The sequence below is a fragment of the Bufo gargarizans genome, chromosome 4 (assembly GCF_014858855.1).
Source record: "Bufo gargarizans isolate SCDJY-AF-19 chromosome 4, ASM1485885v1, whole genome shotgun sequence".
Taxonomy (NCBI): Eukaryota; Metazoa; Chordata; class Amphibia; order Anura; family Bufonidae; genus Bufo; species Bufo gargarizans.
Window position 1 is genome coordinate 55987464 of NC_058083.1, and position 288358 is coordinate 56275821.

The following is a 288358-nucleotide window of genomic DNA, read 5'->3' on the forward strand; positions in this document are numbered from 1 at the left end:
CAAATCAGCGTGGGTCCGACACATGAAACCCTCACCGATCAGCTGTTCGAGGGGAAAGGCACTCTGTGAGCACCATGGCCTCTAGCTAGTCCATGTGACGTCACCATACATTGTCACTTTATTTACATTTGACCCACTAACACGTGTTGAGACTTATAAAACTATTTATTTTGAAATGGCCTCTGGGACCAGTAAATGTCTCTTGATTGACACGTGTTATTAGCTTTAGTAACAAAAAATTAACATTTATTATTTATATTTAAAATGGTTTTCTAGAGCTTTCTTGGAACTATCGAGTTAAAACAATCAGCCTATCAACACTGCCTCTAGTGGATGAAATTGTACTATGAGTTAGGCTCGGACATCACTCTGGACTGCCTGGCTCACTCTCTTATGTCTGCATAGAATCCACCATGCTCTATTAATTCACACTGTTAATCTCACAGTGCTCTATTACCAGACTTGTGGTGCCTGCCTATTACTCACTACTCGCTCAGTATTGTTATTGCTAAGCTAGTACTAAGCTTATACTATTGCAGTGCATTGGCTTAAAAGTAACATCAGTCACACTCTGCCCCTCGACATGTTTCGCCAAACACTTGGCGTCTTCAGGGGTATGGGCAGTCACTGTATAAGCTTAGTACTAGCCTAGCAATAACAATACTGAGCGAGTAGTGAGTAATAGGCAGGCACAAGTCTGGTAATAGGGCACTGGGAGATTAACAGTGTGCATTAATAGAGTATGGTGGATTCAATGCAGACATAAGAGTGTGAGCCAGGCAGTCCAGAGTGATGTCTGAGCCTAACTCATAGTACAATTTCATCCACTAGAGGCAGTGTAGATAGGCTGATTGTTTTAACTCGATAGTTCCAAGATCTAAGAAACCATTTTAAATATAAATAATAAATGTTAATTTTTAGTTACTAAAGCTAATAAAACGTGTCAATCAAGAGACATTTACTGGTCCCAGAGGCCATTTGAAAATAAATAGTCACCATACATTGGTCACATGGCCTAGTTGCAGCTCAGCCCCATTGTAGTGAATGGGGCTTGACTGCAATATCAAGCACAGCCGCTATACTATGTACGGCACTGTGCTTGACAGAGATGCAGGGAACAGGCTGCCCTCCCCAGAGCTCAAGGGAGCGCAATCGCCGGGTGTGCCGGGACTTGGACCCCCACTAATATGATAAAGATTACCTACCCTGAGGACAGTTTATCATTATGCATTGCTGGATAACTTCTTTAAGAAAAAAATGAGTACTGTAACTTTAAATATTGATTCTAAGGGATCTTAAGCCGATCATAAGTGGATGGAAATGGCTACCCTTTCCTGTCTGTAGTTAAAATCTCTCTCTCTATCAATTCCTTAAATCAAACTCCTATTTTCTGCCCTAATACTGTCTCTGTTTAACACTAAATTTTCGGTATTGTTTGTCTAAAAACTAGGCATTTATTTATTTCTCTCTTTGACAGTCATCCTGTCACATCAACTTACAAAATCATAAAACACATGACTCCCTGTTTGGGATCTGCCTATGACACATGTCAATAGTGTTCCTCTTGATTTGTTTAAAACGGATTCATCTCTATTTATCGGGCATTTAAGTTGTGAAATAGTTTTCACATATATTTGCATTTTCAGAACTTATTGGGAAAAAAAAAGATTTAAAAAAATGCAACATTTTTCAATGTTTTTACATTCTGTGCACCTAAAAAACTCTACTATATATTATTCAGCCTCTTTATAACTTTTTTCTATAGAGTATGAAGTCTATAAAGTAAAAGGTGGTGATGCAGAGGTTACTACTACTGTAGCATCATTGAGACTGCTCACAATGGGGAATCATTTATAGTAAGTAATTAAAATGAAATATATATATATTATAAAGATAATAGAGGCTGAGATTAATCACAAGGGTTTTGTTTCCTTCTTATAAAAGTTGTCAAGATGCTTAGTAGCACAAAGACAGAAGATGTCGGGCAGAGAGATGGTATGTCCTATACCACACACATCTTGCAATGATACAATTTCTTTCGCACTACAACAGGATCCAGCATCCAGGAGATTCCATATCATGAACAAACTCTACAGAAATGAAATTACTGAGTGAAAAGCTATATAGTTTGGGTTTTTGTAGAGGAATGCTCAGGTTTTGTCTGCTTTTTCTTTACTGGGCCTCATCTTGTTTATCTCCCCAAGACCAAAAGGCTTTTTCAGCTGAAATTCACCTACTTGAACCTAACATTTTCCTAAATGGTTGACTGTTCCAACTAAAATGGTGAGTTTCACTCAGTATTTATCTAATACTTATACTCTCAGCCAGAATTACATTCAAGCTCTACAGTCATATGGACTTCTTGTTCACTATCTGCAATGATCTTGTGTTAGGCTGTATTCCCACAACACTGTTTAATGGCTGTTTCCCCCCCCCCCCACTAATTCCTCACTGAGAAATGGCAGTTAAAAGGGTCTCATCTGTAAAGAATAAATCAAGGCAACTGGACGTACTGTAGATTTCTTGAAAACGTTTCACTCGTTCTTCCAACGAGCTTTCTCAATTCTGAGTGACTGTACAAGAATTCTCTGGGAGTAAATATGTAACTGAATCACCATCTGGTAATTATACCCAGTATGGGGTCAGAGGTCATTATACCCAGCATGGGGTCAAAGGTGTTTATCCTAATTGGAGTCAGTAGGTGATAATGACCTCCCAGAAAAATGTGTCAAGACAGCATTGTATGTGGCAGACAATAGATGTCTAACCCCTCCCCCCCCCCGCCTCTATTCAAGCTCTATTCAAGCTGCCACATACAATGCTGTCTTGACACCTTTTTCTGGGAGGTCATTATCACCTACTGACTCCAATTAGGATAATGGGATCTACACCTTTTACCCCATGCTGGGTATAATGACCGCTGACCCCATGCGGAATATAATTACCAGATGTTGATTCAGTTACATATTTATTCCCAGAGAATTATTGTACACTCACTCAGAATTGAGAAAGCTCGTTGGAAGAACGAGTAAAATGTTTTCAAGAAATCTACAGTAAGCCCAGTTGCCTTGATTTATTCTTTACAGATATACCATGACCTGGATACATGAGAACCTTCACAGACTTAAAAGGGTCTCCTTCAATTGTATGGGGGCTGTTGGTGTGAGAATGGAAAAAAATAGGAAATTACCTGTTTTGTTGACGGCCGTTATTCATGGGCCTTCAAAAAAAGGTCTTGGGAATAACCGCATTGTTTTTAAAATGTGTGAATTGGGGAAATTTTGTGTGTTTTTGCCACTTTTAGTACTTTTTTGTAGCATTTTTTTCTAACTTTTTTAATGTTTTTACCGTTTAGCTTTCTGTTCTTCTGTAAAAAAAAACTGATCTTGTTGCATCAGTTGCCATCCGTTTGATCCATTTCCATATGAAATTCATTTTTTCCATCTAAAAAAACAGAAATGGATCAAATAAATGCCAACAAACATTTTTAATTTTTATTTTATGCACTTATATAGTGCTAATATTGTCTGCCTCACTTTACAGGCATTAGCATCAGGCTATCACCAATGGGGCTCACAATCTATGTTGCTTATCAGTAGAGTTGAGCGAACACCTGGATGTTCGGGTTCGAGAAGTTCGGCCGAACATCCCGGAAATGTTCGGGTTCGGGATCCGAACCCGATCCGAACTTCGTCCCGAACCCGAACCCCATTGAAGTCAATGGGGACCCGAACTTTTCGGCACTAAAAAGGCTGTAAAACAGCCCAGGAAAGAGCTAGAGGGCTGCAAAAGGCAGCAACATGTAGGTAAATCCCCTGCAAACAAATGTGGATAGGGAAATGAATTAAAATAAAAATTAAATAAATAAAAATTAACCAAAATCAATTGGAGAGAGGTTCCATAGCAGAGAATCTGGCTTCCCGTCACCCACCACTGGAACAGTCCATTCTCAGATATTTAGGCCCCGGCACCCAGGCAGAGGAGAGAGGTCCCGTAACAGAGAATCTGTCTTCATGTCAGCAGAGAATTAGTCTGCATGTCATAGCAGAGAATGAGGCTTCACGTCAGCCACCACTGCAACAGTCCATTGGCATATATTTAGGCCCAGCACCCAGGCAGAGGAGGGAGGTCCCGTAACAGAGAATCTGTCTTCATGTCAGCAGAGAATTAGTCTGCATGTCATAGCAGAGAATGAGGCTTCACGTCAGCCACCACTGCAACAGTCCATTGGCATATATTTAGGCCCAGCACACACACAGGCAGAGGAGAGAGGTCCCGTAACAGAGAATCTGGCTTCATGTCAGCAGAGAATCAGTCTGCATGTCATAGCAGAGAATGAGGCTTCACGTCAGCCACCACTGCAACAGTCCATTGGCATATATTTAGGCCCAGCACACACACAGGCAGAGGAGAGAGGTCCCGTAACAGAGAATCTGGCTTCATGTCAGCAGAGAATCAGTCTGCATGTCATAGCAGAGAATGAGGCTTCACGTCAGCCACCACTGCAACAGTCCATTGGCATATATTTAGGCCCAGCACCCAGGCAGAGGAGGGAGGTCCCGTAACAGAGAATCTGTCTTCATGTCAGCAGAGAATTAGTCTGCATGTCATAGCAGAGAATGAGGCTTCACGTCAGCCACCACTGCAACAGTCCATTGGCATATATTTAGGCCCAGCACACACACAGGCAGAGGAGAGAGGTCCCGTAACAGAGAATCTGGCTTCATGTCAGCAGAGAATCAGTCTGCATGTCATAGCAGAGAATGAGGCTTCACGTCAGCCACCACTGCAACAGTCCATTGGCATATATTTAGGCCCAGCACACACACAGGCAGAGGAGAGAGGTCCCGTAACAGAGAATCTGGCTTCATGTCAGCAGAGAATCAGTCTGCATGTCATAGCAGAGAATGAGGCTTCACGTCAGCCACCACTGCAACAGTCCATTGGCATATATTTAGGCCCAGCACCCAGGCAGAGGAGGGAGGTCCCGTAACAGAGAATCTGTCTTCATGTCAGCAGAGAATTAGTCTGCATGTCATAGCAGAGAATGAGGCTTCACGTCAGCCACCACTGCAACAGTCCATTGGCATATATTTAGGCCCAGCACACACACAGGCAGAGGAGAGAGGTCCCGTAACAGAGAATCTGGCTTCATGTCAGCAGAGAATCAGTCTGCATGTCATAGCAGAGAATGAGGCTTCACGTCAGCCACCACTGCAACAGTCCATTGGCATATATTTAGGCCCAGCACACACACAGGCAGAGGAGAGAGGTCCCGTAACAGAGAATCTGGCTTCATGTCAGCAGAGAATCAGTCTGCATGTCATAGCAGAGAATGAGGCTTCACGTCAGCCACCACTGCAACAGTCCATTGGCATATATTTAGGCCCAGCACCCAGGCAGAGGAGGGAGGTCCCGTAACAGAGAATCTGTCTTCATGTCAGCAGAGAATTAGTCTGCATGTCATAGCAGAGAATGAGGCTTCACGTCAGCCACCACTGCAACAGTCCATTGGCATATATTTAGGCCCAGCACCCAGGCAGAGGAGAGAGGTCCCGTAACAGACAATCTGGCTTCATGTCAGCAGAGAATCAGTCTGCATGTCATAGCAGAGAATCAGGCTTCACGTCACCCACCACTGCAACAGTCCATTGTCATAAATTTAGGCCCAGCACTAGTGTTGAGCGGCATGTCCCATATTCGAATTCGCGAAATTTTGTGAATATTCGAAAGAATATTCGTAAAATATTCGCGATTATTCAAATTCGTTATTATTTCGCATATGCGATAATTCGAATTATCGCATAATACATATGCTATGCAAAATTCACATGTGCGCTAATGAAATCGCCTTACGAAGATTCGCAACTCAATTCAATCACTAATGTATGAATGCAATGCCCTTTGCCTCTGTTCTGGGACAAGTGTAGATATTCGCATGTGCGCTAATAAAATCGCCTTACGAAGATTCGCACCTCAATCACTTTCTAGGGAATGTGAGACTTTTGGGAATCAATCGAGATACAGTGGGGGGTGATGACAGTAGTTGACAGAGTACAGATCAATGTAATCTGTAAGGTGGAAAGTAAAATAAAAAATACGAATATTCGTAAATCGACTTTTACGAAGTTCTACGTATTCGCGAATATGGTGCTATACTATATGAATGCACAGGCCTTTGCCTCTCTGTTCTGGGGACAAGTGTAGATATTTGCATTTGCGTTAATAAAATCGCCTTACGAAGATTCGCAGCTCAATTCAATCACTAATGTATGAATGCAAAGCCCTTTGCCTCTGTTCTGGGACAAGTGTAGATATTCGCATGTGCGCTAATAAAATCGCCTTACGAAGATTCGCAACTCAATTCACTAATGTATGAATGCAAAGCCCTTTGCCTCTGTTCTGGGACGTGCCGATATTCGCATGTGCGCTAATAAAATCGCCTTACGAAGATTCGCAACTCAATTCAATCACTAATGTATGAATGCAATGCCCTTTGCCTCTGTTCTGGGACAAGTGTAGATATTCGCATGTGCGCTAATAAAATCGCCTTACGAAGATTCGCACCTCAATCACTTTCTAGGGAATGTGAGACTTTTGGGAATCAATCGAGATACAGTGGGGGGTGATGACAGTAGTTGACAGAGTACAGATCAATGTAATCTGTAAGGTGGAAAGTAAAATAAAAAATACGAATATTCGTAAATCGACTTTTACGAAGTTCTACGTATTCGCGAATATGGTGCTATACTATATGAATGCACAGGCCTTTGCCTCTCTGTTCTGGGGACAAGTGTAGATATTTGCATTTGCGTTAATAAAATCGCCTTACGAAGATTCGCAGCTCAATTCAATCACTAATGTATGAATGCAAAGCCCTTTGCCTCTGTTCTGGGACAAGTGTAGATATTCGCATGTGCGCTAATAAAATCGCCTTACGAAGATTCGCAACTCAATTCACTAATGTATGAATGCAAAGCCCTTTGCCTCTGTTCTGGGACGTGCCGATATTCGCATGTGCGCTAATAAAATCGCCTTACGAAGATTCGCGCCTCAATCACTTTCTAGGCAATGTGAGTAAGATCTGAGCTGTTGGACCTTTGGGAAACAATCAATTATATGTGTACTGTAATTTTGTGGGGGGGGGGGGGGGGGGGGAAACAAAAAACGAATATTCGTTTTTACGAATATATAGCACTATATTCGAAATATTCGCGAAATCGCGAAGTTGCGATATTCGCGAAAAAAATTTGCTTTTCGAATATTCGCGCTCAACACTACCCAGCACCCAGGCAGAGGAGAGAGGTCCCGTAACAGAGAATCTGGCTTCATGTCAGCAGAGAATCAGTCTTCATATCATAGCAGAGAATCAGGCTTCACGTCACCCACCACTGTAAGAGTCAATTTTCATAAATTTAGGCCCAGAACCCAGGCAGAGGAGAAAGGTCCCGTAACAGACAATCTGGCTTCATGTCAGCAGAGAATCAGTCTTCATATCATAGCAGAGAATCAGGCTTCACGTCACCCACCACTGCAACAGTCAATTGTCATAAATTTAGGCCCAGCACCCAGGCAGAGGAGAGAGCTCCCGTAACAGAGGATCTGGCTTCATGTCAGCAGAGAATCAGTCTGCATGTCATAGCAGAGAATGAGGCTTCACGTCACCCACCACTGCAACAGTCCATTGGCATATATTTAGGCCTAGCACACAGGCAGAGGAGAGGTTCATTCAACTTTGGGTAGCCTCGCAATATAATGGTAAAATGAAAATAAAAATAGGATTGAATGAGGAAGTGCCCTGGAGTCCAATAATATATGGTTATGGGGAGGTAGTTAATGTCTAATCTGGACAAGGGACGGACAGGTCCTGTGGGATCCATGCCTGGTTCATTTTTATGAACGTCAGCTTGTCCACATTGGCTGTAGACAGGCGGCTGCGTTTGTCTGTAATGACGCCCCCTGCCGTGCTGAATACACGTTCAGACAAAACGCTGGCTGCCGGGCAGGCCAGCACCTCCAAGGCATAAAAGGCTAGCTCTGGCCACGTGGACAATTTAGAGACCCAGAAGTTGAATGGGGCCGAACCATCAGTCAGTACGTGGAGGGGTGTGCACACGTACTGTTCCACCATGTTAGTGAAATGTTGCCTCCTGCTAACACGTTGCGTATCAGGTGGTGGTGCAGTTAGCTGTGGCGTGTTGACAAAAGTTTTCCACATCTCTGCCATGCTAACCCTGCCCTCAGAGGAGCTGGCCGTGACACAGCTGCCTTGGCGACCTCTTGCTCCTCCTCTGCCTTGGCCTTGGGCTTCCACTTGTTCCCCTGTGACATTTGGGAATGCTCTCAGTAGCGTGTCTACCAACGTGCGCTTGTACTCGCGCATCTTCCTATCACGCTCCAGTGCAGGAAGTAAGGTGGGCACATTGTCTTTGTAGCGTGGATCCAGCAGGGTGGCAACCCAGTAGTCCGCACAGGTTAAAATGTGGGCAACTCTGCTGTCGTTGCGCAGGCACTGCAGCATGTAGTCGCTCATGTGTGCCAGGCTGCCCAGGGATAAGGACAAGCTGTCCTCTGTGGGAGGCGTATCGTCATCGTCCTGCCTTTCCCCCCAGCCACGCACCAGTGATGGACCCGAGCTGCGTTGGGTGCCACCCCGCTGTGACCATGCTTCATCCTCATCCTCCTCCACCTCCTCCTCATCCTCGTCCTCCTCGTCCTCCAGTAGTGGGCCCTGGCTGGCCACATTTGTACCTGGCCTCTGCTGTTGCCAAAAACCTCCCTCTGAGTCACTTCGAAGAGACTGGCCTGAAAGTGCTAAAAATGACCCCTCTTCCTCCTCCTCCTCCTCCTCCTCCTGGGCCACCTCCTCTTCCATCATCGCCCTAAGTGTTTTCTCAAGGAGACATAGAAGTGGTATTGTAACGCTGATAACGGCGTCATCGCCACTGGCCATGTTGGTGGAGTACTCGAAACAGCGCAACAGGGCACACAGGTCTCGCATGGAGGCCCAGTCATTGGTGGTGAAGTGGTGCTGTTCTGTAGTGCGACTGACCCGTGCGTGCTGCAGCTGAAACTCCACTATGGCCTGCTGCTGCTCGCACAGTCTGTCCAGCATGTGCAAGGTGGAGTTCCACCTGGTGGGCACGTCGCATATGAGGCGGTGAGCGGGAAGGCCGAAGTTACGCTGTAGCGCAGACAGGCGAGCAGCAGCAGGATGTGAACGCCGGAAGCGCGAACAGACGGCCCGCACTTTATGCAGCAGCTCTGACATGTCGGGGTAGTTGTGAATGAACTTCTGCACCACCAAATTCAGCACATGCGCCAAGCAAGGGATGTGCGTCAAATTGGCTAGTCCCAGAGCTGCAACGAGATTTCGCCCATTATCACACACCACCAGGCCGGGCTTGAGGCTCACCGGCAGCAACCACTCGTCGGTCTGTTGTTCTATACCCCGCCACAACTCCTGTGCGGTGTGGGGCCTGTCCCCCAAACATATGAGTTTCAGAATGGCCTGCTGACGTTTACCCCGGGCTGTGCTGAAGTTGGTGGTGAAGGTGTGTGGCTGACTGGATGAGCAGGTGGAAGAAGAGGAGGAGGAAGCCGAGAAGGAGGAGGTGGCAACAGGAGGCAAAGAATGTTGCCCTGCGATCCTTGGCGGCGGAAGGACGTGCGCCAAACAGCTCTCCGCCTGGGGCCCAGCTGCCACTACATTTACCCAGTGTGCAGTTAGGGAGATATAGCGTCCCTGGCCGTGCTTACTGGTCCACGTATCTGTGGTTAGGTGGACCTTGCTACAGATGGCGTTGCGCAGTGCACACTTGATTTTATGGGATACTTGGTTGTGCAGGGAAGGCACGGCTCTCTTGGAGAAGTAGTGCCGGCTGGGAACAACATACTGTGGGACAGCAAGCGACATGAGCTGTTTGAAGCTGTCTGTGTCCACCAGCCTAAATGACAGCATTTCATAGGCCAGTAGTTTAGAAATGCTGGCATTCAGGGCCAGGGATCGAGGGTGGCTAGGTGGGAATTTACGCTTTCTATCAAATGTTTGTGAGATGGAGAGCTGAACGCTGGCGTGTGACATGGTTGAGACGCTTGGTGACGGAGGTGGTGGTGGTGGTGGTGTTGGTGGTACATCCCCTGTTTGCTGGGCGGCAGGTGCCAACGTTCCTCCAGAGGCGGAGGAAGAGGCCGAGGCGGCAGCAGCAGAATAGGCCGAGGCGGCAGCAGCAGAAGAGGTAGCAGGGGGAGCCTGAGTGACTTCCTTGGTTTTAAGGTGTTTACTCCACTGCAGTTCATGCTTTGCATGCAGGTGCCTGGTCATGCAGGTTGTGCTCAGGTTCAGAACGTTAATGCCTCGCTTCAGGCTCTGATGGCACAGCGTGCAAACCACTCGGGTCTTGTCGTCAGCACATTGTTTGAAGAAGTGCCATGCCAGGGAACTCCTTGAAGCTGCCTTTGGGGTGCTCGGTCCCAGATGGCGGCGGTCAGTAGCAGGCGGAGTCTCTTGGCGGCGGGTGTTCTGCTTTTGCCCACTGCTCCCTCTTTTGCTACGCTGTTGGCTCGGTCTCACCACTGCCTCTTCCTCCGAACTGTGAAAGTCAGTGGCACGACCTTCATTCCATGTGGGGTCTAGGACCTCATCGTCCCCTGCATCGTCTTCCACCCAGTCTTGATCCCTGACCTCCTGTTCAGTCTGCACACTGCAGAAAGACGCAGCAGTTGGCACCTGTGTTTCGTCATCATCAGAGACATGCTGAGGTGGTATTCCCATGTCCTCATCATCAGGAAACATAAGTGGTTGTGCGTCAGTGCATTCTATGTCTTCCACCGCTGGGGAAGGGCTAGGTGGATGCCCTTGGGAAACCCTGCCAGCGGAGTCTTCAAACAGCATAAGAGACTGCTGCATAACTTGAGGCTGAGACAGTTTCCCTGGTATGCATGGGGGTGATGTGACAGACTGATGGGGTTGGTTTTCAGGCGCCATCTGTGCGCTTTCTGCAGAAGACTGGGTGGGAGATAATGTGAACGTGCTGGATCCACTGTCGGCCACCCAATTGACTAATGCCTGTACCTGCTCAGGCCTTACCATCCTTAGAACGGCATTGGGCCCCACCATATATCGCTGTAAATTCTGGCGGCTACTGGGACCTGAGGTAGTTGGTACACTAGGACGTGTGGATGTGGCAGAACGGCCACGTCCTCTCCCAGCACCAGAGGGTCCACTAACACCACCACGACCATGTCCACGTCCGCGTCCCTTACTAGATGTTTTTCTCATTGTTATGGTTCACCACAACAACAAATATATTATTTGGCCCAATGTATTGTATTCAAATTCAGCGGGATATAAATTTGAGGCCTAGTATTTAGGCGCTGGGTGACCGGTATGGATTTAGTGACAGAATTAGACTTGGAAATGCACAGAAGCGTGTGTGTGTGAAGTTATTCTGAATGACCCAATGTGCACCTTGAATATTATATACCCTTTTAGGGATAGATTTCAAATAGCTCTGATATAGCAGAAACCACTAAATTATGAAATTGCTAAATTGGGAATTGTACTTCAACCCAGAACAAAAAATGTGCTTTGACGGACACTAAATATCTTGCCCAGCAACAACAGTACAGCGGTGGGTAACGAGAGATTTAGAGGGAATTAAATTTGAGGCCTAGTATTTAGGCGCTGGGTCACCGGTATGGATTTAGTGACAGAATTAGACTTGGAAATACACAGTAGCGGGTGTGTGTGAAGTTATTCTGAATGACCCTATGTGCACCTTCAATATTATATACCCTTTTAGGGATAGATTTCAAATAGCTCTGATATAGCAGAAACCACTAAATTATGAAATTGCTAAATTGGGAATTGTACTTCAACCCAGAACAAAAAATGTGCTTTGACGGACACTAAATATCTTGCCCAGCAACAACAGTACAGCGGTGGGTAACGAGAGATTTAGAGGGAATTAAATTTGAGGCCTAGTATTTAGGCGCTGGGTCACCGGTATGGATTTAGTGACAGAATTAGACTTGGAAATGCACAGAAGCGTGTGTGTGAAGTTATTCTGAATGACCCTATGTGCACCTTCAATATTATATACCCTTTTTGGGATAGATTTCAAATAGCTCTGATATAGCAGGAACCACTAAATTATGAAATTGCTAAATTGGGAATTGTACTTCAACCCAGAACAAAAAATGTGCTTTGACGGGCACTAAATAACTTTCCCAGCTACAACAGGACAACGGTAACGAGAGATTTAGAGGGATTTAAATTTGAGGCCTAGTATTTAGGCGCTGGGTGACAGGTATGGGTTTAGTGACAGAATTAGACTTGGAAATACACAGTAGCGGGTGTGTGTGAAGTTATTCTGAATGACCCTATGTGCACCTTCAATATTATATACCCTTTTAGGGATAGATTTCAAATAGCTCTGATATAGCAGAAACCACTAAATTATGAAATTGCTAAATTGGGAATTGTACTTCAACCCAGAACAAAAAATGTGCTTTGACGGACACTAAATATCTTGCCCAGCAACAACAGTACACCGGTGGGTAACGAGAGATTTAGAGGGAATTAAATTTGAGGCCTAGTATTTAGGCGCTGGGTCACCGGTATGGATTTAGTGACAGAATTAGACTTGGAAATACACAGTAGCGGGTGTGTGTGAAGTTATTCTGAATGACCCTATGTGCACCTTCAATATTATATACCCTTTTTGGGATAGATTTCAAATAGCTCTGATATAGCAGGAACCACTAAATTATGAAATTGCTAAATTGGGAATTGTACTTCAACCCAGAACAAAAAATGTGCTTTGACGGGCACTAAATAACTTTCCCAGCTACAACAGGACAACGGTAACGAGAGATTTAGAGGGATTTAAATTTGAGGCCTAGTATTTAGGCGCTGGGTGACAGGTATGGGTTTAGTGACAGAATTAGACTTGGAAATACACAGTAGCGGGTGTGTGTGAAGTTATTCTGAATGACCCTATGTGCACCTTCAATATTATATACCCTTTTAGGGATAGATTTCAAATAGCTCTGATATAGCAGAAACCACTAAATTATGAAATTGCTAAATTGGGAATTGTACTTCAACCCAGAACAAAAAATGTGCTTTGACGGACACTAAATATCTTGCCCAGCAACAACAGTACAGCGGTGGGTAACGAGAGATTTAGAGGGAATTAAATTTGAGGCCTAGTATTTAGGCGCTGGGTCACCGGTATGGATTTAGTGACAGAATTAGACTTGGAAATACACAGTAGCGGGTGTGTGTGAAGTTATTCTGAATGACCCTATGTGCACCTTCAATATTATATACCCTTTTTGGGATAGATTTCAAATAGCTCTGATATAGCAGGAACCACTAAATTATGAAATTGCTAAATTGGGAATTGTACTTCAACCCAGAACAAAAAATGTGCTTTGACGGGCACTAAATAACTTTCCCAGCTACAACAGGACAACGGTAACGAGAGATTTAGAGGGATTTAAATTTGAGGCCTAGTATTTAGGCGCTGGGTGACAGGTATGGGTTTAGTGACAGAATTAGACTTGGAAATACACAGTAGCGGGTGTGTGTGAAGTTATTCTGAATGACCCTATGTGCACCTTCAATATTATATACCCTTTTTGGGATAGATTTCAAATAGCTCTGATATAGCAGAAACCACTAAATTATGAAATTGCTAAATTGGGAATTGTACTTCAACCCAGAACAAAAAATGTGCTTTGACGGACACTAAATATCTTGCCCAGCAACAACAGTACACCGGTGGGTAACGAGAGATTTAGAGGGAATTAAATTTGAGGCCTAGTATTTAGGCGCTGGGTCACCGGTATGGATTTAGTGACAGAATTAGACTTGGAAATACACAGTAGCGGGTGTGTGTGAAGTTACTCTGAATGACCCTATGTGCACCTTCAATATTATATACCCTTTTTGGGATAGATTTCAAAGAGCTCTGATATAGCAGGAACCACTAAATTATGAAATTGCTAAATTGGGAATTGTACTTCAACCCAGAACAAAAAATGTGCTTTGACGGGCACTAAATATCTTGCCCAGCAACAACAGTACACCGGTGGGTAACGAGAGATTTAGAGGGAATTAAATTTGAGGCCTAGTATTTAGGCGCTGGGTCACCGGTATGGATTTAGTGACAGAATTAGACTTGGAAATACACAGTAGCGGGTGTGTGTGAAGTTACTCTGAATGACCCTATGTGCACCTTCAATATTATATACCCTTTTTGGGATAGATTTCAAAGAGCTCTGATATAGCAGGAACCACTAAATTATGAAATTGCTAAATTGGGAATTGTATTTCAACCCAGAACAAGAAATGTGCTTGAACGGACACTAAATAACTCGCCCAGCTACAGCACTAGGGACAGATTTAGCTGGATATAAATTTGAGGCCTAGTATTTAGGCGCTGGGTGACCGGTATGGATTTAGTGACAGAATTAGACTGGGATATGGCCAAAAAATGAACAGACTATTGCTGGTTAAATGCACTTGGTGTGACAGCTTCACCCTGATGTAGGCTTTAGCCAAAAAACAACCACACCATTGAGGGTTAAATGCACTTGGTGACAGGCGCAGCTTGCCCCTGATTTTGTATATGGCCAAAAAATGAACAGACTATTGCTGGTTAAATGCACTTGGTGTGACAGCTTCACCCTGATGTAGGCTTTAGCCAAAAAACAACCACACCATTGAGGGTTAAATGCACTTGGTGACAGGCGCAGCTTGCCCCTGATTTTGTATATGGCCAAAAAATGAACAGACTATTGCTGGTTAAATGCACTTGGTGTCACAGCTTCACCCTGATGTAGGCTTTAGCCAAAAAACAACCACACCATTGAGGGTTAAATGCACTTGGTGACAGGCGCAGCTTGCCCCTGATTTTGTATATGGCCAAAAAATGAACAGACTATTGCTGGTTAAATGCACTTGGTGTCACAGCTTCACCCTGATGTAGGCTTTAGCCAAAAAACAACCACACCATTGAGGGTTAAATGCACTTGGTCGCAGCTTGTGCTGGCGCACCACAAGACACAAAATGGCCGCCGATCACCCCAGAAAAATGAGACTGACAAACGGTCTGTGCAGCCTAAAAACAGTGAGCAATTGAGGATCAGCAGCTCAATGATCCACAGCTGCAGATCGATCAGTTAATCAAGTCCTTTGGAGGAGTTAATCTGCCTAATCTCGCCCTACTGTCGCAGCCGCAACCTCTCCCTACGCTAATCAGAGCAGAGTGACGGGCGGCGCTATGTGACTCCAGCTTAAATAGAGGCTGGGTCACATGGTGCTCTGGCCAATCACAGCCATGCCAATAGTAGGCATGGCTGTGATGGCCTCTTGGGGCAAGTAGTATGACGCTTGTTGATTGGCTGCTTTGCAGCCTTTCAAAAAGCGCCAAGAAAGCGTCACAAAAGCGCGAAGAAAGCGACGAACACCGAACCCGAACCCGGACTTTTACGAAAATGTCCGGGTTCGGGTCCGTGTCACGGACACCCCAAAATTCGGTACGAACCCGAACTATACAGTTCGGGTTCGCTCATCCCTACTTATCAGTAATTATTTGGGAGGAAACGGGAGTACCTGCAGGAAACCCACGCAAGCACGGGGAGAACATACAAACTTCATATACATTACAGACCAAAAGTTTGGACACACCTTCTCATTCAAAGAGTTTTCTTTATTTTCATGACTATGAAAATTGTAGATTCACACTGAAGGCATCAAAACTATGAATTAACACATGTGGACTTATATACACAACAAAAAAGTGTGAAACAACTGAAGATATGTCATATTCTAGGTTCTTCAAAGTAGCCACCTTTTGCTTTGATTACTGCTTTGCACAGTCTTGGCATTCTCTTGATGAGCTTCAAGAGGTAGTCACCTGAAATGGTCTTCCAACAGTCTTGAAGGAGTTCCCAGAGATGCTTAGCACTTGTTGGCCCTTTTGCCTTCACTCTGCGGTCCAGCTCACCCCAAACCATCTCGATTGGGTTCAATTCCGGTGACTGTGGGGGCCAGGTCATCTGGCGCAGCACCCCATCACTCTCCTTCATGGTCAAATAGCCCTTACACAGCTGGAGGTGTGTTTGGGGTCATTGTCCTGTTGAAAAATAAATGATGGTCCAACTAAATGCAAACCGGATGGAATAGCATGCCGCTGCAAGATGCTGTGGTAGCCATGCTGGTTCAGTATGCCTTCAATTTTGAATAAATCCCCAACAGTGTCAACAGCAAAGCACCCCCACACCATCACACCTCCTCCTCCATGCTTCACGTTGGGAACCAGGCATGTAGAGTCCATCTGTTCACCTTTTCTGTGTAGCACAAAGACACGGTGGTTGGAACCAAAGATCTCAAATTTGGACTCATCAGACCAAAGCACAGATTTCCACTGGTCTAATGTCCATTCCTTTGCCCAAACAAGTCTCTTCTGCTTGTTGCATGTCCTTAGCAGTGGTTTCCTAGCAGATATTCTACCATGAAGGCCTGATTAACACAGTCTCCTCTTAACAGTTGTTCTAGAGATATGTCTGCTGCTAGAACTCTGTGTGGCATTGACCTGGTCTCTAATCTGAGCTGCTGTTAACCTGTGATTTCTGATGCTGGTGACTCGGATGAACCTATCCTCCGCAGCAGAGGTGACTCTTGGTCTTCCTTTCCTGGGGCGGTCCGCATGTGAGCCAGTTTCTTTGTAGCGCTTGATGGTTTTTGTGACTGCACTTGGGGACACTTTCAAAGTTTTCCCAATTTTCTGGACTGACTGACCTTTATTTCTTAAAGTAATGATGGCCACTCGTTTTTCTTTACTTAGCTGCTTTTTTCTTGCCATAATACAAATTCTAACAGTCTATTCAGTAGGACTATCAGCTGTGTATCCACCGGACTTCTCCATAACGCAACTGATGGTCCCAACCCCATATATAAGGCAATAAATCCCACTTTTTAAACCTGTGAAGTGAAAACCATTTAAGGTGACTACCTCTTGAAGCTCATCAAGAGAATGACAAGAGTGTGCAAAGCAGTAAACATAGCAAAAGGTGGCTACTTTGAAGAACCTAGAATATGACATATTTTCAGTTGTTTCACACTTTTTTGTTATGTATATAATTCCACATTTGTTAATTCATAGTTTTTATGCCTTCAGTGTGACTCTACAATTTTCATAGTCATGAAAATAAAGAAAACTCTTTGAATGAGAACGTGTGTCCAAACTTTTGATCTGTACTGTATGTCTCATCGAGACAAGATCCTGGCTTGGATCCCTATATCTGGAAGCTCCTAGCATGCACACCCTACCCCTAGCAGGTGGTGGGCTACACACTAACTCTAACTTCCTTCCCCACCCATGAGGTAGGATGTGGGCATAATCCACTCTGCTCACAGAGGGGGGAGCTGAACTGGAATGTACTATTCCAGCCTAGAAACACTAAACTGAAACTAAGTCCTTGCCAGAACATTGCTGCCACCTGCTGGTGAACATGAAGAGAGGAGATCTAATTAATATGTATAAATATATCAGGGGTCAGTACAGAGATCTATCCCATCATCTATTCATTCCCAGGATTGTGACTGTGACGAGGGGACATCCTCTGCGTCTGGAGGAAAGAAGGTTTGTACACAAACATAGAAGAGGATTCTTTACGGTAAGAGCAGTGAGACTATGGAACTCTCTGCCTGAGGAGGTGGTGATGGTGAGTACAATAAAGGAATTCAAGAGGGGCATGGATGAATTTCTGGAGCGTAATAATATTACAGGCTATAGCTACTAGAGAGGGGTCGTTGATCCAGGGATTTATTCTGATTGCCTAATTGGAGTCGGGAAGGAATTTTTATTCCCCTAACGTGAGGAAAATTGGCTTCTACCTCACAGGGGTTTTTGCCTTCCTCTGGATCAACTTGCAGGATGACAGGCCGAACTGGATGGACAAATGTCTTTTTTCGGCCTTATGTAATACTATGTACTACTACTATGTAACAATGTTATAACATAAAATAATGAAGTGAAGTTCGGGTCCCCATTGACTTTAATGGGGCTCGGGTTCGGGGTCAAGTTCAGGTCCCGAATAGGGTTGAGCGAACCCGAACTATTAGGATTTATGGACCCCGGACCCGAACCCGAACATTTCTGTAAAACTTCAGGTTCGGTGTTCGCTATTTTATGGCACTTTTTGAAAGGCTGCAGAGCAGCCAATCAACAAGCTTTTAACTCTTTGCCCTTAGAAGCCATTATAGCCCTGCCTACTAATGGCATGGCTGTGATTGGCCAGTGCAGCATGTGACCCAGCCTCTATATAAGCTGGAGTCACGTAGCGCTGCATGTCACTCTGCTCTTTCTAGTGTAGGGATAGGATGCTGCTGGTGATTTCAGGGAGAGAATAGGAGAGAATCTTTAATCAAGTGATTGTTAACTCAGCGATCTAGGGTGCCTAGATTTTGTTTTGTGGGTGCAATGCACAATCTTTTTATCCTGCCCTGAGCCCAGTGACCCCGAAAAATTTATTTTATCCTTCTGTTAGTTAGGTGGGCGGTGGCGACCATTTTATGCAAGTTCTGTGCAACTACTGCAATTATATTCTGGGTTTAAAAAAAATCACCCAATTTTGGCAATATCCAACATCTGTGGCCTTTGCAGCATTAGTCAGTGTGCAATTTAAGCTAGAACTACAGCAATAATTTTCTGGGTTTTAAAAAACACACTTTTTGGGGAAAATACTCATTTTTACAGTCCTTGTCTGCATCTGTCAGAGTGAGATACATGCTTTAGATACTGCTGTGCTATTCTGTTATAAAAAAAAAACACCCATTTTGGGCAAAATACTTAATATTGCAGCCTTTGCTGCATCTGTGATTGCTAAAAACAAGCTTGAAATACTTAAATCATTTTCTGGGTTTTAATAAACACAAGTTTATTAACACAGCTATAATTTTCTGGGTTTTAAAAAACACCCTTTTTGGGCAAAATACTAAATTTGCGGTCTTGTCTGCATCTGTCAGTGTCAGATACATGCTTTAGATACTGCTGTGCTAGTCTGGTATAAAAAAAAACACCCATTTTGGGCAAAATACTCAATTTGCGGCCTTGTCTGAATCTGTGATTGTTAAAAACAAGCTTGAAGAGGAGCATGCGTGCGGATGCACGTAGGTGACGTGCACACCTCCATTCCTGCTGTCGAGCTCCAGCCAGCCAGCACCACAATGGAATAAAGGCCGCTTCAGTGGCGGCTCACCGTCCCGCTGCCTTGCCGATTTGCTCCCTGCTGCCTCGTTGCCCTGCAACTTCTGGACGCTTAGCTGACCTCCGGAGCCTGAGCGACCATCGGAATGCGGTAGTGTTAGGAGGATCGCGTGGCACTTTCTCCGCCTTTCCCCTTAAGCTAGAAGCCGGCCGGCACTGAGGTGAGATGTATGGTTGCCGGGCCTGAGTGAATACTGAGCGGAATTTTGTTTGTTGGACAGGGGGGCCTGTTGGTGTAGGGTTCGGGACGTCCATCCGAAACCGGCCTTACGAGCGGGTATTGTGTGGTCTCCCTCCTCCACCCCCCCCCCCCAGGCCAGCATGCAACCAGAAAGGGAAGATCTCGACTCTGGCAGGGGAGGAGGAGGTTTGCCTATTGATAGCAAAGAGGTGCTGAGGGGGGGAAAAGACAAACAAACAAGTGAGTGGTAAAGAACTTTTAGCCACTTTTTACCCCTGAACATCAAGCCACCTCTTACCCCCTCGGTCGGGGATCCTACAGCCTGGGAGGAGGGCTGCAGCCGCATAAATGCAAGATTCGTTTTCTCTATACCCCCTTTCTTTCATCACTTCTGAATCAAACTGAGACCATTCAGCTACGCTGACTGTGCGTTATGAAAGGGAGCTTATATTGATGTGATAGGAACCACACAGACAAGTGTATAAATGGTATAATTTAACTGGATTGGTATGGACATACATAGGGATAAAGATGGGACGCATTGAAGATTGATAACAGCTGCATGAACTAATCCTACTAATCGAGAGTTGCCACATAAGTGCAAGCCTGCTAATTTCTGGAGTGGGGACATTTGGGACTGCTCTCCGGGCTAATAATATCAATTGACTTGGAGTGCAGCAGTGTCAGCCACACTGAGCGGATTGCAACTTCAGCTGTGTCAACCATACTAATTGTGTGTTATGTATTAACCCATATAACCTATTGTCTGTCTTACCACTCAAAAAGTCGTCAAGGTTTATTAGCCGTGGAAGTACTAGGGGTGGTTTAATTACATTAACTATACTGACTGGATGTCTCCTTAATGGGGTTGACCATTTAGTATGGATTGTGAGCACAGCTGAGTGATTTGCATGCGGCCGGAACTAACCCAGATAACTGTATTTGGAATTTGAGTTTAACCGAGTTAATCGTACTAACTCGACTATGAGCAGGACCGCTGGCGATAAACACATTCTCACTGTTGATGTTGGTGGCCTATTGATTCCCTTTTTTGACCGTAAGTCTAATATCTGAAAAATGTACTCTCTTTAAATTGAGTATATACACTAAACGGTTAACCGCATCAAGCTGGCGGACAGCCTGTCACAAAAGGTTGGAACAAAGTGCTGAGAGGAACGAGGGAGTGGTGGATTGGGGGAAATTGCACCAATTGTATTAAGCTGATTAACACTTTTGTTTGCTAGGCTACTTAAGTATTTACCCAGGGGGTAGGGAGGCTTCCCCCGAAGGCCACTGCAGTGTTGGCCGTTTTTTTTTTTAGACTTGGTTCAAATACAAAGTATAGAGATGGCCAGACAGGGGATAGGGAAAAAGGGGAGGAGGCAACCAGAATTGAGCACTTCAATTTCCCCAATGGTTAAAAAAGCTGGAATGTCCAAGCAACTGTTGCTGACTAATATGCGCAGACAGACTAGTCCCCCCAGGAAGAAAAAAGATGATACATCTCAGGACCCTGAGATGATACATCTCAGGAATCCTTCAGTTTGGTGCAGAATGTCAATTTGAAAACACCTGGTGAGGTTTTCCGGTATGGGGAGAGAGGTAGCAAACAGTTGAAAGAGGTGGACCCCGATAAAGGGGAGCAGATGCCTAGCCTGCAAGATATATTCCAAGAAATAAAGAACTGTAGCCTGGCAATAAAATACCTCTCTCTCCAGACTGGAAACATCAAGAAGGTGGTTGGGCTTCTTAGAGCGGACCTACAAAAATATAAAGACAGGATTACTGAAGCAGAGAAAAGAATTTCGGATTCAGAGGATCTCCTACAGATAACAGTTAAAGAGAAAAATGACCGAAAGGTAGAGAACAAGGAATTAAAAAATAAAATACTAGAGTTAGACAATAGGTCCAAAAGGGCAAACTTGAGATGTTAATGGTTCCTGGAGGGGGCGGAAACACGAGATCTTTGTGGCTTTATACAAATCTGGCTGATGGAACAACTGGGCCAAGATATTTCAAATCACAAAGATTTTGCGGAACGGGCATACAGATTGCCGGCAAAGCCCCCCCGGGAACAAAACCGAGACTGATAGTGAATAATTTACTGTCAGTCAGGGACAAGGAGGAGATAGCATGCAGGTCTGGGAATAAAGGAAGGCTGGAGTATTTAGGTGCACCAGTAATGTTATTTCTGGACTATGCAAGGGAGACGGTAAAGGAAAGAAGGCCCTTTTATTGACGTAAAAAATTACTTGCGTTATAAAAACATAAAGTACTCTATGATGTTCCCAGCTAAGCTACAAGTGGAATGGGAGAATAGAACCTGATTTTTTTAGTCCGCCGGGGCGGTGGAAGAATGGATTAAAGAAAAGATTAAGAGCTGAGGTCCAATGGGTGGGGGAGGAGTAGGGAGGGAGTAATGCTAAGAAAAAGAGCCAGGGTTAGACGGTACTCTGGGTCATTCAGGAGGGGAGGGACGGATATGGTGGGCTAGGGTAAACTCCTCAGCTGCTTCCCCCCCCCCTTTTTTTTCTTCTTCTTTTTCTCTCTCCTCTACCGGTGTCCCTCAACCCCCTTTCCCGCTACCCCCCGCCCCCCTCTCTGTTTGCTATCAATGATCTAGGTGATGGGTAGTTAATATCAACCGTTTTTTTTATGAGAATAATCTCATGGAATATTAGGGGATTGAGAAGGGGTATAAAGATGGTGGCAGTTTTTGATGCAATACAAAGGTCTCTCCCCTCTATAATCTGTTTACAAGAGACTAGGGATGAGCGAACTCGAACTGTATAGTTCGTAAAAGTCCGGGTTCGAGTTCGGTGTTCGTCGCTTTCTTGGCGCTTTTGTGACGCTTTCTTGGCGCTTTTTGAAAGGCTGCAAAGCAGCCAATCAACAAGCGTCATACTACTTGCCCGAAGAGGCCGTCACAGCCATGCCTACTATTGGCATGGCTGTGATTGGCCAGAGCACCATGTGACCCAGCCTCTATTTAAGCTGGAGTCACATAGCGCCGCCCGTCACTCTGCTCTGATTAGCGTAGGGAGAGGTTGCGGCTGCGACAGTAGGGCGAGATTAGGCAGATTAACTCCTCCAAATGACTTGATTAATCGATCGATCTGCAGCTGTGCATCATTGAGCTGCTGAAATTCAATTGCTCACTGTTTTTAGGCTGCCCAGACCGTTTGTCAGTCACTTTTTTCTGGGGTGATCGGCGGCCATTTTGTGTCTTGTGGTGCGCCAGCACAAGCTGCGACCAAGTGCATTTAACCCTCAATGGTGTGGTTGTTTTTTGGCTAAAGCCTACATCAGGGTGAAGCTGTCACACCAAGTGCATTTAACCAGCAATAGTCTGTTTATTTTTTGGCCATATACTACATCAGGGGCAAGCTGCGCCTGTCACCAAGTGCATTTAACCCTAAATGGTGTGGTTGTTTTTTGGCTAAAGCCTACATCAGGGTGAAGCTGTCACACCAAGTGCATTTAACCAGCAATAGTCTCTTAATTTTTTGGCCATATACTAAATCAGGGGCAAGCTGCGCCCTTCACCAAGTGCATTTAACCAGCAATAGTCTGTTCATTTTTTGGCCATATACTACATCAGGGGCAAGCTGCGCCCGTCACCAAGTGCATTTAACCCTCAGTAGTGTGGTTGGTCAAGCTGTCACACCAAGTGCATTTAACCAGCAATAGTCTGTTCATTTTTTGGCCATATACTACATCAGGGGCAAGCTGCGCCTGTCACCAAGTGCATTTAACCCTCAATGGTGTGGTTGTTTTTTGGCTAAAGCCTACATCAGGGTGAAGCTGTCACACCAAGTGCATTTAACCAGCAATAGTCTGTTCATTTTTTGGCCATATACTACATCAGGGGCAAGCTGCGCCCGTCACCAAGTGCATTTAACCCTCAGTAGGGTGGTTGGTCAAGCTGTCACACCAAGTGCATTTAACCAGCAATAGTGTGGTTATTTTTTGGCCATATCCCAGTCTAATTCTGTCACTAAATCCATACCGGTCACCCAGCGCCTAAATACTAGGCCTCAAATTTATATCCCGCTAAATCTGTCGTTACCGCTGTACTGTTGTGGCTGGGCAAGTTATTTAGTGTCCGTCAAAGCACATTTTTTGTTCAGGGTTGAAATACAATTCCCAATTTAGCAATTTCATAATTTAGTGGTTTCTGCTATATCAGAGCTATTTGAAATCTATCCATAAAAGGGTATATAATATTCAAGGTGCACATAGGGTCATTCAGAATAACTTCACACACACGCTACTGTGCATTTCCAAGTCTAATTCTGTTAGTAAATCCATACCGGTCACCCAGTGCCTAAATACTAGGCCTCAAATTTATATCCCGCTAAATCTGTCGTTACCGCTGTCCTGTTGTGGATGGGCAAGTTATTTAGTGTCCATCAAAGCACATTTTTTGTTCTGGGTTGAAATACAATTCCCAATTTAGCAATTTCATAATTTAGTGGTTTCTGCTATATCAGAGCTATTTGAAATCTATCCCTAAAAGGGTATATAATATTCAAGGTGCACATAGGGTCATTCAGAATAACTTCACACACACGCTACTGTGCATTTCCAAGTCTAATTCTGTTAGTAAATCCATACCGGTCACCCAGCGCCTAAATACTAGGCCTCAAATTTATATCCCGCTAAATCTGTCGTTACCGCTGTCCTGTTGTGGATGGGCAAGTTATTTAGTGTCCGTCAAAGCACATTTTTTGTTCTGGGTTGAAATACAATTCCCAATTTAGCAATTTCATAATTTAGTGGTTTCTGCTATATCAGAGCTATTTGAAATCTATCCCTAAAAGGGTATATAATATTCAAGGTGCACATAGGGTCATTCAGAATAACTTCACACACACGCTACTGTGCATTTCCAAGTCTAATTCTGTTTGTAAATCCATACCGGTCACCCAGCGCCTAAATACTAGGCCTCAAATTTATATCCGCTGAATTTGAATACAATACATTGGGCCAAATAATATTTTTGTTGTTGTGGTGAACCATAACAATGGGGAAAACATCTAGTAAGGGACGCGGACGTGGACATGGTCGTGGTGGTGTTAGTGGACCCTCTGGTGCTGGGAGAGGACGTGGCCGTTCTGCCACATCCACACGTCCTAGTGTACCAACTACCTCAGGTCCCAGTAGCCGCCAGAATTTACAGCGATATATGGTGGGGCCCAATGCCGTTCTAAGGATGGTAAGGCCTGAGCAGGTACAGGCATTAGTCAATTGGGTGGCCGACAGTGGATCCAGCACGTTCACATTATCTTCCACCCAGTCTTCTGCAGAAAGCGCACAAATGGCGCCTGAAAACCAACCCCATCAGTCTGTCACATCACCCCCATGCATACCAGGGAAACTGTCTCAGCCTCAAGTTATGCAGCAGTCTCTTATGCTGTTTGAAGACTCCGCTGGCAGGGTTTCCCAAGGGCATCCACCTAGCCCTTCCCCAGCAGTGAAAGACATAGAATGCACTGACGCACAACCACTTATGTTTCCTGATGATGAGGACATGGGAATACCACCTCAGCATGTCTCTGATGATGACGAAACACAGGTGCCAACTGCTGCGTCTTTCTGCAGTGTGCAGACTGAACAGGAGGTCAGGGATCAAGACTGGGTGGAAGACGATGCAGGGGACGATGAGGTCCTAGACCCCACATGGAATGAAGGTCGTGCCACTGACTTTCACAGTTCGGAGGAAGAGGCAGTGGTGAGACCGAGCCAACAGCGTAGCAAAAGAGGGAGCAGTGGGCAAAAGCAGAACACCAAGAGACTCCGCCTGCTACTGACCGCCACCATCTGGGACGGAGCACCCCAAAGGCAGCTTCAAGGAGTTCCCTGGCATGGCACTTCTTCAAACAATGTGCTGACGACAAGACCCGAGTGGTTTGCACGCTGTGCCATCAGAGCCTGAAGCGAGGCATTAACGTTCTGAACCTGAGCACAACCTGCATGACCAGGTACCTGCATGCAAAGCATGAACTGCAGTGGAGTAAACACCTTAAAACCAAGGAAGTCACTCAGGCTCCCCCTGCTACCTCTTCTGCTGCTGCCGCCTCGGCCTCTTCCTCTGCCACTGGAGGAACGTTGGCACCTGCCGCCCAGCAAACAGGGGATGTACCAACAACACCTCCGTCACCAAGCGTCTCAACCATGTCAAACGGCAGCGTTCAGCTCTCCATCTCACAAACATTTGAGAGAAAGCGTAAATTCCCACCTAGCCACCCTCGATCCCTGGCCCTGAATGCCAGCATTTCTAAGTGTGCACTGCGCAACGCCATCTGTAGCAAGGTCCACCTAACCACAGATACGTGGACCAGTAAGCACGGCCAGGGACGCTATATCTCCCTAACTGCACACTGGGTAAATGTAGTGGCAGCTGGGCCCCAGGCGGAGAGCTGTTTAGCGCACGTCCTTCCGCCGCCAAGGATCGCAGGGCAACATTCTTTGCCTCCTGTTGCCACCTCCTCCTTCTCGGCTTCCTCCTCCTCTTCTTCCACCTGCTCATCCAGTCAGCCACACACCTTCACCACCAACTTCAGCACAGCCCGGGGTAAACGTCAGCAGGCCATTCTGAAACTCATATGTTTGGGGGACAGGCCCCACACCGCACAGGAGTTGTGGCGGGGTATAGAACAACAGACCGACGAGTGGTTGCTGCCGGTGAGCCTCAAGCCCGGCCTGGTGGTGTGTGATAATGGGCGAAATCTCGTTGCAGCTCTGGGACTAGCCAATTTGACGCACATCCCTTGCTTGGCGCATGTGCTGAATTTGGTGGTGCAGAAGTTCATTCACAACTACCCCGACATGTCAGAGCTGCTGCATAAAGTGCGGGCCGTCTGTTCGCTCTTCCGGCGTTCACATCCTGCTGCTGCTCGCCTGTCTGCGCTATAGCGTAACTTCGGCCTTCCCGCTCACCGCCTCATATGCGACGTGCCCACCAGGTGAAACTCCACCTTGCACATGCTGGACAGACTGTGCGAGCAGCAGCAGGCCATAGTGGAGTTTCAGCTGCAGCACGCACGGGTCAGTCGCACTACAGAACAGCACCACTTCGCCACCAATGACTGGGCCTCCATGCGAGACCTGTGTGCCCTGTTGCGCTGTTTCGAGTACTCCACCAACATGGCCAGTGGCGATGACGCCGTTATCAGCGTTACAATACCACTTCTATGTCTCCTTGAGAAAACACTTAGGGCGATGATGCAAGAGGAGGTGGCCCAGGAGGAGGAGGAGGAGGTGGAGGAGGAAGAGGGGTCATTTTTAGCACTTTCAGGCCAGTCTCTTCCAAGTGACTCAGAGGGAGGTTTTTGGCAACAGCAGAGGCCAGGTACAAATGTGGCCAGACAGGGCCCACTACTGGAGGACGAGGAGGACGAGGATGAGGAGGAGGTGGAGGAGGATGAGGATGAAGCATGGTCACAGCGGGGTGGCACCCAACGCATCTCGGGTCCATCACTGGTGTGTGGCTGGGGGAAAAGGCAGGACGATGACGATACGCCTCCCACAGAGGACAGCTTGTCCTTACCCCTGGGCAGCCTGGCACACATGAGCGACTACATGCTGCAGTGCCTGCCCACATTTTAACCTGTGCGGACTACTGGGTTGCCACCCTGCTGGATCCACGCTACAAAGACAATGTTCCTACCTTACTTCCTGCACTGGAGCGTGATAGGAAGATGCGCAAGTACAAGCGCACGTTGGTAGACGCGCTACTGAGAGCATTCCCAAATGTCACAGGGGAACAAGTGGAAGCTCAAGGCCAAGGCAGAGGAGGAGCAAGAGGTCGCCAAGGCAGCTGTGTCACGGCCAGCTCCTCTGAGGGCAGGGTTAGCATGGCAGAGATGTGGAAAACTTTTGTCAACACGCCACAGCTAACTGCACCACCACCTGATACGCAACGTGTTAGCAGGAGGCAACATTTCACTAACATGGTGGAACAGTACGTGTGCACACCCCTCCACGTACTGACTGATGGTTCGGCCCTATTCAACTTCTGGGTCTCTAAATTGTCCACGTGGCCAGAGCTAGCCTTTTATGCCTTGGAGGTGCTGGCCTGCCCGGCGGCCAGCGTTTTGTCTGAACGTGTATTCAGCACGGCAGGGGGCGTCATTACAGACAAACGCAGCCGCCTGTCTACAGCCAATGTGGACAAGCTGACGTTCATAAAAATGAACCAGGCATGGATCCCACAGGACCTGTCCGTCCCTTGTCCAGATTAGACATTAACTACCTCCCCTTAACAATATATTATTGGACTCCAGGGCACGTCCTCATTCAATCCTATTTTTATTTTCATTTTACCATTATATTGCGAGGCTACCCAAAGTTGAATGAACCTCTCCTCTGTCTGAGTGCCGGGGCCTAAATATATGCCAATGGACTGTTCCAAAGTTGGGTGACGTGAAGCATGATTCTCTGCTATGACATGCAGACTAATTCTCTGCTGACATGAAGACAGATCCTCTGTTACGGGACCTCTCTCCTCTGCCTGGGTGCTGGGCCTAAATATATGACAATGGACTGTTGCAGTGGTGGCTGACGTGAAGCCTCATTCTCTGCTATGACATGCAGACTAATTCTCTGCTGACATGAAGCCAGATTGTCTGTTACGGGACCTCTCTCCTCTGCCTGGGTGCTGGGCCTAAATTTACGAAAATGGACTCTTACAGTGGTGGCTGACGTGAAGCCTGATTTTCTGCTATGACATGCAGACTGATTCTCTGCTGACATGAAGCCAGATCCTCTGTTACGGGACCTCTCTCCTCTGCCTGTGTGCTGGGCCTAAATATATGCCAATGGACTGTTGCAGTGGTGGCTGATGTGAAGCCTTATTCTCTGCTATGACATGCAGACTAATTCTCTGCTGACATGAAGCCAGATTGTCTGTTACGGGACCTCTCTCCTCTGCCTGGGTGCTGGGCCTAAATTTATGAAAATGGACTGTTGCAGTGGTGGGTGACGTGAAGCCTGATTCTCTGCTATGACATGAAGACTGATTCTCTGCTGACATGAAGCCAGATTGTCTGTTACGGGACCTCTCTCCTCTGCCTGGGTGCTGGGCCTAAATTTATGAAAATGGACTGTTGCAGTGGTGGGTGACGTGAAGCCTGATTCTCTGCTATGATATGAAGACTGATTCTCTGCTGACATGAAGCCAGATCCTCTGTTACGGGACCTCTCTCCTCTGCCTGGGTGCTGGGCCTAAATATCTGACAATGGACTGTTGCATTGGTGGCTGACGTGAAGCCTCATTCTCTGCTATGACATGCAGACTAATTATCTGCTGACATGAAGCCAGATCCTCTGTTACGGGACCTCTCTCCTCTGCCTGGGTGCTGGGCCTAAATATCTGACAATGGACTGTTGCATTGGTGGCTGACGTGAAGCCTCATTCTCTGCTATGACATGCAGACTAATTCTCTGCTGACATGAAGCCAGATTGTCTGTTACGGGACCTCTCTCCTCTGCCTGGGTGCTGGGCCTAAATTTATGAAAATGGACTCTTACAGTGGTGGGTGACGTGAAGCCTGATTCTCTGCTATGATATGAAGACTGATTTTCTGCTGACATGAAGCCAGATTGTCTGTTACGGGACCTCTCTCCTCTGCCTGGGTGCTGGGCCTAAATTTATGAAAATGGACTCTTACAGTGGTGGCTGACGTGAAGCCTGATTTTCTGCTATGACATGCAGACTGATTCTCTGCTGACATGAAGCCAGATCCTCTGTTACGGGACCTCTCTCCTCTGCCTGGGTGCTGGGCCTAAATTTATGAAAATGGACTGTTGCAGTGGTGGGTGACGTGAAGCCTGATTCTCTGCTATGACATGAAGACTGATTCTCTGCTGACATGAAGCCAGATTGTCTGTTACGGGACCTCTCTCCTCTGCCTGGGTGCTGGGCCTAAATTTATGAAAATGGACTGTTGCAGTGGTGGGTGACGTGAAGCCTGATTCTCTGCTATGATATGAAGACTGATTCTCTGCTGACATGAAGCCAGATCCTCTGTTACGGGACCTCTCTCCTCTGCCTGGGTGCTGGGCCTAAATATCTGACAATGGACTGTTGCATTGGTGGCTGACGTGAAGCCTCATTCTCTGCTATGACATGCAGACTAATTCTCTGCTGACATGAAGCCAGATTGTCTGTTACGGGACCTCTCTCCTCTGCCTGGGTGCTGGGCCTAAATTTATGAAAATGGACTGTTGCAGTGGTGGATGACGTGAAGCCTGATTCTCTGCTATGACATGAAGACTGATTCTCTGCTGACATGAAGCCAGATTGTCTGTTACGGGACCTCTCTCCTCTGCCTGGGTGCTGGGCCTAAATTTATGAAAATGGACTGTTGCAGTGGTGGGTGACGTGAAGCCTGATTCTCTGCTATGATATGAAGACTGATTCTCTGCTGACATGAAGCCAGATCCTCTGTTACGGGACCTCTCTCCTCTGCCTGGGTGCTGGGCCTAAATATCTGACAATGGACTGTTGCACTGGTGGCTGACGTGAAGCCTCATTCTCTGCTATGACATGCAGACTAATTCTCTGCTGACATGAAGCCAGATTGTCTGTTACGGGACCTCTCTCCTCTGCCTGGGTGCTGGGCCTAAATTTATGAAAATGGACTCTTACAGTGCTGGGTGACGTGAAGCCTGATTTTCTGCAATGACATGCAGACTGATTCTCTGCTGACATGAAGCCAGATTGTCTGTTACGGGACCTCTCTCCAATTGATTTTGGTTAATTTTTATTTATTTAATTTTTATTTTAATTAATTTCCCTATCCACATTTGTTTGCAGGGGATTTACCTACATGTTGCTGCCTTTTGCAGCCCTCTAGCCCTTTCCTGGGCTGTTTTACAGCCGTTTTAGTGCCGAAAAGTTCGGGTCTCCATTGACTTTAATGGGGTTCGGATTCGGGACGAAGTTCGGATCAGGTTCGGATCATCGAACCCGAACATTTTTGGGAAGTTCGGCCGAACTTCTCGAACCCGAACATCCAGGTGTTCGCTCAACTCTACAAGAGACACATCTGACAAGCGAGACTGTAGGAGGGGTGAGTTGACCTTGGATGCAGTATTCCTTCCATTCAGTCTATTCATCATATGTGAGAGGAGTGAGTATACTAATACATCGAGATATAGACATTAAAGTAGCAAGAACTGAGATAGATAAAGAAGGCTGTTATGTCCTTATGGACTGTATACTAGAAGGGAAAGGATGGGTAATAGCAAATGTTTACATACTGCCACCTTTTAAAACAGAGGTCTTACTTAAAATTCATGACTTTGCCCTCAACTTGGGGGATAAATCACTTTTGGCAATAGGAGACTTCAATAACGTAATGGATGGTGAAATAGATAGATGTAGATTAGGGAGAATACACGGGATCTAAATCAAAAAGTATCACAGAAGAATTGGGTTGGATCGATATCTGGAGAGTAATGTATCCAAGGCTAAAGAGATACTACTCAAATTTTTCTAAAACGCACAGGAGTTTATCACGGATTGATTTAGTTTTCACAAATAATAAAGGCTCACTGGACATTGAACGAGTTAGGTATGGACAACGTGGTATTTCGGATCACAACCCTATTATCACAAGCCTAAAAATGGGTAGAAAAGGAAAAAAAAGAGGGATGAATATGAACATAGGATGGATAAACATAATGGGTATACACGATAGGATTTCAAAAGAGATTAGGAAATATTTTGATATAAATGAGGGTTCAGTAGAAACTAATGTGGTCTGGGAGGCTGCGAAACAACAAAAAGAAAACTATGTTAGGAACAATTACATCTACGCACATATACCGGGTAAAAAGCTAACCACCCTCATGGCAGCTCAGACACAAAAAAGCAAATATATATATTGTTTAGTAAATAAACAGGGGCAGAAAACTGTGGAACAAACAGCCAAGTTAGACCTACTTAAGGAATATTTTGTGGATATATATAGTAGTAAGATAAAAGAAAACATGGTGCAAATACAGCAGTTCTTGGATAAAACTACTATAACCTCATTAACCCCGTAAGAAAGGGAAGATCTGGAAACCCCCCTTGAACCCACAGAAGTGGATAAAATATTATCAAGCATAACTAAAAACAAGACCCCAGGTATAGATGGCATCCCATTTGAAATTTACGCTCAATATAGAGAAATACTGATCCCAAAATTGCTTACAATGTGAGCCGCCTCCAGGGAGACGAGGAGATTGCCCGACTCCCTGAGGGAAGCCCGTATTACTCTAATCTTAAAACCGGGGAAGGATCCTATTTTTTCGGATTCATACCGGCCTATCTCATTGATCAACACCGACAATAAAATACTAGCACAGATTTTGGCAGCCAGACTTTGGGGGGTAATACCAACGCTAGTTCATAAGGATCAGTTGGGTTTCATGTCGGGGAAAACTACAACTCAAAATATCATTAGATATTTCATGAATGTCCAATTGGAGCCCACAGACAGGATTTTAACTATAGATGCCTCAAAAGCTTTTGATACTATAGAGTGACCCTTTTTAATTGCAACATTGAAGAAAATGGGATTTGGTGATATATTTGTTTCTTGGATCAAACTGTTATATACCGAAATCTCTGCAAGGGTGATTTTGAATGGAGAATATTCGGACAATATAGCTGTTGCTGGGGGGGGTTAGGCAGGGATGTCCCCTCTCCCCCCTGCTATTCACTATAGTCATTGAACCCTTAGAAGATATGATTAGACAAGATAAAGAAATCGTGGGTTTTAGGTTTGGATCCCATGAAGAAAACATTGCTTAATATGCAGATGATATGATGCTGTTTGTGGGCTCCCATGGATCACTAGCTAGGATCTTCCAGATATTCGACGATTATAGTAAATATGCTGGACTAAATATTAATTGGTCTAAATCGTCCTGTATCCCGATTGATCCCTTGAATAACTTAATACCTGGGGCATTGGAAGTTAAGAGATCAGATGAATCAGTAAAATATTTAGGAATTTGGATAACGCGTAACTCTAAGGATTATGTTCAGCTAAATGTGCTCCCTAAAATTCAGGAAATTAGGAAGAAAATAGAGGTATGGAAAAAAAAACTATATGTTTCAATGGCAGGACGTATTTCCCTAGTGAAAATGTGTATTTTACCTTCCTTGAACTACATATTGTGGAACGCACCGGTATTAATCCCCAAAAATTTTTGAAAAAAAATAGCTTCTCTTCTCGCGGATCTGATATGGCGAGGTAAAAAAAACGTGGATAAGATATCCTGTATACGAGCTGTATATTCGTGAGAGAGGAGGTGGGCCGTCGGTCCCAAATCTGGAACTCTATTTTTTCTCTGGCCATATCAGAAATATGTTAATATGGAGTAACTCACAAAGATATAAGGCCATGATAGCAGGGATCAATAAAAAGCTGGACAAATGCAGTATCTTCCAATTGGTGGAGGCTGACAGTTTGTCACAACAGCAAATTAGTAAAATACCAATATTTGGCCTGTGGGCCAGAATCTGGAAAGAGGTAAGAGAATTGTGGCCACAGACCAGATTACATACTGACACCCTACTATGGGATACTACTCAACTTCCAGAATTAAAGCTAATTGAACAGGGAATCTGGCAGAAATATGGAGTCTTCAGACTGGGTCAAATATGGAAGGAGTGAGATATTATCACATACCTTGACCTTAAAAATGAGTATGGAATAGGAGATAGGGATATGAGTTTCTTCTATCTACAATTAAAACAAGCCTTACGGATGTCATTGGGAAGGGGAACACAAATTACTACCTTCCCACGCCCTCTAGCTACTATTTCTAAATTAATAGCGGAGAAGAGACTGATGTCTAAGATATATGAATCCTTGTTACATCAAAAGACAGAAAAGAGCGCAATGAATTATCTAATGCACAAATGGCAGGATGTTCTTAAGTCTCAACAGGAAGAGTTTTGGGAGAGGGTGATACAGGCAAAAAACGGGGTTTCAAACAACTTCTCTCATAGGATTAACCAATTTAATATATTATATTGATTATATTATTCCCCCAAGAGTCTTATGAAATACTATAAATACAAAGACTTTAGCTTCAAAAAAGAGAGATTTTTTTTTGTTTTGTTTTTTTCTCCCCCCAATTGGGAAGAAAGAGCTACTGGGGAATGAGGGTGGGTTATTTATAAGTTATATATATATATATATCCTGAAATCTCATTGTGAGAGGTACATACCGTATGGGAATAAAAGGTTAAGGAACAAAAAGAAACCAATGTGGATAAACAGAACTGTAAAGAAAGCAATAAATGACAAAAAGAAAGCATATAAAACACTAAAACAGGAGGGTAGCACGGAAGCACTGAAAAACTATAAGGAAAAAAATAGAACATGTAAAAAACAAATAAAAGCGGCCAAACTAGAGACTGAGAGATTAATTGCCAAAGAGAGTAAAACAAACCCTAAAATATTCTTCAATTATATAAATGTTAAAAAGTATAAATCTGAAGGTGTCGGCCCGTTAAAGAGTAATGAGGGGGGAGTCGCAGAGAGCGACGAGGAGAAAGCAAAGCTGTTAAATATTTTTTTCTCCAATGTATTCACTGAGAAAAATAAACTGTCAGATGACATGCCGAATGTTGAAATAAACTCCCCATTAAAAGTGTCCTGTCTGGCCCAGGAAGAAGTGCAACAGCGACTTAAAAAGATTAAAATAGACAAATCGCCAGGACCGGATGGCATACACCCCCGTATCCTAAGGGAATTAAGTAATGTCATAGCCAGACCCTTATTTCTGATATTTGCAGATTCTATATTGACAGGGAATGTCCCACAGGATTGGCGCATGGCAAATGTGGTGCCAATATTCAAAAAGGGTCCAAAAACAGAGCCTGGAAACTATAGGCCGGTAAGTTTAACATCTGTTGTGGGTAAACTGTTTGAAGGTTTTCTGAGAGATGCTATGTTAGAGCATCTTAACGGAAATAAGCAAATAACGTCATATCAGCATGGCTTCATGAGGGATCGGTCGTGTCAGACTAATCTAATCAGTTTCTATGAGGAGGTAAGTTCTAGACTTGACAGCGGCGAATTAATGGATGTCGTGTATCTGGACTTCTCCAAAGCATTTGACACTGTACCACATAAAAGGTTAGTATATAAAATGAGAATGCTCGGACTGGGAGAAAACGTCTGTATGTGGGTAAGTAACTGGCTCAATGATAGAAAACAGAGGGTGGTTATTAACGGTACACACTCAGATCGGGTGACTGTCACTAGTGGGGTACCTCAGGGGTCAGTATTGGGCCCTATTCTCTTCAATATATTTATTAATGATCTTGTAGAAGGCTTGCATAGTAAAATATCAATTTTCGCAGATGACACTAAACTGTGTAAAGTAATTAACACTGAAGAGGACAGTATACTACTACAGAGCGATCTGGATAGATTGGAGGCTTGGGCAGATAAGTGGCAGATGAGGTTTAACACTGACAAATGTAAAGTTATGCACATGGGAAGGAATAATGCAAGTCACCCGTACTTATTAAATGGTAAAACACTCGGTAACACTGACATGGAAAAAGATCTAGGAATTTTAATAAACAGCAAACTAAGCTGCAAAAAACAGTGTCAGGCAGCTGCTGCCAAGGCCAATAAGATAATGGGTTGCATCAAAAGGGGCATAGATGCCCGTGATGAGAACATAGTCCTACCACTTTACAAATCATTAGTCAGACCACACATGGAGGACTGTGTACAGTTCTGGGCTCCAGTAAACAAGGCAGACATAGCAGAGCTGGAGAGGGTCCAGAGGAGGGCAACTAAAGTAATAACTGGAATGGGGCAACTACAGTACCCTGAAAGATTATCAAAATTAGGGTTATTCACTTTAGAAAAAAGACGACTGAGAGGAGATCTAATTAATATGTATAAATATATCAGGGGTCAGTACAGAGATCTATCCCATCATCTATTCATTCCCAGGACGGTGACTGTGACGAGGGGACATCCTCTGCGTCTGGAGGAAAGAAGGTTTGTCCACAAACATAGAAGAGGATTCTTTACGGTAAGAACAGTGAGACTATGGAACTCTCTGCCTGAGGAGGTGGTGATGGTGAGTACAATACAGGAATTCAAGAGGGGCCTGGATGTATTTCTGGAGTGTAATAATATTACAGGCTATAGCTACTAGAGAGGGGTTGTTGATCCAAGGATTTATTCTGATTGCCTGATTGGAGTCGGGAAGGAATTTTTATTCCCCTAAAGTGAGGAAAATTGGCTTCTACCTCACAGGGGTTTTTTGCCTTCCTCTGGATCAACTTGCAGGATGACAGGCCGAACTGGATGGACAAATGTCTTTTTTCGGCCTTATGTACTATATGCATGTACTACATATATATATATATATGTCTGTATGTATGCTGTTTTATAATACATTGAGTGATATGCTGTCTTACAATTTAATACAACTAAGTGTTTTGTAAAAAATTTATGGAACTTGAAACAATAATAAAGATAAAAAAAAAATATATAGAATTTTCAGGGTTTTAAAAAACACCCATTTTTGGCAATACCCTCCATCTGGGGCCTCTGTCGCATTAGTCAGTGTGCAATTTAAGCTAGAAATACAGCTATAATTTTCTGGGTTTTAAAAAACACCCTTTGTGGGCAAAATACTCAATTTTACAGCCCTTGCTGTATCTGTACGTGTGAAATTCAAGCGTTATATATTGCCATATTCTGTTATTTAAAAAAAACACCCATTTTGGGCAAAAGTTTTTATTTGCGGCCTTGTCTGCATCTGTCAGTGTGATATGCAATCTTGAAATACAGCAATAATATTCTGGGTTTAAAAAAACACTCATTTTGGGCAAAGTACTTAATTTTGCAGCCCTGGCTGCATTTGTCATTGTGAGATACACTCGTTAGATACCGGTGTTCTATTCTGTGTGGGGATGTGCTCGCGGTAGGCTACTGTAGCGGCGGCAGTATTGAGGCAATCACAGACATTCTTTGTGATACACCGTGACTTTTTTCAAACCAAAGGCAAAACAGGCAATGTGCAGACCACACAGGTGCATATCCACATAGTGCATAGAACAAAAGTCCTTTCATAGCAAATAAACAGCAGGTTTGAATCACCTTGTTTCTGAACAGAACACACCGGTCCTGCAGGCTTCTAGGCTACCTGCCTTTTTCTCTCTAAGGCCAGAGCCCCTTCGGCTTGTAGCACCACAGGTCCCAGGACTATCCTTCAGTGTGTGCTGCGCCCAGACTCTCCTTGACCAGCAGTGACTCTGTCTGCGAAAATCTCTAGCCCAGCAAGACACACCCCACCCTGATCTTTAGCAGGCTAGGTTCTTCAAAGGCCCAGCTCCACCAAAAACCTGGGCTGGCCGTGGGGAACAGGCACCCACCCTTCTCTTTACCTGTTCCCAGTAATAACCGGCCCGGAAACGCTGCGCCAGCAGCATTCGCCGCTGTAACCGCAATGATCCGGTTCTTACTCCACCGAGGCCAGGACCTCTGGTGGCACGTATCGTCCGTCCATTATTATCCCGGGGTCTCTCCTACATCTGTTATTAAAAAAACACCCATTTTGAGCCAAAATCTTAATTTGCAGCCTTTGCTGCATCTGTCATTGTGAGATACACCCTTGAGATACTGTTGTTCTATTCTGCTATTAAAAAAAAAACACCCATTTTGGGCAAGATCCTAAATTTGAGAAATATGAGGAGAGCGTTAAAAAAGGGACATGGCCCCGGTCGTGGTGCTGCTGGTGGAGCGCCTGTTTCAGGGAGAGGACGTGGTCGATCTGTGCCTGCTGCAGGCACAAGTGAAACACCTTCCTCAGGTGCAAGTAGGAGACAGAACCTTCAGCGGTATTTGGTCGGGCATAATGTGGCTCTAAGAATGGTGAGGCCGGAACAAGTACAGGTGATAGTAGATTGGGTTGCTGACAGTGCCTCCAGTTCCTTCACATTGTCTCCCACCCAGTCTCTGGCTGAAAGATCAGAGTTGGCACCTGCAGCCGATGTCCATCAGTCTTTCACCTCACCCGCTTGAAAATCAGCCAAGAAGTCTGAGCCCCAAGTCATGCAGCAGTCTCTTCATGCTTTTTGATGACTCTGTTAGCAGGGTTTCCCAGGGCCATCCACCTAGCCCTGCCCCAGAAGTGGAAGAGATTGAGTTCACAGATGCCCAACCACTTATGTTTCAAGATGAGTACATGGGAAGACCACCGCAGCTTGTCTCGGATGATGACGAAACACATGTGCCAACTTCTGTGGCTTTCGAAAGTGTGCAGACCGACAAGGAGGGCAGGGGTGAAGACTGGGTGGAAGATGATGTGGAGGACAATGAGGTCCTCAACCCCACATGGAATCAAGGTCATGCGAGTGACCTGTGTAGTTCGGAGAAAGAGGCGGTGGTCGCACAGAGCCACCAGCACAGCAGAAAAGGGAGCAGGGTGCAAAAGCGGAGCAGCTGTCCCCTAGATAGTATGCCTGCTACTGCCCACCTCAGCAAGGGACCGAGCACACCAAAGCCAGCTCCAAGGATTTCCCTGGCGTGCCAGTTCTTCAGACAATGTGCTGATGAAAAGACATGAGTGGTTTGCACGATGTGCAATCAGAGCCTGAAGCGAGGCATAAATGTTCTCAAACTGAGCACAACCTGAATGACCAGGCATCTAAATGCAAAGCACGAGCTGCAGTAGAGTAGACACCTCAAAAACCAAGAAAGGTCCCTGGCTCCTCCTGCTTCCTCTATCTCCACAATGTCCCACGGAAACATTCAGCTCTCTATCTCTCAAACACTGGAGCACAAGAGGAAGTACCCCCCTACCCACTCGCGATCCCTGGCCCTGAATGCCAGCATTTCAAAATTAATGGCCTTTGAAATGCTGTCATTCCGTCTGGTGGAGATGGAGAGTTTTAAAAGCCTCATGGCGGTGGCTGTCCCACAGTACGTCATGCCCAGCCGCCACTACTTTTCCAGGTGTGCCATCCCTTCCCTGCACAACCAAGTGGGGGACAAAATCAGATGTGCACTCTGTGGCAAGGTCCACCTATCTACAGATACATGGACCAGTAAGCATGGTCAGGGACGTTATATCTCCCTAATATCAAACTGGGTAAATGCAGTGGCGGCTGGGATGAGGCGTATAGCAGTTTGGCACATTTCCTTCCACTACCGAGAATTGCAGGGATCTTCAGTTTGCTTTCTGTTGCTTCCTCCTACTGCTCCGCCTTCTCATTCTCTACCGGCTCCTCATCCAGTCAGCGTAACACCTTCACCACCAACTTCAGCACAGCCATGGGTAAACGACAGCAGGCAGTTTTAAAACTTATCTGTTTGGGGGATAAACCCCACACCTCGCAGGAGCTGTGGACGGGCCTTGAACAACAGACTGTTGAGTGGTTGGTGCCAGTGAGCCTTAAGCCCAGCCTGGTGGTGTGCGATAATGGGCGAAATCTCGTAGCAGCTCTGGGACTAGCCGGTTTGATGCACATCCCTTGCCTGGCTCATGTGCTGAATTTGGTGGTGCAGATGTTCCTTAAAAATTACCCGTATATGTCAGAGCTGCTGCATAAAGTGTGGGCCATCTGTGCGCGCTTTTGACGTTCTCACCCTGCTGCTGCTCACCTGTCAACCCTGCAGCATAACTTTGGCCTTCCCGCTCACCGCCTCATATGCGTTGTGCCCACAAGGTGGAACTCCACCTTGAACATGCTGGCCAGACTGTGCGAGCAGCAGCAGGCGATAGTGGAGTTTCAGCTGCAGCACGCACAGGTGAGTTGCTCTGCGGAAAGTTACAACTTCACCACCAATGAGTGGGCCTCCATGCGAGTCCTGTGTTCCTTGTTGCGATGTTTCGAGTACTCCACCAACATGGCCAGTGCCGATAATGCCATTCTCAGCGTTACTATCCCACTTCTATGCCTCCTTGAAAAAACTCATCTGGCGATGATGGAAGAGGATGGGGCACAGGAGGAGGAGGAAGTGGGATCATTTCATAGGGTTTCTGGCCAGTCATTCACAAGTGGTTCCGAGGGTGGGTTCCTGCACCCACAAACGCCAGGTACACAATTGTCCAGCCAGGGCACAGTTCTGGAGGATGATGAAGTGGAGGATGAGGAGATGGAAGAGGAGGAACCATGTTCACAGCAGGGTGGCACCCAAACTAGCTCATTGCCATTACTGGTGCGTGGCTGGGGGGATACAGAGGACACAGACGATACACCTACCACAGAGGAAAGCTTTTCGTTTCCTCTGGGCAGCCTGGCACACATGAGCGATTACATGCTGCAGCATCTCTGCAACGACCCCCGAGTTGCCCGCATTCTAACTTGTGCTGAGTAAATTGTGGGGAAAAAAATATTTAAAGGTGGCCACGCTGCTGGATCCCCGTTACAAGGACAACGTTCCATCCTTAATTCCGTCACTGGAGCGTGATCTTAAGATGCGTGAGTACAAGCGCACGCTGGTAGACACGCTGCTAGTGGCATTCCCACTTGACATCAGTGGCACAGTGGAAGCACAAGGCAAAGGAGGAGAAATAGGTCGCCAACGCAGCTGGGGCACCTCAGAAGGCAGGGTTAGTAAGGCCGAAATGTGGAAAAGCTTTGTCAGCACGCCACAACAACCAGCACCACCAGCTGATATGGAACGTCTTAGCAGGGGGCAGCATTTCAGCAACATGCAGGAGCAGTATGTGTGCACATGCCTACACGTACTGAATGACGGGTCTGCCCCCTTCAACTTCTGGGTCTCCAAATTGGGCATATGGCTTGAGCTTGCCCTTTACGCCTTGGAGATGCTGGCCTGCCCATCTGCCAGTGTATTGTCTGAACGTGTGTTTAGCACGGCAGAGGGCGTTATCATAGACAAGAGCAGCCGCCTGTCCACAGCCAAGGTGGACAAGCTCACGTTCATTAAAATTAACCAGGCATGGATCCCACAGGACTTGTCCGTACCTTGTGCAGAATAGACATGTATACTGGCCTTAACCAGCCATTGTTATACTACAGCGCAATTGCTCATTGTTATATTTTGGATATTTCCCACTCTTTTGGAGTGTACCCTAATTAAAAATAAAAAAATAATAAAACCAAAAACCAATGTTGGCTACCTCGTCCTCCTCCGTCACCGCTTCCACCTACATCACTACATCTGCCGCCTCCTTAAACTCCTACTTTATATTGCCCTTCACCTCATAAAGTTTATTTTTTTTTATTTGCACATATTTTTTTTATGTCATTTCACAAATTTGTCTGTTACTTTTTTTCTTGGGTGTGATATATCCCTGCTGTACCTATTTTCTGGTGAAATTAACAAATTTTTGGCTGTGATATACCACCGCTATACCTAGTAGACAGGTTAAAAAAAAAACTCCACTAATTTGACTGTTACATATTCGGGTGAAATTCACCAATTTATGGGTTTGATATACCCCTGCTGTACCTAGTAGACAGGTAAAAACATTTCACTAATTTGTCTGTTACATTTTCTGGTGAAAAATACCAAATTTACCAAAAATCTTTACAAAATTTCAAATTTCCAAGTTTCAATTTCTCTACTTCTATAATACATAGTAATACCTCCAAAGATAGTTATTACTTTACATTCCCCATATGTTTACTTCATGTTTGGATCATTTTGGGAATGACATTTTATTTTTTGGGGATCTTACAAGGCTTAGAAGCAAATCTTGAAATATTTCAGAAATTTTCAAAAACCCAATTTTTAGGGATCAGTTCAGGTCTGAAGTCACTTTGTGAGGCTTACCTAATAGAAACCGCCCAAAAATGACCCCATTATAGATGATACACCCCTCAAGGTATTCAAAACTGATTTTACAAACTTTGTTAACCCTTTAGGTGTTCCCCAAGAATTAATAGAAAATAGAGATACAATTTCAAAATTTCACTTTTTTGGCAGATTTTCCATTTTAATATTTCTTTTACTTTTACAAAGCAGGGGTTAACACCCAAACAAAACTCAGTATTTATGGCCCTAATTCTGTAGTTTACATAAACACCCCATATGTGGTCGTAAACTACCGTACGAGCACACGGCAGGGCGCAGAAGCAAAGGAATGCCATACGGTTTTTGTAAGGCAGATTTTGCAGGACTGTTTTTTTCTACACCATGTCCCATTTAAAGCCCCCCTGATGCAACCCTAGAGTATAAACTCTATAAAAGTGATCCCATCTAAGAAACTACACCCCTCAAGGAATTCAAAACTGATTTTACAAACGTTGTTAACCCTTTAGGTGTTCCACAAGAATTATTGCCAAATGGAGAGGAAATTTCAGAATTTAAGTTTTTTGGCAAATTTTCCATTTTAATCCATTTTTTCCAGTAACAATGCAAAGGTTAACAGCCAAACCAAACTCAATATTTATTGTCCGGATTCTGTAGTTTACAGAAACACCTCATATGTGGTCGTAAACTGCTGTACGGGCACATGGTAGGGCGCAGAAGGAAAGGAATGCCATACGTTTTTTGGAAGGCAGGTTTTGCTGGACTGTTTTTTTAAGCCCCCCTGATGTAGAAGCTCTAAAAAAGTTACCCCATTTTAGAAACTACGGGATAGGGTGGAAGTTTTGTTGGTACTAGTTTAGGGTACATATGATTTTTGGGTGCTCTATATTACACTTTTTGTGAGGCAAGGTAACAAGAAATAGCTGTTTTGGCACAGTTTTTATTTTTTGTTATTTACAACATTCATCTGACAGGTTAGATCATGTGGTATTTTTATATACCAGGTTGTCACGGACGCTGCGATACCGAATATGTATACTTTTTTTTATTTATGTAAGTTTTATACAAAGATTTAATTTTTGAAGCAAAAACATCATGCTTTAGTGTTTCCATAGTCTGGGAGGCATATTTTTTTTCAGTTTTTGGGTGATTACCTTGGGTAGGGTATGATGCCGGATGAGATGACGGTTTTATTGGCACTATTTTGGGGTGCATGTGACTTTTTGATCGCTTGCTATGAAAAAATTACGGTGTTCATCTGAGGGGTTAGGTCATGTGATATTTTTATAGAGCCGGTCGATAAGGACACGGCGATACCTAATATGTATCCATTTTTCCCCCCTATTTTATTACCAATTTTTTTCAACTTTATTTGGGGAAAATTACGTTTTTGTTTATTTTTACTTGAAACTTGAAATTTTTGGGGAGAAAACTTTATTTTTTAAACTTTTTTTCACTTTATTTGATTTGAGCAGGCACCAGGTTCCGATCACCGCCCACCGGGCGGCGGTGATCTGAACTATACATGACGTACCAGTATGTCATGTGTCCTTAAGTACCAGGACAACATGCCGTACCGGTACATCATGTGTCCTATAGAGGTTAATACAAGGATATATTGGCTAAAATCTCATTTTAACATCATAGTGAGGGTTTAGTCAGATTTTGTTGATTGCATCCACCACACCTATTCTTGTAAATGTTTACTTATATTGTCAATTACATCCATACTTTTGTGCGGGCATCCTCCATTGTAAGCATTTTTTGCTGGAGATCGGCATTAGCAATGGACCACATGTGCAGGATTTGCTTCTCCGGATATAGATGCACAACTGCATATGGGGTTAAGCATTTCCTGCCTCTTAAGACCACGTTATTTTGTTATGCAACTCCACAAAGGTCTCAATGATTTACAACTTGAACTCATCTTGTTCTGTTTTGAGGTTTCTGTCAATTTCTGTATGTTTTGATAAAATGTTTTTTTTTGTGCTTCTATCTAAAAAAATGTGTTTTTGATCATTTTTGTGTTTCACAGGGTGACAACACTGAAAGTGTACATTTTAACTTTGACTTTGAAAACCAAACCTCGGTCAACGAACTTTTCCTCACTGGTTTTCCTCACAGCCTGCAGACAAGAATCCTACTGTTCGTTGGATTGTTACTTATTTATATATTGACCGTGTTGGGGAACAGTTTTCTGATTTGCACTGTCGTGTTCAGTCCTCAGTTGCACACACCCATGTATTATTTCCTCTGTAATTTGTCTTTTATTGACTTGTTTTTCTCCTCAAATTTTGTTCCAAAAATACTTTTTGACATAATTTCTGTGCAAAGAGGAATTTCTGTCATCGGCTGCCTAACACAAATGTACTGTGGTTTGATTCTTGGTGGCACTGAGTATCTGTTATTGGCTGTGATGGCCTATGACCGTTATATCGCCATATGCTTCCCCTTACATTACACCATTATTATGAACTGGAGGACATGTAAATACCTCACAGTCATTATGTGGTCAGGGAATATAATTTTAAATGCATTTCTACCAATCCTAAAGCCTTATGTAATCTGTGGAGGAAACAAGGTCAATCATTTTGTTTGTGAGGTTTTAGTCCTTCTAGAGCTGATGTGTGGAGATATTGCCTTTTACAAATTAACTATATTTGTTGTGAGTATATTTGTCCTGTTCCTTCCTTTTGTTTTCATTGTGGTATCTTATATCTGTATCATTATATCAATATTAAACCTAAACTCAAATGGCAGATTAAAGACGTTTTCAACATGTGTTTCCCATCTGACCCTGGTTTTTATGATCTACGGAACGTGTATGACCACGTACATTGGGCAAAAAAAATATTCTTCACCCAACCTAATATATATTTCTATAACGTATGTAATTATTGCGCCTTTATTAAATCCTTTCATTTACAGCTTGAGGAATAATGAAGTGAAAAGAGCATTTTGGAAAATGTTGACAAGATATTCTGTATCATATTCAATATAACTGCTTTGCCAAAAATATTGGTCTCTGGACAAATTATTTTTTGATTGACAGATAATCAAGCAAAATATAAAAGTATAAAACACAACTGCGCTTAAGTGAAGATTATTGGATTTTCAGAAAACTTTCACCTTTGATCTTAGTCCAGTTGAATCTGCTCTTGGAAGCAGGGTGTTGGCTCTTATTGTGGAGATCCAGTGGTGTATGGAAACTTACTTAAGGTAAAGCTCCATGGAGAATAGGCTTTTGTAAATTTGTCCTACTCTAAAAGGCAGATATTGTGGGCTATTTTTCCTCATCAATACAGTACAGGGTATTGGTTTGTCAGATTGACCTGGACATTTAATGATGCTCATTGGAGACTGGGAAACATTTTTTGAAGAAGAGATGCATATAGACTTACAGTATTTAAAGACAATGCTATATACATAGCTGGGTCACTTTAGAGATCCAGTAATCCTCCTATTCCCCACCACCCTCAGAGCTACATCAAATTCAACTATTCTGGCCATCCAGCATCCAGTACTCTGCTCTGGTGCAGCCACAGTGGTTTACCTATATGAAGTTGGTTTTAAAATAGTGGCCTACTTTAAAGACATTTTTCACCATGATCAAATCTACTAAACGAGGCATGCTGTCTGGTAGGGTTGATCATGCTGATTGAAACAATCACTTTATTATTTTTTTAAAAAATATTTATATTTTATTTATATTTAGAGATGAGCGAATTAAAAAAAAAATTGATTTGGCCGGTTTGCCTAATCTTCCAAAAAGATTTGCTTCGATCTGAATTTATTCGCGAAAATCACATTAAAAAACGGCTATTTCCAGGCTGCAGAGAGCCTTTATAGGGGTGTAGAACACTGTGCCTTGCAGTAACACGCATAGGGACTCTGCTGTGGTAGGGAAACAATACTGTGCAGTATAACATGTAGATGACAAGCGTCGCTCTTAGAATCACTGCACACATCACTTATTTGGGAAGTCATGAGGCAAAAACCGACAAAATAACTCAAGTATGAACTCAGCCTTACAGGTCAATCTTAGCGTCAAGTAGAAGCGCACTTGTTTTACTCCGTTGGCAGCTGATTCCACATAGATGTCTACAGAACCTGTTCTATTAAATGCTTATTCAAGTAGAGCCCCCAGACAGAGTGGAGAGAGTGTCAGTAGTAAGTTTATGTTTACGTCACTGATTAATTTGCCCTTCCTCTGATCCGTCAGAACAATAACCCCAAAAAAACTGATCCTGTCTGTGGAGCATACACCTTCACTCAGTCAGCATTCGCTCAATAATCCATAATGCCCAAAAAAAACAGGAGTGGATCTAAAACAGAGATGACACGTGAATGGAATATTTGCATATCTTCTATGTTTTGTACCCACACAGGAGGTAGCGGCAGCAGCAGTAGCAGCATCAGGAGAAGGCCAACGAGTGGCACAATGACAGAGTGTGGAGGTGGCGGCAGCAGTATCAGTAGGAGGCTGCAGAATGGCACAATGACAGAGAGTGGAGGTGGTGGCGGCAGCAGCATCAGAAGGAGGCCACAGGGTGGCCAATGACCGAGTGCGGAGGTGGCAGCAGCATAAGGAGACCACAGAGTGGCAAGGTGACATAGTGTAGAGGTGGCAGCAGCATGAGGAGGCCACAGAGTGGCACGACGACGAGAGATTGCGGAGGTGGCAGCAGCATTAGGAGGCCACAGAGTGGCCATTTCGTCTATTCATTTATAGTGAATATGGGACACAACAGAAGGTAAAAATTTCTCAACTTTATAAAGTTCTGCTTAATAGACGATTTAATAATACACGTTCTCCAGCACAAAAGGCTTGGCAAATTGATTGTCCGTGAATTTCTTTGGAAGATTTGGATAATATAGTGGCAAATTTAAGTTTACTTGTTTTCCTTTTTGAACTGAAATAGGACAATAAACTCTTTCACCACATATAACTGCAGAAGTGAAATGCATATATTTTTCCTTTTTGTACTTAAATAGGCCACTAAACTCTTTCAACACAAATAACTGCCAAAGTGAAATGCATATATAGTTTTCTTTTTCCACAGATATAAGCCACTAAAGGCTTTTCAACATAGCACTTGCACCCCAATAACTAAAACAAATTGCTGGAATGCCATAGCTGTATGATGGCTATTTGGTTCCCCAAATAATGTTTCCCTGCACTTATTGCTTTTTTTTCACAATGAGACTTTTCTAGCACTGTCCCTAGTGACTTCAGATGTCTCTCCCTGCACTAAGATGCTGTGAAATGATTCCTCCCTATTGTTTCCCTGCAATTAGAATAATGTTCCACTTATAAACTGCTTTTTTTTCACAATTATGTTTTCAGTATAACTCTCCCGTTCCCTGCATTTAGAAAACTGGTAAATGTCTGAATCCAAGATGGCCGCCGTATTTATAGGGCTGTGACATCACAGGGCTGGCTGGCTGCTGATTGGCTGCATGCATGGCATTATGGGTCATCCCACCTTCCCAGAGTTCCTTGCCCCATGTCCTCACACGTGTAGCCACCATTTTAACTGCCATTTTAGGAAAAATTTTGATTTGTTACAACGAAGCGCAAGGAAATTCGCATTTCTGGCGAATCAAATTTTTCCTGAAATTCGGATCGAATTCCACTTCATCAGCTTCGATTCTTTCATCTCTATTTATATTCAAATGAGCAATTTCAAGCACCAAGGGGCTATCCAGAGTCCCTGGAGCATGGTTTTTGTGACACCCCTGTGCTCTGCACACTCCCTTTCCCCTTGATTGAAAAAGCTAGACCTCCTGTGTAGCCCTGTATTCTCACTCCTGCACTGAGACAGCAGCGATTAAGTATATAGGTTAGAGGTGGGACGAATCCAATTTTTTTCGAATCCGAATAGGTTCTCGAATATGTGTGAAGGTTATGGTGGGGCGGCTCGCTGCAACCCAAAAAATGGAATAAGGTGCTCAATCCAAACGGAGCGTACCCGACGCTCGTGGTGAGAGTAAGAGTTAGGATAGAGGGATGGCACTCTAGTCATAGACAGTGCATGGAATACAAATATTTATTAATAATTAATATCAGCTGGCTTGGTTATGCCAGGAGATGATGATAAAAGGAATATGTAGTAAAATACAGTAAAATACAATGTAGGAGATGAGTCTTCAATTAGATGCTCCTAATAAAATCAATTAGACATAATACATATGAAGATAAAATACCGTATTGTATAGGTAGTGAACAAAATAATCAAATGAAAAAATAGGAAACAGTTTACTTAGGTGGAGAGTGGTCCAGTAGTCATAAGTTGATTTGTATATACTGCTTGGTTAGCAGGTACATTACCCTCCTTCGATCAGCTGGTGAGTGGTTCCCGGCAGGCATGCGGCGTCCGCGTGTCTTGTTCCCGCTCGCAGGGCGGGATGCTCTGCCTATTCGTTCCTGCAGGTGTTCATCACTTCCGGTGACGTCACCTATACTCACTCGCTTTCCCGCTTGTTTCTCGTCGGCGTTCCACGTGGGGGCCGGTTGGCGGGAAAAATTTGAATTTTCTAGTAGATGTTGTACTCCCGAGTTTTGTGGTTTTTAGGATCCTTATTTCTTTCTAGCTAGAGTGACTTGGGTATGGCTACCGCAAAAAACTCCATACGCGTTTCGGAGCTTGCTGCTCCTTCTTCAGTGGGACGCCGCATGCCTGCCGGGAACCACTTAAATTATAGGTGTACACCTTATATACCCGGGACAAAAGGGCAGAATATAATACTACTATACCTCTTAAAAGAGGTCCCCACCTACCGATCTAATTGACTTACCTATTCTACTTTGGGGATACCATTGGACCAGCTACCTACATTTATCTCCAGCACGTTCATAGAACTCTGACCATACCACTACCTCAGATTTTTACATTTAAAAAGTTTTTATATTATTATTTTTTTATTTTTATTATTTTTTATTTTTATTTTTTCATCTTTTCATTTGATTATTTTTTCATTTGATTATTTTTTCATTTGATTATTTTGTTCACTACCTATACAATACGGTATTTTATCTTCATATGTATTATGTCTAATTGATTTTATTAGGAGCATCTAATTGAAGACTCATCTCCTACATTGTATTTTACTGTATTTTACTACATATTCCTTTTATCATCATCTCCTGGCATAACCAAGCCAGCTGATATTAATTATTAATAAATATTTCTATTCCATGCACTGTCTATGACTAGAGTGCCATCCCTCTATCCTAATTCAGGTTCTCGAATATATTGAATCGTTTTGAATCTCGAATCCTACGAATCCTGTACATAATTGTGTGAACGGTGTAAGAAACAAAGTCAGACCGCGTCAGTTTGTCTGAACCTCCACCTCCCAGTCACGGTCGCACCCTATATGACCGCGATGACCCCTGCTATGACCCCTGCTCCTATCACTACAGAACATACAGGGTAATACAGCCCCATACCTCTTACATTCAGTGACGTCTCTTGTAGATGTTCTCTTTCCTCATCTTCTCCTTTCAGACCTTTAGACCAGACCACCATTTTTCAGCCATTTTTCGTCTCTGCAGCTTGACAAAAAAAAATCTTAGTTTACTACTTTTCCATCATCCTCCCATCTTCTGAACAAATCATCCTAACACCCCCAATACTGTGCCGCTGTGCTCCCCAATACTATACTGCAGAAACAGATAATACCCCTGATAATACTAGTACCGCACAGAGCCCCCCATATAAAAATACCCCTTCTTTGTGGCCTCAGTAGATGCCCCCATAGTGCCCCCCAATAATGTGCCAATAAGAAGCGGCCCCACAGTGCCACCCAATAATGTGCCAGTAAGTGTCCCCATAGATGCCCCCCTAATAATGTGCCAGTATCAAGTGCGGAGTGCCTCTCTCCTCCCCCCCATGTGTCGGTATCATAGTGCCATCTCCCCCCCAATGTGCCCGTATCATAGTGCCATCTCCCCCCATAATGTGCCAGTATCATAGTGCCTCCCCCCAATGTGCCAGTAGTATCATAGTGCCTCTCACCTCTCCCCCTGGCATCCACAGATCCCCCATCCTATAACAGTGCCATCCACAGACCCCCCCATCCTATAACAGTGCCATCCACAGACCCCCCCCACCCCATAACAGTGCCATCCACAGACCCCCCCACCCCATAACAGTGCCATCCACAGACCCCCCACCCCATAACAGTGCCATCCACAGACCCCCCATCCTATAACAGTGCCATCCACAGACCCCCCCATCCTATAACAGTGCCATCCACAGACCCCCACCCCACCCCATAACAGTGCCATCCACAGACCCCACCACCCCATAACAGTGCCATCCACAGACCCCCCACCCCATAACAATGCCATCCACAGACCCCTCCCACCCCATAATAGTGCCATCCACAGACCCCTCCCACCCCATAACAGTGCCATCCACAGACCCCTCCCACCCCATAACAGTGCCATCCACAGACCTCCCCACCCCATAACAGTGCCATCCACAGACCCACCCCCCACCCCTTAACAGTGTCATCCACAGACCCCACCATTGCCGCTCCAGTAGTTATAAAATGTGTAATTCTGATTAATAATCATGCTGCCCCCTCTGTCTGTAGTATAACATTCAATGAATCTTACTCACAGGGCTACTGCTATCCTAATGCAGGCCGGCCGGGCAGACGAGCGGTAGCGTCACTGACTGACGTCACCTGCCTGCCCGTCCTTCTTTATGAATGAAGCAGGCGGCTCAGGCAGGTGACGTCAGTCAGTGACGCTGCCGCTCGTCTGCCCGGCCGGCCTGCTTTAGGATAGCAGTAGCCCTGTGAGTAAGATTCATTGAATGTTATACTACAGACAGAGGGGGCAGCATGATTATTAATCAGAATTACACATTTTATAACTGTACTGGAGCGGAGGGGCCGGAGCACAGTGAACGCACCGGCCCCCAGCTCCGCCTCCCAGTCCCTCCCACCGGGATTCGTCGGATTCGTTTCAGGCAAATTACGTCGGGATTCGAGTCCACGAATCCCACGAATCCAGCAAGATTCGAGGGATTCGTGGATTCGACGAATCTCCCGTCCCATCTTTAATATAGGTAAAAGAAAGATATTGTTTAAGTCAGCATAATTAACTTTTCCGCGCAGTATACCTGGTAAATAGGCTTGACTATGCTGACAGATGTGTTCTAGAGAAGTCATTATGAAAAAGACAGTCAGAGTATCAGTTTGATCAAAATGTGCACTAAGAACATTTGCTTAGGGGATGGATCACTATCTCAATCTATAGAGTGTGTGATGTGCCTACCTTGTCTGCCTTCCTTTTTTTTTTTTATAAACCTTTAACAAGCCATGTCATGAAAGGTTGTAATTGAGGTAAAAAGCTTCGACTTGAAGACTGACATGAGAAAGCCATGCTTTAATGTGAGGACTGTTTTCTGGTCAGATCAAACAGCAATTAAAAGTTTGATAACAATGATGAGCACTAAATATGTGTAACGCACAGAGATGCTACGGTAATAAATAACTTTAGCAGAGGACAACAGATACTTGTCCAGGGGTGCACATGTGTGTCAAGTGACAGGAGACATTACAGCTTTATTGTTGTTGAGAAGATATAGTGTCAGTACAAGAATATAGCAAGTGACATCCCTGGGGAAGACTTCCGCAGAAAAGGGCACCTGGTACATGCTGATGCTAAGCATGATAGGGTTCTAAAATCATCCCCAGCTCAGTGAGACATGATTTCTGAAAAGAGAGATTAAACCAACCTTATATCGTCTAGCAGTACCTGTGAACATGTCAACGCTGAGACTATTCATTGGTTGTAGCTGCACGTGACCCTGTCTTTATGGAAGTTGATTAGACGGGACTGAAACACAGCTTGGGAGCCATGGAATTAAACAGCAGGGAACAGGAAACAGTGCCTTGAATAAGTATTCATACCCCTTGAACATTTTTTGTTACACCCACAAACCTAAATGCATTTTATTGTGGCGTTATGTGATAGACCAACACAAAGTAGCAAGTATGGGTCAAGTAAAAAGAAAATGCTAAATGTTTTTCAAAACTTTTAATCAAAAAAAATCTGAAAAGTGTTGCGTGCATTTGTATACAGCCTTCCTGAGTCATTACTTTGTGGGACCACCTTTTGCTACAATTACAGCTGCAAGTCTTTTGGGGTAAGTCTCTACCAGCTTAGGACATCTAGAGGCCGACAGTTTTGAGCATTCCTCTTTGCAAAATAACTCAAGCTCAGTCAGATTGGATGGAGAGCAACTGTGAACAGCAATTTTCAAGTCTTGCCACAGATTCTCAATGGGATTTTTGTTTGGACTTTGACTGGGCCATTCTAACACATTAATATGTTTTTATATAAACATTCTATAGTGTATGTTTAGGGTCTTTGTCTTGCTGGAAGGTGAACTTTTGCCCCATTTTGAAGTCTTTTGCAGCCTCTACCAGGATTGCTCTGTATTACAGATGAGCAAACTATGGTAGTTGAGATTTGGTTTGGATCCAGTTCGACGAATTTTTTAAAAAGTTTGGTTCAGACCCGAACTTTGAGCTGAACCAAAGTTGCTCCAATTGCCCTGTCTCCTCTATTCTCCTAGGTCTCAGAAATGTTAGAAAAACTTGCTATTTTTTTATTATTTTTGATTTTTCACTCCCTCCCCCCAAGCTCTGGAACACACACAATGACAGCAATAATAAATGATGTCTGAGTGACACTGACATACATTGCTGTGGGTAAACTCATGTTTGCATACAGAGTTTTTGAAAACACAACCGGCCGGCACATACAGTATGCTTTTTCATATTCTTAAGCTTCCAAAAATTATTGGGGCAGACACTGTATTACAGGATTAAATAAAAAAATTAAAAAGTGGCTTGGAGAACCAAGAGTTAAAAATGTTTGCCTTGAAAGGGTCAGAATGCCTGCCCGTATGACACACAAAAGAAAAAGTGGTGTGCGAACAAGCCTAAAAAAATTCTCCCTTTAAATAGGGAGCAGCAACAGTGCAGTGTGGAAGGGAAAGGGTATGGTACGGATATAGTGGCATGCAGCTACAAAAGTAGCGGCAGCAGAAGCAGAATAGCATGGAACATACGGACTGTAGAACAGCTGTCTATGGGTAGTAGAAGTAATAGTAGCTGTGGTGGTAGTAGTCATAGTAGTCAGGTTGAAGCAGTGGCATGATGGCGGCGGTGGAATGATGGAGGCGGCAGCAGCAGCCGTACGAACTTGATGGTAAGCAGGTTACATCAGTGCCATGATGGTGGCAGCAGCAGCCGTAAAGAACATGAATGTTTTCAGGTCGCAGCAATGGCATGATGGTTGCAGGCAGGCAGACAGCAATAGTGTCAAGATGGGGCACCACCAGCAAAGCCATATCTATTCATCAGTCTCAGCTGGAGAGGTCTGAATATCCTCCAGAATCCTTGGTTCATTTGGACAAAGGTGATGTTTTGAACACTGGAAGAAGACAACTTGGTCCGTTTGGGTCTCACCACACAGTGCTGAAAACACTCTCTGAGGTGACACTGGAGGCTGGGAAAGAGGTGCTCAGAACTCCATGGGGGTCAGGGAACAGGTTATTTGCCAGAAACTGGTTAGAGTTTAGGTAGGCCTGAACCTGAGCATTGAGGCAGGAGCTGTTAGCTTGCTGACTGGCCTCAGCCTGGCGCAAAAACTGCTCCATCATGCTGAGGAGACTGAACAGGCTGCTGCTGCTCATGGTGGAGGGAGTGGGGTGACTCTGTGCTGGGTGGAGAGAGACCTTCTTTTCAAACATGCTGGCAGCAGGCGTCTACTCACCATAAGATGCGACAAGCTGTGAATACAGTTTTTCCTGGTAATAGCGTAATTTGTCCTCCCTTTCTGCAGCAGGAAAACATTCCCCCATTGTTTCTTTGTAGCGGGGGTCTAAAAGCATGGCTATCCAGTAATCATCAGACAGCTTTATGTCAATGATACACCTGTCATTGCATAAACAAGCGAGCATACAGGTTGCCATTCTGGCCAGCATGCCTGAGGAGCCAGTTCTTTCCAGCTCCGACTCCTACTGAGACGATTGGGTGTCTTGGCCAATGCCATCTGTATCATCATCCTCTTACTCCTACACCTCTGACTCCACCTTCTCCTCCTCTTCCAGTTGAAGCTCCTCATCTTCATCTTCATTATCCTCCTCCTTCTCCATGGCAGATTGTGTGTTCCCAACAGTTATATGGTGGACAGCAAGATGTTTCAGTTGCTCTTCTTTCGCTGTGGTCCCCTGCTGCATGAGCATCTGTCTAAGATAAATATGAGAGGCATGGTATTGACCATGCTGCAACTGTTCCTGCTAATAAACTTTGTGGCCACTTCGAAGAGCTTCAGCACCCGTCAGGTCACTGCCTGACCTCGAAAAAAAACACGCCTGCTTTATAGACTAAATTTGTGGTTATCCAGAAACGCATTCTGACTACAATAAGTGCCTACTAGGGTTGAGCGTACCCGAACTGTAAAGAAAACTTTAAACTTTAGGATTTTGGGACCCCGGACCCAAACCAGAACATTTCAGTAAAAGTTCGGATTCGGTTTCGTTGTTTGGCGAGTTAATGGCTCTTTTTGTAAGGCTGCAGAGCAGCCAATCAACAAGTGTTTAACTCGTGTGCCCTTAGAAGCCATCAGAGCCATGTTTACTAATGGCATGGCTGTGATTGGCCAGTGCAGCATGTCACCCAGCCTCTATATAAGCGGGAGTCACATAGCGCTGCATGTCACTCTGCTCTGATTAGTGTAGGGATAGGATGCTACTGCTGTGAGGGAAAGAATAGGACAGAATCTTTAATCAGAAGTGCTTGTTAACTCAGCAATCTACCTAGATTTTGTTTTGTGGGTGCAGTGCACAATCTTTTTACCCTGCCCTGAGCCCAGTGACCCAGAAAAATAACTTTTATCCGTCTGTTAGTTAGGTGGGTGGCTGCGGCCATTTTATGCAAGTTCTGTGCACCAGCAAAGCATATGTGCATTTGTGACAGTCAAATAGAAGCTTTAAATACAGCAATTATATTCTGGGTTTAAAAAAAATCACCCATTTTTGGCAAGACCCTACATCTGTGGCCTTTGCAGCATAAGTCAGTGTGCAATTTAAGCTAGAAATACAGCAATAATTTCTGGGTTTTAAAAAACACCCTTTTTGGGCAAAATACTAAATTTTACACCCCTTGCTGCATCTGTCATTGTGAGATACAAGCTTGAAATACAGCAATAATATTTTAGGTTAAAATAAAAACACCCATTTTGGTGCATCGGTCATGTGAAATTCAAGCGATATATACTGCTGTCATATTCTGCTATTAAAAAAACACCCTTTTTGGGCAAACTACTTAATATTGCAGCCTTTGCTGCATCTGTCATTGTGAGATACACACTTTAGATACTGTTATTCTATTCTGTTATTTAAAAAAACACCCATTTTGAGCCAAATACTCAATTTGCGGCCTTGTCTGCATCTGTCAGTGTGAGATATAAGCTTGAAATGCAGCAATAATATTCTGGGTTTGAAAAAACACCCATTTTGGGCACAATACTAAATTTTACACCCCTTGCTGCATCTGTCAGTTTGAAATTCAAGCGTTATATACTGCTGTCACATTCTGTTATTAAAGAAACACCCATTTTGGGCAAAAAACTAAATTTGCGACCTTGTCTGCATCTGTCATTGTGAGATACAACCTTGAAATACAGCAATAATATTCTGGGTTTAAAAAAACACCCATTTTGGGCAAAATACAAAATTTTACAACCCTTGCTGCATTTGTCATTGTGAGATACACACGTTAGATACTGGTGTTCTATTCTGCTATAAAAAAACACCAATTTTGGGTAAAAAACTAAATTTGCGGCCTTGTCTGCATCTGTCAGTGTTAGATACAAGCTTAAAATACAGCAATAATATTCTGAGTAAAAAAAAACACCCATTTTGAGCAAAGTACTAAATTTTACAGCCCTTGCTGCATTTGTCATTGTGAGATACACTCGTTAGATACAGGTGTTCTATTCTGTTATAAAAAAAAACACCCATTTTGGGCAAAAAACTAAATTTGCTACCTTGTCTGCATCTGTCAGTGTGAGATACAAGCTTGAAATACAGCAATAATATTCTGGGTTTAAAAAAACACCCATTTTGGGCAAAGTACTTAATATTGCAGCCATTGCTGCATCTGTAGAAATAAATAGGTGGTTGGCTCACACCTGGTGGCTATGGTCGGGTGCTGCTAACTCACAACTTGGGTGCCCGAACCCAAAGAAAAGTGAATAGTGGAAAAGAAAAAGGAGTGGGCACTCACAACATCTGGACCATAGGATACAGGGATATATTTATTTATTTAATAGGACCTGTTGTCCAAATAGATAAAACATTCACATATAAAACTAGTGGTTGGCACCAACACATAAAATACACTGATGAAAGAATAAAAGTTCTAAGGGTGCAGTCCTTATATCATTAGTGTTCTAAGTTGGCACTTTGAAACACCTAAAATCTTGCAGTGGATGAGCCACTATAGATATTGGTGGTCCCGCAAACCGCAGTCCGGATTGGAATGTCCCAAAAGATAGAAATGTCTATGTCTCCAAATAATATTTGGTCTCCTGGTACATATAGATGTATGTTTCAAATGCTCTTCAAAGTTGGTATAACCGCCCAAAGTAATAAAGTTTGTGGGCCACTTTATGCTAGATTAGCAATTCAAGTTCCTACCTGCTTCCAAATGTTACCTCCCGCTAGCACGTCCTTCCACGAGGAGCGAGTGATGCCGGCTGTTACGGCGTCTCCCGTCGCAGGTCTCGGGTTGATGACGTCACTGTATCGCGGGATTGAGCAGGCAGGAATCGTACCTTGACAGTGGCGTCCGTAGATATGTGATTGATTCACAAGTGATAGGTCGCACTACTGTATGGGGGAACCAGGATGGGTGCTCTCAGCCCACAGATTCACCCAATCTATCAAGCAAAAATTATACAAAAGAAAGGGCTGGGCACTCGCTATATCTGGTAGCCGTGGTACTTTATTAGATAATATAAAATATTATTTAAAAAAAAATGTTAATATTCAAATACATACACAAACACATCAGTTATAAAAGTACCTATAATCTATAATCACTGCAACACAATGGTATAGGGGACCTAATACAGGGAGTGCAGAATTATTAGGCAAGTTGTATTTTTGAGGATTAATTTTATTATTGAACAACAACCATGTTCTCAATGAACCCAAAAAACTCATTAATATCAAAGCTGAATATTTTTGGAAGTAGTTTTTAGTTTGTTTTTAGTTTTAGCTATTTTAGGGGGATATCTGTGTGTGCAGGTGACTATTACTGTGCATAATTATTAGGCAACTTAACAAAAAACAAATATATACCCATTTCAATTATTTATTTTTACCAGTGAAACCAATATAACATCTCAACATTCACAAATATACATTTCTGACATTCAAAAACAAAACAAAAACAAATCAGTGACCAATATAGCCACCTTTCTTTGCAAGGACACTCAAAAGCCTGCCATCCATGGATTCTGTCAGTGTTTTGATCTGTTCACCATCAACATTGCGTGCAGCAGCAACCACAGCCTCCCAGACACTGTTCAGAGAGGTGTACTGTTTTCCCTCCTTGTAAATCTCACATTTGATAATGGATCACAGGTTCTCAATGGGGTTCAGATCAGGTGAACAAGGAGGCCATGTCATTAGATTTTCTTCTTTTATACCCTTTCTTGCCAGCCACGCTGTGGAGTACTTGGACGCGTGTGATGGAGCATTGTCCTGCATGAAAATCATGTTTTTCTTGAAGGATGCAGACTTCTTCCTGTACCACTGCTTGAAGAAGGTGTCTTCCAGAAACTGGCAGTAGGACTGGGAGTTGAGCTTGACTCCATCCTCAACCCGAAAAGGCCCCACAAGCTCATCTTTGATGATACCAGCCCAAACCAGTACTCCACCTCCACCTTGCTGGCGTCTGAGTCGGACTGGAGCTCTCTGCCCTTTACCAATCCAGCCACGGGCCCATCCATCTGGCCCATCAAGACTCACTCTCATTTCATCAGTCCATAAAACCTTAGAAAAATCAGTCTTGAGATATTTCTTGGCCCAGTCTTGACGTTTCAGCTTGTGTGTCTTGTTCAGTGGTGGTCGTCTTTCAGCCTTTCTTACCTTGGCCATGTCTATGAGTATTGCACACCTTGTGCTTTTGGGCACTCCAGTGATGTTGCAGCTCTGAAATATGGCCAAACTGGTGGCAAGTGGCATCTTGGCAGCTGCACGCTTGACTTTTCTCAGTTCATGGGCAGTTATTTTGCACCTTGGTTTTTCCACACGCTTCTTGCGACCCTGTTGACTATTTTGAATGAAACGCTTGATTGTTCGATGATCACGCTTCAGAAGCTTTGCAATTTTAAGAGTGCTGCATCCCTCTGCAAGATATCTCACTATTTTTGACTTTTCTGATCCTGTCAAGTCCTTCTTTTGACCCATTTTGTAAAAGGAAAAGAAGTTGCCTAATAATTATGCACACCTGATGTAGGGTGTTGATGTCATTAGACCACACCCCTTCTCATTACAGAGATGCACATCACCTAATATGCTTAATTGGTAGTAGGCTTTCGAGCCTATGCAGCTTGGAGTAAGACAACATGCATAAAGAGGATGATGTGGTCAAAATACTCATTTGCCTAATAATTCTGCACTCCCTGTATATATGTATAAAGTGTCGGATGTGGCCAATAATTTGCATATAATAGAGGATAATCGATAAACAGCAAAAAATCGGAAGAATAATATCCAAAAATATCCAAATGTTCAGTCCAATGTCAGAAGTATACTATGTGCAAATGTCGCAAGAAAAATCTGATGATATTCGAAAATTCAACTGAAATGATCGATCCAATGTCCTAGGCTCTAATACAAAGACTAGTAGCCTGTTCAATTATAATCGTGGATTTGATTATTTTTACACAATTCAAAGTGACAGCATTAACTTCCAAATGGATTAATTGTCGATTGTATTTTTCATCGTAGAAGATAGTTCCATTTATAACTGTTAAGTCTACTCACATAATAGATGTACTTAGGCGGCTCCGATCAACAGTCCGCGGCGTCCCGCGTGGTAATCAGGGTATGATCTCCGCTTGCACGTGTGAGCATCGACTTCAACGTAGAATGGTATACGATGTCCCCCAGTAGATTTTTCAGAGGGTTTTCGACAAGCTGTCCTTTAAATGAACAATCAAAGTTCCTCACTTACTGGCGCCAGCAGTTTCTTTATATTCCACAGCTCTGCAGATACATGATAGACCTTCGATGTATTGTCTCCAGGAAGGATTGGAACTGCAAGGATTAGTGGTCCTTAGGTCAAATTGGGGGGTCCAGTACCAGACGCGTATCTACCAGACATGTCCGTAGATATGTGCTTGGAGCAGTGTTTATAGTAGGACATTTTCTATCGCATGGCCATGCAATACTTTTAGTCGAGATCCAGTGGATTAAATGGGCGCTTTTCTTCCTGTCACCAGACTAGTTTCGGGGCGTCTACACCCCTTCCTCAGTGCTGCATCTGTCATTGTGAGATACACCCTTTAGATACTGTTGATTCTGCTATAAAAAAAAACACCCATTTAGGTCAAGATCCTAAATTTGAGATGTATGTGGAGAGCGTTAAATAAGGGGCGTGGCCCTGGTCGTGGTGCTGCTGGTGGAGCTCCTGTAGCAGGGCGAGGACGTGGTCGATCTGTGCCAGCTACATGCACAAGTGAAACACCTTCCTAAGGTGCGAGTTATCGAAGGAACCTTCAGCAGTATTTGGTCAGGCCTAATGTGGCTCTACGAATGGTGAGGCCAGAACAAGTACAGGTGATAGTAGATTGGGTTGCTGACAGTGCCTCCAGTTCCTTTACATTGTCTTCCACCCAGTCTCCTGCTGAAAGATCAGAGTTGACACCTGCAGCTTATGTCCAGCAGTCTTTCACCTCACCCCCTTGCAAATCAGCCAAGCAGTCTGAGCCCCAAGTCATGCAACAGTCTCTTCTGCTTTTTGATGACTCTGCTAGCAGGGTTTCCCAGGGCCATCTATCTAGCCCTCCCCCAGAAGTGGAAGAGATTGAGTGCACCGATGCCCAACCACTTATGTTTCAAGATGAGTACATAGGAGGACCACCGCAGCACATCTCGGATGATGACGAAACACAGGTGCCAACTGCTGTGGCTTTGGAAAGTGTGCAGACCGACAAGGAGGGCAGGGGTAAAGACTGGGTGATGATGATGTGGAGGACGATGAGGTCCTTGACCCCACATGGAATTAAGGTTATGCGAGTGACCTGTGCAGTTCTGAGGAAGAGGCAGTGGTCGCAAAGAGCCACCAGCACAACAGAAGAGGGTGCAAAAGCAGAGCGGCCGTTCCCTAGACAGTATGCCTGCTACTGCCCACCGCATGCTCTTAACCGCATTTTGATGCCATTTGCAGCCCTCTAGCCCTTTCCATGACATTTTTAGAGCCATTTTAGTGCTCAAAAGTTCGGGTCCCCATTGACTTCAATAGGGTTCGGGTTTGGGGTCAAGATCGGGTCCCGAACTCAAACTTTTTTGTGAAGTTCGACCGAACCCGTCGAATGCGAACACCCAGATGTCCGCTTAACTCTACTAATGAGTTAAAATTTGCTACAGAGTTCTGAGTTCTGTGTAAGTTTGTGGATGAATCTTATAACCTGCCCTGATTGAGCAATTTTATTGTTTTTCATGTCTGCCATGAATTGCTTTGATCCATTTACAGTCTGTATTTGCCTTAGTCATAGTCCTGGCTCGTAGTTTATGTCTGTGCTTGGGAAGCTGTGAGGAGGCTGGTGTGCCCTTTTGAAAATATGCAAACAGGTGATTTGTTGTAGATGATGACTATCAGAACCCCATCGACCACAAAATAATCACCTCTTATGTGTTTATATAAATATGTATACATGTACATTATATACTCATGGCTCATGTTAGACTTACAATATGTTATGAAGTGGGATAGAGTAAGATAATTATTAACAACTAAGAGAAATTTCACAATGGATGAAAAATCCATAATGAAAACCTTTTATAACAATGTGGTCCTATCATGAACAATTAAAGCTAAGAATAAGCTTTATAGACATGGCAGTGGCTGGATTTGAGGTGGCCCTATAAGTTATGTACCGGGATGGGCTCCCCAGGATACAGCGAAGTCACGAATGAGGAAAACAACTCCAACACTAGCTTTTGCCAAAACAGAATTTTACTTAACTCCTTCAGTACTGGGACACTTTTCACCTTAAATCCTAGGCCAATTTTTTCAAATCTGACATCTGTCACTTTATGTGGTAACAACTTTGGAACGCATTTAATTATCCAAGACATTCTGAGATTGTTTTCTCGTGACATTGTACGTTATGACAGTGGTAAATTTGAATAAAAATATTACAGTTTTGTTCATTACAAAATATAAAATTTACCCAAAATTTTGAAAAATTCTCAATTTTCAATTTTTTTATTTCTATGCTTTTAAAACAGATAGTCATACCTCCTAAAATAGTTATTATTTTACATTTCCCATATGTCTACTTCATGTTTGGATCATTTTGTAAATTACATTTTCTTTTTTTGGGACGTTAGAAGGCTTAGAAATTTAGAAGCAAATCTTGAAATTTTTCAGAAAAGTTGCAAAACCCACTTTTTAAGGACCAGTTCAGGTCTGAAGTCACTTTGTGAAGCTTACATAATAGAAACTAGCCATAAGTGGCCCATTTTAAAAACTAAACCCCCTGAAGGTATTTACTGAACTGATTTTACAAACTTTCTTAACCCTTTAGGTGTTCCACAAGATTAAAAGGAAAATGTAGATAAAATTTCTGAATTTCACTTTTTTGGCAGATTTTCCAATTGAATCCATTTTTCCAGTAAAAAAGCAAGGGTTAACAGCTAAACAAAACTCTATCTTTATTGCCCTGATTCTGTAGTTTACAGAAACACCCAATATGTGGTCGTAAACTGCTGTATGGGCACATGGCAGGGCGCTGAAGGAAAGGAACGCTATATGGTTTTTGGAGGGCAGATTTCACTGGGATAATTTTAAGTTGCCATGTCACATTAAGACTGATGCACCCTTAGAGTACAAACTCCTAAAAAGTGACCCCATTTAGGAAAATACACGCCTCAGGGTATTCAAAACTGATATTACAAACTTTGTTAACCCTAGGTGTTACACAAAAATTAAAGTAAATGTAGATAAAATTTCAGAATTTCGCTTTTTTTGCTGATTTTTGTAATCCATTTTTTACAGTAACAAAGCAAGGGTGAACAGCCAAGAAAAACTCAATATTTATTACCCTGACTATGTAGTTTACAGAAACACCCCATATGTGGTCGTAAATTGCTGTATGGGCACATGGCAGGGCGCTGAAGGAAAGGAACGCTATATGGTTTTTGGAGGGCAGATTTCACTGGGATAATTTTAAGTTGCCATGTCACATTAAGACTGATGCACCCTTAGAGTACAAACTCCTAAAAAGTGACCCCATTTAGGAAAATACACGCCTCAGGGTATTCAAAACTGATATTACAAACTTTGTTAACCCTAGGTGTTACACAAAAATTAAAGTAAATGTAGATAAAATTTCAGAATTTCGCTTTTTTTGCTGATTTTTGTAATCCATTTTTTACAGTAACAAAGCAAGGGTGAACAGCCAAGAAAAACTCAATATTTATTACCCTGACTATGTAGTTTACAGAAACACCCCATATGTGGTCGTAAATTGCTGTACGGGCACAACGCAGGGCGCAGAAGGAAAGGAACACCATATGGTTTTTTGAAGGCAGATTTCACTGGGATAAATTTAAATTGCCATGTCACATTTGAAGATCCCCTGATGCACCCCTAGAGTACAAACTCAAAAAAAAATCCCATTTTGGAAACTCGGGGATAAGTTGGCAATTTTATTGGTACTATTTTAGGGTACATATGATTTCTGGTTGCTCTATATTACACTTTTTGTGAGGCAAGTTAACAAAAAATAGCTGTTTTGGCACCATTTTTGTTTTATTATTTACAATGTTCATCTGACAGGTTAGATCATGTGCTATTTTATAGAAGAGGTTGTTAAGGATGCGACAATACCAAATATGACAACTTTTTTGGGTTGTTTGTTTCAGTTTTACATATCAAAGCATTTTTGAAAAAAATAATTTTTTTAGTGTCTCCATATTCTGAAAACCATAGATTTTTTTATATTTTTTGGTCTTATGTAGGGGCTCATTTTTTTTTTTTCGGTATGAGATGGTGGTTTGATTGGTACTATTTTAGGGTGCATATTACATTTTGATCGCTTGGTATTACACTTTTTGTGATGTAAGGTGACAAAATGTATTTTTTGACACACTTTTTATTAATTTTTTTATAGTGTTCATCTGAGGGGTTAGGTCATGTGATATTTTATACAGCAGGTTCTTACAGACATGGCGATACCTAATTTTTCTTTAAGTTTTACACAATAACAGCATTTTTTTAACAAAAAAAATCATGTTTTAGTGTCTTCATATTATGAGAGCCATATTTTTTTTTTTTTGGGGGCGATTGTCCTAGGTAGGGTCTAATTTTTTGTGGGATGAGATTACGGTTTGATTGGTATGATTTTGGGGTGCATATGACTTTTTAATCGCATGGCATTACACTTTTTGTGATGTAAGGTGAAAAAAAATTGCTATTTTGACACCGTTTTTATTTTATCTTTTTTACGGTTTTCATCTGAGGAGTTAGGTAATGTGGTATTTTTATAGAGCAGGTTGTTATGGACACAGTGATACCTAATATGTCAATTTTTTTTACATTTAACACAATAAATGCATTTTTGAAACATGGTCTACATAGTCTGAGATTTGGCGATTGTCTTAGCTAGGGGCTAACTTTTTGCAGGATAAGGTTCCGGTTAGATTGGTACTATTTTGAGGGGCATATGCCTTTTTGATTTCTTGGTTTTGCACTTTTAGTGATGTAAGTTGACAAAAAAGTTTTTTTTAGCACAGTTTTTATTAAAAAAACATTTACGATGTTCACCTGAGGGGTTATATCATGTTATATTTTTATAGAGCCAGTCGATACGGAAGCATTCAAACCTAATATTTCTACTTTTCTTTTTTTCCCTATTTTAAAAAATAAATAAAAATACTTTATTTTGGGAAAAGGACACTATTTTTTAACTTGAAACTCTTAATTTTTTTGCAAAACTTTATTTATTTTTCTTCTTTTTTCACTTTATTTTTTGTCCCACTTTGGGACTTCAACTTTTGGGGTCCTGGTCCCCTTTACAATGCATTACAATGCTTCTGTATTGTCATGCATTGGTTATAAGTGTATTACCAGTGTAATACAGGGAGCTGGATCTCACAGGCTGTCACCGAAGGCAGCTACAATGCCAAAGTAAGGCATAGTGCTGCCTTCCCTGCTATCGGGTCCCCGTCACAACAGTGCGGGGAGCCGATGGCCATGCAGACCCGTCAGGATCCCGCACGTGCCACGGTCAGTGCTGACCGTGGCCATGCAAGGGTTAATGTGCAGGCATCAGTGTTTTCACCGATGCCGGTGTATACAGCAGGGGTCCAGCTATTAGTGCTGCCCGCCCGATCAGCGCCGTAGCTGTACGGCGCTAGTATTTGTGTCCCGGCTTCCAACGCTGGTATCCTACAGGTTAAACGTGGTAATACAGGGAGTGCAGAATTATTAGGCAAATGAGTATTTTGACCACATCATCCTCTTTATGCATGTTGTCTTACTCCAAGCTGTATAGGCTCGAAAGCCTACTACCAATTAAGCATATTAGGTGATGTGCATCTCTGTAATGAGAAGGGGTGTGGTCTAATGACATCAACACCCTATATCAGGTGTGCATAATTATTAGGCAACTTCCTTTCCTTTGGCAAAATGGGTCAAAAGAAGGACTTGACAGGCTCAGAAAAGTCAAAAATAGTGAGATATCTTGCAGAGGGATGCAGCACTCTTAAAATGGCAAAGCTTCTGAAGCGTGATCATCGAACAATCAAGCGTTTCATTCAAAATAGTCAACAGGGTCTCAAGAAGCGTGTGGAAAAACCAAGGCGCAAAATAACTGCCCATGAACTGAGAAAAGTCAAGCGTGCAGCTGCCAAGATGCCACTTGCCACCAGTTTGGCCATATTTCAGAGCTGCAACATCACTGGAGTGCCCAAAAGCACAAGGTGTGCAATACTCATAGACATGGCCAAGGTAAGAAAGGCTGAAAGACGACCACCACTGAACAAGACACACAAGCTGAAACGTCAAGACTGGGCCAAGAAATATCTCAAGACTGATTTTTCTAAGGTTTTATGGACTGATGAAATGAGAGTGAGTCTTGATGGGCCAGATGGATGGGCCCGTGGCTGGATTGGTAAAGGGCAGAGAGCTCCAGTCCGACTCAGACGCCAGCAAGGTGGAGGTGGAGTACTGGTTTGGGCTGGTATCATCAAAGATGAGCTTGTGGGGCCTTTTCGGGTTGAGGATGGAGTCAAGCTCAACTCCCAGTCCTACTGCCAGTTTCTGGAAGACACCTTCTTCAAGCAGTGGTACAGGAAGAAGTCTGCATCCTTCAAGAAAAACATGATTTTCATGCAGGACAATGCTCCATCACACGCGTCCAAGTACTCCACAGCGTGGCTGGCAAGAAAGGGTATAAAAGAAGAAAATCTAATGACATGGCCTCCTTGTTCACCTGATCTGAACCCCATTGAGAACCTGTGGTCCATCATCAAATGTGAGATTTACAAGGAGGGAAAACAGTACACCTCTCTGAACAGTGTCTGGGAGGCTGTGGTTGCTGCTGCACGCAATGTTGATGGTGAACAGATCAAAACACTGACAGAATCCATGGATGGCAGGCTTTTGAGTGTCCTTGCAAAGAAAGGTGGCTATATTGGTCACTGATTTGTTTTTGTTTTGTTTTTGAATGTCAGAAATGTATATTTGTGAATGTTGAGATGTTATATTGGTTTCACTGGTAAAAATAAATAATTGAAATGGGTATATATTTGTTTTTTGTTAAGTTGCCTAATAATTATGCACAGTAATAGTCACCTGCACACACAGATATCCCCCTAAAATAGCTAAAACTAAAAACAAACTAAAAACTACTTCCAAAAATATTCAGCTTTGATATTAATGAGTTTTTTGGGTTCATTGAGAACATGGTTGTTGTTCAATAATAAAATTAATCCTCAAAAATACAACTTGCCTAATAATTCTGCACTCCCTGTAGAGTTCTCTCCTGCATAATGGAAACGGGACAGATCCGTTATGCAGCCCATAGACTTCTTTTATGACGGAATGAACAAAAGAATGTCTCGAAAGGCATTCCGTTATGCATTCTGTCATAGAATTGCATTATGGTCCGTGGTAACAGAATCCATAACGGGATTCAGTAAATACCACAACACGAAGCGAAAACAAATTTCAAAATATGAAATTCGCTCATCCCTAGTTGAATCCTTATGGCTCCATTTGTGCAGAAGTAGTAAAGTTGTAATGTGACTGTATGCATGAGGACTCTTGATGAAATGTTGTTGCAATATACAGTAAAACATTTGCCTTTTTGAGTCCTGCCCAACTCTAAAATGACCCAAAATCAATGTTTGTTGTCTGTCTCCTGTGTACACTGTGTTAGTATCTCCTGTATTCTCCTGTGACAAAATTATGTTTTCCTTGTATTTTCTACAAATGTCATTGAAAATAATTAATTTGAATCTCTGCTGAAATAGTTTTACCATCGGGGATCATAGTCATGTCAATAAATACGCATTTCACTGCGTGAAGAAAAAAATCAAGCTTAAGATGGGAGAGGTGTATGATGCTGTGCATTTTCTTTTCTATCATTTTGGTTCTATAAATGTTTTGCTATTAGGTTGTTTCCTTCTGATGTCCCTGTCATTAAACAGTATGTTCACAAGTCTGTGCAATTTCAACATGTATCTTGACACCTGAAACTCTATTTCTATTACATACCTGGTGGTCTGGTCCCATTGTTATGTTCAGTTATGGTGTGAACACTGGTGCTTCTTAGGTAGGATGATTTGATTATTGCACTTCTCAAGGTTTGGTAGCAACTAGAAAATATTAAGTAAGTTATTTAACACAGCTTATTTTTGGGAGAAATTAAAGGGGTTATCTAAGATTTTAATATTACATAATTATTACTATGGTTGAGCGAATCAAAGCATCTGAAGTGGAATTTGATCCAAAGTTTAGGAAAAATTCGATTTGCAACAAATCCAAATTTCCTCGCGCTTCGTGGTAACTAATTGTTTTTTCCTAAAATGGCAGCTACACATGTTACAAAGTGAACGTAATAAGCCTGGGAATGAGAGACCACCCACAATGCCGTGCAGCCAGACAATCCTCAAATAGCCATCCTCTATGATGTCACAGCACTACAAAAGCCTCATTCTATGCAGTCTCCAGTTGGCCATTTCACTGTAAGCTGATCAATTGGCAAGCGCTATGGACTGTGTATCAGAAAGCTATTAATTGTAGAATATTGGATAGGGAGACTGCAGGGACAGTGAAGGGAGATCGTGGGGAGAGTTTTTAGAAACTGTAGTGAGACTGCAGGGACAGTGCACGCTGAGTATAATCCCCCTGTGGATCTTGTTCACCTGCTGCACCATTCATACTGAACCTGTTCTGTTATACATACACTTCTGTATGTCAGTTAACCCTTACAGCACCATACAGGGGAAGGCTACAACTTAAAGGGGAAGTGCACACACCAGGCACCACGTTGCCACCGGCAACAGCATGCGTGGCAACCATGTCATGGCACACACAGCCAAAGCCATGACACAGCCACCACATGCCATAACAGCAACATGTTGCCACCGGCAACCGCAAGCATGGCACAAGTGTCACGGCGCATAAAGCAAAGGCCATGACAGTGTCAGACTCAGTGTCACCAGGCAGTGTAGTATATAGACGAGTTTATCTAGTTCATCTTCTGTACCACTCATACTTAATCTGTTCTGTTATATATAGACTTACTGTGCATCAGATTCAGTGTCAACAGGCAGTCTAATACATAGGCTTGTTTATCTTGTTCAACAGCTGCACACTGCATCAACACATGGAGCGTTACCATAAAGTGGCCTGGGAAAACCATGGCACTAATATAGTGGTACAACCTGACACAGCACCCACTGCACCTCTCAGCGGCCTGGACCCCTTCTCCAGCAGTCAGGGATCCTCAACCTCAGCAGAGGGAACTATTGTTCCTTCTCTTTGTCTATTGTTCTTGACTCTCATCCTCCTCCTACTCCTCATAACATGTTTCACCAGCAATCGATCACAGAGGCGTTTGCAAAGAGACAACAGTATGTGTGCATTCATCCAACAGCGCAGAAGCTGAACCTGCTCCTGGCCAAGTTGCTGGTATAATAGTCCTTCCCTTTCCATGTCATTGACTCTGTGCCTTTCATAGAGAGGATAGCTTGTGCCCAGCCAAGGTGGAGAGTTCCAAGCCATTATTACTTCTCTAAAAAGATGTACCAGCCCTACACACGTATGTTGAGCAGAAATTGCACCAGTCCTTGGGCCTGTCAGCATCTGGTACAGTTCATGCCAGCACTGACATGTGGAGCTGTAACTATGGTCAAAGACGACCACTGGGTAAATGCGGTTCCGGTAAATGCTGTTTCGGCACAGTCATCAGCAACTTGGCCAGGTGACAGCAATGCTGCTTCTGCATTATAATTGTGGGATCTGCCCCAATGTCCTCCTCTGCCTCCTCATCCTCCACATTGTCCTCAGTCTCCATTGTAGGCACAGTTCAGAGTGGTCCTCCAGCATACCAGCTATGCAAAGCACACAGTTCTCCAACTGGTCAGCTTGGGTCAACACCAGGGAGGAACTGCTCTGTATCATCAACCAAGAAATCGAATGCTGACTGTCTCCTCACCAACTGGACATAGGAACCATGTTCAGTGATAATGGGAAGAACATTATCTTTCCTTTGCATCAGGGAGCCTGACCCATGTGCCCTGCATGGCGCACATCTTCAATATGGTTGTCACCCTGTTCCTAAAGTCTTCCACCCAATTGCAATAATTCTTGAAAATGTCAAGGAAACTTTGCATACACATCAGCCACTCCTACAATGCAAAACGCGTCCTTCTTGACCTGCAAATGCAGAATGGTGTTCTCCTACATTGCCTCATATGTGACTTTCCACACATTGGAACTCCACGCTGCACATGTTGGACCGACTGTATGAGCAGAGGAAACCTGTGACCAATTTCTTAATGATGCAGACAGACAAGTTGTAACTTAGACTTTATATAGTGGCAGCTTATGCGTGACACCTGCCCTTTGCTCAGGTCCTTTCAGTAGACCCCTTTATTTGTCAGTCACCCAGACTACTGGATAAAATTATGTCATTCCACTCCTACACATCCTGGAATAGATACTGATATATCTGTCTGGTGAGGGGACAGAAGATATGAGGCCTACATCCCAAGGCCATCTGAGCCCTGTGGAGGCTGAACTGGCAGAAAAGGAGGATGAGGACGAGGAGTATGTAATAAACGCCCAGGAATTCTATACAGAACTAGGTAGTTTACCTGCACAAGCGACAGGAGCAGGAGGAGCTAGACGGTGATTACAAGGATGACACAAATGACCCCGACATATTGTGGCAGTATGCAGTGGAGATTGAGGCAGGGAGTCCCTCTGAGTGCCTTGTGCAAATAGCCAGATGGATGCTGAGTTGCTTGCATAGTGACAGCCGCATTATCACCATTCGGCAGAGGGATGACTACTGGCTCTCCACAATGTTAGACCTTTGCTAACAGTCCTCACTACCTTCTGAGAGGGAGGAAAATCTCAACTACTATTGACATCCTTTGTAGTCGTTTGTTTGCAGCCTACATACATGGACACATTCCTGTTCCCAACAGCAGCAGGGCACAGCGTTACTCCCACCCCCCTCTTTCCTATCACATGTGTCATGTCAAATGTTGCTATGTGCTGATGGAGCTGTTCGGCCTGGTCGAGAGTAGCCACACAGGAGAGCAGTTGCTAAAGTTTCATAAGCAGAAAATACTGTACGCCATTGCCAATCTTCTTTAGTGATGAAAGGCATAGACAATATTCGCCATAAATTCAAAAATTAGAGAATTCGTGATCTCCAGTCATTATTTACTTGATTGTGAAAACCGGCAATGCAATATATTTGCGATAAAAATTTGCGGTTAGAATATTTGCGATCAACACTAAGTGGTAGGCAACTTTCCTATTGGTTGATAGGGATGTTGCTAAGTGCCGATATTCACAATAAATTTGCGATAAATTCACGATTATAATATTCACGATCAACACTATTTGTGAATACGAATATATAGCAATTCGCGATAAAAAATTGCAATTCGAATTTTCGCGCTCAACAACTCAACTTAAGTCTAGAGTCTCTGATAAGCAGTTTTCTTCAGCCGCTTACTAAAGAAACCACCCAGCAGCAGCAAGACATAGAAAATAACCTGAACTACCAGGTGGTGACATACTTGGACTGCTCCCTCTCATCCATGATCCAAGATCCCCTGAACTACTAGGCAGCCAAACTCTAATTGTGGCCGCAACTGGGCCAATGTGCAAGCTTTCCAGTCCGGCCAGTAGTGTGGCATCAGAGCAGGTGTTTAGTGCGGCAGGTAACATAGTTACCGCAAAGAGAACTCACCTTTCAATGCAAAATGTTGAAAGACTAACCTTTATAAAGATGAATCAGGCCTGAATCAAACAGGATTTTCAGACACCGGTCCCTGATTCAACAGACTAGATAATTCTGGCAGCAATGATCTGACTGTAGCATGCTGCCACATCAGAACATTTTGACAAATGACAAATTATATCTGCCCAAATGCTAATGCTACTATTTTTATGCTGCCACCCACTTGATGCCACACTGTTATCTGCTCCTACTGTCATCTGCCACCATTTTGTGCTGTTACTGCCACTGCTGGTGCCACCCCCCAACCCCCCCCGCCCCCCACACACACACACACTCTGTTCTGGGGCCACTATTGTGACTCACTATTATGATATTGGATGTTGGTAACCATTTCTGAGTCATTTCTATTCTATCCTATCAAGCTCTTGAATGTGTTATCCTTTACTTACTCAAGGGAACCTAACCAGCGCTGAGTTTTCTCATTGTTGGGGTAACAGTTAAAATTTGCAATATGATGCTTGGAAACCAGACCCATGTGACTGAGTTTATTCTCATTGGGTATTCACAAAGTTTACAAATAAGAATTTTACTTTTTATTTTGTTTGTAATGTTTTATATCTCAACTATTTTGGGGAACAGTTTTTTGATGTTTATTGTTATCGTTAGCCCCCGGATGCACACACCTATGTACTATTTCCTCTGTAATTTATCCTTCATAGATGTTTGCTACTCATCAAATTCTCTTCCAAAAATGATGATTGATATATTTTCTAGGAAGAGTACAATTTCCATTGTTGGGTGTCTAGCACAAATCAATACTGGGCTTTTTCTTGGAGAGACAGAGTGCACATTACTGGCGGTGATGGCTTATGATCGGTACATAGCAATCTGCTTCCCTTTATATTATACCATCATTATGAATCGGAAGCTCTGCACAAACATCACAGTCATTTTGTGGGTCGGAAATTTAATGTTGTCCACTATTCCCATGGTCTCAAAACCTCTTGTGTTCTGTGGAGAAAATAAAATCGACCATTTTGTTTGTGAATTAATTGCTGTTCTTAGACTGGTGTGTGGAGACGTCTCCTTTTATAAGACCACCATTTTTGTTTTAGGTTTCTTCACACTTTTACTTCCTCTTGTCTTTATTGTGGTCTCTTACATTTGTATCATCTATTCAGTATTAAAGATCCGGTCCGGGAGATCTCGAGCTTTTTCTACCTGTGTTTCTCATTTGACTGTTGTAAGCATGTACTATGGAGCAACTATTACTATGTACATGGCGCCATCGAACACCTTCTCATCTAAACAAAAGTACATTGCCCTTTTATATGGAGCCGCAACACCCACCCTAAACCCCTTAATATACAGTTTAAGAAATAGTGATGTCAGAGAAGCTTTTCAGAAATTTTCAAACAAAATTTTAAAATAAGTGCGGTAATGTGTATAGTATAGTATATCCCACCCAGATACCTCAGCTGGGTGAGATAACTGAAATCCATAAAGCTGCAGTGGTTTGTCTAGATTCAGTTTTTAGCTGGATTTTATTTGGACTGAAAGGTAGGTCTGGCAGTGGGACCTTTCTGTCCACACCCTTCCAGTACACGTATTTCCTTTAGGTGAAAAGATCACAGATGAGGCCTGCTGACATAATCATGGAGGGATAAAACACCCCTCTGTGTATGACTGTGGGAGAGAGGATTTGGAGAAGGAAGCCTGCAGAGGCTCTGTGTGGTCCCAGCCAGAAGGGTTTTGGGGGGGGGGGGTCACGAGACTGTGTGAAAGCATGAGTTTTGAGGGCCCCAGCGACGCCTGAGGAAAAAAGTATCGCACTGTCATAGTCGGGAGGACTCTTGGACCATATTCCCACAAGATACTAATGTGGTCACATGGACCATATGGCTGAGTAAAACCGGATCTCACCCCTTGTGTGAACTGTGTCTTAGAGGTGAAATAAAGAGACCTATGTATTAGGTAGAGCCAAGACGGACAGGTGTTTATTTTGCTGCATTTGTGTTTTGTGGTGCTGGAACCTCATATCATCCAGTAACGTTATCTGGGTGATCATCTGTACTGTTAAAGTGACAAAATTAATCACCCTGTGGACTTTGAACCCCCGCTGTCTGAGAGAAGTCTGTTTTTGCTGACCCCTGTGGAGAGCGATCTCTTACATAAGGTATATTTCATTTTACACACAGCCTGCAGTAATAATGAAAGTTGTGCTCTAACCAGCAAGTCAATTTTAGTGACATTTTGCAGTCGTTCGATATGTCGAATGGCTTGTGATGTGGACTGTATCTAATAAATATGTAGAGATAAAAGAAGTATTTAAAACCTTGCCAAATTTCATTTAAAAAATTGCTTTGTAATGAATGACTTTGTCACAAAGCGCATTTCTTTGTAAATAGTGGGTGCAATGACAGGGAGCGGCGATTGCACTGCCTCCCGTCATTGTACCCCTCTGATGCTGCATTCGTAGCCGATTGTGGCATCTGACAGCAATAATTCAGTGTAAAATAAAATAAAAAAATCATACTTGCCTCCTCCGTCTGATCGTGAATAGCCAGCTTCAGCCATCTTCATTGAAGATCTCGCACAAAATCTCGAGTGGCCCGTGATCTCTTCATCCTCGGAGGTATGATTTTTTTTTTTTTACATTTTTACCACCATTCTCTGAAATTCAGATTGTGGACTTCGATTCGCTCAACACTAGCAATAAGCAACTGTTTTATTAAAGGGAGTCTGTCACCAACCTGACCGGTTTTAAACCAATCACATAGTTCAGTGGGACACAGATGTTACCTTTGTTTCGTTTTTCAGATCATCCAAATCGCCCAAAAAGTTTTTTTTAATGATATGCTAATGAGCCATCGCAAGTGCCCAGAGGCGGAGAGTTTGCTGAAAGTGCCAACGTTCACCCGCCTCAATCGTGCCTAACTCCACCCCTCAGTAAGCTCAGGCCAGCCCTGTGGCTCTGTGACATCATATTTCCCTATAGGCCGTTCGTGCATCGCCGAGGCACAGAGATATGCAGTGCGCATGCACCGATTTTACACAGTAACTGGCGCATGCGCCCTGCATATCTCTGTGCTTCTTACCACTGTGGGCAGAACACTGCGCATGTCCAGGCCCAGCAGCGATGCACGAACGGCCTATAGGGATATATGATGTCACAGAGCCACAGGGCTGGCCGGAGTTTACTGAGGGGTGGAGTTAGGCGCGAATGAGACCGGAGAACTTGGGCACTTTCAGCAAACTCTCTGCCCCTGGGCACTTGCGACGGCTCATTAGCATATAATAAAAAAAACTTTTTGGGCGATTTGGATGATCTGAAAAACGAAACTAAGGTAACATCTGTGTCATATCTTTGTGTCCCACTGAACTATGTGATCGGTTTAAAACCGGTCAGGTTGGTGACAGACTCCCTTTAAGGGGCTTCTCTGCTTTGAACAACTCCTACTTGTTAGAATGGTCTGATCACAATCCCTTTTTGAACCCCAGTGATCAGCTATAATCTGTGGGGAAACATGTCAGACAGGTGTTAATTTCTCCTGCTTGCCTCCACTGAAGGATTACACAGTGATTGTTCACATCAACGGATTGTTTGGTGTAATGCAGGACAGGACAGGTTCTCCAGAGCAAGAGACACTTTTTATAACTGCTCTGTCCTCTTTCTAAGAAGTGAGTATCCTGAACAGAGGACCTCCCCTCTATTGTTTCAGAATTCACTAATAGGGTATATGACAATGGGTTTTTCAAACTTTATAAACACCTTTGGGTAAAATCCATATTTTATGACTATCTATTGCTTCACCCTAACAGTATACAGTGAGTTGTATTGTGTTTTTGTGCCCTGTTCACCCAAAATAACACTAAGTTATATATGTTTTCTTATTTCTCAGTTAAAGGGGTTGTCCCGGTTCAGAGCTGAACCCGGACATACCTCCATTTTCCCCCCGGCAGCCCCCCTGACATGAGCATTGGAGCAGTTCATGCTCCGATGCTCTCCTTTGCCCTGTGCTAAATCGCGCAGGGCAAAGGCATTTTTTGGAGATCCGGTGACGTACCGGGGCTCTCCATGGAGCTGCCCACTGATGGGCGGGATTTAGCACTGGCCTAGCGCAGGGCAAAGGAGTGCATCGGAGCATGAGATGCTCCGATGCTAGCCTCAGGGGGGCTGCCTGGGTGAAAATAAGGGTATGTCCGGGTTCAGTTCTGAATCCGGACAACCCCTTTAATGGTTCTCTTCATAATGTCTGATACAGATACTTTACAGACAGTTCCATCTGACTCAACCAAACTATGGAAATCCTCAATTTAGTTTTTAGTGTGTAAGTACTGGTGACAGTCTTTCCCCTACCACATTAAAGACGCACAGGACATCCAATTCACATAGTAACTAAAAATAAGCAAAGTTTTGAAAAATTTGATTTGTCTGATCCGTGGAAGTTCATTAAGAAATTTGATACATTCTTAATTAATTAGTCACAAATCGCTATCAATCAGATATACCCAGGCCACTCTGCCTAATCATTCTTCCCACTTGGTGGCCCAATCTCAATTTGAAGGCTCAGAAGTTAACCCTTTCCTGACCACTGACAGTAAATTTAGGATGGCAGATGGGCATTTAAAAATAGCCGTGGGCTCAGCGTGTCTGCTGTATTAAAGAGCCGGCACCCAGCACCCAGCACGAATGTCCACGACCGGTGGCAATGCCAGTTGCACACTTTTAATTTCTCGGATACAGTGATCATCTGGGTGTGCTCCGGCTCCCCCCCCTGGTGGGGATCATGAGAGCTAGAGCATGTATGCAGCTGCCCCTGTCCTTCAGTGTGATGGTACCAGAGATAGTACACAATATTATGCCAGGAAAAACTTCTACAAAGCAAAAAAAATTTGAGGGATCCACAACAAAGATGACCATGATGCCATGTGGATCCCTCTATAAGGTCTAGGACTATGAACCTAGTGTATTTTTTATTTTAAAATTATTAGGGTTAAGACCAGGTGGCTGAACATGGTGTATGGATCAAACATGGCCCGCTTACCACGTCTCCCCCTATGCTCAGCACAATGACAGAGGTCACATGGAATCAGGGTTTCATAGGGCTGTGACATCACAGGGAAAGTCTACCTGCCGATTGGCTGGCTGCACGGCATTATGGGTCATATCTTGTGTTAAGCTAATCGAATCAAGTGGAATTCGATCCAAACTTTAGGAAAAATTTGATTCCATATCTCCTAGCCGTTCATGGTAACGAGTTGTTTTTTCCTAAAATTGTAGCCACACATGTTACAAACTGAAAGTAAAGAGCCCGGGAACATGAGATCACCCATAATGCCGTGCATATATCCAACCAGTAGCTAGCCAGCCCCTGTTGTGAGCTGAACATAAGGAGATGTGTGAAAAGCGCTACGGACAATGTTGCTAAAAGCTTTTAATTGTGGAATATTGGATATGGAGAGTGCAGGGACAGTGTAGGGAGCTTGTATGGAGAGGATAGGGAGACTGCAGGGACTGTAATCTGAAGCTGAAGGGATCCATAGGAGACAGTGACGTTTGCATCAATCCCTGTATAGGGCACAAAGCTATCTAATTAAACAGTGTACTGTTAAAAGTTAAGCAATTCTCTAACGCCTTGCTTCTCAAATTGGGGTTAAAGGGTTTCTACCACTTAGGTGTCACATATGTGGCTGTCAGACACTAGCGATCCGCTAGTGTCTGCTCTGGCCAACCATCCTAATATAATTGCTTTTGGGGCGGTGGTTTGGCTAAAAAAACTACTTTTATTAATATGCTAATGAGCCTCTAGGTGCTATGGGGGCGTCATTAGCACCTAGAGGCTCCGTCTACCTTCAGAAACTGCCGCCGCCGAGCGCGTCCCTCCAGCCCGCCCATCTCCTCCTGAATGCGATCCTCGTATGTATTCTGCGCATGCGCAGTGAATGTCTGACCGCTTCCTTGCTCAGACATCTCCACTGCGCCTGCGCGATGACGCCATAGTGCTCCGAGGAACAGGCGCAGTGGAGATGTCTGAGCAGGGAAGCTGTCAGACATTTACTGCGCATGCGCAGAATACATACGAGGATCGCATTCAGGAGGAGATGGGCGGGCTGGAGGGACGCGCTCGTCGGCGGCAGTTTCTGAAGGTAGACGGAGCCTCTAGGTGCTAATGACGCCCCCATAGCACCTAGAGGCTCATTAGCATATTAATAAAAGTAGTTTTTTTAGCCAAACCACCGCCCCAAAAGCAATTATATTAGGATGGTTGGCCAGAGCAGACACTAGCGGATCGCTAGTGTCTGACAGCCAAATATGTGACACCTAAGTGGTAGAAACCCTTTAATAAGCTGTCTAATATAACTATAATTGGTGTGTCCACTTTGTTTAATAGATAAGCAATTCTATTAGGCCTTGATTCTCAACTTGAGCTGAATACGCTTTCTAATTTTACTTGTTTTTTGGTTTCCAACTTGTTTAATAGATAAGCAATTCCATTGGGCCTTGATTCTCAAATTGTGGTGAATAAGCTGTCTAATTCTACCGTCATTGGGGTGTCCATATTGTTTAATACTGTGGATAAACAATTCTATTGCGCTTGATACTCAAATTGGGGTGAATAACCTGTCTTGTTCTGTTATTGGGGTGTCCACCTTGTTTATTACATAAGCAATTCTATTAGGCTTTGGTTCTGAAATTGGGGTGAATAAGCTGTCTAATGCTACTGTCATTGGGGTGTCCATCAGCCTGTCACAGTAACTAGAGATGAGCAAATCAAAGTTGACGAAGTGGAATTTGATCCAAATTTCCGGAAAAATGTGCTTCGCACCGAATCCGAATTTCGTCATGCTTCGTGGTAACAAATCAAATTTTTTCCTAAAATGGCTGCTGCACGTGTGAGGACATGTAGCAAGGAACTCTGGGAAGGTGGTATCACCTATAATCCCATGCATACAGCCAATCAGCAGCCAGCCAGCCCTGTGATGTCACAGCCCTATAAATAGCCTCAGCCATCTTGGATTCTGCCATTTTCCAGTGTACTTAGTGCAGGGAGAGACATCAGCAGGCGCTAGGGACAGTGCGAGGAAAGACTTCATTGTGCTAAAAAAAACGATTTACAAGTTCAGGAAAAGATTATTCAAGGTGTAGGGAAAGGATAGGGAGTAATCATTCCACAGCATTTATGTAGAACAGGGTTCAGTAGGGGAGGTTACAGCCTGGGTAATAGGAACAATCCTACTACACCTTGCTGCACTGACTGCGGATCCAAATTGCCATTATACAGCTCTGTAATTCCAGCAAACCGTTCTTGTTATTGGGGTGCAAGTGCTGTGTGATACAGCCATTAACAGGGATTAGTACAAGGAAATATTTCTACATCTTATTTGCCCTTGTGCAGTGCAGTTATATGTTCTAAAGCATTTTTTGGCTTGTATTAGTGGGGAAAAAAGGGCTTATTTGCAGTTGTGCAGTGAAGTGCGAAAATTACAGCCCTTTTTTGGCTAGTATTAGTGACACAAAAAAAAAAAAAATGTGCCTTTCAGAGGTGCAGTTATATGTTCTAAAGCCATTTTTGCTGTGTATTAGTGGCAAAAGAAAAATATATTTGCTGTTCCGAGGTGCAGTTATATATTCTAAAGCCTTTTGTGGTGTATAGGTGGAAAAAAGAAAAAAACATTTGCCATTCAGCGGTGCAGTTATATATTCTAAAGCCTTCTGCGGTGTCAAGCGGTACCTGAAGTCTTCCACTCATCTGCAAAACATCCTAAAAATGGCCAGGAAACCTTGCATGCGCTTCAACCAGTGAAAAAAATGAAGGGCCTATTTGCCGTTTAGTGGTGCAGTTATATGTTCTAAAGCCCTTTTATGGAGTGTATAAGTGGAAAAAAATAAGGGCCGATTTGCTGTTTAGCAGTGCAGTTATATGCTCTAAAGCCTATTTTGTTATGTATTAGTGGAAAAAGAAATATATATTTACCATTCAGCAGTGCAGTTATATGTTCTATAGCCCTTTTATGCATGTATTTGTGGCACAAAAAAAAGTATTAGCCTTTGTGTGGCGAAGTGAGAAAATTTCCTTTCTTTTTATTTATTTGATCTGACAGTATGTCAGACAGAGAAGTGCCAGGCCCTGCACAGGGGAGTGGCAGAGGCCTAAGTGTTTCCAGCGCAAGCAGAGGTCACAGCAGAGTAAGGGAGCGTGGCAGCAGGAGTTGCAACGAGAGGCCTGAGCTCCCGATGTCATCTAGCGATCCTGTCTTGACCAGCAACCCAGCGGTTCTTGAATGGTTGACTTGGTCATCCACTTCATCCCAAGTGACATCAGACACCGTCAGCCAAGAGTCAGTGGGTTCGTCAGACACAACTCTTAGTTGGCATAGCCAGAGAGCAGGCCCTGTGCCCTCACCTGTCCTCAACCTGCCTCTGTGTAGTGTCCCACTAGGTAGGGGTGGGCACTATACAAGGGTCAATTGGTGTGCGCGTTACTCCTACTCACAAGGAACAGAAATGTCATGTTTAATTGTGCATTTAATGTATGTTTTAATGTGTTGTTATATGCAATGTACCCCTGTATGATGCAACAGCAGGCCTAGTTGGGTGTAGTTAGACATCCCAGACACTAGAGGGAGATAGGGAGCCCCTAGTATCAATGTCCAGGCCCACACAGGGAGAGTTAGTGCAGAGTCAGGAGTCTGAGAAGACAGAGGTTAAAAAGCCTGCTCCTGACATGCAGCTGGATAGCCCTGGCTGCTAGTGATGTCCAGGAGGCTAGTGAGAAGCTCCAGCCTGCCTGAGAACAAGAGAGCCTTAGTTAGCTCAGTAAAGACACCTCAGTAGCAGGACCCAACCTCCTGGGAGAAACCCACAGACATCCACTTTGCAAGAGAGGGCGATCCAGGGTAAGCTAAGTGACCCTGATGGGCAGATGAAACTAGAAAGTGCAGCAAGAATCTAATACCTGAGGAAGAAAGTAACCAAGGATTTAAGCCACCCTTTAGGCATCCGGGCCTTGGGAAATAAAGCCAGAGCAGGAGTTCTAGAAAGATTAGTGTACATTGATTCTGAGGAAAGGTACAACCTGCTGCTGAGTGCTTGTGAAGTTTACCCTCTGCGTATCTTGCATATATATTGCCTGCCATTTTGTGAATAAGCCTACTTGTGAAACTGTGATTGAAACACTGTACTACTACCTGCTGTACAGAGTTGGATTGTTCAGTAAAGTTACGTTTGGTTCACTATTCTACTTGTGCACCTCCATCATTCCAACTACCAACCGGCGTGCCACCGTCCAAAGGTACTGGCGTCACGAATACAACAGGGACCTTGCCCCAGGCACTCAAAATACCCATAACATCCAGGGCACCTCATCCACCATCAGGCCTGGTCCCTATATACAGAGTGTGCCCCAGAGGAACCGTGTCTACCTCTCCTTCACTGCCACACGCCTGCCCAGGGTTCTACAATACAGTGAGTACCCTCGATTGCCCATAACCGTGACCTCACTTCGTCTACACCCTGCAGGTCTGGCGTGTTGCATCTGTCCTTTTCTGCTCCCTCAGCCAGAGAATTATATGCTTTGGGCTCAGCCCCACTATACAGCGAGGATGAGCTACTAGAGGACAGTCAGCAGCTACTGGCCAGCCAATATGTGGAGGAGACATCCTCCGCTAGGCGGGCAAATAGTGATGAGAATAGCGGCATGGGAGCTGGTGTTGCGAGCGGTGAGGCTCCTGGCTCAGAGACCGTTGAGAAGGACATCAGTGACGTGCAGTCAGTACTTGATGATGATGATGATGTAGCTATTTGCGCTTGAGAGCTGGGTGAATTAAGGGCTTCATCATCATTGAGAGAAGAAGGTGGAAGCTTGCCCGCCAGGAAGCGGCGGAGCCAGAAAATCGCTAGCGTGGCCGGGAGTCAGCAGGGTGGCAGCAGTGGGAGATCGGTAGCCAAACATTCCCGGTATAGACCACCCGCTTCGCAGGAGCCTACCTGCCTGAAAAGTAGTGGTGCACGGGTTCACTGAAGCATCGGCGGTAGTAGTCAGCCAGTGCGCAGTGTTGGGGGTAAAATCACTACTCAGCGGTGTGGCAGCTTTTTGTTAAGCCACCAGGGGAGGTGAACATGGCCATATGTAGAATCTGTGGGCAGAAGGTGAAGCGTGGCCAGGGTGCCAATGTTGACACCATGGCCCTGCGTCAACATATGCAGCGTCACCATAAAGTGGCCTGGGAGAACCGTGGCTCTGATGTGGTGGTCCAGCCTGCCGCAGCAACTGCTGCATCACCCAGTGGCACTCACCTGGTTTCATGCAGTCAAGGCTCCACCACCTCAGCCGAAGGGAGCTGTCTGTCCTTCCCATGATCTACTGATGCTCCTGCTTCTTCTACTCCTCGTCAGTCATTGCATCAGCAATCGATCACCGAAGAGAATGTATGCGTGCCTCATCCAACGGCGCGGAAGCTGTATGTGCTCCTGTCCAAGTTGCTGGTAATGCAGTCCCTCCCTTTCCAGGTGGTGGACTCTGCACCTTTCAGAGAACTGATGGCTTGTGCTGAGCCGAGGCAGAGTCCCAAGCCATCATTTCTTTGCCAAAAAGGCAGTACCAGCCCTGCACACACATGTAGAACAGAAGGTGGGCAAGTCCTTGAGCCTGTCGGTATCTGCCAAAGTGCACGGCAGCATCAACGTGTGGAGCTGTAACTACTGTCAGGGACAGTACATGTCCCTTACGGCCCACTGGGTGAATGTGGTTCCTGCCTCCACTGCAGGGACAATGCACAGTGCCCCTTCAGCATATCACATGTGCACAGTGCCCCTTCAGCATATCACATGTGCAGGGCAGCGCGATGTCACACTGTTCTGCACCTCGTTTGCCTGGGTGAACGGCATCACACAGGGGAGGAACTGCTCCATGTCCTTCAGCAAGAAATCACAACTCCCAAAACAGCTGCTAGTCAATTTTTACAGGTGCACCATAGAAACTGTTATCACATACTGCATTTCAGTGTGGTACTCCGGCTGCTCTCTCCTCCTGATGCTGCTGCTGCCTCCACCTCCAGACTCTGTCATTGTGCCACTCTGTGGCCTCTGCTTGATGCTGCTGTCACCTCCACATTCTGTCATTGTGCCACTCTGTGGACTCCTCATGGTGCCACCACCTCCACACTGTCATTGTACCACTTGGTGGCCTCCTCCTGATGTTGACTCTGTCATTGGGCCACTCTGTGGTCTCCTTATGCTGCTTCCACCTCACCACTATGTCATAAGGCCACTCTGTGGAATTCTCATCCTGTTCTTAGCCTATCCTCTTTATGACTGGGCCACTATTTTTGTCCTGGCTAACGTCATCATTTATTTGACTCTTCTTTTGATCTGTCAGAAGGAAGGAAAAATGAGATGCTCAACGAATCCTGTCTGTGTAGCAGCTGTAACCCTGGGTTCACACCTGAGCGTTCTGAAAGGAGCGCTCTGTATGCGCGATTGTACCGAACTTGTTTGAGCATCAGGCGTTTTACAGCGCGATTGTACGTGCTGTAAAACGCCCAGGTGAGAACCATTCCCATAGGGAAGCATTGGTTTCTCCTTGTTGAGCGTTTTGCAGTGGGTAGGAACGCGCTGTAAAACGCTCAGGTGTGAACTTAGGGTAAGGCCTGTATGGTCCCATCAGAATTGGCTAGTGATTTGGCAGCAAAAAGCAAGCATGTGTACAAAACATAGAAGACATGTAGATATTCTATTCACATGTCATCTCTGTTTTGGATCCACTCCTGTTTTTTGCTGACCGAGTGAAGGTGGATGCTAAACAAACAGGATCCGTTTTTTGGGGGTATTGTTCTGACAGGTCAGAGGAAGGGCCAAATAATCAGTGATGTCAACACAAACTTACTGTGGACACCCTCTCCACTCTGTCGGGGGCTCTACTTGTATAAGCATTTAATAGAACAGGTTTTGTAGACATTTATGTGGAATCAGCTGACAACGGTGTAAAAGGAGTGCGCTTCTTCATGGCGCTAACATCGACCTGTAAGGCTGAGTTCATTCTTGATTTATTTGGTCAGTTTTGGCCCCTTGACTGCCCAAATAAGTGAAGTGTGCAGTGATTTTAAGAGATTTGCCTGTCATCTGCATGTCAAACGCAGTGAGGCAGGCCTGTAGGCCGAAAAGTTTTTTATGTTTTTCCGGGCACAAGTGCATGTCCTATATAAAACCAGCAAGGTTACGACCCGTGTCCCCTGACAAAATGCAGGTGGTCGTGAAAACCCTCGTGGAGGCTAACTTGCAGCAGTGGGAGGCTAACAAGCAGCAGCAGGAAATTAACCAGCTGCTATTACATGTGATGGCGTTGCAAGCGGCAGGGACGTCCCAGAACATCTATGATGCCCGAAAAGCTGTCTGTGCAGCGATCCCTAAGATGACCCCCTCGGATGACGTTGAGATCTATCTGGCGGTGTTCGAAAAGGTGGCCGTGAGGGAGAAGTTACCCAGTGGGCTGATGTCGACGCTCCGTTCCTGGCGTCTGGACCCCAGCAAGTGTTTTTTCTCCCTGATAATCAAGCGGCCAACTACCCGACCGTAAAAGGTGAGATCCTGGCAAGACTGGGGGTGAATGTATTGGTCTGGGCCTAGCTGGTGCATCAGTGGGAATTTAACCCGGTTGAACCCGCCAGACCACAAAATTATGACCTGCTACACCAGTTGCAAAAATTGCTACAGCCTGACATACTGACTCCCACTGCTATGCTGGACCATCTGTTGGCGGATGTATTCTGGAGGGCTTTGCCATCCATAACATCTCCAGCACTGGATTGGCTAGGTGTCTCCTGGTAATGTTTTAGGGATGGTCGACCTGTTGGAGCACTACCAGGCCACCAGAAATCTTCAGGGGGGGTTCTTTTGGGAGGGGGCCAGTCAAAGCACGGAAATCTCCACCCGGGACCCGGCAGCTGGTGCCAGCCAAACCCACCCGGGACTTAACCCCTGCAGACCCAGCCCCGGTGGTCTGCTGGTGGTGTCAAAAGCCTGGACACATAAAGGCTGACTGTCCCCATTGGGGTGAACCAATGGATACCAACTATGGCTACCACCAATCATTGTATGACAGAAAGTTGTGAACCACAGGTACCTCCGAGCCTGTAGACAATAGCCACCTGTGCCAGGTGGAAGTGGGGGACACTCTGGCGGTGGCACTGCTGGATTTAGGGAGCCTGGTGTCCCTGGTAAGAGCTGCCCTGGTGCGGCCCGTCGAGTATACTGGCCGAAAGGTTGGCATTGTGTGGATTCATGGGGACTTAAAAGACTATGTCACCGCACTGGTTTCTCTGTAAACGGCGGCCCGCAGGTGGACTCATGAGGTTGCCGTAACCACAAAATTATCGTATGAACTAATAATTGGTAGAGATTTTCCTGGTTTCCCGGCACTATGGCCGGATACGAAAGTTACAGATACCCGTGAGACAGATGTAACCCTAGCAGAATGGCCCAGCTCAGGGGGGAGACCAGAACCCTGGGAACCTGAGACCAAAGGGCCAGCAGTAGGGGTGACCGCCACTTTGGTGGAAGAGGGGGAGACAACCCCGCTAAGTGTGATGGTGGGAGACATGGAGGACTTGCTGCCGGGTCCTGAGCTAGCAGACCTCAATGTCTCCGGGGATAATTTTGGTACTGCACAACACCGGGACCCAAACCTATCCCAAGCCTGGGAAAATGTGTTAACAATAAATGGGGAACCACAACAACCAGAGACAGTATTTCCGTGTTTTGTGGTTCATCAAGATATGATGTTTCGGGTAAACCAGCTGCGAGGTGAATCCATTGAGGAGTTGGTGGTGCCCTAGACTTATCGCAAACTTGTGTTAGAGTTAGCCAATCAGCATGTTCTTGGGGGTTATCTGGAATGCAGAAAACACATGACCAGATACTACAACGGTTTTACTGGTCCGGTGTGTTCATAGAGGTAGAATAATATTGTAAGTCTTGCCCAACCTGCCTGGTAGTCCGCTAGAGGGCACCAACACATCTTGGTCGTCCTCGACTACGCCACTCGGTACCCGGAGGCAGTGCCACTGCATCATACATCAGCCAAACTCATAGCTAAAGAGTTAGTGGAGCTGTTTTCTCGAGTGGGTCTGCCTAAGGAGGTTCTGACTGTCCAAGGTCATCAGGGAACTCTGTAAGTTTCTCAACATAAAACAGCTACGGACGTCTGTGTATCATCCGCAAACGGATGGCCTGGTAGAGAGGTTTAATCAAACATTAAAAAATATGTTAAAAAGAGTGGTGTCTAAGGATGGGAGGGACTGGGACCTTCTTCTGCCCTATTTCATGTTCGCAGTGGAAGAGTTGCCCCAGGCCTCTACTGGGTTCTTGCCCTTTGAACTGCTATACAGCAGACACCCTCGCAGTCTGTTGGACGTGGCAAAAGAGTCGTGGGAACAAAAGTGTGGTTGAGTACATCACCCAGATGCAAGAATGAATAGAAACAGTTTTACTTCTGGTTAAGGAGCATATGGAGGCAGTGCAACGGTATATAATCAGCAGGTGTTGGGCCGGAACTTTAACCCGGGTGATTGGGTGTTGGTTCTGGTACCAACCGTAGTCAGTAAGTTCCTAGCTAGGTCGCAGGGGCCCTACGAGGTACTTGAAAAATCGGAGAGATAGATTACAAGGTACATCAGCCAGGGAGGCTAAAGCCAGAGCAGGTGTACCATGTGAATCAGCTCAATCCATGAAAAGATAGGGTAACCAGTACTGAAGACCATGACCAGGGTTTCTAGGGGATCATTATAGGCCCCTCCGCAAACTGAATTTGTTGTCCAAGTTTCCATGCCCCAAATGGATAAGCTTATTAAGAAGTTGAGCCAAGCCTGGTATTTTTCTGTGTTGGACCTCACCAAAGGGTACTGGCAGGTACTCTTGACAGAGGCTGCCAAGGAAGAAGCATCTTTCATCACGCCAGAGGGGATCTATTAGTACAAGGTATTACCTTTTGGTCTACACCGCTCTCCCGCCACGTTTCAAAGGCTAATGGACATTGTACTCCGTCCACATCGTCGATACGCTTCGGTGTACCTGGACGATATCGTTATCCACAGCAACGACTGGGAAAGTCACCTACCTAAAGTACAGGCTGTAGTGGACTCCCTTAAGAAGGCTGGCTTAACCGCTAACCCAAAAAAGTATGCAATTGGGTTAGAAGAGACCAAGTATCTCGGGTATGTAATTGGGCGTGGAATTTTAAAACCTCAGGTGAACAAAATTGAGGCAATTAGGAATTGGCCCCAACCTGTCACTACTCGGCAAGTAAAGTCGTTCCTGGGTATGGTGGGGTACTATATGAGGTTTGTCCCCAATTTTGCTACAGTCACCACACCATTGACAGGCCTTTTGAAGGGACACAAGTCAGTGACGGTTCAGTGGAATGAGCAGGCGGAAAAGGCTTTCTCCGCTTTGAAGTGTGTCCTGTGTGGGTCCCCGGTATTGGTGAAGCCGGACTTTAAGAGGGAGTTTGTGGTACAGACCGATGCCTATGAAATAGGCCTAGGAGCTGTACTCTCTCAGGACATCAATGGGGAAGAACATCCTGTTGTTTTCCTGAGCCGAAAGCTTACCCCAGCCGAGACTAGATATAGTATAGTGGAGAGAGAGTGCCTGGCCATCGAGTGGGCAATATTATTTAAAAAGGCACAGCCACATTGCACATGCACAAAACCTGTGTACCTTTTTCACATATATGGCGCAGCAAGAGAGACCAAAGATAGGCTTTAAATTGACACAAACAAAACCACAAATAATAGATGTCCCTCTTTGCCCTTAACAAATAACTAAAAATCAATGGTGATCCATCTCCTGTGTACATTGTTATCTCCTCTAGGATGTCTCCTGTGAAAATATTTTATTTTTGTTTCATGTTCTACTGATTTCATTAAAAATAATTAATTTACTCCCAGTGGTCAAAGTCGTTAATAAATAAGCATTTCACGGCGTGAAGAAAATATTAATCTTCAATAAGGGAACAGACGTATGTGAAGTTGTACATTTACTGTTTTATACATTTCTTTCTGTAAATCTTTTGTTTTTAGGTTGCTTTCTTCTGACTTCCTGGTCATTCACAAGTTTGTACGATTTCATCATGTATCTTGCCACTTGATGCTCTACTCCTATTACCTATCTAACCTTCTGATCCTCTTCCTATGTTTACAGATCTAGTGAATACAGAATGGTACACCACATCTTAGGTAAAAAAAAAAAGATTTTTATCATTGTCTTTCTCAACTAGAGAACTGCAAAGAGATTATTTCAAATAGCTTTGGAGATGTTTAGGAGAACTTAAATACAGTAGGTCACCCAGGATCCAAAATCCTTGGGTTATATCTGCAGATCCCAGGAACAGAGTGAAATACTAAAATAAAAATGACATAAAAATAAAGGCCCATGTATCACAAGAAAAAAATCCTACAGAAATATGTGATAACACGAACAAAGCAATTTTTTTTCCAAAGCCTCTTAGTCTTAGTAATTTTGGTTAATTTGTTAATTTATTTAGAATTTAAAGTGCTTAATCTTGACAAATATGTTGTTTAAGGCTACTTTCAAACTTGCATTTGAATTTTTCAGACATCCTAATTTTGTTATTTTCAGTAATCTATAATATATCATGTGAGACAGTTTCTTTGTAGCGCTTGATGGTTTTTGTGACTGCACTTGGGGACACTTTCAAAGTTTTCCCAATTTTCCGCACTGATTGACCTTCATTTCTTAAAGTAATGATGGCCACTCGTTTTTCTTTACTTAGCTGCTGTATTCTTGCCATAATACAAATTCTAACAGTCTATTCAGTAGGACTATCAGCTGTGTATCCACCTGACTTCTCCACAATGCAACTGATGGTCCCAACCCCATTTATAAGGCAAGAAATCCCACTTATTAAACCTGACAGGGCACACCTGTGAAGTGAAGACCATTTCAGGTGACTACCTCTTGAAACTCATCAAGAGAATGCCAAGAGTGTGCAAAGCAGTAATCAAAGCAAAAGGTGGCTACTCTGAATAACCTAGAATATGACATATTTTCAGTTGTTTCACACTTTTTTGTTATGTATATAATTCCACATGTGTTAATTCATAGTTTTGATGCCTTCAGTGTGAATCTACAATTTTCATAGTCATGAAAATAAAGAAAACTCTTTGAATGAGGTGTGTCCAAACTTTTGGTCTGTACTGTATATATAGTTGAGTTGTACATATTTTATATATATATTTTAAAGGGTGGTGACTGATTATTAATATGATGTTGGTAGTTTCTCATGAGCATTAAAAGTCTAAGTTCATATATTCAGTGGTGAGTCATGTCATAAGTGTGAATGAGTACACATAAGTACATATGTATACACATGTGTATATATGTATATATATAGAGAGAGAGAAAGTGAAATCGACCCACTTACAAGTGTATACAATAGGAGGCAAGAACTATTAGATGTAATGAAATGTAAATATCTACAGTGGATATAAAAAGTCTACACACCCCTGTTAAAATGTCAGGTTTCTGTGCTGTAAAAAAAATTAGACAAAGATAAATCATTTCAGAACTTTTTCCACTTTTAACGTGACCTATAAACTGTACAACTCAATTGAAAAACAAACTGAAATCTTTTAGGTAGAGGGAAGAAAAAATATAAACATAAAATAATATGGTTGCATATCAGTCTTTTTGGGTATGAGTATCAGCATGGCACATTTTGACTTTTCTTTGCAAAAACACTCCAAATCTATCAGATTGCGAGGGCATCTCCTGGGCACAGCCCTCTTCAGATCACACCACAGATTTTCAATCGGATTCAGGTCTGGGCTCTGGCTGGGCCATTCCAAAACTTTAATCTTCTTCTGGTGAAGCCATTCCTTTGTTGATTTGGATGTATGCTTTGGGTTGTTGAAGTTCCTCTTCATGTTCAACTTTCTAGCAGAAGCCTGAAGGTTTTGTGCCAATATTGACTTATATTTGGAACTTTTCATAAATCCCTCTAGCTTAACTAAGGCCCCAGTTCCAGCTGAAGAAAAACAGCCCCTTGGCATGATGCTGCCACCACCATGCTTCACTGTGGGTATGGTGTTCTTTTGGTGATGTGCAGTGTTGTTTTTGCGCCAAACATATCTTTTGGAATTATGGCTAAAAAGTTCAACCTTGGCTTTATCAGACCATAACACCTTTTCCCACATGCTTTTGGGAGACTTTAGATGTGTTTTTTGCAAAATGTAGCCTGGCTTGGATGTTTTTTTTTTTCGTAAGCAAAGGCTTTTGTCTTGCCACTCTACCCCATAGCCCAGACATGTGAAGAATACAGGAGATTGTTGTCACATGTACCACACAACCAGGACTTGCCAGATATTCCTGCAGCTCCTTTAATGTTGCTGTAGGCCTCTTGGTCCCTCCCAGACCAATTTTCTCCTTGTCTTTTCATCAATTTTAAAAAGGGATGTCCAGTTCTTGGTAATATCACTGTTGTGCCATATTTTCTCCACTTGATGATGACTGTCTCCACTGTGTTCCATGGTATATCTAATGCCTTGGAAATTCTCTTGTACCCTTCTCCTGACTGATACCTTTTACAATGAGATCTCTCTGATGCTTTGGAAGGTCTCTGTGGACCATGGCTTTTGCTGTGTGAAGCGACTAAGAAAATGTCAGGAAAGACCAACTAGAGCAGCGGAACTTTATTTGGGGTTAATCAGAGGCACTTTACCTGATGGCCGGTGTATGCTGACTCCTATTTAACAGGATTGTGAATGTGATTGCTTAATTCTGAACACAGCTACATCCCCAGTTATAAGAGGGTGTGCAAACTTATGCAACCACATCATTTTTTTTTCTTTGTTTTCTTCCCTCCACCTAAAAGATTTCAGTTTGTTTTTCAATTTAGTTGTACAGTTTATAGGTCACAATATAGGTGGAAAAAGTTCTGAAATGATTTATCTTTGTCTCATATTTTTACAGCACAGAAACCTGACATTTTAACAGGGGTGTGTAGACTTTTTATATCCACTGTATATAGAGGGATAAATCATGTCATAAGTGTGTATGTGTGCTTTTGGGTACGTGTGTGTACACGTGTGCATACATGTATATAGAGTGAGACTGGCCCACATGCGGGCTAGTAAAATGTGAAGCATAATGCTGCTAAGTTTGATTTGTGTATTCACTTTATTTTTTTCAAATTTGTCATCACTAGCCATTTGCAACACCAGTTACCATCCATTCATACTGCCACCACTCCTCCTAAGCATCTACATATGTCACCAGCCCATCATCACACCTCTCCCAAACCACGATATAACACTATCTCACTTTAGGCATCAGCAATCTGACACAAGCGCTCTGAGTTCTCCCCGCTCAGACACAGTGCTCATCATCTGGGATCTGACACCTCTCCGTAAGCGCTATGCTTTCTCCCTGCTCACACACAGCGCTCATCCAGCGCACGGCCGCTCCATCAGGCTGTCAATCCAAGCTACCTTCTCCCCCTTACGTCTTATCGAGCGCGCCTTTTTTTCTCTTGCGCACACGTGCTCACCAAAATGTTTCTTCCTCTATATACATATATACAGTTACACATCGTCTGCCCCTTATATTCACAAGCGTGCAAGTGGGAGCAGTTTTTCCTTTATATACATATATACATCTGATCATCATTATGCTTCACAATTTTACTAGCCTGCATGTGGGACAGTCTCACTCTATATACATGTATACACACATGTACCCAAACGCACACATCCGCACATATGACATAATCCTTCCCTCAATATACATATGTACATTTGATTACACCAAATAGCTCTTGCCTCCTATTGTATACTCCTGTAAGTGGGTCAATGTATAGATATATTTTTCAATATATTTTTAATATAATTCTTAAATCCACTGCGATGAATAACAATTTATAACAAGATAGCAACATTGACTCAAGATAATTTTTGGAAACGTTTTTATTCTTGACACATTTTATTTATGATTCATTTTATTACTATTACTCTTAAAGACCTCTTGAAAAAATCCTTCTACATACATATATATATTGATATGAACTTTATAATACCATCACCTATATTATATATTACTCACTATACACTTTATAATATACACTTTTATAATTTATTGCTACATATCCCCATTTTTACCTATTTATTTTATGGAACTTGACTACCTCTTAGACTTGAAAAAGGAGTGTTTCCATAGAAACATAGAATGTGTCTGCAGATAAGAACCATTTGGCCCATCTAGTCTGCCCAAGATACTGAACACTATGGATAGCCCCTGGCCCTATCTTATATGAAGGATAGCCTTATGCCTATCCCATGCATGCTTAAACTCCTTCACTGTATTTGCAGCTACCACTTCTGCAGGAAGGTTATTCCATGCATCCACTACTCTCTCAGTAAAGTAATACTTCCTGATATTACTTTTAAACCTTTGCCCCTCTAATTTAAAACTATGTCCTCTTGTAGCAGTTTTTCTTCTTTTAAATATCCTCTCCTCTTTTGCCTTGTTGATTCCCTTTCTGTATTTAGCAGTTTCTATCATATCCCCTCTGTCTCGTCTTTCTTCCAAGCTATACATGTTAAGGTCCTTTAATCTTTCCTGGTAAGTTTTACCCTGCAATCCATGTACCAGTTTAGTAGCTCTTCTCTGAACTCTCTCCAAAGTATCAATATCCTTCTGGAGATATGGTCTCCAGTACTGAGCACAATACTCCAAATGAGGTCTCACTAGTGCTCTGTAGAGCGGCATGAGCACTTCACTCTTTCTACTGGTAATGCCTCTCCCTATACACCCAAGCATTCTGATAGCATTTCCTGCTGCTCTGTGACATTGTCTGCCTACCTTTAAGTCTTCTGAAATAATGACCCCTAAATACCTTTCCTTAGATACTGAGGTTAGGACTGTATCACTGATTGTATATTCTGCTCTTGGGTTTTTACGCTCTTTAAATTTTAGTTGCCAGATTTTTGACCATTCCTCTAGTTTTCCTAAATCCTTTTCCATTTGGTGTATCCCTCCAGGAACATCAACCCTGTTACAAATCTTTGTGTCATCAGCAAAAAGACACACCTTACCATCGAGGCCTCTGAAAACCCAACTCTGAAACACGTTGTCACCTCTATATATAAACAATAAAGGAACTATCTACAATTACCTGAGGTCGTGTTATTGCGCCAAGAAGTATCGGAAAACGGTGGACCACAATTACTCCACATTGTTGTATTGTCTTTTCATCGCTCCTCTGGAGGACTGGCAACCCTACAAGCAAGAAGCGAACGATACCGGCAGCACCAACCACTGTCTAACCTCACGCCTACACTAGTGTTGTGCCTATGCTTGCACAACACAAAAAGGTTAGCACAACTAATCTTTCTTTTTAACTATTTACCCAAAAAAACTATTACCCTATGAGCACCTCTACCTCTTCTGCCACATTTGCTAATTTTGGTTTATATCTTTCATGTAACAAATTATATATTTACTATCAATGTACTTTTTCAATAATTATTTTATATAGTTTCATGTGTCCGGGATTGTTTCAGTTGCTTATGTCTTAATAGCTGATCATTAAACCTTAGGAGCTGTTAAAGGATTACATTTGTGGCACAGAAAGGGACAATGTTGTTTTAGCTTGGGTTTTGGGGTTTTTCTCCTGTTCTAGACTGGTGAGTGTAATAAAAAGGTGACATGGATGTATGCATTTCTTAGGGGGATTTCATTGTAGTTTTGTATCCATATGTGTTAAAGGGAACCTGTCATCAACTTTATGCTGAGCTCACTGAGGGCAGCAACAATTAGTGACAGAAATGCTGATGTCAGCGATGTGTCACTCATGAACTAAAAGTAAGTGGTTGCTGAGAACCAGCATCATAATTGCAGCCCAGGCCTTGAAAAGAGTCAAATCTACTTGAGAAGTCCTGGTTATTCATAATCTCCTGCTCTCAAACCCATCTTCTGATGATTGTCAATTGTCTCCCAGAGAGAAAGGGAGAAAACTAGGTATTAGACTGTCAATCATCAGCACGTGGGCAGGGAGAGCAGGAATTCATGAATAACCATGACTCTTAGGTGGCCATGACGCTTTTCCTGGCCCAGTCTGCAATGATTATGATGTTGGTTCTTGGCAACCACTTACTTTTACTTATAAATGACAGACCGCTGAAATCAACTCACCTGCCTATACTTTATTCTGCCGTTAGTATGGGCAGCAAAAAATTGATGACAGTTTCCCTTTAAATGTGACTATGCAAAAACACCCATTGAACTTCTCAGTTTTTATTGCAGTATGGGCAGTGTGAGCCGGAGTCCTTAGAGATACAAGAGTGCGACTTTTGACAACTGGATGACAACAATGGACAAATAGACAACTTACCTGAGCAACCACACCCCATACTCGGCAGTGAATTAATGAAACATATGACTTAATATTTATTAGATTCGCCCCTTTATTATTCTGCTGCCCAGTCACCAACAAGGTATTTGAATACTGATTTACTTACAGCCCTTGAAGAAGCCGTGAGGCAAAACCGGTCGGGTGTATGGCTACATGATTGTATGCTTAAGGTCTTTTTTAATCTTATATTCTTTAAGTAGTGAAATAAAAGAAGCGTGTCTTTTTAATTTTTGTTCCTTCTGAGTTTCCACCCAGAAAACCCTTACAGAGAGGAGAGAGGGAGAAGCACTGGAAAGGCCCCTCGATTACGAAGGGAAGCTGCCAACATCAGCTGCTGATCCGTTTGCTAAGGTAAATTGTGTTCCTCACCCAATGACAGAGACGTGGAAACGAAGGGATACTGGTTGTGGTTCAGCCCTGACTTGATTTGGAAACAAGGCTCATCAGGAGAACAAGTAATACTGACACTGGGAGTGGTAAGAAAAAGACGCATACTAAAAGCATAAAAGACGCAAAAACAGTTTTGCCTCTTTATTAATCTGCTGCCCGGTCACCAACACAGGATTTGAATGCTGATTCAAAAACGGCAGCTCTGAAACTTGAGTGAGTCAAAGGTTAAAATAAGAAAACATGAGGTTGACGGTGTGAACAGGGTTAAACATGCAGGGATCAGCCAAGATCTGAGTGTGCTTCCAAATTTTTCCTACCCCAAAGATTCAGAAGAACTATAGCTTGTAAGTTAGATTTTTCTGTCTTTTTTTTCTCACATTTATTTTATAACTTTAGATTTTTGTCATTTTCTTTTCTATCATTTTGATTTGTATTTTGTAAGCATTATGCAAAAATTGCGAACACTCGCCGGTTAATTGGAGCCCGGCCTACAGGTCACCCACTAGTCTGAAGAGTCAAAACAAATATACACATAGAATGGCTGGCTGGCAATATTTTGCAAGTATATTTACTTAAAATGTATGCATAAAAACATTTAATCACATTTAATCAAACAATGTATTATAAATTCCCCAGATTATATTCACAATAAATTCATAAATCTATAGAACTGGTCCTTCAACAATGCGGAGCTCACACATGAAATATTAAAAATAAAAATAACGTGGTTGTACACTAGTATTTGGGAGTGTGTTTTGGGTTTCACTAATATTTCCTTTTAGCATATATCTTTATATTAGGTAGTTCATTCATCTAATATGGGCAGATAATATAATGTCCGTGCCTCTTTGTCGCAGTCTTATTCACATTATTGCTGTTTGTAACTTCAGGCACTTAGATACGTGTCAGAATTAGGCTACTGAGCACAGTCACCCTGTTGGGTAATTAAAGCAATTCAGACTTGCAGGTTGCGGTTAAGGCCGTTTGTATACAATAATATCGAGTGTTACTCACGGTCCCCTGCGATTCTTCTGTCGGATCATGTTCCGGTCTCCTGGTGCCTCAGTGTGACTATTCGTTGTGTTTGTCGCAGCATGCTGAGAGTTATTCACTGCTGTCGTTCTGATTACACAGTGCAGGTCTTCGCTCTCCCTTTTGCCGGCTGTGTCTTTTTCCAGCGCATGCATACTGAGCTTAGCGGGACGCCGACTTAGATTGTTAATAATGTCCGTGCTTGCTTTGTTTGTGGTGTGATACCGTACACACTGTCTTTTCTCAACCGCCACAGATGCGTTTTGGTACACATATGTACCTTCCTCAGTAGTGCACAATTCCAAATAAGGATAAAATCCACCATTAGGACCATTTTTGAACAGATTCAAGTGAAATATAAAACATGGACCAGATTTTCCTATTATAGAATCAGGACTTCCATTAGGTTCCTGCACATAATCCCCAATTCACACAATGCGTTTTTATAATCAAAACAAATCATTGATGGCATAGTGATTAGAGTTGAGCGAACACCTGGATGTTCGGGTTCGAGAAGTTCGGCCGAACATCCCGGAAATGTTCGGGTTCGGGATCCGAACCCGATCCGAACTTCGTCCCGAACCCGAACCCCATTGAAGTCAATGGGGACCCGAACTTTTCGGCACTAAAAAGGCTGTAAAACAGCCCAGGAAAGAGCTAGAGGGCTGCAAAAGGCAGCAACATGTAGGTAAATCCCCTGCAAACAAATGTGGATAGGGAAATGAATTAAAATAAAAATTAAATAAATAAAAATTAACCAAAATCAATTGGAGAGAGGTTCCATAGCAGAGAATCTGGCTTCCCGTCACCCACCACTGGAACAGTCCATTCTCAGATATTTAGGCCCCGGCACCCAGGCAGAGGAGAGAGGTCCCGTAACAGAGAATCTGTCTTCATGTCAGCAGAGAATTAGTCTGCATGTCATAGCAGAGAATGAGGCTTCACGTCAGCCACCACTGCAACAGTCCATTGGCATATATTTAGGCCCAGCACCCAGGCAGAGGAGAGAGGTCCCGTAACAGACAATCTGGCTTCATGTCAGCAGAGAATCAGTCTGCATGTCATAGCAGAGAATCAGGCTTCACGTCACCCACCACTGCAACAGTCCATTGTCATAAATTTAGGCCCAGCACTAGTGTTGAGCGGCATGTCCCATATTCGAATTCGCGAAATTTTGTGAATATTCGAAAGAATATTCGTAAAATATTCGCGATTATTCAAATTCGTTATTATTTCGCATATGCGATAATTCGAATTTTCGCATCGCATAATACATATGCTATGCAAAATTCACATGTGCGCTAATGAAATCGCCTTACGAAGATTCGCAACTCAATTCAATCACTAATGTATGAATGCAATGCCCTTTGCCTCTGTTCTGGGACAAGTGTAGATATTCGCATGTGCGCTAATAAAATCGCCTTACGAAGATTCGCACCTCAATCACTTTCTAGGGAATGTGAGACTTTTGGGAATCAATCGAGATACAGTGGGGGGTGATGACAGTAGTTGACAGAGTACAGATCAATGTAATCTGTAAGGTGGAAAGTAAAATAAAAAATACGAATTTTCGTTAATCGAATTTTACGAAGTTCTACGTATTCGCGAATATGGTGCTATACTATATGAATGCACAGGCCTTTGCCTCTCTGTTCTGGGGACAAGTGTAGATATTTGCATTTGCGTTAATAAAATCGCCTTACGAAGATTCGCAGCTCAATTCAATCACTAATGTATGAATGCAAAGCCCTTTGCCTCTGTTCTGGGACAAGTGTAGATATTCGCATGTGCGCTAATAAAATCGCCTTACGAAGATTCGCAACTCAATTCACTAATGTATGAATGCAAAGCCCTTTGCCTCTGTTCTGGGACGTGCCGATATTCGCATGTGCGCTAATAAAATCGCCTTACGAAGATTCGCGCCTCAATCACTTTCTAGGCAATGTGAGTAAGATCTGAGCTGTTGGACCTTTGGGAAACAATCAATTATATGTGTACTGTAATTTTGTGGGGGGGGGGGGGAAAAAAACAAAAAACGAATATTCGTTTTTACGAATATATAGCACTATATTCGAAATATTCGCGAAATCGCGAAGTTGCGATATTCGCGAAAAAAATTTGCTTTTCGAATATTCGCGCTCAACACTACCCAGCACCCAGGCAGAGGAGAGAGGTCCCGTAACAGACAATCTGGCTTCATGTCAGCAGAGAATCAGTCTGCATGTCATAGCAGAGAATGAGGCTTCACGTCAGCCACCACTGCAACAGTCCATTGGCATATATTTAGGCCCAGCACCCAGGCAGAGGAGGGAGGTCCCGTAACAGAGAATCTGTCTTCATGTCAGCAGAGAATTAGTCTGCATGTCATAGCAGAGAATGAGGCTTCACGTCAGCCACCACTGCAACAGTCCATTGGCATATATTTAGGCCCAGCACACACACAGGCAGAGGAGAGAGGTCCCGTAACAGAGAATCTGGCTTCATGTCAGCAGAGAATCAGTCTGCATGTCATAGCAGAGAATGAGGCTTCACGTCAGCCACCACTGCAACAGTCCATTGGCATATATTTAGGCCCAGCACACACACAGGCAGAGGAGAGAGGTCCCGTAACAGACAATCTGGCTTCATGTCAGCAGAGAATCAGTCTTCATATCATAGCAGAGAATCAGGCTTCACGTCACCCACCACTGTAAGAGTCAATTTTCATAAATTTAGGCCCAGAACCCAGGCAGAGGAGACAGGTCCCGTAACAGACAATCTGGCTTCATGTCAGCAGAGAATCAGTCTTCATATCATAGCAGAGAATCAGGCTTCACGTCACCCACCACTGCAACAGTCAATTTTCATAAATTTAGGCCCAGAACCCAGGCAGAGGAGAAAGGTCCCGTAACAGACAATCTGGCTTCATGTCAGCAGAGAATCAGTCTTCATATCATAGCAGAGAATCAGGCTTCACGTCACCCACCACTGTAAGAGTCAATTTTCATAAATTTAGGCCCAGAACCCAGGCAGAGGAGAAAGGTCCCGTAACAGACAATCTGGCTTCATGTCAGCAGAGAATCAGTCTTCATATCATAGCAGAGAATTAGGCTTCACGTCACCCACCACTGTAAGAGTCAATTTTCATAAATTTAGGCCCAGAACCCAGGCAGAGGAGAAAGGTCCCGTAACAGACAATCTGGCTTCATGTCAGCAGAGAATCAGTCTTCATATCATAGCAGAGAATCAGGCTTCACGTCACCCACCACTGTAAGAGTCAATTTTCATAAATTTAGGCCCAGAACCCAGGCAGAGGAGAAAGGTCCCGTAACAGACAATCTGGCTTCATGTCAGCAGAGAATCAGTCTTCATATCATAGCAGAGAATCAGGCTTCAAGTCACCCACCACTGCAACAGTCCATTGGCATATATTTAGGCCTAGCACACAGGCAGAGCAGAGAGGTCCCGTAACAGACAATCTGGCTTCATGACAGCAGAGAATCAGTCTGCATGTCATAGCAGAGAATCAGGCTTCACGTCAGCCACCACTGCAACAGTCCATTGTCATAAATTTAGGCCCAGCACCCAGGCAGAGGAGAGAGGTCCCGTAAAAGAGGATCTGGCTTCATGTCAGCAGAGAATCAGTCTGCATGTCATAGCAGAGAATGAGGCTTCACGTCACCCACCACTGCAACAGTCCATTGGCATATATTTAGGCCTAGCACACAGGCAGAGCAGAGAGGTCCCGTAACAGACAATCTGGCTTCATGTCAGCAGAGAATCAGTCTGCATGTCATAGCAGAGAATGAGGCTTCACGTCACCCACCACTGCAACAGTCCATTGGCATATATTTAGGCCTAGCACACAGGCAGAGCAGAGAGGTCCCGTAACAGACAATCTGGCTTCATGACAGCAGAGAATCAGTCTGCATGTCATAGCAGAGAATGAGGCTTCACGTCAGCCACCACTGCAACAGTCCATTGGCATATATTTAGGCCTAGCACACAGGCAGAGGAGAGGTTCATTCAACTTTGGGTAGCCTCGCAATATAATGGTAAAATGAAAATAAAAATAGGATTGAATGAGGAAGTGCCCTGGAGTCCAATAATATATGGTTATGGGGAGGTAGTTAATGTCTAATCTGGACAAGGGACGGACAGGTCCTGTGGGATCCATGCCTGGTTCATTTTTATGAACGTCAGCTTGTCCACATTGGCTGTAGACAGGCGGCTGCGTTTGTCTGTAATGACGCCCCCTGCCGCGCTGAATACACGTTCAGACAAAACGCTGGCTGCCGGGCAGGCCAGCACCTCCAAGGCATAAAAGGCTAGCTCTGGCCACGTGGACAATTTAGAGACCCAGAAGTTGAATGGGGCCGAACCATCAGTCAGTACGTGGAGGGGTGTGCACACGTATTGTTCCACCATGTTAGTGAAATGTTGCCTCCTGCTAACACGTTGCGTATCAGGTGGTGGTGCAGTTAGCTGTGGCGTGTTGACAAAAGTTTTCCACATCTCTGCCATGCTAACCCTGCCCTCAGAGGAGCTGGCCGTGACACAGCTGCCTTGGCGACCTCTTGCTCCTCCTCTGCCTTGGCCTTGGGCTTCCACTTGTTCCCCTGTGACATTTGGGAATGCTCTCAGTAGCGCGTCTACCAACGTGCGCTTGTACTCGCGCATCTTCCTATCACGCTCCAGTGCAGGAAGTAAGGTGGGCACATTGTCTTTGTAGCGTGGATCCAGCAGGGTGGCAACCCAGTAGTCCGCACAGGTTAAAATGTGGGCAACTCTGCTGTCGTTGCGCAGGCACTGCAGCATGTAGTCGCTCATGTGTGCCAGGCTGCCCAGGGGTAAGGACAAGCTATCCTCTGTGGGAGGCGTATCGTCATCGTCCTGCCTTTCCCCCCAGCCACGCACCAGTGATGAACCCGAGCTGCGTTGGGTGCCACCCCGCTGTGACCATGCTTCATCCTCATCCTCCTCCACCTCCTCCTCATCCTCGTCCTCCTCGTCCTCCAGTAGTGGGCCCTGGCTGGCCACATTTGTACCTGGCCTCTGCTGTTGCCAAAAACCTCCCTCTGAGTCACTTCGAAGAGACTGGCCAGAAAGTGCTAAAAATGACCCCTCTTCCTCCTCCTCCTCCTCCTCCTCCTGGGCCACCTCCTCTTCCATCATCGCCCTAAGTGTTTTCTCAAGGAGACATAGAAGTGGTATTGTAACGCTGATAACGGTGTCATCGCCACTGGCCATGTTGGTGGAGTACTCGAAACAGCGCAACAGGGCACACAGGTCTCGCATGGAGGCCCAGTCATTGGTGGTGAAGTGGTGCTGTTCTGTAGTGCGACTGACCCGTGCGTGCTGCAGCTGAAACTCCACTATGGCCTGCTGCTGCTCGCACAGTCTGTCCAGCATGTGCAAGGTGGAGTTCCACCTGGTGGGCACGTCGCATATGAGGCGGTGAGCGGGAAGGCCGAAGTTACGCTGTAGCGCAGACAGGCGAGCAGCAGCAGGATGTGAACGCCGGAAGCGCGAACAGACGGCCCGCACTTTATGCAGCAGCTCTGACATGTCGGGGTAGTTGTGAATGAACTTCTGCACCACCAAATTCAGCACATGCGCCAAGCAAGGGATGTGCGTCAAATTGGCTAGTCCCAGAGCTGCAACGAGATTTCGCCCATTATCACACACCACCAGGCCGGGCTTGAGGCTCACCGGCAGCAACCACTCGTCGGTCTGTTGTTCAATACCCCGCCACAACTCCTGTGCGGTGTGGGGCCTGTCCCCCAAACATATGAGTTTCAGAATGGCCTGCTGACGTTTACCCCGGGCTGTGCTGAAGTTGGTGGTGAAGGTGTGTGGCTGACTGGATGAGCAGGTGGAAGAAGAGGAGGAGGAAGCCGAGAAGGAGGAGGTGGCAACAGGAGGCAAAGAATGTTGCCCTGCGATCCTTGGCGGCGGAAGGACGTGCGCCAAACAGCTCTCCGCCTGGGGCCCAGCTGCCACTACATTTACCCAGTGTGCAGTTAGGGAGATATAGCGTCCCTGGCCGTGCTTACTGGTCCACGTATCTGTGGTTAGGTGGACCTTGCCACAGATGGCGTTGCGCAGTGCACACTTGATTTTATCGGATACTTGGTTGTGCAGGGAAGGCACGGCTCTCTTGGAGAAGTAGTGGCGGCTGGGAACAACATACTGTGGGACAGCAAGCGACATGAGCTGTTTGAAGCTGTCTGTGTCCACCAGCCTAAATGACAGCATTTCATAGGCCAGTAGTTTAGAAATGCTGGCATTCAGGGCCAGGGATCGAGGGTGGCTAGGTGGGAATTTACGCTTTCTATCAAATGTTTGTGAGATGGAGAGCTGAACGCTGGCGTGTGACATGGTTGAGACGCTTGGTGACGGAGGTGGTGGTGGTGGTGTTGGTGGTACATCCCCTGTTTGCTGGGCGGCAGGTGCCAACGTTCCTCCAGAGGCGGAGGAAGAGGCCGAGGCGGCAGCAGCAGAATAGGCCGAGGCGGCAGCAGCAGAAGAGGTAGCAGGGGGAGCCTGAGTGACTTCCTTGGTTTTAAGGTGTTTACTCCACTGCAGTTCATGCTTTGCATGCAGGTGCCTGGTCATGCAGGTTGTGCTCAGGTTCAGAACGTTAATGCCTCGCTTCAGGCTCTGATGGCACAGCGTGCAAACCACTCGGGTCTTGTCGTCAGCACATTGTTTGAAGAAGTGCCATGCCAGGGAACTCCTTGAAGCTGCCTTTGGGGTGCTCGGTCCCAGATGGCGGCGGTCAGTAGCAGGCGGAGTCTCTTGGCGGCGGGTGTTCTGCTTTTGCCCACTGCTCCCTCTTTTGCTACGCTGTTGGCTCGGTCTCACCACTGCCTCTTCCTCCGAACTGTGAAAGTCAGTGGCACGACCTTCATTCCATGTGGGGTCTAGGACCTCATCGTCCCCTGCATCGTCTTCCACCCAGTCTTGATCCCTGACCTCCTGTTCAGTCTGCACACTGCAGAAAGACGCAGCAGTTGGCACCTGTGTTTCGTCATCATCAGAGACATGCTGAGGTGGTATTCCCATGTCCTCATCATCAGGAAACATAAGTGGTTGTGCGTCAGTGCATTCTATGTCTTTCACCGCTGGGGAAGGGCTAGGTGGATGCCCTTGGGAAACCCTGCCAGCGGAGTCTTCAAACAGCATAAGAGACTGCTGCATAACTTGAGGCTGAGACAGTTTCCCTGGTATGCATGGGGGTGATGTGACAGACTGATGGGCTTGGTTTTCAGGCGCCATCTGTGCGCTTTCTGCAGAAGACTGGGTGGGAGATAATGTGAACGTGCTGGATCCACTGTCGGCCACCCAATTGACTAATGCCTGTACCTGCTCAGGCCTTACCATCCTTAGAACGGCATTGGGCCCCACCATATATCGCTGTAAATTCTGGCGGCTACTGGGACCTGAGGTAGTTGGTACACTAGGACGTGTGGATGTGGCAGAACGGCCACGTCCTCTCCCAGCACCAGAGGGTCCACTAACACCACCACGACCATGTCCACGTCCCTTACTAGATGTTTTTCTCATTGTTATGGTTCACCACAACAACAAATATATTATTTGGCCCAATGTATTGTATTCAAATTCAGCGGGATATAAATTTGAGGCCTAGTATTTAGGCGCTGGGTGACCGGTATGGATTTAGTGACAGAATTAGACTTGGAAATTCACAGAAGCGTGTGTGTGTGAAGTTATTCTGAATGACCCAATGTGCACCTTGAATATTATATACCCTTTTAGGGATAGATTTCAAATAGCTCTGATATAGCAGAAACCACTAAATTATGAAATTGCTAAATTGGGAATTGTATTTCAACCCAGAACAAGAAATGTGCTTGAACGGACACTAAATAACTCGCCCAGCTACAGCACTAAGGACAGATTTAGCTGGATATAAATTTGAGGCCTAGTATTTAGGCGCTGCGTGACAGGTATGGGTTTAGTGACAGAATTAGACTTGGAAATACACAGTAGCGGGTGTGTGTGAAGTTATTCTGAATGACCCAATGTGCACCTTGAATATTATATACCCTTTTAGGGATAGATTTCAAATAGCTCTGATATAGCAGAAACCACTAAATTATGAAATTGCTAAATTGGGAATTGTATTTCAACCCAGAACAAGAAATGTGCTTGAACGGACACTAAATAACTCGCCCAGCTACAGCACTAGGACAGATTTAGCGGGATATAAATTTGAGGCCTAGTATTTAGGCGCTGGGTGACAGGTATGGGTTTAGTGACAGAATTAGACTTGGAAATACACAGTAGCGGGTGTGTGTGAAGTTATTCTGAATGACCCAATGTGCACCTTGAATATTATATACCCTTTTAGGGATAGATTTCAAATAGCTCTGATATAGCAGAAACCACTAAATTATGAAATTGCTAAATTGGGAATTGTATTTCAACCCAGAACAAGAAATGTGCTTGAACGGACACTAAATAACTCGCCCAGCTACAGCACTAGGACAGATTTAGCGGGATATAAATTTGAGGCCTAGTATTTAGGCGCTGGGTGACAGGTATGGGTTTAGTGACAGAATTAGACTTGGAAATACACAGTAGCGGGTGTGTGTGAAGTTATTCTGAATGACCCAATGTGCACCTTGAATATTATATACCCTTTTAGGGATAGATTTCAAATAGCTCTGATATAGCAGAAACCACTAAATTATGAAATTGCTAAATTGGGAATTGTATTTCAACCCAGAACAAGAAATGTGCTTGAACGGACACTAAATAACTCGCCCAGCTACAGCACTAGGACAGATTTAGCGGGATATAAATTTGAGGCCTAGTATTTAGGCGCTGGGTGACAGGTATGGGTTTAGTGACAGAATTAGACTTGGAAATACACAGTAGCGGGTGTGTGTGAAGTTATTCTGAATGACCCAATGTGCACCTTGAATATTATATACCCTTTTAGGGATAGATTTCAAATAGCTCTGATATAGCAGAAACCACTAAATTATGAAATTGCTAAATTGGGAATTGTATTTCAACCCAGAACAAGAAATGTGCTTGAACGGACACTAAATAACTCGCCCAGCTACAGCACTAGGACAGATTTAGCGGGATATAAATTTGAGGCCTAGTATTTAGGCGCTGGGTGACAGGTATGGGTTTAGTGACAGAATTAGACTTGGAAATACACAGTAGCGGGTGTGTGTGAAGTTATTCTGAATGACCCAATGTGCACCTTGAATATTATATACCCTTTTAGGGATAGATTTCAAATAGCTCTGATATAGCAGAAACCACTAAATTATGAAATTGCTAAATTGGGAATTGTATTTCAACCCAGAACAAGAAATGTGCTTGAACGGACACTAAATAACTCGCCCAGCTACAGCACTAGGACAGATTTAGCGGGATATAAATTTGAGGCCTAGTATTTAGGCGCTGGGTGACAGGTATGGGTTTAGTGACAGAATTAGACTTGGAAATACACAGTAGCGGGTGTGTGTGAAGTTATTCTGAATGACCCAATGTGCACCTTGAATATTATATACCCTTTTAGGGATAGATTTCAAATAGCTCTGATATAGCAGAAACCACTAAATTATGAAATTGCTAAATTGGGAATTGTATTTCAACCCAGAACAAGAAATGTGCTTGAACGGACACTAAATAACTCGCCCAGCTACAGCACTAGGGACAGATTTAGCGGGATATAAATTTGAGGCCTAGTATTTAGGCGCTGGGTGACAGGTATGGGTTTAGTGCCAGAATTAGACTTGGAAATACACAGTAGCGGGTGTGTGTGAAGTTATTCTGAATGACCCAATGTGCACCTTAAATATTATATACCCTTTTAGGGATAGATTTCAAATAGCTCTGATATAGCAGAAACCACTAAATTATGAAATTGCTAAATTGGGAATTGTATTTCAACCCAGAACAAGAAATGTGCTTGAACGGACACTAAATAACTCGCCCAGCTACAGCACTAAGGACAGATTTAGCGGGATATAAATTTGAGGCCTAGTATTTAGGCGCTGGGTGACAGGTATGGGTTTAGTGACAGAATTAGACTTGGAAATACACAGTAGCGGGTGTGTGTGAAGTTATTCTGAATGACCCAATGTGCACCTTGAATATTATATACCCTTTTAGGGATAGATTTCAAATAGCTCTGATATAGCAGAAACCACTAAATTATGAAATTGCTAAATTGGGAATTGTATTTCAACCCAGAACAAGAAATGTGCTTGAACGGACACTAAATAACTCGCCCAGCTACAGCACTAAGGACAGATTTAGCGGGATATAAATTTGAGGCCTAGTATTTAGGCGCTGGGTGACAGGTATGGGTTTAGTGACAGAATTAGACTTGGAAATACACAGTAGCGGGTGTGTGTGAAGTTATTCTGAATGACCCAATGTGCACCTTGAATATTATATACCCTTTTAGGGATAGATTTCAAATAGCTCTGATATAGCAGAAACCACTAAATTATGAAATTGCTAAATTGGGAATTGTATTTCAACCCAGAACAAGAAATGTGCTTGAACGGACACTAAATAACTCGCCCAGCTACAGCACTAAGGACAGATTTAGCGGGATATAAATTTGAGGCCTAGTATTTAGGCGCTGGGTGACAGGTATGGGTTTAGTGACAGAATTAGACTTGGAAATACACAGTAGCGGGTGTGTGTGAAGTTATTCTGAATGACCCAATGTGCACCTTGAATATTATATACCCTTTTAGGGATAGATTTCAAATAGCTCTGATATAGCAGAAACCACTAAATTATGAAATTGCTAAATTGGGAATTGTATTTCAACCCAGAACAAGAAATGTGCTTGAACGGACACTAAATAACTCGCCCAGCTACAGCACTAGGGACAGATTTAGCGGGATATAAATTTGAGGCCTAGTATTTAGGCGCTGGGTGACAGGTATGGGTTTAGTGACAGAATTAGACTTGGAAATACACAGTAGCGGGTGTGTGAAGTTATTCTGAATGACCCAATGTGCACCTTCAATATTATATACCCTTTTAGGGATAGATTTCAAATAGCTCTGATATAGCAGAAACCACTAAATTATGAAATTGCTAAATTGGGAATTGTATTTCAACCCAGAACAAGAAATGTGCTTGAACGGACACTAAATAACTCGCCCAGCTACAGCACTAGGGACAGATTTAGCGGGATATAAATTTGAGGCCTAGTATTTAGGCGCTGGGTGACCGGTATGGATTTAGTGACAGAATTAGACTGGGATATGGCCAAAAAATGAACAGACTATTGCTGGTTAAATGCACTTGGTGTGACAGCTTCACCCTGATGTAGGCTTTAGCCAAAAAACAACCACACCATTGAGGGTTAAATGCACTTGGTGACAGGCGCAGCTTGCCCCTGATTTAGTATATGGCCAAAAAATGAACAGACTATTGCTGGTTAAATGCACTTGGTGTGACAGCTTCACCCTGATGTAGGCTTCAGCCAAAAAACAACCACACCATTGAGGGTTAAATGCACTTGGTCGCAGCTTGGATGCACTTGGTCGCAGCACCGCACAAGACACAAAATGGCCGCCGATCACACCATAAAAAAGTGACTGACAAACGGTCTGGGCAGCCTAAAAACAGTGAGTGAGCATTTGAGTATCAGCAGCTCAATGATGCACAGCTGCAGATCGATCGATTAATCAAGTGAAGTCCTTTGGAGGAGTTAATCTGCCTAATCTCGCCCTACTGTCGCATCCGCAACCTCTCCCTACGCTAATCAGAGCAGAGTGACGGGCGGCGCTATGTGACTCCAGCTTAAATAGAGGCTGGGTCACATGGTGCTCTGGCCAATCACAGCCATGCCAATAGTAGGCATGGCTGTGACGGCCTCTTGGGGCAAGTAGTATGACGCTTGTTGATTGGCTGCTTTGCAGCCTTTCAAAAAGCGCCAAGAAAGCGTCACAAAAGCGCGAAGAAAGCGACGAACACCGAACCCGAACCCGGACTTTTACGAAAATGTCCGGGTTCGGGTCCGTGTCACGGACACCCCAAAATTCGGTACGAACCCGAACTATACAGTTCGAGTTCGCTCATCCCTAATAGTGATATAAAAATAAATATATAAGATTCCATAGGTCTCAAGATATCCCAAATTTATCATACAATCACACATTGTGTGTGTATTATGCCATTATTACTAGTTGGCCTTTTATTGATTTTCAGTTATTAATTATTGGTTATTTTTTGGTTATTTTTATTTTATTGGTATTATATACCCTTGTAAGTTTCAATGTACCTGTTAGTGAGGTTAATAAATAAAATAAGATAAAATAAATGACAAAAAAGGATATAGGATCATCTGCATCGTTGTTACACTGGGTGAGGGTGTGGACACAAAATCCATCAGTGAGATGAATTAAAACATGGCACCGATAATCCAAAAACGTCCAATTCTGAGTTGAGACCTCTTGGGATCAGGGACCCGAAGTCATATATTTTCTATAATTCACACCTGAATATTTGGGAAACAAAGTTACCTCCTCTCTAATTTTCAATCACCATTTCTAGTGCCATATAATTTAAGCCACATGGGTTACTGTTATGATGTTTATTTTAAAGTGATCGGATAGACTATGTTTGTCTTTTTTTTTTCAATGTTATTAATGTGTTTGGCAATTCTTGTCTTTAGACTCCTTTTGGTTCTTCCTACGTATTGCATAGAACACGGACATTCTATCAAGTAAATTACTGCTTAGTATTACATGTGAGCAGTTTTTTACTTCCCATTGGTAGTGATTTGCTGTGGATTTGACTATGTTTATTCTCCTCTGAAAATTGGTTTGTTTACAAGGTTTATCGAAAGAAACCTTTTAATGACATCCAATACTGGATGTTACTTTTTTGTCATTAGGGTTTCTTATGGTTGGTGCTATTTGTAATCCAAGATTTGGTGCTTTAGTATATACAATAGGTGTTCTTGTCTGGATTATGGGTCCCAAAACTTTATCCTCTTTTAGTAGGTGCCAGTGTCTTTGAATTATATTTGACACTTTTTATAACTGTTATTAAATGGTAATACTAGTTTGCAATTGTCTACTTCTGTATTTTTGTCTATTATAGGTTTTGAATAAAAAAAAATATTTCTGTCCAAATTCTTTTACTTCATTAAGGGATTTTTCCAACATATGTAAAAATGAAATTTTTCTCCAAAAACTGTATAGTTAATTGTTCAGCTTGTTTCTCAAAATGTTCAACTTTGGTGCAATTTCTTTTTATACAACAATATTGGCTTTTTGGAACGTTTAGCAGCCATCTTTGTAGATGACATCTAGATTTTAAAATAAAGCTGTTCTTTGCTACTGTCTTTTGATAGGTGCTCCATATGAATGATTCAGCTTGCTTCTCTATTTTTGCATCCAAAAACTGTACAGATTTATTATTGATATTAGGTGTGAATTTTAGATTCTACTGGTTGGAATTGATCGCCAGTATGAATTCCATTAGAGATTGAGGCGATCCCTCCCAGATGAGGAGGATGTCATCAATATATCTGCGCCATAGTACCAGGTCCACCCTCAGTCTGGGATCAATGATGCCCTGTTCCCATGCCACCATGAATAAATTGGCATAGCTAGGGGCAAACCTTGTGCCCATGGCAGTGCCAGTAATCTGTAAATAATACTTTGAATAAAAATAAAAATCATTGTGGCACAGTACAAAATCCATGCCATCCATTACTAAATCTATTTGATCCGGAGCCAACTTGTTTGCTTGTCTGAGAATTTTTGATACAGCTTCAATCCTCTCCTAGAGGGATTCAAGGGGTCCTTGGGAACTTTGGAAATGGAGTAAAAAACTGGGAGTCCCCAAAATAAAATCAAACTCTTATTTATTAAGTATTTAGCTGTGATAGGCTTTTTTACACATATTAGTCAATTGGTTATAATATTCTTCCCTAGGATCTTTTTCAAGTGGGATACTGTTGTCTGCCAATTATCTCAAGCATTCTGCTTCATACTTTTCAGTATCCTGGACAACTATAGCCCCTCCCTTATCGGCATATTGTTATCTCCTGATTGTGTTAAAGTTTTTACATTGTTTTCCTCTCAGTATAAGTAACGTTTTTTTATTGTTATTTTATAACTAGTGTTAATTTTTCAAACATCTGCCTCTACTGCTCCTCTAAAAGCAGCCATTTATTTTTCAATTTCATGACGTGGGTATAGTTTGGATTTTAATTTGACTTCTACATGGTGGTAGCTTGATGTAGATCCACTGTTACAATATCGGATTTTTTAGGAAGTATTTTTTACAACATAATTTTTTAATGTACTTTTCTACTCCGATATATGTATCAAATTTATTAAAATGGATACTTGGTGCAAACTTAAGGCCTTTGTTGTGCAATTTTTTATTATTGTCTCCTCATCTGGGAGGGATCGCATCAATCACTAGTGGAATTCATAGGGGCGATCAATTCCAACCAGTACAATCTAAAATTCACACCTAATATCAAAAATAAATCTGTTTTTGGATGTAAAAATAGAGAAGCAAGCTGAATCATTCATATGTAGCACCTATCAAAAGGAGGTAGCAAAGAACAGCTTCATTTTAAAATCTAGATGCCATCTACCAAGATGGCTGCTAAAATGTTCCAAAAAGCCAATATCGTCCTATAAAAAGAAATTGCACCAAAGTTGAGCATTTTGAGAAACAAGCTGAACAATTAACTATACAGTTTTTGGAGAAAAAATACCCATTGCATATGTTGGAAAAATCCCGTAATAAAGTAAAAAATTTGTACAGAACTATGTTTTTTTTATTCAAAACCTATAATAGACAGAAGTAGACAATTGCAAACTAGTATTACCATTTAATACTAGTTATAAACAGGTATCAAATATAATTCAAAGACACTAGCACCTACTAGGCCGGTAAGTTTAACATCTGTTGTGGGTAAACTGTTTGGAGGTTTTCTGAGAGATGCTATGTTAGAGCATCTTAACGGAAATAAGCAAATAACGCCATATCAGCATGGCTTCATGAGGGATCCATCATGTCAAACAAATTTAATCAGTTTATATGAGGAGGTAAGTTCTAGACTTGACAGTGGCAAATCAATGGATGTCGTGTATCTGGAATTCTCCAAAGCAGTTGACACTGTACCACATAAAAGGTTAGTATATAAAATGAGAATGCTCGGACTGGGAGAAAATGTCTGTAAGTGGGTAAGTAACTGGCTCAATGATAGAAAACAGAGGGTGGTTATTAATGGTACATACTCAGATTGGGTCACTGTCACTATTGGAGTACCTCAGGGGTCAGTATTGGGCCCTATTCTCTTCAATATATTTATTAATGATCTTGTAGAAGGCTTGCATAGTAAAATATCAATTTTCGCAGATGACACTAAACTGTGTAAAGTTATTAACACTGAAGAGGACAGTATACTACTACAGAGTGATCTGGATAGACTGGAGGCTTGGGCAGATAAGTGGCAGATGAGGTTTAACACTGAGAAATGTAAAGTTATGCACATGGGAAGGAATAATGCAAGTCACCTGTACTTATTAAATGGTAAAACACTCGGTAACACTGACATGGAAAAGATCTAGTAATTTTAATAAACAGCAAACTAAGCTGCAAAAAAAAGTGTCAGGCAGCTGCTGCCAAGGCCAATAAGATAATAGGTTGCATCAAAAGGGGCATAGATGCCCGTGATGAGAACATAGTCCTACCACTTTACAAATCATTAGTAAGACCACACATGGAGTACTGTGTACAGTTCTGGGCTCCTGTGAACAAGGCAGACATAGCAGAGCTGGAGAGAGTCCAGAGGAGGGCAACTAAAGTAATAACTGGAATGGGGCAACTACAGTACCCTGAAAGATTATCAAAATTAGGGTTATTCACTTTAGAAAAAAGACGACTGAGAGGATATCTAATTAATATGTATAAATATATCAGGGGTCAGTACAGAGATCTATCCCATCATCTATTTATTCCCAGGACGGTGACTGTGACGAGAGGATATCCTCTGCGTCTGGAGGAAAGAAGGTTTGTGCACAAACATAGAAGAGGATTCTTTACGGTAAGAGCAGTGAGACTATGGAACTCTCTGCCTGAGGAGGTGGTGATGGTGAGTACAATAAAGGAATTCAAGAGGGGCCTGGACGTATTTCTGGAGCGTAATAATATTACAGGCTATAGCTACTAGAGAGAGATCGCTGATCCAGGGAGTTATTCTGATGCCTGATTGGAGTCGAGAAGGAATTTTTATTCCCCTAAAGTGAGGCAAATTGGCTTCTACCTCACAGGGTTTTTTTGCCTTCCTCTGGATCAACTTGCAGGATTACAGGCCGAACTGGATGGACAAATGTCTTTTTTTGGCCTTATGTACTATGTTACTATGTTACTATGTTACTATGTTACTAAAAGAGGATAAAGTTTTGGGACCCATAATCCCGACAAGACCACCTACAGTACATACTAAAGCGCCAAATCTTGGATTACAAATAGCACCAACAGGTAAGAAACCCTAATGATAAAAAAGTAACATCCAGTATTGGATGTCATTAAAAGGTTTCTTTCGATGTGCTAGGTGCTCTAACTGTAAACAAACCAAATTTCAGGGGAAAATAAACATAGTCAAATCCACAGCAAATCACTACCAATGGGAAATAAAACAACTGCTCACATGTAATACTAAGGCAGTAATTTACTTGATAGAATGTCCGTGTTCTATGCAATACGTAGGAAGAACCAAAAGGACTCTAAAAACAAGAATTGCGAACACATAAATAATATTAAAAAAGGATATAAAAAACATAATCTATCCGATGACTTTAAAAAACATCATAACAGTAACCCATGTGGCTTGAAATATATGGCACTTGAAACAGTGACTAAAAATTGGAGAGGAGGTAACTTGTCTCCCAAATGTCCAGGTGTGAAGCAAAGAAAATATATGACTTCGGGTCCCTGATCCCAAGAGGTCTCAACTCAGAATAGGAAGTTTTTGGATTTCTATAAAATAGGGTGGTGGTGTGCATTGCATTATCCATCGGTGCCATGTCTTAATTCATCTCAATGATGGATTCTGCGTCCACACCCTCACCCAGTGTAACAACAGTGCAGATGATCCCATTTCCACTTCTATTTTTATTAGCATTTTTATTTTATTTTTATACTTTTTTGTCATTTATTTTATCTTATTTTATTTATTAACCTCACTAACAGGTAAATTGAAACTTACGAGGGTATATAATACCAATAACATTTAAAATAACCAATAATTAATAACTGAAAATCAATAAAAGGCCAACTAGGAAAAATACCATTATACGAATACAATGTGTGATTGTATGAGAAATTTGCGATATCTTGAGACCTATGGAAACGTACATATTTATATTTATATCACTATGCCATCAATGATTTGTTTTGATTATAAAAACGCATTGTGTGAATTGGGGATTTTGTGCAGGAACCTAATCTTAACGCAAATGGAGGTCCTGATTTTATGATAGGAAAATTTGGTTCATGTTTTATATTTCACTTCAATCTGTTTAAAAATGGTCCTAATGGTGGATTTTATTTTCATTTGGAATTGTGCACTACTGAGGAAGGTACTTACTGTACGTGTACCTATACGCGTCTGGTGGCGGTTGTGAAAGAACAGTGTGTACGGGATCATCCACAAACAAAGCAAGCATGAACATTATTAACAATTAAAGTCGGCATCACGGTAAGCTCAGTACGCATGCGCTGGAAAAAGACACAGCCGGCAGAAGGAAGAACGAAGACCTGCAATGTGTAATCAGAACAACAGCAGTGAATAACTCGCAGCATGCTCGACAAACACAACGAATAGTCACGCTGAGGCACCAGGAGACCGGAACATGATCCGACAGAAGAATCGCAGGGGACCGTGAGTAACACTCGATATTATTGTATACAAACGGCCTTAACCGCAACCTGCAAGTCTGAATTGCTGTGATTACCCAACAGGGTGACTGTGCTCAGTAGCCTAATTCTGACACGTATATAAGAGCCTAAAGTTACAAACAGCAATAATGTGAATAAGACTGCGACAAAGAAGCACGGACATTATATTATCTGCCCATATTAGATAAATGAACTACCTAATATAAAGATATATGCTAAAAGGAAATATTGGTGACACACATAACACACGCCCAAATACTAGTGTGCAACCACAATATTTTTATTTTTAATATTTCATGTGTGAGCTCCGCATTGTAGAAGGACCAGTTCTATAGATTTATGAATTTATTGTGAATATAATCTGGGGGATTTATAATACATTGTTTGATTAAATGTGATTAAATGTTTTTATGCATACATTTTAAGTAAAAATACTTGCAAAATATTGTGAACCAGCGATTTTTTTGTGTATATTTATTTTGTAATCATGTTGCTTTAATGTTAGTCCCTGTATGCTCTACTGGTCCATTTCTTTGTAAAGTGTGGAAATAAAGGGCTGAAAATGAGCTCTTAACAAGCTGTGCCTCTAATGCCACCAGATGTAAAGCAGGTATCCTATAAGTCAATGTTTGACCCTTTAAATAGGCCTTGATACATGACTCGGATATTAAATAAAAGAAAGTATTTTCTCATACAAAGAACATGCCACACAGGACAGAGGATAAAAGCTAGGCATGTTTCCATCAAGGACAGATTATCATTGCAGGTTAATTCAGTTACCTTAACACAAAAGCAAACCACCCAACTGGTGATAAGACTGGTGCTTGAGGGCCGACCAACAAGACAGTCCAGTTTAATTGAGATCGAAAATGGATGTTGTTCACCACCTCGTGAATAATGCACATGGCTGGAATCCTATAATTTCTACTCTAATCATATCCCCTCAAGCTCCTGGGTGTTTTATCCTGTACTTAAGAGAAAATAAGCATTGTTGTGTTCTCTCTATGTAGGGGCAAAAGTTCATGATGCCAATATGATGCTCGACAATCAGACCCACGTGACTGAATTTATTTTTATTGGGTATACGCAAAGTCTACAGATAAGAATTTTGCTTTTCACATTGTTCATACTTTTTTACATCTCAGCTATTTTGGGGAACAGTTTTTTGATCTTCATTGTTATCATCAGCCCTCAGATGCACACCCCTATGTATTATTTCCTCTGTAATTTATCCTTTGTAGATATGGGCTACTCATCAAGTGGTCTTCCAAAAGCAATAATTAATATATTTTCTAGGAAGAGGAGCATTTCAGTCATTGGGTGTCTAGCACAAATCAATACTGGAGTTTTCCTTGGACAGACAGAGTGCATATTACTGGCAGTGATGGCGTATGATCGGTATATAGCGATCTGCTTTCCTTTATATTATACAGTCATTATGAATCGGAAGGTCTGCACCAACATCACAGTCATTTTATGTGTTGGAAATTTTATGTTGACAACTATTCCCATGATCTCAAAACCTCTTGTGTTCTGTAGAGAAAATAAAATCGACCATTTTATTTGTGAATTAACTGCCGTCCTGAGGTTAGCGTGTGGAGACCTCTCATTTTATAGCAAAGGCATCGTTGTTACAAGTTTATTCACAGTTTTACTTCCTTTTGTCTTTATTGTGGTCTCTTACATTTGTATAATTTATTCAGTATTAAAGATCCGTTCCGGGAGGTCTCAAGCATTTTCTACCTGTGTTTCTCATATCACTGTTGTCATTATGTTCTATGGAACAATTATTATTACCATGTTCATGGCACCATCAAGCACCTTCGCATCTGCAAACAAGTATATTGCCATTTTTTATGGAGGAGCAGCACCCTCCCTAAACCCCCTGATATACAGTTTGAGAAATAAAGATGTCAAAGAAGCCTTTAAAAAACTTCTGAAGACATTTTAAATGTAAAGTAGACATTGAGTAAATTTATCAAAATCTCTTTTGGCTATTTTGGGTCCAATTCATACAAAGCTGCTGTCAGATTAAATCCGGGTAGAAATAAATTTGGTCCAGAACAGTGATGTGTGATACTGAGGTCTCCTAGGACTGTTTCCATCCTTCTCACACACTTTACTGCCAATACAGCATAAGTAATGTCATCAATTGCTACTAGAAATGTAGACATGAACAAGTTTCCCAACAATAATTTTGTGTTCGATTCATCAAAATAGAAATGAAAGAACTTCTTAAAATTTGTATAGTGTTCGATTCATCAAGTTGTTCCACAAATTTAATTCTAGTCTGAATTAATTCTACATGAATAAAATATGCTCCTACTGAGGCCTCCAAGGATTATATCTAGAGATGAGATAATCAAATCCCATAAAGTGGAATTCGATCCGACTGACAGCCAGCCCTTCGGCAAAGGCAGCCGAATTCTCGTGCATAAGCGCTGTCAGTCACAGCGAAGGGGCAGGGACGGGGGCGTGGTTACTGTGATTTGAAGCAAGGAGGCCGCTGCCTCCTTGACTTCAAGCATGTGTGGAAAAGCGCGCCAGCTGGGGATAAAACGATGTTTTTAGAACTTTTGCTGCATCTGCCTTTAGGAAGAAAGGCATCATCAGAAACACACTGTTGGCTACACGCAGGTACTGCTGACGGCTTGGGATGGTTTTGGGAGGTGACAGGTTCCCTTTAAGAAATTTGTTCATCTCTATATTAATCCCTTTCAAGCACTTCAATGCCAATATAGCATGGAGTAATCATATCATTAATTAATAGAAGTGTAGAGATGAACACATTTCCCAAAATTGATTTTGTCTTTGAATTTTTTTTGCATCCCTTCTAGTTGCGTTATTAGTCAATTAATATAGAGGTGCGTACCTACATCATTGAGAATTATCACAAGAGACAATATTTAATTGTTTTTATAATTCAAGAACAGCTATGGCAGAATTTTGGGCGGGAGGACTGGATATTGCAAGTTGGGATGGTGAGGTTAAAATGAGTCTTTTCAGATGCTCAAATGCCCACAGAGACCAAGTCACCCAGTATTTTGAGCTCCTTCAAGTCTCTCACAAATGTTTATAAGGACCACATTAGATTATGGTTGGAGATCCAGTCACTTGAGACTTATTTCAAGCTTAAGATCGTCCTACGGGGATTGAGAATCATCCAACTTCACTTACTCGGATACATTCCCAAGAGTTTCTGTCAAGGTGGGAGTTAATTGATTCTTCTCCCCGGCTAATTACCTTATTGCTAGAAGAGGACCGTAAGGTTTTTGAAACGAATACGGTAGCCCTGCATGAACAAATTGAGATGGTAAAATAGTTATCTACCAAGCTAAATTTTTCCCGGAAAAAATTCCTGCTTCAACAGAACATTGAGAAATTAACTTCTCAATTAAAAGAGAGAAAGCACTTCCAGTATGTAAGAGATACTACCGACTTCCAAAAAGGTTGTATCTTTGAATATGGGACGAAAAAGAGTAAGGTTCTAGAAATTGATATCGTCCTCTGAGGGCAAAACAGAAGGGGAGGCTATTAGACAGGGTCCAGGACAGTCCAGTGCATCTGTCACCAACCGTGGCAGAGGAAGGCGTAGAGGGAGAAGGTTGAGAGGTACCTACCCACGAACTAATTTTTTAGGCAGGAGTCCTCTGCTATGCAATTACTTATTGAGAGAGAGGAAATAGTCACTGTATGTCCATCACTGTTTCCTGGTGCCTCAGATGAAATGCAGATTATGAATTTATCTCATTGCAGATGAGGTGGCGGTACTGAAAAAGGGTTTGTCTTTTGTACCCACAAATAAATTTGATCTCATTGTCTAGGTCAAGGATCTCCCTCTCATTGTGCGTAGGCTGATATGGAAAAAGTTCTTCGCCACGCACGACAGAAGGCAGCGTCTTGAATTGAGATAAGCAAATTTTTTTGGGGAAAATTTTGATTTTATATGAATATGTATGCGTTGAATTACGTTCAAAAATGGCTATTTCCTGGCTGCCAAGAGCCTCTATAGTGGTGTAGAACACTGTGCCTTGCAGTAACATGCATAGGGAGTCTGCTTTGGTAGTGAAATAATACAGCAAATTCATATGACATTTAGATGACAGGTGTCGCTCTTAGAATTACTGCACACTTCACTTATTTTGGCAGTCTTGCGGCCAAAACTGACCAAATAACTCAAGTATGAACTCAGCCTTACAGGTTGATGCTAGCGCCAAGTAGAAGAGCACACCTTTTACTCCGTCGTCAGCTGATTCCACATAGATGTCTACAGAACCTGTTCTATTAAACGCGTATACAAGTAGAGCCCCCCCGACAGAGTGGATAGGGTGTCAGCTGTAAGTTTGTGTTGATGTCACTGATTATTTTGCCCTTCCTCTGATCCGTCAGAACAATAACCCACAAAAAATAGATCCTGTCTCTGGAGCATCAGCCTTCACTCGTTCAGCATTTGCTCAATAACCCATCAGTATTGCTAATGCTAAAATTAAACAGGAGTGGATCTAAAACAGAGATGACAGGTGAATGGAATATTTGCATGTCTTTTGTGTTTTGTACCCACTCCTGCTTTAGGCTACCAAATCAGAAGCCAATTCTGATCGGACCATGCAGGCCTTACAGCTGCTACACAGACAGGATTCGTTGTGCATCTCATTTTTCCTTCCTTCTGACAGATCAGAGGAAAGGTCAAATAAATCATGATGTCAGCCAGGCCAAAAGGCAAAATAGTGGCCCAGTCATGAAGTGGGGAGGGTGGGAACAGCATGAGAAGTTCACAGAGTGGACCTACGTATGACATAATGGTGAGGTGGAAGCAGCATGAGAAGACCACAGAGTGGCCCAATGACAGGGTCTGGAGGTGAAAGCAGTATGAGGAGACCACCTAGTGGCACAATAACCGAGTCTGGAGGGAGGTGGCGGCAGCATGAGGAGACCACAGAGTGGCCCACCGACAGTGTAATGGGGCGCCGAAGGTGCACTCTGTCTCCCATCAGCCACAGACCTGCTGCTTAGCTTCGGGAGCGAGGATCTGTGTTCAGCCTCATTCCCAGGGCAGCTTTTGCTAGCTGGGAGGCTCCCTGCTCCTAGGTCTACCTTCAGTGCCAAGCTGATCACTCGGTGCTCGACTTGTTTGTCTGTCGGACCGTGTGGCAGCTCAGGTGGTGCACCTCTGCTCTATCTTTATACCCGCAATTCTACCCCGTGACAGACAGAGTCTGGAGGTGGCAACAGCAGCAGCATAAGGATACCATAGAGTGGCAAAGTAACATAGTGTGGAGATGGCAGCAGCAGCATCGGTATACCACAGAGTGGGAAGGTGTCATAGTGTGGAGATGGCAGCAGCATCAGGATACCACAAAAAGGTAAGGTGACATAGTGTGAATATGGCAGCAGCATCAGGATACCACAGAGTGGCAAAGTAACATAGTGTGGAGATGGCAGCAGCAGAAGGATACCACAGGGTGGCAAGGTGACATAGTGTGTATATGGCAGCAGCATCATCAGGATACCACAGAGTGGTAAGGTGACATAGCGTGGATAAGGCAGCAGCATCAGGATACCATACAGTGGCAAGGTAACATAGTGTGGATAAGCCAGCAGCAGCAGCATCAGGATATCACAGAGTGGCAAGGTGATATAGTGAGGAGATGGCAGTAGCAGCATCAGAATACCACAGAGTGGCAAGGTGATATAGTGTGGATAAGGCAGCAGCATCAGCATCAGGATACCAGAGAGTGGCAAGGTGATATAGTGTGGAGATGGCAGCAGCAGCATCAGGATACCAGAGTGGCAAGGTGATATAGTTTGGATAAGGCAGCAGCATCAGCATCAGGATACCACAGAGTAGCAAGGTGACATTGTGTGGAGATGGCAGTAGCAGCATCAGGATACCACAGAGTGGCAAGGTGACATAGTGTGCAAATGTCAGCAGCTGCATCAGGAGACCAAAAAGTGACCCAATGAGAGTGGGGCGGTGGATGGCAATACCAATACCCGCTGACGAAGGTGGGTAAAAGAAGGAGCACTTGGCATCAGATGTGTGGCATCAGGCGCGTGGCAGCATCAGAGTTTTAGCTGAGGCAGGTAGCTAGAAGAAACCAGTAACTTTTGTCAAAGTGTTGGTGTGGCACCATGGATGATCTAGTCTGATGCATCAGGAATTGGTGGGTGGAAATCCTGGCTGAACCACGCCTGATTCATCTTGACAAAGGTCAGTCTCTCCACATTTTGGATGGACAGACGAGTTCTCCTTGGGGTAACTATGGCCCTGCCACACTAATCACCCGGTCTGATGCCACACTACTGGCCAGGCAGGAAAGCTTTTCCAGGGCAAACTCTGCTAGCTGCTGCCACAAATCTAGCTGCCCAGTAGTCAAGCGGATCTTCAATGTGGGTTGGCAGGGTGCTGTCCAGTTATGCCACCACCTGCTGGTTCAGGTCCTGCTCCAAGTCTACATACTGCTGAGTAGTTTCTTCACTATGCAGGTGAAGAAAGCTACTCATCAGAGACTGTAGACTCAGGCTGCTGCTGATGGAGCTAATACTGTTCCTGCCACCTCACCCCTCCCCATATTCCATGGCAGTGGAACGTGAGCACAGAGGGCCCCCCCCGGTCAGACCTGCGAGAGGATGGAGAATGGCGCAGATAGGCAGCGGCTAAATGACTACATAGATGTTTCTGTCGCAGTTCAGTTTGTCCTTATAGTGGGTGTAAAAAAGACCCCCATTTTGGACCGGTATCCAGGGTCCAACAAGGTGGAGAGCCAGAAGTAAGTTCTCTGCCGAATGGTGACAATTCAGCTGTCACTACGTAAGCAAGTAAGAATGCATCGGGCCATTTGTGCAAGTGACTCGGAGGGATTCCTTGCCTCCATCTCTACTGCATACTGCCAAGGTGTGTCTGGGTCCTCTGTCTTATCTTCCTCATCGCCCTGTAGCTCCTCTGGCTGCTCCTGCTCCTCCTCTCCTGTCACCTGAATAGATTAACCACCCATTGAGCCACACATTTCCGGTGCTCCAATGTCCTCCTCCCCCTCCTCCTCCTATTCCAGTTCAGCCCCCACAGGGCTCATATGGCCGTGAGATCAAGGCGCTATGTCTTCAGTCCCCTGTCCAGCAATTGTTACCACCATATGATCCAGGACATGAAGCAGTGGAATGACGTTGTTCATCCTGTAGTCCTGGCGACTGACAAATAACATGGCGTCCTCAAAAGGACTGAGCTAACAGCAGGTGTCACGCATGAGCTGCCATTGGCTCACATCGAAGTTACACAGAGGAGTACTCCTGTCCACTTGGATCATCAGGAACCGCTTGACAACCAGATTGAACACTAGTGATGATCGGCAGAGGCTATATTATTTTATTGAATGCGAAAAATCGTCAATGTAAAAATCGCGTAATGCGAATTCGTAATGGGAAATACAGGCGTGGGTCACTTTGGCTAAATTCTTCAAGCTGGTATAAGTTTTCTGAGACTGGAGAAAATGGTTGGCACAGCAGAATATTAGAATAGCTTTATATGGAGATAGAGTCAATTGCTCTAATATATTCGCGATTGCGCGAATCGACAGTGATTAGAATATTTTTTCGCACTACGTGCAACTTCACATTTTGGCAGGTCTGACTACAGATTACTGATTGGTGCACTAAGTATTGTTGTGAACTTGATTTTGCTTCCTTCTCATTAACAACAAGAACCAGAGAGGAATCGTGTTCAAATGGAAAAAAATGCAGAATATTCGATATAACGAATATATAGCACTATATTCTAAATACTCGTGAATTCTCGAAGTAGTGATATTCGCGATTAAAATTTGCTATTCGAATATTCAAGCTCAACACTATTGAACATGTGTGCTATGCAGGGCACATGGCTCAGCCCTCCTTGACGCAGCACCGACACAATGTTCTTCCCGTTATTGGTCACCATGGTTCCGATTTTGAGTTGTCAGGGAGAAAGCCAGGATTCGATTTCTTGACAAAGGACACGTAGCAGTTCCTTTCCTTTGAGACACTGTTCGTCCAGGGAAACAAGGTGCAGAACAGCGTGACACCGCCGTGCTCTGCACATGTGGGATGCTGGAGGGGCACTGTGAATTGTCCCTCCAGTGGAGGCTGAGGATACAGTGGAGGATGAGGAGGCAAAGGCGGACATTGTCGCAGGACCAAAGGCATGACAATGTGGAGGCGGAAACGGCATGATCTTGCCAAGTTGCTGGCCGGGTTCACCTCCTCTGGGGGCTTAACAATAAACTGCCACACCGCCGAGTAGGTGCATATATATTTTTCTTTCTGTAATAAAATAGGCCACTAAATGCTTTTACCAGAAATAACTGCACCATTGAAGTGCTTATATGTTTTTCTTTCTGTACTGAAATAGGCCACTAAACGCTTCTACCACAAATAACTTCACCAGTGAAGTGTGTATACATTTTTCTTTTTGTACTGAAATAGGCCACTAAACGCTTTCAACACATATAACTGCAGAAGTGTACTGAAAATATATTTTTCTTTTTGTACTGAACAAGGCCACTAAATGCTTTTGCCACAAATAACTGCACCGGTGAAGTGCGTATATAGGTTGCTTTCTGTACTGAAATAGGCCACTAAATGCTTTTACCACAAATAACTGCACCAGTGAAGTGCGTATATATTTTTCTTTCTGTACTGAAATAGGCCACTAAACAATTTCAAGACATATAACTGCAGAAGAGAACTGAGAATATATTTATCTTTCTGTTCTAAAATAGGACTCTAAACGCTTTTACCAAAAATAAATGCAACAGTGAACTACGTCTGTGAAGGTTCTCATTTATCCAGGTCATGGTATATCTGTAAAGAATAAATCAAGGCAACTGGACGTACTGTAGATTTCTTCAAAACGTTTCACTCGTTCTTCCAACGAGCTTTCTCAATTCTGAGTGACTGTACAAAAAATCTGGTACTTATACTCAGCATGGGGTATACTTACATCTAAAAGGAACAGGTCACACCTTTGAAGACAGTCAAGTACGTGTTTTGTATAAGGAGGTTGATTGGTACAAACGAGGCGTGAAAGAGGCTATCTACGTAAAAATGGAGAAGCCAAGCTTGAATAGAGGCGCGGGGGGGTTAGACATCTATTGTCTGCCACATACAATGCTGTCTTGACACCTTTTTCTGGGAAGTCTTTATCACCTACTGACTCCAATTAGGATAATGGAATCAACACCTTTGACCCAATGCTGGGTATAATGACCTCTGACCCCATGCGGGGTATAAATACCAGATGTGGATTCAGTTACATACTTATTCCCAGAACTCTTGTACAGTCACTCAGAATTGAGAAAGCTCATTGGAAGAACGAGTGAAACGTTTTCAAGAAATCTACAGTGCGTCCAGTTGCCTTGATTTATTCTTTACAGATATAACAGTGATCTACGTATACATTTTTATTTTTACACTGAAATACGCCACTAAGCGCTTTCAGCGCAAATAACTGCAACAGTGAACTGCATATATATTTTTCTTTTAGAAATGAAATGCATCACTAAATGCTTTCACTGTAAATAACTGCAACAGTGAACTGCGTATTGATTTTTCTTTTTGTACTGAAATATGTCACTGAACACTTTCACCGCAAATGACTGCAACAGTGAACTGCATATATATATATATATATATATATATATATATATATATATATTGTAATGAAATATGCCACTAGATGCTTTTATCGCAAATAACTGCAGAAGTGAGCTGTGTATATATTTTTCTTTTTCCACAGATATAAGCCACTAAAGGCTTTTCAACTTAGCACTTGCACCCCAAGAACAAATTGCTGGAATGACAGAGCTGTATAATGGCTATTTGGATCCCCCAAAAATCTATCCCTGCACTTGTAAATCACTTTTCTAGCACTGTCCCTAGTGACTTCTGACATCTCTTCTTGTTCTAAGATGCTGTGAAATGATTCCTCCTATTTAGAGTTAAGTGGACACATGGATGTTCGAGTTCGAACGGTTCAGACGAACTTGACCCTGAACCCGAACCCCATTGAAACCTCACCCGGCCCGGACACAGAAAGGATTGACAAATTGATAGCTCTTTCTCGATTCTGTGGGTGGCATGGCTGTTCTTAGTTGGTGGAGCGATTTGTCTGGTTAATTCCGATAACGAACAGAGACTCCCCCGTGCTAACTAGTTACGCGACCCCCGGCCATGGTTTTGTGGTAGAGTCAGGGTGGCGTGTGGTACTTATCCGGTACACACAGCCATGATTTATTGTATACAATGATTTTAATTTCTCTGTTGTGTCTGTTGTTTTTTTTATAAATTTGATATTTTTTGGATGTGCGACTCCTATCTCGGTATTCTTTCTTTTTTGGTCGACATTGTATGTTTTATACCATGTGCCGGCACTCTTATTTCAATTCTGATGTGCCCCCGTCTTTCAGATTTCTTGTTCGTTACTTAGCAGTGTGTTCAAACACTACGGATGTTGTCATCAGTCTTTCCTGCCTTGTCATCGCGTTACCCGACTAATTGTAAGTCCTTTAATAAATTCCAATTCATTTTTTAAATAATTCTCTAAGAGACCTGACAACAGAACTGCAGTAACCTCTATATAACCACATCTTAGATCAACATTTCTTTCAGTTTTCTCTAATCTATTTTACCTAATTGATAACAGTTTATTTTGGTTGTTGATTATTTTTTTAAACATTTTTCTCTCTAAGTTACTATTGGTTCATTGACGTCATTCTGTGCTGGGCTGTGAATGAGGGTGGATGGATCAGTGTCTGACAGAAAACAATCTTAGGGAGTCAGGGACAGTCAAAAATTGATAAAGCTTGTATTCTACTGCCAGGGGCAATGAAAGGCTAGAAAGAAGAAGAATTGTGTAGAATAAGGAAAGCTGTCAACTAGATGTGAGAAGTGAGGAGATTAGGCTGGGTATGCCTGGCACTGCCTTCTACCTGCAATTACTGCCTTCTAATAAAGCTGCAGCTGCTGCAGAACATGCAAAGCAGCTACCTGCAAGGACATTTATTTAGTTTTTTTTTTGCCAATTTAACACAAATAAATTTTTTGCTTAAAATTGTATAATATTTTTATCATACAGACCAGAGGATGGATAACATTTCAAATCTCAGTGAAAATGTGAACTACTAGTGTGAAATACATGTTAGATGATCTGTTTAAAGGGAACCTGAATGCGACAACAACGTGTTAACGCGTTTTCGGCTGAATTAGCCTTCATCAGACACTATAAGGTGAAAAGCAGTAGTGTCATTTGTACATATACAGAATGTTAACATAAACATGTATAACATACCATGGACGACAATAAACATGAAAAAACGTAAGACATAAAATATGAAAAAACATGACAAAAAGACATAAAGAAAATGGCAGGCAGATAAACCAGTGAGATCAAATATTATATGTGAAGCTACAATCCTGTAGCTGCACAGCGTCACACAAATGCCCACAATCAGATTGGCCCTTGAAATGTATAGTTAAGGAGAACGACCTACATGGTTTACTATAGTTCCAGTATAATATCGGTTTAATCCTTGTAAATCACGGATCAGTAATTCAAAATCTGGTAAAATTTATAACAGTACTTATATAATGCATAAATAATACATAGTAGTATAAAGTGCAAAATAAGGGGGCCTCATCCCCACTCAGGAGGACCTACCGTTGCCGCTTGATGGTGGAAGTCAGACACATAAGTAGATAGGGTGCTGTCAGCACCAGTGGTTTCTGTGTGTGCCCATAGCAATGTGTCACACTGCTTTTAAAAGTTGCCGGGAAGCGCGCCAAAGCGGTGGGCGGGCCTGGAGGCTGGTGCACGTGTGACACTGTGCGTTCCACTTGCCGGAAGTAGATCGGCAAATGGAACACATCGGGTCACATGGTTGCGTTCCACAGACCGGAAGAAGTTCGGTCCTGGAATGCAACAGCCTGAAACAACACTGGGGATCGGTGGAGAGAACAAGAGAATAGAAAAGCGCAAAATATAGTGTAACACATAGGGGAGAGATGATTTAAGCATGAAGATATATGTTTATGTGTGATATATGGAAAACTATAGTAAATGCATCTAGCTATATAAGTAGGTATGTGTGAATACTATATGTAGTATAATATGCGGTTCAATTACGCTATTGTGTGTAAAGCTGTAACAGGTAATGCAAATGGATCGATTAGACAGGGACTTACCCTATCATACCGGTTTTCTACGTGCTACCCAAGATCCACAAAAATCTTCATAATCCCCCTGGTCGCCCGATAGTTGCATCCACAGAATCCATTCTATCCCCTCTGTCCATTTTTCTTGAAAAAGTTCTTACCCCCTATGTGAAACGCACTAGATCTTTCCTCCTAGACACCACATCTTTTCTCAAATTGATCAGACAACTGGACCCATTGGCCTCCGATACATTTCTTGTTACCTGGGATGTTACAAGTTTATACACCTCAATTAAACAGGAAAAAGGCATTAATGCAGTAACCACCATGTTGGTCAATACTGATTTACATGAAGACACTATCTCATTGTGTCTAGACCTTCTCAAGCTAATTCTGCATCATAACTTTTTCATGTTCCAGGAGTCGTTCTATTTACAGGTACAGGGTACCGCGATGGGGTCAAATGTGCCCCCCCCCCCCTTATGCCAATTGCTTTATGGCACATTTTGAAACAACTCACATATACCTGCATGATCTCTTTATATCCCACTGCCAATTATGGAGAAGATATATAGACGACATCTTCTGCATCTGGACCGGAACAGAGGAATCACTCCTTACATTCCATAATCATCTGAATTCCATTTGGCCTGAACTTCAGTTCACTATCCACTACAGTAAATCATCCATAGCCTTTCTTGATACAATCGTGACAATTAACTCCCAGGGCAAACTCACAACTGACTTATACCGCAAACCGACCGACCGTAATAGTTTATTACACTTTACCAGCTTCCATCCACCCATGACCAAAAAATCTTTACCACATTCGCAAATGAAAAGAATACAAAACATAGTGGAAGACCCCATTATACTCAAAGAGAGGGAGAACGAGATGAAACAAAGATTTAGGGCCTGGGGCTATCCGGAACATACCTTCAAGACCCAGACCAGAAATAGAAGTCCAAGAGACAACAATAAAAGAATCCCATTCATACACACTTTTCACCCCAGTTCCAACAAAATTTTACACATCATCTGTAATCACTGGCCTATCCTTAAAAAGGCTTATCCAAAAACAGAGGAATTTCATAATCCAGTATTGTCCTGCAACCGCCGCCCACGCAAGTTACGGGATAACTTGGTAAGGGCAGACTTGGGCTCTGAGACACGCTTACCCAGACAAGTTTTCCTACAGACCCAGAGGAAAGGTACGTTCCCATGTCTTACGTGTTCACAATGTTCTAATATACAAAAAGGATCCCAATTCACACATCCCCAAACTGGCAAAGCATACAATATTAACGGCTTCTTTACCTGTGACACCGATTTCGTCATATATCTCATAAAATGTCCCTGTGGGATAGCATATGTGGGAGAAACCACACAAAAAGCAAGGGATAGGATTTGCCAGCACAAATCCACGATACGGAGAAAAAATCTGTTGCTACCAGTTCCGGCGCACTTTGACAAGTACAAACATTCCATATCTCAATTGAAGTATCAGATTATTGAACAGGTACCTCCACTCCGGAGAGGAGGCGATAGAATTAGAAACCTTAAACTCAGAGAGGCCTATTGGATGCACACACTGCACACCCTGTATCTGAAAGGAATGAATAAGGAATACGAGATACAATGTTTACTGTAATGCATTTACATGTTACCTCGAATATGTGGGTCCAACCATCATATTAATTCATGGTTTTTTCTCCCTTTTTTTTCCGTTAGGCCTCCTGATCCCCACCTCCTGGAACATGTGCCGTTGTCACGGCTGGCGGTGGGGAAAACCCCCAGCCGTGCGGTGCCAGGAGAAGGTAGGGTTACCACTTGGCCGGGACCACAGAGTTAGGGAGCAGGTCACCTCCTATAGCGTCCCTAACGCTGACCCTGTCTCCTGTCTGCATGAGCCGACCTTGGTGGTAGGAGGGCTCATACGCCGGAACCTAAAAGTCCCTACAAGCCCTCAAGTCGGCCCTGAACTAGGGGACAGAGTAAGACAACCTGCTCCTCCTAGACACGGAGGAGCAGGAGTCTCAACGGCCAAGCAACACAGGGGGATACAAAAACAGCTATGGCAGTGGCAGGCAAATGGAAACAACTCATCACTCACCTGCCACAGACAACACTACCAGGAACCCATGTGCAGGTGCTGTAAGTACAAGACAACAACGGACACAGCACACACCAGACATCACACAGGAACCCTGGACCATAGGCTGCAATAACACAATCCCATACACACCTAAATAACACCGTGAAACATAGAATATACTGACAAAGGTTTTACTAACAAGGTTTTATGACCAGAAGGATTGTCCTCACCAGGCAGATGGAGGAGACAGGAGGCTGCTCCAGCCAGCATGGCTGAGAGCAACCTACTGAAGCCTGCAAGAGACTCAGGCTATATAGGCCAAAAGGCCACACCCACCAGTCAACCACACCCAGTGACAACACACACACTGGGAAGGGAGTTAACCCTTCCTACACCACAGAAGGGAAAACACCAACTTAAAGGGGAATAGCACACACACTCACTCACCTGTCACCGCTGGCAACGGCATGCGTGGCCACCGTGTCCTGCAGAACAACCAGCAGGCAGAGACCCTGCCACCACATGCACAACACCAGACGTTGCCGCGGACAACCGCAGGTGAAGGGAGGTGTCCAAGTGCATACAACCTCATGCACAACAAACAGACCAGGAAGTGCACACAAACACAGACGAAGGACGTGCACACCAAAACACGTTGCCAAGGGCAACCGCACGCATGCCTGTTATTCGCGGCAACCGCACCTGAGGCAAACCACTAAGTGCCCCCAGCTGCGGTTGCGACAACACCAGACCGCGGATAACTGCATGCGGCTCCCAAGGAGTCACGACCATGACCAGGGGTCGTGACAGCCGTTCACTGTATCCTTTTCTATTTTTTTCTTCCCTTATAGTTTTCACTCATATAGTCCCACATGATATATATATCCGTCTTGACTGTAGAATTAGATGTCCTTTCTTTTATCTTACTTACATAGATACACATCATATATTGTTTTGGGCATCCTACAATCTATATGAATTATTCTATTACAGTCCCTGTCTAATCGATCCATTTGCATTACCTGTTACGGCTTTACACACAATAGCGTAATTGAACCGCATATTATACTACATATAGTATTCACACATACCTACTTATATAGCTAGATGCATTTACTATAGTTTTCCATATATCACACTTAAACATATATCTTCATGCTTAAATCATCTCTCCCCTATGTGTTACACTATATTTTGCGCTTTTCTATTCTCTTGTTCTCTCCACCGATCCCCAGTGTTGTTTCAGGCTGTTGCATTCCAGGACCGAACTTCTTCCGGTCTGTGGAACGCAACCATGTGACCCGATGTGTTCCATTTGCCGATCTACTTCCGGCAAGTGGAACGCACAGTGTCACACGTGCACCAGCCTCCAGGCCCGCCCACCGCTTTGGAGCGCTTCCCGGCAACTTTTAAAAGCAGTGTGACACATTGCTATGGGCACACACAGAAACCACTGGTGCTGACAGCACCCTATCTACTTATGTGTCTGACTTCCACCATCAAGCGGCAACGGTAGGTCCTCCTGAGTGGGGATGAGGCCCCCTTATTTTGCACTTTATACTACTATGTATTATTTATGCATTATATAAGTACTGTTATAAATTTTACCAGATTTTGAATTGCTGATCCGTGATTTACAAGGATTAAACCGATATTATACTGGAACTATAGTAAACCATGTAGGTCGTTCTCCTTAACTATACATTTCAAGGGCCAATCTGATTGTGGGCATTTGTGTGACGCTGTGCAGCTACAGGATTGTAGCTTCACATATAATATTTGATCTCACTGGTTTATCTGCCTGCCATTTTCTTTATGTCTTTTTGTCATGTTTTTTCATATTTTATGTCTTACGTTTTTTCATGTTTATTGTCGTCCATGGTATGTTATACATGTTTATGTTAACATTCTGTATATGTACAAATGACACTACTGCTTTTCACCTTATAGTGTCTGATGAAGGCTAATTCAGCCGAAAACGCGTTAACATGTTGTTGTCGCATTCAATAAATCGCAAACTAAAGAAATCATCTATTGCTGTGATTTTTATTATATTACGACTGGGTGGGAACCCTATCCACAGCAGAAGCCCGGTGTGAACAAATTGTTTCTATATATTTAAAGGGAACCTGTCACCGGGATTTTGTATATAAAGCTCAGGACATAGGTTGCTAGATGGGCGCTTGAACATCCGCAATATCCAGTCCCCATAGCTCTGTGTGCTTTTATTGTGTAAAAAAACGATTTGATACATATGTAAATTAACCTGAGATAAGTACTGACGCTGAGATGAGTCAGAGACATGACTCATCTCAGGTTACTTTGCATATGTATTGAATCTTTTTTTTTTTTTTTGCTGAGATACCATAGCTATACAGAGGGACAAACACTATTGGAACAACTAATTGCAACTGGTGTGATATACCTGTTGCCACAAAAAAACTGATTAAGGGGTTTTATATACCTGCTTCCAGCAAATAATCATTAAGGGGTTCTATATACCTGCTTCCACGAATACTGCTCTTCTATAGGGAATTTGTCACAGGGTAATTTTGAAAATGACAGGAAGACCAAGAGGCAGGCCATTCTGCAGGGGTGTTAGGGGCTGGGCAGGTGCACCAGGCTGGAGCCTAAGTGGTAAGTTGGAGAAGGTGTGTGCGATTACATCAAAAGACGCACCAGAGTTGGTTGAGTGGCTCACTCAGCCTTCTGCTTCTGCACCCTCCTCATCCTCTGTAGTAGCACCATCTCTACTGTGTTCACCCCCAAAGATACCACCACCACCACTATAGCCTCTCCACACAGCGGTAGTTTTAAGTGTCAGAGGCAGCTAGTGCTGATTGACATTGTTTGTTATTAGTGTGGCTGTAAAGCTGATCCGGGCCGGCTCTTACTGGGAGTAGCCAAAGTGATGGGTGGGTGGCTTCTCCCCACGCTCCAGGCCGGGTCTTTATTGGCCTTTATAAAACCCAGCCATCAGTCTCAGCTGGGTGTGGATTATCCTCCATCTGACAGTGGAGCGCTGTCAGTCTCTGTGTGTTTTGGAACTGAGAACTTGTGCCGTGCTAAAGGGCTGAGAGACGCCTGCTGGGAAACAGGCCCAAAAGTGTGTGAATAAAACACTTAACTGTTTAAGTTAAAAACTTTGTGGTTGCCTCTGTACTGCATCCAGTAGCCTGTTTACCAGAGCAAATCCCCACAAAGAGCAGGGGAGTTTAGAGGGAGAGACTGAGCAGCAGATAGGGAGGAGAAGGAGGAGAAGCAGGCAGAACTCGCAGTGCACAGGAGGAAAAATGCACACTGTAAATGCATCTGGAGCGAGTCATTCACCATGCACGGTCACATTTGGCGCTCCCAGGAAGCCAGCACATGGCTCCGCAGTGTAGTCTTGTTTTAATGTGTCAGCTGCTGACAATAGTATTGCCATCTGCAGCCTGTGCTGTCAACGCATAAGTCGCGGCAAGCTCAAAACTCACCTAGGGACGACTTCCTTAAGAAGGCACATGGCCTCCCATCACCGAGCCCAGTGGGAGCAACACCATCAGAACCCACAAAGCAACACTCCCGGCACTCCTCGTCCTACCGCTACTCATTCTTCTTCTCCTCTCTCCTCCCATTTGTCCTCCACTCCACCTTCCACTGTGCCGTCATCGCGTTCATCTGGAAAAAGGCAGGCTTCCGTGGCCCAAATGTTCGAATGTAAAAAGTTGATGGCGCTGGATAACCCTCTTGCCCATTGGCTGACCGCCGGCTAGTCAGAACTGCTAGCCCGCCAACTACTGCCATATAAACTGGAGGACTCGGAGGCCTTTAGAAAATTTGTGGCCATTGGCACCTCACACTGGAAGGTACCCAGAAAGAAATATGTTCAGTGGTAAGTGAATGTATCTCTGGCACACAGTGTCGGTACCAAGATATATCTGACCACAGACACGTGGTCTAGTAAACACGGGCAGAGAAGGTACAAAACTTTTACTCCAAACAAAATGACTGTGGATTGCTACAGCTGAGTAATCAGGATAAGGGGCTCTTGGCTTTTGTGACCCAGCCAGTCACAGAAAGCAAGAGATATAGTATTGGAAATAGGACCAGGTACTCAAATATGGAATCAGACGAGATATCTGTTTAATGGAGGTTGTGCTCCCTAAAATGGCAGTGTAAAAAATGTACTGGCATGCTGGGATAGTAGTTTTCCTGGACTTTAAAGCTCAACGGCCGTGTTAGAGACCGGCGATCACTGAAGGAACCTTCGCCCAAAAGCTCCAGTCATATGAGCTTTAACAAGTCAGGTGAGCGGACATTTAGTTGGCGTCTGATTCATTGCGAACATTTCAAGTTCCCGTAAGAATAAGAAGACACCAGCTGGACTTAGGCAAAATTGATACAGTTGCGTAATTAGGTGGGCCGCCACCTTGATATACTATCGCACTGTGTCTGTTCAATACCGCAAGTTCCTGTGATTATTTGCTTACGTGCTGTTTGCCTGAAACCTTTGGTCGGCGCAATATACCGGACTGACCACCCTATTGAAGCTGAACACAACCATTTGAAAGGGTGATATCAGTAAGTAATATACCAATATTTGAAATGCGGTTCTACATTTTAACATATTTGGACCTTCTTATGTACGTCAATTGATTGTGGTCTTATATGCTTTATCCATTGCTGCTATTGTGTAATTAATGTGATTTTATTTATTGCTGTTATTGTGTGCATTTAATGATATTTGCTATTTCATTCCTTTTTTACACTGCCATTTTAGGGAGCACAACCTCCATTAAACAGATATCTCATCTGATTCCATATTTGAGTGCCTGGTCCTATCTCCAATACAAAACTTTTACTGCCCACTGGGTGAACCTTCTGACGGCTGTCAAGCATGCAACCCGTGGCACCAGTGTGGATTTTGTGTTACTGCCACGGATTGCATGCAGGCCTGCCTCTTATTCTCCTCCTCCATTATCCGTCTCTTCCTTAGCTGGCACCTCCTTTTCCACTGCTACCGCTTCTTCTGCTGCGTCCCCCCAATTTCCCAGAACTTATTCAATGTGCCAGGTGAGACGTTGCCATGCTGTGCTGCGGCTGTTGTGCCTGGAAGCCAAGAGCCACACCGGTACTGCACTGCTTTCAGCTCTGCCTGTAGTCCACTGGCCTGCAGTAAAATCGATATCCATTGACTGTCTAATATACCTTCAGTCACATAGTCACTTGATGTTTTCTGTCCGGTGAATGCCTAATGTTTGGGGCCTGTACTCCCGTCGTCTAAAATACATTTTTTCTAGGCTCCAGCAGGGCACATTTTTGACAGTTTCCCTTTAAGACGCATAAAAATGGCCCCAGATTAAAATACATATTTTTTGTGGGAATTTTTGTCACTGCCCATGTTGTGGGATGATTTGTGCACTTCTAGTAAGTATTTGGTGGCTGCAAATATGACCTGAAGGTTTTTAGGTTCGCCTGCCATTAAAGTGAATGGGTCCCGTCGCGAACTTGCGGTTCGCGAACATTTGATCGCGTTCGCAAATCGTCCCGGCCGATGTTCGTCCATCACTAAATATCAGGCTGGCTGTCCTCCCACTGATTCCAACTAGGCAAGGTGGTCAGCGACAATGGCCGCAACATCCGGGCCACCCTGAACCTTGGGGAAATAACATATGCTCCATGCATGGCCTTATAAAAAAAAACTGCTCTGGCTTGTACAAGGTGCTGGCAATGTCCAGAAGACTGACCTTTTTTTAAGCCATTCTTACATTGTGAGGAATGCTCTCATTTACTTGCAGCATCAGAATAATCTGCAGCTACACCGCTTAATCCGTTACGTTCTGTCTGGAACTCAACACTGCACATGCTCGAGCGTTTGCACAAACAGCAGAAGGCCAGGAATGATTTTGTCATGCACCAGATCGCCTCAGCAGGGAGCATGTGATGTTTCCGGTCATGAAGCTCAAGTCTTTCATGCTACAGGTGTCCCTTATTCCCCTCATATATCTTAGAAGAGACGCCAATGCTAATGCAACAGGTGGCAATGAAGGAGGAAGAAGAACAGCTAACGCATCATGCTGTCCACCCTGTAGCTGTTGGGGACCCACAATGAAAAACCTCCATGGGGGAGTAGCATGAGGTGCTGCCACTGGAGGAGGTAGAGTCAGATTTGGAGGAACAAGAGGACCAAATAATTTCAGTGGAGAGCAGAGTTTGAAAAAACTAGCTCCTCGGGCACACTGGCCAGAACTTCGACCTGTAGACTCGATTACCACCTTGGTGTATCATTGAAATCAAGCAGCCTGCTAATTATTAGTTGATAGCCATGCTTTTAGATCCTTGCTATCAAAGCAAAATGGGCAAATGTTTCCTCCCTCTGAAAGGGAGACCAAATTACATTATAACCAGGAAACGCTATGTTCTCGGCTTGCCACAACTTTTTGCCAGAAGACGCCTGCTTCTGGAGCATCTGAAAAGGAGCCCCCCCCTGCCGTCACAAGCAGCAAAAGCCACAACAGAAGACTCCTCAACATCAGTTTTTTTAACCTGCTGCGCCAGACTGAGGCTAATCAACAGGTGGAGAGTGGAGTCCTCCCACCAGTGCCTAGGCTGAGGCCTACTTACACTTTGGCCTGTCTCTTGCACATACCCTGTTCCCTGACCTCATGTATTTCTGGACAGGCAGACTGGAACAGTGGCCCGAACTTGCACAGTCTCTTTCTTCTTATTGCCCAGCCTTCTGTGTCATCTCTGAGAGGGTTTTCAGCCCTGCAGGGGGCGTGGTGATGCCAAAACGGACAATGTCCTATGCCAGTGTCAAAACATAATTTTTGTAAAAAAGGAATCAAGTCTGGATTCACGCTGCCTTAATCATGTCGCTGCCCCTATCATCCCACTGCTGTGTCCTTACTTATATCATGTATGTCAGTGTCACTTAGACATGATTTGCTATTTCTGTCATTGCGTTCAAGAGCTTTGGGAGGTAGGGAGATAAAAAGCAAAAATTCATATATTTTTTTTCTTAGTCCTAGAAGACTAGAATGTGTTATATATCAATTTCCAGGCCAAATAGAGCAAATGTGGTGTAGCACAAAGTCATTCAGGTCTGAACCGAAGTTTAAAAAATAAATAAATTGACAGGTTCGCTTATTGATAGTCTTAGGCATTATAGTGAAACAATCTGCGCTCTATTAGCCAGGCAAAGAGCTGGGAGAAGGCACAGCCTGACATGATCTAACTTGTTACAGTTTCTGACATGGAACAGAGATGAAGAACGAGATTTGGCTTGAGAACTAGTAAGTGAGAGCTGTGCTGTTTTGGACTGTTTAGTGACCATTTTTGTTCTTCATTTTGCTTCTGTTCTCAGTGCCATATTTCCAATTAGACACAAAAGGTATGTGCCTAAGGCGGTCAGTAGGGGGCGCCACTACAGAGGACCTTTTTTTATAAAAAAATGTTATTGTCTTTTATATCTCTACCCCAGCATACAGGGCATGGCGCTCCTGGCACGCACCTCAATGGCAGAGGATGAGCAGAGAGAGGAGCTATTCTCCTCCCTCTCCTCTGCCCTGCTACACTTACTGCTGCTCCACTTAGTTGCAATTAGACACTACAGCCTGTAAGCAGCCTGCATGCCCAAGGAGGAAGCACACAGTCCCGGCCACCTGCCTACCCACTAGCCTATCTGCCCCGGTGAACACCCACCCACCTATTGGCCTGTCTGCCCCGGTGAACACCCACCAGCCTACTTGCCTGCTTATATGCCTTTGAAAAACAAAAGGGCAGTAACGTAGTAAAACCTAACGTTTATTAGGACAAATAAGATCCCAAGATTGGGGGGAAAAAAAACTTACAGACAAACAATACACACAATGGCAGTAAACCTGTGATAACAGGTCACCTTATGATCAAGTCCACATTACCGCCTCTGGGCGGTGCGGGGTTGGGACTATATGACCAATGAACATACACAGAGTGAAGACCACGGCGGTGTGCCAGAGGTCTATGAACATGCCAATAGGCCAAAGAAAAAGGGTGGATCTTACCGGTAGTGGACGATCAGGACCTTCTAGTCCAGTACCCAAGGAGAGGATGTTCTCATGCCTGAATACGTTCTCCAGTGGGTGGTAACTTTGTGCATGAGGGCCACAGGGAAAGTATGTCCCTGTTTATGCCCTACTTGGCCTGGTATGCCCTAAAATAAACCTCGTAACACGGGGTCCTATCCCCGCAAGGGGTGGCCCCTTCCGGAACCTAACCCTAAATAGAATTCCCTAGATGACCCTGTCAGGACAGGGTAAGTGGCCCTATTGGGGGCTTGAAAAACCAGGGTATTTCAGGAAGATAGTAATGGTAAAGAACTATTGTGAAGATATACTCAAAGACCCTACGCGTCTAATAGCAGAATAGAACCACAGCATCTGTACATGTGAGATAAACACTTTAGATACTGTGGTTCTATTCTGCTATCAATAAAACACCCATTTTGGGCAAAAATCTTTAATTGCGGCCTAGTTTGCATCTGTACGTGTGAGATACACACTTTACATACTGTGGTTCTATTCTGCTATTAATAAAACACATATTTTGGGCAAAACTCTTTAATTGCGGCCTAGTCTGGATCTGTAAGTGTGAGATACACCCTTTACATAAAAACTCTTTAATTGCGGCCTAGTTTGCATCTGTACGTGTGAGATACACTCTATACATACTGTGGTTCTATTCTGTTATTAATAAAACACCCATTTTGGGCAAAAATCTTTAATTGCAGCCTAGTCTACAGCTGTACGTGTGAGATACACCCTTTACATACTGTGGTTCTATTCTGATATAAATACAACACCCATTTTGGGCAACATTTTTTAATTGCGGCCTAGTCTGGATCTGTATGTGTAAGATACACCCTTTACATACTGTGGTTCTATTCTACTGTTAATAAAACACCCATTTTGGGCAAAAATCTTTAATTGCGGCCTAGTCTACATCTGTACATGTAAGATACATACACCCTTTACATACTGTGGTTCTATTCTGCTATTAATAAAACTTAAATTTTGGGCAAAAGTCTTTAACTGCGGACTAATCTACATCTGTATGTGTGAGATACACACTTTAGATACTGTGGTTCTATTCTGCTATTAGAAAAACACAAATTTTGGGCAAAAAAATGAATTTTGCAGCCTTTGCTGCATATGCCATTGTGAGATACCCCCTTTAGATACTGTGGTTCTATTCTGCTATTATTAAAACACCCATTTTGGGCAAAAAAATTATAGTTCTGCAGCCTTTGCTGCATATGTCATTGTGAGATACACCTTTTACATACTGTGGTTCTATTCTGCTACTAATAAAACACCCATTTTGGGCAAAAATCTTTAATTGCAGCCTAGTCTGGATATGTACGTGTGTGATACACCCTTTACATACTGTTTATTCTATTCTGCTATTAACCACTTTAACCCCGCTAGCTGAAACCCCCTTAATGACCAGGCCACTTTTTACACTTCTGCACTACACTACTTTCACCGTTTATCGCTCGGTCATGCAACTTACCACCCAAATGAATTTTACCTCCTTTTCTTCTCACTAATAGAGCTTTCATTTGGTGGTATTTTATTGAAGCTGACATTTTTACTTTTTTAGTTATTAATCGGAAAAAAACGACATCCATATATAAATTTTTCGCTAAATTTATTGTTCTACATGTCTTTGATAAAAAAAAATGGGCAAAAAAAAATGGTTTGGGTAAAAGTTATAGCGTTTACAAACTATGGTACAAAAATGTGAATTTCCGCTTTTTGAAGCAGCTCTGACTTTCTGAGCACCTGTCATGTTTTCTGAGGTTCTACAATGCCCAGACAGTACAAACACCCCACAAATGACCCCATTTCGGAAAGTAGACACCCTAAGGTATTCGCTGATGGGCATAGTGAGTTCATAGAACTTTTTATTTTTTGTCACAAGTTAGCGGAAAATGATGATTTTTTATATTTTTTTTTCTTACAAAGTCTCATATTCCACTAACTTGCGACAAAAAATAAAAATTTCTAGGAACTCGCCATGCCCCTCACGGAATACCTTGGGGTGTCTTCTTTCCAAAATGGGGTCATTTGTGGTGTAGTTATACTGCCCTGTCAATTTAGGGGCCCATATGTGTGAGAAGTAGTTTGCAATCAAAATCTGTAAAAAATGACCGGTGAAATCCGAAAGGTGCACTTTGGAATGTGGGTCCCTTTGCCCACCTAGGCTGTAATAAAGTGTCACACATCTGGTATCGCCGTACTCAGGAGAAGTTGGGAATGTGGTTTGGGGTGTCATTTTACATATAACCATGCTGGGTGAAAGAAATATCTTGTCAAAAGACAACTTTTCCCATTTTTTTTATACAAAGTTGGCATTTGACCAGGATATTTATCTCACCCAGCATGGGTATATGTAAAATGACAACCCAAAACACAATCCCCAACTTCTCCTGAGTACGGCGATACCACATGTGTGACACTTTTTTGCAGCCTAGATGCGCAAAGGTGCCCAAATTCCTTTTAGGAGGGCATTTTTAGACATTTGGATCCCAGACTTCTTCTGGCTCTTTAGGGCCCCTAAAAAGCCAGGGCAGTATAAATACCCCACATGTGACCCCACTTTGGAAAAAAAAACACCCCAAGGTATTCAATGAGGGGCATGGCGAGTTCATAGAAATGTATTTTTTTGGCATAAGTTAGTGGAATTTTTATTTTTATTTTTTTCTCACAAAGTCTCATTTTCCGCTAACTTGGGACAAAAATTTAAATCTTTTATGGACTCATTATGCTCCTCAGTGAATACCTTGGGGTGTCTTCTTTCCCAAATAGGGTCAGTTGTGGGGTGTTTGTACTGCCCTGGCATTTGAGGGTCTCCGCAATCATTACATGTATGGCCAGCATTAGGAGTTTCTGCTATTCTCCTTATATTGAGCATACAGGTAATGAGATTTTTTTTTTCCGTTCAGCCTCTGGGCTGAAAGAAAAAAATGAACGGCACAGATTTCTTCATTCGCATCGATCAATGTGGATGAAAAAATCTCTGCCAAAAAAAAAAAATGAGGGGAAAGGCGTCTGCCAGGACATAGGAGCTCCGCCCAACATCCATACCCACTTAGCTTGTATGCCCTGGCAAACCAGATTTCTCCATTCACATCAATCGATGTGGATGAATAAATCATTGCCGGGAAATATTATTTTTTTATATACAAAGTGTTTGCTAAAGCATATGAACACCGCCACCTCCTCAGCTCGTATGCCTTGGCAAACGTATCGAAATCTCGTCTTGCAGCGCCGCATACACCGACTTGCGTGTAATCTGACAGCAGCGCAATGCACATCAGTGCTGCAGCTAGTCGATCGGTTGGTCCACCTGGAAGGTAAAATAAATAAAAAAACAGGCCACAACGCAATAATTTTATTAACTTTGGAACAGAACATATAAACTTTAACTTTTTGAACTAAACATTAACCTTTTTGCTTACTGGTGTTTTTTTTTTTTTTTTTTTTACCTTTATAGAACAAACCTCTCCTTCCCTATGGGTCAATGTGCAAGACACATGAGGTGGCGAAGTGCGTTATGTACTTTATCCCAGGTGAAAGGAGACGTTTGCAGCAGCTGTGTGAGTGAATGGGCCCTAATAGCCCTGTGTGCCTGTCCTGGTGAGATGTGATCCCTATGCTAGGTGTACCTGTGTGTGGTACTTCCGGAAACACTCCCCTAAGCATAGGGCAGGGTGGTCAGGACAGTCAGGACAGAAATAGCGGGTGTCACGCCTTATTCCACTCCTGCTACAGACACGACATCTTTTTCGGGGTGACGGGTGGGTTGAGGTACCGGCAACGACATTGGGGAAATGTCGCTCGTGTAGACGGCTAACTACACTGGTGGATGGGGCCACGGAACCTCCTGGGTACAGGAGGCTCTCGATGATCTCTTCCTGAAATTTGAGGAAGGATCGTGTTCTCCCAGCCTTACTGTAGAGAACAAAACTATTATACAGAGCCAATTGAATCAAATATACAGACACCTTCTTATACCAGCGTCTGGTTCTGCGGGAAACTAAATACGGAGACAACATCTGGTCATTGAAGTCCACCCCTCCCATGTGAAGGTTATAGTCGTGGACTAAGAGGGGCTTTTCAATGACACGGGTTGCTCGCTCAATTTGTATTGTCGCGTCTGCGTGAATGGAGGAGAGCATGTAAACGTCACGCTTGTCTCTCCATTTCACCGCGAGCAGTTCTTCGTTACACAAGGCAGCCCTCTGCCCCCTTGCAAGACGGGTGGTAACAAGCCGTTGGGGGAAGCCCGCGCGACTAGTTCGCACGGTGCCACAGGCGCCAATCCGTTCTAGAAACAAATGCCTAAAGAGGGCCACACTTGTGTAGAAATTGTCCACATAAAGATGGTACCCCTTGCCGAATAAGGGTGACACTAAGTCCCAGACTGTCTTCCCACTGCTCCCCAGGTAGTCAAGGCAACCGACCGACTCCAGGGTCTGATCTTTTCCCTCATAGACACGAAATTTGTGGGTATAGCCTGTGGCCCTTTCACAGAGCTTATACAATTTGACCCCATACCGGGCGCGCTTGCTTGGGATGTATTGTTTGAAGCCAAGGCGCCCGGTAAAATGTATCAGGGACTCGTCTATGCAGATGTTTTGCTCTGGGGTATACAAATCTGCAAATTTCTGGTTGAAATGGTCTATGAGGGGCCGAATTTTGTGGAGCCGGTCAAAAGCTGGGTGGCCTCTGGGACGGGAGGTGGTGTTGTCGCTAAAGTGCAGGAAACGCAGGATGGTCTCAGATCGTGTCCTGGACATAGCAGCAGAGAACATGGGCATGTGATGAATTGGGTTCGTGGACCAATATGAACCCAATTCATGCTTTTTAGTTAGACCCATGTTGAGGAGAAGGCCCCAAAAAAAATTAATTTCGGAAACTTGGACTGGTTTCCACCGGAAAGGCTGGGCATAAAAGCTTCCCGGGTTGGCGGTTATAAATTGTGTGGCATACCGATTTGTTTCTGCCACAACTAAGTCTAAGAGCTCCGCAGTCAAGAACAGCTAAAAAAATCCCAGGGCTGAACTGATCTGAGCTGTCTCAACCCGAACTCCAGACTGGGCGGTGAAAGGGGGAACTACAGGTGCGGCTGAAGTTGGGGACTGCCAATCAGGGTTTGCCAGCACCTAAGGGATTCTAGGGGCTCTACGGGCACGTCTTTGCGGTGGCTGCGACGGGGTAACTACTGCATGTGCCACCGTACCAGCTTCAACTGCCCTTTTGGTGCTCGCTACTTCACCATGTTCTACGGCAGTGCTGGTACTAGGTCCAGGAAGGGCTGCGCTGCTGGTGTATGCCTCACCACGTAATCCGACAGCACCAGCCCCACTCTGCTGCTCTTGAAGCGGATCCTGCGCAACCTGCGGTCTAGCGACATGGGGCCGGGTACGCCTGGTGCTATCAGGGACCTCAGCCTCCTCATCCGAACTTTGGGTCAGAGAGCCACTGCTTTCTACAGGTTCATATTCTGACCCGCTAGATTCATCAGTTGAGGGTTCCCATTCCTCATCCGACTGGGTCAGAAGCCTGTAGGCCTGTTCAGAAGAATACCCCCTGTTTGAAATTTGGGCAACTAAATTTAGGGGTATTCCCTGAGACTACCCAAGAAAAAAAGCAAGCCTGTCTTACAAATGGGAGGCTAGCGAAGTACCGGAGGCCGCTGCGGTTGATAAAAATATTAAAACTGAATTTTTTTTTTATCGCCGCAGCGCATGTAAAGTGAATGTGCAGTGATCAAAAAAAAAAATTTTTTGTCACTGCGGTGGGGCGGGCATGGGTGAACGCACGTGTGGGCAACCGATCAGGCCTGATCGGGCAAACACTGCGTTTTGGGTGGAGGGCGAACTAAAGTGACAATAATGGAAAATTTCAGCCCGCACAACCCCTAGCAGGTGCAGATTGCTGTGGCGAAATAGAGATATAAATGTAAAAACACAAAATGCAATCGCACACTGCAACCAGCACACTGCAACCAGCACTCTGCCCTGCCTTTTTGCTGGATGTTGAATAAGGCATTGGTGTACATTTTGGCCAAAGCGTAATAAGCCACTCACCACGTCAAGGTCGCCTTCATGAGTGGTCCCTAACACTAGTTCCTACCTTTTATGGGCCATGACAGCCACATAAAGTCCAGGGAGCGCAGGTACAGCATGCACGCCAAGCACACTCTGCTTTTAACCCCGTCCGGTGCCATTACAGCTTTCATCGGATCCAGGGATGCAAGTACTCACATGCATGCTGAGCCCGCTTTATACTTCTCCTGGAGCCTAATGGCTACTGGTAGGTGCTGTATAAGCAGACTCAGTTTTATACTGACTTTAAAACCAGCCTCCAGGGGGCAGATTAACTGGACAGGTGTGCTTGACTGCTTGGAGATCGCCACGCCTCCAATACATACTACAAAGAGAAAAATATGGAAAATTTCAGCCCGCACAACCCCTAGCAGGTGCAGATTGCTGTGGCGAAATAGAGATATAAATGTAAAAACACAAAATGCAATCGCACACTGCAACCAGCACTCTGCCCTGCCTTTATGCTGGATGTTGAATAAGGCATTGGTGTACATTTTGGCCAAAGCGTAATAAGCCACTCACCACGTCAAGGTTGCCTTCATGAGTGGTCCCTAACACTAGTTCCTACTCATGAAGGCGACCTTGACGTGGTGAGTGGCTTATTACGCTTTGGCCAAAATGTACACCAATGCCTTATTCAACATCCAGCATAAAGGCAGGGCAGAGTGCTGGTTGCAGTGTGCGATTGCATTTTGTGTTTTTACATTTATAAAGTGACAATAATCCTATTATAGATCTGACCGTAATCAGTTTTGATCACTTCCAGATACTATAAAAGTACAAATGCTGATTAGCGATACGCTAATCGGCGAATAAGGGACTGCGGTGCGGTGGGCTGGGCGCTAACTGATCCCTAAACTACCTAACCAAGGGACCTAAACTATCATAAAACCTAACAGTCAATACCAGTGAAAAAAAAAAGTGACAGTTTACACTGATCACTTTTTTCCTTTCACTAGTGATTGACAGGGGCGAACAAAGGGGTGATCAAAGGGTTAATTGGGGTGCAGGGGGGTGATCTGGGGCTAAAGTGTAGTGTTTGCTGTACTCACTGTGTAGCCTGCTCCTCTGCTGGATCCAACTGATGAAAAGGACCAGCAGAGGAGCAGGGCAGCCATATAACAGATCATATTTACTAATATGATCTGCTATGTGGCTTCTGATTGGATTTTTTTAAAAATCAGACACCTGCCAGCCGCGATCATTGGCTGGGAGGTTGCTGACGAAATACTCCTTTAACTTTTGCCGGCCCACGATGTGCATGCGCGGGCCGGCTGTGACCGAAATCTCGCGTCTCGCGAGATGACGCACGGATGCGTCCAGGAGGAATGAATCAACCACCTTCCGGACGCATCCGTACGTTAGGCGGTCCGGAGGTGGTTAATAAAACACCCATTTTGGTCAAAAATCTTTTTGTTTCAATCGTTTTTAATGGCATTTCAGTGTAATACACAATACAGTAAAGATGCATTACAATTCTTTCAATGGCAGTCGAGTTATTCATAACACATACAATACAATGACATAACTACAAAAATTCTATAGACGACATCCATGTTTGGAGCCTATTTTGCCCAGAAATAAAACTTTATGTGCCTTCCGAGCCATAGGTCCCCGCTGTGAAAACATGCAAAATGAGTATCCACCTCCTCTCCTTTAAACCTGACAAACTTTATAGTCTGAAATCATTTATTTATTGGTTGTCCAACGCTCTCATGTACCTAGAATTATTAGTTGAATTACAAGGTAAGTTTTCAAGATATGTTTTTTCCTTCTCCCCTCCTATCTCTTTTTGCAATATGGAGATGCCATCCAAACTTGCCACAATTTCATGAATTTTTTTAAATGTGCCATTCCCTAAAGCTATAATTCTTTTGTAGGCAAAAGTAGTGTTAATTGCTGACACTAGGTCTCTCAGTTGTGGGACATCTCGAGATTTCCATCTCTGCAATAACATCAGTTTAGCCTGGACACAAAAAACACAAACCAATTTCCTGTTTTCCGCATGGAGATCCGCCACTCCAACCAGTAGTAGGGCAAGTTGCGGTGTCCATACCAACTTCTGTGGGAGTAGTGGGCCCAACATCTTTCCACATGCTTCCCAATACTCTAATATCAGTGGGCATTGCCAGAGGATATGAAGAACTGTCCCTCTTCCTCCACATCCCCTCCCACACTCGCCGGACGCCCCCTCATACATGTGTTGCAATTTTTCCGGAGTATAATACCAGTGCAGAATCGTTTTTAGTGCTGATTCTACGTGAGAGGAGCATTGTAAATGAGAATGGATCACCCTGATTGATCTCTGCCAATCTCTCTCAGCTATAATAATATTCAATGACCTTTCCCACTTATGCATGGGGTGAGATTTTTTAAATTGGGTTGGCTGGACATATAGTGTCTTAATCCCTTTAAAATTACCAGAGATATAAAACATGCCTATCCGATTACATTTCAATTTGGCAGGGCGTAGTGTTTGTAGCAAATGTTGAATTTGTAAGTATTTAAAAAAATCTGACTTGGGTAGCAATAGTTGTTCCCGCAAGGATTGGAAGGATTTCAGCGTCCCATTCTCATACAATGGTTCAATTGTGCCCTTAGTCCCCAAATCCCACCCTGAGAGATCTGCGTGTGGAAGTAAGGCTCTTATAAAAGAAAATGGCAGCGAGACCACTGTAGGCCGGCATCCTTCATTATCTATGCTGTGAAATTGTTGCCAAGCCCAAACAGATGCCACTATTGTCGTGTTCATATTCTTAGGGACCGGAATGCTCCAGAAAGGTAAATGGAATAAATCTGGCAAATTAAAAGGAACCGCCTGTGCTTGTTCTATTTGCACCCAGGGAATCTCCAGTAACTCTCGCTTCCAGCTTCTAAGCATGGATACCAAAGTGGCCAGGTAGTACGCTTTCATGTCTGGAACCGCGAGACCACCCATACCTCGGGGTCTTTGAATAATATTTCTAGCCACCCTCAGTTTCTTATTTTTCCATATATATTTGGATAGTGTGTGTTGTACCTTGCTAAAAAAAACTTTTTGGCAGCAAAATGGGAACCGTGCGGAATAGGTATAGAAAGCGGGGGAGGATAAACATTTTGAAAGCTGCAATTCTACCTAACCATGATGTTTCATGCTTATGGAAGTTATCCAGGTCTTTACCTACCTCTGTTAGTAGGGATTCATAGTTAAGACTATACAGTTTGGACACCGAGGGTGTCATGTTAGTTCCCAAATATTTGATACTGTCTATACACCAGTCAAAATCCAATTTTTCCTTAAAGGACCTAATTAAAGTGTTCTGGATATGGATCGGTAATGCCTGTGTCTTGGAGGAATTCAGATGGTAATATGATATGTTTCTATATAATTCTATTTGGCTCATGACCGCTGCTAAGGACGATTCTGGATTTGATAGTGTCAATAAAACATCATCTGCGTAGAGTGAGATTACATGCTCCTGGCCTCCAATAATAACCCCCGGGATGAGGGGATCCATTCTTATAGCTTGAGCCAATGGTTCCATGGCTATAATAAAAATCAAAGGGGACAGTGGACAACCTTGTCTAGTGCTGTTTGTTAAACCAAACGTTCCTGACAAGGCCCTATTGACATATACCCTAGCCGTGGGGTTGCTATATAAGGCCTCTATTGCGGACATGATTGGGCCACTAAATCCCATGGTCGAGAGCACCGAGAATGCGAATGACCATCTTATTCTGTCAAACGCCTTCTCGGCGTCCAAAGCCAGAACCAACATAGGACTTTTCTGCTGTTTGGATTGGTGGAAGATGCCCAACATTCTCCTGGTGTTAAAATAGGAGTGGCGGGTTGAGACAAAACCAGTTTGGTCGGTGTGTATTATGGAAGGGAGTATTGCAGCTAACCTAAGAGCCAAAAGTTTAGCATAAATTTTTATATCTTGGTTCAGTAAAGATATGGGCCTAAAGTTTTGGGGTTTATCAGCTGGTTTACCCGGTTTAGGTAGAGTGATGATAGTGCCTTGTAGATTTTCTTCAGGGAAATTTCCAGAGGTCAGGGCGGATTGACAAAAGTCCCGTAGGAAGGGGCTTAAGATTAGGGATGAGCGAACTCGAACTGTATAGTTCGGGTTCGTACCGAATTTTGGGGTGTCCGTGACACGGACCCGAACCCGGACATTTTCGTAAAAGTCCGGGTTCGGTGTTCGTCGCTTTCTTGCCGCTTTTGTGACGCTTTCTTGGAGCTTTTTGAATCAACAAGCGTCATACTACTTGCCCCAAGAGGCCATCACAGCCATGCCTACTATTGGCATGGCTGTGATTGGCCAGAGCACCATGTGACCCAGCCTCTATTTAAGCTGGAGTCACATAGCGCCACCCGTCACTCTGCTCTGATTAGCGTAGGGAGAGGTTGCGGCTGCGACAGTAGGGCGAGATTAGGCAGATTAACTCCTCCAAAGTACTTGATTATTGATCGATCTGCAGCTGTGGATCATTGAGCTGCTGATACTCAATTGCTCACTGTTTTTAGGCTGCCCAGACCGTTTGTCAGTCACATTTTTCTGGGGTGATCGGTGGCCATTTTGTGTCTTGTGGTGCGCCAGCACAAGCTGCGACCAAGTGCATTTAACCCTCAATGGTGTGGTTGTTTTTTGGCTAAAGCCTACATCAGGGTGAAGCTGTCACACCAAGTGCATTTAACCAGCAATAGTCTGTTTATTTTTTGGCCATATACTACATCAGGGGCAAGCTGCGCCTGTCACCAAGTGCATTTAACCCTCAATGGTGTGGTTGTTTTTTGGCTAAAGCCTACATCAGGGTGAAGCTGTCACACCAAGTGCATTTAACCAGCAATAGTCTGTTTATTTTTTGGCCATATACTACATCAGGGGCAAGCTGCACCCGTCACCAAGTGCATTTAACCCTCAGTAGTGTGGTTGGTCAAGCTATCACACCAAGTGCATTTAACCAGCAATAGTCTGTTCATTTTTTGGCCATATACTAAATCAGGGGCAAGCTGCGCCCGTCACCAAGTGCATTTAACCAGCAATAGTCTGTTCATTTTTTGGCCATATACTAAATCAGGGGCAAGCTGCGCCCGTCACCAAGTGCATTTAACCAGCAATAGTCTGTTCATTTTTTGGCCATATACTACATCAGGGGCAAGCTGCGCCCGTCACCAAGTGCATTTAACCCTCAGTAGTGTGGTTGGTCAAGCTGTCACACCAAGTGCATTTAACCAGCAATAGTCTGTTCATTTTTTAACCATATACTACATCAGGGGCAAGCTGCGCCTGTCACCAAGTGCATTTAACCCTCAATGGTGTGGTTGTTTTTTGGCTAAAGCCTACATCAGGGTGAAGCTGTCACACCAAGTGCATTTAACCAGCAATAGTCTGTTCATTTTTTGGCCATATACTAAATCAGGGGCAAGCTGCGCCCGTCACCAAGTGCATTTAACCCTCAGTAGTGTGGTTGGTCAAGCTGTGACACCAAGTGCATTTAACCAGCAATAGTCTGTTCATTTTTTGGCCATATACTACATCAGGGGCAAGCTGCGCCCGTCACCAAGTGCATTTAACCAGCAATAGTGTGGTTATTTTTTGGCCATATCCCAGTCTAATTCTGTCAGTAAATCCATACCGGTCACCCAGCGCCTAAATACTAGGCCTCAAATTTATATCCCTCTAAATCTGTCGTTACCGCTGTACTGTTGTGGCTGGGCAAGTTATTTAGTGTCCGTCAAAGCACATTTTTTGTTCAGGGTTGAAATACAATTCCCAATTTAGCAATTTCATAATTTAGTGGTTTCTGCTATATCAGAACTATTTGAAATCTATCCCTAAAAGGGTATATAATATTCAAGGTGCACATAGGGTCATTCAGAATAACTTCACACACACGCTACTGTGCATTTCCAAGTCCAATTCTGTTAGTAAATCCATACCGGTCACCCAGCGTCTAAATACTAGGCCTCAAATTTATATCCCGCTAAATCTCTCGTTACCGCTGTCCTGTTGTGGCTGGGAAAGTTATTTAGTGTCTGTCAAAGCACATTTTTTGTTCTGGGTTGAAATACAATTCCCAATTTAGCAATTTCATAATTTAGTGGTTCCTGCTATATCAGAGCTATTTGAAATCTATCCCTAAAAGGGTATATAATATTCAAGGTGCACATAGGGTCATTTAGAATAACTTTACACACACGCTACTGTGCATTTCCAAGTCCAATTCTGTTAGTAAATCCATACCGGTCACCCAGCGCCTAAATACTAGGCCTCAAATTTATATCCCGCTAAATCTCTCGTTACCGCTGTCCTGTTGTGGCTGGGAAAGTTATTTAGTTCATTCAACCCAAAGTTGAATGAACCTCTCCTCTGTCTGGGTGCCGGGGCCTAAATATATGCCAATGGACTGTTCCAATGTTGGGTGACGTGAAGCCTGATTCTCTGCTATGATATGAAGACTGATTCTCTGCTGACATGAAGCCAGATTGTCTGTTACGGGACCTCTCTCCTCTGCCTGTGTGCTGGGCCTAAATATATGCCAATGGACTGTTGCAGTGGTGGCTGACGTGAAGCCTCATTCTCTGCTATGACATGCAGACTAATTCTCTGCTGACATGAAGCCAGATTCTCTGTTACGGGACCTCTCTCCTCTGCCTGGGTTCCGGGGCCTAAATATCTGAGAATGGACTGTTCCAGTGGTGAGTGACGGGAAGCCAGATTCTCTGCTATGGGACCTCTCTCCAATAGATTTTGGTTAATTTTTATTTATTTAATTTTTATTTTAATTCATTTCCCTATCCACATTTGTTTGCAGGGGATTTACCTACATGTTGCTGCCTTTTGCAGCCCTCTAGCCCTTTCCTGGGCTGTTTTACAGCCTTTTTAGTGCCGAAAAGTTCGGGTCCCCATTGACTTCAATGGGGTTCGGGTTCGGGACGAAGTTCGGATCGGGTTCGGATCCCGAACCCGAACATTTTCGGGAAGTTCGGCCGAACTTCTCGATCCCGAACATCCAGGTGTTCGCTCAACTCTACTTAAGATATGTGGGAACTTTTTATAGTAATGGCTCGCAAATCCATCCGGGCCAGGAGCTTTATCTTGGGGCAAGGATGTTATCACTTTTTCAACCTCCTCAGTTGTTATGTGGGTATTTAGGTAGATTTAGAGTATTAAGGTATCTTCTTATCGTGGTGGTCAAGTCTGGGGGAGATGGGATTGAGTCCTTCAGATTATAAAGTCCATGGTAATAAGTCTGAAAACCCTCCGCTATATCTAGTGGGGAATACATTTTGGTTTGTGTTCTAGGATGTAAGAGATACGGTATTCTACTTTTTGTCCGTTTCGCCTTAAGGCTGGCCGCCAAAAGTTTCCCTGCTTTATTCCCTTGGGAGTAGTAGCGTGCTTTAAATTTCCAGAGCCCCTTCTCGAAGGTTTCTAACATTTGATTCCTCAGATTCTGCCTAATCCGTTTTAAGGCCTCCACATTAGAGGGTGAGGGGTTGTTCTTATTGCTATCTTCCAGTTGTTTCAATTTATTGAGCAACTGTGACATGGTCTCCTCTAATTTCCTCTTTCGCACCGCCCCCTGTTGGATGAACGCCCCTCTTATAAATGCCTTATGGGCATTCCATAATACCACAGGGTTAGTAGCATCTAGTTTGTTAAGATGGAAGAATTCCTTCAGGTCTGATTCAATGCACTGACTATGCTGTGGACAAGATAATAAGATGGGGTTGCTCCTCCAAAGATATCTTGGGGAGTAATTGTTATCTTCTGACAACTTCATTGTTATCACAGCATGATCGGACCACTTAATCTGCCCTATTTCTGCGTCCATAACCTTTGTCAGTATCTCCCTGTCTACCAAGAACATATCAATGCGAGAATAAACATTGTGTACCCCTGAGTGGAACGTAAAATCCTTGTCTGATGGATGTTTCATACGCCAGATGTCAAACAATTCTGCTTTCCACAAGGTATCACTTAAAGACTGGCCGGTTCTACATGATGAAGAGGATGTGTCAATTTCTGGGTCTGTAGTTAGATTAAAATCCCAAAATATAAAAAGTTGCCCCTTCCTTTTCTTACTAACTACTTTCAACACTTTTCTCAAGAACCGGGTTTGGCCCTTATTGGGTGCATAAATTGATACCAGAGCGAAGAGAGTGTTGTTTAGTGTGCACACCAGAAATACAAATCTCCCTGTTGGGTCGCTGACTTGTTCTATTAGTTTGAATGCTAGAGAGTTTTTTATAGCTATCATCACCCCTCTAGTTTTGGAGTTGGAGTGGGCTTGAAAGATGTGGGGAAATTGTGCATTTTGTAATCTATGAGCATCCTTAACTAGTAAATGGGTTTCTTGTGCCCCTAAAATAACACAGTTGAGAGACTTAGCCTCCCTCCATAGGTGAGATCTGCGCATTGGACTATTCAAACCATTCGTGATAATGCTTGCAAAAGATATTACCATAATAAAGCAGTTTAAATCGTAATGTAAAGAAGTCGCATAATAGGCTGTAAAAAAGGTGCAGGACGCCTCCCAGCCAGCGCGCCCGCGACCAAAACACGAAGGAGGTGGACCCTTGTACAGGCCTACGTATAGCACCATTCATGGATGTAACATTAAATAACTATGGTAAAATGTAATAACATATAACTAAAAGCATAACCTATAGGTGTACCCGTAAGAGCCAACAGGCTCCCCGTAAACCTGAAAGAACTCGGGGTATAAAAGTCCTGTCTGAAGCCTAGGTAGCGACCTATTTGGACAGGCACTCAACCCCGGCATTAGCACTGCGATCTATTCCACCTTCTGGTGAACCTTTATTTAGTGGGCAATATCCCAATCCTTCTGGATTTTGTCAGGGGGAGCCCGACGTTAGCAAGTCCGTTAGCAAGTCCATTGGAATGTCCCAGCTCTGCAACAATTCCTTGCCTTCTTCTATGGACTTTATAGCATATACTTTACCCTCCTGGTGGATCATAAGGCGCACCCGGAACCCCCATCTGTATTGAATCTTGGCTTTCTGTAGTGCCGACGTAATGGGTATCAAGGCCCTTCTTTGCCTGAGTGTAGCAGCCGATAAATCTGCATACAGAGAAACCTGATGGTATGGAGATGGCAGTCCCCCATTTTGCCTAGCAGAGGACATTAGTTGCTCCTTGACGGAGTAAAAGTGGACTCTAGCAAGAACGTCTCTAGGAACGTTTTCATCCAAGTACCTGGGGCGCGGGACCCTGTGGGCCCGATCTATCTCTAGGTCTTTGTCACTGCTTTGAGGCAAAACGCATTTTATCAGCACCCTTACATATGAGGGAATGTCCTTGGCGGCAACACTCTCTGGGATCCCTCTTAGCTTGATGTTGTTGCGCCTGCTGCGATCCTCCAGATCCGCCATTTAATTTTTTATAGCCTCCACTTCAGCTTCTAAAGCATAATGAGTGTCAATGAGATCATTGTGGGAGCCTGCAAACTCCCCAAATTTGCATTCTAGATGATCTGTTCTAGCCCCGAGTTCCTCCACCTCTAATCTCAAAGGGGCCACTATGGAACGCATATCATGCAGGAGAGAGCGCCTCTGTATCAGCAGCATGTCCCTCATGACAGTGTCCATCAGGGCCATGTTAGTAACTGGCAAGGCTAAGATTTCTGCCTCCCCTGTATCTTGTAAGTCCCCATATGCTCCCAAAGTACCTATTTGGGTGACCCCTGATTCCAGAGATCTGATGCGTTGTGGGGTATGTGGAGAATCCGCTGCTCCTGTTGCCACCTCTCTCCCCTGTGTCCGGGTAGGAGTGATCGCGCCACACTCACCCTCCTGCCCTGTAGAAGATTCTCCTTCTTCGAGTACAGGTCTCGGTATCTTCCCTGCAAGCCGACTCTCTGTCTGGATGTGGCCCAGGTTGTGGTGCTGCTGGTGAAGCTCCTGTTGCAGGGAGAGAATGTGGTTGATCTGTTCCAGCTACACGCACAAGTAAAACCCTTTCCTCAGGTGCGAGTAGGCGACAAAACCTGCAGCGGTATTTGGTCGGGGCTAATGCGGCTCTACGAATGGTGAGGCCAGAACAAGTACAGGCCATGGTAGATTGGGTTGCTGAAAGTGCCTCCAGTTCCTTCACATTGCCTCCCACCGAGTCTCCTGCTGAAAGATCTGAGTTTCCTGCAGCCGATGTCCATCAGTCTTTCACCTCACCCCCTTGCAAATCAGCCAAGCAGTCTGAGCCCCAAGTCATGCAGCAGTCTCTTCTGCTTTTTGATGACTCTGTTAGCAGGGTTTCCCAGGGCCATCCACCTATCCCTGCCCCATAAGTGGAAGAGATTGAGTGCACCGATGCCCAACCACTTATGTTTCAAGATGAGTACATGGGAGGACCATCGCAACACGTCTCGGATGATGACAAAACACAGGTGTCAACTGCTGGGGCTTTCGAAAGTGTGCAGTCTGACAAGGAGGGCAGGGGTGAAGACTGGATGGAAGACAATTTGGAGGACGATGCGGTCCTCGACCCCACATGGAATCAAGGTCATGCGAGTGACCTGTGTAGTTCGGAGAAAGAGGCGGTGGTTTGCTGCGGTCCACATGCGGTGGGGCTGCTCCCCCAATGAAAAACACGCTACAGTGTTAGGGGTTGAGCAGCTCCCCCAGATTTGCCACTATATTTCTGTGTTTTTGTCTTGTTTTATATGTAGTGTATGTGCCTTTACCTGGCATTCAAACACTCTCTTTTGCACCTGGTAACCTCCATCACACGGTCTGATATGGGTGTGGCTTACAGTCTGGCTTTGTTCACATTGCACTAGTTGTCCTGCTAGGCGGTTGTGTGGAAGCTTGGCTGTGAGCTGGATTACATCACCTTCAGACCTTGTTCACACCATAGGTAGCTTAGTGGTAGGACCCCTTGCCATGCTGAGAACCATGACGTGGTGCATGTGGGCTCCGATATCTTCCTGACAGGAATATATTGGCAAAAGTCTCAGCTTTTAATATCTGCATTTATGACTAGCCAGTATAGTCAGTGGCATATCCGTTTGGTGCATTTCTTCTGTGATTTACATGGCCTGATCTTGCCCTTTACCCCTTGGAGGTGCTGGCCTGCCCTGCAGCCAGTGTATTGTCTGAACGTGTCTTTAGCACTACTGGAGGGGATTATCACAGGTTATATTTCCAAATGTTTTGGGGTGTACCCTAATTTAAAAAAATAAAAATGTAAAACCAAAAACCACCTACACCGCAAGATCCACCGCCTCCTCAACCTCCTACTCCATATGGACCTCCTCTTCCTAGAGATCAAGATTATTATTTTTTATTTTTACGTATTTTATGTTATGTAAAGTCATTTCCCTGCTCAAAAGTTTGGGTCCTACTATATATGCAGTATCTGCAATAGATCTAATATATATATATATATGTATATATATATATATATATATATATATATATATATAGTAGATCTCCTGCAGATACTGCATACATAGTAGTACATCTAGTAGATCTCCTGCATATAGTGCATACATTATGTATGCACTTTCACTACAGTATATGCAATAGATCTACTATATATACTAGCATATATATACTACATATATGAGTGAATCAGTTCATAAAGAACCATCTTTGTTACAAGCTTCCAAAAAGTTTAGTCCAGCAGATTCACCCAAAGGTTTCCAGGCTAGCTTCTGATATATCCAGTAAAATGGCACGCAATGGGATGAAAGTTTATTAGGGCTGTGATATCACAGATGGTGGATTGGCTCCCTTAATCTGGGTGATCTCATATTCGTGAACTTCTTACGTTCACTTTGTAACATGTGCATCCCATAGCGTACTATTATTAAAAAATGCGCAGCCATATTGCACATGCACAAAACCTTTTTCACATATATGGCGCAGCAAGAGAGTCCAAAGATAGGCTTTAAGTTGACACAAACAAAACCACAAATGATAGATGTCCCTCTTTGTCCTTATCAGTTCTGCCCGACATACACATAACTAAAAATCAATGGTGATCCATCTCCTGTGTACATTGTTATCTCCTCTAGGATGTCTCCTGTGACAATATTTTATTTTTGTTTTATGTTCTACTGATTTCATTAAAAATAATTAATTTACTCCCAGAGGTCGACGTTGTGTTAATAAATAGGCATTTCATGGCGTGAAGAAAATATTAATCTTCAATAAGGGGACAAACGTATGTGAAGTTGTACATTTACTTTTTTATCATTTTCTTTCTGTAAATCTTTTGTTTTTAGGTTGCTTTCTCTGACTTCCCGGTCATTCACAAGTTTGTACGATTTTATCATGTATCTTGCCACTTGATGCTCTACTCCTATTACCTACCTAACCTTCTGGTCCTCTTCCTATGTTTACTGATGTATAGAATGCAGAATGGTACACCACATCTTAGGTAAAAAAAATATAAGTTTTTATCATTGTCTTTCTCAACTAGAGAACTGCAAAGAGATTATTTCAAATAGCTTTGGAGATGTTTAGGAGAACTTAAATACAGTAGGTCATTCAGGATCCAAAATCCATGGGTTATATCTGGCACTGCAGATCCCAGGAACAGAGTGAAAAGCTAACATAAAAATGACATAAAAATAAAGCCCCACGTATCACCCAAAAAAAAAAAAAAACGATGCTACAGAAATATGTAAAAACACAAACAAAGCAATTTTTTTTTCAAAGCCTCTTAGTCTTAGTAATTTCAGTTAATTAGTTAATTTATGTAGAATTTAAAGTGCTTAATCTAGACAAATATGTTGTTCAAGGCTACTTTCACAATTGAGTTTGAATTTTTCAGACATCCTAATTTTGTTATTTACAGTAATATATTTAATATATAATAATAATATTAGTGATGGCATTATAAAGTTCATGTCAACATTTATATGTATGTAGCAGGATTTTTCATGAGGTCTTTAAGAGTAATAGTAATAAAATGAGTCAAAAATAAAATCGTTTTAGAAAATTATCTTAAGTCAATGTTGTTATCGTGTTATAAATTGTTATTCATCGCAGTGGATTTAATAATTATATTGAAAATGTATTAAAAAAAAATATATATATAAAAAATATATATATGTGTATATATATATATATATATATATATATATATATATAGTTGAGTTGTACATATTTTATCTATATATATATTTTAAATAGTGTTGACTGATTATTAATATGATGTTGGTAGTTTCTCATGAAAGTTAAAATCCATGGGTTATATCTGTCTCTGCAGATCCCAGGAACAGAGTGAAATGCTAAAATAAAAAACTACATAAAAATAAAGCCCCACGTATTACAAAAAAAAAAGATGCTACAGAAATATGTAAAAACACAAACAAAGCAAAATATTTTTTTTTCAAAGCCTTTTAGTCCTAGTAATTCCGGTAACTAGTTAATTTATATAGAATTTAAAGTGCTTAACCTTGACAAAAATTGGTAGTTTCTCATGAACGTTAAAAGTCTAAGTTCATATATTCGGTGGTGAGTCATGTCATAAGTGTGAATGAGTACACATAAGTACATGTGTATACACGTGTGTATATATGTATATATATAGAGTGGGATTGACCCACTTACAGGTGTATATAATAGGAGGAAAGAACTATTAGATGTAATGAAATGCAAATATGTACAGTGGATATAAAAAGTCTACACACTCCTGTTAAAATGTCAGGTTTCTGTGCTGTAATAAAATGAGACAAAGAAAAATCATTTCAGAACATTTTCCACCTTTAATGTGACCTATAAACTGTACAACTCAATAAAAAAAATTAAAAAAAATGAAATCTTTTAGGTAGAGGGAAGAAAAATATAAAAATAAAATAATATGGTTGCATAAGTGTGCACACCCTTAAACTAATACTTTGTTGAAGCACCTTTTGATTTTATTACAGCACTCAGTCTTTTTGGGTAGTAGTCTATCAGCATGGCACATTTTGACTTGACAAGATTTGCCGACTCTTCTTTGCAAAAACACTCCAAATCTGTCAGATTGCGAGGGCATCTCCTTCAGATCACACCACAGATTTTCAATCGGATTCAGGTCTGGGCTCTGGCTGGGCCATTCCAAAACTTTAATCTTCTTCTGGTGAAGCCATTTCTTTGTTGATTTGGATGTATGCTTTGGGTCGTTGTCATGCTGAAAGATGAAGTTCCTCTTCATGTTCAGGTTTTTAGCAGAAGCCTGAAGGTTTTGTACCAATATTGACTGTTAATAATTCCCTCTAGCTTAAAGGGAACCTGTCACCGGGATTTTGGGTATAGAACTGAGGACATGGGTTGCTAGATGGCCACTAGCACATCCGCAATATCCAGTCCCCATAGCTCTGTGTGCTTTTAGGGTGTGCACACTTATGCAACTACATTATTTTTTTTTCTTTGTTTTCTTCCCTCTACCTAAAAGATTTCAGTTTGTTTTTCAATTGAGTTGTACAGTTTATAGGTCACATTAAAGGTGGAAAAAGTTCTGAAATGATTTATCTTTTCTCATTTTTTTACAGCACAGAAACCTGACATTTTAACAGGGGTGTGTAGACTTTTTATATTCAATGTTTATATATTTTTGTTCAATACATTTTTAATATAATTATTAAATCCACTACTATGAATAACAATTTATAACAAGATAGCAACATTGAATCAAGATAATTTTCGGAAACGTTTTTATTTTTGACACATTTTATTTATCATTCATTTTATTACTATTACTCTTAAAGACCTCTTGAAAAAATCCTTCTACATATTAACATGAACTTTATAATACCATCACCTATATTATATATTACTCACTATACACTTTATTTTTATCATTTATTGCTACATATCCCCATTTTTACCTATTTATTTTATGGAACTTGACTTCCTCTTAGGCTTGAAAAAGGAGTGTTTCCAACTCTGAAACACGTTGTCACCTCTATATATAAACAAACAAAAAGGTTAGCACAACTCATGTATCTTTTTAACTATTTACCCAAAAAAATCTATTACCCTATGAGCGCCTCTCCCTCTTCTGCCACATTTGCAAATTTTGTTATATATCTTTTATGTAACAAATTATATATTTACTATCATTGTACTTTTTCAATAATTATTTTATGTAGTTTATTATCTCTGGGATTGTTTTAGTTGCTTATATCTTAATAGCTGATCATTAAACCTTAGCAGCTGATAAAGGATTACATTAGTGGCACAGAAAGGGACAATGTTGCTTTAGCTTGGCTTTTTGGGTTTTTCTCCTGTTCTAGACTGGTGAGTATAATAAAAAGGTGACATGGATGTATGCATTTCTTAGGCGGATTTCATTGTAGTTTTGTATCCATTTGTGTTAAAGGGAACCTGTCATCAACTTTATGCTGACCTCACTGAGGGCAGCAACAATTAGTGACAGAAATGCTGATTTCAGAGCTGTGTCACTCATGAACTAAAAGTGAGTGGTTGCTGAGAACCAGCATCACAATTGCAGCCCAGGCCTTGAAAAGAGTCAAATCTACTTGAGAAGTCCTGGTTATTCATAATCTCCTGCTCTCACGCCCATCTTCTGATGATTGTCAATTGTCTCCCAGAGAGAAAACTTGGTATTAGACTGTCAGTCATCAGCAGGTGGGCGGGAGAGCAGGAATTCATGAATAACCATGACTCTTTTCAGGTGCCCATGACACTTTTCCAGGCCCAGTCTGCAATGATTGTGATGTTGGTTCTTGGCAACCACTTACTTTTAACTTATAAATGACAGACCGCTGAAATCAACTCACCTGCCTCTACTTTATTCTGCCGTTAGTATGGTCATCAAAAAATTGATGGCAGTTTCCCTTTAAATGTGACTATGCAAAAACACCCATTGAACTGCTCAGTTTTTATTGCAGTATGGGCAGTGTGAGCCGGAGTCCTTAGAGATAGAAGAGTGTGACTTTTGAAAACTGGATGACAAGAATGGACAAATAGACATCTCACCTGAGCAACCACACCCCATACTCGGCAGTGAATTAATGAAACATATGACTTAATATTTATTAGATTCGCCCCTTTATTATTCTGCTGCCCAGTCACCAACAAGGTATTTGAATACTGATTTACCCACAGCCCTTGAAGAAGCCGTGAGGAAAAACCGGTCGGGTGTATGGCTACATGATTGTATACTTAAGGTCTTTTTTAATCTTCTATTCTTTAAGTAGTGAAATAAAAGAAGCGTGTCTTTTAAATTTTTGTTCCTTCTGAGTTTCCACCCAGAAAACCCTTACAGAGAGGAGAGAGGGAGAAGCACTGGAAAGGCCCCTCGATTACAAAGGGAAGCTGCCAACATCAGCTGCTGATCCGTTTGCTAAGGTAAATTGTGTTCCTCACCCACTGACAGAGACGTGGAAACGAAGGGATACTGGTTGTGGTTCAGCCCTGACTTGATTTGGAAACAAGGCTCATCAGGAGAACAAGTAATACTGACATTGGGAGTGGTAAGAAAAAGACGCATACTAAAAGCATAAAAGACGCAAAAACTGTTTTGCCTCTTTATTAATCTGCTGCCAACACATGATTTGAATGCTGATTCAAAAACGGCAGCTCTGAAACTTGAGTGAGTCAAAGGTTGAAATAAGGAAACATGAGGTTGACGGTGTGAACTGTTGTGCTTTTTCATAAGTGTAAACAGTTATATCTACTTATTTTAGTTATAATGGGTATTCATTGCCTTTAAGAGCAATGTTGATTTATATTCACTGTTTTGTATGAAGTTTCATGTAGGCCAAAGTAAGTCCATGAGAAAATTACTGTGCCGTTCAAAAGCTAGTGTTATTGTAACAATATATTATACATTTAGAAAGTTAGAAGATACTGAGGCTTCATTGTTTTTCCTATCTGAACATGAATTCCACAGTGTGAGAATGGTCTAGATGTTCCTCAAAGTATATATTCATGTATCAAAGTTTGTCCCTCAGCCCTGAAACAAGGCCTCTAGATGTCAGAGGTGTGAAGTAGTGAAAATATTAGGCATGTATGAGTTAACCCTTAATGGTATGATGCTTATTGCTTATACAACAGTGCCACCTAGATATAAACGGTTAATACTACATCAGTAGCAAAAGTGCATTCTGGGTAGTATTATGATGTCATGCTCCTTATCAATGCACACACCCATCGAACAATGATTGGAAAGTTCCAAACTTGGAGGGCGAGTTCATCTGAAAAGTTTTAGGTTAAGAAACCAGTTACCAGAAATAAAAAAATTATGGGAGAAAAAGAGAAAGAGAAAACAAACATTTGGATTATAGATATCGGGAGAATCATTTGTATTATCGGGAAAAACTCTTGAGAGCTGGCTGCCCCAAGACTCTGCACATCACTTGACCCTTGGGTAATGTTTTTTTTTGTTTTTATGTAGTATTGATCTAAATTAATTGGCTTGATACTTAGCCAGATACCCGCTCATTTGCGGACGTGTAACGTTAGTTGCTACATCATTATTTTCTCTGATTTCAGTTACGATGCATATAACTGAAAAAAAGGGGATAATATTGGAGAAACTCTTTGTTGGGAATCTTTAAATTCCCTAGTCTGATATCAAGCCAATAATTTATAAGTTTTGTTGCAATACTACTATTATCTGAAGATTGGTCATCATTTTTGGGCGGAGCAAGGGCTCGTATCTGTCATCTTCTTGATTGAGTTTTCTGCATAATCCATTGATTGTATATCTCTCACAGATTTAAAGCTGTATTGCATAATATTCTTGTGTTGGTTGAGTAGTGTTTTGTTGGTATCATATAGTGGTGAATTCTGGGTACTGCATATCATTGTACACTACTGAAATTTATGTTGATTAATTTTTGATTGTATTTTAAACTATTGTATAATAAACCATTTATATTTTTGCATAGACGCTTGTACCCTGTTTTACTGATTGCACAAAATAATCAGGTTCTCGATTGAACACTTTGAGATGTTTATGTCCATCTCACGGGTCAATATAGTTTGCATAATTATTCTTTTGACCCGATAATTTTTTAATTTTTTTTTTATATAAAGCATTTGCTTTATATACCAGACAGAACAGGGTTAAACATGCAGGGATCAGCCAAGATCTGAGTGTGCTTCCAAATTTTTCCTACCCCAAGGATTCAGAAGAATTATAGCTTGTAAGTTAGATTTTTCTGTCTTTTTTTTCTCACATCTATTTTATATAGATTTTTGTAATTTTCTTTTCTCTCATTTTGATTTGCATTTTGTAAGCATTATACAAAATTGCGAACGCTCGCCGGTTAATTGGAGGCCGGCCTTCTGGTCACCCACAAGTCTAAAGAGTCAAAACAAATATACACAAAGAATAGCTGGCCCGCAATATTTTGCAAGTATTTTTAATTAAAATGTATGCATAAAAACATTTAATCACATTTAATCAAACAATGTATTATAAATCCCCCCGATCATATTCACAATAAATTCATAAATCTATAGAACTGGTCCTTCTACAATGCGGAGCTCACACATGAAATATTAAAAATAAAAATAATGTGGTTGTACACTAGTATTTGGGAGTGTGTTTGGGGTTTCACCAATGTTTCCTTTTACCATATATCTTTATATTAGGTAGTTCATTCATCTAATATGGGCAGATAATATAATGTCCGTGCCTCTTTGTTGCAGTCTTATTCACATTATTGCTGTTTGTAACTTTAGGCTCTTATATACGTGTCAGAATTAGGCTACTGAGCACAGTCACCCTGTTGGGTAATTAAAGCAATTTAGACTTGCAGGGTGCAGTTAAGTCCATTTGTATGCAATAATATCGAGTGTTACTCACGGCCCCCTGCAATTCTTCTATTGGCTTATGTTCCGGTCTTCTGGTGCTTTAGCGTGACTATTCGTTGTGTTTGTCGCAGCATGCTGAGAGTTATTCACTGCTGTCGTTCTGATTACACAGTGCAGGTCTTCGCTCTCCCTTTTGCCAGCTGTGACTTTTTCCAGCGCATGCGTACTGAGCTTAGCGGGACGCCGACTTAGAATGTTAATAATGTCCGTGCTTGCTTTGTTTGTGGTGTGATACCGTACACACTGTTCTTTCACAACCGCCACAGATGCGTTTTGGTACACGTATGTACCTTCCTCAGTAGTGCACAATTCCAAATAAGGATAAACTCCACCATTAGGACCATTTTTGAACAGATTCAAGTGAAATATAAAACATGGACCACATTTTCCTATCATAGAATCAAGACCTCCATTAGGTTTCTGCACATAATCCCCAATTCACACAATGCGTTTTTATAATCAAAACAAATCATTGATGGCATAGTGATATAAAAATAAATATATAAGATTCCGTAGGTCTCAAGATATCCCAAATTTATCATACAATCACACATTGTGTGTGTATTATGGCATTATTACTAGTTGGCCTTTTATTGATTGTTAGTTTTTAATTATTGGTTATTTTTTGGTTATTTTTATTTTATTGGTATTATATACCCTCGTAAGTTTCAATGTACCTGTTAGTGAGGTTAATAAATAAAATAAGATAAAATAAATGACAAAAAAGGATATGGGATCATCTGCATCGTTGTTACACTGGGTGAGGGTGTGGACACAAAATCCATCAGTAAGTTGAGACCTCTTGGGATCAGGGACCCGAAGTCATATATTTTCTATAATTCACACCTGGACATTTGGGAAACAAAGTTACCTCCTCTCCAATTTTCAGTCACTGTTTCAAGTGCCATATATTTTAAGCCACATGGGTTACCGTTATGATGTTTTTTAAAGTAATCGGATAGACTATGTTTTTAGATCCTTTTTTAATATTATTTATGTGTTTGGCAATTCTTGTTTTTAGAGTCCTTTTGGTTCTCCCTGCGTATTGCATAGAACACGGACATTCTATGAAGTAATTTACTGCCTTAGTATTACATGTAAGCAGTTGTTTAATTTCCCATTGGTAGTGATTTGCTGTGGATTTGACTATGTTTATTTTCCTCTGAAAATTGGTTTGTTTACAGTTAGAGCACCTAACACATCGAAAGAAACCTTTTAATGACATCCAATACTGGTTGTTACTTTTTTTTCATTAGGGTTTCTTATGGTTGGTGCTATTTGTAATCCAAGATTTGGCGCTTTAGTATATACTATAGGTGGTCTTGTCGTGATTATTGGTCCCAAAACTTTATCCTTTATCGTATTTTAGCACGAAATGCCAGCAGAATGCTTGGATGTATAGGGAGAGGAATTACCAGTAGAAAGAGTGAAGTGCTTATGCCGCTGTACAGAACACTGGTGAGACCTCACTTGGAGTATTGTGCGCAGTACTGGAGGCCATATCTCCAGAAGGATATAGATACTCTAGAGAGAGTTCAGAGAAGAGCTACTAAACTAGTACATGGATTGCAGGATAAAACTTACCAGGAAAGGTTAAAGGACCTTAATATGTATAGCTTGGAAGAAAGACGAGACAGAGGGGATATGATAGAAACTTTTAAATACATAAAGGGAATCAACTCGGTAAAGGAGGAGAGCATATTTAAAAGAAGAAAAACTACCACAAGAGGACACAGTTTTAAATTAGAGGGGCAAAGGTTTAAAAGTAATATAAGGAAGTATTACTTTACTGAGAGAGTAGTGGATGCATGGAATAGCTTTCCTGCAGAAGTGGTAGCTGCAAATACAGTGAAGGAGTTTAAGCATGCATGGGATAGGCATAAGGCTATCCTTCATATAAGATAGGGCCAGGGACTATTCATAGGATTCAGATATACTGGGCAGACTAGATGGGCCAAATGGTTCTTATCTGCCGACACATTCTATGTTTCTATGTTTCTATGTATCCTCCTTTAGTAGGTGCTAGTGTCTTTGAATTATATTTGACACTTTTTATAACTGGTATTGAACGGTAATACTAGTTTGCAATTGTCTACTTCTGTATTTCTGTCTATTATCGGTTTTGAATAAAAAAATGTATTTCTGTCCAAATTTTTTACTTCATTAAGGGATTTTTCCAACTTATGTAAAAATGAAATTTTTCTCCAAAAACTGTATAGTTAATTGTTCAGCTCGTTTCTCAAAAGGTTCAACTTTGGTGCAATTTCTTTTTATACGACAATATTGGCTTTTTGGAACGTTTAGCAGCCATCTTGGTAGATGACATGTAGATTTTAAAAATGAAGCTGTTCTTTGATACTGTCTTTTGATAGGTGCTCCATATAAATTATTCAGCTTGCTTCTCTATTTTTACATCTGAAAACTCTACAGATTTGTTATTAATATTTGGTGTGAATTTTAGATTCTACTGGTTGGAATTGATCACCAGTATGAATTCCATTAGAGATTGATGCGATCCCTCCCAGATGAGGAGGATGTCATCTATATATCTGCGCCATAGTACCAGGTCCACCCTCAGTCTGGGATCAATGATGTCCTGTTCCCATGCCACCATGAATAAATTGGCATAACTAGGGGCAAACCTTGTGCCCATGGCACTGCCAGTAATCTGTAAATAATACTTTGAATAAAAATAAAAATAATTGTGGCACAGTACAAAATCCATGCCATCCATTACTAAATCTATTTGATCCGGAGCCAACTTGTTTGCTTGTCTGAGAATTTTTGATACAGCTTCAATCATCTCCTAGAGGGATTCAAGGGGTCCTTGGGAACTTTGGAAATGGAGTAAAAAACTGGGAGTCCCCAAAATAAAATCAAACTCTTATTTATTAAGTATTAAGCTGTGATAGGCTTTTTTACACATATTAGTCAATTGGTTATAATATTCTTCCCTAGGATCTTTTTCAAGTGGGATACTGTTGTCTGCCAATTATCTCAGGCATTCTGCTTCATACTTTTCAGTATCCTGGACAACTATAGCCCCTCCCTTATCGGCGTATTGTTATCTCCTGATTGTGTTAAAGTTTTTGCATTGTTTTCCTCTCAGTATAAGTAACGTTTTTTATTGTTATTTTATAACTAGTGTTAATTTTTCAAACATCTGCCTCTACTGCTCCTCTAAAAGCAGCCATTTATTTTCCAATTTCATGACGTGGGTATAGTTTGGATTTTAATTTGACTTCTACATGGTGGTAGCTTGATGTAGATCCACTGTTACATAATATCGGATTTTTTAGGAAGTATTTTTTACAACATAATTTTTTAATGTACTTTTCTACTCCGATATATGTATCAAATTTATTCAACTGGATACTTGGTGCAAACTTAAGGCCTTTGTTGAGCAATTTTTTGATTATTGTCTCTGTGCTGTTATGTGCTGTGATTTGTGACACATTTTTGTATAATTTTTCTTGATTCCTTTTTGGTGTTGGTATTGCGTCCCGAAAAGGAAAACAAGAAAAATTATAAATGCATCACAAATCACAGCACACACCAGCACAGATAATTCCACAAACACAGACTAAAATAGGGACTCAGTCTCACATACCATGGACTGTCTCTTTTCCCAAACCACCACTAAATCCTCATCTCATACATCAAACACTGGAAACACTGACACCAATGATAGAACAAGTATTACTAACACCAACACTCAGTCAACCAACACTAATGACACAGCAAATAATACAACTAACACAGGTCAGTTGGAAAAGAGAACACTAAGAGGAGGAACCCATGGAAGGCCCAAGTCACAAATTAGGGATATAATAAAATACAATATAATGAATTTAAGTTCAATTACATTAACAGACAATCATAAAAAATTGCTCAACGAGGGCCTTAAGTTTGCACCAAGTATCCAGTTAAATAAATTTGATACATATATCGAAGTGGAGAAGTTTTAAAAAAAATTATGTTGTAAAAAATACTTCCTAAAAAATTCAATATTATGTAACAGTGGATGTACATCAAGCTACCACCATGTAGAAGTCAAATTAAAATCCAAACTATACCCACGTCATGAAATTGGAAAATAAATGGCTGCTTTTAGAGGAGCAGTAGAGGCAGATATTAGAAAAATTAATAATAGTCATAAAACAACAATAAAAAACTTAACGTATACTGAGAGGAAAACAATACAAGAACTCCACTATAATCAGGAAATAACAATACGCCCGGACAATAAGGGAGAGACTATAATTGCCCAGTATACTGCAAAGTATGAAGCAGAATGCCTGAGACAATTGGCAGACAACAGTACTTATATACCACTTGAAAAAGATCCTAGGAAAGAATATTATAACCAATTGACTAATATGTGTGAAAAGGCCTATCACAGCGGAATACTTAATAAATATGAGCTTTATTTTATTTTGGAGACTCCGTGCAGACGCCTAGTTTTTTACTCCATTCCCAAAGTTCACAAGGACCCCTTAAATCCCCCCGGGAGACCAGTTATTTCCGGCATAGGGTCAGTGACATCTAATCTGTTCCAATACTTGAACAGATTTTTACAACCTTATGTCGCAGACACTCCATCGCATTTAAAAGATACTACAACATTAGTTAATTTATTGGAAAAAATGGTTTGTCAACCCCACTGGATATTAGCAACATTAGATATAAGTGCACTTTACACAAGCATCAACCACAAACAAGGGATTGAAGCTATATAAAAAATTCTCAGACAAGAAAACAAGTTGGCTCCGGATGAAATAGATTTTGTACTCGATGGCATTGATTTTGTACTGTGCCACAATAAGTTATTTCAAAGTAATATTTATAGATTACTGGCACTGCCATGGGCACCAGGTTCGCTCGTAGCTACGCTAATTTATTCATGGCGGCATGGGAACAGGACATCATTGGTCCCAGACTGAAGGTGGACCTTATGCTATTGTGCAGATATATAGATGACGTCCTCCTCATCTGGGAGGGATCGCATCAATCACTCGTGGAATTCATAGGGGCGATCAATTCCAACCAGTACAATCTAAAATTCACACCTAATATCAATAATAAATTTGTAGAGTTTTTGGATGTAAAAATAGAGACGCAAGCTGAATCATTCATATGTAGCACCTATCAAAAGGAGGTAGCAAAGAATAGCTTCATTTTAAAATCTACATGCCATCTACCAAGATAGCTGCTAAATGTTCCAAAAAGCCAATATCGTCCTATAAAAAGAAATTGCACCAAAGTTGAGCATTTTGAGAAACAAGCTGAACAATTAACTATACAGTTTTTGGAGAAAAAATACTCATTGCATATGTTGGAAAAATCCCTTAATGAAGTAAAAAATGTGTACAGATCTACATTTTTTTTATTCAAAACCTATAATAGACAGAAATACAGAAGTAGACAATTGCAAACTAGTATTACCATTTAATACTAGTTATAAACAGGTATCAAATATAATTCAAAGACACTAGCACCTACTAAAAGAGGATAACGTTTTGGGACCTATAATCCCGACAAGACCACCTACAGTATATACTAAAGCGCCAAATCTTGGATTACAAATAGCACCAACAGGTAAGAAACCCTAATGACAAAAAAGTAACAACCAGTATTGGATGTCATTAAAAGGTTTCTTTCGATGTGCTAGGTGCTCTAACTGTAAACAAACCAAATCTCAGGGGAGAATAAACATAGTCAAATCCACAGCAAATCACTACCAATGGGAAATAAAACAACTGCTCACATGTAATACTAAGGCAGTAATTTACTTGATAGAATGTCCGTGTTCTATGCAATACGTAGGAAGAACCAAAAGGACTCTAAAAACAATAATTGCTGAACACATAAATAATATTGAAAAAGGATATAAAAAACATAGTCTATCCGATGACTTTAAAAAACATCATAACAGTAACCCATGTGGCTTAAAATATATGGCACTTGAAACAGTGACTGAAAATTGGAGAGGAGGTATCTTGTTTCCCAAATGTCCAGGTGTGAAGCAAAGGGACTTCGGGTCCCTGATCCCAAGAGGTCTCAACTCAGAATAGGAAGTTTTTGGATTTCTATAAAATAGGGTGGTGGTGTGCATTGCATTATCCATCGGTGCCATGTCTTAATTCATCTCAATGATGGATTCTGCATCGACACCCTCACCCAGTGTAACAACAGTGCAGATGATTCCATTTCCACTTCTATTTTTATTAGCATTTTTATTTTATTTTTATACTTTTTTGTCATTTATTTTATCTTATTTTATTTATTAACCTCACTAACAGGTAAATTGAAACTTACGAGGGTATATAATACCAATAAAATTAAAAATAACCAATAATTAATAACTGAAAATCAATAAAAGGCCAACTAGGAGAAATACCATTATACGCATACAATGTGGGATTGTATGAGAAATTTGCGATATGTTGAGACCTATGGAAACGTATATATTTATATTTATATCATAATGTAAAACTTGTGATAAATGAACTGGGCACTCTCAGGATATAGGGATCATTCCAATATTTATTGATGTATAAGACAATAAAAACAACAATAAAAGAGAGAATGTGGCCCTCCTGTTGGAAATCTATATATAAAACAGCACTTGCTTACTGTAGCTGGCACTCTGAATCTAGATGGGTGTTAAAAACTACACATGGCATATTCCTGCAATAAAACGACAATAAAAAGGTACATCACAAATTGTTCACACAGAAAAAAAGAAAATCGCACAATAAAAACGCATACATATCGCAGATGTTGAATGTTCACTGGGAAAACTACAAATGCAAGTTATTCCCCAACTCACTGACAAAGTTCTGAAGCTCCAAGGCAACAGTTAGAGGCACCGTTGCGTGATAGTCCCACAACAAACAGGTATAGCGGCGTCCTGCTCTATATTCAACCAGTAGCGTCCAGAGGCGTACATAGGAATCACTGGGCCCCATAGCAAAAATCTGAATTGGGCCCCTTAACCCCGCCCACTACCCACCATGGCCCCTCCCACTTCCTGACTTTGCTCCTCCCATGCCACACCCCCATTAAATAAATTTATACATGACCTACAGAAACTGTTAGGGGTTTCCTGGGGGTGACCTGTCACATGGGATATCTGCTGCAGCCTGCAGGTCTCCTTATTTGGGGTGCCATGTTAGGCTACTTTCACACTTGCGTTCGGGTCTCCGCTTGTGAGTTCTGTTTGAAGGCTCTCACAAGCGGCACCGAACGGATCCGTCCAGCCCTAATGCATTCTGAGTGGATGCGGATCCGCTCAGAATGCATCAGTATGGCTCCGTCTGTCCTCCGCTCAGCAGGCGGACACTTGAACGCTGCTTGCAGCCTGGCCGTGCGGAGGCAAACGGATCCGTCCAGACTTACAATGTAAGTCAATGGGGACGGATCCGTTTGAAGTTGACACAGTGTGGCTCAATTTTCAAACGGATCCGTCCCCCATTGACTTTCAATGTAAAGTCAAAACGGATCCGTTTGCACTATCATGAACAAAAAAAAATATGTTTTTTTTTTTTTTTGTTCATGTTAATGCAAACGGATCCGTTCTGAACGGATCTAAGCGTTTGCATTATAGGTGCGGATCCGTCTGTGCAGACACCAGACGGATCCGCTCTGAACGCAAGTGTGAAAGTAGCCTTAAAGGGAATCTGTCACTAGCAATTTACCCCCAATTTTTTTTTCATGAATCCATGTTTAACAGAGTACCTGTTTTCCATCTGTCTTGTTCTTTTGATTGTGAGTCTTGTCATGTCTTCAAAAAATCGATTCTTATGATATGTAAATGACGCTGTTATTCTTTCTCCACGGTGCCCAGGAACGCCCCTCTGAAGTGCCGTGCCCGGCTAAGTTTGAAAACTAATAACGCCTCCAAGTTCATCTAAATCGCCTCTCAGAGGCACGGCTAAGTGCTCAACACCCCCCTCCTCAGTGCCGCGCTCTGCGGCAAACACCCCGATCCTCCTCTCGCCGGCATCCCAAATCCCGCGCAGGCGCAGTGCCGTCAGTCATCTTATCATAGCGCAGGCAATCGCCGGCACTGCGCCTGCGCGGGATTTGGGATGCCAGCGAGAGGAGGATCGGATTTGGGAGGCGATTTAGATGAACTTGGAGGCGTTATTAGTTTTCAAATTTAGCCGGGCACGGCACTTCAGAGGGGCGTTCCTGGGCACAGTGGAGAAAGAATAACGCCCCTCTGGGCTCCTTACAGCGTCATTTACATATCATAAGAATCGATTTTTTGAAGAAATGACAAGACTCACAATCCAAAGAACAAGACAGATGGAAAAAAGGTACTCATGGATCCATGTTTAATAAAGTACCTTTTTTCCATCTGTGTTCTTCTTTTCCATGTCAGTCTTGTCCTTTCTTCTAAAAATCGATTCTTGCTGTAAGGACTGGAGCCCAGAGGGGCGTTTTTCTTTCTCCACGGTGCCCCTCTGATTAGTGCCGTGCCCGCCTAAATATGAAAACTCTAACGCCTCCATCATTTAGCTGAATCGCCTCCCAGAGGCGCGGCTAAGTCCTAGACACCCGCCCCCCTCCTCAGCGCTGCGCTCTGAAACACCCGATCCTCCTCTCGTCGGCGTCCCAAATCCCGCGCAGGCGCAGTGCCGGCGATTGCCTGCGCCTGCGCTCTGATAATACGGCTGAGGGCAACAGCTTCAACATCGTCACTGGGCTCGGCGCATGCCCAGTGACGATGTTGAAGCTGTTGCCCTCAGCCGTATTATCAGAGCGCAGGCGCAGGCAATCGCCAGCACTGCGCCTGCGCGGGATTTGGGACGCCGACGAGAGGAGGATCGGGTGTTTCAGAGCGCAGCGCTGAGGAGGGGGGCGGGTGTCTAGGACTTAGCCGCGCCTCTGGGAGGCGATTCAGCTAAACATGGGGGGGGCCCTGGGGAGAAAAGCAGCCGCATAGCCGGCTGCTGGTCATCAGTGGGCGGGGCCTTATCTGCGCTACGGGCCCCCCAGTGCCGCGGGCCCCATAGCAGTGGCGTGGTCTGCCTCTATGGGCGGTACGCCACTGGTAGCGTCCCACTGGGCTAATAGCATTTAAGTCTTGTTAAATCTCCTGTCAGCAAATATTCAATAAAAAAGATTGTCTTACCGGAAAGGTTCTCCTCACCACTTCGTTGCCCACCGTCACTCTGCTGGGTTGTGTTTTTAATTACCTCCAGACTTTTTGGAGCGGTCAGGAGGTAGGTCTGGAGGTAATTAAAAACACGACCCAGCAGAGCGACGGTGGGCAACAAAGTGGTGAGGAGAACCTTTCCGGTAAGACTATCTTTTTCATCGAATATTTGCTGACAGGAGATTTAACAAAACTTAAATGCTATTAGCCCAGTGGGACGCTATTGGTTGAATATAGAGCGGGACACCGCTATACCTGTTTGTTGTGGGACTATCACACCACGGTGCCTCTAACTGTTACCTTGGAGCTCCAGAACTTTGTCAGTGAGTTGGGGAATAACTCGCATTTGTAGTTTTCCCAGTGAACATTCAGCATCTGCGATATGTATGCGTTTTTATTGTGCGATTTTCTTTTTTTTTTTTTGTGTGAACAATTTGTGATGTACCTTTTTATTGTCGTTTTATTGCAGGAATATGCCATGTGTAGTTTTTAACACCCATCTAGATTCAGAGTGCCAGCTACAGTGAGCAAGTGCTGTTTTATATATAGATTTCCAACAGGAGGGCCACATTCTCTCTTTTATTGTTGTTTTTATTGTCTTATACATCAATAAATATTTGAATGATCCCTATATCCTGAGAGTGCCCAGTTCATTTATCACAAGTTTTACGTTATTTTAGTGGACTGGGTGAGTCCACTTTACTGAGTGCACCTCTGGTTGGTCCTTGTGTGTTCCTGTGCGCCTCATTTACTATTTTTATTTATATCACTATGCCATCAATGATTTGTTTTGATTATAAAAACGCATTGTGTGAATTGGGGATTATGTGCAGGAACCTAATCTTAACGCAAATGAAGGTCCTGATTCTATGATAGGAAAATCTGGTTCATGTTTTATATTTTACTTCAATCTGTTTAAAAATGGTCCTAATGGTGAATTTTATTTTCATTTGAAATTGTGCTCTACTGAGGAAGGTATCTACTGTACGTGTGCCTATACGCGTCTGGTGGCGGTTGTGAAAGGACAGTGTGTACGGGATCATCCACAAACAAAGCAAGCACAAACATTATTAACAATTAAATTCAGCATCACGGTAAGCTCAGTACGCATGCGCTGGAAAAAGACACAGCCAGCAGAAGGAAGAGCGGAGACCTGCAACACGTAATCAGAACGACAGCAGTGAATAACTCTCAGCATGCTCGACAAACACAACGAATAGTCACGCTGAGGCACCAGGAGACCGGAACATGATCCGACAGAAGAATTGAAGGGGACCGTGAGTAACACTCGATATTTTTTATACAAACGGCCTTAACCGCAACCTGCAAGTCTGAATTGCTTTGATTACCCAACAGGGGGACTGTGCTCAGTAGCCTAATTCTGACACGTATATAAGAGCCTAAAGTTACAAACAGCACTAATGGGAATAAGACTGCGACAAAGAGGCACGGACATTATATTATCTGCCCATATTAGATGAATGAACTACCTAATATAAAGATATATGCTAAAAGGAAATATTGGTGACACACATAACACACGCCCAAATACTAGTGTGCAACCACAATATTTTTATTTTTAATATTTCATGTGTGAGCTCCGCATTGTAGAAGGACCAGTTCTATAGATTTATGAATTTATTGTGAATATAATCTGGGGGATTTATAATGCATTGTTTGATTAAATGTTTTTATGCATACATTTTAAGTAAAAATACTTGCAAAATATTGTGAACCAGCGATTTTTTTGTGTATATTTATTTTGTAATCATGATGCTAGTCCCTGTATGCTCTACTGGTCCATTTCTTTGTAAAGTGTGGAAATAAATGGCTGAAAATGAGCTCTTAACAAGCTGTGCCTTTAATGCCACAAGATGTAAAGCAGGTATCCTATAAGTCAATGTTTGACCCTTTAAATAGGCCTTGATACATGACTCGGATATTAAATTAAATAAAGTATTTTCTCATACAAAGAACATGCCACACAGGACAGAGGATAAAAGCTAGGCATGTTTCCATCAAGGACAGATTATCATTGCAGGTTAATTCAGTTACCTTAACACAAAAGCAAACCACCCAACTGGTGATAAGACTGGTGCTTTAGGGCCGACCAACAAGACAGTCCAGTTTAATTGAGATCGAAAATGGATGTTGTTCACCACCTCGTGAATAATGCACATGGCTAGAATCCTATAATTTCTACTCTAATCATATCCCCCCAGCCTCTTGGTTGTTTTATCCTGTACTTAAGAGAAAATAATCATTGTTGTGTTTTCTCTATGTAGGGGCAAAAGTTCATGATGCCAATATGATGCTCGCCAATCAGACCCACGTGACTGAATTTATTTTTATTGGGTATACGCAAAGTCTACAGATAAGAATTTTGCTTTTCACATTGTTCATACTTTTTTACATCTCAGCTATTTTGGGGAACAGTTTTTTGATCTTCATTGTTATCATCAGCCCTCAGATGCACACACCTATGTATTATTTCCTCTGTAATTTATCCTTTGTAGATATGGGCTACTCATCAAGTGGTCTTCCAAAAGCAATAATTAATATATTTTCTAGGAAGAGGAGTATTGGGTGTCTAGCACAAATCAATACTGGAGTTTTCCTTGGACAGACAGAGTGCATATTACTGGCAGTGATGGCGTATGATCGGTATATAGCGATCTGCTTTCCTTTATATTATACAGTCATTATGAATCGGAAGGTCTGCACCAACATCACAGTCATTTTATGTGTTGGAAATTTTATGTTGACAACTATTCCCATGATCTCAAAACCTCTTGTGTTCTGTAGAGAAAATAAAATCAACCATTTTATTTGTGAATTAACTGCCGTCCTGAGGTTAGCGTGTGGAGACCTCTCATTTTATAGCAATTTCATCGTTCTTACAAGTTTATTCACAGTTTTACTTCCTTTTGTCTTTATTGTGGTCTCTTACATTTGCATCATTTATTCAGTATTAAAGATCCGTTCCGGGATGTCTCAAGCATTTTCTACCTGTGTTTCTCATATCACTGTTGTCATTATGTTCTATGGAACAATTATTATTACCATGTTCATGGCACCATCAAGCACCTTCGCATCTGCAAACAAGTATATTGCCATTTTTTATGGAGGAGCAGCGCCCTCCCTAAACCCTCTGATATACAGTTTGAGAAATAAAGATGTCAAAGAAGCCTTTAAAAAACTTCTGAAGACATTTTAAATGTTAAGTAGACATTGAGTAAATTTATCAAAATCTCTTTTGGCTATATTGGGTCCAATTCATACAAAGCTGCTGTCAGATTAAATCCGGGTAGAAATAAATTTGAGCCAAATTGAAAGGGCTTTTGTTGTCCAGAACAGTGATGTGTGACACTGAGGTCTCCTAGGACTGTTTCCATCCTTTTCACACACTTTACTGCCAATACAGCATAAGTAATGTCATCAATTGTTACTAAAAATGTAGACATGAACAAGCTTCCCAACATTAATTTTGTGTTTAATTCCTCAAAATAGAAATGAAAGAACTTCTTCAAATTTGTATAGTGTTCGATTCACCAAGTTGTTCCACATGTTTAATTCTAGTCTGAATTGATTCTACATGAATCAAAGATGCTCCTACTGGCCTAAAAATTGGTCTGAGGACTCCAAGGATTATATCTAGAGATGAGCTAATCAAATCCCATGAAGTGGAATTCGATCCGAATTTCAGGATCAATTTGATTCCCTGCCCCTTCGCTGTGACTGACAGCCAGCTGTTCGGCAAAGGCAGCCTAACTCTTGTGCATGAGCGCTGTCAGTCACAGCAAAGGGGCAGGGACGGGGGCGTGGTTACTGTGACTTGAAGCAAGGAGGCCGCTGCCTCCTTGACTTCAAGCAAGTGTGGAGTAGCGTGCCAGCAGGGGATAAAACAAGGTTTTCAGTACTTTTGCTGCTTCTGCCTTCAGGAAGAAAGGCATCATCAGAAACACAATGCTGGCTACACGCAGGTACTGCTGATAGCTTGGGATGGTTTTGGGAGGTGACAGGTTCCCTTTAAGAAATTTGCTCATCTCTAATTATATTAATCCCTTTCTAGGAATCCAATGCCAATACAGCATGGAGTAATTATATCATTAAAAATTTGAAGTTTAGAGATGAACACATTTCCCAAAATTAATTTTGTCTTTGATTTTTTTTAGCATCCCTTCTAGTTTCGTTATTAGTCAATTAATGTGGGGGTGCGTACCTACATCATTGAGAATTATCACTTGAGACAATATTTAATTATTATTATTATTTAAGAACAGCTATGGCAGAATTTTTGGCGGGAGGACTGGATAATGCAAGTTGGGATGGTGAGGTTAAAATTAGTATTTTCAGATGCTCAACTGCCCACAGAAACCAAGTCACCCAGTATTTTGAGCTCCTTCAAGTTTCTCACAAATGTTTATAAGGACCACACTAGATGGTGGTGGGAGATCCAGTCACTTGAGACTTATCTCAAGCTTAAGATCGTTCTACGGGGATTGAGAATCCCACTACTTCAGTTACTCGGATACATTCCCCATAGTTTCTGTTAAGGTGGGAGTGAATTGATTCTTTTCTCTGGCTAATGACCTTATTGGTAGGAGAGGAACATAAGGTTTTTGAAAGGAATACGGTAGCCCTGCATGAACAAATTGAGGTGGTAAAAAAGTTCTCTACCAAGCTAGATTTTTCCCGGAAAGAATCCCTGCTTCAACAGAACATTGAGAAATGAACTTCTCAATTAAAAGATAGAAAGCATTTCCAGTATGTAAGAGATACTACCGACTTCCAAGAAGGTTGTATCTTTGATTATGGGACGAAAAAAGAGTAAGGTTCTAGAAATTGATATAGAACCATCGTCCTTTAGAGGGCAAAACAGAAGGGGAGGCTATTAGACAGGGTCGGGGACAGTCCAGTGCATCTGTCACCAACCGTGGCAGAGGAAGGCGTAGAGGGAGGAGGTTGAGAGGTACCTACCCACAAACTTATTGTTTAGGCAGGAGTCCTCTGCTATACAATTACTTATTGAGAGAGAGGAAATAGTCACTGTATGTACATCACTGTTCCCTGGTGCCTCAGATGAAATGCAGATTATTAATTTATCTCATAGGTCCCTCATTGCTGATGAGGTTGCCGTACTGAAAAAGGGTTTGTCTTTTGTACCCACAAATAAATTTGATCTCATTGTCTAGGTCAAGGTTCTCCATCTCATCGTGCTTAGTCTGTGATGGAAAAAGTTAATCACCACGCATGACAGGAGGCAGCGTCTTGAATAGAGATAATAAATTTTTTGTTCGGGAAAAATTTGGTTTGATACGAATATGTATGCAGTGAATTACGTTAAAAAACTGCTATTTCCTGGCTGCTGAGAGCCTTAATAGTGGTGTAGAACACTGTGCCTTGCATTAACACGCATAGGGGGTCTGCTTTGGTAATGAAATAATACTGTAAATTATTTCACTCTTAGAATCACTGCACACTTCACTTATTTTGGCAGTCATGGGGCCAAAACTGACCAAATAACTCAAGTATGAACTCAGCCTTACAGGTCAATGTTAGAGCCAAGAAGAAGCGCACACCTTTTACTCTGTCGTTAGCTGATTCCACATAGATGTCTACAGAACCTGTTCTATAAACAACGTATACAAGTAGAGCCCCCCCCACAGAGTGGAGAGGGTGTCAGCAGTAAGTTTGTGTTGACGTCACTGATTAATTTGTCCTTCCTCTCAACCGTCAGAACAATAACCCACAAAAAACGGATCCTGTCTCTGGATCATATGCCTTCAGTCTGTCAGCATTTGCTCAATAATCCATCAGTATTGCTAATGCTAAAAAAAAAACAGGAGTGGATTTAAAACAGAGATGACACGTGAATGAAATATTTGCATGTCTTTTGTGTTTTGTACCCACTCCTGCTTTTGGCTACCAAATCAGAAGCCAATTACAGCTGCTACACAGACAGGATCCGTTGTGCGTTTCATTTTTCCTTCCTTCTGACAGATCAGAGGAAAGGTCAAATAAATCATGATGTCAGCCAGGCCAAAAGGCAAAAAATTGGCCCAGTCATGAAGTGGGGAGGATGGGAACAGCATGAGAAGTTCAGATAGTGGACCTACGTATGAAATAATGGTGAGGTGGAAGCAGCATGAGAAGACCACAGAGTGGCCCAATGACAGGGTCTGGAGGTGGAAGCAGTATGAGGAGACCACCTAGTGGCACAATGACCGATTCTGGAGTTGGCAGCAGTATGATGAGGCCACCGAGTGGCACAATGACAGAGTCTAGAGGGAGGTGCCCGGCAGCATGACGAGACCACAGAGGGGCCCAATGTGTGTGGAGGTTGAGGCAGCATCAGCATCAAGAGGAGGCAATATAGAGTGGCACAATGACAGAGTCTGGAGGTGGCAACAGCAGAAGCAGAAGGATACCACAGAGTGGCAATGTAACATAATGTGGAGATGGCAGCATCAGGATACAACAGAGTGGGAATGTGTCATAGTGTGGAGATGGAAGCAGCAGCATCAGGATACCACAAAATGGCAAGGTGACATAGTGTGAATAAGGCAGTAGCATCAGGATACAACAGAGTGGCAAGGTGACATAGTGTGGAGATGGCAGCAGCAGCAGGATACCACAGAGTGGCAAGGTGACATAGTGTGGATATGGCAGTAGCAGCATCATCAGGATACCACAGAGTGGTTAGGTGACATGGTGTGGATAAGGCAGCAGCATCAGAATACCATACAATGGCAAGGTAACATAGTGTGGATAAGCCAGCAGCAGCATCAGGATACACAGAGTGGCAAGGTGATATAGTGCAGAGATGGCAGCTTCAGAATGAGGATACCACAGAGTGGCAAGGTGACATAGTGTGGAGATGGCAGTAGCAGCAGCAGCATCAGAATACCACAGAGTGGCAAGGTGACATAGTGTGGAGATGGCAGCAGCTGCATCAGGAGACCAAAAAGTGACCCAATGAGAGTGGGGCGGTGGATGGCAATACCAGTACCCGCTGACGAAGGTGGGTAAAAGAAGGAACACTTGGCATCAGATGTATGGCATCAGGCGGGTGGCAGCATCAGAGTAGTAGCTGAGGCAGGTAGCTAGAAGAAACCAGTCTCTTTTGTCAAAGTGTTGGTGTGGCACCATGGATAGAGATGTCCTGAACTATTCGCCGGTGAACAGTTCCCGGTGAACATCGCTTGTTCGCATTCGCCGAGGCGGGCGAACATACGCGATGTTCGGTCCTCCCCTATTTGTCATCATTGAGCAAACTTTGACCCTGTACATCACAGTCAGCAGACACATTCCAGCCAATCAGCAGCAGACCCTCCCTCCCAGACCCTCCCACCTCCTAGCAAAAAGGAAGGACAGCATCCATCTTAGATTCATTCGGAAGCTGCATTCTTAGTGAGAGGAGGGACAGTGCAGCTGCTGCTGATTTAATAGGGAAATCGATAACTAGGCTAGTGTATTCAGTGTCCACTCCAGTCCTGAAAGACTCATCGGATCTCTGTTGTAAGGACAGCACCCCAAAAAGCCCTTTTTAGGGCTAGTACATCAGTCTGCTTTTTTTTTTTCCTCTGTAATCTAATTGCAGTTGCCTGCCAGCGTGTGTGTCAGGCCCACAGCGTATACTGTGCCCACTTGCCCAGTGCCACCACTCATATCTGGTGTCACAGAAGCTTGCATAAAAAAAAAAAAAAACTTTTTTGACTGTAGTATAATTGCAGTTTGTTGCCTGCAAGCGTGTGTGTCAGGCCTACAGCGTCAGTGTGTACTGTGCCAACTACTGCCAGTGCCCAGTGCACAGTGCCACCAGTGCCACTCATATCTGGTGTCACAGTAGATTACATTTTAAAAAATTAAACATTTTTTTACTGTAATATTATTGCAGTTAGTTGCCTGCAAGCAGGTGTGTCAGGCCTACAGCATCAGCGTGTACTGTGTCAACTACTGCCAGTACACAGTGCCACCAGTGCCACTCATATCTGGTGTCACAGTAGATTACATAAAAAAAAAACTTTTTGGACTGTAATATAATTGCAGTTAGTTGCCTGCAAGCGTGTGTGTCAGGCCTACAGCGTCAGCGTGTACTGTGCCAACTACTGCCAGTGCACAGCGCCACCAGTGCCACTCATATCCGGAGTCACAGTAGATTACATAAGAAAAACAAAAACTTTTTGACTGTAATATAATTGCAGTTAGTTGCCTGCAAGCATGTGTGTCAGGCCTACAGCGTCAGCGTGTACTGTTCCAACTACAGCCAGTGCCCAGTGCCACTACTCATATCTGGTGTCACAGTAGATTACATTTAAAAGAAAAACTGCAATTTTGACTGTAATATAATTGCAGTTAGTTGCCTGCAAGCGTGTGTGTCAGGCCAACAGCGTCAGCGCATACTGTGCCAACTACTGCCAGTGCACAGTGCCACCACTCATATCTGGTGTCACCGTAGATTACATAAAAAAAAAACGAAACTATTTTGACTGTAATATAATTGCAGTTAGTTGCCTGCAAGCATGTGTGCCAACTACTGCCAGTGCACAGTGCCACCACTCATATCGCATAGTAGATTACATTTTAAAAAAATTAAACAAAATTGACTGTAATATAATTGCAGTTAGTTGCCTGCAAGAGTGTGTCAGGCCTACAGCGTCAACGTGTACTGTGCCAACTACTGCCAGTGCACAGTGCCACAACTCATATCTGGTGTCACAGTAGATTACATTTAAACGAAAAACAGCCATTTTGACTGTAATATAATTGCAGTTAGTTACCTGCAAGCGTGTGTGTCAGGCCTAAAGTGTCAGCGTGTACTGTGCCAAATACTGCCAGGGCACAGTGCCACCACTCATATCTGATGTCACAGTAGATTACATTAAAAAAAGCGAAACTATTTTGACTGTAATATAATTGCAGTTAGTTGCCTGCAAGCATGTGTGCCAACTACTGCCAGTGCACAGTGCCACCACTCATATCTGGTGTCACAATAGATTACATTTAAAAACTTTTTTTAAAAATTGACTGTAATATAATTGCAGTTAGTTGCCTGCAAGCGTGTGTGTCAGGCCTACAGCGTCAACGTGTACTGTGCCAACTACTGCCAGTGCACAGTGCCACCACTCATATCTGGTGTCACAGTAGATTGCATTTAAAAGAAAAACAGCAATTTTGACTGTAATATAATTGCAGTTAGTTGCCTGCAAGCGTGTGTGTCAGGCCTACAGCGTCAACGTGTACTGTGCCAACTACTGCCAGTGCACAGTGCCACCACTCATATCTGGTGTCACAGTAGATTGCATTTAAAAGAAAAACAGCAATTTTGACTGTAATATAATTGCAGTTAGTTGCCTGCAAGCATGTGTGTCAGGCCTACAGTGTCAGCGTGTACTGTGCCAACTACTGCCAGTGCACAGTGCCACCACTCATATCTGGTGTCACAGTAGATTACATAAAAAAAAAAAATATATATTTTGACTGTAATATAATTGCAGTTAGTTGCCTGCAAGCATGTGTGCCAACTACTGCCAGTGCACAGTGCCACCACTCATATCGCATAGTAGATTACATTTTAAAAAAATTAAACAAAATTGACTGTAATATAATTGCAGTTAGTTGCCTGCAAGAGTGTGTCAGGCCTACAGCGTCAACGTGTACTGTGCCAACTACTGCCAGTGCACAGTGCCACAACTCATATCTGGTGTCACAGTAGATTACATTTAAATGAAAAACAGCCATTTTGACTGTAATATAATTGCAGTTAGTTGCCTGCAAGCATGTGTGCCAACTACTGCCAGTGCACAGTGCCACCACTCATATCTGGTGTCACAGTAGATTACATTTAAAAGAAAAACAGCAATTTTGACTGTAATATAACTGCAGTTTGTTGCCTGCAAGCGTGTGTGCCAGGCCTGCAGCGTCAGTGTGTACTGTGCCAACTACTGCCAGTGCAGAGTGCCACTCATATCTGGTGTCACAGTAGATTACATTTAAAAGAAAAACAGCAATTTTGACAGTAATATAATTGCAGTTAGTTGCCTGCAAGCGTGTGTGTCAGGCCTACAGTGTCAGCGTGTACTGTGCCAACTACTGCCAGTGCACATTGCCACCACTCATTTCTGGTGTCACAGTAGATTACATTTAAAAAAATAAATACAATTGTGACTGTAATATGATTGCAGTTAGTTGCCTGCAAGCGTGTGTTTCAGGCCTACAGCGTCAGCGTGTACTGTGCCAACTACTGCCATTGCACAGTGCCACCACTCATATCTGGTGTCACCGTAGATTACATAAAAAAAAAACGAAACTATTTTGACTGTAATATAATTGCAGTTAGTTGCCTGCAAGCATGTGTGCCAACTACTGCCAGTGCACAGTGCCACCACTCATATCGCATAGTAGATTACATTTAAAAAAAATTAAACAAAATTGACTGTAATATAATTGCAGTTAGTTGCCTGCAAGAGTGTGTCAGGCCTACAGCGTCAACGTGTACTGTGCCAACTACTGCCAGTGCACAGTGCCACAACTCATATCTGGTGTCACAGTAGATTACATTTAAACGAAAAACAGCCATTTTGACTGTAATATAATTGTAGTTAGTTACCTGCAAGCGTGTGTGTCAGGCCTAAAGTGTCAGCGTGTACTGTGCCAAATACTGCCAGGGCACAGTGCCACCACTCATATCTGGTGTCACAGTAGATTACATTAAAAAAACAGTAATTTTGACTGTAATATAATTGCAGTTAGTTGCCTGCAAGTGTTTGTGCCAACTACTGCCAGTGCACAGTGACACCACTCATATCTGGTGTCACAGTAGATTACATTAAAAAAACGAAACTATTTTGACTGTAATATAATTGCAGTTAGTTGCCTGCAAGCATGTGTGCCAACTACTGCCAGTGCACAGTGCCACCACTCATATCTGGTGTCACAGTAGATTACATTTAAAAACTTTTTTAAAAAATTAACTGTAATATAATTGCAGTTAGTTGCCTGCAAGTGTGTGTGTCAGGCCTACAGCGTCAGCGTGTACTGTGCCAACTACTGCCAGTGCACAGTGCCACCACTCATATCTGGTGTCACAGTAGATTGCATTTAAAAGAAAAACAGCAATTTTGACTGTAATATAATTGCAGTTAGTTGCCTGCAAGCATGTGTGCAAACTACTTCCAGTGCACAGTGCCACCACTCATATCGCATAGTAGATTACATTTAAAAAAAATTAAACAAAATTGACTGTAATATAATTGCAGTTAGTTGCCTGCAAGAGTGTGTGTCAGGCCTACAGCGTCAATGTGTACTGTGCCAACTACTGCCAGCGCACAGTGCCACAACTCATATCTGGTGTCACAGTAGATTACATTTAAACGAAAAACAGCCATTTTGACTGTAATATAATTGCAGTTAGTTACCTGCAAGAGTGTGTGTCAGGCCTAAAGTGTCAGCGTGTACTGGGCCAAATACTGCCAGGGCACAGTGCCACCACTCATATCTGGTGTCACAGTAGATTACATTAAAAAAATAATAATAATTTTGACTGTAATATAATTGCAGTTAGTTGCCTGCAAGTGTTTGTGCCAACTACTGCCAGTGCACAGTGACACCACTCATATCTGGTGTCACAGTAGATTACATAAAAAAATAAACATAAATGTTGACTGTAATATAATTGCAGTTAGTTGCCTGCAAGCGTGTGTGGCAGGCCTACAGCGTCAGCGTGTACTGTGCCAACTACTGCCAGGGCACAGTGCCACCACTCATATCTGGTGTCAGAGTAGATTACATTTAAAAGAAAAACAGCAATTTTTACTGTAATATAATTGCAGTTAGTTGCCTGCAAGCATGTGAGTCAGGTCTACAGTGTCAGAGTGTACTGTGCCAACTACTGCCAGTGCACAGTGCCACCACTCATAAATGGTGTCACAGTAGATTACATAAAAAAAAATACATTTTGACTGTAATATAATTGCAGCTAGTTGCCTGCAAGCAAGTGTGTCAGGCCTACAGCGTCAGCGTGTACTGTGCCAACTACTGCCATTGCACAGTGCCACCACTCATATCTGGTGTCACAGTAGCTTGTCACGCATAGTAAAACTAATCTAAAAAAAATGACAGGCAGAGGCAGGCCACCCCGTAGGGGCCATCGTGGTGCTGTCATTTTCTTTGGTCCTAGAATAATGCCCAGTGTTCAGAGGCCACGTACCCTGAACTCGAAAAGTTGTGAGGACATAGTTGACTGCTCGGAACCTTGACGCACCATTCTCCTCAAGCTCAGCTTCGGGCACCTCTCAAGTTACCACTCGCCCGCCTGCCGCCGCCACCAACACTAGCACCACAGATGCTTCACTTGATCTGGTGAAATCGTAATAATGCACTGTTTTATCGGACTGCACCTCGTGATAAAGTTTAATGGCGTTAGTGCGACCGCTGTAAAGCACGTCACGAGGTTCCAAAGGAGTCGGGAATTTCATTTTAATCAAAAAGTCTTTGACCCCCGAATCGTTTGCAATCATTTCTCGCCACTCGTGTTCTCACAGGACGCGGACCGTAAATTCTTGTCTCTGTAGTCGGCTTTTCCTGACTAGGAAAGATTGATACAGCTGCCCGTAGGATGATTTAGTAAGCTCGTTGCTGTCATGCTCGTTATAGCACACAGGACACCCGTGATAAAAACAGCCCTGAAATTCAAAAGCGGTGTGTTTACCGTTAACAACCGCATACCCGTCCCAAAAATATTTACCAACCTTTTTTTCACCGCCCTTTAATGCGTGTTGTATAGAAATGCCTTCCGCATGTTCCATGTATATGAGCCACTGTATAGCGGGTGTTGAAAATCGTTTCTGGGTCTTGTGGTAATTATCTGCAGGGACAATCGCTATGGTATTTTTGGGTAGAAATTTAAACCGGTACATAGCCATGCACACGGATGCCAATGTGATAAGTTGGAGAGGATCAATACATTTAGTGACCGTTCTGTAGTTCTTTTCACGTTTAATGTATTGCAGAACTTTTTTTTCCGTCATGGCCATAATTGCGTCCCTGTAACACTCACAAGCCCTTCTCAAAACCTCAACATCCTGCTTACAGTAAGTTTTTAGTTCTTTCTGAAAATTAAAGGTGTCATTTGTATGTTTCTCGTACCAATCCGTGAATTCTTTTTTCTCACTGGGCATCATGTAATCAACATCGTAATACCTAGCGGCCGGTAGGACGCCTATGTAGTTTTGATTTTCTTGGCACCTGAAAAACCCATAGCCTCGGGCATCTTGCTTAGCTTCATAGGCATGAAAATAAGCTAGTCTATGAATCAAATTTTTAGGTCATTCAGGGTAACGCACATTAGCCTTGATTTATAATATCAATTTTTAATTTTTTATTAATCAACTCCTGTAAAACAAAATAAGCGTCGTAGCAGCCTGCATTGTGAGCTATGAATGTGTAACCCGAAAACTTACCATCGGCAAAAAATCGCACAAAGTCACAAGTACAGGATTTTCCGCTAAAATGCCAGGAGTTTGGGCCGTATAGTGTGGTTGCGTAAATGAAATTGGGTATATGCAAGCCTGTTTCTTGCATGCATTCAAAATCGTAAAAAATAAACTTGTCAGTCATTTTTTTGGGGTTGTGTGGCTGCATGTAACAAACATGGTCGTCAAATTTGTCAACCTGGCCGCCGCAGATGGTGCATTTTAAACCGTTACATTTGTGCTCATTCCGCAGTCTATATATCTTGTAACAAAATCCGCAAAAAGTTTTTTTCTTACAAAGAGCGTTATCACTAAGTGCCAGGTTTCTATGTGTTTCAAAACAATCCTCTGAACGACAATACATCCTACATATCGGGCAACGTGTATTATTAGACTGCTCAGCACAATTCGGGCTCTGGCACGCTTTACAAAACTGCATACACCCGTGTCAATATTTATATTTGTATACAGTGCAACAAACGTAGCAAAAATAATCAAAACCGATAAAAGCTTTTTGATTTTTTATGTCATAATAATGCTTTTCATGGTGCAATATATAGACGGTATTTTCTTTAGCGGTGCGGGCTGTGTGATAATAACGCCACTGACCCCTATTGTGGTACAAAATTTTAATTGTGATGTTTATTTTTTTTTTTCAAATTCAGCAACGTCAGTAAAAGACACCAAATACCCCTCGGGTATTTGTAAGTCTCTATGCAGTTTTCGAGCTCTCTTGAACAATGTGACGTCGCTCAAAGCAGCACCCTCCAAAATAGCGTAAACACTAGCGGCCAGGCAGAGGTTATTATCGTAATTATTAAAATCGTATAAATGTTGTTTTTTACGATCAAAAATCCGACTATACGCGATACCTCCCAAACGCCTTCTGGCCCCACCACGTCGACACCTGACAATGATGACAACTAGTCTAAGTGAATTACCGACTATGCACTCCGCGGTACTCTGTAAAGCGTTAGCGATATTGTCCAAAAATGTTTCGGCTCTAAATCCATCTCTAGAATACCTATTTGAAAAAATCAAATCAAACATTTTGCCGCTGTCTAAACACAATTGTATGAAATCACCCGAATCGGCGTCCCGTAAAACCCTATCTAACAATGTCTGTATAGAAGCGTGTATTGCATCAAGAGCGTCAACAAATGAGCGAATGGATTCGAGGTTAGTGAATCTGAAGTGTTCCGTGTACATGGTACTATTAAAATTCGCTGTCACGCTGTTGATGGTATACACGTCTAGATAAACGGATCTAACGTTTTGTGGTTCAGGGGGTTCGTCTGTAACATCCGTGTTACAGGTCATGTCGTCATTTTGTGGGTCATCTGACTGAATACGATTTGATTCCATATTTGAAGGTCTGTTAGTGTGCGAGCTGTTTGGACGACTGTGCTCCACTTGCGCTGCCTGCGATTGCTGATGTGTTTGTCCAGCATTCAGACGAGCCGATGCACCAGTCTTGTTACGACATTCCTGTCTTTTTTTGATAGCTATTTTGTTCGAACGCTCCGGCGTAGCATTGTTACGCCGGGCGACGCCTTTTTTTTCTCTAGCTATTTTAGAACGTTTAACTGAAAAACTGATTTTTATAGCCTAACTTTCTAACCCTAGCACTTACAGTTGTTTTTGCGCTTTTAAAAGGTTGTCCACCTCCACCAGTCATCACTAGTCAGTCTCTGTCTAGCAGCTCTTTTTCAAGAGCGTCAAGATGCGTAATCAGTCGTGTGTATTTGTTACACGTAGCGTGTATTTGCCCCACAGTAATTTTGTTGGGACTGTTAAACGCTAGAGACGTAGAGTCTTTAACATAACATTTTAAATACATTGCCACTCGTGCCATTTTGTCGTTACATTTTGCGATATCCCTCAACGCGTCGTACGTCTCTCCACCCCGGCAATAACAGGAATGGACAAGAGGTGCGTATCGCTGTTGGGGTTCGCGTATCTGTTGTACGTTGCTGCATGTGTCTGGCTTATCAAATGTCATGCACTTTTTACAAGGTATTACATCTTGCGTATTGGGTATTGGTGTTATGTTGCATAAAGCTGTAATATCATTTATTACGCTAGTTGGCTCACCACTCTGCAGAACCAGCTGCGGCTTTGTTAGATTTCCAGCTATCGGTGTAAACTGTTCCTGATGCTGTTTTGTGGTTGATCGTCGTCTCTCTTTAACGACGCGGGATTTGGTGTTTTCAATTCTTTTGGCTGAAATTTATAGACAAACATTAAGATATAAGTATTAAGAATTTCAAGTGCGCTAATTAAAACAGCTCACCGCGAAAGATAGGTAGATAGATAGATATGTCATTACGACTTTTCTAAAAAATTTAAAGACAAGCATCAAGATTTAAGTATTAAGAACTTCAAGCGTGCTAATTAAAACAGAGCACCGTGTAATATTAACTTACGGGCATCAGGACAGCGGATAATCGCCATTGCTGGATTTTCAGGCTGCCAACTGTCGCGGGCAATGGTGCACGGCTCTGGTGGTTCTGGAAAAAAAACAGTTCTGTTGACAGTTGCCCCACTACCAGGCATCTGAAAAACTTTAAATGACAAGGTTTGATTAAACAGCAATGTTTATACATGCTTAAAAGTTATAGACATTGTTGTTTGATCAGATGTAGAGGGAGCCTTACATGTTGTGTTAGATTTTTTGACGCCGCTTTGGAGACACCGGTCGTGGCCATTTTTCTTTTCAGCGCTGCATTAAAAAAAAAAAGTATTAGACTTATAGACAATGTTTAAATATATTACAGCTACAATGCGCTTTGGTCCTTACGCTCTTTGCCCCGCTTGCAACACTTTTGTAGGGCATCATCGGCGAGTGTCGCAATGTCGTCAATTGTATGCACTTTTCTTTTCAGTGCTGCGTTTTAAAAAAGTGTATTTGAAATATAGATAATGTTTAAAACAGACAACATCAAAGACGGTGATCGAGCCTTACGTGTTCTGGCTAGCCGGGTCATCTGTTTCATTTCAGGTCGCCCTGGGGTTGTGAGATCGATAACTCGCGCCGGATCGTTCTCCTTTAGATCGTCAGAATTGTTGTTGCTAGTAACTGCAATGTTTGAATGTTCTGTATTTTCAGTATCAACGTTTCCGTTCACAATTCTTAAAATGTCTTGGATTTGATTGTCTGTAATAAACGTGTATGAAATATAACTAGTGCTAAAACTATATACTGTATGTAATAAAAGCATAAGATGTCGTCGGAGCAAGGAGTCGTCGGATTGTAATCAGGTTTGTTTGAAATGTCAGTATGAGCTATCACCATACTGTGCGCCTCGTCTGAAAGCAATTGTGCCCCACCACCGCTCATGTACGACTCATAAAAATCGTCGGCCGCGATAAGCAGCTGCGCGTAGGAGATAATGTCTTCTCCCCATAAATTTTGGTAAGAATCCATCTAAACAAATTGTATATTGTTAGTTAAAATATAGCAACATTTGTATGCTGTAAAAGAAAGACATTTAGTTAGTGACGCATTACGCCCTATAAATAAGCACAGTTACATAGATACAGATAACATAAGTCATATTCAATAAATAGTGAAAGATTTAAAAGCTTAACAGACAAATGGTGCTTACATTTTGAGGTGTTTAATGTCTTGGTGACCTATGCCTGTCCTTGCATACGTATCTCTGTGCTAGCCCTGCACAGAATGTGTCCTATTTATATAGGCGGTTCCTGTTGTAAACCACACCATGTGGTAACGATTAGCATATTCATAAGTTGATGTCTCTCAAATAGTTAGATTATGTTTTATAAGAATTTATATGTTTATTATAGGCCTTTTTTATGTCCGAATCTTAAATTTATATCAAAAGCTTATCAAAATGTTATAAATGGGCTTATCAAAAAGATTTTATCAAAATAGGATTTTTATCAAAAAAGATTTTTATCAAAATGAAGTTGATAAAAATAGGATTTTTTTTAATCAAAATTAAGTTTTCAAAATAGGATTTTTATCAAAATGAAGTTTATCAAAATAGGATTTTTATTAAAATGAAGTTTATGAAACTAGTCGCGTTATCAAAATAGGATTTTATCAAAATGAAACTTATCAAACAGTATAAATTGATATAAATTAATATCAAAGTGGGTGGCTTTTATATCAAAAGTCGTCAACATCTGTAGTAAGATGTCACCTTTGCAGTAGAAAGACATGTTTAACCCCTTAGTGACCACCCATACGTGTTTTTACGGCGGTCACTAAGGGGCCTTAGGCTGGGCCGCCGTAAAAACGTGCAGCGGGGAGCGCGGACCCGGCTCTCACATGAGAGCCGGGGCCCTGCTCTAACAGCCTGGACCGGCAGGAGTGCCGTTCCGGGCTGTTTAACCCTTTACATGCCGGGCGCAATGGCGCCCGCTGCATGTAAAGTGGTGACAGAGGGAGCGGACTCCCTCTGTCTCCCATCAGCACCCCGAAAATAAGATTGCGGGGTGTTGATGTGTTGGGAAGCTTACCTTGCTTCCGATCAGGGCCCCGAGCCTGTCTTCAGTTATCTCCAGCAGGCTGTGCCTCTCTGGCGCAGCCTGCTGGTCAATGTTTGAAATGCATTGCTATTGAAATGTAATGCATTTATAGAAATAATGCATTACATTTTAAAAGCAATCAAAATACTGTATATTATAGTCCCCTTGTGGGACTTTTAAGTAGTAAAAAAAATAGAAAAAAAATACACATTTATTAAATAAAAAAAATTCCATAAAATAAAAAAATATACATTTTTTTCCATTGAAAATACTTGCAAAAAGAAAATATCCCCCATATGTTTGGTATTGCCGCGTCCGTAACGACCCGGACTACATAAATATTACATAAATTATCCCCTATGGTGAACGCAAAAAAAAAAAAAAAGACTGAATTTCTAATTTATTCTTAGTTTCCACCGAAAAAAACGTAATAAAAAGCGATCAAAAAGCGCCATTTACTCCAAAATTATACCAATGAAAAATACAAGTTGTCCCTCAAAAATTAAGCCCTCACACAACTCCATATAAAAAGAAAAAAAAAAGTTATGGGTCTTGTGAAGTGGCAATGCAAAATCATTTTTTTGGTTAATAAAAGGGGTTTTATTGAAAAAAAGGAGTAAAGCGTAAAAAAAATTATAAGTATTTAGTATCACTGTAATCATACTGACCCACAGAATAAAGATATTATGTTATTTGTACCGAAAAATGAAAGCCGTTAAATTTATAATGTAAAAACGCAGTGGCAGTATTGCTATTTTTCCCCATCTCCCTCCCAGAAAGAGTTAATAAAAGTTAATCAGAAAGTTATGTGTACCCCAAAATGGTGCCATTAAAAACTACAACTTGTCCCGTAAAAAACAAGCCCTAATAAAGCTATATAGACGAAAAAATAAAAAAGTTATAGCTCTTGGAACGAGACCATGAAAAAAGGAAGAAAAACGCTTGGTCATAAAGGCTGAAACAGGCTTGGTCACTAAGGGGTTAAAACAGATGTGCTTTTGTCTTCATTTGTAAACTGCCGGACATTAGATGTCACTAACTGTAGTAAGATGTCAGGAATCTGAGAGGATGTCTGGGGCTGATGTCACCATCTATAGTAAGATGTCATAACCATTGCATTAGAAAGCCATGCTTTAAACAGATTTGCTTTTGTCTTTATTTATAAACTGCCAGACATTAGCATTAATCTGAGAAGAATGTCTGGGAGGATGTCACCATCTGTAGTAAGATGTCAGGAATCTGAGAAGTGATAAACCATTAATGGTCAAAAACAAATATAGTAAGAATCAATATAAATTTAATATCAAGCAATATAAATTTAATATCAAGCACTATAAAAGGGGCGGGGCTATCTGTATAAAAGGGGACGTGGTATCTGTCACTTTGCAGTTTGATTAAACATATACCCCCTTACTACATCCGAGCGTAAAAAGTTGATGACGCCAGATAACCCTTTTGCCCAACGGCTGAATGCTGGTTTGTTGCGGAAGGTCCCGGAATGAAATATTTCTCCCAGAAGGGCATCTTAGAGCTACTGTATATGGCCACTTTCAGCTGAAATTGAACATATCTCTGGCACACAGTGTCATTGCCAAGATACATCTGACCACAGACACGTGGTCTAGCAAACACGGGCAGGGAAGGTACATAACTTATACCCCCCACTGGGTGAACCTTTTGACAACCGTCAAGCATTTAACCTGTGGCACCCATGTGAATTTGGTGTTACCACCACGGATTGCATGCAGGCCTGACTCTTCTTCTCCTTCTCCTACTCTATCCTTCATCTCCTCCTCGGCTGTCTCCTCCTCGGCTGTCTCCTCCTTTTCCACTGCTACCGCCTCTTCTGCTGCACCCCCCAAGCTCCCGAGAACCTATTTGAAGTGCCAGGTAAGACATTGCCATGCTGTGCTGTGGCTGTTGTGCCTGGAAGCCAAGAGCCACACTGCTCCTGCACTCCTTTTAACTCTGCGGTCACAGGCCGATTAGTGGCTAACCCCGCTCAATTTGACAATTGTTAAAGTGGTGTGTGACAACGGTGCAAGTCTGCTGAGCGTGCTGAAACAGGGCAAAATGACACAAACGCCTCACATGACACATGTCCTGAACTTTGTCGTGCAGCCAGTTGTTGCCAAATACCCCGGGGTCCAGGACGTCTTGCGGCAGGCCAGAAAAATATCTGGCCATTTTAGAAGATGTTAAACAGCCATGGATCGCCTTGCTGACGTTCAGCGGCGACACCACTTGCCCATCAGACGTCTGATTCGTGACAGTGCCAGTGGCTGCTCATGTGCAATGCATGCAGACTTCTGAGGCCATTTGATAAGATCACCAAATTGGTCAGTTGCAGTCAGGGCACCATCAGTGACATCGTACCTTACGCCTTCTTTCTAGAGCGTGCATTGCGTTGTGTCATTGATCAAGCCATCGAAGAGCAGGAGCTGGAAGATGAGGAAGTTGCAATACTGAATGAATTCACATGGGGGGCTACTTCATCTGAGACAAGTCAGCAGGAGTCTGAAAAGGAGTCAGAGGAGGATGGTGGTTGTGTGGAGGAGGAGCGAGAATAGCAGGCTTTGAGGGTGACTTTAATTTTTTGGGGGATCCCTGGCGTTGTCCGTGGCTGGGGGGAGGAGACCGAGAATGACATTTTCCTAGGCGATGAGCAGTAGTGTTGAGCGCGAATATTCGAATATCGAATTTTTTTCGCGAATATCGGCACTTCGCTAATTCGGGAATATTTCGAATATAGTGATATAAATTCAATATTTTGAATATTCATTTTTTTTTTTATTGTTATATTTTTTTCTTTCCCACTTCCCTAAAGTTGTTCTTACCTGTCCTTTGGATTCCTGGCTTCCTGGCTGCTCGAGTCAGTGCCCGTTGCCGCTTCTGCCGACTTCCGTGCTCATGGAGCGTCCCCATCACCGTGGGAACGTCTCCATATACTAGAATGTACTGTCGGATTTGAGAATTACGTTGAAATCGCAATTCGATTTTTTCAAGTTATAATAATCGAATTTCGATTTTAACTTAAAGGCTACTCTCCTATTGAAATAGCAATGCGATTAATTCAAGTTATAATAATCGAATTTCGATTTTAACTTAGCACTGCTATATTCCATATTCGTTAATTCTAGCCTAATATGGAATATAGCAGTGCTAAGTTAAAATCGAAATTCGATTATTATAACTTGAATTAATCGAATTGCGATTTCAACTTGGACCTGGTTTACTATGGTTGGCTTGGTAGAATTAGCGAATATGACGAATGTATTCGTCATATTCCACAAAACGAATATAACTAATGTATTCGTCATATTCCACAAAACGAAGATAGCAAAGTATTCTGCATCTTCGTTTTAGCTACCTATTCATCAACTTCGCTAATTCTAGCAATCATATAGGAAAGTTTACTATAGAGACAGCTAAGTTTAATTCGCTATGCGATTATATTACTTTGCTTTTTTTTAATAAATAGAATAATTATTCTACTATGCGAATTAAACTTAGCTGTCTCTATAGTAAACTTTCCTATATGATTGCTAGAATTAGCGAAGTTGACGAATAGGTAGCTAAAACGAAGATGCAGAATACTTCGTTATCTTCGTTTTGTGGAATATGATGAATACATTAGTTATATTCGTTTTGTGGAATATGACGAATACATTCGTCATATTCGCTAATTCTACCAAGCCAACCATAGTAAACCAGGTCCAAGTTGAAATCGCAATTCGGTTATTTCAAGTTAGAATAATCGAATTTCGATTTTAACTTAAAGGCTACTCTCCTATTGAAATAGCAATGTGATTAATTCAAGTTATAATAATCGAATTTCGATTTTAACTTAGCACTGCTATATTCCATATTAGGCTAGAATTAACGAATATGGAATATAGCAGTGCTAAGTTAAAATCGAAATTCGATTATTATAACTTGAATTAATCGCATTGCTATTTCAATAGGAGAGTAGCCTTTAAGTTAAAATCGAAATTCGATTATTTAAATCGCATATTAATTGCGATATCAAGAATAATGACGAATATTCAATTTCGACGAATATAAAACGAATATTCTATCGAATATTCGCGAATTTCGTCGAAATCGAATATGGCACCTGCCGCTCATCACTAATGAGCAGGAGCCAGGGCGCTCCACCGCTTCAAATTTAGTGCAAATGGGGACCTTTCTGCTACAGTGAAGAGGCACCCCCTATAAAAAGCATAAAGGGCAAGGACCAGTACTGGGTGGAAACCTACTTAGACCCTCGGTATAAGCACAAAATGGCGGACATGGTACCAGCTTTCAGAATGTAGCATTTCCAGGCCTTGTTGCGAGAGATGCAGCATTCTGCTGTTGCGGGCGCTGGCAGAGGTTTTTCCACCCACGGCGAAACAGGTGCGGGTACCAATTCTACCGCTCCTGCAAGAAGAAGGCGGTTTGAAGATGTGTTGGTCACTTCGGATATGAGATCATACTTGCAGCCAACATATCGAGAGCAGCACTCTGGATCCAGCCTCAGGGAACGCCAAGACTACATCGGGTTAAGGTCGGTCATCAGTAAAAAAAAAAGCTTATAAAATCTCTTTAATATCACTTTCTTTTACTATAATTAATATTTCATTTTTTAAGGTTGGGCTACTCTGTAAGTGTTGCTTCCTCATCACAAGCACCTCAAAAGAACTTTGAAGTCTAAAACAGCCACAAATATTGGCATATGTGGAGCCAAGAGGAAAAGTAAAGAATAAAATAGTCAGAACATCTTTACATAATCATAGCTGTGTGTGACAACATCTTTGTCTGATGCTTGTCTTCATTGAACAGTTACATTACAGAATATTTACTCAATATTTTCTTAAAGGCTTCTTTCACCTCCTTATTCCTCAAGCTGTAGATGACAGGATTTAATACAGGAGTAACTACCCCGTAAGTTAGAGAAATATATTTCAAGGTAGAAGAAAATCTTGCTTGCCCCATGTACATAGTCATACTTGTCCCGAAAAACATAGTAACCACTATGAGGTGGGACGCGCAGGTGGAGAAAGCTTTAGCTCTACCATAAGCTGAATGGATACCTAATAGTGAGGCAATGATGCAAATATAAGACACCACAATAAATACAAGTGGTGAAATTAGAACAAAAAAAGTCTGAAAGAACATGAAGGTTTTAAGGGTGGAGAGGTCACCACACGCTAGTTCAAGAACCACTAAGATCTCACATGCAACATGGTTCAATTGGTTTCCTCTACAGAATACAAGAGGTTTTATAATGGTTGGGACACGAGATAAAATAAAACTACCTGACCACATAACGACAGTGATGCTATTACATACTCTCCAACTCATAATGACGGTGTAATACAAGGGGAAGCATATGGCAATATATCGGTCATAGGCCATTATAGCCAATAGCATGCACTCAGCTATACCTATAAAAAGAGCAAGGTTCATTTGTGTCAAGCATCCAGTGACAGAAATTGTTCTTGTATTAGAAAATTCATCATGCAGAATTTTTGGTATAGAGCAAGACATGAAGAACAAATCAATAAAAGACAAATGACATAGGAAATAGTACATCGGAGTGTGTAACTGAGGACTGACGATGACGGTGAAGATGAGGAAACCGTTACTCGTGATGGTGAATATGTACATGAATAAGAATAGAATAGACAGGAGTATTCTTGCTTGTGGGTGTTGAGAAAATCCAATCAATATCAGTTCTTTCAGCAAACTCTGGTTTCCATAATCCATGTTACATACATACAACTTTTTCTTATATTTTTACAAGGCTATACCAAAAAACCTTGAGAAATTAGATTTTATGTTTTTTTTTTATGAATTTTCTAAAAGTTTAAATTTCACCTCTACAGTACCCCAACAAAAACAAAATACTTGTTGAAAGTCCTTTCAGTCTAAAAAAAACCTGTTTTCTTCTACTGTTCAGGTTCTCCATGAAGTATATCAAATCCAAACCTCATTAAGACTTCTCTTTGGATACATTTGTATGTTGTGCATTTAGCTTCAGTCAGCTTATGACAAAGTCAGTGATGATAGGATGACTAGTATCTAAAACCACAAAAGTTTCTGTTGCATGAGAAAAAAAATCAATTCATGTTAGATAAAATAAATTTACCTAGTTAAAAATGTACAACCTGTGGTAAAAGCTTGTCTTTACTGGATGTTATTCAATGTCACATAGCACTTGCACTTGTTAGTACAGACACTATGATGGAACCCCAAAGGACCCAATGAAACTGTTGGTATCCTTCAATCATGCAAAATCCATGAACATTAAATTCACAAGCGCTCCTCTGTCCAAGCTTTTACTCCCCTCCTCAAAAAAACAAATAAGGTTAGTCTGAGAACTTCTGTCCTTGGTAAAACAAAGCTGGATATCACGTGCTACCACCATGCTATCATTGTCATATCATTAACAGTGGCATACTCCTGTATGTAGGGCTCATGAAAATGATCATAGTTTTGGTCCGCATCCGATCCACGTTATTTGCGGATCAGAAGCAAACCCATTCATCTCAATGGGGCAGCAAAGGATGTGGACAGCACGCACATTTGCTGTCCACATCCATAAGTCCGTTCCACGGCCCCACAATAAAAAAAAATATAGAACATGTTCTGTTTTATGGACAAATATAGGAAATTTCTAAAATAAGAAAAAATGGTGGCAGGCACTTGGCCGGTATTCTTGCTTTGCAGATCTGCTGATCAGTTTAGTTTACTGGTTTCTAATTACCTGGGGAAGACATAGGGCACAACACTTACCTTGTGACGTCACTTGGCATTGAATCAGTCAGTCACTAGAGAATCTCTAAAACTATGAACAGGGGCACAGAAATAACTGAACTGAATTCTATAAATACTCTTGGGTGGAAGCCATCTGGACCTGGAGCCTTGTTCATATTTACCTTTTTTAACGTCGCCTGGACCATGTTTGCATTCAACCAATTAATTATATTACTGAATGTTCTAACAGCCCTGACACCACCAATATCAGCTCCTTAACACTGGCACCACCATGAGCTCCTTAGAACAAGAACAACCAACATCGGCTCCTCAGCACTAGCACAAGCACAAGTATCTCTTATTTTGTATATACAGAGCTAAAAAATTGCAATTTAGTGGTTCTGTAGTGTTGAACGAACCCGAACTGCAAAGTTCGGGTCCCTAACGAACTTTTCGAGTTTGGGAACCCGGACCAGAGCCCGAACTTTGGAGCAAAAGTTTGGTTTTGCGTTCGGTGTTCGGGCGAAAAGCTGCAGGGCAGCCAATCAACAAGCTTTTAAAGGGGTTGTTCGGGTTCAGAGCTGAACTCAGTCATACCCTTATTTTCACCTAGGCAACCCCCCTGAGGCTAGCATCGGACATCTCATCTCATGTTTTACTGGCTAGGGCAGCTCTAAATCCCGCCCATCAGTGGCAGTGACATCACTGGGCTTACTGGCAGCCCAATGGAGAGCCCGGTAGGTCAACGGATCTCCAAAAAATGCCTTTGCCCTGCCTCTGAACCCGGACAACCCCTTTAAGCTGTGGGCACTTAGAAGCTATCATAGCCATGCCTAGTAATGGCATGGCTGTGATTGGCCGGTTCATCATGTGACCCAGGCGCTATACAAGTTGGATCACGTGTAGCACTCCCCATCAGCTCTAAGTAGTGCAGGGACAGGAAGCAGGCGCTGAAGTGAATGAGAGTGTTAGGAAGGAATCTCATCTGGCAATTTTTTTTCTGTGGGTGACCTATAGTGATTTTTTTTGTGGGTGCCATACACCAGCTTTGCACCCCTGACACAGAAATATAATAATTAATCTGGCTGTTAGTTCGGTGTGTGACATATACCCATTTTTGGTGTGAGGTACACCTGTACTACATCCGTGACAGGGAAATTAATATAGTTAATTCGTCTGTTAGTTCGGTGGGTGACATATACCCATTTTTTGTGTGAGGTACGCCTGCACTGCATCTGTGACAGGGAAATTAATATAGTTAATCCATCTGTTAGTTCGGTGGGTGACATATACCCATTTTTGGTGTGAGGTACACCTGCACTACATCCGTGACAGGGAAGTTAATATAGTTAATTTGTCTATTAGTTTGGTGGGTGACATATACTCATTTTTGTGTGAGGTACACCTGCACTGCATAGGTGACAGGGAAATAAATATAGTTAATCCGTCTGTTAGATCGGTGGGTGACATATTCCCATTCTTCTTGTGAGGCACACCTGCAATGCCTATGTGACAGGAAAATTAATATAGTCAATCTGTCTGTAAGTTCAGTGGGTGACCTCAAAGAATGAGGAGAGCATTAAATAAGGGACATAGCCCTGGTCGTGGTGCTGCTGAGGGTTGGTGGAGCTCTTTTTTCAGGGAGAGGACTTGGTCGACCTGTGCCAGCTACACGCCCAAATGAAACACCTTCCTCAGGTGCGTGTAGGTGACAGAACGTTCAGCATTATTTTGTAGGCCCGAATACTGGTGTACAACTGGTGATGCCAGAACAAGTAGAGGCGGTAGTAGATTGGGTGGCTGACAGTGCCTCCAGTTCCTTCACATTTTCTCCCACCTGGTCCCCTGCTGAAAGTGCAGAGTTGGCACCTGCAGCCGATGGGCATCTGTCTTTCACCTCACCCCCTTGCAAATAAGCCAAGCAGTCTGAGCCCCAAGTCATGCAGCTGTCTCTTATGCTTTTTGATGACTCTTCTGGCAGGGTTTCTGTGGGCCATCCACCTAGCCCTGCCCCAGAAGTGGAAGAGATTGAGTGCACTGACGCCCAACCACTTATGTTTCAAGATGTGGACATGGGAGGACCACCGCAGCACGTCTCTGATTATGATGAAACAGAGGTGCCAACAGCTGCGGCTTTCTGCAGTGTGAAGACCGGCAAGAAGGGCAGTGGTGAAGAGTGGGTGGAAGATGATATGGAGGATGATGAGTTCCTAGACTTCACATGGAATCAAGGTCAAGCGAGTGATGTGGGCAGTTCAGAGGAAGAGGTGGTGGTCACACAGCTCCAGTCGCACAGCAAAAGAGAGAGCAGGGTGCAAAAGCAGAGAGGCCGTCCCCTAGCCAGTACGCCTGCTACTGCCCACCGTAGCAAGGGACCAGGCACACCAAAGCCAGCTCCAAGGAGTTTCCTGGCGTGGCAGTTCTTCAGACAATGTGCTGACGACAAGACGCGAGTGGTTTGCACGCTGTGCAATCGAAGCATTCAACTATCCATCCCGCAAACAATGGAGAGAAAGAGGAAGTACCCCCCTACCCACCAGCGATCCCTGGCCCTGAATGCCAGCACTTCAAAATTCCTGGCCTTACTGTCATTCTGTCTGGTGGAGGCGGAGACATTTAAAAAGCTTATGGTGGTGGCTGTCCCACAGTATGTGGTTCCCAGCCGCCACTACTTTTTCAGGCAAGCCATCCCTGCCCTGCACTACCAAGTGGTGGACAAAATCAGGTGTGCACTGCGCAACACCATCTGTGGCATGATCCACATAACCACCGATACGTGGACCAGTAAGCACAGGCAGGGACGTTATATCTCCCTATGTCTACACTGGGTAAATGCAGTGGCGACTGAGCCTGAGGCGGATAGCAGTTTGGCACATGTTCTTCCACCACCAAGGATTGCAGGACGTTTCTCTTTGCCTCCTCCTTCTACTCTTCTTCTTCCTCTACCGCCTCCTCATCCGGGTCAGCGTAACGCCTTCACCACCAACTTTAGCACAGCCAGGGGGAAACGACAGCAGGCTGATTTGAAACTTATCTGTTTAGGGGGAAGAAACCACACCACACAGGAGCTGTGGACGTTGGAACAACAGACCGATGAGTGGTTTGTGCCACTGAGCCTCAAGCCTGGCCTGATGGTATGTGATAACGGGCAATTTCTCGTAGCAGCTCTGGGCCTAGCCCGTTTGACGCACATCCCTTGCCTGGAGCATGTGCTGAATTTGGTGGTGCAGAGGTTCCTGAAAAATTACCCCAATATGTCAGAGCTGCTGCAGGAAGTGTGGGCCGTCTGTGCGCGCTTTCGACGTTGTCACCCTGCTGCTGCTCGCCTGTCTGCGCTGCAGCATAACTTTGGCCTTCCCGCTCACCGCCTCATATGCGATGTACCCAAAAGCACCACTTCACCACCAACGAGTGGGCCTTCACGGGGGACGTGTGTGCCATGTGTGCGCTTTTTCAAGTACTCCACCAACATTGCCAGTGCCGATGACGCCGTCCTCAGCGTTACTATCCCACTTTTATGTCTCCTTGAATAAACGCTTTGGGGGATGATGGAAGAGGATGTGGCACAGGAGGAAGAGGGATCATTTCCATGGTTTTCAGGCCAGTCATTCACAAGTGGCTCTGAGGGTGGGTTCCTGCACCAAGAGGCCAGGTACACAACTGTTCAGCCAGGACACAGTTCTGGAGGATGATGAGGAGATGAATGATGGTGAGGAGGAACCGTGTTCACAGCAGGGTGGCACCCAAAGCAGCTCATGGGCATCACTAGAGCGTGGCTGGGGGGATACAGAGGAAACAGACGATACACCTCCCACAGAGGACAGCTTGTCGTTGCCTCTGGGCAGCCTGGCACACATGAGCGACTGCATGCTGCAGTGCCTGCACAACGACCGCCAAATTGCCCACATTCTAACCAGTGCCGTCATTAATTCCACCACTGGAGCGTAATTGGAAATGTGCGAGTACAAGCGCACGCTGGTAGACTCACTGCTGATGGCATTTCCACCTGACAGCGGGGGTTCAGTGGAAGCACAAGGCAAAGATAGAGGACGAGGTCGCCAATGCAGCTGGAGCACCACCAGCACCTCAGAAGGGAGGGTTAGCATGGCCGAAATGTGGAAAAAGCTTTGTCAGCACGCCATAACAACCAGCACCACCAGCTGATATGGAGCGTCTTAGCAGGAGGCAGCATTTCAGCAACATGGTGGAACAGTACATGTGCACACGCCTACACCTACTGACTGATGGGTCTGCCCCATTTAACTTCTGGGTCTCCAATTGGGCACATGGCCTGAGTTTGCCCTTTACGCCTTGGAGGTGCTGGCCTGCCCTGCGGCCAGTGTTTTGTCTGAACGTGTGTGGCAGGGGGGGTGATCACAGCCAATGTGAACAAGCTCATGTTCATTAAAATAAACCAGACATGGATCCCACAGGACTTGTCCGTACCTTGTGCTGAGTAGACAAGTTTACTGGCCGCACCCAACCATTGTTATACTCCAGTGCACTTTCTCGTTCCATTCTCTTTTCCATTTCCCAATGTTTTGGGGCCTTCCCAAAATCATAAATAAATAAATAAAGGAAAAAAAAAACCTGTCTTGGCTATCTCCTCCAGTCATTTCCCTATCCAGATTTGTTTGCAGGGCAACTGTCATGCTCTTACCCCCATTGTGCTTCCTTTTGCAGCCCTCTAGCCCTTACTATGACTATTTTACAGTCATTTTAGTGCACCGAAGTTCGGGTCCCGGGAACTTCAATGGGGTTCGGGTTCGAGTCAAGTTCAGGTCCCGAACCCAAACTTTGACACGAAGTTCAGCCGAACCCTGCGAACCCGAACAGCCACGGGTCCGCTCATCCCTATAGTTCTGTCTTTTCCTTATCTATAGTGACCATCCCCCCATTGCCATTATTTAAGCGGACCTTCCTGCTCTCACCTTTATTTTACCATTTATATTTTTAAATCTTTATTAGGATTTGTTCTTTGCTCTCTTTCGCCACCTGCTGTTCATTTTTTATTTTTGCAGATTTTATCTCTTTTTTACTGATTTTATTAAGCCCTCTTTAAATTTCAAAGACTGCAAATAACCTTTCAAATTTGTATTTTTTCCATATATTTTTTTAACATTTATTGTCCTTTTAACAATAGCTAAAAGCTGTGTGGGGTTCCTATTTAGCCATTTATACGTGTTACCAACAGGAATAAATGCTGCAGTATACTTACTCAACGTAGATTTAAAGCTCCTGCATTTATCCTGTGTATTACCATGTGATAACAGCTGCTCCCAGTCTATGCTCAGAAATGTTGCTCTCAACCAGGGGAAATAGGCTTTTGTACAACTGAGTGTTTTTGCCACCCAGCCAAAGTTGCTTTTTACATTTCAGGGGGAATATAATTTTATTGTGTGTCTAGAGATTACGTCAGGTATTATATTTTCAGTGTTCATTTACCTCTGTAATTACACATATAATGTTTCAACATCTTCACAATCTTCAATCACAGTTGCCTCTTTCACACTCACATTTATATTACTCCTCACATGCAGGCACACACTGCTCACTTTTCTTTTAGATCCTAAATATTAACAGCCCAGTCATGTGAAGAGTCCAACCATGCCCCAGGAACACCAACTACATCTATATGTTCTTCTAGTACAATAGACTCTGGCTGCTAACTCCATTCTACTTCATGCTAGAGGTGTTGATGGGGTTTAGATCAGGGCTGTGTCCCACCAGTCAAGTTCTTCCATACCAAACTCACTCAACCATGCCTTTATTGCCTTGCCTTATGGAGTTTGTTTTGTCCACTGGGGCACAGTCATGCTGCAGCCAAAAATGGCCTCACAAAGTTGGAATAATATAATTGTCCACAAAGCCTTGTTTGCTTAAGCATTAAGTAGAGAAGAGCAAATTTTCCAAAAATTTGATTCGGACTGTTCTCCGAATCTCCCAAAAAGATTTGATTCTATCCGAATTTATTTGTGACAAATTACATAAAAAAACTGCTATTTCCCGGTTGTAAAGAGCCTGTATATTGGTGTAGAACACTGTGCATTGCAGAAACATCAAAAGGTAGTCCGCTATGGTTACTTTGCCTCTGTACATGTATGACAGGCAGTTGAGAGGCGTCACTCTTAAAATAACTTCACGCTTCACTTATTCATTCAGTTATGGGGCCAAAAGTGAGCAAATAACACAACTGTGAACTTATCCTTATAGTTTAATGTTACCACCAGGTATAAAGAACCGTGCAGTGGCCCAAGATTCCACTATAGAGTGAAAGAGCGCACTCCTGTTACACTTTCATCAGCTGAATCCACATAGATGTCTACAGAAACTGTTCTGTTTACACGCTAATACAAGTAGTGGCCCCATGACGGAGTGAAGAGGGTGTCAACAGTAAGTTTGCGTTGACCTTCACTGTAGTATCAGGCTGCAACTTCACCCCAGAATCAAGGATGGATGGATGTACATATATATCACACCAATTGCACAATTAGGGATTAACAGGTATATTTATATGTAATAGAACTTGAGTACCCTAAAATCTGTAGTATCAGACCGCAGTTTCTATAACAGAACCAAGGATTACTGGAATTACTGATGATAGTGCAAACAACCCACAATCAGTAGTATTAGATCACTTTGTAGCCCCGGTTTAGTGCAGCAAGGTGTAATAGAATTGCTCCTATTACCCAGGCTATACACTGTCCTATTAACCCCTGCTCTCTCCCTATAGTGTGGATAATGCCTCCCTATTATATCCTTACACTATCTCTAAGCTGTCCCTGAACTGCTCAATAGTAATTGTTGGTGAATTAAATATTTCCTAAACACTGTCCCTAGTGCCTGTCATGTTATTTGTGATTGGGACATAACCTGGGTAAGGTTTATTAAATAGTTTATTTACAGATGCCTATACAGGCGTTGAACCTTTCTTGCCCCAGGTGAAAATATATACTTCACTTTTATTATTACTTGGATTAAAAATCTAAACGTGTACTTGATACCTTTATTTATATTTAATGAACCAAAAACAAAAATGAAGTTAAAAGTACAGTCACCACTCCACTGTACTATGAAAGTTTGGGCAGTGAATAAAGAGGGAGAGCATGTGCACTATCTCTCACCCCTGTCACTTTACAGGCAATGTGCTGCCATTAACCCGCTTGCAGTGCCACCATCAACTAGACTGAGTTGTGGGAGCGAGGAGTCGTCAGCCCACTACGATCGCAGCACATTAGGTATCCCACGTGCTATCATATCAGCATATATCCTATTGATAATGAACACTGCGGAAGGAACAGTCACCGTTTTGATACCTTGTCTAACTGCTAAGATAATCTAGCATTGATAAGTAGGCCAGCCGGACTACTACTAACTAACTTGCAGTGGAGTGAGTCACTGAATTAAAAACTAAGTCTGCCCCCCGATATGTTTCACAAGATTACAAGCTTCTTCAGGGGAATTCGGCAGCAACGAGTAACCTTATCTAACAGGGGGTATATATACGTCATATTGTGATTGACAGGCTTTGCATCCTATAATAAATGTGACACAGTATCTGTCAGCAGGTAGCGTCAGAGACCCCACCCCCTAAGGAAGAGTAAAAGGCCAATCTGCACCATCTACCTGATTCCTCATCACGGACACGCCGTCGTCATACAAGTCGCATACTAAGGACATCATCAGTGACGTCCTGCCCTCCCGATAGCTGCGCCGACACTTAGAGCAAAAGGTCTCATATTGCTGAACTGCGCATGCGCACAGACTCTGATTCCAATCGGGGAGAGTGCTGCGCGATCAGCGGCTGCGCAAACACTTAGAGCTGGGCACAGGAAATGCATATAATCTATGCCCAATATATATGTGCTGCGATGTGTGAGACTAGTGATATAAAGAGATGTCGCGAACATAAAATTTTCCGTTCGCAAGCAGTGAACGTGAATTTTCGCAAATGTTCGCAAACGGGCGAACCGCCATTGACTTCAATGGGCAAGCAAATTTTAAAACCCACAGGGACTCTTTCTGGCCACAGTAGTGATGGAAAAGTTGTTTCAAGGGGACTAACACCTGGACTGTGGCATGCCGGAGGGGGATCCATGGCAAAACTCCCATGGAAAATTACGTAGTTGACGCAGAGTCGGGTTTTAATCCATAAAGGGTATAAATCACCTAACATTCCTAAATTGTTTGCAATAACGTGCTTTAAAACATCAGGTATGATGTTGTATCGATCAGGTAGTGTAACGGTTACGCCCGCTTCACAGTGACAGACCAAACTATGACAGACCAAACTCCCTGTTTAACGCAAGGCAAACAACCGCAAACAGTCCATTTGCACATGGTTGGATACCAAGCTAGCTATGTCCCGTTCCTTGTCCTCACTGATGTCATTGAAGGTCTCTTCCTCCACCCAGCCACGTACAACACCAATGGTCCCCGAAAGGTGACAACAAGCCCCCTGGGATGCCTGCTGTGTTTGGTCTTCCACCTTCTCAAAGCCACCTTCCTCCTCTGACTCCTCTTCTTCAGACTCCTCTCTCTGCATTGCCTCTCTCTGCGCTATTATAAGGTGTGTTAAGTAGTACTATTCCTATCAGTTTAATCCCTGTTACGTCCACTAGTATTATTATCATTATTATTATTATTATAAGGTGTGTTAAATAGTACTATTCCTATGTGCCACCAGATATGAGCGGCGTGTTAAGTAGTACTATTCTTATCAGTTTAATCCCTGTTACGTCCCCTATCAGGTGACATGTATATTGCATCGATTTTAAGAACCGGGAGATGGAAAAAGATGCTTGGTCGGTCCTCCTACTTCAAATTTGGGGGACTGCTTGTGCAATCAAATGTGCCACCAGATAGGAGCGGCGTGTTAAGTAGTACTATTCCTATCAGTTTAATCCCTGTTACGTTCCCTATCAGGGGACGTGTATATGGCATTGATTTTAGGAACCAGGAGATGGAAAAAGATGCTTGGTCGGTCCTCTTAATTCCAATTTGGGGCACTGCGCGTGCGCTGTGTAATGTACTGTGCAATCCCAATATGTGTGTTGTGTTAAGTAGTACTATTCCTATCAGTTTAATCCCTGTTACGTCCCCTATCAGGGGATGTGTATGGAATATATTTTAGACAACCGCAATGCGTTGTCAATAGTTGACACACTCATGACGTTTATTTTATTCCTCTATGCGTCAATCTTGGTGTAGTGATGACTGTGCTCGTGCGCACGTTTGGGAGATTGCAGGCGATGGGGGTTTTTCAAAGCCTATGGTCGTGCTGAGGTAGTTCAGTGACAGTTAAGTGACCCAGAAAACAATAATTCTGCAGTGTGGGCCCACTGTTGGCCTAGTAGGCTTTAATGATCACCTTAGATGATCACAAAGAAAATTAATGTTTTTTCTATGCAAAATTATCCAGCCGATCGCTTTTGGTCTGTTCACAATAAAGCAACGACCTTATCATCTGGGGTGTGCCAACATTGCCATTGCCAACACACTCATAGAGGTGGTCGCTTCATTGTGATACGCAAGCCCTTTCACCACAACAAGGTAACGATCACGAAGGGGAATTGACACATGTATGTGCCTTTTTTTTGGGGGGGCTTTTGAAGCCACAGTGCAGCACCAGAGGCCAGAAAAATTAGTCATGTACACATGCCTGAAAAATTAGGTATTGTTGCAGTCGCTGCTGTAGCAGCGGCCAGAAAAACTGATGTTTGTTTCCCAGGCAGAAAGTGCCCTAAAACATTGCGGCTTGAACCCTAGTTGGTGGCGGATAAGTCACGCAAGTCATCTGGCATTCAGAGATAAAATACAGCAGCGTGTGGACCATTTTTAGCCCAAGGCAGCTCATCTCAGTCATCAGGCCTTTTTTAGTCTAATGTATCGCCCACTGTCAGTCCCTTTGGGATCCATCCCTCATTCATCTTAATAAAGGTGAGGTAATCTAGACTTTTTTGAACTAGGCGACTTCTCTTCTCAGTGACAATACCTCCTGCTGCACTGAAGGTCCTTTCTGAAAGGACACCTGAAGCGGGGCAGGCCAGAAGTTCTATCGCAAATTGGGATAGCTCAGGCCACAGGTCAAGCCTGCACACCCAGTAGTCAAGGGGTTCATCGCTCCTCAGAGTGTCGATATCTGCAGTTAAGGCGAGGTAGTCTGCTACCTGTCGGTCAAGTCGTTCTCTGAGGGTGGACCCCGAAGTGCTGTGACGATGCATAGACCTTAAAAAGCTCTGCATGTCCTCCATCAACAACATGTCTGTAAAGCGTCCTGTCCTTGCCGGCTTGGTCGTGGTAGGAGGAGGATTACTTTAACCTCTTCCCCTGTTAGATTCCCGTTGTGCTGTGACAGTATCCTTATATGCTGTGTAAAGCATACTTTTTAATTTATTTTGGAACTGCTGCATCCTTTCCGACTTCCGGTAATTCGGTAACATTTCAGGCACATTCTGCTTATACCGAGGGTCTAGTAGCGTGGACACCCAGTACAGGTCGTTCTCCTTCAGCCTTTTTATACGAGGGTCCCTCAACAGGCACGACAGCATGAAAGACCCCATTTGCAGAAGGTTGGATGCCGAGCTCCTCATGTCCCGTTCCTCGTCCTCACTGATCTCACTGAAGATCTGTTCTTCCCTCCAGCCACGTACAACACCATGGGTACCAGATAGGTGACAACGAGAACCCTGGGATGCCTGCTGTGGTTGGTCTTCCTCCTCCTCAAAGCCACATTCCTCCTCTGACTCCTCCTCCTCAGACTCCTCCTCCAGCGTTGCCGCAGGTCCAGCAAGCGATGCTGATAAGGCTGTTTCTGGTGGTGATGATTTTGACCACAACTCTTCCTCTTCCTCTTCACGCTCATCTACGGCCTGATCCAGCACTCTTCGCAGGGCACGCTCCAGGAAGAAAACAAATGGGATGATGTCGCTGATGGTGCCTTCGATGCGACTGACTAGGTTTGTCACCTCCTCAAAAGGACGCATGAGCCTACAGGCATTGCGCATGAGCGTCCAGTAACGTGGCAAAAAAATTCCTAGCTCCGCAGAGGCTGTCCTAGCACCCCGGTCATGCAAATATTCATTGACGGCTTTTTCTTTTTGGAGCAGGAGGTCGTTGAATTCCAACGTGTCGGGCTGTCGCAAATCAAGCGCCTCGCTGGCATGTTGTTTCGGCGCTGAATGTCTGAAAAGTGTGCCATGGCCGTATAGGAACGCCTGAAATGGCCACACACCTTCCTGGCTTGCTTGAGGACGTCCTGTAAGCCTGGGTACTTATGCACAAAGCATTGTATGATCAGATTATCAGATTACACACAAGTGCCATGCACGGCACATGTGTCAACTTGCCCAAATTAAATGCCGCCAACAAATTGCTTCCGTTGTCACACACCACTTTGCCAATCTCCAGTTGGTGCGGAGTCAGCCACTGATCCACCTGTGCGTTCAGGGCGGACAGGAGTGCTGGTCCGGTGTGACTCTCTGCTTTCAGGCAAGTAAACCCCAAGACGGCGTGACACTGTCGTATCCGGGATGTGGAATAGCCTCTGGGGAGCTGGGGGGGTGCCGTTGATGTGGAGCAAGACGCAGCAGCAGAAGTGGACTCAGCCGAGGAGGTTGACTCCGAGGAGGTTGACAGCCGTCAGCAGGTTTACCCAATGCGCAGTGTAGGTGATATACCTGCCCTGACCGTGCTTTGCAGACCAGGTATCAGTGGTCAGATGGACCCTTGCCCCAACACTGTGTGCCAGACATGCCATGACTTCCTTTTGCACAATCGAGTACAGGTTGTGCAAAGAAATTTCGGCCGGGTACCTTCCACTGCAGTGTCCCAATAGCTACAAATTTTTTGAAGGCCTCAGACTCCACCAGCTTGTATGGTAAAAGCTGGTGGGCTAAGAGTTCCGATAAGCCAGCTGTCAGACGCCGGGCAAGGGGATGACTTTGTGACATTGGCTTCTTATGCTCAAACATGTCCTTGACAAACACCTGACTGTGGGCAGATGAGCAGGAACTGCTCAAGGCGAGAGGCGGAGTGGCGGGTAGATCAGAGGGGGCAAGGAGGACAGCAGTGGTTGACGTGGCTGAAGATGCTGGACCAGGAGGAGGATGGTGGCTTTGAGTTTGTGTGCTGCTTTTACTCATGTGTTGATCCCATAGGCATTTGTGATGTGAGATCATGTGCCTTCGCAAAGCAGTTGTACCTAGGTGGGTGCTGGACTTCCCACGACTCAGTTTCTTTTGGCACAGGTTGCAAATGGCATCGCTGTTATCAGAGGACGACACACCAAAAAAATGCCACACTGCTGAGCTTTGCAATGACGGCATTCTAGTGGTGGCAACAGTATGCGTTGATTGGCGTGCTGTCTGGCTGACCACGGGTGCCGATACATGCTGTCTGACTGTGCCACTAGATCCTTGCGACGACCTCCCCCTGCTTCCAACTCGTCTCCTCCTCCTCTCTGTCTCCCCATCTGAACTTTCCCCCTGTTCTTCTCTTCGAGCAGGCACCCACGTGACATCCACGGACACATCGTCATCATCAACCACTTCACTTGTATCTGACACCTCAGCAAAGGAAGCAGCAGCGGGTACATCATCATCATCACACTGTACGTCCATGTGTGTAATGCTGCCTGACTGAGACATATCCCTGTTCTCTACATCCTCTTGCAATAAAGGTTGCGCATCACTAATTTCTTCCAACTAATGTGTAAATAACTCCTCTGACAGATCAAGTGAAGCGGCTGTGGTGCTTGTGCTGGTGGTGGCCGCAGGCGGGCGAGTGGTAACTTAAGAGGTGCCTGAAGCTGAGCTGGAGGAGGATGGTGCGTCAAGGTTCCGAGCGGAAGCTGTAGAAGATTGGGTGTCCTGTGTTAGCCAGTCAACTATGTCCTCAGAACTTTTTGAGTTCAGGGTACGTGGCCTCTGAACACTGGACGTTAGTCTAGTACCAAAGGGAATCACAGCACGACGACCACGACGGCCCCTGCGGGGTGGGCTGCCTCTGCCTGTATTTTTTTTTATATTAGTTAAGTTGTACTATGCGTGCAAGCTACTGTGACACCAGATATGAGTTGCGCTGAAGTGACACTATGGACTTGCAGCTGGGCCTTAAACACACAAACACGTGCAGGCAACTGCTATTTATTCAGTCAAAAACATTTTTTTTTCTTTAAATGGAATCGAATGTGACACCAGATACGAATGGCGCTGAAATGACACTATGCGCTGCACTGGGCCTTAAACACACATACACGTGTGTAACTGACTGCTATTTATTCAGTCAAAATAGTTTTTTTTCTTTAAATGGAATCGAATGTGACACCAGATATGAATGGCGCTGAAATGACACTATGCGCTGCACTGGGCCTTAACCACCTCCGGACCGCCTAATGCAGGATCGCGGTCCGGAGGCGGCTGTCTGAAACAGAGTCACGCATCTATGCGTCATCTCGCGAGACGCAAGACTTCCTGTAAACGCGCGCACACAGGCGCGCGCGTTCACAGGATCGGGAGGTGAGCGAGTGGATCTACAGCCAGCCAGCGGCGATCGTTTGCTGGCAGGCTGTAGATGTGATTTCTTTAACCCCTAACAGGTATATTAGACGCTGTTTTGATAACATCGTCTAATATACCTGCTACCTGGTCCTCTGGTGGTCCCTTTTGCTTGGGTCGACCACCAGAGGACACAGGCAGCTCAGTAATAAGTAGCACCAATCACTACACTACACCCCCCCATGTCACTTATTAACCCCTTATTAACCCCTTATCACCCCATATAGACTCCCTGATCACCCCCCTGTCATTGATCACCCCCCTGTAAGGCTCCATTCAGACGTCCGTATGTGTTTTACGGATCCATGGATCGGATCCGCAAAACACATACGGACGTCTGAATGGAGCCTTACAGGAGGGTGATCAATGACAGGGGGGTGATCACCCCATATAGACTCTCTGATCACCCCCCCCCCGTCATTGATCACCCCACTGTCATTAATCACCCCCCGTATGTGTTTTGCGGATCCGATCCATGGATCCGTAAAACACATACGGACGTCTGAATGTAGCCTTACAGGGGGGTGATCAATGACAGGGGGGTGTTCAGGGAGTCTATATGGGGTGATAACCCCCCCTGTCATTGATCACCCCCCTGTAAGGCTCCATTCAGACGTCCGTATGTGTTTTACGGATCCACGGATCCATGGATCGGATCCGCAAAACACATACGGACGTTTGAATGGAGCCTTACAGGGGGGTGATCAATGACAGGGGGGTGATCACCCCATATACACTCCCTGATCACCCCCTGTCATTGATCACCCCCCTGTAAGGCTCCATTCAGACGTCCGTATGTGTTTTACGGATCCACGGATCCATGGATCGGATCCGCAAAACACATACGGACATCTGAATGGAGCCTTACAGGGGGGTGATCAATGACAGGGGGGGTTATCACCCCATATAGACTCCCTGAACACCCCCCTGTCATTGATCACCCCCCTGTAAGGCTCCATTCAGACGTCCGTATGTGTTTTACGGATCCACGGATCCATGGATCGGATCCGCAAAACACATACGGACGTCTGAATGGAGCCTTACAGGGGGGTGATCAATGACAGGGGGGTGATCACCCCATATACACTCCCTGATCACCCCTCTGTCATTGATCAACCCCCTGTAAGGCTCCATTCAGACGTCCGTATGTGTTTTGCGGATCCGTGGATCCGCAAAACATGGACACCGCGGATCCGCAAAACACATACGGACGTCTGAATGGAGCCTTACAGGGGGGTGATCAATGACAGGGTGGTGATCACCCCATATAGACTCCCTGATCACCCCCCTGTCATTGATCACCCCCCTGTAAGGCTCCATTTAGACATTTTTTGGGCACAAGTTAACGGAAATTGTTTTTTTTTTTTCTTACAAAGTCTCATATTCCACTAACTTGTGTAAAAAAATATAATCTCACATGAACTCACCATACCGCTCATGGAATCCAAATGCGTAAAAATTTTTTGACATTTATATTCCAGGCTTCTTCTCACGCTTTAGGGCCCCTAAAATGCCAGGGCAGTATAAATACCTCACATGTGACCGCATTTCGGAAAGAAGACACCCCAAGGTATTCAGGGGCATATTGAGTCCATGAAAGATTGAACTTTCTGTCCCAAGTAAGCGGAAAGGGAGACTTTGTGAGAAAAAAATAAAAAAACAATTTCCGCTAACTTGTGCCCAAAAAAGAACAGCTATGAACTCGCCATGCCCCTCATTGAATACCTTGGGGTGTCTTCTTTCCAAAATGGGGTCACATGTGGGGTATTTATACTGCCCTGGCATTTTAGGGGCCCTAAAGCGTGAGAAGAAGTCTGGGATCCAAATGGCTAAAAATGCCCTCCTAAAAGGAATTTGGGCCCCTTTGCCCACCTAGGCTGCAAAAAAGTGTCACACATGTGGTATCGCCGTACTCAGGAGAAGTTGGGCAATGTGTTTTGGGGTGTCATTTTACATATACCCATGCTGGGTGAGAGAAATATCTCGGTCAAATGACAACTTTGTATAAAAAAATGGGATTAGTTGTCTTTTGCCGAGATATTTCTCTCACCCAGCATGGGTATATGTTAAAAGACACCCCAAAACACATTGCCCAACTTCTCCTGAGTACGGCGATACCACATGTGTACCACTTTTTTGCAGCCTAGATGGGCAAAGGGGCCCACATTCCAAAGAGCACCTTTAGGATTTCACAGGGCATTTTTTACACATTTTGAATTCAAACTACTTCTCACACATCAGGGCACCTAAAATGCCAGGGCAGTATAACTACCCCACAAGTGACCCCATTTTGGAAAGAAGGCACCCCAAGGTATTTCGTGATGGGCATGTTTTTTTTTCTTTAACCACTTCCCATCTGGGCCATTTGCCCCCTTCCTGACCAGGCCTAATTTTGCAAAACTGACATATCTCACTTTATGTGGTAATAACTTTGGAACGCCTTTATTTATCCAAGTCATTCAGAGATTGTTTTCTCGTGACACATTGTACTTCATGATAGTCATAAATTTGAGTCAAAATATTTCACCTTTATTTATGAAAACATCCCAAATTGACCCAAAAATTTGAAAAATTTGCAATTTTCTAAATTTCAATTTCTCTGCTTTTAAAACAGAAAGTGATACCTCATAAAATATTTATTATTTAACATTCCCCATATGTCTACTTTATGTTGGCATCATTTTGGAAATGTCATTTTATTTTTTTAGGACATTAGAAGGCTTAGAAGTTTAGAAGAAATTCTTTAAATTTTTAAGAAAATTGCCAAAACCCACTTTATAAGGACCAGTTCAGGTCTGAAGTCACTTTGTGGGGCCTACATAGTGGATACCCCCATAAATGACCCCATTGTGGAAACTACACCCCTCAAGGTATTCAAAACCGATTTTACAAACTTTGTTAACCCTTTATGCGTTCCACAAGAATTAAAGGAAAATGGAGATCAAATTTTAAAATTTTACTTTTTTGGCAGATTTTCCATTTTAATCCAATTTTTTCTTTAACACATCGATGGTTAACAGCCAAACAAAACTCAATATTTATTACTCAGATTCTGCGGTTTACAGAAACACCCCACATGTGGTCATAAACTACTGTATGGGCACACGGCAGGGCGCAGAAGAAAAGGAACTCCACATTGTTTTTAGATGCCATGTCCCATTTGAAGCCCCCTGATGCACCCTTACAGTAGAAACTCCCAAGAAGTGACCCCATTTTGAAAATTAGGGGAAAAGGTGCCAGTTTTATTAGTACTATTTTTGGGTACATATGATTTTTTGATCATTCATTATAACACTTTATGGGGCAAGGTGACCAAAAAATTGGTTGTTTTAGCACAGTTTCTATTTATTTATTTTTACAGCGTTCACCTGAGGGGTTCAGTCAAGTAGCATTTTTATAGAGCAGATTGTTACGGACGTGGCAATACCTAATATGTATACTTTTTCTCATTTATTAAAGTTTTACACAATAATAGCATTTTTGAAACAAAAAAATTATGTTTTAATGTGTCCATGTTCTGATAGCTATAGGTTTTTTTATTTTTTGAGAGATTTTCTTATGTAGGGGCTCATGTTTTGCGGGATGAGGTGACTGTTTTATTGGTACCATTTTGTGGGACATACGCATTTTTGATCACTTGGTGTTGCACCTTTTGTGATGCAAGGTGACAAAAATTGCTTGTTTTGACACAGTTTTTTTTTTTTTTTACGGTGTTCATCTGAGGGGTTAGCTCATGTGATATTTTTATAGAGCTGGTTTTTACGGACGCGGCAATACCTAATATGTATACTTTTTTTATTTGTTTCACTTTAACACAATAATAGCATTTTTGAAACCAAAAAATGATGTTTTAGTGTCTCCATGTTCTAAGAGCTATAGTTTTTTTTTTTCTTTTGAGAGATTTTCTTATGTAGGGGCTCATTTTTTGCGGGATGAGGTGATGGTTTTATTGGTACCATTTCGTAGGACATACGCATTTTTGATCACTTGGTGTTGCACCTTTTGTGATGCAAGGTGACAAAAATTGCTTGTTTTGAGACAGTTTTTTTTTTTTTTTTTTTTACGGTGTTCACCCGAGGGGTTAGCTCATGTGATATTTTTATAGAGCTGGTTTTTACAGACGCGGCAATACCAAATATGTCTATTTTATTTTATTTTTTCTATTTTTAATATTTTTTTTTTATTCCTTACTTGGGGACCTTTTTTTTTTTACATGTGAAATTTTATTTTATTTTTTCAACCCTTTATTTTTTTTATTTTTTTTTACACTTTTCGTCCCCCATAAGGTCATACAAGACCTCTGGGGGACATTTGCTTCACTTTTTCTTTTTTTTTCACTGTTGATTTCTCCTGTAACTGGGGCTGACATAGTAGCCCCGGTTACAGAAGAAATACACCCCCCAGAGAGGCTGTACAGCATGATTCTGCGCTGTACAGCCTCAGAGCAGGGCTGATCGAGGTCTCTGAAAGACCTCACAGCTCCTGCACTCTCCGGTCCCGGCGGTCACATGACCGCCGGGCCGGAACAGGAAGCGCACAGCGCTTCCTGCTCTGCATACACAGCGCTTCCTGCTCTGCATACACAGCGCTCAGTGAGCGCTGTGTCTGCAGCGACCCGGAAGGCAGGGACACCTGGGAACTGTCCCTGCCATATCTCTGGGTTGCTGTCATGGTCTTACCTTCTTGCTGTTCTCCTTCGTTTGACATGTGCTGGCGGCCATCTTGGTTTCTGGGTTTCTTGTAGCCTCCCACCCTGCGGCTTCTCCTTCCCACTGGGAGGAGCTGGATGCCTAGCTCATATATATAGGAGGTCTGTGGCTTCAGTTCCTTGCTTGGTCCTCCTGTGTTCACATGCTTCTAAGACTGCTGCTGCTTCTGGTTCCTGATCCTGGCTTCGTCTGACTACCCTGCTGGTTCCTGATCCTGGCTTCGTCTGACTACCCTGCTGGTTCCTGATCCAGGCTTCGTCTGACTACCCTGCTGGTTCCTGATCCAGGCTTCGTCTGACTACCCTTCTGGTTCCTGACCTCTGGCTTCGCAAGACCCTGCTTCGGTTTAGCCATCCGTTTGGACTTTTGCCTTACAGCTTTATTTTCAATAAAGCCTTCTTATTTCCACTTATCTCTTGTTGTACGTCTGGTTCATGGTTCCATGACAGTTGCCCTGCTGTCACTGACAGCGGGCAACCTGATCAGCAGCTGCACGATTAGCGTGCAGCTGCTATTTCTGAAAGGACGTTTTAAAACGTGCTTTCAGAAATAGAGGTCCACCCATAGGACGTTTATATCCTATGGGCGGACGTAAAGTGGTTAAATGGAATCGAATGTGACACCAGATATGAATGGTGGCACTGGGCAACTGTGCACAGTATACGCTGTGAGCCTGACACACACGCTGGCAGGCAACTGCAATTTGATTACACAGAGAAAAAAAAAAGCAGACTGATGTTCTAGCCCTAAAAAGAGCTTTTTGGGGTGCTGTCAGGACGCTGTCCTTACAGCAGAGATCAGATGAGTCTTTCAGGACTGCAGTGGACACTGAATACACTGGCCTAGCTATCGATTTCCCTATTAAATCAGCAGCAGCAGCAGCAGCACTGTCCCTCCTCTCACTAAGAATGCAGCTTCCGAATTAATCTAAAATGGATGCTGTCCAGGAGGTGGGAGGGTCTGGGAGGGAGGGTCTGCTGCTGATTGGCTGGAATGTGTCTGCTGACTGTGAGGTACAGGGTCAAAGTTTGCTCAATGATGATGTATAGGGGGCGGACCGAACATCGCATATGTTCGCCCGCTGCGGCGAACGCGAACAAGCTATGTTCGCCGGGAACTGTTCTCCGGCGAATGCTTCGGGACATCTCTAGTGATATACTTATAGATACATGGGCTGCGACATATAAGACTAGTGATTTACTTAAAGGTGAATGTGCATAGAGTGAATGAACACTTAACCCTACAGATTCCTTACTGGGTATTAGTGATGAGCGGCAGGTGCCATATTCGATTTCGACGAAATTCGCGAATATTCGATAGAATATTCGTTTTATATTCGTCGAAATCGAATATTCGTCATTATGCTAGTTATCGCGAATAATATGCGATTTTAAAAATCGCATATGCGATTTTTTTTTTTTTTTTTTTTTTTTAAAACTTAAAGGCTACTCTCCTATTGAAATCGCAAATGCGATTAATATAACACGAAATAATCGCATTTGCGATTTCAACGTAATTCTCAAATCCGACAGTACATTCTAGTATATGGAGACGTTACCATGGTGATGGGGACGCTCCATGAGCATGGCATATAGCAGGGATCAGCAACCTTCGGCACTCCAGCTGTGGTGCAACTACAACTCCCAGCATGCACACCTCCATGGCTGTTCTCAGGACTCCCAAAGAAGTGAATGGAGCATGCTGGGAGTCGTAGTTTGACAACAGCTGGAGTGCCGGAGGTTGCTGATCCCTGGAATATAGCATTACTAAGTAAAAATCGCAAATGCGATCATTTCGTGTTATATTAATCGCATTTGCGATTTTTTTTTTTTTTTTTTTTTACTATGGTTGGCTTCAATGGTAGAATTAGCGAATATGACGAATATATTCGTTATATTCCACAAAACGAATATATGAATGTATTCGTCATATTCCACAAAACGAAGATAACGAAGTATTCTGCATCTCAGTTATATCTACCTATTCATCAACTTCGCTAATTCTAGCAATCATATAGGAAAGTTTACTATAGAGACAGCTAAGTATAATTCGCTATGAGATTATATGACTGCTTTTTTTTTATATAAATAGAATAATTATAATACCTGATAATTATTATAATCTATTTATATAAAAAAGCAAAGTAATATAATCGCATAGCGAATTATACTTATCTGTCTTTATAGTAAACTTTCCTATATGATTGCTAGAATTAGCGAAGTTGATGAATAGGTAGATAAAACTGAGATGCAGAATACTTCGTTATCTTCGTTTTGTGGAATATAACGAATATATTCGTATATTCGTTTTGTGGAATATAACGAATATATTGGTCATATTCGCTAATTCTACCATTGAAGCCAACCATAGTAAAAAAAAAAAAAAAAACGCAAATGCGATTAATATAACACGAAATAATCGCATTTGCGATTTTTACTTAGTAATGCTATATTCCAGGGATCAGCAACCTCCGGCACTCCAGATGTTGTCAAACTACGACTCCCAGCATGCTCCATTCACTTCTTTGGGAGTCCTGAGAACAGCCATGGAGGTGTGCATGCTGGGAGTTGTAGTTGCACCACAGCTGGAGTGCCGAAGGTTGCTGATCCCTGCTATATTCAATGCTCATGGAGCGTCCCCATTTCCATGGGAACGTCTCCATATACTAGAATGTACTGTCGGATTTGAGAATTACGTTGAAATCGCAATTGCGATTAATATAACACGAAATAATCGCATTTGCGATTTCAACGTAATTCTCAAATCCGACAGTACATTCTAGTATATGGAGACGTTCCCATGAGCATGGAATATAGCATTACTAAGTTAAAATCGCAAATGCGATTATTTCGTGTTATATTAATCGCATTTGCGATTTTTTTTTTTTTTTTTTTTTTTTTTACTATGGTTGGCTTCAATGGTAGAATTAGCGAATATGACGAATATATTCGTTATATTCCACAAAACGAAGATAACAAAGTATTCTGCATCTCAGTTATATCTACCTATTCATCAACTTCGCTAATTCTAGCAATCATATAGGACAGTTTACTATAAAGACAGATAAGTATAATTCGCTATGCGATTATATTACTTTGCTTTTTTATATAAATAGATTATAATAATTATCAGGTATTATAATTATTCTATTTATATAAAAAAAAAGCAGTCATATAATCGCATAGCGAATTATACTTAGCTGTCTCTATAGTAAACTGTCCTATATGATTGCTAGAATTAGCGAAGTTGATGAATAGGTAGATATAACTGAGATGCAGAATACTTCGTTATCTTCGTTTTGTGGAATATAACGAATACATTCGTATATTCGTTTTGTGGAATATAACGAATATATTCGTCATATTCGCTAATTCTACCATTGAAGCCAACCATAGTAAAAAAAAAACAAAAACAAAAAAAACGCAAATGCGATTAATATAACACGAAATAATCGCATTTGCGATTTTAACTTAGTAATGCTATATTCCATGCTCATAGGAACGTCTCCATATACTAGAATGTACTGTCGGATTTGAGAATTACGTTGAAATCGCAAATGCGATTATTTCGTGTTATATTAATCGCAATTGCGATTTCAACGTAATTCTCAAATCCGACAGTACATTCTAGTATATGGAGACGTTCCCATGGAGATGGGGACGCTCCATGAGCACGGAAGGCGGCAGAAGCGGCAACGGGCACTGACTGGAGCAGCCAGGAAGCCAGGAATCCAAAGGACAGGTAAGAACAACTTTAGGGAAGTGGGAAAGGAAAAAATATAACAATAAAAAAAAATAAAAAAAAAACGAATATTCGAAATAGCGAATTTATAGCACTATATTCGAAATATTCGCAAATTAGCGAAGTGCCGATATTCGCGAAAAAAATTCGTGATTCGAATATTCGCGCTCAACACTACTGGGTATGTGTTGTAGGTAAATGTGCATAGAAGGAATTGACACTTAACCCTACAAATCCCTTAGTGAGTATATGTTATACTTACAGATCACATGCACATCTATGATGCTTAAGTGTTACTCACTGATTAAATGTTATATGACATGATCAGCTGCTGTTCTAGCACACTATCAACTGAAGTCCCTCAACTATGTGGTTTAAAGGGAATTACATAGGGTGATGGTGCAGACACAATCTGCCATATGAATTTATCCATGTAGTAGTGCAGCCACACACTTAGAAGAATGGTATTGTTATTAAGTGTGATGGTACATGCTAGTTGTTATTAGAAGGATGCATTCATGTTATTATTACTGGTGTAATAAAAGGTGTAATAAAACACACACTGTATTTACAAAGGAAGACGTAATTAGTGATCAAAACCAGTGATTCGGGTTCTCAAAATTTTTGGTTCTATATGTATAGGTGTCAACTGACACTTGAAGGGTAGAGAAATGATAAAAATAGAAATATAGTTGTTGCCACGCAAAACATCTCCCTCATACTCAGAGGAAAGCAGTAAATGCAAATCCCTCATTAAGCCCTTTTGGATTGAGGCTATCAAGGCGATAGATCTATCTTGTTTCTTCTTTCAGAAGGATAGCATCAAGGTCACCCTTTCTGACACCTAGTTTTTTTTTTTACAAATTCCCCAGAATTTGAGCACCTTGTGATCTCCATCATGGTAGGCCCTTACATGTCTGGAGATGGACGTATCTGCCTTAGTGTTGATGTTACTAATATGCTGGCAGATCCTTCTCCTAAACTCTTGAGACGTCTTACCGACATAGATTTTGGGGCAAGAGCATTGGATGGCATACACTATGCCTTTGGTCTTACAATTTATATATTGTCTGATATGGTATTCTTTTTCATCTACAGGGTTGATGAATGATCGGCATCTTCTCACAAGAGGGCAAAACACACAGTCCCCACACGGGTAAGTGCCCACTGTTTTAGATGTTAACCAGGTGGTTTTTGGCGGTACAGGACGATAGAAACTATGGACCAGTGCATCCTTCAAGTTTCTACCTCGACGGTAGGTGACACTTGGATTCTGCGTGATACCAGTCCTTGGATCATTGTCCGCCCACAGGACATGCCAGTGTTTCTTCAGAATTCGGAACACCTGATTGTTTTGAGCATCAAAGTTGCCAATGCACCTGACAACATGTGCACCGGAAGCCTTAGGTGCGGCATTTAGCAGTTCCGTCCGATTGATGTTGCTTGCCCTGGCAAATGCCTTGTGCAAAACCTTCCTTGCTCGGAACCGGTCATAAAGAGTATTACACTCTTTAATAAAACTGGCGTTGTCTGAACAATTTCTGCTGGCTCTAATATACTGTCCCACAGGTATCCCCTTTCTGAGTGGTCTCGGGTGATAACTACTCCACTGTAGTAAGTTATTCATCGCTGTGGGTTTCCGATGTATCTCGGATTGGATTTGGCCATCAGGGTCCAGGAAAAGTTTGAGATCCAGAAACGTGATTGTGTTATCGTGAATCTCAGAGGTAAATGTCATACCAATGGAGTTGGTGTTAAGACTGTGAACAAATTGGTGAAACTTATTAGTACTGCCTTCCCAGAGTATTAGTACATCATCGATGTACCTACCCCAGAAAAGTATGTGCTGTGTAAAAATCAGAAAAATCATGTGTAAAAGCAATAGTGTCCTCCCACCACCCTAAAAAGAGATTAGCATAATTTGGTGCTCATTTACTACCCATCGCGGTACCAACCGCTTGTAAATAGTAGTGCCCATCAAAAAGAAAATAATTGTACGTGAGTAGAAATTTGAGGAGAGTTAAAATAAACTCATTGTGTGCACTAAATTGTGTGCTCTTAGTGGAAAGAAAGGAGTAAACTGCTTTAATGCCTAGGTCGTGCCAAATATTGGTGTACAAGGCCTCAACATTGAGGCTTGCTAGCTTAGTTTGTGATGTAACCTGTATATCCTGGAGCCTGATGACCACATCCTTGGTATCCCTAATGTATGAAGGTAAGCTGGGTACAAATGGTGCTATAAACTCATCCACATATTGGCTGATATTCTCAGTCATACTGTTGTTGCCAGATACTATCGGTCTGCCTGGCACCGGCCGCCTCTGCTTATGCACCTTTGGAATGGCATAAATAGTGGCAGTTGTTGGGTGCATCTTAAAGAGGTATTTAAATTCTTCTTTAAAGATGAGTTTTTCCTCCTTTGCTGCAGAGAGTATCACTTTCAGGTCACCCAGAAACTTGTCTGTTGGATTGTAATCCAACCTTTGATAAGTGTCTGTTTGTTTGACCAGATCTTCAACCATCTTTTTATAATCCAGTTTGTCCATAAGGACAACATTTCCACCCTTATCCGAGGGTTTTATTACCAAGTTGTCATTCTTGCTGAGTTCATCTAGCGCCTGTTGTTCATCCACCCCAACATTGAACTGTGTGGTGGGTATTTTAGTATTAAGGGTTTTAAGATCCCCTGTCACTAATTGGACAAAGGTGTCTATATTCCCATATTGAGAGAATGAAGGCGTATATTTAGATTGTGGTTTTAGTGATGACAGGGGTACCTCAACTAGATCTTGGACATCCTCGTTAAGTGTGTCCAATGATTCTAGAATGGCCAAAGCCTCTTTTTCTTTGGCCTGCATTCGCTGGAAATCTCTGGATTGTTGATTAAAAGATTTATGAAGGGCAAGTTTTCTTGCGAACAAATTAATGTCCTTAACCCAGTCAAAACATTCAAATGGTGGAGTGGGTGTAAAGGATAGACCTTTACTAAGTATCTTAAGGTGCCCAGGTTCCAGCAAGAAACTGGAAAGGTTGATAACTCTCAGTGGGTCATCTATGTCCTTACATTGTATGCCCACTTCTCCCTGTCTCTCAGGGCTGGGCCCTGGCCTAAAAAAGAGGGGAGTGCCGTAGGTACCACTGCAGGGGACATTGCCATAGGTGGTGCACAGAAGGCCCCAGATGGTACAGACGGTAACAATTGACTTCCAGAAGTAGAAGTGTACTGTTGGGAGTTGTCTACTGAGACGGAGGACAGCACTGTGGAAACCACATTTTGTTGCCAACCCTTGATAAAGGTGGCATGGCATCGTCTTGGTGCGAATGTGAAACTATGTTGATTTGCATGCCCCTAAACACCTTACCCTGTTGCTGGTACGTAACTAGACTTGCAACTTCCCACTGGGCTCTCACATAACTGGGCTCTCACATACTGCTTGCAAGTTTTATATATTTCTCTAAACGCTACTTGTATATCAGTAGTGTTGATAGGGAGACACCCAGTGGAAAACAATTGTGCTGCCTCTGTGATGTTAAAATTTGAAGACGGGACATTAGAAAGGAAACCTGCCATATGGCACTAGGCACCCACAGGATTAAGTGAGATGAGGAAGAGGGATTTGGTGGGTGAAGTGGGTCCCCCCCAAAAAAGGCTGTTGAGCCTATATCAATATCCTATTTGTTCCTGGGCTTCTTACTTCTCTTTCTAACATGTGCAGCAGCCATTTTAGGAAAATCATGATTCGTTACCACAAAGCATGAGGAAATTCGACTCTAGCATTAAGATTTGCCTCCACTGAAACAAAGGTGCCATGACCAACCCCTGGAAAAACCCTATAGCATTAATCCTCCTCCACCAAACATTACAGATGTGACAATGTAGTCAGATACATAATGTTCTCTTTGCATTCACCAAACCCAGACTCGTCCATCAGGCCACCAGATGGACGAGTCTGGGTTTGGTGAATGTGGTAATGGTAGACTGCAAGGCCAAGGACTGGATGTTACACACCTGTGATAATGGCAGACTGCATGGCTAAAGGCTGGATCTTATACATCTGTGATAAGAGCAGTCTGCATGGCTGGGCCTGGATGTCATACACCTGTGGTAATGGAAGACTGCATGTCTAAAGGCTGATGTTATACACCCATAGTAATGGAAGACTACATGGTTAGAAACTGGATGTTATATATCTGTGGTAATGGCAGACTGCATGGATAGAGGCTGGATGTTATATACCTGTGGTAATCGTAAACTGCATGGGGAGAGGCTGGATGTTATACACCTGTGGTAATGGAAGACTGCATGGCTAGAGGCTGGATGTTATACACTTGTGGTGATGGGAGAGTTCACCTCTAGAGGCTGGATGTTATACACCTGTTGTAATGGCAGACTGCATGGCTAGTGGCTGGATGTTATACACCTGTGGTGATGGGAGAGTTCACGTCTAGAGGCTGGATGCTGTACACTGTGTGTATGTGAACAGAATCCCAACAGAAATGTTAAAACATGTTTCATGCAGCAATTAGTCGAATACACAGTACAGACCAAAAGTTTGGACACACCTTCTCATTCAAAGAGTTTTCTTTATTTTTTTGACTATGAAAATTGTAGATTCACACTGAAGGCATCAAAACTATGAATTAACACATGTGAAATTATATACATAACAAAAAAGTGTGAAACAACTGAAAATATGTCATATTCTAGGTTCTTCAAAGTAGCCACCTTTTGCTTTGATTACTGCTTTGCACACTCTTGGCATTCTCTTGATGAGCTTCAAGAGGTAGTCACCTGAAATGGTCTTCCAACAGTCTTGAAGGAGTTCCCAGAGATGCTTAGCACTTGTTGGCCCTTTTGCCTTCACTCTGCGGTCCAGCTCACCCCAAACCATCTCGATTGGGTTCAGGTCCGGTGACTGTGGAGGCCAGGTCATCTGGTGCAGCACCCCATCACTCTCCTTCATGGTCAAATAGCCCTTACACAGCCTAAAGGTGTGTTTGGGGTCATTGTCCTGTTGAAAAATAAATGATGGTCCAACTAAATGCAAACCGGATGGAATAGCATGCCGCTGCAAGATGCTGTGGTAGCCATGCTGGTTCAGTATGCCTTCAATTTTGAATAAATCCCCAACAGTGTCAACAGCAAAGCACCCCCACACCATCACAACTCCTCCTCCATGCTTCACGGTGGGAACCAGGCATGTAGAGTCCATCCGTTCACCTTTTCTGCGTCGCACAAAGACACGGTGGTTGGAACCAAAAGATCTCAAATTTGGACTCATCAGACCAAAGCACAGATTTCCACTGGTCTAATGTCCATTCCTTGTGTTCTTTAGCCCAAACAAGTCTCTTCTGCTTGTTGCCTGTCCTTAGCAGTGGTTTCCTAGCAAATATTCTACCATTAAGGCCTGATTCACACAGTCTCCTCTTAACAGTTGTTCTAGAGATGTATCTGCTGCTAGAACTCTGTGTGGCATTGACCTGGTCTCTAATCTGAGCTGCTGTTAACCTGCGATTTCTGAGGCTGGTGACTCGGATGAACTTATCCACCGCAGCAGAGGTGACTCTGGTCTTCCTTTCCTGGGGCGGTCCGCATGTGAGGCAGTTTCTTTGTAGCGCTTGATGGTTTTTGTGACTGCACTTGGGAACACTTTCAAAGTTTTCCCAATTTTTCGGACTGACTGAGCTTCATTTCTTAAAGTAATGATGGCCACTCGTTTTTCTTTACTTAGCTGCTTTTTTGTTGCCATAATACAAATTATAACAGTCTAATCAGTAGGACTATCAGCTGTGTATCCACCTGACTTCTCCACAACGCAACTGATGGTCCCAACCCCATTTATAAGGAAAGAAATCCCACTTATTAAACCTGTCAGGGCACACCTGTGAAGTGAAAACCATTTCAGGTGACTACCTCTTGAAGCTCATCAAGAGAATGCCAAGAGTGTGCAAAGCAGTAATCAAAGCAAAAGGTGGCTACTTTGAAGAACCTAGAATATGACATATTTTCAGTTGTTTCACACTTTTGTGTTATGTATATAATTCCACATGTGTTAATTTATAGTTTTGATGCCTTCAATGTTAATCTACAATTTTCATAGTCATGAAAATAAAGCAAACTCTTTGAATGAGAAGGTGTGTCTGAACTTTTTGTCTGTACTGTATATTTTTTGGGGGGAATAAGTTATATTAACCCTCTCACATCATACCTGTATACCCAGTGCAGCAGTGACCTAAATGTATGTGATCATGTTTAAATGAAGCTGCACAGTGCTCTGCCATTAAAAAAGATTGGGCTGAAATGAAGTTACAGGGATGTGAAACGTTCAGCTACCTGTCAAAAAACATGCTAAAGTAATCAACTGACCAGTAGCCGGTAACTCAGTATTACGTTTGATCTGCATACAGAAGAATAGTGGGAGAACACAGATCATGTTATCCCTGCATCTTCAACACAAGAAAATGTCAGTCTAAATGTAAAAAAATAAATAAATATATATATATATGTATATATGTATTTATTTTTTTACATTTAGACTGACATTTTTTAAACAAATAAGACAAAATAACAACTTTGGGGGGGGGAAGGGGGGGGGGGGGGTCCCACAATACTCCAATACTTGGCTATACAATAAAATCCCGGATGCACACAATAATACATCCAAACAGCCGAATGTGTTACTAGGTTTTTGTCAACTAATTGCTCATACACATAAGAAAATCATTTTTGTACATGAAAGCTCATTTCAAATCCTGCATGCATCCTGCTGCAGTAAAAAGAAACCTGAGACCTTTATTCTTGGTCATTATAGTAACGTAAGTGGGCATAGTGCATATATTTAGTATCATCAAACACAGGAAAATACAAGGATTATTTTGTGACTTTTATTTTGCTGCTCAAACTAATTGATTAATTAAAAAGGACATTTATAATGGACCTGGGATGGCATATGTAAAAAATCAATTTTCCAGCATCCTGTACTGCAGGTAAAATCCTTCAATCTTTATTTCATGCTTCTAAAATCCATGGAACTGACCAGAGTCACAGAACGGTCAGCGGGTTTCGAAATATTGTCTTAATCATGTCATGACCGTTGACTGTTCTGTTACTCTGGTCGGTTTCATGGATTTTAGAAGCATGAAATAAAGATTGAAGGATTTTACCTGCGGTATTGGATGCTGGAAAATTGCTTTTTTCATATGACATTGACTGCTCATAATAAAACTTCTATTTAGTAAAAAGTCCCATCATTGCAATGACAAAGCACAAGAGCTTGGTGTCCATCACATCAGCCACCACTTTATTATAATGTGCTTAGCCTATATAGAAATAAAGCTTAGAGCTATGGCAGGACAGGGACATGAGTATGGAAGCTGTATGATGCCACGTAGAGGCAGAAAGCTATGCTCCTAGCATAAACTATGTCTGCTATAAGTCATAAAGGATATAACATGGAGCTGTAACATGGTCAAGTGGAGAAACCTCTAAACAGTACCCAATGCAGTTCAGATGACCCCTGCAAAATTTAAAACCTAAAAAATAATAATCTACATACAACATTTAAAGTAATTTGAAGGTGCAAATAAAACAAACCTTTATCCGGTCTCATCTCTCAAGGCACTGACATCCTGCTGAGCTTGGGTCTATATGCAGGAGCCAAAGAGAACAACAGAGCTTCAGTTTAATGATTAGAGAAGGGACAGAACCACAGCCTGATCCTTTGGTGTGGGAATAAGACGATTATATATTATTTCAGACCATGCAGCTAAAATGAGATCACTTAGTTTATCCTAAAGGAACAGTCAATACGGTGTGGATGTGGATATACAGTAAGTCCCTTAGACTTTCCTTCCTTGTTGTCTTGTTACTTGAATTATTGTAAGATCTTTTATCAGGACAGCGTATAAACCCCTGAGATACATTTGTATAATGGCTGGTCTCCAATCTTAAAGGACTTTAATGATATGCTATTAAATATTTCCCTCATGGAAATGAAGAGAAAGTCTCCAGGAGACCTGAAAACAGAACAGCAGTAACCTCTACATGACCACATCCAAGATCAACATTTCTCTAGGTTTTCTCCAATTCATTTTACCTGATTGATAACATTTAGATGATTTGACATTTTTTTTTATGTTTACATTTGTCCCTTGCAGCTTCCCTTCGGTAGGCCTGGCAACCAGAGTTTGCTGGTTCTTCCCCCTGCAGGTGGTGGCCTGCTCTTGCCAGCAAGGTCTCTCCCTCTTCTGACAGGTGGACCAGCACACACACATCTTAATTTGCAATGGTTGGCCATCCTGGTTTACTTAAAGCACCTTTCCCAATGGGAGGGTGCCAGAGCAATTGGATTGTCTAGTTTTGCTAGTCCTGTGAAGGTGTAGTGTTACATTTGTCTGCCCATACATGGACCACTTCCTGTTTCCTGATTATAATCATCCACTGCCTGACCTGTGCCTTTAAACTGTTTTATGGATTCACTTCTACTCTTCATGCTCTGACTTTGGCCTGTCCCTGAATATATAGTTTTGCCAAATCGCTCTGTGCTCCACAGCGATGTCTCTGACCCCCATAGATCAGCTGTCAAACACACGGGACCATTCCAGGACATAGTAGCCTGGTGGCTCCCCTGCAGTGAAGTCTAGATCACTGAATAGGGGTTTATGGGTGAAAACGAGCGGAATGCCAAGATAACTTCCTTAGGATTAACCCAAGGTCAAATGTTTGTTGACACTGTGGCTCATACACCTTGCATTAACATTTTCTGTATAATACTTTGGCCCATTAACCCATTTACAGCCACATACATACTTCATGTCATACAGTTGCAAGAAAAAGTATGTGAACCCTTTGGAATTATATGGATTTCTGCAGAAATTGGTCATAAAATGTGATCTGATCTTCATCTAAGTCACAACAATAGACAATCACAGTCTGCTTAAACTAATAACACACAAATAATTAAATGTTTTTATTGACCACACCATGTAAACATTCACAGTGCAGGTGGAAAAAGTATGTGAACCCTTGGATTTAATAACTGGTTGAACCTCCTTTGGCAGCAATAACTTTAACAAACATTGCCTGTAGTTGCAGATCAGACGTGCACAACGGTCAGGAGTAATTCTTGACCATTCCTCTTTATAGAACTGTTTCAGCTCAGCAATATTCTGGTGTGTATCGCTTTCTTGAGGTCATGCCACAGCATCTCAATCGGGTTTAGGTAAGGACTCTGACTGGGCCACTTCAGAAGGCGTATTTTCTTCTGTTTAAGCCATTCTGTTGTTTACTTCTATGCTTTGGGTCGTTGTCCTGTTGCAGCACCCTTCTTCTGTTGAGCTTCAGCTGGTTGACAGATGGCCTTAAGTTCTCCTGCAACATGTCTTGATAAATTTGGGAATTCATTTTTCCTTCGATGATATCAATCCGTCCAGGCAAAGCAGCCCAAAACCATGATACCTCCACCACCATACTTCACAGTTGGGATGAGGTTTTGATGTTGGTGTGCTGTGCCTCTTTTTCTCCACACATAGTGTTGTGTGTTTCTCCCAAACAACTCAACTTTGGTTTCATCTGTCCACAGAATATTTTGCCAGTACTGCTGTGGAACATCCAGGTGCTCTTGGACAGCAGTGTTTTTTTGGACAGCAGTGGCTTCCTTTGTGGTATCCTTCCATGAAATCCATTCTTGTTTAGTGTTTCAAGTATCGTAGATTCGCTAACAGGGATGTTAGCATTTGCCAGAGACTTTTGTAAGTCTTTAGCTGACACTGTAAAAAAACTGTGTACTAGCTCGTACACAATGTGATACCTCTTGGTGCAAAACCACAATTGCGAGTGACGTCTTTTTAAAAGTTATTTATTCATTCAGATGACAACGCGTTTCGGAGTGAGAGTACTCCCTTATCAAGTCTAACAGAAACAGTAGTATGTGAAGTAGTAGTGCCAAGGGATAAAACATGAATGAAGTAAAAATATAAATAAAAATGAAAACAAAAATAAAAATGAAAATAAAATAAAATTGAAAATGAAATAAAATAAGATAAAATACAACAAAAAGACTTGAATAATTCATCAACATGGTGTGCGGGTAATGGACTATATAAGAATCACATGAAATAGTCACATAAATGTACCGAACATAGTCAGAAGGATCCGATATACTTTAAAAATGAGTAACTGTGTGGTAAAGGAACTTTTTTCTTTCTCAGTTGAAGAAAATTAATATTAAAATCAATACTAATAATATTGATAATATTAAAATTGGCGATAGTATTAATTTGATAATAAAAGGAAAAACTAATGTTAAAAATGGATTTGATACAAAAAGAACAGAGAGACTGATAGAATATATATAAATATAAGTATCAGGGGATTCAAAATTACACTAATCGTGTCACTGACATTATTGCAATTGCACTAACCACAAAGACACTCACAAGCGAATTGACAGTTGACCTGATAATGCCGCCAGTATTAACTTAGATGATGTGAATACATACATGCATGGATACATATGTACAATTAAATACATATACATAAATACACATATGTATCACACTAGTTAGAATCTTTAATCTTTCGTCACAAACACTTACTAAGGCGGAAACCAGCCTATTACAAAAAGGCCTATCATTCTGCCCCACCAGCAAATTCGATGAATTTGAACTGTTCGTTGACCTAAACACCTACATCAGCAAACTAACACTAACCCGACATTTCGAGATCCAAGCCTCAAGACCGAAGATTTTACCACAGGTAACATCAGATAATGTGATCTCACAGTCTGATGTGACCCCGGAAGCTATCAACACTGGGTTGAAACCCAAATCTACGTTCAACCCCACACACCATAGGGGGAGCCAAATAGAGGCATTTTCTGCCCTGGTAACAAAAGATCTTTGGACCATAAATAGAGGCCTGGAAATTAAGTGACGAGGAGTATTATCTAACTCTAACAGAAAATCCACTAAGAGAAGATACCAAAAAACTAACAGCCCTCTTGAAAACAGCCGAAGTCCAAAAAATATTATCCAAAAAAGAAAAAGAATACATCACCATAGACCATCCGAATTTAGCATTATTCTATCATCTACCTAAAATCCATAAATCCATCACCAACCCACCAGGAAGACCAATCATTTCCGGAATTTCCTCTTTGACATGCAACTTATCCCACTATATCGACATTCTGCTTCAAAAATACGTCATACAACTACCATCATATCTAAAGGATTCAGCTAGTCTGATCACCCTCCTTAAGGGAATTGAATGGAAGGACTCTTACACCAGGGCCACACTAGACGTCTCATCCTTATACTCCAATATCCCACACACAACAGGAATCAATGCCATACGGCAAATTTTACAGCGAGATGAGAGCCTGCCATACAAACAAAGCCAGTTTATACTGGAAGCCATAGAGTTTATACTCAACCACAACATCTTTACCTTTGAGGACAAAATATATAAGCAGACAAAAGGGACCGCGATGGGGACGCGCTTTGCGCCAAGCTTCGCAAATTTATACATGGGGGTCTTTGAGGAGCAATTTATCCATAATGAGCAATCTTGGCAAAAGAAATTGATTTTTTACAGACGTTATATTGATGATCTACTATTCATCTGGGATGGAAGTATAGATGACATCAACAAATTCACTACTCACAATAACGATTTCAACCTCACCTTTACAGCAAACTATTCCAAAACATCCGTTGAATACTTAGACCTAGTCCTTTCTTCCAAGGAAAACTCTATAGAAACCAAAACCTTTTTTTAAAAAGTAGATGGAAATAGCTATTTAGATTACCAGAGCGCACATCACAAAAAATGGAAGAACAACGTCCCATTTAGTCAGTTCAAACGCATCCGTAGAAACTGCACTAATGATGAGGACTTCAAACAACAAAGTCAAGTCATCGAAAAAAGATTCCTAAACAAAAGGTATCCTAGTGGAGTCATTAAGGCAGCCCTCCAGCGAACACAGAAATACACCAAAGAAAACTGCTTGTCCTTAAAAATGGAAGAATGTGACTCAAAAGCCACCAAGAAATACCAAACTTCCTTCACCACCACATACAACACCAACCATAATGTTTTGCGTAACATCTTTTCAAAACACTGGCCCATTTTACAAGCAGATCCGTTTTTAAAAAAACATATCCAATCAAACCCTCAAATAACCTTCAGAAGGGCCCAAACCCTCAAGAATCTCATCGCTCCTAGCCGATTACGGTCCCAAAAGACGCAAATACCGTCTACCGTAACCATGTTCCCCCAAGTCCTTGGAAGCTACAAGTGCGGACACCACAGATGTAAATGCTGTAGTAACATCTCCTCCCGGGTCACCAGATTTTTCAGTAATGTCACCGGTGAACAATTCCAAATTGAAAATTTCCTAAATTGCTCATCTTCCTACGTCATCTACCTACTAGAATGCACCTGCGGATTACAATATATTGGCCGCACTACCATGACTCTGAGAGATAGAATAAACGAACACCGGTGGAACATTGCAAACGGTTTCATAAAACATGGAGTCTTGCAACATTTCCTCCACTGCCATAATAAAAATCCTGTGGACCTTTCCATAACACCAATAGAACAAATTCCCACCACCTGTACCAACCGGTATCAGAAACTAAGAAGGAAAGAAATGTTCTGGATATTTAAATTACAGACAATAAAGCCCTATGGTCTCAACAAATCCTTTGAAAGCAACTGTTTCTAAAAATACCCCCCCTTCCCTTGCCCACCTCCCTTCTCTTAATATATACATTTTTTAATATATTTATCTATTAAATTAATTTTTATTAATAACAATATATATAAAAAAAACTCTATTCATTATCATTATCATCATCAATATCACTAAGTTTCACCCTCACACCCTTATATTCTCAATTTGTCGTTTCAATCTACCACAGTGCCATCATCTCATACATTATTTCACCTCAGTCACTCCCAGCCCATTCCCAATTAAGCATACCAACACACCAACATTCGACTACACTACTAATCCTCATCAATTCACCCCTATAACATTTGCCAGCACATGTCTGCCCCGTTATCCCTCAATTACTAGTGCCAGTATTCCACTACAGAGCGCACTGACACCGCGCACACAGACAAGTTCACTGCAGCGGTCCGTCATTAGTCCCGCCCCCCGCCTTCCCACATCCTCCAATTGGCAGCCCGCAACCAGCCACACCCCCCCTTCTGCCCGGCTCAAAAAAGCGCGCGCTCCCACACACCTGGTAAGCCGCGCTACACACACAGGAACCGACACCAAGGTAATGCTCTGCTCCACCCAAACAAACTTATCACAATAATATTAATGTTTGGTTTGGTTCAATCTACTTTTAATTCAATATCTAAGCTCATAACCTTTCAATTTAGTTCTAATTCAGTATTAAAGCTCATAACTTTTTAATTGTTTTAACCCATAGCATTTGGATCAGTCGTGCCAACTGTATGTACCCATCTCCAAAGGTAATTACCCCCATCACCTTCTCCCCTGTGCCTCTCCTTATTATTATTATTATTACCACTACATCTACCAAACATTAGCTATCTTTTTAAACTAACTACTCACACATTCATCCGGATGATGCATATGTGTATTTATGTATATGTATTAAATTGTAGATATGTATCCGTGCATGTATGTATTCACATCATCTAAGTTAATACTGGCGGCATTATCAGGTCAACTGTCAATTCGCTTGTGAGTGTCTTTGTGGGTAGTGCAATTGCAGTGACACGATTAGTGTAATTTTGAATCCCCTGATACTTACAGTACACACCAAAAGTTTGGACACACCTTCTCATTCAAAGAGTTTTCTTTATTTTCAAGACTATGAAAATTGTAGATTCACACTGAAGGCATCAAAACTATGAATTAACACATGTGGAATTATATACATAACAAAAAAGTGTGAAACAACTGAAAATACGTCATATTCTAGGTTCTTCAAAGTAGCCACCTTTTGCTTTGATTACTGCTTTGCACACTCTTGGCATTCTCTTGATGAGCTTCAAGAGGTAGTCACCTGAAATGGTTTTCACTTCACAGGTGTGCCCTGTCAGGTTTAATAAGTGGGATTTATTGCCTTATAAATGGGGTTGGGACCATCAGTTGCGTTGTGGAGAAGTCAGGTGGATACACAGCTGATAGCCCTACTGAATAGACTGTTAGAATTTGTATTATGGCAAAATAAAATCAGCTAAGTAAAGAAAAGCGGGTGGCCATCATTACTTTAAGAAATGAAGGTCAGTCAGTCCGAAAAATTGGGAAAACTTTGAAAGTGTCCCTAAGTGCAGTAACAAAAACCATCAAGCGCTACAAAGAAACTGGCTCACATGCGGACCGCCCCAGGAAAGGAAGACCAAGGGTCACCTCTGCTGCGGAGGATAAGTTCATCCGAGTCACCAGCCTCAGAAATCACAGGTTAACAGCAGCTCAGATTAGAGACCAGGTCAATACCACACAGAGTTCTAGCAGCAGACACATCTCTAGAACAACTGTTAAGAGGAGACTGTGTGAATCAGGCCTTCATGGTAGAATATCTGCTAGGAAACCACTGCTAAGGACAGGCAACAAGCAGAAGAGACTTGTTTGGGCTAAAGAACACAAGGAATGGACATTAGACCAGTGGAAATCTGTGCTTTGATCTGATGAGTGCAAATTTGAGATCTTTGGTTCCAGCCACCGTGTCTTTGTGCGACGCAGAAAAGGTGAACGGATGGACTCTACATGCCTGGTTCCCACCGTGAAGCATGGAGTAGGAGGTGTGATGGTGTGGGGGTGCTTTGCTGGTGACACTGTTGGGGATTTATTCAAAATTGAAGGCATACTGAACCAGCATGGCTACCACAGCATCTTGCAGCGGCATGCTATTCCATCCGGTTTGCATTTAGTTGGACCATCATTTATTTTTCAACAGGACAATGACCCCAAACACACCTCCAGGCTGTGTAAGGGCTATTTGACCATGAAGGAGAGTGATGGGGTGCTGCACCAGATGAACGGCCTCCACAGTCACCGGACCTGAACCCAATCGAGGTGGTTTGGGGTGAGCTGGACCGCAGAGTGAAGGCAAAAGGGCCAACAAGTGCTAAGCATCTCTGGGAACTCCTTCAAGACTGTTGGAAGACCATTTCAGGTGACTACCTCTTGAAGCTCATCAAGAGAATGCCAAGAGTGTGCAAAGCAGTAATCAAAGCAAAAGGTGGCTACTTTGAAGTACCTAGAATATGACATATTTTCAGTTGTTTCACACTTTTTTGTTATGTATATAATTCCACATGTGTCATAGTTTTGATGCCTTCAGTGTGAATCTACAATTTTCATAGTCATGAAAATAAAGAAAACTCTTTGAATGAGAAGGTGTGTCCAAACTTTTGGTCTGTACTGTATATTTATATATATTCTATCAGTCTCTCTGTTCTTTTTGTATCAAGGCCACCATTTTTAACATTAGTTTTTCCTTTTATTATCAAATTATTACTATCGCCAATTTTAATATTATCAAGATTATTAGTATTGATTTTAATATTAATTTTCTTTAACTGCGAAAGAAAAAAGTTATTTTACCACACAGTTACTCATTTTTAAATTATATCGGATCCTTCTGACTATGTTTGGTACATTTATGTGACTATTCCATGTGATTCTTATATAGTCCATTACCCGCACACCATGTTGATGAATTATACAAATCTTTTTGTTGTATTTTATTTTATTTCATTTTTAATTTAATTTTATTTTCATTTTTATTTTTGTTTTCATTTTTATTTTTACTTCATTCATGTTTTATTCCTTGGCACTACTACTTCACATACTACTGTTTCTTTTAGACTTGATAAAGAAGTACTCTCACTCCGAAACGCGTTGTCACCTGAATGAATAAATAACTTTTAAAAAGACGTCACTCGCAATTGTTGTTTTGCGCCAAGAGGTATCACATTGTGTACGAGCTAGCACACAGTTTTTTTTACAGTATTCTACATCACTCCTTTGGAGTGCTGGCAACTCCAAGGATTGAGAAGATACCGGCAGCATACCTCCTCCTGATCGACCCCCTCCCCCCGCCTTTGCAAGTGTTGTACTGACATAAGCACAAAACCAGAAGGTGAGTGTAACAACTGACACAGCACTCTTTCTAAATCTGATACCCAAAATTTACTACCCTATGAGCGCCTTGTTTCCCGTTTATTTTGCCAAATTAGCTGACACTGTAGGATTCTTCTTCACCTCATTGAGCAGTCTGCGTTGTGCTTTTGCAGTCATTTTTACAGGATGGCCACTCCTAGGGAGAGTAGCAGCAGTGCTGAACTTTCTCCATTTATAGACAATTTGTCTTACCGTGAAGTGATGAACAGCAAGGCTTTTGGAGATACTTTTATAACCCTTTCCAGATTTATGCAAGTCAACAATTCTTAATCGTATGTCTTCTGAGAGCTCTTTTGTGTGAGGCATCATTCACATCAGGCAATGCTTCTTGTGAAAAGCAAACCCAGAACTGGTGTGTGTTTTTTATAGGGCAGGGCAGCTGTAACTAACACCTCCAATCTCATCTCATTGATTGGACTCCAGTTGGCTGACACCTCACTCCAATTAGCTCTTGGAGATGCCATTAGTCTAGGGGTTCACATACTTTTTCCACCTGCACTGTGAATGTTTACATTGTGTGTTCAATAAAAACATGGTAACATTTCATTCTTTGTGTGTCATTAGTTTAAGCAGACTGTGATTGTCTATTGTTGTGACTTAGATGAAGATCAGATCACTTTTTTTGACCAATTTGTGCAGAAATCCATATATTTCCAAAGGGTTCACATACTTTTTCTTGCAACTGTAAGTTTGCAGGGCAACAGACCATGTAGGTGGGATACCCCTGACTTTTCAAGACATGATTTTATTTACCATCCCCGTGGGCATGGCTTCTGCATTACTTACCCACTATACTACAATACTTAAGGCAGTGGCACCTTCCCCAGTGGGAACGTTCAAGAGCAATAGTTTCTAGTATACTAAGTTCCTTCAGGTGTTCTGATTATGTTCATCTACCTGTGTACAGGCTTATGTCTGTTTCATGGATTTGACCATTCCCTGCCTAACCTGCCCCTTGTCTGATCTACATCCGAATCCTGAGCTTGGACTGTTTATCAGATTGTACAAACTCTACTTTCACTAACCTTTAGCAGTCCCTGACAACAGGCTTGACTGTCCACTTATGTTCACGTTCATGTCTCTAGATCCCTTTGACCCACATTGTACAGCAGTCTCCTGGTCAGAGACTAGTCCAATAGGTAGACCCATCAGAGGTGTCCAGATCTCTATACAAAGCTTAAAAGATGAATACCAGAAAGCCACTTAGATAATGTCCTTAGTAGTAACTAGTGATGAGCGGGAGGTGCCATATTCGATTTTGCGATATTTCGCGAATATTCGAATTAATATTCGTGTTATATTCGTCGAAATCGAATATTCGTAATTTTTCCAAGTATCGCGAATAATATGCGATTTAATTAATCGTGTATGCGATTTTTTCTTTTAATAGTATAAGGCAACGGTATTTTACGAAATTTCGTAATATTGCTCTAACTTCGTCTTTTAGAATATGACGAATATTCTAAAAGATGAAGTTAGAGCAATATTACGAAATTTCGCAAAATACACATATAGACTGTAATTTAGCTAATATACTGCTATAGTAGTTTTTTTAACAGTGTACATACTTTACAAAACTTAAGTTCTGAAGAGGCAAAAAAAATTTGAGAAAAAAAAAAATGATTATAGCACTATATTAGCTAAATTACAATCTATATGTGTATTTTACGAAATTTCGGAATATTGCTCTAACTTCGTCTTTTAGAATATTCGTAATATTGCTCTAATTTCGTCTTTTAGAATATTCCGAATATTCTAAAAGACGAAGTTAGAGCAATATTAAGCATATACGTAATCGCGATGCGATTAATATAACTCGAAATAATCGAACGGAGATTTCAATTTAGCACTGCTATATTCCATATTAGGCTAGAATATGGAATATAGCAGTGTCAACTTGACACTGCTATATTCCATATTCTAGCCTAATATGGAATATAGCAGTGCTAAGTAGAAATCTCTGTGCGATTATTTCGAGTTATATTAATCGCATCGCGCTTTCAACGTAATTCTCAATATTCTAAAAGACGAAGTTAGAGCAATAGTACGAAATTTCGTAAAATACACATATATGGAATATAGCAGTGCTAATCTGAAATCGCGATGCGATTAATATAACACGAAATAATCGCATGGCGATTTCTACTTAGTACTGCTATAATCCATATTCGGCGAATATGGAATATAGCAGTACTAATGGAGCGTCCCCATCACCATGGGAACGTCTCCATATACTAGAATGTACTGTTGGATTTGAGAATTACGTTGAAATCGCAATTCGATTAATTCAAGTTATAATAATCGAATTGCGATTTCAACTTAGTACTGCTATATTCCATATTCGCCGAATATGGACTATAGCAGTACTAAGTAGAAATCGCGATGCGATTATTCCGTGTTATATTAATCGCATCGCGATTTCAACGTACAGTAATTCTCAAATCCGACAGTACATTCTAGTATATGGAGACGTTCCCATGGTGATGGGGACGCTCCATGAGCACGGCAACGGGCACTGAATGGAGCATTAAAAAAAAACAAAAAAAAAGAATATTCGATTTCGCGAATATATAGCACTATATTCTAAATATTCGCGAAATCTCGAAATCGCGATATTCGAGAAAAATATTCGCAATTCGAATATTCGCGCTCAACACTAGTTGTAACCCCAAGCCAAATTTGTCAAAGTGAATGGCAGATCCGCATCTACTGTGTAGCACTTGTATTTATTAACATTCCATGTAAATGTTCTGGTCCTCCTCCACTAGATGGCGCTGCTTTTGATTATTGGTGTCTTGAACATTATAGTGTAACAATCTCAGCTCCAGCAGCCAGGCGAAGAGGTAGGAGAGGACAAAGCCTGAGTCAAGTTCACCTATTCTGGCTTCTGACATGGAGCAGAGAGGCAAAATGGGGCTTTGCTTGAGAGACAGTCAGTAAAATTTGTGCTCTACTTGCTTGCTACTGTGATATTGCTGAATGCCAGTTATTGTCCTTTCAACCTGTTTACTATGTTTCTGACTCCAGCTTGTATGTCTACTCGACCCATCTTCTCTACCTGCAGCTAGCACAAGATAGGATTTTGTACCACATGTAGGGACTATTACTGTATAGCTAGTTAGGCACTTGAGTGGTATCCCCACTCAAGTGCCTAACTAGCTGGACTGTTGAAGGACAAGTTCAAAAGCTCTTGCTGGTCCAGTTGGGTAATGTCAAGTCTGACACTTAGTGTGTAGTTTACTGGACAGGTTATTTATATCTACTTTGTCACAAATCGTATTCCATTGTATGTAGTGGGCACAATGACGGGGAACAGCAATCACTCTGCCCTATGTCATTGAGCTCCTGAGATGCCACGCTCAACATTGATTGCAGCATCGGAGGGTTACATTCAACCTATTTAAAAAAATATATATATATACAGTTGTGTTCAAAATAATAGCAGTGTGTTTAAAAAAGTGAATAAAGCTCAAAATCCTTCTAATAGCTTTTATTTCCATACACACAAATGCATTGGGAACACTACACATTCTATTCCAAATCAAAACATGAAGAAAAATATATGAAATTGGTGTTGTTCCTCTAAAAAAATTGAAGAAAAGTGAATATTAGACTGTTCAAAATAAATAGCAGTGCTTGTATTCTTCTTTACAAACTTCCAAACATTCACTGTATAAACTGAAAAATGTTTGAAGATTTTGCTTTCCTTTGAATCACTTAACTAATATTTAGTTGTATAACCACTATTTCTGAGAACTGCTGTACATCTGTGTTGCATGGTGTCAACCAACTTCTGACCCCTGTGAACAGGTATTCCAGCCCAGGATGATTGGACTACATTCCACAGTTCTTCTCTATTTCTTGGTTTTGATTCAGAAAATGCATTTTTGATGTCACCCCACACGTTTTCTATTGGATTAAGATCTGGGGATTGGGCTGGCCACTCCATAACGTCAATATTGTTGGTCTGGAACCAAGATTGTAACGGTCACGTACACACACACACACACACAGGGGGAAGGATAGTGACCACTGTGCTCCACCCTCACCCCTGGCCTTGCCTACTTGCCTCACGAGTCCTGAAAACAGGGGACAACTGGACGGCAGTCCCTAACTTAGGATGCGTGCTGGGAGAACAGACAAGACAAATAACGGATAGTAAACGGACCGGAACAATACCAAGAGAGCAGCGTAGCACAGACGGATTAAGCAAAGAATAGTCAGGAAAAGCCGGGGTCAAATACCAGGAGAGTAGAGTACAACAGGAGTCCGCAAAGAATAGTCAAGTGGAAGCCGAGGTCAGCATACCAGGAGGGATGCGCAGTACAGGAGGAGCAGGCAGAGGATCGTTGGGGAACAGGATCAGGTAAGCATAAATGAATAAAACAATCGCCAGGAACCTAAATTAACAGGCAACCTGTGGCCAGCAGGCCGTCTGTTAAATATTGGCTAGTTGGGGTCATGTGACGTGGCCAGCGCCATATGACCCGCACTAGGAAGAACAGCTGAGCACCGAGTGCCCAGCTCAGCGCTCAGCCCTCCCCAGGACGCTGGCCGCACGGAAGAGACGTGAGCGGCTGGTCCATCCCGCCCCCTATTACCAAGAAGACGAGGACGCAGTGCGCGTCCTCGCTCGTGCACAGAAATGGGACACCAGCTGCGCAGAGGAGAGCAAATGCCCCGGCGTCCCAAGCTATTTATGCGGGGCCACCTGACCCAAGACTTCAGGCGACAGCCTTTCAGGATGTTCTAAATTAAATTTTTGAACAAGTCTAGGAGCATGAACCTCCCTAGCAGGTATCCAAGATCTCTCTTCAGGTCCATACCCCTTCTAGTGAATCAGGTACTGTAAGGAATTACACAGTTTTCTGACATTCACTATTTTAGACACCAAATACTCAACAGCATCATTAACAAGAACCGGCGGAGGCGAGGCTTTCGATGGTACTACCGGTTCAAAATATTTTTTAAGTAGAGATTTATGGAACACATTATGAATGTGGAACGACTCCAATCTAAACGATACCGGATTAATCACCTCCATGATCTTATACGGTCCAATAAAACGAGGAGCAAACTTTCTAGAATCTACCTTGAGAGAGAGATTCTTGGAGGACAACCATACCTTATCCCCAACCTGAAAATTCACCCCCTTGGAACGTCTCCTATCGACTTTGAGCCATTTCTAGGTTCGATTGAACCCGGGCCCAAACTGTGCACAGTTCAGAGGAGAGCCTATCCGCCTCAGGATTAGAGGAGGAGACGGATGACACAGAATGAAAATGGGGATGGAAACCATGGTTACAAAAGAAAGGCGAAACCCCAGCAGAAGAATTAACACTGTTATTCAAATCAAATTCAGCCAATGGAAGATATTTAACCCAAAATTGCTGGTCATCAGCAACATACAGCCTCAAAAATTGTTCCACAGACTGATTAAGGCGTTCAGTCTGCCCATTACTCTCAGAGTGGTAGGCAGAGGAAAAAGACAATGAAATTTGACATCTTTGACAGAAAGCCCTCCAAAATTTGGACACAAACTGCACACCCCTGTCAGACACAATATTTTCTGGGATACCATGTAACCAAACAATTTCTTTCACAAAAATAGACGCCAGGGTTTAGGCATTCGGGAGTTTAGACAGGGGAATCAAATGGACCATCTTGCAAAACCTATCGACCACTACCCAAACCACAGTCTTACCGTCCGCTGGCGGTAGGTCAGTAATAAAGTCCATCGAGATATGGGACCAGGGTCTACTGGGAATGGGTATCGGTCGTAGATTACCAGCAGGGCGAGTCCTAGGTGTCTTGGACCTAGCACAAACCTCACAGGCTGACACGTAGAACTTGACATCCCTAGTTAGAGTGGGCCACCAATAATATCTAGAAACCAGATCCTTAGTGCCCTCAAAACCCGGATGTCCACAATAGGCAGAATCGTGACAATCGTGACCCAACAGCTGGAGATGAAATTGTATGGGAGCAAAGAACTTATCTGTCAGATGTTGTTCAGCCTTAATGAGAGCCAAGATATCCTGGGTTAGGGCTGCTATGAAGATATTTGCTGGCAGGATTTAGGCGGTGCCTCTGTAGGTTGAAAAGCATGGAAGCTCTGAGATAATGCGTCCGCCTTCACGTTTTTACTTCCCGGCCTGAACGTTATGGAGAAATCAAAATGAGAAGACTCGAGAAACATAAGGTTTTTATGGTCAGTGACAACAGTTACACAATGCCTTGCCCCCTCCAGAAAATGCCTCCACTCCTCAAATGCCCATTTAATGGCCAGCAGCTCCCTACTCCCTATGTTGTAGTTTCTCTCAGTGGTAGAAAATTTCCTAGAAAAGAAGGCACACGGTCTCAGGTTAGTAAGGCTAGCAGGACCTTGTGAAAGGACTGCTCCTGCACCGTCCTCGGACGCATCCACTTCCACAATAAAAGGTCTCTCCTGATCAGGCTGGATCAGAATAGGAGCGCCACTGAATGCCTTTTTTAGTGTTTCAAATGAAGAAATGGCTTCAGTAGACCAATTCTCCAAATCCGCCCCTTTCTTAGTGAGGTCGGTCAACAGTTTAGCAATTACAGAAAAATTCTTAATAAATTTACGGTAGAAATTGGCGAAATCTAAGAACCGGTGTAAGGCCTTTAAGGATGAAGGCCTTACCCATTCCTTAATTGCTAGTACCTTACCAGGATCCATTTTGAAGGCATGAGGAGTCAGGAAATGCCCTAGAAACAGTATCTCCTGTACACCAAAGACACATTTTTCTTGTTTAGCAGATAACTGATTCTCCCTCAACACCTCTAGTACTTGTCTAACATGAGACACATGAGATTTGAAATCAGGAGAGAATATCAAAATGTCGTCAAGATAGACAATAACAAATTTACCTAAGAACTCCCTAAGAATATCGTTCATAACGTTTTGGAACTCAGCTGGGGTATTGCTGAGTCCAAAAGGCATAACCTGATATTCAAAGTGTCCTGCCGGAGTATTAAACGCCGTTTTCCATTCTTCTCCCTCCTTGATTTGGATAAGAATGTATGCCCCTATCAGGTCAATCTTGGAAAAGCAGGTTGCCCTGAGAACCTGGTTAAATAAATCCAGAATCAATGGGAGAGAGTGTCTATTCTGTACAGTGATCTTATTTAATCTCTGGTAATCGATACAAGGCCTAAGACCACCATCCTTTTTCTTAACCAAGAAAAACCCCGCTCCCATAGGAGAGACAGAAGGTCTAATGTTCCCTTTACCGAAGCTTTCCTTAATATAATCTTCCATGGCCTTGCGTTCGGGCTTAGAAAGATTATAAATTCGCCCCTTAGGAAACTTGGCACCTTCTAGTAACTCTATGGTGCTGTCACGACGGGGAGTGGGGAAACCCCCCCACCGTGCAATAGCTGAGGCTGCAACACCAGATAGCAAGGAACAGGGAGCAGGTCACCTCCTAATGTAACCCTGAGCTCTCCCTAGACTCCTAGCGCATGAGCCGCCTCAGAAGGTAAGGGGGTTCATGCTCACCAACCTAGGACCCTGCTATCCTTGCTACGCCCTAGGCCTGATGACAGGGCAGAGAATACCTGTGCATCCACAATACGGATGACAGGCGTCTCCAGAGGCCCAGTAGCTGACAGGATGCAAGGCTATGGGTGAAGCAGTACGGCAGGTAAGTCACACAGCAACATAACAATGCTATCTACACTTACCTGCCGCAGCGGAGATGGACGGAGGCTCCAGGCTGGAAAACCCACAGTCTTGCCTTCACTTAACCCCTCCGGGAAAACACACCCCTTCCGGAGCCGTCACACACCACAATCAAACCTCCAAACAAAACCAACACCATAACTATATACACCAGGTGGGGGAAGGAATGACAGAAACACACCGGAGGGGACAACAGACACAGCAAAGGAAACAGAATAATAAATAAGGGTGACTCACACAGACATAATCACAAACAGCCCAGAAACAGAGCTCCACACCAAGCTAACAACCAAAATCAAACTGACCTTCAGGCTCCACCACACCAACATATAAGGAGGTCTGAGGTCACACCCACCACACCTACCAGACACACCTTAACCCCGTGCATACCAAAATGGGGAAACACCACATCCAAGGAAAAGTGTCTCACATGCAAACCACGTTGCCAAAGGCAACCGCATGTGAAGACACAGAGTCACGACCTAACCAAGGGTCGTGACAGGCGCAATCATAAAGTCTATGGGGTGGTAGAACCTCCGGAGTTGGTGATGAGAATAGATTAGAATATTCCCTAATGAGTGTGGGTAAAGTATCAGACTTTACTGAGACCCCAGCCTGTACCACAGACAAGCACGAGTCACACTTAGGTCCCCATTTCACCAACTCCCCCTTGGACCAATCTATAGTGGGGTTGTGTAATCTGAGCCAAGGCAACCCTAGTACCACCTCAACCGGTAAGTTCTCCAGGACTAGAAGGGAACATCTCTCAGAGTGGCACACACCCATGGTTAGAGAAACCTCTGAGGTACATGACCTCACCATACCACCAATCAGGGGAGTAGCGTCAATAGCCATGACATGGATAGGTGTAGGTAGAGCAAACATAGGAATACCCAGTTTAACAGCATACTCAGAGTCAATAAAGCTGGCTGCTGAGCCAGAATCAATAAATGCCTTACCCGGCCATTTATTAACCCCCAGAGATATCATTATGGGTACCAAAAGCTTACAATTAGTAAAATCAGGGTGTACCTGGTCTTTAGGTTGCCTTGCCTTAGTAGACTTGACGGAGAGGACCTTCTTAGGACACTGGTTGATCCAATGGTCAGGATCTCCACAGTAGAAGCACACTCCACGTCTGCGGCGAAGATTTCCTCGGGTCATGCCAACCTGCATGGGTTCTTCGGTAGAAACCTTAGCGTTGTCTCTGGGATAGGCCTCAGGCTGGACCACCATCTGAGAAGAGTCGTCTCTCTCTAACCCGTCGGTCAAGTCGGACAACAAGGGTCATCATCTCCTCTAGGGTCTCAGGAAGTTTATAACTGACTAGAAGAGCCTTTAAGTTATCAGACAGAACAGACCTAAACTGACTCTTAAGGGCTGGTTTGTTCCATCCTGAGGGGACACACCACCTTCTGAATTGGGTGCAATACTCCTCTGCAGGTAGATTGCCCTAAACCAGTGCCTTTAGAGCCGTCTCGGCTACCAGAGCCCTGTCTGGCTCATCATAGAGGGTACCCAGGGCCTGAAAAAAAACCTCCACTGATGTTAAACAACTGGCGCCAGCAGGTAAAGAGAATGCCCAGTCCTGGGGATCACCCTGTAGTCGGGAAATGACAATGCCCACGCGATGACTCGGGGCCAGAGGACATGGGGTGCAAACGGAAATAAAGTTTTCAATTTTCCTTAAAGGAAATAAATTTTTTCCAGTCTCCAGAAAAGGGTTCTGGGAGCTTAATTTGGGTCTCTAAATGCGGACTGGAGGCCTAAGGAATGGAAGAACCTTGTCCTAGCTCAAAAGAATGGAGTTTCTCCCCTAGCTCCTGCACCATCTGCGTCAGGTTAGAGACATGGTCAGTCAGGGTCACCAGAGGATTCATAATACAGTGGTTATGGTGCCTGTTAATCTGTAACGTAGTGAAGTACAACAGGAGTCCACAAAGAATAGTCAAGTGGAAGCCGAGGTCAGAATACCAGGAGGGATGCGCAGTATAAGAGGAGTAGGCAGAGGATCATCAGGGAAAAGGATCAGGTAAGCATACAGGAATCAAACAATCGCCAGGATCCTAAATTAACAGGTAACCTGTGGCCAGCAGGCCGTCTGTTAAATACTGGCTAGTTGGGTTCATGTGACGTGGCCAGCGCCACATGACCCGCACTAGGAAGAACAGCTGAGCACCGAGTGCCCAGCTCGGCGCTCAGTACTCCCCAGGTTGCTGGGGAAACTGACGACGCCGGCCGCGCGGAAGAGACGTGCGCGGCCTTTCCGTCCCGCCCCCTATTACCAAGGAGACGAGGACGCAGTCCGCGTCCTCGCTCCTGCACAGAAACGGGACGTCGGCGGCGCAGAGGAGAGCGAACGCCCCGGCGTCCCGTGACAAAGATGTTGCCTGTTTACTGGTGTGTTTGGGGTCGTTGTCCTGTTGGAACACTCATTTCAAGGGCATTTCCTCTTCAGCATAAGACAGCATGACCTCTTCAAGTATTCTGATGTATTCAAACTGATCCATGATCCCTGGTATGCGATAAATAGGCCCAACACCCTAGTATGAGAAACATCCCCATATCATGATGCTTGCGCCACCATGCTTCACTGTCTTCACAGTGTACTGTGGCTTGCATTCAGTGTTTGGGGGTCGTCTGACAAACTGTCTCCGACCACTAGACCCAAAAAGAACAATCTAACTTTCATCAGTCCACAAAATGTCTCTTTAGGCCAGTCAATGTGTTCTTTGGCAAATTGTAACCTCTTCAGCACATGTCTTTTTTTCAACAGTGGGACTTTGCGGGGGCTTCTTACAGATAGCTTGGCTTCACATAGGCTTCTTCTAATTGTAACAGTACTCACAGGTAACTTTAGACCTTCTTTGATCTTCCTGCAGCTGATTGTTGGCTGAGTCCTTGCCATTTCGGCTATTTTTCTATCCATTCGAATGGTAGTTTTTCGCTTTCCTCCATGTCTTTCAGGTTTTGGTTGCCATTTTAAAGCATTTGCAATCATTTTAGCCGAGCAGCCTATCATTTTCTGCACTTCTTTATATATTTTCCCCTCTCCAATCAACTTTTTAATCAAGGAACGCTGTTCTTCTGAACAATGTCTGGAACGACCCGTATTCCTCAGAATTTCAGAGAGAAATGCACTGTAACCAATCACCATGTACAACATTTGATGCCTTCGTTCCTTAAATAAGGGCAATAATTGCCACCTGTTTTTCAAAGAATGAATGACCTCACTCATTGAACTCCACAATGCTATTATTTTGAACATGCCCCTTTCAATAAGTGATTCAATTACAGAGAATAAGCAGCATGCATGTCATGACTGTTGGGTCTGTTGGATTTCTACTACTCTACTACACCTGCTAGTAAATTATTTGCCATGTAGAAATATCATTTCTACCAAAAACAGTAATTGATCAGGTTAGTGATGTCTGACTGCTGTTATTTTGAACACAACTGTAAGTAGGTATGTATTTTATTGTTTTTTACCATCATTTCAGGTAAAATTGATTTGTTACCAGTAAGAGTGAGGAGATTCGGCTTCATGACAAATCAAATTTTTCCTGAAATTCGGATCGAAGTACACTTCGTGAACTTTGATTCGCTCAACACTATCCCTGAGCTGTCTTCGGTGGACACCTTTTTTGTGGCTCTTGGACAACTTTGTTGCCCTCTGTTTTTCTTAATAGACAGAAATAATGTTTTTAAGACAACATCCCGCTGGAAAATGGAGGTGACCAACCAAATGGAACAACCCGGCCCTCTGCTGTCAGTTATTCTTAGGGTTCACAGAGGCCATCAAGGATACTATGGTATATTTTTTCCTACTACTAACATGGAGTCAGCCATGACTCTGGTGAGTTGACTGCATAGAAGCCTACATGAATGTCGCTTGGAGCGTTCTACTATTTTATCTCCCTTGGCAAGGGTGGAGGCTGGGTTGTCCTCATCAGATTAACCCATGTAAATTGAGATCATGTAATCTGCCTGTAATCTGAGAATCCACCAGAGAGATCATTGTTGACTATCCTTCTATTGTGAGGATTTATGGCATGAATACCTGTATCAAACACCAGCTGCCAGAAAATCCTATTGCCTAGATAGATCTAAGGAAGCCCACCCAGCGTTGAGGGTATCTTCTTTCTTTTACTCCAAAGTTCTGATGCCTGTGATGTCCTATAACAATTATTGTTGGAAAAAAGCATTTATTGACTCTGGGGATAATGCCAATGTATTAGACTCCAGGGTGGTAAAAGAGCTGAATCTGCCTCTTATCAGGTTGTTAGTTCCTATTAAGGTGACAGCAGTAGACAACACCCCTTTTTCTGAAGACATAATCGGTTTTATAACTATAGAAATTTCCAGGTTCATACTATTCATTACAAGTCAATGGCATGCTATGTCTTGGAGTCTTTACCTGCTGTGGTCGTGCTTCCATTTCCCTGGTTATGTGAGCACAACCCAGTAGTTGACTGAAGTCTAGATGATACTTTCAAGCAGCAACTCGGATGCCATTTCTCCTGTATGTCACATTCTCTTAATTCCTTTTTCACCTTCAATCCTGTATTGCTCCATTTCAAATGTCTTCTCTGTCTCATAAAATGACAAGTTGCCTCCCCATAGGGAATATGATTGGCCTATCAGTTTGGTGCCTGTTTCCCATCTGCCCAAGGAGCACATTTTCAATTTGTGGGTGCTGAGTGCCAGGTTTTGAAATACAATTTTGTATTGCTGGCAGTTTGTGTAAGAGATTTATCAGGTTTTCCTTGTCTCCTGTGGAGGCTGGAAAGGAAGGGGTTGTACATAAAAGGTCGAAGACAATGCATTGATTATTGGGAACTTAAGATTACAGTTAGGTATGAGCAAACCCGTGGATGTTCAGGTTTGACGGGTTAGGGTTTCGAACTTGACCCGAACTTGCCCCAGAACACTGAAGCTCATTAAAGTCAATGGCGACCCGTACTTTGGGGCTGAAAAAGGGCTGTAAATAAGTCATAGAAAGGGCTAGAGGGCTGCAAATGGAACCAAAATTGGTGTAGGAGCAGTACAATTGCCCTGCAAACAAATGTAGATAGTGAAATTACTTAAAATAACATAAAATACATAAAAATAAAAACCATGAAGCGGAGGTCCAAGTGGAGTATGAAGTTGAGGAGGCTGTGGACGTGGCGGTGTAGGTGGAAAAGGCAGAGAAGGCAGAGTAGGAAGCCAACACTGTTTTTGTTGGGTCTTTTTCATTTCTTTTCTTTTTTTTATATATGTCTGTCAATTCTATGTGTGACCATTAGCCATTTTGTGGGGTGCGGCAAGTAGACTTCTCTACCCCCCAATAGAAAACATGATAATCTTGACACAGGAGGTGGAGGTTCGAGTGGGGGAGAAGGCTGAAGTGGCGGTGTAAGCAGAAGAGGCGGACAAGGCGGATGTGGCGGTGTAGGCCAAAGAGGCGGAGGGGGTAGCCAACAATTTTTATTTTGTTTTTCATTTTTCTTAAAAATTATTATTTATTTTTTTTGTTCGTGGAGGCCCCAAAACATTGGGAAATAGCAAAGAGAACACACAAAGTGCACTAGAGTATTATAATGGCTGGGTGCGGCTGCTTTACCTCTGTACTCTGCCAATATAAGACATAATAATCTTGAGCCGGGGGTGGAGATCTGAGTGGAGGAGGAGGCGGATGTGGCGGTGTAAGCAGAATAGGCAGACAAGGCAGACGTGGCGATGTAGGCAGAAGAGGCGGAGAAGGTAGCTAACAATTTTGGTATACCTCTCTACTCTGCCCAAGGTACTAAGGACATCCAGTAGCGTGGCCACCCAGTTATCAGCACAAGTTAGAATGTGGCCAACTCGGCGGTCGCTGCGGAGACACTGCAGCATGTAATTGATCATATGTGTCAGGCTGCCCAGAGGCAACGACAAGCTGTCCTGTTTAGGAGATTTATCTTCTGTGCCCTCTGTATCCCCCCAGCCACACACCAGTGATGGCCATGAGCTGGTTTGGGTGCCACCCTGCTGTGAACAAGGTTCCTCCTTCTCCATTTCCTCCTCCTCATCCTTCATATCGTCATCCTCCAGAACTGTGCCCTGGCTGGACAATTGTGCACCTGGCATTTGTGGGTGCAGGAACCCACCCTCGGAGCCACTTGTGAATGACTGGCCTGAAACCACCCTATGAAATGATCCCTCTTCCTCCTCCTCCTCCTGTACCACATCCTCTTCCATCATCGTCCGAAGCATTTTTTCAAGGAGGCATAGTAGTGGGACAGTAACGCTGAGAACGGCGTCAATGGCACTAGCCATGTTGGTGGAGTACTCTAAACAGCCCAACAAGTCACACAGGTCTCGCATGGAGCCCCACTAATTGGTGGTGAAGTGGTGCTGTTCCGCAGAGCTACTCACCCGTGCGTGCTGCAGCTGAAACTCCAGTTTCGCCTGCTGCTGCTCGCACAGTCTGGCCAGCATGTGCAATGTGGAGTTCCACCTTGTGGGCACGTCGCATATGAGGCGGTGAGCGGGAAGGCCGAAGTTACGCTGCAATGCTGACAGGTAAGCAGCAGGGTGAGAACGCCGAAAGCGCGCACAGACGGCCCGCACTTTATGCAACAGCTCTGACATATCGGGGTAACTTTAAAGGAACCTCTGCACCACCAAATTCAGGACATGCACCAGGCAAAGGATGTTCATCAAACCGGTTAGTCCCAGAGCTCCAATGAGATTTTGCACATTATCGCACACAACCAGGCCGTGCTTGAGGCTCAGTGGCACCAATCAATCATCGGTCTGTTTTTCCATGACCGTCCACAGCTCCTGCTCGGTGTGGGGTTTGTACCCAAAACAGATAGGTTTTAAAACTGCCTGCTGTCGTTTACCCCTGGCTCTGCTGAAGATGGTGGTGAAGGTATTAAGCTGACCGGATGAGGAAGCGGAGAACGAGGAGGAAGCAACAGGAGGCAAAGAAAAGCACCCAGCAATCCTCGGTGGTGGAAGGACATGCACCAAACTGCTATCCGCCTCAGGCCCAGCCGCCACTGCCTTTACCCAGTGTGCTGTTAGGGAGATATAACGTCACTGACCGTGCTTACTGGTCCACGTATCCGTAGTTAGGTGGACCTTGCCACAGATGGTGTTGCGCAGTGCAAACCTGATTTTGTCCCCCACTTGGTTGTGCAGGGAAGGGATGACTCACCTGAAAAAGAAGTGGCGGCTAGTGATGGACGAACATCTGCCGGGACAGTTTGCGAACGCGATCGCGATCAAATGATCATGAATCGCAAGTTCGCAGCATGTCCTATTCATTTTAATGGCAGGTGAACCTGAAAAACCTTCAGCTCATATCTGCAGCCAATAAATAATTACTAGAGGTGCACAAATAGTCCCACAACATGGACAGTGACATACTAGATGTATTATTCGAATTTGCGATCTCCATTCATTATTTTTTTCAATGCGAAATATCGGCATACCCGCATGCGCAAATGCACTATACAGTACCCAAATGCACTATAAAGAAAGTATATTGGTATATAACACCCCGCTTTAATCAGTTTTTTTGGGGGACGACTGGTATATCACACCAGTAGAAATTATTTGTTTCAATAACGCTTGTCCCTCTCTATACCTGCAGTATCGCAGCAGAACCGCACACAACTGCCGCACAATACAAATGCACTATAATATACTGTCTAACATAGAAAGTATATTATAACATTGTACAAGGAAGGCAATCCATTAGAATATACATAAAGATAAAACGTAACCTTTAATAATGTTACTATGAGGGTCCATTCACACGTTCATAAGTGTTTTGCGGATACGCAAAACACGGACACCGGCAATGTGCATTCCGCAATTTGTGGACCGCACATCGCCGGCACTATAATAGAAAATGCCTAATCTTGTCTGCAATTGCGGACAAGAATAGGACATGTTCTATTTGTTTGTGGAAACGGAAGCACAGATGCGGAAGTGCGGATCCGCAAATGCGGATGTGGATCAGCAAATGCGGACAGCACACTCCGGCCCCATTGAAAATGAATGGGTCTGCACCTGTTCCGCAAAATTGCGGAACGGATGCAGACCCATTTTGCGGACGTGTGAATGAAAAAGATATCCCTCAAAATGAAAATAAATTCAATTATTAAAGTTAAGCAAAAAGCATAGATGTGGTCGGCAATAACAAGTGCTCGGCGGCACTAAATCAGGTAATCAGCGGCACCAAATCAGAAACCATATGTCCTACCACAATCCGGGGGGTTCCAGTGCACATCCATGAATCCTGGAGGGAAAGCAAAAAACATCTATCCCTGGGCTAGATGATGATGTGGTATTGAAGGACAGGGACGGCAAAGAATTGTCCCTGATATTGCCCTACAGGGGGGTGCTATTCTGGCCCTGATAGCCTAACCACAGACCACACGCCCTGATAAGAGCGACCCCGTCCGGAACCTTACCCTAAATAAAAATGGCCCTAGTAAGCCCCTAGCCCCTAGACCCCTGACTTCCAGGTGATCACTATATAGATCTATTTGTTTTTAACTCATTATAAAGGTATATTATAAGTATATCACAACCCTCTGTGTATCACACATATCGATAGCTCACTAGTGTTGAGCGCGGATATTCAAATTGCGAATTTTTTTCTCGAATATCGTGACTTCGAGATTTCGCGAATATTTAGAATATAGTTCTATATATTTGCAAAATCGAATATTCATTTTTGTTTTTTAATTGTTATATTTTTTTCTTTCCCACTTCCCTAAAGTTGTTCTTACCTGTCCTTTGGATTCCTGGCTTCCTGGCTGCTCCAGTCAGTGCCCGTTGCCGCTTCTGCCGACTTCCGTGCTCATGGAGCATCCCCATCACCATGGGAACGTCTCCATATACTAGAATGTACTGTCGGATTTGAGAATTACGTTGAAATCGCAATTCGATTAATTCAAGTTATAATAATCGAATTGCGATTTCAACTTAACACTGCTATATTCCATATTCGTTAATTCTAGCCTAATATGGAATATAGCAGTGCTAAGTTGAAATCGCCATGCGATTACTTCGAGTTATATTTATCGCATTGCGATTTCAACTTGGACCTGGTATACTATGGTTGGCTTCAATGGCTTGGTAGAATTAGCGAATATGACGAATGTATTCGTCATATTCCACAAAACGAAGATAACAAAGTATTCTCCATCTTCGTTTTTAGCTACCTATTCATCAACTTCGCTAATTCTAGCAATCAAATAGGAAAGTTTACTATAGAGACAGCTAAGTTTAATTCGCTATGCGATTATATTACTTTGCTGCTTTTTTTTATAAATAGAATAATTATAATAATTATCAGGTATTATAATTATTCTATTTATTTTAAAAAAAAGCTAAGTAATATAATCGCATAGCGAATTAAACTTAGCTGTCTCTATAGTCAACTTTCCTATTTGATTGCTAGAATTAGCGAAGTTGATGAATAGATAGCTAAAAACGAAGATGCAGAATACTTTGTTATCTTCGTTTTGTGGAATATGACGAATATATTCGTCATCTTCGCTAATTCTAGATATCAAACCATTGAAACCAATAGGAAAGTACTAGCCTTAAGTTAAAATCGCAATACGCGATTATTTAAATCGCATATTAATCGCGATAAATGAGATAATTACGAATATTCAATTTCGACTAATATAATACGAATATTCAATCGAATATTCGCGAAATATCGCGAAATCGAATATTGCACCTCCCGCTCATCACTATAGCTCACCTATACTAGTCCTTAAAATGACTTTTGTGGCCCTATTAGCTAGCGTTTGGTGCTCCTAACAGCCTGTCCCTGCTCCACACAGCAACCTCTCCCTACACTGGCAAAACACTGAATGTAAAATGGCGGCCAGATCAGGTTTATTTATAAGGTAGGGGGTATGTCCATGTGCTGAAATGTCTCATTTGGCTGTCGTGTACCACCTGATGGATGTGTCATGGGTCAAAGTTCTTCACAATGTAAAAGAATATGGCGGGCGCAAATTTCTCGTCAAATCGCGAACACGCAAAGATTACCGCGAAACGACCGCCAGGTGAACTGCGAGGCCATCTCTAGTGGCGGATGGGCACGACATACTGTGGGACAGCCACCGCCATAATGCTTTTAAAACTCTCCGTCTCCACCTGACGGAATGACAGCATTTCAAAGGTCAGTAATTTTGAAATGCTGGCATTGAGGGCCAGGGATCGCAGGTGGGTAGGGGGGTACTTCCTCTTTCGCTCCAGTGTTTGAGAGATAGAGAGTTGTACGCTTTCAAGGGACATTGTGGAGATGCTTGGTGACCCAGGCTGTTGCGTTGCTGGCAGATCCTCTGTTTGCGGGTGGCAGGTGCCAGGTTACTCCAGAGGTGGATGAAGAGGCCGAGCAGCAGAAGAGGAAGTATGAGGAGCCAGAGACTTTTCTTTGTTTTTGAGGTGTCTACTCCACTGCAGCTCGTGCTTTGCACTTAAATGCCTGGTCATGCAGGTTGTGCTCAGGTTGAGAACGTTTATGCCTCGCTTTAGGCTCTGATTGCACAGCGTGCAAACCACTCATGTCTTGTCGTTAGCACATTGTCTGAAGAACTGCCACGCCAGGTAACTCCTTGGAGCTGGCTTTGGTGTGCTTGGTCCCTTGCTGCAGGGGGCAGTAGCAGGCGTACTGTCTAGGGGACGGCCGCTCCGTTTTTGCACCCTGCTCCCTCTTCTGCTGTGCTGGTGGCTCTGTGCGACCACCGCTTCTTCCTCCGAACTACACAGGTCACTTGCATGACCTTGATTACATGTGGGGTTGAGGACCTCATCGTCCTCCACATCATCCTCCACCCAGTCTTCACTCCTGCCTTCCTTGTCGGTCTGCACACTTTTGAAAGCCCCAGCAGTTGGCACCTGTGTTTCATCATCATCCGAGACGTGCTGCGGTGGTCCTCCCATGTAGTCATCCTGAAACATAAGTCGTTGGGCTTCGGTGCACTCAATCTCTTCCACTTCTGGGGCAGGGCTATGTGGATGGCCCTGGGAAACTCTGCTAGCAGAGTCATGAAAAAGCAGAAGAAAAAAAGCAGAAGAGACTGCTCCATGACTTGGTGCTCAAACTGCTTGGCTGATTTGCAAGAGGGTGAAGGACTGATGGACATCGGCTGAGGGTGCCAACTCTGATCTTTCAGCAGGAGACTGGGTGGAAGAAAATGTGAAGGAACTGGAGGCACTGTCAGCCACCCAATCTACTATCGCCTGTACTTGTTTTGGCCTCACCATTCGTAGAGCCGCATTCGGCCCTACCAAATAACACTAAAGGTTCTGTCGCCTACTCGCACATGATGATGTTGTTTCACTTGTGCGTGTAGCTGGCACAGATCGACCACGTCCTCTACCTGCAACAGGAGCTCCACCAGCAGCACCACGACCGGGGCCATGTCCCTTATTTTATGCTCTCCTCATTCTTTGCGTTCTCCCACCAAACTAACAGACGGTTTATGTCAGGCGACAATGTAACCTCCAATAGTCAACTATTAATTTCACTGGAAGTAAGGCAGTGCTGGTGTCATAAAGAGGAAAATTTTCTTGAGGTCACAAAACAGTGTGACAGGTGATTTTTATACAATTACTTCACAGTCCCAAAAAATGACAATTTGTCAACCAACAATATAACAGCAGTATCTAACGCTAGTATTTGACTGTGAGGGGGTCTTTAAAAAAAAATAAGTGTTTTTTTAAACCCAGAATATAATAGCAGTATTTAAAGTTTGTATGTGACTGTCACAAATGCAGTAAAGGCCGCAAATGTATTATCTTGCACAAAATGGGTGTTTTTTAAAACCAGAATATAACAGCAGTATCTAATGCTTATATTTGACTGTGTCAAATGCAGCAAAGGCCCCAGATGTAGGGTCTTACAAAAAAATTGTGTTTTTTTTTAAACTAGAATATAACAGCAGTATCTAACGCTAGTATTTGACTCTCAGAAATGCAGCAAAGGCCGCAAATGTATTATCTTTCCCAAAATTTATGTTTTTTTTTTAAACCAGAATATAACAGCAGTATCTAACACTAGTATTTGACTGTCACAAATGCAACAAAAGCCGCAAATGTATTATCTTGCCCAAAATGGGTGTTTTTTTAAAACCAAAATATAACAGCAGTATCTCACACTTGTATTGGACTGCCAGAAATGCAGCAAAGGCCGCTAATTTATTATCTTGCCCAAAATGGGTGTTTTTTTTTAAACCCAGTATATAATTGCAGTATTTAAAGCTTGTATTTCATGGTCAGAAATGCAGCAAAGGCCGCAAATGTATTACCGTATTTTTTGCCCTATAAGACACACCGGCCCATAAGACGCACCTAGGTTTTTGGGGAGGAAAATAAGAAAAAATTAGTTTTAACCAAAAGGTGTGCTTTTGGTGGGTTTGGAACTAATGGTGGTCTGTGGATGGCACTATTACTGGGGATCTATGGATGGCACTATTATGGGGGATCTGTGAAGGACACTGTTATGTGTGGATCTGTGGATGACGCACTATTATGGGGGATCTGTGGATGACCCACTATTATGGGGGGATCTGTGGATGACGCACTGTTATGGGGGATCTGTGACGGACACTATTATAGGGGGGGAATCTGTGAAGGATACTGTTACAGGGGGATCTGTGGCTGACACTGTTATGTGGGATCTGTGGATGGCACTGTTATCAGGGATATGTGGATGGCACTGTTATGGGGGAACTGTGGATTGCAATGTTATGGGGGATCTGTGGATAGCACTGTTATGGGGGATCTGTGGATGGCACTGTTATATATGTGCCATCCACAGACCCCCCACCCCATAACAGTGCCATCCACAGACCCCCACCCCTTAACAGTGCCATCCACAGATGTCCCCCATAAAACTATCATCCACAGATTCCCCCCCACCGCTCCAGTGCTGCAGTATACAAATATAAAATGTCCCATTCAATTAAAAGTGATTAAACATGCCCACTCACTCCTAATATTACCGTACACCCTAACAGCTTCTGTACAACGCAGGCAGGCCGGGCGGCCGGCCGGCGCGTCACTCAGTGACATCACGTGCCTGCGCCGCCTGCTTCATTCATAAAGTAGGCGGCGCAGGCACGTGACTTAAGGGAGTTACGCTGCCGCCCGTCCAGCCTGCCTGTCACGGACGGTGTACAGGAAACAAGACAATGTAACATGCATATATGACTCACTGGATACAAAGCTAAGGAACCAAAAGGGAGACCCCTGCACCAGACCTGGCACTTTCCCTGGCTGCTCAGCCTATGCAAAGATCCGAAAGGTGAATGGTTGCATATCCACGTACCTCGACTATATAACACCTGAACACCCTACAATAGTGAGGGGACACGACCACCGGCTCCCTACACCAGACACGGAGGAAGTCAGGGTCACCTGGGATCCAGCAAACAGAAAATAACAGAAATATGAACAGCACTTAACTTAGTAGCAGGCTGGGAAACAGGATAGCATGCACACACAATCCAGGAAGTTGTATAAGCCGCCCCATAATGCATTATGGGGCGGAATTTAAAGGGATGCAATTAGTCCAACTGCAAGACAGCTGAGAGAGGCTAACGAGATTAGCACAACACAGAAACTCAAGGGGGAGGTTCTGAAAGGCTTCTGTCAGAGCTTCTCAGCTGTCTGGTTGTGACACTGCCTGCCTGCATTCTACAGAAGCTGTTAGGGTGTACGGTAATATTAAAAGTGGGGGGGGGGGGCATGTTTAATCACTTTTAATTGAATGAGACATTTTATATTTGTATAGTGCAGCACTGGAGCGGCGGGGCCGGAGTACAGTGACTGCACCAGCCCCGCTGCAATTGCCGACCCCCAGCTCCTCCTCCCAGTCCCTCCCCTCTCGCTCATACATCGCAGCCTGCGATGTAAAAATGTCAGCATTCGCCCCATAAGATGCAGGGGAATTTTTCCCCCATTTTTTTGGGGGGGGGGGGGGGGAGTGCATCTTATGGAGCGAAAAATACGGTATCTTGCCCAAAATGGGTGTTTTTTTTTTTAAAACCAGTATATAATTGCAGTATTTAATGTTTGTATTTCACTGTCACAAATGCAACAAAGGCCGCAAATGTATTATCTTGCCCAAAATGGGTGTTTTTTTAAAACCAGTATATAATTGCAGTATTTAACCACTTCAGCCCCGCTAGGTGAAACCCCCTTCATGACCAGGCCACTTTTTACACTTCGGCACTACACTACTTTCACCGTTTATCGCTCGGTCATGCAACTTACCACCCAAATGAATTTTACCTCCTTTTCTTCTCACTAATGGAGCTTTCATTTGGTGGTATTTTATTGCTGCTGACATTTTTACTTTTTTTGTTATTAATCAAAATGTAACGATTTTTTTGCAAAAAAATGACATTTTTCACTTTCAGCTGTGAAATTTTGCAAAAAAACGACATCCATATATAAATTTTTCGCTAAATTTATAGTTCTACATGTCTTTGATAAAAAAAAAATGTTTGGGCAAAAAAAAAATGGTTTGGGTAAAAGTTATAGCATTTACAAACTATGGTACAAAAATGTGAATTTCCGCTTTTTGAAACGGCTCTGATTTTCTGAGCACCTGTCATGTTTCCTGAGGTTCTACAATGCCCAAACAGTAGAAAAACCCCACAAATGACCCCATTTCGGAAAGTAGACACCCTAAGGTATTCGCTGATGGGCATAGTGAGTTCATAGAACTTTTTATTTTTTGTCACAAGTTAGCGGAAAATGATGATGATTTTTTATTTTTATTTTTTTCTTACAAAGTCTCATATTCCACTAACTTGCAACAAAAAATAAAAAATTCTAGGAACTCACCATGCCCCTCACAGAATACCTTGGGGTGTCTTCTTTCCAAAATGGGGTCACTTGTGGCGTAGTTATACTGCCCTGGCAATTTAGGGGCCCAAATGTGTGAGAAGAACTTTGCAATCAAAATGTGTAAGAAATGACCGGTGAAATCCGAAAGGTGCACTTTGGAATATGCGCCCCTTTGCCCACCTTGGCAGCAAAAAAGTGTCACACATGTGGTATCGCCGTACTCAGGAGAAGTTGGGGAATGTGTTTTGGGGTGTCATTTTACATATACCCATGCTGGGTGAGAGAAATATCTTGGCAAAAGACAACTTTTCCCATTTTTTTATACAAAGTTGGCATTTGACCAAGATATTTTTCTCACCCAGCATGGGTATATGTAAAATGACACCCCAAAACACATTGCCCAACTTCTCCTGAGTACGGCGATACCAGATGTGTCACACTTTTTTGCTGCCAAGGTGGGCAAAGGGGCACATATTCCAAAGTGCACCTTTCGGATTTTGCAGGGCATTTTTTACACATTTTGATTGCAAAGTTCTTCTCACACATTTGGGCCCCTAAATTGCCAGGGCAGTATAACTACGCCACAAGTGACCCCATTTTGGAAAGAAGACACCCCAAGGTATTCCGTGAGGGGCACTGCGAGTTCCTAGAATTTTTTATTTTTTGTCACAAGTTAGCGGAAAATTATGATTTTTTTTTTTTCTCTTTTTTCCTTACAAAGTCTCATATTCCACTAACTTGCGACAAAAAATAAAAAATTCTAGGAACTCGCCATGCCCCTCACAGAATACCTTGGGGTGTCTTCTTTCCAAAATGGGGTCACTTGTGGCGTAGTTATACTGCCCTGGCAATTTAGGGGCCCAAATGTGTGAGAAGTACTTTGCAATCAAAATCTGTAAAAAATGACCGGTGAAATCCGAAAGGTGCACTTTGTTATATGTGCCCCTTTGCCCACCTTGGCATCAAAAAAGTGTCACACATCTGGTATCGCCGTACTCAGGAGAAGTTGGGGAATGTGTTTTGGGCTGTCATTTTACATATACCCATGCTGGGTGAGAGAAATATCTTGGCAAAAGACAACTTTTCCAATTTTTTTATACAAAGTTGGCATTTGACCAAGATATTTTTCTCACCCAGCATGGGTATATGTAAAATGACACCCCAAAACACATTGCCCAACTTCTCCTGAGTACGGCGATACCAGAGGTGTCACACTTTTTTGCTGCCAAGGTGGGCAAAGGGGCACATATTCCAAAGTGCACCTTTCGGATTTTGCAGGGCATTTTTTACACATTTTGATTGCAAAGTTCTTCTCACACATTTGGGCCCCTAAATTGCCAGGGCAGTATAACTACCCCACAAGTGACCCCATTTTGGAAAGAAGACACCCCAAGGTATTCCGTGAGGGGCATGGCGAGTTCCTAGAATTTTTTATTTTTTGTCGCAAGTTAGTGGAATATGAGACTTTGTAAGGAAAAAAGAAAAAAAAAAGAAAAATCAGCATTTTCCGCTAAATTGTGACAAAAAATAAAAAATTCTAGGAACTCGCCGTGCCCCCCACGGAATACCTTGGGGTGTCTTCTTTCCAAAATGGGGTCACTTGTGGCATAGTTATACTGCCCTGGCAATTTAGGGGCCCAAATGTGTAAGAAGTACCTTGAAATCAAAATGTGTAAAAAATGGCCTGCGAAATCTGAAAGGTGCCCCTTTGCCCACCTTGGCTGCAAAAAAGTGTGACACATCTGGTATCGCCGTACTCAGGAGAAGTTGGGGAATGTGTTTTGGGGGGTCATTTTACATATAACCATGCTGGGTGAGAGAAATATCTTGGCAAAAGACAACTTTTCCCATTTTTTTATACAAAGTTGGCATTTGACCAAGATATTTTTCTCACCCAGCATGGGTATATGTAAAATGACACCCCAAAACACATTCCCCAACTTCTCCTGAGTACGGCGATACCAGATGTGTCACACTTTTTTGCAGCCTAGATGCGCAAAGGGGCCCAAATTCCTTTTAGGAGGGCATTTTTAGACATTTGGATCCCAGACTTCTTCTCATGCTTTAGGGCCCCTAAAAATCCAGGGCAGTATAAATACCCCACATGTGACCCCACTTTGGAAAGAAGACACCCCGAGGTATTCAATGAGGGGCATGGCGAGTTCCTAGAATTTTTTTTTTTTTTGCATAAGTTAGCGGATATTGATTTTTTTTTGTTTTTTTTCTCACAAAGTCTCACTTTCCGCTAACTTAGGACAAAAATTTCAATCTTTCATGGACTCAATATGCCCCTCACGGAATACCTTGGGGTGTCTTCTTTCCGAAATGGGGTCACATGTGGGGTACTTATACTGCCCTGGCTTTTTAGGGGCCCTAAAGCGTGAGAAGAAGTCTGGAATATAAATGTCTAAAAATGTTTACGCATTTGGATTCCGTGAGGGGTATGGTGAGTTCATGGGAGATTTTATTTTTTGACACAAGTTAGTGGAATATGAGACTTTGTAAGAAAAAACGAAAACAAAAACAGACAAAAAATTTCCACTGACTTGTGCCAAAAAAAATGGCTGAATGGAGCCTTACCAGGGGGGGGAGTGATCAATGACAGGGGGGTGATCAATGACAGGGGGGTGATCACCCATATAGACTCCCTGATCACCCCCCTGTCATTGATCACCCCCCCTGTAAGGCTCCATTCAGACATCCGCATGATTTTTTACGGATCCATGGATACATGTATCGGATCCACAGAACGCATGCGGACGTCTGAATGGAGCCTTACAGGGGGGTTATCAATGACAGGGGGTGATCAGGGTAATCAGGGTGATCACCCCCCTGTCACTGATCACCCCCCCTGTAAGGCTCCATTCAGACATCCGCATGATTTTTTACGGATCCATGGATACATGGATCGGATCCACAGAACGCATGCGGACGTCTGAATGGAGCCTTACAGGGGGGTTATCAATGACAGGGGGTGATCAGGGTAATCAGGGTGATCACCCCCCTGTCACTGATCACCCCCCCTGTAAGGCTCCATTCAGACATCCGCATGATTTTTTACAGATCCATGGATACATGGATCGGATCCACAGAACGCATGCGGACGTCTGAATGGAGCCTTACAGGGGGGTTATCAATGACAGGCGGGTGATCAGGGTAATCAGGGTGATCACCCCCCTGTCACTGATCACCCCCCCTGTAAGGCTCCATTCAGACATCCGCATGATTTTTTACGGATCCATGGATACATGGATCGGATCCACAGAACGCATGCGGACGTCTGAATGGAGCCTTACAGGGGGGTTATCAATGACAGGGGGTAATCAGGGTGATCACCCCCCTGTCACTGATCACCCCCCCTGTAAGGCTCCATTCAGACGTCCGCATGATTTTTACGGATCCATGGATACATGGATCGGATCCGTAAAAATCATGCGGACGTCTGAATGGAGCCTGACAGGGGGGTTATCAATGACAGGGGGTGATCAGGGTAATCAGGGTGATCACCCCCCTGTCACTGATCACCCCCCCTGTAAGGCTCCATTCAGACGTCCGCATGATTTTTACGGATCCATGGATACATGGATCGGATCCGTAAAAATCATGCGGACGTCTGAATGGAGCCTTACAGGGGGGGTGATCAGTGACAGGGGGGTGATCAATGACAGGGGGTGATCAGGGAGTGTATATGGGTGATCACCCGCCTGTCATTGATCACCCCCCTGTAAGGCTCCATTCAGACTTCCGCATGATTTTTACGGATCCATGGATACATGGATCGGATCCGTAAAAATCATGCGGACGTCTGAACGGAGCCTGACAGGGGGGTGATCAATGACAGGGCGGTGATCAATGACAGGGGGGTGATCAGGGAGTTTATATGGGGTGATCATGGGTGATCAGGGGTTTATAAGGGGTTAATAAGTGACGGGGGGGTGGGGTGTAGTGTAGTGTGGTGTTTGGTGCGACTGTACTGACCTACCTGAGTCCTCTGGTGGTCGATCCAAACAAAAGGGACCACCAGAGGACCAGGTAGGAGGTATATTAGAAGCTGTTATGAAAACAGCGTCTAATATACCTGTTAGGGGTTAAAAAATTCGGATCTCCAGCCTGCCAGCGAGCGATCGCCGCTGGCAGGCTGGAGATCCACTCGCTTACCTTCAGTTCCTGTGAGCGCGCGCGCCTGTGTGCGCGCGTTCACAGGAAATCTCGCGTATCGCGAGATGACGCGTATATGCGTGACTGTGCGCAGCCCTGCCACCTCCGGAACGCACATGTGCGTTAGGCGGTCCGGAGGTGGTTAAAGCTTGTATTTCACTGTGACAAATGCAGCAAAGGCCCCAGATGTAGGGTATTGCCAAAATGGGTGGGTTTTTTTTAAACCCAGAATATAACAGCAGTATCTAACACTTGTATTGGACTGCCAGAAATGCAGCAAAGGCCGCAAATGTATTATCTTGCCCAAAATGGGTGTTTTTTTAAACACAAAATATAACAGCAGTATCTAACACTTCAATTGGACTGCCAGAAATGCAGCGAAGGCCGCAAATTTATTATCTTGCCTAAAATGGGCGTTTTTTTAAACCCAGTATATAATGACAGTATTTAAAGCTTGCATTTCACTGTGACAAATTCAGCAAAGGCCACAGATGTAGGGTCTTGCAAAAAAGTTTATTTATTTTTTTTAAACCCTGAATATAACTGCAGTATTTAAACCTTGTATTTGACTGTCACAAATGCACATATGCTGTGCTGGTGCACTGAACTTGCACAAAATGGCTGCCAACACCCACCTAACTAACAGACGGATAAAAGTTATTTTTCTGTGTCACTGGGCTCAGGGCAGGGTAAAAAAAATGGTGCACTGCACCCACAAAACAAAATCGCTGTAGATCGCTGAGTTAACAAGCACTTCTGATAACAGATTATTTCCTATTCTCTCCTTCACAGCAGCAGCATCCTATCTCTACACTAGTAAGAGCAGAGTGACGTGCAGCGCTACGTGACTCCAGCTTATATAGAGGCTTGGTCACTTGCTGCAATGGCCAATCACAGCCATGCCATTAGTAGGCATGGCTGTGATGGCTTCTAAGGGCACACAAGTTAAACGCTTGTTAATTGGCTGCTCTGCAGCCTTTCAAAAAGCGTCATCAACTCGACGAACACTAAATTCGAACCCAAACTTTTACTGAAAAGTTCGGGTTCGGATCCGGGGTCCAAAAATTCTAAAGTTCGGTACGAACACGAACTTTACAGTTCGGGTTTGCTCAACCCTAGTCCGAACCTTATTCAAGGGCATTATAGGGAAATAAGGGCCTAGGTATCCTGCATATGAATATTCCTACCTTCAAGGTCTATTAATATTGATAGGTAGTTAGGGCTCGAATCAGGGTTGTTTAGGAGGTGTCCTGTTCCTTCCCTAGTTTCCAGGCCCAGTTAATGTTCCCCTTCCCTCATGTGTTCAGTGTGGTCGTTTTCCCCCACACTGATCGTGACAACCTGCTTCCACAAAATTCTGATTTAGGCCTGCGATATAACTGCTTCCACAAAATACTGTGTAACGGGTTCAATATACCTGCTTCCACAAAATACTGATTGAGGGCTGCGATATACCTGCTTCCACAAAATACTGATTAAGGGGTTTGATATACCTTCTTCCACAAAATTATGATTGAGGGCTGTAATATACATGCTTCCACAATATACTGATTAAGGGGTTTGATATAACTGTTTACACCAAATATTGATTGAGGCCTGTGATATACATGCTTCCACAAAATATCGACTAAGGGGTTCGATATACCTGTTTCCACCAAATATTGAATGAGGCTTACAATATACCTGCTTCCACAAAATACTGATTAAGGGATTTGATATACCTGCTTCCACAAAATACTGATTGAGGGCTGAGATATACATGCTTCCACAAAATACTGACTATGGGGTTCGATATACCTGTTTCCACCAAATATTGATTAAGGAATGCGGTTTACCTGCTTCCACAAAACATTGATTAATGGGTTTGATATACCTGCTTCCACAAAATACTGATTGACGGCTGCAATATAACCGGTTCCACAAAATACTGATTAAGGGGTTTGATATACCTGCTTCCACAAAATTATGATTGAGGGCTGTAATTTACCTGCTTCCACAAAATACTGACTAAGGGGTTTGATATACCTGTTTCCAACAAATATTGATTGAGGCCTACGATATACCTGCTTCCACAAAATACTGAATAAGGGGTTTGATATGCCTGCTTCAACAAAATACTGATTGACGGCTGTGATATACCTGCTTCCACAAAATACTGATTAAGGGGTTTGATATACCTACTTCCACAAAATACTGATTAAGGGCTGCAATATACCTGCTTCCACAAAAAAACTGATTAAGGGGATTGATATACCAGCTTCCACAAAATACTGATTGAGGGCTGCGATATACCTGCTTCCACAAAATACTGATTAAAAGGTTTGATATACAGTACAGACCAAAGGTTTGGACACACCTCATTCAAAGAGTTTTCTTTATTTTCTTTTTTTCTCAAGAAAATTTTTATTGTCAAATAAGCATAATACAATGGCAACAAGTATATTGTGGACACAACCACTCAAATAGTGATACAAACACTTGAGTTCAAAGCTTAGTGGATGCAGCCACCACTTTGATTGCTTGACAATTTTTATAATGTAGGAAGTCCTACGGCACTCGCACGGGTGCTGCCAACGTAGAACTTAGGACAATAAAAAGGGAAAGAACCAAAACGTTAGTACATTTAGTTACCAGGAAGGGAAATCAGGAATAAGGGAATAGGGAAAAAGAAAATGGAAAAAAGGAAAGAAATGAAAAGAAATCGATGGTCATATAGTTTTCTACGAAAGTTAAACCATACCATGCCGAATTAAGGTATCAATCAAAAATCCGGTTGGGGAAGCTTGATTAATGGGGCATAGGGAATTTTGCAAGCCAAGGGGACCAAGAGGCATGGAAATACTCCAACCTACCAGATCTCTGAGCCCATAGATGTTCAAAGATAACATGCGTGGAAATTCTTTCTGTTAGATCACTCAAGGAAGGAATCTTAGATGATTTCCAATGTTTAGCAATCAGGATTTTGGCCGATAGCAGAATATGACAGGTTAAAATTCTAAACTGTGAGGGAATCAAATCAATGTCTAATGATAAGAGTGCCATAGCTGGAGACATTGTAAAACTGAGGCCTATGACATCTTCTATTAGTCTTTTACCCTCAACCCAGAAGGGAAGGAGTCCAACGCATTCCCAAAATATGTGCATCAAGTTGCCAGGCATCGTTTGACAACGCCAACATGTATTCTCAACGTTGGGGTAAAATCTAGTAAGTTTGACCGGGGTGAAGTACCAACGTGTGAGAAGTTTGAGATGACATTCTAACAGGTTAGAACATTTAGTAGCTTTATAGGTAGTTCTGATCGCATTTTGCCATTTGGCCAAAGGAAATGAGAGCTTAAGATCTTTCCCAATTCAGGAAATGTGCTTTCTTTGTTAAGCGTTCATCTTTTATCACAATTTTATATAATGTACTTGTGGGAACCCGTGGAACTCCTTGTGAACAAAGCATGGTTTTGAGAAGAACCACTGGGAGTTTAACCTCTCTTTTAGGCCCTTTAGCTAAAAAGTGGACTACTCTGGTGTAATGGTAGCCATAAGAGTCCGGTAGGTCAAATGAGGTTTGCAAGCTCGCAAATGACTTAATGACATTATCAGCATAGAAATCGTTTAGTACCTGTATCCCAGCTTTCCACCAGCCACTCACCGAGAAGTCTGAGATATAATATTGCAAAATCTCTATGGGGATCTGTATAGTTTTCAACGGTGTCGCAGGATCCACCTGTCGTAACAGTAATTTCCATGTTTGAATAGATGCCTTCATTGTCAGTGCTGTGGGTAGCGGAAAGTTCCTGTCTATAGCATATAAGAAAAGAAGAGAGTGGAGAGATTTCCCTTTGTTAAGATCTACCTCTATCTGTTTCCAGCTTGGATATTGTTCTTGGCTGAACCAAAGTTTTAGCTGCTTGAAAATAAAAGAGTTGTAATATCCCTGAAGATTCGGGACTCCTAGGCCTCCATGAGATCTATGGCTGTAGAGTATAGAGGCCGCTATTCTGTGAGGGCCTCTATTCCAAATAAAGGAAAGCATTTGAGTAGAGTTGAGCGAACACCTGGATGTTCGGGTTCGAGAAGTTCGGCCGAACATCCCGGAAATGTTCGGGTTCGGGATCCGAACCCGATCCGAACTTCGTCCCGAACCCGAACCCCATTGAAGTCAATGGGGACCCGAACTTTTCGGCACTAAAAAGGCTGTAAAACAGCCCAGGAAAGAGCTAGAGGGCTGCAAAAGGCAGCAACATGTAGGTAAATCCCCTGCAAACAAATGTGGATAGGGAAATGAATTAAAATAAAAATTAAATAAATAAAAATTAACCAAAATCAATTGGAGAGAGGTTCCATAGCAGAGAATCTGGCTTCCCGTCACCCACCACTGGAACAGTCCATTCTCAGATATTTAGGCCCCGGCACCCAGGCAGAGGAGAGAGGTCCCGTAACAGACAATCTGGCTTCATGTCAGCAGAGAATTAGTCTGCATGTCATAGCAGAGAATGAGGCTTCACGTCAGCCACCACTGCAACAGTCCATTGGCATATATTTAGGCCCAGCACCCAGGCAGAGGAGAGAGGTCCCGTAACAGACAATCTGGCTTCATGTCAGCAGAGAATCAGTCTGCATGTCATAGCACAGAATCAGGCTTCACGTCACCCACCACTGCAACAGTCCATTGTCATAAATTTAGGCCCAGCACTAGTGTTGAGCGGCATGTCCCATATTCGAATTCGCGAAATTTTGTGAATATTCGAAAGAATATTCGTAAAATATTCGCGATTATTCAAATTCGTTATTATTTCGCATATGCGATAATTCGAATTTTCGCATCGCATAATACATATATTTTATGCAAAATTCACATGTGCGCTAATGAAATCGCCTTACGAAGATTCGCAACTCAATTCAATCACTAATGTATGAATGCAATGCCCTTTGCCTCTGTTCTGGGACAAGTGTAGATATTCGCATGTGCGCTAATAAAATCGCCTTACGAAGATTCGCACCTCAATCACTTTCTAGGGAATGTGAGACTTTTGGGAATCAATCGAGATACAGTGGGGGGTGATGACAGTAGTTGACAGAGTACAGATCAATGTAATCTGTAAGGTGGAAAGTAAAATAAAAAATACGAATTTTCGTTAATCGAATTTTACGAAGTTCTACGTATTCGCGAATATGGTGCTATACTATATGAATGCACAGGCCTTTGCCTCTCTGTTCTGGGGACAAGTGTAGATATTTGCATTTGCGTTAATAAAATCGCCTTACGAAGATTCGCAGCTCAATTCAATCACTAATGTATGAATGCAAAGCCCTTTGCCTCTGTTCTGGGACAAGTGTAGATATTCGCATGTGCGCTAATAAAATCGCCTTACGAAGATTCGCAACTCAATTCACTAATGTATGAATGCAAAGCCCTTTGCCTCTGTTCTGGGACGTGCCGATATTCGCATGTGCGCTAATAAAATCGCCTTACGAAGATTCGCGCCTCAATCACTTTCTAGGCAATGTGAGTAAGATCTGAGCTGTTGGACCTTTGGGAAACAATCAATTATATGTGTACTGTAATTTTGTGGGGGGGGGGGGGGGAAACAAAAAACGAATATTCGTTTTTACGAATATATAGCACTATATTCGAAATATTCGCGAAATCGCGAAGTTGCGATATTCGCGAAAAAAATTTGCTTTTCGAATATTCGCGCTCAACACTACCCAGCACCCAGGCAGAGGAGAGAGGTCCCGTAACAGACAATCTGGCTTCATGTCAGCAGAGAATCAGTCTGCATGTCATAGCAGAGAATGAGGCTTCACGTCAGCCACCACTGCAACAGTCCATTGGCATATATTTAGGCCCAGCACCCAGGCAGAGGAGGGAGGTCCCGTAACAGAGAATCTGTCTTCATGTCAGCAGAGAAATAGTCTGCATGTCATAGCAGAGAATGAGGCTTCACGTCAGCCACCACTGCAACAGTCCATTGGCATATATTTAGGCCCAGCACACACACAGGCAGAGGAGAGAGGTCCCGTAACAGAGAATCTGGCTTCATGTCAGCAGAGAATTAGTCTGCATGTCATAGCAGAGAATGAGGCTTCACGTCAGCCACCACTGCAACAGTCCATTGGCATATATTTAGGCCCAGCACACACACAGGCAGAGGAGAGAGGTCCCGTAACAGAGGATCTGGCTTCATGTCAGCAGAGAATCAGTCTGCATGTCATAGCAGAGAATCAGGCTTCACGTCAGCCACCACTGCAACAGTCCATTGTCATAAATTTAGGCCCAGCACCCAGGCAGAGGAGAGAGGTCCCGTAACAGAGAATCTGGCTTCATGTCAGCAGAGAATCAGTCTTCATATCATAGCAGAGAATCAGGCTTCACGTCACCCACCACTGTAAGAGTCAATTTTCATAAATTTAGGCCCAGAACCCAGGCAGAGGAGAAAGGTCCCGTAACAGACAATCTGGCTTCATGTCAGCAGAGAATCAGTCTTCATATCATAGCAGAGAATCAGGCTTCACGTCACCCACCACTGTAAGAGTCAATTTTCATAAATTTAGGCCCAGAACCCAGGCAGAGGAGAAAGGTCCCGTAACAGACAATCTGGCTTCATGTCAGCAGAGAATCAGTCTTCATATCATAGCAGAGAATCAGGCTTCACGTCACCCACCACTGTAAGAGTCAATTTTCATAAATTTAGGCCCAGAACCCAGGCAGAGGAGAAAGGTCCCGTAACAGACAATCTGGCTTCATGTCAGCAGAGAATCAGTCTTCATATCATAGCAGAGAATCAGGCTTCACGTCACCCACCACTGCAACAGTCCATTGGCATATATTTAGGCCTAGCACACAGGCAGAGCAGAGAGGTCCCGTAACAGACAATCTGGCTTCATGACAGCAGAGAATCAGTCTGCATGTCATAGCAGAGAATCAGGCTTCACGTCAGCCACCACTGCAACAGTCCATTGTCATAAATTTAGGCCCAGCACCCAGGCAGAGGAGAGAGGTCCCGTAACAGAGGATCTGGCTTCATGTCAGCAGAGAATCAGTCTGCATGTCATAGCAGAGAATGAGGCTTCACGTCAGCCACCACTGCAACAGTCCATTGTCATAAATTTAGGCCCAGCACCCAGGCAGAGGAGAGAGGTCCCGTAAAAGAGGATCTGGCTTCATGTCAGCAGAGAATCAGTCTGCATGTCATAGCAGAGAATGAGGCTTCACGTCACCCACCACTGCAACAGTCCATTGGCATATATTTAGGCCTAGCACACAGGCAGAGCAGAGAGGTCCCGTAACAGACAATCTGGCTTCATGACAGCAGAGAATCAGTCTGCATGTCATAGCAGAGAATGAGGCTTCACGTCAGCCACCACTGCAACAGTCCATTGGCATATATTTAGGCCTAGCACACAGGCAGAGCAGAGAGGTCCCGTAACAGACAATCTGGCTTCATGTCAGCAGAGAATCAGTCTGCATGTCATAGCAGAGAATGAGGCTTCACGTCAGCCACCACTGCAACAGTCCATTGTCATAAATTTAGGCCCAGCACCCAGGCAGAGGAGAGAGGTCCCGTAACAGACAATCTGGCTTCATGTCAGCAGAGAATTAGTCTGCATGTCATAGCAGAGAATCAGGCTTCATGTCAGCCACCACTGCAACAGTCCATTGGCATATATTTAGGCCTAGCACACAGGCAGAGGAGAGGTTCATTCAACTTTGGGTAGCATCGCAATATAATGGTAAAATGAAAATAAAAATAGGATTGAATGAGGAAGTGCCCTGGAGTCCAATAATATATGGTTATGGGGAGGTAGTTAATGTCTAATCTGGACAAGGGACGGACAGGTCCTGTGGGATCCATGCCTGGTTCATTTTTATGAACGTCAGCTTGTCCACATTGGCTGTAGACAGGCGGCTGCGTTTGTCTGTAATGACGCCCCCTGCCGTGCTGAATACACGTTCAGACAAAACGCTGGCTGCCAGGCAGGCCAGCACCTCCAAGGCATAAAAGGCTAGCTCTGGCCACGTGGACAATTTAGAGACCCAGAAGTTGAATGGGGCCGAACCATCAGTCAGTACGTGGAGGGGTGTGCACACGTACTGTTCCACCATGTTAGTGAAATGTTGCCTCCTGCTAACACGTTGCGTATCAGGTGGTGGTGCAGTTAGCTGTGGCGTGTTGACAAAAGTTTTCCACATCTCTGCCATGCTAACCCTGCCCTCAGAGGAGCTGGCCGTGACACAGCTGCCTTGGCGACCTCTTGCTCCTCCTCTGCCTTGGCCTTGGGCTTCCACTTGTTCCCCTGTGACATTTGGGAATGCTCTCAGTAGCGCGTCTACCAACGTGCGCTTGTACTCGCGCATCTTCCTATCACGCTCCAGTGCAGGAAGTAAGGTGGGCACATTGTCTTTGTAGCGTGGATCCAGCAGGGTGGCAACCCAGTAGTCCGCACAGGTTAAAATGTGGGCAACTCTGCTGTCGTTGCGCAGGCACTGCAGCATGTAGTCGCTCATGTGTGCCAGGCTGCCCAGGGATAAGGACAAGCTGTCCTCTGTGGGAGGCGTATCGTCATCGTCCTGCCTTTCCCCCCAGCCACGCACCAGTGATGGACCCGAGCTGCGTTGGGTGCCACCCCGCTGTGACCATGCTTCATCCTCATCCTCCTCCACCTCCTCCTCATCCTCGTCCTCCTCGTCCTCCAGTAGTGGGCCCTGGCTGGCCACATTTGTACCTGGCCTCTGCTGTTGCCAAAAACCTCCCTCTGAGTCACTTCGAAGAGACTGGCCTGAAAGTGCTAAAAATGACCCCTCTTCCTCCTCCTCCTCCTCCTCCTCCTGGGCCACCTCCTCTTCCATCATCGCCCTAAGTGTTTTCTCAAGGAGACATAGAAGTGGTATTGTAACGCTGATAACGGTGTCATCGCCACTGGCCATGTTGGTGGAGTACTCGAAACAGCGCAACAGGGCACACAGGTCTCGCATGGAGGCCCAGTCATTGGTGGTGAAGTGGTGCTGTTCTGTAGTGCGACTGACCCGTGCGTGCTGCAGCTGAAACTCCACTATGGCCTGCTGCTGCTCGCACAGTCTGTCCAGCATGTGCAAGGTGGAGTTCCACCTGGTGGGCACGTCGCATATGAGGCGGTGAGCGGGAAGGCCGAAGTTACGCTGTAGCGCAGACAGGCGAGCAGCAGCAGGATGTGAACGCCGGAAGCGCGAACAGACGGCCCGCACTTTATGCAGCAGCTCTGACATGTCGGGGTAGTTGTGAATGAACTTCTGCACCACCAAATTCAGCACATGCGCCAAGCAAGGGATGTGCGTCAAATTGGCTAGTCCCAGAGCTGCAACGAGATTTCGCCCATTATCACACACCACCAGGCCGGGCTTGAGGCTCACCGGCAGCAACCACTCGTCGGTCTGTTGTTCTATACCCCGCCACAACTCCTGTGCGGTGTGGGGCCTGTCCCCCAAACATATGAGTTTCAGAATGGCCTGCTGACGTTTACCCCGGGCTGTGCTGAAGTTGGTGGTGAAGGTGTGTGGCTGACTGGATGAGCAGGTGGAAGAAGAGGAGGAGGAAGCCGAGAAGGAGGAGGTGGCAACAGGAGGCAAAGAATGTTGCCCTGCGATCCTTGGCGGCGGAAGGACGTGCGCCAAACAGCTCTCCGCCTGGGGCCCAGCTGCCACTACATTTACCCAGTGTGCAGTTAGGGAGATATAGCGTCCCTGGCCGTGCTTACTGGTCCACGTATCTGTGGTTAGGTGGACCTTGCCACAGATGGCGTTGCGCAGTGCACACTTGATTTTATCGGATACTTGGTTGTGCAGGGAAGGCACGGCTCTCTTGGAGAAGTAGTGCCGGCTGGGAACAACATACTGTGGGACAGCAAGCGACATGAGCTGTTTGAAGCTGTCTGTGTCCACCAGCCTAAATGACAGCATTTCATAGGCCAGTAGTTTAGAAATGCTGGCATTCAGGGCCAGGGATCGAGGGTGGCTAGGTGGGAATTTACGCTTTCTATCAAATGTTTGTGAGATGGAGAGCTGAACGCTGGCGTGTGACATGGTTGAGACGCTTGGTGACGGAGGTGGTGGTGGTGGTGTTGGTGGTACATCCCCTGTTTGCTGGGCAGCAGGTGCCAACGTTCCTCCAGAGGCGGAGGAAGAGGCCGAGGCGGCAGCAGCAGAATAGGCCGAGGCGGCAGCAGCAGAAGAGGTAGCAGGGGGAGCCTGAGTGACTTCCTTGGTTTTAAGGTGTTTACTCCACTGCAGTTCATGCTTTGCATGCAGGTGCCTGGTCATGCAGGTTGTGCTCAGGTTCAGAACGTTAATGCCTCGCTTCAGGCTCTGATGGCACAGCGTGCAAACCACTCGGGTCTTGTCGTCAGCACATTGTTTGAAGAAGTGCCATGCCAGGGAACTCCTTGAAGCTGCCTTTGGGGTGCTCGGTCCCAGATGGCGGCGGTCAGTAGCAGGCGGAGTCTCTTGGCGGCGGGTGTTCTGCTTTTGCCCACTGCTCCCTCTTTTGCTACGCTGTTGGCTCGGTCTCACCACTGCCTCTTCCTCCGAACTGTGAAAGTCAGTGGCACGACCTTCATTCCATGTGGGGTCTAGGACCTCATCGTCCCCTGCATCGTCTTCCACCCAGTCTTGATCCCTGACCTCCTGTTCAGTCTGCACACTGCAGAAAGACGCAGCAGTTGGCACCTGTGTTTCGTCATCATCAGAGACATGCTGAGGTGGTATTCCCATGTCCTCATCATCAGGAAACATAAGTGGTTGTGCGTCAGTGCATTCTATGTCTTTCACCGCTGGGGAAGGGCTAGGTGGATGCCCTTGGGAAACCCTGCCAGCGGAGTCTTCAAACAGCATAAGAGACTGCTGCATAACTTGAGGCTGAGACAGTTTCCCTGGTATGCATGGGGGTGATGTGACAGACTGATGGGGTTGGTTTTCAGGCGCCATCTGTGCGCTTTCTGCAGAAGACTGGGTGGGAGATAATGTGAACGTGCTTGATCCACTGTCGGCCACCCAATTGACTAATGCCTGTACCTGCTCAGGCCTTACCATCCTTAGAACGGCATTGGGCCCCACCATATATCGCTGTAAATTCTGGCGGCTACTGGGACCTGAGGTAGTTGGTACACTAGGACGTGTGGATGTGGCAGAACGGCCACGTCCTCTCCCAGCACCAGAGGGTCCACTAACACCACCACGACCATGTCCACGTCCGCGTCCCTTACTAGATGTTTTTCTCATTGTTATGGTTCACCACAACAACAAATATATTATTTGGCCCAATGTATTGTATTCAAATTCAGCGGGATATAAATTTGAGGCCTAGTATTTAGGCGCTGGGTGACCGGTATGGATTTAGTGACAGAATTAGACTTGGAAATGCACAGAAGCGTGTGTGTGTGAAGTTATTCTGAATGACCCAATGTGCACCTTGAATATTATATACCCTTTTAGGGATAGATTTCAAATAGCTCTGATATAGCAGAAACCACTAAATTATGAAATTGCTAAATTGGGAATTGTATTTCAACCCAGAACAAGAAATGTGCTTGAACGGACACTAAATAACTCGCCCAGCTACAGCACTAAGGACAGATTTAGCTGGATATAAATTTGAGGCCTAGTATTTAGGCGCTGGGTGACCGGTATGGATTTAGTGCCAGAATTAGACTTGGAAATACACAGTAGCGGGTGTGTGTGAAGTTATTCTGAATGACCCAATGTGCACCTTGAATATTATTAGTGATGAGCGGGAGGTGCCATATTCGATTTCGCGATATTTCGCGAATATTCGAATGAATATTCGTGTTATATTCGTCGAAATCGAATATTCGTAATTATTTCAATTATCGCGAATAATATCCGAATTTTTTTTTTTTCGCGTATTGCGATTATTTATCTTGATAGTATAAGGCAACATTCCTATGCTAATTGACTATGGCTAGGCTAATATGCGTATTTTACGAAATTTCGTGATTTGCTCTAACTTCGTCTCTTAGAATATCACGAATATTCTAAAAGACGAAGTTAGAGCAATATTACGAAATTTCGTAAAATACACATATAGATTGTAATTTAGCTAATATAGTGCTATAATCCCTTTTTTTCCTCTAATTTTTTTTTGCCTCTTCTGAACTTAAGTTTTGTAAAATATGTACACTATTAAAAAATATTACTATAGCAGTATATTAGCTTAAATACAATCTATGTGTATTTTACGAAATTTCGTAATATTGCTCTAACTTCGTCTTTTAGAATATTCGTAATATTCTAAGAGACGAAGTTAGAGCAATATTAAGAACATTTTCAAAAGCCGAAATTGCGATGCGAGTAATGTAATACGAAATAATCGCATGAAGATTTCAACTTAGCACTGCTATATTCCATATTCTAGCCTAATATGGAATATAGCTGTGCTAAATTAGCACTGCTCTATTCCACACTAGGCTAGAATATGGAATATAGCAGTGCTAAGTTGAAATCTTCATGCGATTATTTCGTATTACATTACTCGCATCGCAATTTCGACTTTTGCAAATGTTCTTAATATTGCTCTAACTTCGTCTCTTAGAATATTACGAATATTCTAAAAGACGAAGTTAGAGCAATATTACGAAATTTCGTAAAATACACATAGATTGTATTTAAGCTAATATACTGCTATAGTAATATTTTTTAATAGTGTACATATTTTACAAAACTTAAGTTCAGAAGAGGCAAAAAAAAATTAGAGGGAAAAAAAGGGATTATAGCACTATATTAGCTAAATTACAATCTATATGTGTATTTTACGAAATTTCGTAATATTGCTCTAACTTCGTCTTTTAGAATATTCGTAATATTCTAAGAGACGAAGTTAGAGCAATATTAAGAACATTTGCAAAAGTCGAAATTGCGATGCGAGTAATATAATACGAAATAATCGCATGAAGATTTCAACTTAGCACTGCTATATTCCATATTCTAGCCTAGTGTGGAATAGAGCAGTGCTAACTTAGCACAGCTATATTCCATATTAGGCTAGAATATGGAATATAGCAGTGCTAAGTTGAAATCTTCATGCGATTATTTCGTATTATATTACTCGCATCGCAATTTGCGAAATTTAGTAAAATACACATATAGATTAGATTGTAATTTAGCTAATATGGAATATAGCAGTAAGTTGAAAACGCAGCCAGGAAGCCAGGAATCCAAAGGACAGGTAAGAACAACTTTAGAGAAGTGGGAAAGAAAAAAATATAATAATAAAAAAAAAACGAATATTCGAATTCGCGAATATATAGAACGATATTCTAAATATTCGCGAAATCTCGAAATTGCGATATTCGAGAAAAAAATTCGCAATTCGAATATTCGCGCTCAACACTAAATATTATATACCCTTTTAGGGATAGATTTCAAATAGCTCTGATATAGCAGAAACCACTAAATTATGAAATTGCTAAATTGGGAATTGTATTTCAACCCAGAACAAGAAATGTGCTTGAACGGACACTAAATAACTCGCCCAGCTACAGCACTAGGGACAGATTTAGCGGGATATAAATTTGAGACCTAGTATTTAGGCGCTGGGTGACAGGTATGGGTTTAGTGCCAGAATTAGACTTGGAAATACACAGTAGCGGGTGTGTGTGAAGTTATTCTGAATGACCCAATGTGCACCTTGAATATTATATACCCTTTTAGGGATAGATTTCAAATAGCTCTGATATAGCAGAAACCACTAAATTATGAAATTGCTAAATTGGGAATTGTATTTCAACCCAGAACAAGAAATGTGCTTGAACGGACACTAAATAACTCGCCCAGCTACAGCACTAAGGACAGATTTAGCGGGATATAAATTTGAGGCCTAGTATTTAGGCGCTGGGTGACAGGTATGGGTTTAGTGCCAGAATTAGACTTGGAAATACACAGTAGCGGGTGTGTGTGAAGTTATTCTGAATGACCCAATGTGCACCTTGAATATTATATACCCTTTTAGGGATAGATTTCAAATAGCTCTGATATAGCAGAAACCACTAAATTATGAAATTGCTAAATTGGGAATTGTATTTCAACCCAGAACAAAAAATGTGCTTTGACGGACACTAAATATCTTGCCCAGCAACAACAGTACAGCGGTAACGAGAGATTTAGCAGGATATAAATTTGAGGCCTAGTATTTAGGCGCTGGGTGACAGGTATGGGTTTAGTGACAGAATTAGACTTGAAAATACACAGTAGCGGGTGTGTGTGAAGTTATTCTGAATGACCCAATGTGCACCTTGAATATTATATACCCTTTTAGGGATAGATTTCAAATAGCTCTGATATAGCAGAAACCACTAAATTATGAAATTGTTAAATTGGGAATTGTACTTCAACCCAGAACAAAAAATGTGCTTTGACGGACACTAAATATCTTTCCAAGCAACAACAGTACAGCGGTAACGAGAGATTTAGCAGGATATAAATTTGAGGCCTAGTATTTAGGCGCTGGGTGACAGGTATGGGTTTAGTGACAGAATTAGACTTGGAAATACACAGTAGCGGGTGTGTGTGAAGTTATTCTGAATGACCCAATGTGCACCTTGAATATTATATACCCTTTTAGGGATAGATTTCAAATAGCTCTGATATAGCAGAAACCACTAAATTATGAAATTGCTAAATTGGGAATTGTACTTCAACCCAGAACAAAAAATGTGCTTTGACGGACACTAAATAACTTTCCCAGCTACAACAGGACAGCGGTAACGAGAGATTTAGCGGGATATAAATTTGAGGCCTAGTATTTAGGCGCTGGGTGACAGGTATGGGTTTAGTGACAGAATTAGACTTGGAAATACACAGTAGCGGGTGTGTGTGAAGTTATTCTGAATGACCCTATGTGCACCTTCAATATGATCTACCCTTTTAGGGATAGATTTCAAATAGCTCTGATATAGCAGAAACCACTAAATTATGAAATTGCTAAATTGGGAATTGTATTTCAACCCAGAAGAAAAAATGTGCTTTGACGGACACTAAATAACTTTCCCAGCTACAACAGGACAGCGGTAACGAGAGATTTAGCAGGATATAAATTTGAGGCCTAGTATTTAGGCGCTGGGTGACAGGTATGGGTTTAGTGACAGAATTAGACTTGAAAATACACAGTAGCGGGTGTGTGTGAAGTTATTCTGAATGACCCAATGTGCACCTTGAATATTATATACCCTTTTAGGGATAGATTTCAAATAGCTCTGATATAGCAGAAACCACTAAATTATGAAATTGCTAAATTGGGAATTGTACTTCAACCCAGAACAAAAAATGTGCTTTGACGGACACTAAATAACTTTCCCAGCTACAACAGGACAGCGGTAACGAGAGATTTAGCAGGATATAAATTTGAGGCCTAGTATTTAGGCGCTGGGTGACAGGTATGGGTTTAGTGACAGAATTAGACTTGAAAATACACAGTAGCGGGTGTGTGTGAAGTTATTCTGAATGACCCAATGTGCACCTTGAATATTATATACCCTTTTAGGGATAGATTTCAAATAGCTCTGATATAGCAGAAACCACTAAATTATGAAATTGCTAAATTGGGAATTGTACTTCAACCCAGAACAAAAAATGTGCTTTGACGGACACTAAATAACTTTCCCAGCTACAACAGGACAGCGGTAACGAGAGATTTAGCGGGATATAAATTTGAGGCCTAGTATTTAGGCGCTGGGTGACAGGTATGGGTTTAGTGACAGAATTAGACTTGGAAATACACAGTAGCGGGTGTGTGTGAAGTTATTCTGAATGACCCTATGTGCACCTTCAATATGATCTACCCTTTTAGGGATAGATTTCAAATAGCTCTGATATAGCAGAAACCACTAAATTATGAAATTGCTAAATTGGGAATTGTATTTCAACCCAGAAGAAAAAATGTGCTTTGACGGACACTAAATAACTTTCCCAGCTACAACAGGACAGCGGTAACGAGAGATTTAGCAGGATATAAATTTGAGGCCTAGTATTTAGGCGCTGGGTGACAGGTATGGGTTTAGTGACAGAATTAGACTTGAAAATACACAGTAGCGGGTGTGTGTGAAGTTATTCTGAATGACCCAATGTGCACCTTGAATATTATATACCCTTTTAGGGATAGATTTCAAATAGCTCTGATATAGCAGAAACCACTAAATTATGAAATTGCTAAATTGGGAATTGTACTTCAACCCAGAACAAAAAATGTGCTTTGACGGACACTAAATAACTTTCCCAGCTACAACAGGACAGCGGTAACGAGAGATTTAGCAGGATATAAATTTGAGGCCTAGTATTTAGGCGCTGGGTGACAGGTATGGGTTTAGTGACAGAATTAGACTTGAAAATACACAGTAGCGGGTGTGTGTGAAGTTATTCTGAATGACCCAATGTGCACCTTGAATATTATATACCCTTTTAGGGATAGATTTCAAATAGCTCTGATATAGCAGAAACCACTAAATTATGAAATTGCTAAATTGGGAATTGTACTTCAACCCAGAACAAAAAATGTGCTTTGACGGACACTAAATAACTTTCCCAGCTACAACAGGACAGCGGTAACGAGAGATTTAGCGGGATATAAATTTGAGGCCTAGTATTTAGGCGCTGGGTGACCGGTATGGATTTAGTGACAGAATTAGACTGGGATATGGCCAAAAAATAACCACACTATTGCTGGTTAAATGCACTTGGTGACGGGCGCAGCTTGCCCCTGATGTAGTATATGGCCAAAAAATGAACAGACTATTGCTGGTTAAATGCACTTGGTGTCACAGCTTGACCAACCACACTACTGAGGGTTAAATGCACTTGGTGACGGGCGCAGCTTGCCCCTGATGTAGTATATGGCCAAAAAATAAACAGACTATTGCTGGTTAAATGCACTTGGTGTGACAGCTTCACCCTGATGTAGGCTTTAGCCAGAAAACAACCACACCATTGAGGGTTAAATGCACTTGGTGACAGGCGCAGCTTGCCCCTGATTTTGTATATGGCCAAAAAATGAACAGACTATTGCTGGTTAAATGCACTTGGTGTGACAGCTTCACCCTGATGTAGGCTTTAGCCAAAAAACAACCACACCATTGAGGGTTAAATGCACTTGGTGACAGGCGCAGCTTGCCCCTGATTTTGTATATGGCCAAAAAATGAACAGACTATTGCTGGTTAAATGCACTTGGTGTGACAGCTTCACCCTGATGTAGGCTTTAGCCAAAAAACAACCACACCATTGAGGGTTAAATGCACTTGGTGACAGGCGCAGCTTGCCCCTGATTTTGTATATGGCCAAAAAATGAACAGACTATTGCTGGTTAAATGCACTTGGTGTGACAGCTTCACCCTGATGTAGGCTTTAGCCAAAAAACAACCACACCATTGAGGGTTAAATGCACTTGGTGACAGGCGCAGCTTGCCCCTGATTTTGTATATGGCCAAAAAATGAACAGACTATTGCTGGTTAAATGCACTTGGTGTGACAGCTTCACCCTGATGTAGGCTTTAGCCAAAAAACAACCACACCATTGAGGGTTAAATGCACTTGGTGACAGGCGCAGCTTGTCCCTGATTTTGTATATGGCCAAAAAATGAACAGACTATTGCTGGTTAAATGCACTTGGTGTGACAGCTTCACCCTGATGTAGGCTTTAGCCAAAAAACAACCACACCATTGAGGGTTAAATGCACTTGGTCGCAGCTTGTGCTGGCGCACCACAAGACACAAAATGGCCGCCGATCACCCCAGAAAAATGTGACTGACAAACGGTCTGGGCAGCCTAAAAACAGTGAGCAATTGAGGATCAGCAGCTCAATGATCCACAGCTGCAGATCGATCAGTTAATCAAGTCCTTTGGAGGAGTTAATCTGCCTAATCTCGCCCTACTGTCGCAGCCGCAACCTCTCCCTACGCTAATCAGAGCAGAGTGACGGGCGGCGCTATGTGACTCCAGCTTAAATAGAGGCTGGGTCACATGGTGCTCTGGCCAATCACAGCCATGCCAATAGTAGGCATGGCTGTGATGGCCTCTTGGGGCAAGTAGTATGACGCTTGTTGATTGGCTGCTTTGCAGCCTTTCAAAAAGCGCCAAGAAAGCGTCACAAAAGCGCGAAGAAAGCGACGAACACCGAACCCGAACCCGGACTTTTACGAAAATGTCCGGGTTCGGGTCCGTGTCACGGACACCCCAAAATTCGGTACGAACCCGAACTATACAGTTCGAGTTCGCTCATCCCTACATTTGAGACTTAAATTTAGCAATGACTGAAGCAGGGATGGGAATAGGAAGTGTACGAAACAGATATAGGATCTTTGGGAGTACCATCATTTTATATATTACTACTCGCCCTAGCCAGGACAGTGCTATTTTGGAGTATCTTGTCAAGTCGGTTTGAAGAGAACTGTATAGCGCATCGTAATTACCTTTGACTAACCTAGAGAGAGGGAAGCAAATTTGGACACCTAGATAGGTAATAGAGTCTGCTGCCCATTGAAAAGGGAATTCATTTTCTAACACCGTTCTCAGAGATGGAGGGACCTTGATAGCTAAAATCTGGAATTTGGACTCATTAACCTTATAGTACGATACTTCTCCAAATTCTTTAATAATCTGTGTAGCAGCCCGTAAGAAAGGTATGGGGTCAGTTACGGAGAGAATGACGTCATCGGCAAACAGCCCTATTTTATGCTGACGATTGCCTGCTGGGATACCCCGTATCTTATCTGACATCCGTATCATTTCCGCGAAGGGCTCCATTACCATTAAAAAGAGGAAAGGTGAAAGGGGACAGCCCTGGCGTGTACCATTTGTAATTGAAAAAGGGGAGGATAAGGACCCATTTACCAATACCTTAGCTGAGGGGGTAGTATAAAGAGCTAGAACTGCATTCTTTATATGGCCATTAAACCCAAACTTGTCTAACACTGCTGACGCAAATCCCCAATGAATTCGGTCTAACGCCTTCTCCGCGTCCAAAGTAAGAAGCAGAGAAGGCGTCGCCATAATCCCAGCTTTCTGCAAAAGACCCAGTGTCCTCCAAGTACCATCTGGTGCCTCTCTGCCCTTTGTAAAGCCCACTTGATCACTATGAATTAACATAGGCAAGATTTTCAAAAGCCTATGAGCAAGCAGTTTGGCATATAGCTTTATGTCACAGTTAAGAAGGGAAATCGGGCGGAAATTTGCAGGAGAATCTGATGTTTGCCCTGGTTTTGGTATAGTAACAATTGTAGCTTGCAAAATTTTAGATGGAAATCGTTCCCCGGTTAATATTTTATTAAAAAGTTTCACTAGATGAGGCTGTAAAATAGAGGAGAATATCTGGTAATATTCGTTGGAAAATCCATCTGGGCCGGGTGATTTGTTAGCTTTAAGAGATTTGATAGTAACCTCAACTTCGGAAGTAGAAATTGGGGAATTTAATTCCGCCAGTTGTTTAGAGCTTAGAGAGGGCAGTTTAACTTTTTGAAGAAAAGAGGCAATGTGTCCTGCGGATGGTTGGGATGTGGAGGAGTCCTCGTTCAGGTTATATAACTTCGAGTAGTATTGTTTAAATGCCTCTGCTATTTTATTTGGATGGGTGATTTTAGATATCTTATCTGGGGCTAGTATATAGGGAATATTAATTTTCTGAGCTAATGGTTTTACTTTCCTCGCCATTAATCTACTAGGTTTATTGTAGGATTTGTAGTATGACAAACGCATAGAGGTTAGTTGACGATCATAATCCATTTGGAGAGTAGAGTGAATTTCATGTCTTAGGGACATTAATTTTTTATGGAGTATTAAAGATGGATCTAATCTTATTAGTTCTTCTAGTTTAGCCTCCTCTTCCAGGAGAGTTGTCAATTTGGCTTCCCTAGCTTTTTTGAAGTGAGAGCTCTGTTTAAGCAATTACCCCCTAATGGTTGCTTTGTGAGCTTGCCAGAGAGTAAACGTGCTAATATCTCCTGTGGGAGAAGTATTCTGTTATAGCTGCTTTTGTACGTGTATTATAAATGGGATGACGGAGAAGAAAAGTATTATTTCTCCAAATTTTTTGCGTATTAACAGGTAGAACCTGGGAGATAGAACAGGAAATTGGTGCATGGTCTGACCAAGATGTTTTCCCTATCGAGGAACTAGAGATCTTAGATAAAAGGGATCTGTCTGAGAGAAACAAATCAATTCGGGAGAACGATCTGTGTCTAGCAGAGTAGAAGCTATATTCTTTTGAGTTCGCATTTAAACAGCGAAACGTATCAAACAACTGGTTTTCCCTTAGCCACTGTCCCAACGAGGGAGCCGATACTCTATTCGAGCTGGAGGAGTCCATGGACCTGTCTGGAACAATATTGAAGTCCCCACAAATCATTAAACATCCCTTTTGTACCTTACGGGGTTTTTTTAGGATCTTGTTTAAAAACCTAACCGGGGATTTATTGGGAGCGTATATATTGACAAGGGTCATTGCTACTGAGCCAATTAGGCCTACAAGAATAATATATCTCCCACCCTCGTCACATAGCACTTTTTCAGCCTGAAAGCCCAGTGAGCTTCTTATTGCAATTGCCACCCCTGCTTTCTTCTTAGTAGAGTTAGCAAGCAAAACCATAGAGAAATCCTTGTTAGAGAAATCTGGATGTCTGTCACTCACAAAATGTGTTTCCTGAACACAAACTATATCAGTCTGTGAGGAGCGAACATCTTTCCACAACGAGGATCTCTTATAGGGGGAATTGAGCCCTTTGGCATTAATAGATATTACCTTAACTGCCATCAAATAGGAGAATACCTTGAGGTTGTAGACATAATATGATCTTTACATCTCTAGATTGTGTAGGAGAGAGAGGTAATATCATGTGACCATCTAGAAAAAGGAAAAGACAAAGAAAAAGAAAAAGGGAGACAAAAAGATAAAGAAAATACAACATTAGGATTACATCAACCTGTGTAGTAAACTAAGGTTAGCAACCAGAACTTGTTATGACTGGTCTGGAGGAGGTTATTTGAAAAAAAAAAAAACCTGGACCAGAGAAATCGGGGGGGGGGGGGGGGGGGGGGGGCTGGGGAACAGTCCGGCCCTACTCCTCCATCCCTTTTGTAGATAGCGACATGGCTAAAGGGAACAACCGACCACTCTAGGCCGAATATTTAGGATCAGTCTCCCACCGAGGACCAATCTGGGGTTATATGGGTATTAGTTTTCTTCTTAACTGGAGTCGGCGACGTCGGTCTTCCAATATTCCAGGCTTTAAGTAACGCTTCACCCTCTTCTGGGTTCTTGATAATAACTGTTTTCCCATCTTTGTGAATCAGAAGCTTCATCGGGAACCCCCACTTGTATGGAATCTGTAGATCTCTCAGGACTCTGGTAGTTGGGGAAAGTTGTTTTCTCGCTTGCAATGTCACTTGTGAAAGATCTGCGAATATTTGAATGTCCTGAAATGGATCTGGAAGATTGCGATTTTTTTTGATGTATGCGACTAATTCTTCTTTTATGCAGTAAAAGTGAAAATGTGCAATAACATCTCTAGGCACTGAAGCTGGAAGATGCTTCGGTTTAGGCAGATGGTGAACTCTGTCAATCAGAAGAAGTTGAGGATCTTTGTCCGGGAACACTAATTTAAGCATTTCTCCCAAGTGCTGTTGCAAGTTAGCTGGGGTAATAGTATCAGAGATCCCTCTGAATTTCAGGTTATTGCGTCTGTTCCTGTCCTCTAGGTCTGCCATTTTAGCCTTTAACCCCGCCACTTCATCTTCTAGAGAGTAGTGCGCATCGATGAGAGTATTATGGGAGTTGGTTAATTCCCCCATCTTGTATTCTATATGATTCACTCTGGAACCTAGGTCGTCCACAGCAGAGGTAATGGTGGATGCTACCTGCTGTAATGTGAGGGATTGGTGTACCGCCGTCATCATCGCTTTCAGTGAGCTTTCTGAAACTGTTTGGTCTGTGCAAACAAAGCTTTGAAGGGGGTCTATCATCGCAGCCCCCGAGCTTACAGCTGTGACTAAGGATGGTGATCGGGCCATATCTGGGGAAGGAGTACCGCCTTTCATAGAGCCGGCTATGGTGTCACTCACCGGCAATGTGGATGTCATGGCGGCCCCCTGCTCAAGCCCAGAATCGTCTCTGCGTTCACCGCCTCTTGGGTTGTATCTTTGCGGCGTGCGTACTTGCTTGTCCCTCGTCTCTGGATCATCATAACTAGGTGATGGACGAGAAGCGCTTCCCCTGCTTGTGTGAGTAGAGACGTCTCCTCCTTCTAGACGAGCTGGTGAAATGGCATGCCGTACTGGCAGGAAGCCGCCATCAGGCTCTTGAGCCGAGAAGAAGTTGGTCAGCCGTCTGAGACCCGGGCGAGACTTTTTTTCCTGGTCATCATGTCCCTAAGATGATAGGGAACTTGGGAAGTTGATCTATAATTCTGCTCCTCTTTTGCCAAAGTGCTGTAAGACGCTTTATCAGGGATGGTATTGCGGAGCTCCTTCACCGAGCAGCCATCTCAGACGGCAGCAGGCCACGCCCCCCGAGTTTTCTTTATTTTCATGACTATGAAAATTGTAGATTCACACTGAAGGCATCAAAACTATGAATTAACACATGTGGAATTATATACATAACAAAAAAGTGTGAAACAACTGAAAATATGTCATATTCTAGGTTCATCAAAGTAGCCACCTTTTGCTTTGACTACTGCTTTGCACACTCTTGGCATTCTCTTGATGAGCTTCAAGAGGAAGTCACCTGAACTGGTCTTCCAACAATCTTAAAGGAGTTCCCAGAGATGCTTTGCACTTGTTGGCCCTTTTGCCTTCATGCTGCGGTCCAGCTCACCCCAAACCATCTCGATTGGGTTCAGGTCCGGTGACTGTGGAGGCCAGGTCATCTGGCGCAGCACCCCATCACTCTCCTTCATGGTCAAATAGCCCTTACACAGCCTGGAAGTGTGTTTGGGGTCATTGTCCTGTTGAAAAATAAATGATGGTCCAACTAAACGCAAACCGGATGGAATAGCATGCCGCTGCAAGATGCTGTGGTAGCCATGCTGGTTCAGTATGCCTTCAATTTTGAATAAATCCCCACAGTGTCACCAGCAAAGCACCCCCACACCATCACACCTCCTCCTCCATGCTTCACGGTGGGAACCAGGCATGTAGAGTCCATCCGTTCACCTTTTCTGCGTCGCACAAAGACACGGTGGTTGGAACCAAAGATCTAAAATTTGGACTCATCAGACCAAAGCACAGATTTCCACTGGTCTAATGTCCATTCCTTGTGTTCTTTAGCCCAAACAAGTCTCTTCTGCTTGTTGCCTGTCCTTAGCAGTGGTTTCCTAGCAGATATTCTACCATGAAGGCCTGATTCACACAGTCTCCTCTTAACAGTTGTTCTAGAGATGTGTCTGCTGCTAGAACTCTGTGTGGCATTGACCTGGTCTCTAATCTGAGCTGCTGTTAACCTGTGATTTCTGAGGCTGGTGACTCGGATGAACGTATCCTCCGCAGCAGAGGTGACTCTTGGTCTTCCTTTCCTGGGGCGGTCCGCATGTGAGCCAGTTTCTTTGTAGCGCTTGATGGTTTTTGTGACTGCACTTGGGGACACTTTCAAAGTTTTCCCAATTTTTCGGACGACTGACCTTCATTTCTTAAAGTAATGATGGCCACTCGTTTTTCTTTACTTAGCTGCTTTTTTCTTGCCATAATACAAATTCTAACAGTCTATTCAGCAGAACTATCAGCTGTGTATCCACCTGACTTCTCCACAATGCAACTGATGGTCCCAACCCCATTTATAAGGCAAGAAATCCCACTTATTAAACCTGACAGGGCCACCTGTGAAGTGAAAACCATTTCAGGTGACTACCTCTTGAAGCTCATCAAGAGAATGCCAAGAGTGTGCAAAGCAGTAATCAAAGCAAAAGGTGGCTACTTTAAAGAACCTAGAATATGACATATTTTCAGTTGTTTCACACTTTTTTGTTATGTATATAATTCCACATGTCTTAATTCATAGTTTTGATGCCTTCAGTGTGAATCTACAATTTTCATAGTCATGAAAATAAAGAAAACTCTTTGAATGAGAAGGTGTGTCCAAACTTTTGGTCTGTACTGTACCTGCTTCTACAAAATGCTGATTGAGGGCTGCAATATACCTGCTTCCACAAAATACTGATTAAGGGGTTTGATATACCTGCTTCCACAAAATACTGATTGAGAGCTATGATATACCTGTTTCCACAAAAAACCGATTAAGGGGTTTGATATACCTGTTTCCAACAAATATTGGTTGAGGCCTGTGATATACCTGCTTCCACAAAATACCGATTAAGGGGTTTGAAATAACTGCTTCCACAAAATACTGATTAAGGGGTTTTATATACCTGTTTCCACCAAATATTGATTGAGGGCTGCAATATACCTGCTTTCACAAAATACTGATTGAGGGCTGCAATATGCCTGCTTCCACAAAATATTGATTAAGGGGTTTTATATACCTGCTTTAACAAAATACTGATTACAGGGGTTTGATGTACCTGCTTCAACAAAATACTGTCACAACCAGACATCTGAGAAGCTCTGACAGATGCCTTTCAGAACCTCCTCCTTGAGCTTCCTTTGTTTTGGTTTTCAGTTCCTCATCTCGTTAGCCTCTCTCAGCTGTCTTGTAGTTGGACTGATTGCATCCCTTTAAATTCCTCCCCATAATGCAGTAGTGTAAGGTTTATACAACTTCCTGGAGTGTGTGCGCATGCTGATCCGATTGCCCAGTCTTCTACAAGATAAGTGCTGTACATTAATTTGTGATTTTCTGTTTGCTGGATCCCAGGTGACCCTGACTCCCTCCGTGTCTAGTGTAGGGAGCCGGTGGTCGTGTCCCCTCACTGTTGTAGGGTGTTCAGGTGTCATATAGTCGAGGTACGAGGATATGCGATCATCCACCATTGGGGTGTTCGCATAGGCTGAGCAGTCAGGGAGAGTGCCAGGTCTGGTGCAGGGGTCTCCCTTTTTGTTTCTTAGCTTTGGATCCAGTGAGTCATATATTCATTTTGCATTGTCTTGTTTCCTGTACACCTTTTCGTGACATTATAAACCGCCAAAACCGTCTCAAGCATGGATCCGGTTTCACTTTTGACTGAACGTTTCCAGGGTCTTTCATTGGAGGTAGCTGATCTCCGTAAGACTCTTTCTCAGTTTCTAGTGACCGGTTCAGCTTGCGTTCATGGAGTTTGTTCGGAGCCTAAGATCTCGCTCCCAGATACCTTCTCCGGGGGTAGTGAGAATTTTGTGCGTTTCAGAGAGGCTTGCAAACTCCATTTTCGCCTTCTTCCCCATTCCTCTGGTGATGAGGAACGGAGGGTGGGGATCATTATATCGCTGCTCAGGGGTAACGCTCAGTCGTGGGCCTTTTCGCTGCCGGTGGGGGCACGGCCCCTCCGTTCAGTGGATGAATTCTTTTTAGCCCTGGGTCAGATATATGATGATCCGGATCGTGTTGCTTTGGCTGAGTCTAGTCTACGTCTGTTATGCCAGGGTAAACAATCCGCAGAGATATACTGCTCAGAATTTCGGAGATGGGCAGCTGATACTGGTTGGAATGATGCTGCACTCCGAAGTCAATTTTGCCATGGTCTTTCAGAGGGATTGAAAGATGCATTTGCCTTTCATGAGAGGCCTATCTCCTTGGATGCTGCTATGTCTCAGGCCGTTCGTATTGACAGGCGTCTTAGAGAGAGAGGAGAGATCTCTCCTTCCTGTCATACTCAGTTCCAGGACAGTGCAGCGGTCTCATTCTGTGTGCAGGGGTCTCAGTCGTTGTCAGCCCCTTTTGAGCAGGAGCCCATGCAGCTGGGGTTGTTTGCCTCTGACAATAGAGGATTCAGCCCGCATGGGAAGGTTTGTTTTTGTTGTGGAGGTATAAATCATTTGGCAAATGTTTGTCCCTCTAGGAGATTCAGGCAGTTTTCTGTGAGTTAAAAAGAAACAAAAAGGAAAAAATCTTTTAAAAATGTTCCATCTGTTACTATTGGCAGGGTTGAGGCGGAAATTGAAGGTTTTCTGTTTGCTTGTAGTTCCCGTTTTGTCCTGCCTGCCAGGGTGGCGCTAGAGAGCAAGAACATTTTTGTGAGATTTTTGTAGATAGTGGAGCAGCTGTCAATCTCATTGATAATCATTTTGCGATAACTCATGGTTTCCAGGTATGCACCTTGGGAAAGGATATTCCTGTTTTTGCTATTGATTCCGCTCCACTTTCTCAGAAATCATTAAAGGGCATAGTTCACAATATCCGTTTAATTGTGAGTGATGCTCATGTTGAGGATGTGTCATGTTTCGTCCTTAGTGGATTACCTACTCCTCTTGTGTTGGGGCTACCCTGGCTCACTAAACATAACCCCACCATTGATTGGCAAGCGAGGCAAATTAATGGTTGGAGTGACTTTTGCAGAGAGAATTGCCTCACGACATCTATTTCTGAGGTTTCTACTAAGACTGTACCACCTTTTCTCTCTGAATTTTCGGATGTCTTCTCTGAGAGTGGAGTTCAGGATTTGCCCCCGCACAGGGAGTACGATTGTCCTATTAATCTCATCCCAGGCGCCAAGCTGCCTAAATCTCGTTTATACAATCTTTCCCAACCTGAAAGGGTCGCTATGCGTGCTTATATCTCTGAGAGTCTGAGAAAAGGACACATACGACCCTCGAAGTCACCTGTTTCTGCTGGCTTTTTCTTTGTTAAAAAAAAAGATGGTTCTTTAAGACCTTGTCTGGATTTCAGGGAGCTGAACAGTATCACTATTCGTGACCCTTATCCGCTTCCTCTGATCCCGGACCTGTTTAACCAGATTGTTGGGGCTAAAGTCTTTTCCAAATTAGATCTAAGAGGGGCATACAACCTGGTCAGGGTCAGAGAAGGAGACGAATGGAAGACGGCCTTCAATACCCCTGAGGGCCATTTTGAGAATTTGGTTATGCCTTTTGGTTTGATGAATGCCCCAGCCGTTTTTCAGCATTTCGTGAAAAGCATTTTTTATCATTTAATGGGAAAATTTGTATTAGCGTATTTGGATGACATTTTGATTTTTTCTCCTGATTTCAAAACTCATAATGAACACTTACGTCAGGTCTTGCTCATTCTGCGGGAGAATAAATTATACGCAAAACTGGAAAAATGTGTGTTTGCGGTTCCAGAAATTCAATTTCTGGGGTTTCTTCTCTCCGCTTCTGGTTTTCGCATGGACCCCGAGAAGGTCCGCGCTGTGCTTGAGTGGGAGCTTCCTAAGAACCAGAAGGCGCTGATGCGTTTTTTGGGCTTTGCCAATTATTACAGGAAGTTTATTTTGAATTATTCCTCTATTGTTAAACCACTCACTGATATGACCAGAAAGGGGGTAGATTTTTGCTTCCTGGTCGGTAGAGGCGCGTAAGGCCTTTTCTAAAATCAAGGAGAGTTTTGCTTCCGCTCCCATCTTGGTACAACCTGATATTTCTCTACCCTTCATAGTTGAGGTTGATGCTTCTGAGGTGGGTGTGGGTGCGGTCTTGTCTCAGGGTTCCTCTCCTGCCAAATGGCGACCGTGTGCCTTCTTCTCGAAGAAACTCTCCTCTGCAGAGAGAAATTACGATGTGGGAGATAGGGAATTGTTGGCCATCAAGTTGGCTTTTGAGGAATGGCGCCATTGGCTAGAGGGAGCCAGACACCCTATTACCGTCTTTACTGACCACAAAAATCTGGCCTACTTGGAGTCAGCCAAGCGTCTGAACCCGAGACAGGCCAGATGGTCTTTGTTCTTTTCAAGGTTTAATTTTGTTGTTACGTTCCGCCCTGGGGTTAAGAATGTGAAGGCAGATGCCCTGTCACGTTGTTTTCCGGGAGGTGGGAATTTTGAAGACCCGGGTCCCATTTTGGCTGAAGGTGTGGTGGTCTCTGCTCTTTTTCCTGAATTGGAGGCAGAGGTGCAGGCAGCCCAGTCAGAGGCTCCTGATCTTTGTCCTCCTGGGAGGTTGTTTGTGCCTCTCGCTTTAAGACACAAGATTTTTAAGGAACACCACGATACGGTCCTTGCTGGGCACCCGGGGGTAAGAGCCACAGTGAATCTCATCGCTCGGAGATTCTGGTGGCCTGCGCTTCGTAAGTCGGTTGAGGGTTTTGTGGCAGCCTGCGAGACTTGCGTTCGTGCCAAAGTCCCTCATTCACGGCCCTCAGGTCCTCTCCTTCCCTTACCCATTCCTTCCCGTCCTTGGACACATCTGTCCATGGACTTCATAACGGACCTGCCTCGTTCCTCGGGGAAGACTGTGATTCTGGTGGTGGTGGACCGTTTTAGCAAGATGGTGCATTTCATCCCTTTTCCTGGTTTGCCCAATGCTAAGACGCTGGCGCAGGCATTTATTGATCACGTTGTCAAGTTGCATGGTATTCCTTTAGACATAGTCTCTGATAGGGGCACGCAGTTTGTTTCCAGATTCTGGAAGGCTTTTTGTTCTCGCTTGGGGGTTCGGTTGTCATTCTCTTCTGCTTTCCACCCGCAGTCGAATGGCCAGACAGAGCGCATCAATCAGAATCTGGAGACATATCTGCGCTGTTTTGTGGAGGAGAATCAGGAGGATTGGTGTTCTTTTTTGTCCCTTGCTGAGTTTTCTTTAAATAACCGTCGTCAGGAGTCCTCTGATAAGTCACCATTTTTTGGTGCATATGGGTTTCATCCGCAGTTTGGGACTTTCTCGGTAGAGGGGTCTTCTGGTTCACCTGATGAGGACAGATTCTCCTCGTCTTTGTCATCTATTTGGCAAAAGATTCAGGATAATCTAAAGAGCATGAGTGAGAGATATAAGCGTGTGGCAGATAAGAGACGTGTGCCTGATCCGGACCTGAATGTTGGTGATCTGGTGTGGTTGTCTACCAAGAATATTAAATTGAAGGTTCCCTCCTGGAAGTTGGGTCCTAAGTTTATTGGGCCTTACAAAATCCTGTCTGTCGTCAATCCTGTTGCCTACCGTCTTGATCTTCCTCAGACTTGGAAGATCCATAATGTTTTTCATAAGTCCTTATTAAAACCTTATGTTCAACCCATTGTACCCTCGCCTTTGCCTCCTCCTCCGATTATGGTTGATGGGAATCTTGAATTTCAGGTCTCTAGGATTGTGGATTCTCGTGTTGTCCGCGGTTCTCTCCAGTACCTCGTTCATTGGGAGGGTTATGGTCCTGAGGAGAGGATGTGGGTCCCAGTGATGGACATTAAGGCCACTCGTCTCATCAGGCCTTTCCATAGGTCTCATCCTGAGAAGGTGGGCTCTGAGTGTCCGGAGTCCACTCGTAGAGGGAGGGGTACTGTCACAACCAGACATCTGAGAAGCTCTGACAGATGCCTTTCAGAACCTCCTCCTTGAGCTTCCTTTGTTTTGGTTTTCAGTTCCTCATCTCGTTAGCCTCTCTCAGCTGTCTTGTAGTTGGACTGATTGCATCCCTTTAAATTCCTCCCCATAATGCAGTAGTGTAAGGTTTATACAACTTCCTGGAGTGTGTGCACATGCTGATCCGATTGCCCAGTCTTCTACAAGATAAGTGCTGTACATTAATTTGTGATTTTCTGTTTGCTGGATCCCAGGTGACCCTGACTCCCTCCGTGTCTAGTGTAGGGAGCCGGTGGTCGTGTCCCCTCACTATTGTAGGGTGTTCAGGTGTCATATAGTCGAGGTACGAGGATATGCGATCATCCACCATTGGGGTGTTCGCATAGGCTGAGCAGTCAGGGAGAGTGCCAGGTCTTATGCAGGGGTCTCCCTTTTGTTTCTTAGCTTTGGATCCAGTGAGTCATATATTCATTTTGCATTGTCTTGTTTCCTGTACACCTTTCCGTGACAAATACTGATTAAGCGGTTCGATATACCTGTTTCCACCAAATTTTGATTTAGACTTGCGATATACCTGCTTTCACAAAATACTGATTAAGGGGTTTGATAAAACTGCTTACACAAAATACTGATTGAGGGCTACGATATACCTGCTTCCACAAAATACTGATTAAGGGGTTCGATATAGTGAAAATTATTACCTGGAATTTTGCTTTCCATGAGTCCGAAGGCAGCACATACATACCCTCCCTAATAAATCCTTTTGTTTTGCATTTTGCCTGAATCTATTTTTTATACACATTGAAGGTTTGCTAGAGGGGGTGCTTTATAGGGACCTATAGGATTGTTAATTAATCAATTATCTTGTTTTGTTATCTAGGTGGGCGGTCCTGGGGCGAGAATAGGACTCTGTTAACCCCTTCATGTGCTGCCTTCGGACTCATGGAAAGCAAAATTCCAGGTAATAATTTTCACTTTCCCCTGACGTCCTCGGCAGCACATGAAGGGATATGCATAGATACTAAAGGGAGGGAATTACTGAACGGCTGCACTCAACACCGCAGTGCCAAAGGCTGAGCTCTTATTTTCTATGTCCAGCCGGTAGTGCTTCATGAAGGTAGATGGCGTAGACCATGATGCTGCTCTACAGATCTCAGCCCAAGATGTTGCTGTGGCCCTAGTTGAGTGGGCTCTAATCGGAGAAGGAGGAGAGATGCCCTTTATGGTGTATGCCTCCAAG